The following is a 288,358-nucleotide window of genomic DNA, read 5'->3' on the forward strand; positions in this document are numbered from 1 at the left end:
AAGAGATATAAGAGAAACATAAATTTTCCTAATTTTGGAGAATTTTATTAGAACTTATAATTAGGGATTGGGAGAAGAGAACAAAAAATTATCCATATCAATATCTCTATATATCCCCCCCAACCTCTCTCCCCATGGACCTTTCTTTACTTGGCTCTTCCATATCCTCTTTATTTCTCTCTATATCTCATACACATATACAAGAATGAATCTCTCTCTCTCTCTCGCTCTCTCTCTCTCTCTCTCTCTCTCTCTCTCTCTCTCTCTCTCTCTCTCTCTCTCTCTCTCTCTCTCACACACACACACACACACACACACACATTTATCATCACTCTTTATGGCTCCCACTCTATATATTTTTAATCTACTTCTCTTTGTTTTCCTCAATATATCTCTTGCTTTTTAAATCTCCCATCAATACAGGTACCTCCTTATATTGATATCTCTCTACCAATGTATCTCATATACCTTCTTATACTAATATTTTTCTACCAATGTATCTCATTTCCATCATTCCCTATATTTGTGTCTCTTACATGACTCTACTTTCTTATATTCTCTATATATACATATATGATCTCTCTCATTATGCATCATTTGATATATATTTATCTTCTTACCATTATGTTTAACTCTCATTTGAGTTATTTCTACATTTCTCTTTCCTCTCTTTATACTTATTTATCTTCTTCTCTATCTAATTCTACCTCTCTATCTACCTCCCATTCCCTACCTATCTCATTTCCTATTGGAAATAATTATGTTTTGATTTCATTATATATTTTTCAGCTCTTCAATTCTTCTCTCATCTCTATACACCTATTTCTCTTTCTATATATGTCTCCATTTATTCTCTTCTCTAGTTATACTTATTTATTTTTCTTTATCATCGACTTGTACCTCTTTATCTATGTCTTGAACCCTACCTATCTATTTCTGTATTGGCAAGCAATGTTATTTCACTTACAATTAACATGCTGATATTTTACATTAAAACATATTTTTTCGACTTTGATCCATATATCTCTCTTAAATATCTATCATTTTAATTTCATTTATTTCTCTAATATGATAACTATCCTTTCCTTATTCATTGCTCCCTCTTTGTTCCTATCATTGTTTCTCCTATTTCTCTACCTCTATTTCTATTTCTCTCTCTTTATAAATCTCTATAATTCTCTATCAAAATCATTATTTCACTCCCTCTTTATTCCTCTAGTCTACCTATTTGTATATATATATATATATATATATATATATATATATATATATATATATATATATATATATATCCCTCTATTTGTATCTATGTTTCCCTTTCATCCCCTCTAGATCTCTCTCCATCTCTTCTTCTCTATATTTCTATCCTTATTTATCTCTAATTGTATCCTTCTCACTTCTCACTTACTCCTTTATCTATTTATATGCATGTCTTCTACCTCAAAATATACTTATCTATTCACATCTCTCCCTACTCTCTATCACATTTCATATCCATCTTTATCACTCTATAGCACTTAATTAATATAAAATTCTTCCTTTTTATATATTAATTTATATATATCCCTCCTTATACTCTAACACCCTACAACCTATATGTCTTACACTTTTCCTTCTCTTCTAGTTCTCTCCCTCCATCCACTCTCTTGTCTCCTCTAGCCATCTTTCTCCCTATACCCCAAATCTACTCTCCTCTTCTTCTCCAAATAAATCTCACTATTTCTCTTCAATCATCTCTATCTCCCTTCTCTTTCCATCTTCTTTGCACACTCTCCCTATCCACCTACCTAGCTTTATGAATCTGTGTCATTTTAAAATTTTACTCTCTCTCCCCACCTTCCCCTCTTTCCCTCCCTCTCTCTCTCTCCCCTTCACCTTGTGTATATGTACATTCTAATAATTCTTTATCTCTATCACTCTATATCATTATCTACAAATGTCTCTCTATATCTATCTCTTCTCTTTCCTTTATACATATCTCTCTCTATGGATATTTCTATATTTATCTCTTTTCCATATTTATTTTTCTCCCTATGATACATATATATACACTTCTCTCTATCTCTATATTTATACTATTACAATTAATTCATTGTGAAGATAATAATTAAATCATAGGAAAGAGCCTACTGCAAAGTGGTAAATTATGAATGTTTGGAAATGATTTTGTGAGTCTATTCTAGATTTATAAATAATAATAATAATTAATCACAACACATAATAATAATTCATCTAAAATTTGAGTTCATTAGATTTTTTGAAATACTTTTTGAACATTCTGGAAATAATATTTTATCATAGTGAAGGTTTGTTGGGTAGAAATTTGGATATATTGGTGTTTTAGAGAAAAACTAAATCGATAGAGCCTAATCTTGCACCCTACTGCACCACCTTTAAGTTCAACCTAATTTAGAAATTAACTTTAAAATCTTGGTGCCCAAATATGGTGAAAAGGGTTTATTGTGGCAGAAGCAAAAGATCATGAGAATATCAAGATTGTGCAGTGAAAATCTACGATTTAAAAACTAGTTAAGAAAAGGAAAGAATTCAAATTTGAAATTCAAATACAGTGAAAACATTTATCCATGAAATCAGCAAGGGCACAAAATCAGTTGCGGCACTTCCAAATCAGCAGCCCTGATGTTGGCAATTTTGAAATGTATAAAGATACACAAACTCTCCTCTCTGCTTCACAAGACTACAAACGAAAACTGTCTAACGAATCGAAAGTGCAGCATTTGCATAGCATAAATGGATTGCATACCAAAATTTTTTGGTGGGAGATTTTCAATTGGGTACGTGAGAATTCGCCTCAAGAAATTTGTGAGCACAAGTCTGGTACAGGATATGTACTTAACTTCATGCTTACAAAGTCTTAGTGTTTTATTACTGTCTATGTGCATTCTTGGATGGTTTTTCTGCCTTCCTCTGCCCCTCTTAGTATTCATGATGGTCTACATAGCAGAGATGGAAGATGGTAATTGCAATGAAGGAGTTTATAATATCTCTGACATGCAAAATGAGACTGAAGGAGGAGAAATTGAAGGTTGGAATGGTACTCATCATGACAATCAGAAAATCTCAGAAGAGGAAGTTGAATTGGAGCCTCTTTATTCCTCCCAGAAAATCGAGGGCTCTGATTCTCTGCAAATGGAAGAGATAAAAGCATTGGAATGCAAACCAGCTGCTGGCAAGGATCGTGACTCGAAACCCACACAAGTAATATATTCATGCTTTTTTCATTCATATCATTTGAATAATTACCTTACAAAGATCTCTCTATTTGTAGATTTTAACACTTCATTTCTTATATTTTGCAGTTTTTTGAATTGCTCGAATTTTGGAGAAAGAGAAAGAGAGCATAAATGAAGGCTAAGTGTTGGTCACTCTCAACGGTTACTCCTGACAAGTTGCATTTGAGATATAATGTCTTTTACGTTTTCTTCTGCTGCTCGTTTACTAATGTAAAGTTGCATCTGATAATGTGTTTTCTATTCTACAACTTCATCTAATGATGTTGTAATAGCTCAGCACGTCTAATATGTCTTGTAAAACATTTCAGTAAATCTTATTTTAGAATGGTTATCAAATGATGTTTAGTAATTATCAGTGAGGATTTTACTAATAAGATTAAAATTCTTATAATACCTTTTATATATATTTAAATTAAATATTTTATTTTATTATGTTTAGGTATTGCATTTAAGGAAACTTGATTTTTCATGGGCTCTTTGTGAGTCATTAAATTTCCTACTCCAAAGATCTATTGCCAGTCATTTATATCATAGTTATAATTCATTTTATTTAATCATTTGAACTAAAAATTAATTTATAGATTATATTTTTAATTTTTAAAATCTAATATTTGTCATTATTCATTCTAATTGATTTATTGATGATTATATTTTTTAGGGAAAGTGTTGACTCTCTCTCACACACAAAAGAGATAGAACTATTGTTCATTTCTTCATTCAATTCTCTTCCAAGTAATTGTCCATTTCTTCATTCCACTCAATGTCTTCAATGTATATAACTTTATTTTTAATTAATCAAATCTTTCTAAATGTAAACCTCCAATATTGAACATCCAAAAAAATAAAAATAAAATTTTTTGTTGCAATTGGTTGATGGGACAAGCCTTGCATTCGCCAAGACTTGATTTTTGACAGACTAATTGAAAACCTTTCAATTTCAATATTAGTTTTGAAGAACTTATTTTATAGATTTTAGAAAGAAACTTAATTTTTAGAAATGAGTACCTTCAATCTTTTATATTTACCCATAATTAACAGATATGTTAATGGCGTGCAAGGTCTAAATTTGTTCATGTAGTCATTTCTCACTTGTTAATTTTTAATTGGTTTTCTATATTAAGGTGGAGATAGATTTCCATTGTTATTGAATCTTCCCATTGACTCTTCACATTGTAGCTCCAATGATCTCTTTTTTATATATAGAATTAAATAATGGTTGCTCAATAGTTTAATTTGTGGGTCAATTTATATGTGTTGGGCTAAATAAAAGATACAAAAAATAAATTAAAATTGAATCAAAAGATGTAAGAGTGGACATAGAGTTTATAGTGGTTCATATAGCTAATTTGGACTACATCCACTCTTCAAGCAAGGGAATTTCTCTTATTCGGATAAATCACAAGTTACAATGAACAACGTCATCAACTATCTTTTCTATTCTATATCAACAATAGTCAATGGAAGTTGAAAGGGCTAAGAAGAGGAAGTGTTGGCAATGATTAGACTGCACATTCAAATCCATTATATAATGCCTTGTGAGAACTGTTATAATCTCCCACTTAAAGTTCAATTAGTGCTACACAAATATATCTGTTGGAATTTGCAAATGAGAAGATTTACTTCTGAAAGGGGCAGTGTGAATTGGAAGTAACTAACTTTAACCTTTTAAAACTTTTAGCTGAGATCATTCATATGCATCTACCATATCTATAAAAGTAAAAACATGCATGAAAATAGATAACACAAGATTTTGGTAACCCAGAAACCCTCCAAAATGAGAAGGTAACACTGGGGTGGGGATGAAACCCACAAATTATCACTGCAGCACTATGTAACTATTTAAGGTTACAAAGTTTGACCACTTTCAATGATCTATCATGTTAAAGACTTTACACCCTATTAAAAGTGACCTAGTTAAAGGATTTATAAACAGTCACTCAGAATGTTACCCTATTAAAGGATTTAGCACCTTGTTTAAAGGCTTACAACATGGTTGTTAGACCAACCTATCATCATAGGATTTTCATTCCTAATACAATGGCTAGAGAGTATTAGAATGTATTGACCTAATGACTAAAAATCTTTAGTTTCTGATTCCAGATCTTTGCTCTGCTCAATCTGATATGATCCTTCCTGATCTAATATGTCTCTACTTGAAGTGTTGATGTTCTATTCTAACCAACTAAATTCTGCAATCTTGCTCTTCTTTCTCTAAGTCTTTTACACCCTTCTAAACTTCACTAGCATTCTCCCATATAACTCTATTACACTCGCACACATGAATTATGGGGTATCGACCTCCTTTTAAAGGTTTCAAAGCCTTAGGGTTAGGTATGAATCTATGATTAGTATTCATCCTTCTTTCTCGCTCAAATCTTTACACTTTTCTTAGTGGTTGCATGCTTTCTCCATTTTTCTTATTGGCTACATGCTGATTACATAGGGAATCCAAAAGATTTGATCTTATCTTTAAGATCCTTTGAGATTCATCTTAAGTTGGCTCAAAAAAAATGGTTTACATCTGATTTTGTGAAGGCACAAACTCATATGCTAATTATGTGTTACTCAGAATTTACTAATTGCTGATGCTCGGCACATATAGGTTTTTTGTCTCACTTGGCTCCTATACTAACTCTGTCTTGCTCGACATTTATACTTTGCTTGGAACCTATAGTGACTCGGCATCACTTATCACTTGACACTTGAATCTTTCTCAGCAATTGAATTTCACTTGGCACCTGTTGAATTTTTGGCTTGGCACTTACTGTGGCTCGGCATCTGTATCATACTTGGCATCAACTTAGAAATTGGTTAAGTGTGTTGACACTCAATTTTCAAAACCAATCTGAGACCAACAATCTCCCCCTTTGACATGAGTGGCAAAAATACTTAACTAAACATTATGACTCTGATCTCTATTAGTATAATACACATCTTGTTCGGCATATGTACAAAACTTCAAAGACTTGTTCAAAATTTTGTAGAAGACTATATACCTTAAAACTTGTAACTCCCCTTGAGCCAATGTGCCATTTTTGTAACCAAAATTTCTTATTCTGAATTTGTCTCATGTTGTTTCCATTTTTTGCCTTATCATTCCTTTGCTTCTATTTCTGTCTACTCTGTGTCTGCTCCCCCTTTCACACATCTTGCAGTTTGTATTTTTTTGGCTATATCTCCTTATTTATCCTCAAAACTCAAAATTTGAATATCTCCCCCTTTGGGTATTCTTTCTTTTTTGGGTCTCTTTCATTATCTCCTCAAATTATTATATCTCCCCCTTTATCTACATAATGTATTATCTCCCCCATTCTTATTATCTCCTATCTTTATTATATCTCCCCCTTTTTGACACTTATGTCAAAGGGTCTTAAGAATGAATGGAATACTTAGCCAAAAAAAATTATTTATCTCCATTATTATCTTCAGAGAAGCATCACAGTTGTCCAATGCTATTTTTAGTGCTTTGAGTTGGATGGTTATCTCTACTACAAGATGTACTAGGCCTTCTAATGTAGAAAGATTTGGATCTTTCTTCAAAACATTTTCTGCATAGACCACTTCTTTATGCAATACTTCCAAGTGTGGGGTGATTACAGACTATATTTGTATCAATTTGGCCTTAATATTAGCCTTTTGTGTTGTTAATACAGCTAACTCCTTTTGAGTGTGAAGCATTGTGGCAAAATGCTTCTCACTTTGAGTTGGATCCTTAGGTAGTTGTGTGCTTGATATCTTAAGGTTCCTCGCTAAGCTCAATATTCTCTGACTAGTCTCCTGTGTGAAATATGAAAAATCACACAACTTGGAGTACAATGAAAATATGTTCTCAAGTATTGTTTTCACTTTCTCAACTTTCTTAGCCAGTTCCACTTGTGATAGTGCTATCTCACTAGATATTTTCTTATTGACTTTCATTTGAAATTTCTTTTCAGACCATTCCAATAATATAACATTGGTATCAAGATCTTCATTTTGTACGTAGTCCACTATGTTGGATAGTTGCTCCATAATGGGCTTTGTTTCATCAGGTACTGACAAGATGAATGCATCAAGGAAGATGTCTTTGATTTCTACTAATGCTTGCCTTTGTCTATACTCATTTCTAAGTATCTCTTGCTTCTTCTTCCTTTCCAGTGCCTCCTGCACTTCATTTATCTATAATATCTCTTCATCAAGTGCAAGGTCTCCATAGTGAAGTACCCTTGCTACCTTGGTGGAGCTTGAGCCTGGTGTTGATATTTGTAGTGGTACTGCATCAATACTCAACTACTTAGTAGGAGTCCCTGTAGTAGGAAAATTGACTAGTGTTTGTATTGCCTCTTGTTCTTTCTCCTTAGGGGTTTTCTCCTCTTCCTTGTCTTCTTCACTTCTACCTTGATCAATTATAGTAATTAGAGGAGTTGTACCTTGGCTTTGTGTTGTAGGATCAGTGGTATCTTCTTGTCCTATCTTTTCCTTAGCTTGCTCCTTGGCAGTTACTGTGGAATCAACCTTAGCAAATGTGTCTTATTCTGCTTGCTCTTATGGTTGACCATTTGTAGCTATAGGAGTTTATGAAGGTGGTTCTTTTGTATTCACCTTCTCCTTAGTTATTTCAGCTACATCTTTTTGCAATTCTTCTAGACTCACCAAAACACGATTTGTACACAACTATGATTGCAGAGTTGTTTGGTGAAGGATCTTTCTAAGATCCTTTGTAGTCAATGGATTAATGTTCTGACTTGAAGTAGCAAGAACATCCTTTACAATTATAGTTTCTATAGATGTAGGTGTTTCATGTGGAGGACTAGGTGGTGGCATTTGTCTATCTTGGACACTCTATTCTTGTTGCTACTCCTCAGTTGTTGCCTCATCACCTTTCTGTGTCTTCTCCTCCACTGTAACTTCTTCCTTCTTTTTCTCTCCTTCTTCCTCTTTTTCATTTTCCTCTTCCTCTTCACCATCATTTCCTCCCTCAAGGGTATCTACCTGCCCTTCCTTGACATTAGTTAGCCCATAAATCAATTTCCACATTTGTGTGGACTTCTTTACAAAATCTTCAATTTTGTTATGTAGAATATTGAAGCCTTTGTATTTGGGTGCAAATTTGCTCCCATGTTTCTTATTAGCCTTGCTTATTTGACCTTTTGTAAGGTTAGGAATTACATGAGCCAATGTTGATTCCATTATTTCCTTTTCCATTTTTAGGCAATAATGCTATTTATTTTCAACAATGGAGCTTAGCTCCTTAGGCATAGAATTATCAAGTTCAAGTGGAGTAGTCTTGAACTTGGCCATCATAGTGTAGATAGATTCTTCCACTATGTTTTGTTCCTCCCTTGATAATTTATTAAAATCAATGGTCTTTAACACAGTTAAATCTCCATTATCCCTAATGTTGTCACAAACATTTTCAAGATTAGATTTGGTGGTGTGACTTACCACTCTGAATTGCTAATTGTCAGATTTTGTTCTCTCTTCATTTGACTCTGGGGGTGCAACATATTTGCTTCTTTTCTTTTTTTTTGGCCCTCCTTGTTGTGTATCTTTCTTCTTCTCATGTTCCTTTCCAACTTTTGTTGTTGCCCTTGTGTCTGCCCTTGTGGTAGGCTTGGCTCGGCTTGGCTTAGCTGCTCTCTTCTTCCCTTTGGGTTGTGCAATAGGCTATTTCTGTGTCTTTCTCTTCTTGGGATCAACCTTAGGTGCTTCCTACTTGGCACCTTCTTCTTCCTCTGCATCCTCACCCATGCCTTGGGTTGGTGCTAATGGTTCTTGTCCTTGTTCTTCTTCATCGTCATCAGCTTCTTCAGCAGTACCCTAACCAAATTTACTCTTTAACTTCTTCACAAGTTTTTCCTTTTTCTTCAATGTGGAGGTAGTTTTCAACTCCATATCCACTTTTGATCTTACCACATCATAATTCCCAAAATGTGGTACACTTTTATGCACTTCTTCTACTAACAATGCAGTTATAGCTATAGATGCCTCATCTATGTTTATCTCATATCTAAGAGGTCATAACCATCTAACCCTTGGTATGGCTACTTGAATATAGGCATAATCAATATCTACAAGAAAACATACATCATTTACATGTTTTTCTACCAATGAAATAGGTATCCTCAGTCTCTGTCTCATGGATTTCTTGAAATCCTCAAAATATCTTGTCATAAGAGTTTCAAAATTAGCTCCCATTTGTTTAATGTATTCATTTACTTGAGCTACTATGGACCTATTAGTTTTCCAACTAACTTTACCAAAGGATGGAAATTCATTCTATCCATAGAAAAATATACAAATCAAAATTGCACCAAATTTGCATTGTGCTCCCTTAGTTCTCCTTATTGCTGCTAAGTTTTCATTGATTTGTTGCAATTGCAATTTTGCAAGATCATAAGCATGATCCTTCTTAACCAATTTATAGCCAACATCTATTGCAATGCAAGCTACACTGTTAAGTCTGCTAGATTGATAAAACTTGTGAGAAATAACCATAACGGCAAAGTCAACAAGAGGGTCTTGGATAGTATATATAGTCATTCCTCTCTTGTTCCATTTTACTCATGTATTCTTCTCAATTGCTTCCTTGGAGTCACTTCTGAGGGTCTTGGGCTGATCTAGGGTTGGATACCCTATTACCCTATGAATGATCCTCTTTGATATCTTTATTGGGCCATCCTCTAACCATAAACTTTCATTGTGAATCCTACTAAGCACAATTTGAATCCATTCCATTTTGAAGACAGTGGGGAACTCTAGGGCACAAGTTAAACCCTTTCTTTCAACGATTTGAAATTCTTCCTTCAAAACTCTATTTTCACACAACCTATCACATGCTTCTCTCATTTCCATGTCCCCAATAGCACCAATCTTATAGTTTCAAGACCTCCTAACATCTTGGACCATAACTACCTTAGGAAGAATAATAGATAGGGCTTCGGCTGGATCATTTTTGTATGCCACTTCAGGGATTAGTCAAAAATTAGGTTTTTTTACTTCATTTGACACTAATTGGACCTCAAATGGCTCTTTCTCCTGTGGTTACCTAGAACTGGAGGCCATTTCTTCTATCTAGGGTTTTAAACATGAAGAAATTTAAAACTACGTAGCTTGGCACTAGTGTAAATGCCTTGAAATTGATGAAACTAAGCTGAATCTCTATTGAAATTGGCCCAAATGTTGTATTCTTTTCTTGGAATTCACTCTGCTCTCTTCTACATCATTGCTCTTTGTTCGTGATGAAGAAAAATGGTTCAAAATGTGATCATATACCCTTATTTTGTAGCATTTAATGCTTCGTGTGATTACAGCTGTCCACTCGGCTTCTTAAGCATTTCTACATTACTCAGCTTCCACTAAAGTATCCCTCACTCAGCTTCTACTACCAACTTGGTTGCAACTAATCATTTGGCTTCTACCAACTTTGGCAATCAACTCAGCATGTATTGAAATTTTACTCAGCATTTGAGGCCAACTTTTCTTACTTGGCAATACTAGTGAAAACTTGAAGTTTTAACTTTGCATCTCTCTACATGGTAATCTATCCTTTTCAGTACTTGTTTATCTTGGAATTGATGTATGATAAAGCTTTGTATATCAGTCCCACATACCTTCATTTTCTTAATTAGTTGAAGTGTGACCACTTGACCTTTTGGGTGAAGTGATCCCCTCATTTGATGTACTTCTTCCATCTTTCTTCTTCCATGTCTTATTCATTTCTCCTCCAATGAGTTGAACATCTACCTTTCATTTTCCTTTGTTGAACTCTAAGTTAGGTGTCTTTGACCTTGTTGGGCAATTCCTGTTGATATGACCAGTCTTCAAACAACTGAAACATGTGGTTTGGTTGAGCCATCTACTGTAGTCTCCACTCAAATGTGTTCTTATGCAATTTTTAGGGATGTGTCCATATTCCTGATAGTAGTGACAGTTATACCTAGTGTTGTAGTCCTAATTATAGTGGTATCAATGATTATTTCCCCTTGTTGGCTAATAAGGTGTCCACATAGGCTTTGATCTGCACTGAATAGCTCTATGTCCATACTTCTTGCAATTGTAGTAGTGACCTTCAAATCTTGGTGTTCTGATAGTTCTAGTCCTGTAGTTATGTGCTTGATGTCCTTTCTTGTTGCACTTGTGATAGTGATCCATATATTTAGGTTTGGCATGCTGATGATCATTCTTGCTCCTACACACATTAGAGTTATGTCCTTTTTTACCACAAAAATGACAAGTAGGTTTAGTGTTCTTACATTTGTCACTTATTTCTTCTGCAGTCTTGGATGATTCTCCTTTTTTCAGCGCTAGTGTATCCTAGTCCTAAAGTATCATTGCTAGCTCTTGGTGATTTCAGTAGCTATTCAAAGTACTTGATGGCCTCATTAGGTTTGTTGAGGCTTTCTGCAATCTCCTTCTCTCTTTTCAAATTATTTTTTAGTTTTTCATTTTGCATCTTTAGTGAGGAGATCTCAATGTCCTTGACACTCAGTTCATGATGTAGATTCATCATCTGACTTAGGGTTCCTAGCTATATGTTTGAAATTCTTGCAAGCTCAATTGACTTTTCTTCCAATTTGTTGGCAAGATTTCTCTTCTCATCTTCTAGCATAGCCTTATCTTCAATGGCTCTTTTCTTATGTTTAGTTACTTCACAAAGCATCATGGCTTGTGATTCTTGCTCAATCTTGAGTATTCTAATCTCTTCTGCTTGAGCTCTATTCTTCTCCATCAGATCTGCTATTGTTGAATCAAACTCTTTGGAATCTCCATTTGTAAACAATTTTGAAGTGTCAATCTTCTTGTACTGTGTATCATTCTCAACTATGGCAATCTCTCTTCTTCTCTTTCAGGATTTTCTCAATTCTTCTCTTTCTTCTTCCAAAGTATGTAGAGCAAGTTGTCTATCAATCACCTAGTTTTCTATGACCTTTGCAACTTTTTAGACTTCCATTTCTAGATCTTTTCTCCAAGTTGTAAGGCCCCTCCTTGAGAGAACTTGGCTCTAATACCAAATGTTGGAATTTACAAATGGGAAGATTTACATCTGAGAGGGGGGGATGAATCAAAAATAACTAACTTTAACCTTTTAAAACTTTTAGTTGAGATCATTCATATGCATCTACCATATCTATAAAAGTAAAAACATTCATGAAAATAGATAACACAAGATTTTGGTAATCCAAAAACCCTCCAAAATGAGAAGGTAAAACTAGGGTGAGGATAACACCCACAAATTATCACTACAACAATATGTAACTACTTAAGGTTACAAAATTTGACCACTTCTAATGATCTACCTTGTGAAAGGCCAATCCTATTAAAGACTTTACACCCTGTTAAAAGAAACTTGGTTAAAGGATTTAGAAAAACTCACTTGGAATGTTACCCTGTTAAAGGATTTAGCACCTTGTTTAAAGGCTTACAACATGGCTGTTAGATCAACCTATCATTATAAGATTTTCATTCCTAATACAATGGCTAGAGAGTATTAGAATGTATTGACCTGATGACTAACAATCTTCAATTGCTGATTCCATATCCTTGTTCTGCTCAATTTGATCTGATCCTTCTTGATTTGATATGTCTCTGTTGCTCTTCTTTCTTTAAGTCTTTTACACCCTTTTGAACTTCACTAGCATTCTCTCATATAACTCTCTTACACTCGCACACACGAATTATGGGGTATCGACCTCGTTTTAAAGGTTTCAAAGCCTTAGGGTTAGGTATGAACCTACGATCAGTATTCATCCTTCTTTCTCACTCAAATCTTTACACTTTTCTTATTGGTTGCATGCTTTCTCCATTTTTCTTATTGGTTTCATGTTGATTACATAGGGAATCAAAAAGATTTGATCTTATCTTTAAGATCCTTCAAGATTCATATTAAGTTGGCTCAAAAAAAATGGTTTACATCTAAGTTTGTGAAGGCACAAACTCTATGTTGATTCTGTGTTACTCGGCACATATTGATTGCTAATGCTCAGCACATATAGGATTTTTGTCTCACTCAGCTCCTATAGTAACTTTGTCTTTCTTGGCATCTATACTTTGCTCAGCACCTATAATGACTTGGCATCACTTATCACTCAGCACTTGAATCTTGCTCGGCACCTGAAGTTCACTCGACACCTGTTGAATTTTTGGCTTAGCATATACTGTAGCTCAACATCGGTATCATACTTGTCATCAACTTAGAAATTCGTTAAGTGTGTTGACACTCAATTGCCAAAACCAATCTGAGACCAACAATATCTCCTACTTGGGATTCTTATGGCTATGGCATGACAATGCCAAGAGAAGCTCTATAGAATTTAGACTTCTCTCGAGGTACAACTTTTCTAAATACATTAGTTGGATTAATCTTTGTATCAATCTTCTCTAATTGTAGTCTTCCCTCTTTAAGAGCATGATAGATGAAGTGAAATATGGTTTCTATATGCTTTGTGTGACTATGGACAAATGAATTTTTAGCCAAATGAATGACACTTCTGCTATCCAGAAATATAATAAAGTTGATTTTCTAAAATCCTTGCTCTCCAACCAATCATTGTAACCACATCAACTCTTTAGCCCCCTTAGTAAGAGCAATATATTTGGCCATGGTAGAGGAAAGAGCAACAACTTGTTGCTTATGAGAAGTCCAGCTAATTTTTGCCCAAACAAAAGTAAACACATAGCTCATTGTAGACCTCCTTTTATCTAAATCTCCAGCCATATCAAAATCATCATATCTGCAAATATAAGTGGTCTTAGTGTTAAAACATAAAACATGAGAGGAAGTGTCTCTCAAACACCAAAAAATCTATTGAATTGCTTGCCAATGAATTTTAACTAGATTACTCATAAAACCACTTACAACTCCCACTTCATAAGCAAGATTTGGTAGCATGCTAACCATTGCATACATTAAACTCCCAACTACTGAAGAATAAGGAATACCATCCATCTCATGTTTTCATTCTGGAGTGGAAGGACACATCTTTGAAGACAACCAAAAATGATCAGCCAATGGAGTGGCAACAGATTTAGCATTTTTGTAATGTCCCCACTAGTAAGGGAAATGATACCTACAAAATCAATGTCATTCAATAATACCTACAAAATTAGAATTTACACAATAATAAAATATAACTCACTATTCTACACTCTATCCTAACCCAACCTTAAATATGTCTCCATATCAGGATTAATAACCCTTTTGAGGATCCCCAGTTACTATTTCATCTTCTATGAAGCACTCCCTTTAAGGTCCTTCCGAGAAGAGATATTCTCTATCCAGGGCCCTTGACACATATGCAGATGTTAACATCTATGAAATATTCTACCCTTATAACCATGTTAAGATCACTATGTTCCTAGCGGGACTCTTTTGACCTTAAATTAATAAGATCACTCTCTTCCCACCAGACTTTTTTTTATCTTAATAAACAACCATTATTTTCTTATATATAAATAAGATTTCAAAATAGATTGACATTTATGCTATCTTAATAACTCATCATATATTAACACATAGTATCTTTGCCTTGGTGAGATGGTCCATATTAACCTTTAAATTATTCATACCTTTTATGTATGGGTGGATTTGATTGGTGGAACTATACTCTATGTAACTATATATCCTTGACTTCCTTGATTACTTGGTTTGATAGCTCCGTACCGTAATTGTCTTGTCTAGGAGATTGGGACGTAGTCAATGATTGAGTGTGATCTCTGAAATGTGTTTGGGTTGCATATGGCCTAGTGGATGGTTGGTGTGAACTCTCCCTGATATATTTTTGGAATGTGCACAGCCTCCTCCTTGATTGCCTCTTCTAATTTTCTTTCACTATCTTCTCGTCCACCATATTTTATATGCTTGAATCATGTAATGGGTAGCTCTAGTACCACTATAATGGGCACTTATATCTCTGATACCACTGTAATGGGCTCTGATACCACTGTATTGGGCACCTACCAATTATAACTTCATGAAACACTTTGCAAGCAAGCTCTGATACCATTGTAATGGGCACCCTAGAAATGCCCAAAAACTGAACCAACTGCTAAAAGAAATTTTAATGACTTTGCATAGATTTCAATCCACATAACATGAACAAGAAGGAATTTATGCAAATTGAAGATTGAACTGCTATTGAAATAATATTAGTTCTCAAAATGATGAAATCAAGTACAAAGCAATGTATTCCAAAGGCCAAACCCAAGGGAATGATGTCTAGAATGTCATAAGAGAGGATGAACGTCCTCTAATGCCATGAACATAATTGTACATCCAAGTTACTATCAAATGCAATTCACCATCATTTGATGCTAAACAATGAGACTCTCACCCCTATTTATCCTTTTCCTTCACCCTTCTAGAAGGAACTAGAACATTAATTAATTGTAAGTGCTAGAAGCTTCCCCCTTCCAATAATTAATGCACTCTCTAGAAACTCCTCCCTTGTAATACAATAATTAATTGTGCTTTTAGAAAATTAAATTACTAGAGGCTTCTGCCTTTCCAATAACTAATACACACTCTAGAAGCTTCTCCCTTGTAATAAAATAATTAATTTAATTAATTAAATATAAAGTCACCTTTTAATTTTTAATTTTAATTTATTTAATGACTTTATAAGAAATTAATTTAACTGCTAAAGTGGGGACATTATAGTCTACCCTTCTTGAAATTGCTTGTCCTCAAGCAATCTAGCAATACAATGAACTCCAACTTCCACCTGAATCCCAAATGAAGTAGTATGTGACATCTCTGTGGACACTAAACCAACTACAAACCAACATCATCAAGACCAACCACATGTCCTGTAGCCTAGCACCCAAAACTTGTGTAGATGGTGTAGAAGTCAGAACATCACTAGAAAGAAACTTCGCAGAAGATCTTTGTAACCTTTTATTCTTTGTATCCGCCCACATATATATATTGGATTGGAATCACCATCACCAACTTGCATTGAAGAATATGTAATGAAAAGCGAACCATATGAACTCATGCTAACTATATCAACAATAGGTGTAGCTACATCGAAATATGTGGACATAAGAACAACACTAACTGCTACACAAGAAAACTGGACCAAATATGTAGTTGATGAAGACTGATAATCAACATTTGTGACATCATTAGAACACACATCAACAACTGATTGCATACTGCTAAACTCCTCGTTGGATGGTACAACTGACACATAAGTGGCTGCTAATATGACAATATCCTTGCATTCTCCTAATCCCACTTTTATTGCATCACCATCCCCTAAAAAAGCTTCATATGTGGACTCCTAACTTTGCACACATGACTCAACACCAGATTGTGAATCAATAATACTAGAGCATAAACCCACATCTATTGACTTTGTTGAAACACCCACATCACCAACATCGTAGTTGGGTGGCTCTATACATGTCTCGATCTTACTTGAGTAATCAACTACCTCCTGTACTGGAGCAACATACAAATCTTCAATATTGATGCCCATTTATCTAGCCATAAGTTGCAACATCATATCCATTTGCCTATTCTGCTCCTATTGCATCATATCCATTCGCTTATTCTACTCCTATTACATACATTGCCCCTCTTCTAATGTACCTAGTAATCGTCTGAACATCACATCCTAATGTGGACCGATATACATTTTGTCAAACATTTTTTCCTCTATTCAGCTATCTCATATTCCCTATAAGACCTCCACAGGATGGCAAGACTTCCGCTCTGATACCACTGTAATGGGCAACTCTAGTACCACTATGATGGGTACTTATAGCTCTGATACCACTGTAATGGGCTCTAATACCACTATAATGGGCACCTACCAATTATAACTTCATGAAACACTTTACAAGCAAGCTCTGATACCACTATAATGGGCACCTTGGAAATGCCCAAAAATTGAACCAACTGTTGAAAGAAATTTTAATGTCTTTGCATAGATTTCAATCCACATAACATGAACAATAAGGAATTTATGCAAATTGAAGATTGAACTACTTCTAAAATAATGTTAGTTCTCAAAATGATGAAATCAAGTACAAAGCAATGTATTCCAAAGGCCAAACTCCAAGGGAATGACATCTAGTATGTCACAAGAGAGGATTAACCTCCTCTAATGCCAAGAACATAATTGTACATCCAAGTTACTATCAAATGCAATTCACCATCATTCAATGCTAAACTATGAGACTCTCACCCCTATTTGTCCTTTTCCTTTGCCCTTTTAGAAGGAACTAAAACATTAATTGATTGCAAGTGCTAGAAGCTTCCCCCTTCCAATAATTAATGCACTCTCTAGAAACTCCTCCCTTGCAATACAATAATTAATTGTGCTTATAGAAAATTAAATTACTAGAGGCTTCTACCTTTCCAATAATTAATACACACTCTAGAAGCTTCTCCCTTGTAATACAATAATTAATTAAATTAATTAAATATAAAGTCACCTTTTAATTTTTAATTTTAATTCATTTAATGACTTTATAAGAAATCAATGATTGAGTGTGATCTCTGAAATGTGTCTAGGTTGCATATGGCCTGGTGGATGGTTGGTGTGAACTCTCCCTGATATATGTCTGGAATGTGCACAACCTCCTCCTTGATTGCCTCTTCTGATTTTATTTCACTGTCCTCTCATCCACCATATTTTATATGCTTAAATCATAAGTGACGTGACTCTTCATAGGGAGTTGTGGTTTTTAAATTTGGATTTAGTAATTAGGTTTTTAATTAAATGTATTACAATATTCTAGATTCTACATCATGACTCATCATTAATTTCATAATCTTTTATAATAATGGGTGACCTTGTAATTATAATGCAAAGTTATAAGAAATTTTATATAATTTCATCTTTACAAAAAAATCTCCTCTACAAAGATCTCTATAAGATATATTATAATGTATTTTTATAAGATATATTATAATTACAAAGATTTGGTAATATTTTATTTAATCAAGGCTCATTTTAGTCCTTCCTTCTCGAATTTTCTCATCCTCAAGCAAATTAGTCATTTCTTTATTTTCCCATGTAGCATCTTCCTCAGGTAGGTTCTTCTACTTAATTAGGAATTTAGTAATGGTTCTATTCCTCATTCTTTTCTCACAGGTGTCTAGAATAACTTTTGGTATTAGATTGAGTTGACCTTCATCATCTAAGGGGGGTAACTCTTCACATGGAGTTACTCTTTGTCCTAAAGCTTTTTTGAGAAGGGAAACATGGAATGTGTTATGTATCTTACTATCTTGGGGAAGTTTGAGCTCATATGCTACTTCGTTAATCCTTTTTAGTACTTTATAGGGTCTATAGAATCATGGCTTTAGCTTCTCAACACCATTTTTCTTGATTGATGTTTTTTTGTATGTTTGTAATTGTAAGAATACTAGATCCCCAGCTATAAATGCTCTTTCGATTCATTTCTTATCTACATAGAGTTTTTGTTGATTGTGTGCTTCATGGAAGTTTTCTTTTAGGGTTTTGATGATGTCCATACTCTATTTAACAAAATATTGTGCTCCTAGTACTAAAATTTCTTTTATTATTAGGTTCCCAAAAGATGTAACTTCATATCCATAGAGCATTTTAAAGGGGCTCATTCCTATTGGCATATGGTGAGTAGTATTGCAGCAATATTCTCCTAAATGCAACCACTTAATCCAAGTGCTTTGACGTCCAGTAATTTGGTTCCTAAAGTATCCTTCTAATCATTTATTGATGATTTTTTTCTATCCATCAGTCTAAGGATGATAACTTGTGCTAGGAGTCAGGGTTGTGCCTGCTAAATGGAAGATTTCTTGCTAGAATATACTAAGAAACTTGATATCTCTATCACTTATAATATTTTCAGGGAGTACATGGAGTCTAAAAATATCTTTAAAGAATAATTCAACTAGATGGTGTGTTTTGTATTCCCTTGAGATGGCAAAAAAATGTGCATATTTTGTAAGTCTATCTATGACCACAAATATGTTGTCTTTTCCTTGGATCTTTGGAAGTTCTATTATGAAATCCATTGATATGCTTTCTCATTTTTTATTTGGAATGGGTAATGGTTGTAGTAACCCTGTAGGGTGTTGCAATTTCACTTTCTTGCATTCATACGTTATACATTCTTGTACATATTTTAGTACATCTTTCTTTAACCTTTCCAAGAATATTTCTCTCTATTATGCTTGTATGTTTTGTAGTATCCTTGATGACCCGCTAATAAGTTGTCATGATATTCTTAAAAAAAAATTCTTTTAATCTTCAATTGTGGGGCTAAATGTACCCTTCCTTTGTAGAGGATCAAGCTATCCTAGACTTTGAAATCTTCATTAGGTAATTTTCCTTTTAATATTTCTTATGTCTGAGGATCCTTTGTGTATTCTTCTATAATGTCTCCCTTCTAGTCCTTGGTTATGCTATTGATATTATTGATATGGGATCTTCTCGAGAGGGTATCCACAACCTCATTATTAATGCCCTTAACATTTTCTATATCAAAATCATAAGCTTGGATTCTGCTAACCCACTTTTGTTGTCGATCATTAAGATCCTTTTGATTTAAGAAGAATCTTAAGCTGTTATGATCTATTTTTACAATGAATCTTCCACAAACTAAATACTTTTAGTACTTTTCTAGAGCATGCATGATGGCTAACATCTCTTTATCATATACTAAGTAATGTTTTTCCACTTCAATGAGCTTACGAATTTCAAAGGCTATTTGGTGTCTTCCTTGCATAAGTATTGCTCTGATTTCTTCTCCTAATGCATCACATTGTAGTTCAAAAGGTATGCTAAAATTTGGAATAGCTAGAACAAGGAAAGTACACATATTTTCTTTGAGTTTTTCAATCAGATATGTCATTCCATGAGAATGCTCCTTTTTTTGTTAAATCAGTGAGGGATGGTGCAATTTTCAAAAATCCTTGTTAAAAATGTCTATAGTAGCTACATAACCCAATAAACCTCCTTAGTTGGGTTAGGGTTTTGGGTCTTGGCCACTCCTTGATATCTTTGATTTTTTTTCATCCACACTTACTCCTTTTGAACTAGTTTTGTGTCCCAAGTATATAATCTCTTCTTATTTGAATTCACTTTTTGACATTTTGGCATATAATGACTCTGTCGCCAAGATGTTTAAAACCTCTTCAATATGTCTCAAATTTTCTTCCCATGTTTTACTATAAATAATTATATCATCAAAAAATATGAGTATAAATTTTCTCAGTTGTTGCTGAAAGATGTGGTTCATACAAGATTGAAAGGTTGTTGGTGCATTGGTGAGACCAAATGGAAGGACTAGAAATTCAAAATGCTTATAGTGGCACCTAAAATTAGTCTTTGGAATGTCTTCCTTCTTCATTCTTATATGGTGATACCCATACCTTAGATCAATTTTTTAGAAGTAGCATGCTTCATGAAATTCATCCATTAATTTGTCAATCCTTGGTATGGGATACCTATTCTTTATGGTTTTCTTATTTAGGGCCCTGTAGTCTATGCACATCCTCATGGTACCATCTTTCTTTTTTACTAATATTCTACAGGAGAAGAAAAGGGGTTATTTCTAGGTTGAATATGGCCCGTTTCCAATAATTCTTGAATTGTCTTTTCTATTTCTTCTTTAAACTTCCTAGGGTGTCGATATGGAGTTGTTATCACTAGTTTCACCCCTTCTTCTAGTTCTATAGAGTGTTCAAACCCTCTTTTCAAGGGAAGTCCGATAGGAATTTCATCAAAAACCCTTTTGTACCTTTTCAGTATTAGTTTGATATCTATATGAACCTTTTATCCTTGTGGATTTGATTTGTCCATTACTAAACATTGTGCAATCTATCCGTCTTGGTTATGACTAAGTATTTTGGTCATTTCTTACAAGAGACTACCTTTGGAGAAGAGTCTAGTAACCCTTTAAGTGTAATTTCCTTCCATTCATGTTTAAGCATATTTTTGAATTCAACATGGATTTTGGATATTTGTTATATAAAAGTTCCTTTTTACAATGTGTCCTCCTAGGTTAATTTCCAATTGGGGTACAATAGTGGTACAATAGTCTATTGAACCATTTCCAAATGCTACTTTGAATCCCTTGAACTCTTTAATTTTTTGCTAGATGTCTTCCAATGATCTCTTTTTATATACAAAATTAAATAATGGTTGCTCAATTTGGAAGTTTAATTTGTGGGGCAATTTGTATGTGTTGAGATAAATAAAAGATATTGAAAATAAAGTAAAATTGAATCAAAAGATGCAAGAGTAGACACAGAGTTTATAGTGGTTCATCTAGTTAATTTGAACTACATCCACTCTTCAAGCATGGAAATTTATCTTACCTAGATAGAGAATATGATCAACAACTTGGTATGGTTTGTTGCATTACAATCCACCAATAAGAAAACATTGGTCCTTCTTGAATATTATTATTCTCTCTCCCTCTAGATGTCTTTTGATCATGCATAGTAATTATTTGTTTAATCTAATATTTCTCTACATTAGTCTTCTTAGCAAGCATCTTACCTTTGATACGTAAAGCCTTTCAAGAGAAAACATATCACTTGTGCAATTCACAGATCTCCTCGTCACACTTCTTTTCAAAATGATCCAAAGAATATCTATAGGATTTGGTTTAAAGTTCTCCCTTAAGCATTTTCTATTGGCTAGTGAAACTTATGAGTGAATTCATTCCATTTATTTGTACATTGGGAGGTATAGATTATTCAATAACAATGAAGAGAAGCCTATTGTTTGGATGTTAATAATGCAACTTGAAAAAATAAAAATAAAAATAAAATCACACTGATCAACTGTAAAAATGTCCAAGCAACTAAATTCTCTCTATAAAACATATCTTATAATTTCTTATGGAAGGAGGCAAACATACCTATGTGTCATTCTCAATAGTAGTGATACAAACATCTCTGACTGCGCCTTCTTTTCATGTGTTGCACCACTGGAACAATTAACCCGTGCGAACTGAATTTCATAGATCCTCCTAATTGTGAGCACAATTCTGGTAGAGGATATGTACTCAACTTCATGCTTACAAAGTCTTAGTGTTTTATTATTGTCTGTCTGCATTCTTGGATGGTTTTTCTGCCTTCCTCTACCCCTCTTAATATTCATGATGGTCTACATATCAGAGATAGAAGATGGTAATTGCAATGAAGGAGTTTATAATATATCCGACATGCAAAATGAGACTGAAGGAGAAGAAATTGAAGGCTGGAATCGTACTCATCATGACAATCAGAAAATCTTAGAAGAGGAAGTTGAATTGGAGCCTCTTTATTCCTCCCAGAAAATCGAGGGCTCTGATTCTCTACAAATGGAAGAGATAAAAGCATTGGAATGCAAACCAGCTGCTGGTAGGGATGATGACTCGAAACCCACACAAGTAATATATTCATGCTTTTTTCATTCGTATCATTTGAATGATTACCTTACAAAGATCTCTCTCTTTGTAGATTTTAACACATCATTTCTTATATTTTGCACTTTTTTGAATTGCTTGAATTTTGGAGAAAGAGAGATGTTGGACTTATTACATTAATTAGGTTAGGAATGTTGGACTTATTACATTAATTAGGTTAGCGAGAATGATTTTTGAATTAATGTAATAAGGGGGGAATGTTAGGTTTATTACACTAATTAGGTTAGTTTTTTGTGTTTAGGTTAGATTAATAAAATCAATTCAATATATAGTTGTTGGGAAGTTATTCCCATAAGTATCCCGTAAGTAGTTGTTGTAAGGGAAAATAAAGCTATATAGAGATGCTCAAACATCAATGTAATTGATTCAATATTATTCATATCATTCCACTATATTATTCAGTATTATTTCAATATCATTTTTAGTATCAAGTCTATGTGTATCTGAATGATCTGAATTAGTAGTTTCAACATTTTATATATTTCTGCTCTTTCATTTTATATTTTCAGTTTCATATTCTCTGGGCCTATTACAGTGGTATCAGAGCAGGTTAATCAATGGGGAGAAAAGTTCTTTTAATGGATTTTGGATGACCAGAACCTATTTTTTGTGAATAAAATAGGAGGCTGGAGGCAATGGAGGTTGGAGGATTTTTATCATCTCAAGCTAGCTTTTCGCTTAGAGATGATTATTGTATGAGAAGCAACTATTTGTGTCCCTATAAAGGTGGGGCTTAACCAATTCCTCCCTGAAGATAAGAGGGGAATTGATAGATTTGTGTCCCTGAAGAAAAGAGGGGGCTTGGCTACATGATTGTCCTTCTATTGAGTAAAGGGGGCAAGATTTCAACAATGGCGTTAGACACACTCAGAGGAGATGTGGACTTTTGAAGGAAAGGCGTCTCATGTGCAGCACCAAAGGAGGCATCAGGAACACTCCATGAAGATGTGAAATTTTGGAGGAAACTATGTCTCATTGTGTAAGAGAGGTAGAAACAATGTTAATATGAGGTCAACTTCAAGATTTATAGTCTGAAGTTGGGATATGAGGGAAACTTCAGGATTAAGATTTGCAATCTGAAGTTGCAAACTATTTTCAAAGATTGGTGAAGGAGCTCAACTTCAGGATTAGGATTTGCAATCTGAAGTTGCAGACTACTTTCAAAGTTTGGTGAAGGAGCTTCATCAAAGTTTATAATATTGGTGAAGGCTTTTCAATTTTATTGGATTAATGTAATAAGGAGGGGAATGTTGGACTTATTACATTAATTAGGTTAGGAATGTTGGACTTATTACATTAATTAGGTTAGCGAGAATGATTGTTGAATAAATGTAATAAGGGGGGGAATGTTAGGTTTATTACACTAATTAGGTTAGTTTTTTGTGTTTAAGTTAGATTAATAAAATTAGTTCAATATATAGTTGCTGTGAAGTTATTCCCATCAGTATCCCGTAAGTAGTTGTTGTAAGGGAAAATAAAGCTATTAGAGATGCTCAGACATCAATGTAATTGATTCAATATTATTCATATCAATATTCATATCATTCCAGTATATTATTCAGTACTGTTTCAATATCATTTTTAGTATCAATTCTATGTGTTTCTGAATGATCTAAATCAGTAGTTTCAACATTTTATATCTTTTATCTTTCATTTTATATTTTTAGTTTCACATTCTTTGGACCTGTTATGAGAGAGAGAGAGAGAGAGAGAGAGAGAGAGAGAGAGAGAGAGAGAGAGAGAGAGAGAGAGAGAGAGAGAGAGAGAGAGAGCATAAATGAAGGTTAAGTGTTGGTCACTCTCAACGGTGATTCCTGACAAGTTGCATCTGAGATATAATGTCTTTTACATTTTCTTATACTGCTCATTTACTTATGTAAAGTTGCATCTGATAATGTGTTTGCTATTCTACAACTTCATCTGATGATGTTGTATTAGCTCCACACGTCTAATATGTCTTGTAAAATATTTCAGCAAATCTTATTTTAGAATGGTTATCAAATGATGTTTAGTAATTATCAGTGATGATTTTACTAATAAGATTAAAATTTAAATAATAATTTTTATATATATTTAAATAAACTATTTTATTTTATGATGTTTCGGTCTTGCATTGAAGGAAACTTGATTTTTCATGGCCTCTTTGTGAGCCATTTTGTTAGTCCAAAGATCTATTGACAGTAATTTATAATTTAAATGAAATGTTAATATTTATAAACACTTAATATTTTTACCATTAAGTATAATTCATTCTATTTAATTATTTGAACTAAAAAAATTATTTTCAGATTATATTTTTAATTTTTAAAATCTAACTTTTGTCATTATCCATTCTAATTGATATTGATAATTATATTTTTAGGGAAAGTGGACTACATCCACTCTTCAACCAGGGGAATTTCTTTTATTCAAATAAATCACAAGTTACAATGTTCACAGCATCATCAACTGTCATTTCTATTCTATATTAGTAACATTCAATGGAAGATGAAATGGCTAAAAAGAGGAAGAGTCGGCAATGATTGGACTACAAATTCAAAGTCGTTAAAAATTCCCTTGTCAGAACCATTACAATCTCCCACTTGAAGTCCAATCAGTGCTACGCAGAGATATCCCCTACTTGGAATTCGTATGGCTATGTTGTGACAATGTCGAGAGAAGTTCTATAGAATTTGAACTTCTTGAGGTACAACTTTTGTAAACACATCAGCCAGATTAATCTGTGTATCTTCTCTAAGTTTAGCCTTCCCTCTTCAACAACATGATGGATGAAGTGAAATATGGTTTCTATATCCTTTGTACAATTGTGGAAAGCTGAATTTTCAGCTAAATGAATGGCACTCTTGCTATCAGAAAATAGAGTAAAGTTAGATTGTTGAAATCCTAGCTCTCCAAACAATCGATCTAACCATGTCAACTCTTTAGCCCCCTCAATAAGAGCAATATATTCGGCCTCAGTAGAAGAAAGAGCAACAACTTGTTGCTTATGAGAAGTCTAGCTAATCACTGCTCCGGTAAAAGTAAAAGCATAGCCCGTTGTAGAACTCCTTTTATCAAAATCCCCAACCATATCAGAATCAACATATCCACAAATATAAGGGGTCTTAGTGTTAAAACTGCCTCATAAATACTGAAAAATCCTCTAAACTACTTGCCAGTGAGTTTTACCTAGATTACTCATAAAACCACTTACAACTCCCACTGCATGAGCAAGATCTGGTCGCGTGCTAACCATTACATTCATTAAACTCCCAACTACTGAAGAATAAGGAATACCATCCATCTCATGGTTTTCTTTTAGGATGGAAGAGCACATCTTTGAAGACAACTAAAAATTATCAGCCAATAGAGTGGCAACAAATTTAGAACTGGGGCTTTTTTAATTTTACTCTCTCTCTCCCCTTCCCCCCCTCTCTCTCCCCCTCCCCTATACTCTCTCTCCCCTTCACCATGTGTATATGTACATTCTACTAATTAATAATTCTTTATCTCTATCACTCTATATCATTATCTACAAATGTCTCTCTATATCTATCTCTTCTCTTTCCTTTATACATATCTCTCTATGGATATTTCTATATTTATCTCTTTTTCATCTTTATTTCTCTCTCTATGATACATATATATACACTTCTCTCTATCTCTATATTTCTACTATTACAATTAATTCATTGCAAAAATAATAATTAAATCATAGGAAAGAGCCTACTGCAAAGTGGTAAATTATGAGTCTTTGGAAATGATTTTGTGAGTCTATTCTAGATTTATAAATAATAATAATAATTAATCACAACACATAATAATAATTCATCTAAAATTTGAATTCGTTAGATTTTTGAGATACTTTTTGAACATTTTGGAAATAAATTTTTATCATAGTGGAGGTCTGTTGGGTGGAAATTTGGAAATGTTGGTGTTTTAGAGAAAAACTAAATCGATAGAGCCTAATCTTGCACCCTACTGCACAAAATTTAAGTTCAACCTAATTTAGAAATTAACTTTAAAATCTTGGCACCCAAATATGGTGAAAAGGGTTTATTGTGGCAGAAACAAAAGATCATGAGAATATCAGGATTTTGCAATGTAATTCTACGATTTAAAAACTAGTTTTAAAAAGAAAAGAATTCAAATTTGAAATTCAAATACAATGAAAACATTCATCCATGAAGTTAGCAATGGCACAAAATCAGTTGTGGCACTTCCAAATCAGCGGCCCTGATGTTGGCAATTTTGAAATGTATAAAGATACACAACCTCTCCTCTCTATTGTTTAGAACATGTGTCTCAACCTTGCAATCTTCTTTTGGAAAATTCTATAATTTTTTTATGGAAGTTTTCCACTTTTTTATACATTGGAAATTGGTTAATGAGTTGTCAAAAATGAGTATTGTCCATAGTAGAATATAGGTAGGTCATTTTTAGAGCCTTGATGACTCATTTTGTGACTTTTATGGGGGTCTAGACTAAGCAACAAAATTGTGGACGGGATTACTATTTTAACCTAGTTGTTTTTCCATATTGGAAATGTAAATGTCAAAAATGGGTAAAATGTGTCATGATAGTTTGGCTCATGGTTTTTTAAAACCACAAGTGGTTTCCTGGTTGTAAAATTACTATAAAAGGAGGGCTTGGGGAGGTGTTTTTGTAATTGAGTTCAGTTTGCAAGACTAGTGCTAGGAGGAATCTCTTCAAGTTTGAGTTGTGGTGATGTGCTTCTGTAAGAACTTGCATTACAAGTGTATTGTAATCATCTTGGTTTGATAATACATTGTGCAAGTTTTGGAGGGTAGGATTTTTCTCCTAGAAGGGTTTCCCCACAGTAATCACTGTATTATGTGTTCTTTATTATTTTGATTATGTTATTATACATTTCTTGAGATCTCTGCAATCGTTAGTTAAATTTTCATAATCATCCTCTCAAAGATTAGTGTAGGAAGCAATTTCGCACACCTTTGCTTCCTTACAACTGGTATCAGAGCCTGGCCAATTTTGGTTCTATTTGTTGGGTACAGGGTTTTTTGAGCTAATCAAGGTTTGAGTGGGAGCTTGTGCAGAGTGTTTCATTTCTATGTGCAAGATTGAAAAGATGGCAAGCATGTCAGGGAGAATTGATGTTGAAAATTTTTTTGGCACAAACTTAAAGATGTGGAAGCTGAAGATGGAAGATCTATTGATTGATCGGGATCTATGGGATGCAATTGATGAGAACAAGTTGAGGCCCACAGATCCGACATTAGTCACACAATATGATGTGATCGACAGAAAAGCTAAAGGTCTGATCAGATTGTATCTTGCAGACTTGATTCTGATTAATGTCCATGAAGAACCTACTGTGAAGAAGCTTCAGAAAAAGCTAAGTGAGATCTATCAAGTGAAATCACTTGTGAATAAAATTTTCTTGAGGAAGAAATTGTATTCCTTGAGAATGGAAGAAGGTGGATGAATTTTTGAGCATTTGGAAAGCTTTAATATGTTGGTGACTTAGTTGACCTTAGTAGGGGTGCTAATGGATGAAGAAGAAAGGTGTCAAATCTTGCTAAGTTCATTACCAAACTCATGGGATAGTCTTGTGATGACTATAGGGAGCATTTTAGTTGTCTTGAAGATGGAGGACATTGTTGGTTCTCTACTTTCTGAAGATATGAGAAGGAAGGTCTCTCTGAATGCCAAAGAGGCTTTGAGTGTTCGCAGAAGACCAAAAGAAAGAGGCAAGAATGAAAAGCAACATGGCCGTTCTAAGTCCAAAAATAAAGGGAGATCAAAATCTCCTAGTAAGTCTAAGGCAATCTGTTGGAATTATCACAAACCTGGACACTTTCGAAAGGACTGCAAAGAGGATAAGAAAAAGAAGAAGAAGAAGAAGCAAGATTTTGATTCTGAGTCCAAGAAGGAAGATGCAAATGCTTTCATCACAGCCTTGGCCACTCATGTAGGTGAAAATTCATGCTTAATAAACTCAAGTGCATCTTTCCACATGACTCCTAATAGAAACTGGTTTAGTAAGTATGAAAATTTTGATGGCGGTAAGGTGTATTTGGGTGATAATTTAGTACTTGATATTGTTGTTCATGGAAGTATTCGTGTAAAAAATTTTGATGGTAGAATTAGAAGATTTGATGGTGTCTTGCATATCCCTGGACTGGCAAGGAATTTTTTATCTATTAGTAAGCTAATAGATGCGGGTGTGCATGTACAATTTTCTGAAGCAGGTGTAAAAATGGTGCGAGGTGCTATGGTAATAGAAAAAGGAAGTAGATTGGGTACACTGTACCAGCTTGATGCACACATAGTTGAGTGCAATAGTACATCTGATAAGATTGTAAAAATCACTACTCAGTTGGAGAAGGAGAATATTTCTCTTTCAACATATGGTCATGGTTTTTGGGTACCCAAGGGTGCTCTGTCTACCGAATCAAAGTTTCCTACAGAGAAGACCATGTTATGGCACCAGAGACTCAACCACATAGGTGAGAAGGGCCTACAAACCTTGAAAAATAAGAACCTTTTTGATGGGTTAAATGACTACAATCTTGAATTTGATTTTTGTGAGCATTGTATCTATGGTAAACAAAACTGCATTTAGTTTTACTCGAGTTCTCATAAGTCTTCATATATTTTGGATCTAATCCATTCGGATGTATTTGGTCTAGTTGATGTTCCTTCTATTGGTAAATCAGTTTATGTTTCTTTCATTGATGATTTCAGTAGAAGAACATGGGTTTATTTCCTTAGGAGTAAAGCTGAAGTTTTCGATTGTTTCAAAGAATTTAAAGCAATGGTTGAATTACAGACTAGAAAGAAAATAAAATGTTTGAGAATTGATAATGGTGGTGAATTTTGCTCCAATGATTTTGACACATTCTGTAAAGATTGTGGTATTAAAAGAGAGAAGACAACTCTGTATTTTCCACAACAGAATGGAGTTACAAAAAGAATGAACAAGACCCTGATGGAGAAGGCTAGGAGTATGCTAAGTGGTGCTAGACTAAAACAAAAGTTTTGGGCTGAAGCTATAGCCACTGCCTGCTACCTAATAAGAAGGTCTCCTACATCAACTCTTGTTGATAAGATGCCAATAGAAGCGTGGTTGGGCCACAAGCCTTCACTTAGACATCCAAGAGTATTTGGTTGTGAGGAATATGCTCATGTGCCAAAGGAGAAGTGAACAAAATTGGACAACAAAGCTATCAAATGTATCTTCATCGGATATAGTTATGGTGTGAAATGATACAAGCTTTGGGATCCTATTGCAGAAAATGTATCTTATTTCAAAAGTGTCATTGTTAGAGAAACTAAGCCTTCTTTTGTTATAGTGCAGCCAGAACAGATTGAAGAAAAGAAAAATGTGATTCAACTTCCTGCTACACCTGAGAAAGTTGAATCGAGGCCCTTAGAAAGATGAGATTTTGAAGAAAGCTCTACAACTTTTGAATCATTAGAGGAAGAGGGAGAACCTAATCATGAACCTGAACCAAATATTGTTCAAAGATCAACTAGACAAAGGAAACCACCTAAAAGGTATGTGTATTCTCCTGATGACTGGAGATGCATATTTGCATTGAATGCTAACATTAATGAACCGAGATCTATACAAAAGGCTCTTGGTATGAATGATTCAGAGTCCTAGAAAATAGCAATGGATGAAGAAATGGAAACTCTTAAGAGGAATCAAACATGGGACCTTGTACCATTGCCTGAAGGATGGAAACATGTTGGTTGTAAATGGGTTTTCAAAAGAAAGATGGGTTCAGATGGAAGCATTGAGAAGTATAAACATGTTTGGTTGCAAAAGGTTACTCTCAAGTTGAGGGAGTAGATTATGGTGAGATTTTTTCTCTAGTAGCCAAAATGACATCCATTAGATTTTTGCTTTCTTTTGTAGGAGTTTATGATCTAGAGATCAAGCAAATGGATGTGAAAACTACTTTCCTTCATGGAGATTTGGAGGAAGAAATTTATATGTCACAGCCAGAGCACTATGTGGTGAAAGGTAAAATTCATTTGGTCTATAAATTGAAGAAATCTTTGTATGGTTTAAAATAGAGTCCTAGGATGTGGTACCAGAAATTTGATACATTTGTGTTGAGCTTGGGATTTGTGCGATCTAAATCTAATCACTGTATATATTTCAAATCTGATGGTGATGGTTTCCTAGTTATTACCTTGTATGTCAATGACATGTTGTTTATTGGCAAAGGAAAATGTTTGATTATAGAGTTAAAATCTCAACTCTCGATAAAGTTTGAAATGAAAGATCTTGGTGCAACTAGGCACATTCTGGGAATGGAGATTATAAGAGATAGATAGAATAGAAAACTTTGGCTAGGCTAGAGTAAGTATGTTGGTACTATTTTGAAAAGGTTGAATATGTAGGATTCAAGACCATTGAGTGTTCCTGTTACTATGGGAACAAAGATTTCTAGCTCACAGTGTCCTACATCCCCATTGGAGATGGAAGAGATGAGTCCAGTACCATATTAGAGTGCTATTGGAAGTTTGATGTATGTTATGGTCTGTACAAGACTAGACATTGCCCAAGCAGTAGGAGTACTTTCTCGTTATATGTTTAATCCAAGAAGAGCACATTGGGATGCAATAAAAAGATTTTTCACATACTTGCGGGGTACCTCAAAGTACTCAATATGTTTTCATGGAACAGGAAATGAGCATTCCTTAAATATTTGAGACTATGTGGATTCAGATTGGGCTAGTGATGTTGATAGAAGAAGATCCACCAATGCATATGTGTTTACATTATTTGGTGGTGCAATCAGTTGGATGAGTAAGCAACAAGCTATGGTTGCTTTGTCCACTACTGAGGTAGATTATATGGCAGCTACTCATGCCTACAAAGAAGCCATCTGGCTAAAGAGATTGTGTTCAGATATAGAGTTCAAATAGGGTGCAGTGACAATTTATAGTGATAGCCAGAGTGCAATCTTCCTAGCAAAGAACCCAACTTTTCATGCGAGGACCAAGCACATTGATGTACAATATCATTTTGTGAGAGATATGATTGAGGATGACAAGGTGAAGCTAGAAAAAGTAGAGACTTTGGTGAACATTGTTGATGCTTTAACTAAGCCCGTGAGCACAGAGAAATTCAGACAGTGTTCAGAGATATGGGCCTCTCAGCCCCTAGCAATTAAGTCCATGATATTTTTGGATCCCCTGACTCTTGCAAGGTGTTCAACAAGTGGGAGAATGTTCAAAACATGTGTCTCAACCTTGTAATCTTCTTTTGGAAAATTCCAAAATTTGTTTGTGGAAGTTTTCCACTTGTTTATACATTGGAAATTGGTTAATGAGTTGTCAAAAATGAGTATTGTCCATAGTAGAATATAGGTAGGTCATTTTTAGAGCTTTGATGACTCATTTTGTGACATTTATGGGGGTCTAGACTAAGAGACAAAATTGTGGACGGGATTACTATTTTAACCTGGTTATTTTTCCATATTGGAAATGTAAATGTTAAAAATGGGTAACATGTGTCATGATAGTTTTGCTCATGGTTTTTTAAAATCACAAGTGGTTTCCAAGTTGTAAAATCACTATAAAAGGAGGGCTTGGGGAGGTGTTTGTGTAAATGAGTTCAGTTTGCAAGACTGGTGCTAGGAGGAGTCTCTTCAAGTTCGAGTTGTGGCGATGTGCTTCCGTAAAAACTTGCATTGCAAGTGTATTGTAATCATCTTGGTTTGATAATACATTGTGCAAGTTTTGGAGGGTGGGTTTTTCTCCCAGAAGGGTTTCCCAACGGTAATCACTGTGTTATATGTTCTTTGTTATTTTGATTATGTTATTATGCATTTCTTGAGATCTCTGCAATAGTTAGTTGAATTTGCATAATCATTCCCTCAAAGATTAGCGTAAGAAGCGATTCCACGCACCTTTGCTTCCTTACATCTGCTTCACAAGACTACAAATGAAAACTATCTAGCGAATCAAAAGTGCAACATTTTCATAGCATAAATGGATTGCACAGCAGAATTTTCTGGGCAAAAGATTTTCAATTGGGTATGTGAGAATTTTCCTCGAGAAATTTGTGAGCACAAGTCTGGTGGAGGATATGTACTGTACTTCATGCTTACAAAGTCTTAGTGTTTTATTATTGTCTATGTGCATTCTTGGATGGTTTTTTTGCCTTCCTCTGCCCCTCTTAATATTAATGATGGTCTACATATCAGAGATGGAAGATGGTAATTGCAATGAAGGAGTTTATAATATCTTCAACATGCAAAATGAGACTGAAGGAGGAGAAATTGAAGGCTGGAATGGTACTCATCATGACAATCAGAAAATCTCAGAAGAGGAAGTTGATTTGGAGCCTCTTTATTCCTCCCAGAAAATTGAGAGCTCTGATTCTCTGCAAATGGAAGAGATAAAAGCATTGGAATGCAAACTAGCTGCTGGCAAGGATGATGACTCGAAACCCACACAAGTAACATATTCGTGCTTTTTTCATTCATATCATTTGAATAATTACCTTACAAAGATCTCTCTCTTTGAAGATTTTAACACTTTATTTCTTATATTTTGCAGTTTTCTGAATTACTCAAATTTTGGAGAAAGAGAGAGAGCATAAATGAAGGCTAAGTGTTGGTCACTCTCAACGATGACTCCTGAAAAGTTGCATTTGAGATATAATGTGTTTTACATTTTCTTCTGTTGATCGTTTACTAATGTAAAGTTGCATCTGATAATGTGTTTGCTATTCTACAACTTCATCTGATGATGTTGTATTAGCTCAGCATGTCTAATATGTCTTGTAAAACATTTCAGTAAATCTTATTTTAGAATGGTTATCAAATGATGTTTAGTAATTATCAGTGATGATTTTACTAATAAGATTAAAATTCTTATAATACTTTTTATATATATTTAAATAAAATATTTAATTTTATGATGTTCGAGTCTTGCATTGAAGGAAACTTGATTTTTCATGGGCTCTTTGTGAGCCATTGAATTTGGCTAGTCAAAGACCTATTGACATTAATTTATATTTTAAATGAAATGTTCTTAATATTTTTACCATTCAATATAATTCATTCTATTTAATTATTTGAACTAAAAAATTAATTTATAGATTATATTTTAAATTTTTAAAATCTAACGTTTGTCACTATCCATTCTAATTGATTTATTGATGATTATGTTTTTAGGGAAAGTGTTGACTCTCTCACAAAAGACATTGAACTATTGTCCATTTCTTCATTCTATTCAGCGCCTTTCTATGTGCACTTAATTGTATATAACTTTAGCTTTAATGAACCAAATCTCTCTGAATGTAAACCTCCAACAGTGAACTTCCAAGAAATAAAAATAAAATTCACTGTTGCAATTGGCTGTAGGGGCAAGCCTTGCACTCATCAAGACTTGATTTTCAATAGGCTAATTGAAAACTTTTCAATTTCAGTATTAGTTTTGAAGGAATGATTTTATAGATTTTAGAAATAAACTTAATTGTTAAAAATGGGTACCTTCAATCTTTGATATTTTCCCATAATTAACAAATATGTTAATGGAGTGCAAGGTCTCAATTTTCTCATAATCACTATCAGTTTTCAGGTGGAGATAGATTTCCATTTTTATTGAATATTCCCATGGACTCTTGACGTTGTAGCTCCAATGATCTCTTTTTTATATACATAATTAAATAATGGTTGCTCAATTTGGAAGTTTAATTTGTGGGGAAATTTGAATGTGTTGAGCTAAATAAAAGATACTGAAAATAAAGTAAAATTGAATCAAAAGATGCAAGAGTGGGCATAGATTTTATAGTGGTTCATTCAGCTAAGTTGGACTACATCCACTCTTCAAGTAGGCAAATTTCTCTTATTCAAATAAATCACAAGTTACAATTCTCATAGCATCATCAACTATCTTTTTTATTCTATATTAGTAACATTCAATGGAAGATGAAAGGGCTAAGAAAAGGAAGAGTTAGTGATGATTAGATTACTCATTCGGAGCCATTATATATTTCCTTGTCAGAATCATTACAATCTCCCACTTCAAATCCAATTAGTGTTGCATAGCAATACCCCCTACTTGGAATTCTTATGGCTATGTCATGACAATGTTGAGAGAAGCTCTACATAATTTGAACTTCTCTCAAGGTACAACTTTTGTAAACACATCAGTTGGATTAATCTTTGTATCAAATCTTCTCTAACTATAGCCTTCCCTCTTCAACAACATGATGAATGAAGTGAAATTTGGTTTCTATATGCTTCGTGCGACTATGAAAAGCTGAATTTTTAGGCAAATGAATGACACTCTTGCTATCAAAAAATAGAGTAAAGTTGGATTGTTGAAATCCCAACTCTCTAAAAAATTGATGTAACCATATCAACTCTTTAGCCCCCTCAATAAGAGCACTATATTTGGCCTTGGTAGAGGAAAGAGCAACAACTTGTTGCTTACAAAAAGTCCAACTAATCGCTGCCCCAACAAAAATAAATGCAGCCCATTATAGACCTCCTTTTATCTAAATCTCCAACCATATCACAATCAGCATATCCACAAATATAAGGGTTCTTACTGTTAAAACATAGAACATGAGAGGAAGTGCCTCCCAAACACTAAAAAATTCATTGAATTGTTTCCAGTGAGTTTTACCTAGATTACTCATAAAACAACTTACAACTCCCATTACATGAGCAAGATCTAGTCGTGTGCTAACCATTGCATACATTAAACTCCCAACTACTAAAGAATAAGGAATACTATCCATATCATGTTTTTCTTCCAAAGTGGAAGAACACATCTTTGAGGAAAACCGAAGATGATTAGCTAATGGAGTGGCAATAGATTTAGCATTTGACATATTAAAATTTTCTAAAACTTTAAGAATATACTATGCTTGAGATAATCGAATTTCTCTTTTATGTTTATCATGGATTATATCCATCCCAAGGATCTTCTTCACTGCCCCTAAATCTTTGAAGGAAAAATGAAGAGCCAAATGTGTCTTCAACTCCTGAATAACTCTCATACTATTTCTAGTAGTCAACATATCATCAACATATAGTAGAAAAATCACAAACTCATAGGTAGGCAGTCTTTTGTAGTAAACACACAAGCCTAATTCACAGCGTATAAAACCTTGTTGAGTCATGAAGTTATCAAATTTTAAATACCATTTATGTGAGCCTACTTTAGTCTATATAGACTCCTCTTTAATCTACAATATAAATGTTCATGTCTCTATTTAACAAATCCTTCTAGCTTCTCCATATACAATTCCTCCTCAATATCCCCATGTAGAAATGTTTTTTTGATATTGAGTTGCTCAAGCTTAAGATCCCAAGTTGCTGCTATGCCCAAAACCAAATGAATGGTTTGCATCTTCACCACATAAGAGAAAATCTCATTAAAATCCACTCCCTTGTACTAAGTGAATCCCTTTACTACCAATCTGGCCTTGTACCTCTTTCATCCTCCATTTTCCTCTTTTATTTGATACACCCATTTATTTTTCAGAGATCTAAAATTTGGTGGAAGAGGAACCGAATCCCAAGTCTGATTGGTATGAAGAGACTCCATTTCATCTTTCATAGCATTCATCCAATGCACTAAATTTACATCTTACAGGCATGCTTAAAATTTTTTGGTTCTGCCTGATCATAACACAAAGAAAATAAAAGTTCATAATCAACAAATTTGCAAGGATGTTTTAGATCTCTTGTAGATCTCCTTAGTTGTGGGATCTCACTTATATCTTTTGTATGTGCAACTTGAGAGTTAACGACAATGCCTTGTTCAATGCTTGGATCTGTGTTTTCAAATTTGAATTAGACACTATTGGTCACCTGTTGCAAAACTTAAGATTCTAGTGTATTTGAATTGGACAAAAAAAATCTAGTTGTACTAGCTATGAGTGAAAAATATGGGTTTGTCCCTTTGTGAGATCGATGCCAAACATAAAGGACTGAGGAATTTGTCTTGGAGTGAGGGGGACCAATTAACAAATGACTTTGCACAGAAATAGAGGGTTGAGGTGTATGACGTCCAGCCACTATGGATGTTGAGAAGTTGAAGTTGAGCAGAGAACTATGCTCTCGCATTGGATGAGTGGTCCAAGTGTGAAGGGAGTGGCAAGCTTGGGATGAGGAAGAGGATAGAAACTAGCATTCAGGCAAAGTATACTTGTCAGTGCCCAAGGTGGGCACATGGCAGATTGGTAATGGGGAGGGCATTGTTTGTGAGTGCATTCCATATAAAGGGTCGTGCTTGATATGGCGACTAATACTAAGTGTAGACTATTGTTTAGAAACCATAGCACTTGAATAAATAATAGTGGGTGTAGATGGAGTTTGTACCATGTGTGGAAAGAGGGGAACTCTTTGGCATTTTTAGCATGAGTAATATTTGGGATAATACACATTTTAGATTTGGGCATTCTAGGGTGTCTAATGGAGGCAGGAGACATAATCGTAGTGATGGGATTGAATGTAACTCAAGGGGTATTTGGAATAAACCCTATGTTATCAAATAAATCAAACTTAAAAGAATTAGGACAAGTAGTGTGCAATTTTTGCAAATCTAGAAAAGAGTTTTTGTTGAACACAACATCTTAAATTCGAAGCACTTTATGAGCAATCAGATCCCACAATAGAAAACCATCATACCCAAAAAATACACATCTTTTGCATTTAAAATCAATTTTTTTCTCTACTCCTTAGGAGTGTGAACATATGCATCACACCCAAAAACTTACAAATGAGAAAATGAAATTCTTTTACCAATCCATCTCTCTTCTAGAATATCAAAATCCAAATGTGATAAAGGGGCTCGATTGATTAAATAAACCATTGTATTCCACATCTCTGCCCAAATTTTTTTCCCCAGACTAGCATTTGATAACATACACCAAGCCCTTTCCAAGATAGTCTGATTCAACCTTTCAACTTCACCATTTTCTTGAGGTGTATAAGGAAGTATTTTAATCTTCCAAATACCATGATTTGCGCAAAAATTATCAAACTCCAAAGAAAAAAACTCACCACCATTGTCCATTAATAGACATTTAATCCTTTTCCCTATCTGATTTTCCACCATAGCCTTAAAAAGTTTTAACTTTGAAAATACTTCAAATTTCTTATTCAACATATAAACCCAAAATGTTTGAGTTCAATCATCAATAAATGTGATAAAATAGTTAGTGCCACCGAGAGAAGCTACCTCTATAGGATTGAAATTATCATAATGTACAACTCTAATGGAGAAGATTTCTTTTCATGACCCATCCTTACGAAGCTGGTGTGATTTTGCTTTTCATAAAAACAATGCTCACACAACTCCAAATCAAGAGATTTAAGACTCAAAAGTTGGTCTCTTTGAAGCATGACTTTAAGACCCATTTTTCTCATGTGGCCAAGCCTCTTATGTGAAAGTTCAACATTACTTTTTGCAACCACCATGGTTGCTCCCACTTCACTATTGCACTCTAAAACATATAATCTTCTAGATTTCTTTCCTTTGGCCAACAATAACTGACCTTTAGAGATTTTCCAAGAATCAAGATCAAAGTTAACATTACAACCTTGTGTATACAACTAACTAACTAAAGTCAGATTGCACTTGAGTGAGGGAACATGCCTAACATCTTTTAAAATCCATTGAATACCATTTTTCAGTGAAAATAAAATATATCCTTTTCCAACAATATCACATTCTTTGTTATCCTCAAGAAAAACCTTACCAAACATACCTTCATGGTAATTTGTGAACGCACTCCGACATGGAGTAGCATGAAAAGATGCACCATAATCAAAAACCTGTGAACTTGAATCCATGTCATTAGTTGCAAGTACCAAAGCTCCAGTAGTTGCAGCATTTATGCCATCCTAGATTACTTTATTTTGAGCCTTCTTGTAATCCAACATTGTTTCTTTGTGTGGCCTGGTTTACCACAAAACCAACAAGTGTCATTTCTTCCTCTAGACTTCAAATGATGATTTGATTTGCCTCTTCCATTATTATTATTGTTATGTTTGCCTCTTTTATGACTTCTTCCTATATTTCTTGTGCTCACAATAGTTAGAGCATCACCAGAAGAGGGTTCTTGGTGCTTCATTCCCATACCTTCACTAAGTAATGTGGCTACAACTTCATCAAATATTAGCTTGCTCTTGGTTGCTATTGAAGTGATCGCAACCATTAATACACTCTCCCAGCTATTTGGAAGTGAATATAATAATAAAATGGATTTTATTTCATCATCTAATGGTATACCAACTAAAATGAGTTGATTGGTTGATGTATTAAACTCATTTAAATGATTCGACATCACTCCCCCTTCTTTAGTTTTCAGATTATATAACTTCTTCAATATAAAAACTTTATTCAATGTTGAAGGTATCTCATACAATGAAGATAATTTATCAACTAGCTCTCTTGTTGTCCTCTCAGCTAAAACGTTAAACAACATGTTACTTGAGAGACCTAAGAAAATCATTGCCCTTTCTTTCAAATCCAGTTTATCTCATTCTTTGTCTGTGAATGATCCTTTGCCCTTTGTTTTTTCCAAGCAATGCAGGTTGTAAATCTTGCTTGATGAGTAAAGACTCTAGCTACACTTTCCATAGCCTAAAGTTTTGCCAAGAAAAATTTTCAATTTTCCACTTATCTGCCTCATCCATGGCACCTGTAAATCTTCATCAATTTTCAGAAAATGAAACGAACTCAACCAACTCTGATACCAAGTATTGAGCTAAATAAAAGATATAGAAAATAAAGCAAAACTTAAACTAAAATTGAATCAAAAGATGCAAGAGTGGACACAGAGTTTATAGTGTTTCATCTAGGTAATCTGGACTACATCCACTCTTCAAGTAGGGGAACTTCTCTTATTCAGATAAATCACAAGTTACAATGAACAACAACATCAACTATCTTTTCTATTCTATATCAGCAACATTCAATGGAAAACGAAAGGGCTGAGAAGAGGAAGAGTTAGCAAGGACTGCCCATTCAAAGCCATTACATATTCCCTTTTCAGAACTATTATAGTATAAGCAGCAAGAGATGGTAAGTAAGAATTTTATATAGAGTTAGATTGTCTAGAAGACATTGGATTTTTTAAAAATTGTGTAGTTATAAAAAAAAATTATTGATCACTAGTAGTTGTGAGTTTGTGAAGAGAATGAGTAATAATATTTAGTAAAGCTTCTAGTTTGTAATTATACGAAAGCTTGTGAATTCGACTTAGATATTGAAATTAATTATGTAGGGGGACCTGACAAGATATGAAGGAAAGAAAGAGATGCCAGTATCTACTATCCTCTGATTATTGAAACCGTGATATATGGGGAAATAAGATAAAGACTTTTATGATTTTGAATCATTTGTGAGAGCCTATGTTCAGTGGGCTTGTAGATGCGACCAACCTGACCCAAAGTTTCACCCTCACAAACAACTACAGCACCTATTTGAAAGAACAAAAAAAGGAAAGATGCAAAATCCCTTGATTCGATAGAGTTGGCCTTGATATAGGCAATGTTTTCAAAACTAGCAACAAGTAACTATTGTAAACAATGTTGGGAATTTTTGAGAAAAAAATACAAAGGAATTGATAAAGCTAAACTAGACAAGCTCGAAATGCATCACAGATATTTAAGATACAATAGAACATGCTATAAACCTATAAACTTGTTTAATGAATTTGATACTTTTTATAACAAAACATATAATTTTTAAAAATTCACTCTAAATTTATAACTTTTTCTAAATATTTTTAAAAAACTACAATTTTAAACTAGTAGTAGTTTAATCTCTTTAAAATATTTAATATATATTGTTAAATATTTAGAATTTTTAAACATATTTATTTGCCCTCAAATTCCAGGCCTGCTCCCATGGCAAGTATATGAAAAATAAAGCCCTAGGTGAGACAGATGGCAGCCCTGCCATTAAATCAGCTGCAATTCGGGGAAAGGCAGCAAAGGAACACATATGGGCGATGCGTGGAGATCAACTTTTTCCTAGCGTTAGCACATGTGGAATGACGGTGCAAGAATATGTCGCGTCAAAGAGTCCGTCCAAAATTCTCGGGCTTTCAGAATGTTGAAGAACCAATAAGTTTGTATTAAATGGATGAAAGATGGGAAATTTCATGAGGGTTTCTTTAACAGAGTACATGAAACTTTGTTTAGATTATTGCCGGAAATATACATATCAAGTGGCATGGGTAGTAACCACGAGTTTAGCATTCTTAACTGCATGTTTACCGTTCATTGTTAACTGATCAGAATTGCGGATATGTGAATGCAGATAATGGGTAGATTTTGCGAGATTGGAATGGCATTAAAAGAGGCCCAGAAGAAGAAATTGAATGTTGGGATTATAATGAGATGGACTCAGAAGGGGAAATTGATCTGGATTCTTCTTCTTCCTCCTCTTTGTGTAGTACAAATAGTCCATTTAGTTTTAAGAGGAATTATGACCAAGTGGATAAGAAGGAAGCAGGATCTCGCAATTTGAGGACTATAATTCTCGGCATACTATATTTCCATGGAAGGCCAATGCGAATATGAAGAAGGATGGTTTGAATTGGAAGGAGTCGATGAGGTTGAGGCAGAATTATAACAGAGAGCTTAGAGCATTGAGACACACTCCCCTTTCAGAATACAAACAATTTGAGCCTCATGAGGATGGTGATTGGTGACGCACACAGGTAATAAGTTTGTCTTCTAATCACTTCTCGCTCAAAATTTTGAGTTCAATGATTTATATTTTTCATCTAAGTTCCTCGCTTGTATTTTTATGATCGAAAAATGTAGCCATTCTATTTTAACCACTTTTTGTGCTTAGATTTAAGCACTTAAGTGGCTCTATTGAAAATTTTGAAGTATCTTTAGCTATTTTAGTGGAGCGTCTATTATTTATCAATTAGAAATAAGCTATGTCAAAAAAAAGGAGGGGCTCAAAATAACCAATCGATACTTATTGCCAAAAACACCATGCGGCTCCACAAACTTTTTTTTCCTCTTTTCTAAAAGATTTTATTTATAATTTCTCTTTCCCGAAGTTTTATAATTTTGATTAATTTTGATTTCAAGTTTCCTGTACTTAAAAATAAGCAGCAAAATATATATCCATGGGGCCATTAGCTCATCAATTGTTTCCTAAAAATGTTGAACAACCACTACTAACTAAAATAAGCTAAGCAATGGCATGGGAACATGTTCTAAGCAATAGAGAATAGGGTATGGGTCCAGGAGCCGCCATTTAAGAAAATAATAATAATAATTAAAGGTATTTAAATGAATCTCGCATAGACTTAAATTGAAGAGGTTGTACAACTCATCATATTTATAAAATACAATGACTAAGGCATTTCATTTGTATATGAGTATTGGCAAGTGCAAGGTTAGCATTTTTATTGAATTTGACATTTAAAATTTATAGATTTTAATTGGTCAAGTTGTGTTACTTTATTGGTATATATATTTATAGTACACTATTAAGGGACATTTTTTATGAGTATTGGGAAGTTCATAGTTTATGGACATTTGGACATCTTTATTGGGTGACACTTTTAAATGGCTTTGTTTACTTATGTGTGCATAATAGATATAGAATAATTGTATTTATTATTCACAACTAGGACAAAGGCTATAATAGTTAGGTCACATTTTAAAACAACCAAGACAAATGTGCACATAAAGTCAAATATCACATTAATGATAGGAAAATGTCATGTTGAGCATCCCATTAAATCTATACCCATAGTGTAATAGCATCTAGCTATGCATCATGTTGACTTGAAACTTGCATGACATTTATTGTTGGGTAGTCATACCTTTCTATTAACTTCCATGATGGTTAAGTGCTTGAAAATGGGAAGCTAAAAATGGGGTTATAGTTGACTTTTCTTTCTAATTTGTTTTTTTCTTGGAAGGTAAATTTTGAGTAATTTTACATATTTATGTTCAAATTTCAATGATTGCCTATGAAAAAAAATGGGGCATGTAGGATTTCCCTACACCATGAATGATCCTTCATTAGATTGGTAAGTTCAAACTTTTAGCAATTCCAAAGCTAACATTGAATTGATCAAAACTAGAACATGTACACACATTATGAAAAATTCTATATGAGTCATAATGCATGTGCACTATAAATAACATGTATGAAATATTATTTACAATATGTTGACATGCTTTAAACAACTATGTGAGTATGACTATTTTCAATGTTAAAACTTTTCAATATGTTGACATCCTTTAAACAATTGTGAAAGAATGACTATTTCTAAACTTCAAAACTTTTGCACTTATTGAGGAGAATATCAAATTGTGAATATGTTTTGAACAATTGTAGAATTTTTACAATTTTTAAACCTCAAACCTTTTACACTTATTACATAATATAGTCCATCTTCATAAATCCATCCAAATGCTAAACATCAAACTTGAATAATATTCATTTTTTATATCTTGAATTTGCTATAAATTAACATAATATTTGTTGGAATAAGCTTGACATTGTTGAGAATTGTCTCAACCTTGCAAGTTTTCTTTCGAAAAATTTTAAAATTTGTTTGTGGTAGTTTTCCACATGTTTATGAGTTGGAAAAAGATGTATGAGTTGTTAAAAATGTGTCTTGTCCCTAGTACAATATAGGAAGGCTATTTTTAGAGTATAAACAACTCATTATATGACTTTTTTGGGGGTCTAAACTAGAGGACAAAATTATGAACGAAAATGCTATTCTTGGAGTTACAAATGACAAGTGGGTAACATGTGGCATGGTTGTTTTGCTCATGGTTTTGTAAGACCACAAATGGTTTCCAAGTTGTAAATCACTATAAAAAGAAGGCTTGGGGAGGTGTTTGTATTATAGAGTTTTATTTGCAAGACTGGGTGCTAGAAGGAGTCTCTCTAAGTCTAAGTCTGAGTTCGAGTTGTGGTGATGCGCTCCTGTAAGAACTTGTATTGCAAGTGTATTGTAATCTTCCTAATTTAAGAATACATTGTGCAAGTTTTGGAGGGTGGGGTTTTTCTCCCGGAAGGGTTTCCCCATGGTAATCATTGTGTTGTGTGTTCATTGTTATTTTGATTATGTTATTATGCATTTTTTGAGATCTACCCCTTCAATGATTAAGAAGGTGGATGGATTTCTAAGCACCTTGAAACTTTTAATATGTTGGTGACTCAATTGACCTTAGTTGGGGTGTTGATTGATGAAAAGAATGGTGCCGAATCTTGCTATGTTTGTTGCCAAACTCATGGGATAGCCTTGTCATGGCCATAGGGAGCATTTCAGTTGTCTTGAAGATGGAGTATGTTTTTGGTTCTCTACTTTTTGAGGAGATGGGAAGGAAGGTCTCTCTTAATGCCAAAGAGGCTTTGAGTGTTTGAGGAAGACCAAAAGAAAGAGGCAAGAATGAAAAGTAGCATGGTCATTCTAAGTCCAAGAATAAGGGGAGATCAAAATCTCCTGGTAAGTCCAAGGCAATATGTTGGAATTGTGGCAAACCTAGACACTTCCAAAAGGATTATAAAGAGGAAAAGAAAAAGAAAAAAAAGCAAGATTATGATTCTGAGCCTGAGAAGGAAGATGGAGATGTTTTCATCGCATTCTTGGCCACTCATGCAGGTGACAATGCATGGTGGATAGGCTCAAGTGCATCTTTTCACATGAATCCTAATAGAAATTGGTTTAGTAAGTATGAAAAGTTTGATGATGGTAAGGTGTATTTGGGTGATAACTCAGTTCTTGATATCGTTGGTCATGGAAGTATTCATGTGAAATTTTCTAATGGAAGAATTAGAAGATTTGATGGTGTCTTGCATATCCCTGGACTAGCAAGGAATTTGTTATCTATTAGAAAACTAATAGATGTGGGTGTGCATGTACAGTTTTCTAAAGCAGGTGTGAAAATGTTGAGAGGTGTTTGGCAATAGCAAGAGGAAGCAGATTGGGTACATTATACCAGCTTGATGCATCGACAGTTGAGTGCAATAGTACTTATGATAAGATTGTGGAGAGAACTACTTTGTTGAAGAAGGGCAGGGTTTCTCTTTCAACAGATAAAAATAAAAACCTTGTTGATGGGTTGAATGACTACAATCTTGAGTTTGATTTTTGTGAGCCTTGTATCTATGGTAAACAAAACCACGTTTAGTTTTACTCAAGTTCTCATAAGTTCTCATATATTTTGGATCTAATCCATTCGACTGTATTTGGTCCAATTGATGTTCCTTCTATTGGTAGATCAATTTATTATGTTTCTTTCATTAATGATTTCAGTAGAAGAACATGGGCTTTTTTTTCCTTAAGAGTAAAGCTGAAGTTTTCAGTCATTTCAAAGAATTTAAAGAAATGGTTGAGTTGCACACTAGAAAGAAGATAAAGTGTTTGAGAACTGATAATGGTGGTGAATATTTCTCTAATGACTTTGACACATTTTGTAAAGATTGTGGTACTAAGAGAGAGAACACAACTCTATATTCTCCACAAGAAAATGGAGTTGCGAAAGAATGAACACGACCTTGATGGAGAAGGCTAAGAGCATGTTGAGTGGAGCTAGACCAGAACAAAAATTTTGGGCTAAAGTTGTAGCCACTGCCTACTACTTGATAAACAGGTCTCCTACATTAGCTTTTGTTGATAAGACACTAATGGAAGCATAATCAGGCCACATGCCTTTGCTTAGACATCTGAGAGTTTTTGGTTGTGAGGCATATGATCATGTGCCAAAGGAGAAGTGGACAAAATTGGACAACAAAGCTATCAAATGTAGCTTCATCAAAAATAGTTATAGTCTGAAAGGATACAAGCTTTGGGATCCTATTATACAAAGGTATTTTATTCTAGAAGCCTTATTTTTAGAGAAACTAAGCCTTCTTCTATTACAGCGCAGCTAGAACGAAGAGAAGAAAAGAAAGATGTGATTCAATTGCTTGTTGTTAGCCCCTTATTTGTCTTGCCAATTGCTGCTATGGATACCCAAAGTTTGACCAAATTGAAGTTGAACTTGAATCTTTTTCACATTATACTTCAACTTCTAGTTCAAGCTAGTATCATTCACAAAAGAGTAAAATTATTTCTTCCATTTTCCCGTCAGTCCACCACATCTTATGTGAGGAAGAAGTCGAAGTTGAAGTAAGAAAGTGCAATTTTTTACTTCAACTTCATTTCTTTTTGTGTTAATGTTTGTACTTGTTTTCTTCTCGTGGGGATTCAGTTAAGTAAAGCGTGCACATTTTACTAAAAGGAGGCCCCACTTTCTTACCATGTGTCGAAGATGTAAAAGGTAATAAATGTGATAGCTAAGTGGCATGTGTCAAAGTACTAGTTATTTCCAAGAAAGTAAAAGTAACGATCATCTGAAATCATTAAAATGAGATCGTATGCTAATGTGATACAGTTAATTAATGGCAAATGGTTGAAGAGTCTTGTTAAATAAATTCACACACTAATATTATTGATTTTGCACACTTCATATCTATCCATGACTTTCTGAAATCTCATTCCTTAAATTCTTCCTTTTTTTGGTTTAATTGTCTATCTTATCATGTAGGAGCCCAAAACATCAAGCTAGTAAGAACAAAATTGGAGTGATTGACTTTGCAAAAACTAGTGAGTTCATAATTAGGCCTTCTCTATATGTGTTGTTTTTCTTGCTCCTAGTTTTTGGTTAAGCTTTCTTTTTTAGCATTTGAGTTCGTGATCCCCCATTAAAGTGACCATGACTCTTTTTCGACCTAAGCCCCCTAAGCCTAAGAAGCCCTACTTGTTAAGCTCTTTATCTGAGATACGGGATACTTTCATAGTTAATGTGGACTTAACCCTACTGGTAGGAGTTAAGAATGCACAAGATAGACCCATATATTAGAGACTAACCTGTAGTGGTCTGATAGAAGCTACCACTTTCCCAACCATCATAGGATGTTCTAAATTGATAATTGAGTATGCAAATCACTATGACCCTGAGACAAAATGTATAAAGAAGGTCACAGGTAAAATTTTGGCCATAATTGATAAGGTTATAGTTAGTTCTTCCCTAAGGATACCTCATAAAGAACCCTATGAGCCATGGACATTTGAAGAATTTGGACACTTGTATGGGAGATACAAGAAGGATTATGATTCTATTGTGGCACAAACCTAGCTCTTGAAACCAGCACTAGGAGGCTCAAGGTAACCCAAACCACTAAATGTTGAGCATTTTATTAAAGAGATCGAAAAAATAGCTTTTCTGCTCAATAGAGTAAAAGGAAATGAGCATGCCTTTTACTAGGATGACTAGATGTATCTATTCATTCAAAAAATTGTTGAGGGACAGAAATTCATTGATTAGGCAGATTTGATAGATGAAGGGTTACACACAGGTCTTGTAGGTTTGAATAACTCCAACCCTTTCTTCATTTCCTTTTTGTTTTACATCCTGGCTATTTCAAAGGAATGGGAAGGTCTCCCACATGAGCCTCAGACAGAAGACCTGACCATTTACCAGTATTATAGAAACCTACAAGCAAAGGAACTCTACAAAGAGTTCAGGAGAGTTAATGATGTATTTTTAGGGAAACTAATTTTTGAGCTCTGAGGTCAAGAGAATTGTAGGATCTTTGAAGAATCTATGCAGGCTATTAAGAGTTATGGTTGTTATTATATAAAGTTCCCTAGATTTACCTATATCAGAGTCAGGGGTTTTTCTAGTGAACCTCTTAAACTGCCTCACTATTGCCATGATAACATCGTCCTTTCTAAAATTTGTAGGCAACTCATTCATGTCACTGATCTATCTAAAAATACTAAGAAGACTCGTGTTGTTTTGTTTCCTATAGAAATTGGCCACTATAGGTGTCCCAACATCAAACAAGCTATGTTGATAAATTCGATGATGTCCAATCTGTGTCTCAAGTCCTACTTTTCTAGAGGAAACTTTGATTATGTGGGTTTTTCTAGGGAAAACTTAAAACATGTGTCCTCGCTTAGGCACGTTCCTCACCTAGAAGACTACTAGGCCAATTGCTCTAATGTGTTTGAAGTAAGAAAAAGGTTATGGTCAAGATTGACCATAAGTCAAATACAAGCATTCAAAGTTCATCTTGACATCAACGAGTTAGAGGAAAACGATAACAAGGAGGTGGTTGATCCCCTATATATTGAGCAAATTGAATGTCTCCCTATCCCTGAACTAGATTGGAACAAGAGGGAAGAAGATGGCTTGTATTCTTGCATGACAGGTGTTTTGAAGAGGATAGAAAATTGGTTGACTAAAAAGGTGAATCAAGTGTCGACTTAGGAAAAGCCCAAAAAGAACTCAAGAGGTAGAAAAGAGAAGCTTTCAAAAAAGCTAACTATTCCCTCTAATGATGTCATTGGTGATTCTATTTTAGACCAAAATGAAGCTGAAGTTGAAGCATATATCACTCTGATTCAACTTCAAGTTCAACTTCAAGCAGTGAACACTAAAAGAGCTACTCGTTCGAACACCAGAAGCAATCTAAGGCCACACAAAATAAAGCAGAGAGTAGAATCGCAATAGACTTGGATTCCCTAGAAGTTGAGGCAATATAGAAAAAATCATTTCTCCTAATATGTCTAACTCAATAGGAGCCCAATAGGAAATGCTAGAAGGAGATAGTGCATCAATGGGTACTCTGGCCTTGGTTGACAAAACTGCCACACCTGAAAAGGAACCTGCGACACCTAAGTGGTTAGAAACTTTTGTAGAAAAGAAACAAAGCATGGTACCAATCTCCATGCCAATGGATGACTTAGTGATTAAATGGCTTGGAAGGTCTTCTAAAGTTAAGAAAGAAAAAATAGAGTCTTGAATTGACTTTGGCAAGGACACAGGATGGTGGTTGGTAGAAATCGCCAAACCTCCACAAGATAAACTTCAGGAAGAACTCACACCTCAAGATTATCAGGTATCAAAAGTAGACCTGGGTAAGGGTAGCAGAGCTATAGACATGAAAATATTTGAGGTATCTAACAAGATGATTGCAGACTGGGTATGGAAAGATGCTAAAGACAAGCAGAACATGAAGGAAGCTATGGGAAACATGGCCCAATATATCAATGCCATTTTGCATCATGAACCAAAGCCAATCAATGAAATGTCATCCATTGTTGATGTCAAGTCTCCAGCCAATCAACAGTTCTTAGATAATTTACAAAAGTGTAAAGCTACTGCTAAGACATTTGAAGAATGGGTTTAGACTGTACAAGTGAATCTTCTGAGTGATACCTGGAAGGAAACTTCAACTGTTACCAAGAAGGTTGAATCAAAAATTAAAGGATATGAGAGAGAGAAAAGTAATTGCATGAAAGAGGTATTGTGGATTGATGAAATACAAGGGTATGGTTTGTAGAAATTTCTCTCTGAATGCCCTGTAGTTGGTATTGACGATAAAACTTTCTATGTGATCCGAAAATGTATTGAATGGAGAAATGAAGCAATCACATAGGGTGTAGTTGATATCAAAGAGACATTATCTGAGCTTGAGGTCATAGATGACATAATCCTTGGAGATTTGAAGTGGTTTTATAAATAGTGTGTAGGAGGGCAAGGCGATTTTGTCGCACCTATAGAGGATATAATCAAATAGATACAAAGTAAATTATTTGAAGTATAAAAGAAGAAAATGATTGTGAGATTATACTTTTTTAACATTGTACATGTTGAAGCCATGTCGATAATCAATCAAAAGCACCTGGAGATGCATGGAGGAAAGATAGCAGAGCTGAAGAAAGAAAAAGAAGTATAAAAATAGTGGATCACTTTTCTCATCCTACCACATCAATCAATTATCTCGTCCTCTACCATTGCGTATGAAAGCTAGAAACCAGAAGGTGTTAATGGCATGGACAAAGCCCTATGACACCTAGAATCTCATAGTTGGATGCTTGCTAGCTTTTATTTTCTCTGCTTTATTTTATTTTCAGTTAGTTAGAATGGTTAAGTAACCAAGATTCTACTCCTGGCGGGGTAATTTTGGATTATGTTATCTAGCCCTGAAGGGTATATATATGTAATAATTCATTTATAATAAGGACTCTCTTGGTAGATGTGAAACCAAAAATACTTTTGATTAAAGTGTTTATATTTTTAAAAATTTGATGCAAGTTTTGGCTGTGATAAGGAAATATAAGATTCTATAATCTTATATTTTGAAGCTTTTCTGGAATAGATAATATTGTCTATTTTGTAATGATTTATGTCCTTGTGGAGATTAGTCATTTTATGAAAAGATTTACATTGTCTCATTACAATTTAAAATCTTGTTGTTAAGGTTGAGAGAAATTGAAGGGGTAATAGAAAAAGTAAACTTTTTAAAAGTCATTTTCATCTATAGGGATTAATCATGTGGATGATATTAGTTATTAAATTTGAATGGTTTTCTCTTTTCATTTTAATGAATTGATTGTTTAAACTTTTCAGTATTTTTTTGAAAATACTCGTTGGGAAGGTTTTCCCTCAAAAGAGGAATTAATGAATATCTTTTCAAATTGGTAGTTTACCTAATAGTATTGTAAAATGATACTAAGTAGAGAATTCCTTACACATTTGGGAATTTCAATTAATTGGTTTGTCAAGATTTTTCCCTCTTTACTAACACCTATTACACCTGAGAAAGGTGAATCAAGGCCCTTAGAAAGACAAGATGTTGAAAAGAGCTCTATGAGTTATGAATCATCAAAGGAAGAGGGAGAACCTAATCATGAACCTGAACTAGATCTTGTTTGAAGGTCTAGTAGGCAGAGGAAAGCACCAAATTGGTATGGATATTTTTTTGTTGATTGGAGGTGTATATTTTCTTTGAATGCTAATATTGATGAACCAAAATTTGTAGAAGAGGCTCTTGGTATAAATGATTTAGAGTCCTGAAAAATAGCCATGGAAGAAGAGATGGTAGCTCTTAAGAGGAATGACACATGGAACCTTGTATCATTGCCTGAAGGATGGAAGCTTGTTGGCTGTAAATGGGTGTTCAAAAGGAAGATGGGTTTTTATGGAAGCGTTGAGAAGTATAAAGCATGATTGGTTGCAAAAGGTTAGTCCCATGTTGGAGGAATTGATTATGGTGAAATTTTTTCTCTTGTAGCAAAAATGACATCCATTCAATTTTTACTTTCTATTGCAATAGTTATGATCTAGAAGTTGAGTAGATGGATGTGAAGATAACTTTCCTTCATGGATATTTGGAGGAAGAAATTTGTATGACATAGCCAGAGGACTTTGTGATAAAAGGTAAAAGTCATTTGGTTTGTAAATTGAAGAAATCCTTGTATAGTTTAAAACAGAGTCCTAGGATGTGGTACCAGAAGTTTGATATATATATATTGAGTTTGGGATTTATGTGATCCAAATCTGATCATTGTATATACTACAAGTTTGATGGTGATTATTTCCTGGCTATTGTCTTATATGTTGATGACATGTTGTTTATTAGCAAAGGAAAAGGTTTGATTGTAGAATTAAAATCTCAACTCTCAGCAAAGTTTTAAATTAAAGATCTTGGTGCAGCAAGGTATATTCTTGGAATGGAGATTATAAGAGATAGGAAAAACAAAATTCTTTGGGTAGGCTAGAGTAAGTATGTTGGTAATATTCTGAGAAGATTCAATATGTAGGATTCAAGACCATTGAGTGTTCCTATTACTATGGGAACAAAGCTTTCTAGCACACAGTGTCCCACATCTCCATTGCAGATGGAAGAGATGAGTCGAGTATTGTATCAAAGCGTTGTTGGAAGTTTGATGTATGCTATGGTCTGTACAAGACCAGACATTGTCCAAGTAGTGGAAGTACTTTCCTGTTACATGTCTAATCCAAGAATAACACATTGGGATGCAGTAAAAAGAGTTTTTAGATGCTTGTGGGGTACCTCAGAGTACTCTATATGTTTCCATGGAACAAGAAATGAACATTCCTTGGATATTCAAGGCTATGTGGATTCAAATTGGGCCGGTGATGTTGATAGAATAAGATCCACTAGTGCACATGTGTTTACATTATTTGGTGGTGCAATTAGTTGGATGAGAAAGAGACAAGTTTTGGTTGCTTTGTCCATTATAGAGGCAGAGTTTATGGTAGCTACTCATGCCTACAAAGAAGCCATTTGACTAAAGAGACTATGTTCAAATATAGAGTTCAAATAGGGTGCAGTGATAATTTATAGTGATAGTCAAAGTGATATCTTCCTAGAAAAGAGTCTAACATTTCATGCCATGACCAAGCACATTGATTTACAATATCATTTTGTGAGAGATATGGTGAAGTTGGAGAAGGTGGAGACTTTGGTGAATGTTGTTGATACATTAACTAAGCTCATGAGCGCAGAGAAATTCAAATGGCGTTTAGAGTCTATGGCCCTCTTAGCCCCTAGCAATTAAGTCCATGACACTTTGGATCCCCTCACTCTTGCAAGGTGCTTGACAAGTGGGAGAATGTTGAGAATTGTGTCTCAACCATGCAAGCTTTTTTCATAAAATTTAAAAAAAAATTATGGTAGTTTTCCACATGTTTATGAGTTTGAAAAAGGTATACTAGTTGTTAAAAATGTGTCTTGTCCCTAGTACAATATAGGAGGGCTATTTTTAGAGTAAAAATAACTCATTATATGACTTTTATTGGGGTCTAAACTAGAGGACAAAATTATGGACGAAAATGCTATTCTTGGAGTTACAAATGACAAGTGGATAACATGTGGCATGGTTTTTTTGCCAATGGTTTTGGCCCATGGTTTTTTAAGACCACAAATGGTTTCCAATTTGTAAATCACTGTAAAAGGAGGGCTTGGGGAGTTGTTTGTATCATTGAGTTATGTTTGCAAGACTGGGTGCTAGAAGGAGTCTCTCTAAGTCTGAGTTTGAGTTCAAGTTGTGGTGATGCGCTCTTGTAAAAACTTGCATTACAAGTGCATTGTAATCTTCTTGATTTAAGAATACATTGTGAAAGTTTTGGAGAGTGGGTTTTTTTCTCCCGGGAGGGTTTCTCCACGGTAATCATTGTGTTATGTGTTTATTGTTATTTTGATTATGTTATTATGCATTTCTTGAGATCTCTACAATAGTTAGTTGAATTTGCCTAATCAACCTCTTAAGATTATTGTAGGAAAATATTTCGTGCACCTTTGCTTCATTACAAATATTACTAAGAGGGAAGGGTGAATAAATAATCTAACACAAATCAAAACTTAGATCTGAGAAAACAATTCCTTTAAGCATTTACCAAATGCATGCAATAAGAAACTTTAACTTATAAATAAACATGCAACAACAAATAATCATCAACACAAATAAAAACATAACCCCAAGATTTTTTCTTATGGAAACACAATTTGGGTGAAAACCATGGTAGGATTAATGCTCACAAATGTGAATGCATTATTTTGAAGTATGTCTTGTTAGGATTTTACAATAAATCTAGTTAAGGATAGACCCTATTAGGAGCCACTCTGTTGAGGGGTTTCTCTCTTTCTTTTTTAAGAAACTACCTTGCTAGGAGTGCCCTTATGAGAGGACTTAGAACACTAGCTAAAGTGTCACCCGATTAAAGGATTTACAAATAAGATATGTTAGAATCTACTCAATTAAGGGATTTTTCTTGCTATAATTATTAGGAAACAACTTGAGTGAAATGAGATAATGAAGCATTATTGTTTTTCTTGAAAAAATCCAATTAAGCTCATACTACTTATGCACATTCAAATATACCTCCTCTATGAATCACACAACATGATTTGTGATCTAGCACTATTAAACACACAATATTTGCACTTATCTTTTATTTATTTTTTCAAACAGAAGATGGTAATAACACATTACATCAATATGGGTATTTCCACTATCTCAACATAGCATTTGAAATTAAAATTCCTTCCTTAAAAGTTTACCCAAAAATTTCAAAGCATTATACAACTCACATGATCAACACGATCCAATCACACAATGATTTGACAAGAAAGTCAAAATATATTACACTTTCCTAGGTCCATGCACCTCTTTATGAGACTTTGATCAGATCAACCAATACAACTCATGCCTAACTTTTCGAATTAGCATGGATATGTCATCACATATCCTTCAATTATCAATCAATTACACAAACTAATTTGCCTTTACTAATTAACAATCTATCTAATTGTTCTTCACTATTCTTCATTGTCCTTTACTTTTAGACATTATAATCCTATAAATACATCCACCAATCACCAAATTGGTCATGATTGCAACAAAAATTCAGTAACATCATTAAGATAAAATATTTCCTATCACAACACTAGATTACAATTATGTAGACCACATTGATCAAATCTTTATCTGTGTTCTTGTAATGCTACACCAGTTTAGTGTCATCACCTTTTAGTATGTGACTTGCACCCTACTTAACCTAAACATGTTTGATCATTTAGATAACACAATGAACATCTCTAGAATCTATGTGCACAACTACACACCATAGTTCACACCATAACTCTCACTTCACCCATTTTATCAAAGACTAATTATGTCAAAAACATAGACATTTATGAATGTCTAAGTTGACATCAATGAAAAAAAACACAACTAATAGAGCATGACAAAAACACATTTACTCCTCTCATCAACATCATTTATGCCAACAATGTCCCCCTTTGTCATTGATGGAAACACTCCAAGTATTACCAAAACATGTTCTTGAAATACCATCAGATAGAAATAGTCAAGCTTAAATTCCTTGTAGTTTCAATTTCTCTCCCCCCTGTTCATCTTCTTTTCATACTATTTGGATCATTTTTAATTTATAGTGCATTTCTAGAATTATTTCTTTATCAACTTCTCCCCCTTTGGCCACAATTACAAAGGCACCAATCTTCTTAGACTTGTAACTAACTAAATGCCCCCCTTAGGAGTAGTCCCCTTTACATCAATCCACTAACAGATAAGATATAAAAACTCACTAAATTTATGAAACACATGCATAGTTTAATTCTTTTTAAGTAGGAGCATGGTCCCAACTTACTTCTAAGGTGCTCAATAGTATATGTAGGAAGTGGTTTGACACCAATATTTGTGCAATTTTCTCTTTAGTCGGAATGTACTCCAACTTCACCACCTTCTCCTGCACCTATTCTCTTAGGAAATTATACTTGATAGAAATCTTTTATTCTTTGAGTGCATTATCAGATTCATGAAAATAATATTGGCACTAGTGTAGTCTTGATAAATTTTTACTAGTTTAGTTATCTTGTCCTTGATCCCTTCTAAGATCTACTTCATTTAAGCTATTTGAGTGCACTTGATAGTTGTAGCTACATACTCTACTTCTATTGTTGATTGAGATATACAATTATGGTTATTGATTGTCCAAGATGCAAGCCTACCACTAAGAAAGAGTGCACTTCCACTTGTGTTCTTTGAGTCATCAATATTGTCCTCCCAATCAACATGAGTAAAGATATTTAAAGATAAATATCCTTCATGAGAATACTACAATACACAATCAATAGTTCCCTTAAGATATCTAAAATTTATTTTTACTCCAACTATATGTGACTTCTTCATTTTTTATTGAAACCTTGCTACTCTACCAATAGCTTGTTCTATATTTGGTCTACTATTTACAACATAAATCTTATTGATCATTAATATGTACAAAGTAGCATTAATAGGATCATAGTTATCATCCTTAGAAAGTTTACAACTTGTAAGCATTAGGGTACCAACCAGTTTAACACGTTCCATGCCAAATGTCTTCAATGCTTCCTTGATATATTTTGACAAAGGATATTCCAATATCCAATTAAGATATTTGCAAACTCATAAATAATTTGATATCCCCTATCATTGACATGTCAAGTTATTTCTTCATTGCATTAGCAAATGACATACTAATCTCATCTCCTCCTCCATAGATTATGTCATCAACAAAGACTTCAACAATTAACACCTTTTCAAAGTCAGCTTTTAAGTAAACATTAATGTTAATAGAATTCCTATTGAAAACAATGTTAATCATATAAGAATGTAGTCTTGATCTAAGAGCTTGCTTCAGTCCCTATAGTGCTAAGTTGTAAAGTTTACATACCATGTTTTTGTCTTTGGTTAGCGCAAATGCATTTGGTTGTCCAATGTACCTCATCTTCTAGAAATCCACTCAAGAAAGTTGACATTCATTTGGTATACCTTGAACTTCTTGAATGCAACATACGGAAGTAGTATCCTAAAACTTTCTAATATTTCAATAGGAGAAAATATCTTACCATAATATAATCCCTCTTTGTGTAGATATTCTTTTCATACAAGCTTTCCTTGGTTTTGATCACTTAGACACATTTGGTACCTTTCACATTGTTATCTTCATACCATGGCACAAGAGTCCAAGTTTCACTTTTCTCAATCTAGTCTAGCTCTTCTTCCATAGCTCTTACCCAATTGCCATATTTGACGCCTTCTTTTATTTTCTTTGGCTCATGCTATGATATAAGACATGGACTTTCTCTGATTGTGCTTCTACTCATTACACTTACATTTCAATCACCAATAATATAATCAGAAGAATGTTGTTTTTGGCATACCTTGGGATAACTGTTTCATATCTAGAAACTTCTTGTCCCTCCAGCTACACCATTCCTTCATTATTCTTTGAGCTACTAGTCTAAGATCTTCTATTTCAATGAATTCTATTCCTCGATTATCTTCTAAGGCTTCTCTATTTCTTCCCTCAGATTTTTTAAGAAATTCATCAATCTTGACATTTACACTCAATCATTTTGTTAGTCCTTTTATATAACATTTAAAACTCTCTACATTTATTTGAGTAACCCAAGAATATACCTTCATCATTTTTGGGTTCAAACTTTCTTGAAAAATATTCTCTTTTAATGTAGCATTTCTTACCAAACATATTGAAATACTTGACAGGTGGAGAGTGACCATACCAAAGTTCATAGAGTGTTTTATATGTTTCCTTCTTCACTTCCACCTAATTTCATGTGTAGACTGTATTTTTGATTGCTTCTCTTGAGTATATCTTTGGTACATCTTCATGCATTAACATGGCTCTTGTAGCATCAACTATTGTTCTATTCTTCCTTGTTGCAACACCATTCTTTAGAGGATTTTTTGTAGAAAACACCTACCTTTTATTCCATTATCTTCACAATATTTCATAAACTAATGAGATTTGAATTCACTGTCATGTCCCCAATTTTTCTGGTGACAGTTCGATTTAATTAATTTAATTAATGGTTTTCCAAGGACGACTAATTAATTATTTTAATTAAATAAATAATATTAAAAGATAACCTTGTATTTAATAAAGTGACTTGGAAAATATTTAATAAAGTCACTTAAGAGATAAGATCAAAATTGTTCTAGAAGTCTCTGGAGAAGGTGGAGAGAAAAGAATAAATAGGCACCCCGGGGCTCCATTCGAATGGAGGCAGTTGATTATCTCTCTTTGATTTTCAGATTTGTGATTCAATCACAGGTGCATTGTGGAACCTAGGGTTTTCGCAATTGTCACAGTTGGCCATTGAGAACGATAACTCTCAATTGGTACGCGATTTTGAGGGTGTGAAATATCATCCGAATTATTGCAGATTGGAGGTGACGCTGCAGTCATTTCATCAGGGACAAAATCTGTGGCCTAAGGCCAAATCTTGCGATTCATTGATCATTGGAGGTTTAGTTAGAAAGGGATTAACTAATTGCAGTATTAGAGGAAATTCGGAAGGAAGTCGGGAAGAGAGTTTAAAGAGACAAGGATCCGATTCAGATCAACAGGTCAAGAAGGGTTCGAATTTCAAAGGAAATTACAAGCAACGATTTATTTCCAGCAAGCAAGTTTCGGTCACCTGAGACGGGCATTTTTCTCAAGATACTTTCGTCGTTTGAGGCCTAGCAGATATCATAGGATTGAAGGTTTGTGGGCATTGTATTGAAGACGAGCCCTAGTCATTACATCAGCACATAGATATGGGCCTAAGGTTAGATCACTAGACGGAGACTGCTGCACTCGAAGTGTATATATTAGTCGATCCATATTAATTATTGAGGATGCATTATCTCTGAAACAAGACTGAAGGAGCTAACGGATTTAGCGATTTATATTATTGAGTCGGCGGCTACTTCAAAACCCCAATTTCGACTAAGTCTGGGAATCAATTATCTCTAGTAAATATCCAAGGGGGAATAGCGTATTTGCCAACGCTCCAGTCTGGCATTTGAGCGACGTACTTCATCGTTCGGATCCAGTATTGGTAAATCCGACAAAACTTTCACACATTGTTAAGATTCCACTCGGCAACAGCAAACAACACCATTTTCATCAGTCTTGGTGCTCGATAATGAAGGTGATAAAAAGATAATAGATTATTTGCAGTGGACGCCGGAATTGGGTAAGAATCCATCACGGGTCAACAGCTCCGATTAGAGATTGTGGTGACGGTCGACAAAAGATCCCATGCGGCAGTTGGAGTGGCAGGCGGGTCAAGAAAATATATGAGCACAATAAGGTAGCCGCGGCAGAGGAAGAAATGGTCCATTAACTAGCGGGACATGACCTCGTATTCTGATCTTTCTTTGGCAGATTATATAGAGGAGAGACGGCACCACATCCTGTCCATTGGGTGACGACTCTAAATCAAAACCTATTATCTGATTACCAGGTTCTTCATTGCTCAGTTGTAATTCTTTTCAGACTTTGTTATTCTTCAATTTGATTGAAAAAAAAACAAGGGTGCTATATCTCTTGCAATTTCGTCATTGCGTAAGGATTAGCCTTGTCTCATGTATTTGATGAGTAACTACTCTCTAGTATTGTTACTTTAGTGTCTTATTTAGTGAGGTTCACTCAATGGTATCTAAGTTTGACTGCAAACTGCTTGACAAAATGTCGGAATCCTGAAGTAATAAGTTTATTTTGGTGCTGGAGTAAGCAATAACCTGTCGGGGTTATCTCAGTGGTATCAGAGCTTGTTTGCAAATTATTTGACGAATTGCCACAGTACATTGTTGGAATTTAGTGACCTTTATAGCTAGGGTCATTTCATTCACCTCCTCTATCTGATCATAGATACTTTAGGCTTCATCCTTGTCCCTTCTCTGCTAATGCTCTAAAAGATTTGAATTTCAACCAATTTTTTATGATTTCTCTTTGAGAAATATCACCCACATCATTCTTGAATAATCATTAGTAAACAAGATGAAGTATCTATCACCATTATATCTTTTTTTGTCTCATGGGACCACATAGATTGGTATGCACTAAATCAAGTAAATTACTTTATGAAAAAGTCTTGCTCGTGAAAGATGAACTAGTTATCTTAACAAAGTTGGGATTCCTTACATGTTGAGTTGTCTGGCTTCACAAGTTGTGGCAATCCTCTTACTACATTAACCTTGCTTACTTTAACCAAGCTATCAAATTTTACATGGAAAAAAACTTCTATGTCATAACCAATTATCTTCCACTTTATAAACCAAACAATTGTAAATAATATTTTTCAACTAAAATAAGTTTCCTTTATTTTTTCACCCAATAGAAATATCATCACCATGCTTTCCAATTATTCTTCATAATCCACCTTTGGACTCAACTTTGTAATCTTTATCATTAAATTTTGCCCCACACTCAATAAATTATGGAGCACACCTTCAACATAGTAAATATCATGAGTGGTTCCTTTACCATTAAATGAAAGTGTATTTACCTCTTACCAAGCATGGTTAGTTGTTGCCATACCTTATAACTCCTGCATCAAATTCATTGAGTCTAATGAACTTACTTTTTTCACCAATCATGTGATGTGAGCACCCATTGTCTATGAGCTAGTCATCACTCAATCTGATGTGTTACATAAGTGCTTTCTCCTCTTCTTTGTATTATGTAGGACAACCCTCCTTTATTACAAAAAAGACAATCTATTCTTCATCATTATCATAATAATATTCATCATTTCCCCATCATCTACAACCACATATAATTTTTTCATTCCCATGTACTTCTTGTGTATGTCTTTTTCTTTATGCGGTTCTCCATTCGGGTGTCTAATAGCAACGTTACAAATCTTTTTACATGAAACATACTAAGGGTAGTTTTCCTTTGTATTTATTGATTCCTCTAGGTAGCCTTCTTTCTATCAATGCTTCAAGTTCTCCTCATTTTCTCTATATCCTAGAAAGACTTGAGGAATTATCAAATTGAGACACAACCTCCTTACATTTCCTTGAGGAATCACTTACAATAGAGGTTGTGAAGGTAGTTTTAACCTTTGGAAAATTGTTGTTGCAGTTGCTAATCTCAAAAGAAGAGTGTTTATCAATTAGTACATCAATATATACTTTCTCAAAAGTTCTTAGTTCATTAACAATTGGCACTCTAATGGCATAAGAATGCACCAAATTTCTTAAAAGTTTCTTATCACACCTTCTTCCTCCATGGCACAACCTGAACCTTTGATTATAACAACCACATCTTCAATTCTAGCATCATATCGAGCAATGTTTTCTCCTTCTATGATCTTCATGTCTTCAAACTTACCTCTATGACTTTTAGCTCTTATTTTCTACAAATGCTTATTACCTCCATAGCATTTTTTCAATTTCTTCTAAACTTCAAAAGTAATTCTAGGACCTTTAACATCAATAAATTCTTAATCAAAAAGGGTACATACAATACCTTCTTGTGCTTGTGTAAATTCTCTTGCTTCTCCTTCAACTAATTTGTAGATCGTGTTCCTTGTGGCATGGTATACTGATTATCCACATGCTTCTAGTATTCATTACTCATTCTTCTTATATATGATTATGTCATATCATTCCATACTAGGTAGTCATCCTCTGTGAACTTGGAGGCCTCTCTTTTGAACATCTTGATAGTTGGCTCTATTAACTCAAGGGTTGAGATTATTACCAAGAGGACATGTACTCTAATACCAATTGTTGGAATAATCAAGCCTTGAGATTACTAAGAGGGGAGTAAATTATTAATCTACCAGAAATCAAAATTCGTATTTGATAAAATAATTCCTTTAATCATTCACCCTAAGCACAAAATAAGAAACTTTAACCTTTAAAGAAACAAACAATAATAAATAATCATCTAGATAACTTAACACATAACAACAAGATTTTTTCTCATGGAAACCCAATTAGGATGAAACAACAGTGAGATTGATTACCATAAATGTAAATGAACTCTTCTAAAGTATGCTATATTAGTATCTTATCCCTTTTAGGAGCTTACAATAAGTCTGGTTAAGGATAGACCTTATTTGGAGCCTTCTAGTTAAGTGATTTCCCTCTAGCCATGTTAAGAGACTTATCATGTTAGGAGTATCCTTGTGAGATGATTTCAAACACTAGCTAAAGTCTCACCCTGCAAAAGGATTTACAAATAAAATATGTTAGGATCTGACTAATTAAGGGGTTTTTATTATTGCAACTATTAGGAAACAAGTGAAATGATTTGTTGAATAACATTATTGACTTTATTGAATAAACCCAATTAATCTCATACTACTCATTCACATGAAAATACACCTCCTTTGTGAATCACACAACATGATTCATGATCTAGCATCATTGTACACATGATCTTTGTACTTCTCTCTTCCATTTTTTCAAACACAATATAGTATTGATATATTACATCAATTAGGTCATTTCTATTACCTCAACATAGAATTTTTAAATTTAAATTTCCTCCATATAATTCCATGATAAAAAATTAATTGTTCTTTAGCTTGCACCATGATTAGGATCTGATTGTACAATGATTTGACAAGAAATTCAAAACATATTACACTTCCCTAACAAGTTGAACCTAAGTTTTTACATCATCATGGGCATTTCATTACAAATCCTTAAATCATTAATCAATTATATAAACCAATTTTCCCTTACTGGACAACAATCTAAATGATTATTCTTCATTGTCCTTCATTGTTAGACATTAGAATCCTATAGGTTTGTCCATCGATTAGCAAACTAGTTTTGATTGAAACAATAATTCAATAACATACTAAAGATCAAATATAATTAACCACAACATTGGATTCCAATTTTTTAGATCATAGTGATCAATTATTTATCTCTATTACTACACTGCTTTGTACCAGTTTCCTACCATCACCAATTAGTCTGTAATGTGAACCATACTTAACATGAACTTGTGTGACCGTAGGGATAGCATATAGAACATCTCTAGAATCTATGTGCATGATGTGCACCATATTTCACATCATAACTCCCACTTCACCAATTCTATCAAAGACTAAGAACATTTGGAACATAAACATCTATAAACACCTAAGTTGACATCAATGCCAATCAATATAACTAATAGAACATGAAACAACACATGTCCGCATCTAATCGAGATCAATTATGCCAAAAATATATGTATCTATATAGCCATGCTATTGGATCAAAATCTATCTGAGAAATGACAACCTTTAATAGTGGTAAGTTAAGACTTGTTACAATCCTTTGAATATCGATTACAAAGGTAACATTATCTAGATTGGTCAAAACTCAAACATGTGTACACTATAATAGAAATGGTTTTGGTGATTTTGGTGATGTGTGGTCATAGAAGATTTATCTCTTCTAGAAATGGGTTAAATGAATTTTCTTTCTTTTTCATTTTGGTTTTCCTTTTGGGTGTCAGGCAAATGTTGTTAATTTGTAGGGCCCTCCATAAATCTTGGCTCTTTTAGCTAGGTGATTTTTTTTTGGGGGGTGGGGGTGCTCTTCCCCATTAGCATCAAGTGCTTTAGTTTTTGGATTTTCTAGTAGATTCATAGCTCTCTTCAATTTCTTCCCTTAAAGACTTCTAGCTAGAGGTGAAGTAATCCTTCATGTGGCTTGTATGGTGTTTTTTTGATGCTATTCAGGTGGAGGGTCATATTTAGATGCTTTGTCTTATGTACTTAACTCCTATTGAGGTGGAGATTTCATCTATGGAGGTGATGATATCTTTAAGGGAAAAGTTGATGGTGGGAAGGATATGTCTTCTCTTTTTGTTGGTTATTGGAAGGAGGGATAGTTTTGAAAGCTTTATTGCTTGTGGTTTTAGCTTTCTATGGAGGGGTAGGATCAATTTTGAGAGGTTAGTTTCTTCCCCCTTGTCTACATATGTGATGCACTCTTATCTCCTTAAATCCATTTCTTCTAGTTGGTTCTCTCCTTTTTTGTTGTCTGTTTAGGCATGATATTGCCCATGAAGTTCTTGGGCCCTCCACTTTGATTATGGGTACCATATTAGATCTCTTGCTAGCTTCAAGGGCCAAGTTAATATCCAAGTTTGTTGAGAATAACTTCTCTCTCCTTTACAGATTTCGTTGGTTTAATAATATGTATTGTCATGTGGCTAATCATGATGTGGACAATGGGTGCCATGTTACTTTCCATGATTTTGAGTTAGGGGTATCTCCCCTTGATTTGTTGATTCTTGTTAGGCTTCAGCTTGTCTTTTTGGGTCATTTTGGCCATTGTTTCTTTGATTTTCTATTTTTTGGTTGTCATCTTTTTGTTGGCTATAGGCTAGATTTGTATTAGTATTATGTCTTTGTATATCTTTCTACAATGTATCACCTATGTTGGGTTTTGATTTCCTTTCAAAATGATTTGTAAAGGATTTTAGGATCCATTTGAAACCTATTTTCACTCAATAAAAAAAATGCATACATTATGAAAAATATAATTCATGCACATTATATAACATGTATGAAATTTTGTTATTTTTTAAATGTAGAGTTCATTTTAAACATTTTTGAAATTTCTATAATTTTTCAATCTCAAACCTTTTGCATTTTTTGTAATATATCTGTTGTGGACATGCTCTTAAAAACTGTGAAATTTTCATAATTTTCTGGCCACATTTTTTTTTTCTTATTCTGATATGTTCCATTTTGACTCCAAACTTGAATGATAATTAATTTCTATACGTTTTATTGACTATCTATCTAGGCATGCTATGGAACTCCACAGATATGTAAAACTTTTGTCTAGTTGTCCATCTCATTTGATGTATTTTCCTAGATAAGAATATTGTCCATTAGAAACTTGCATTATGTCTAGATCTTGTAAAGGATTCCATTGACTACAAAATAAGATAATCTGGTGATATATGTGTGGTTGACTATAAGATTTTTCATATTATGCTATTGTTTTGAAAAACAAAGTTAAAGGTTAGTACCCAAAACATGCATGTGTGAGTGTGTGTGCGCGCACACACACCGTGAATTTTCATATGATTTCTAAACAAATATAGTATGGAGGTTTATATAATAAAAAAAAATTGAGGAATTTCTTTATATATTAGAGAAGCATCTTCGTACAGAATAAAAATTCTATGGTTTTAATAAATGTAATTTGTTTATAAATGAATATTTTGTATCATATGTATAAACATTCATAACACTTGTATTTGAGTATCTTTTGTCATTTGAAAATATAATGACTTAATTTTTTTCTTGTGTTTTGCAGTTTCATGAATTACTGGACTATTGGCGAAAGAAAGAGAGAAATTGGATATAGCTCATTTTTTCATAATTTGTGTTAAAAATAGAAATTTGTATGTTTTAAATATATTTTATAATTAATATTGATGAAAAAGAATTTTTTGATGTGAAGGATACTTGAAGGATATATTATGTTTTTATAACTAAATTTTTTTAAAATTAAATTAGTATCCATTATTATATGGAGAAGTATCTAAAGCTAAATAGTGATCCATGTATCTTTTCTACTTTTATATTTATAAATAAAGTTATCATAACTTGTGAAGGGTTGTAAAGAATTTAACAAAACATGATTTTTCATAGCTTATTTTAAGTATAATATCAAAAAATATTTATATTTACCTTGTTTATTATACTTATCAAATTGTATATTCACAAGATATTTACAAAATCTTTTAAACAATGTATTCTACTAATAGTTCTTTAGTTATTTTATAACAAAATAGAAAAATGATATATTTATATTCTATATAGAATTGTTAGAATTGACTATGTAGATGACTACACATAGCAAAAAAGAAGTTGTTATCGGTATATCTATAAATAAATTTTATAATTTAGTAGCAGCACAAGGATGCTAGCCTATGGTACAAAAGAAGTACTCTACAATTGCATTAATAACACATAACAACATTGAGAGCACAAAGAACATTGAATTATAGAACAACAAACCTTCCTCTATCGAAAACTAACTTTAGGAAAGAAGAGTACCGCCACTTATCATCAAACAAAAGTCCAGTTACGTAACCATCGAAATCTTTCTTAATAATGAAATTAAATTTAAATTGTATACCATGTTAGTTTCCATGTGGGACTATAACTAGAGGCCACCAAATTAGTTTTAGAAAAAAAACATTAAAACTAATAGTATAACAACCACCCCTAGAGCTAGTCAAATTAGCACGATTGTAGCACATAAGAAGGACCATCAATTCCATTTCCCTGATCACTTAGATAGTAGAACCTATGCTCATTATTCACTCAAAAACTTGAAGAGTTCCTAATCATCATCCTCATCAGCCTGATTACCTCCAAAGGCCTTACCTTGTGGCAGACAGAGTCATGATGCATGCATGCATAATATTGAGCACAAACTTGCTCACATCCTTAAGGAGGTTGTTCTTTATTATCATATCATCCTTAAGCTACTTGACATATACTTCTAGACTCGCAACTTGATACTTGATTATACCCACCACACTACTAACATTGAGGTTTCCTTTACTGAGCCCATCCACCACCACATTGCTTAGATTTAGTAAAGGGGACATGGGGGTGAAGTTATAAGTGTTCATCACCAACTGATGGGAGGGGGGATTATTAAGGGGAATTAGAAAAGGGTTCCTCATTGGACTCAGAGGTTCCTTATAGGAGTCACCATCCAACTCACTCTTAGTAGCCTTCTTACTGCTTGTTTTAGTCAAGTCTCCTCATTTTTCATCATTCCCCACTCCTTACACTACTACATTTTGCACCAATTTTCGATAGCAGTTCATCACTTCGTTAGACAACAAATGAATTTGTTATTGCTAAATGGGCATCAAAAGTTTTGATGGGGACTGATGTTCATCGAACACCTTATGCCTTCTTCCATGAGTAGACTATGGGGAAGTCAAAGCCATGAGATTAACTTAACTGATAAACAATTTACAATGTTGTCATTGGGGGTATGACATCCTCGTCAGAACAACTTTTGGCAGGTGTCAATATTTTGATGGTATGTAGTTGAAGTTATGATAACAATGTCATCAGGTGTATAACATTGTCATCACTATACATGTCAAAGATTATTGCATTGCCTTCACAATTTTGATGACTTGTGCATAGTATAATTGTGCTAGGCAAATGATCTGGGAATTAATAATATTCATGTTGGTAGTGGTATAGTATTCTGCCACCATAAACTGATTTTTTTAAAGTTTGACTTAAAAAATGCACAAATATTCTAATATAATGCACAAATGATTAGATGAGGAGTTTTCATTGTACAAGTGGCTTATATCTAGCTTGGAGTCACAATATTGGAATGAGAATCATCTTAAAGACATTTACACAAGAGATTGCATCAATCTCTTGCATAAATGTCTTTAAGTTGATTCTCATTCCAATATTGTGGCTTTAAGCTGGATATTCACTACTTGTACAATCAACATTCCTCATCTAATTATTTGTGCACTTTTTTAGAATATTCCTCATCTTTTTCAATAATACATATAAATACATTCATAGCTCCATGATGTGGTTTTAGTCTAGATCCATTGCATTTGTGGAGATTTCCTACATTCTTGACTCCAAACTCAACATTGCCACTACACGAGCATTGCAAAATTCTTATTGACAATGGTTTCTTCAAGCAAAGTGCATATTTACATTTTTCTTACTTCCTTTCATATTTTACATTTCAATTTCAAATTTGATTCCTCAATCTAGGGCTTGAATAAGGCAAGCACACATCAAAACAAAATAAAAACCAAGTTCTATTGTGTGCAAGAGCAAGATAGTCAAATTGCAACCACAGATCTAGAAACTACTTGTCGAAACATTACAGAAGAAGTTGGGTAAAGTTTGCTAGTGTGTCCTAGGAATATGTCCATCTTCCCATTAAGTGTTTGGACAAAATGAAACATAATTGTAATAATAGACATGTAATAAAAAATAATTGCAACTCATTAACATTTCTTATCAAAACCATGTTGTAGATAGCTTATAAAACCATTATATCCCAACATTAGTACAACCCATTTACAAACATTATCAACCCACAAAGCATGAAGTTTATTAAACCCTTACACCCCAACATTTTTGTAAAAAAAACCAATAGTACTTGTAAAATGTGAATTTGGTATATAACACATGCATGCATGGGAGATGGCAAAACGTGAATAAGGATGCTTGACAACCAAAAACAATCAAGTTTCCTTCATTGTGAACATGCTAGTAACTCCATAACAAAAGAATGTGATATCCTTGAGGATAATAGTGTTAATGGACACAATAAATCATGTTAAAAAACACAAAGCAACAAACAACAAGCATTTGAAACTAAAGACACACAAAAAAAGATAGTGGAGGTTTGTTTTAGCAAAACACACAAACAAAACAAAAGAACACAAATTTCATTAGTGACAATAGTGAGAGGTGGCTTTAGAGAGGAGTAATATTCTCACTTCCATCAAAGACCAGACTATAAATGTGTAACCATATCTCCTCCCACATCTTGTTGTTGTCCTCTACCTCCCTTATCTCAAATCCAAAGCATCCCACATGAGGATGAAGGTTTGTCCTGCACCCACTTCAAGACTGAAGTAAGAAAATGGAAAAAAGGAAACAAGTAAAAACTAGAAAGAAATAACTAATACCTATAAATTTGAAGCTAAAGGTGGTCCATGGGGGAGCAAATAATGACAACATTCATATTTGCAAGGTTCTCTGTCAAGCATATTTCGACTTCCAACTCATGTAAGACTCTAGAACAGGTGGGAATGAAAGGAATGTTAGGTGTCTTAATCCATATAGAAGAAGGCGTATTGAATGGATTTGTGGTGATAAACAATGTCCCCTAAAGCGAAAATAAGGCAACTTGAAGTGTAGTAAATGTAGTTACATGGTGTAGTTAAGGTGGCTATGAGAAGTATTGGCACTAGGGTGGTGGATAGGGTGACATAGCAAAAAATGCCATACAACCACCCTACTTTACATGCAAGGAAAAACTCCTACGTTTGCCTTGGTCATCACACATGTCTTGAATGATGCATTGAAATGACAAGTTTTGTCTACCTTCGACCAATTGTATCTAAACACATGGCAAGGTATTTCCAAATGGGCTTACTTTTAATTTTGGGTTGCTAACTAGGGTGCCAAAAAAATAGATGTGGGGTCCATATGGTAACCCACACAGACCCTCAATGTTAAGATACACACATTCTAACTCCTCTTTCCTAAACAAATATGTAATTGTTGGATTGATTTATTTAAAAAGATATTTAAGTTAAAATAAGTTAATAACATAGACTACCTTTAGTCTCATTGATATTAAAATAATTTAAAAAAAAATTCTTCAAAGTTGCATCCATTTAGAACCAAACATGCATGCAATGCACAATGGGCTAAAACCACAAACTTGCTTGAAAAAATAGGAATTAGACATGTTAGAACACATGATAAAGCAAGTATTTGAAAGTCTTAAATTTATCTAACCCTGGGGTCCCATGGAGGGGGCTTGGGCTCTATATTTCAGGAGCTGGAGGTCCCATGATAATATTTTGGGAGGGCTAAAGCTTAATTTGGAATCTTTTCCTATTAACTAGGAGCCCCTACTTTTTAGTTGAGCGGATGGAAAAGAGGGGGTGCTGGAAATAGCCCCTACTGTTGAGGGAAGAATTTTGCCACTTGGCAAGAACCTTTCCTTCATTTTCCCTCCAAATTGAAATCACCTTACCAAAACTTCTAAAAACAACAATTTATATTTTTAATATTTCCTTCAATTTAAGAAATTTTTTTTTAAAGCAGATTTATACGTAATGCCCATGGGACTGCTCCCCTTTAAATGTTCTTAAAAAAGCTCAGCAGCACCCGCTCTATTTTTAAGCAAGTGGGTGCCCATAAGACCCCAGCCTAATACTAATTTCTATTATTAGAAAGCAGAGTTTATTTTTATCGCGGAGGAAAAAGCACCCAAGGAGAACCACAAAATAGGTAGCACACTCCGTCTGCTTTTTAACTCTCCATCCCACACCACTCATTTTCGTCATCGCCTAAATTTGACGCTCAATCACCGTGGATTCCACGATATTGTTACCGTTGGAGATCTCCCTCATATTTCATTTAACGTAGATTAAAGAAATACCGGAGCGTATATACCCCACATAGATATTCCAAACTGAAGGAGAATAAACTAATTAGTGAGGGAAAAAAATCGCGCAATCATTCTGAGAGTCCAATTCCAGTTAAACATGGCCAATTATTTTAAAGCATTCGAAAATTCCTGATCTCAAATAGTGCAACCGAGAAAATACATCATCTACGAAACAATAACATGAAATCTCCACCATCGCCATTACAGTCAGCTGGAAGAGGCCACCAAAAAATGGCTCTAGAGCCTCTGTATCTTCAAGTAGGAGGAGGCACCAAATTCTTGGGCTATGGGGAAAGGCTTTCAGTTTTATGCGAGCATGGCGCCAAGTATGGCAGAGCTAGATGCACAATTGGGAAAAAATGGAGCAAAAAGGGTTTTGATTCAAATAATTTTCATACTGCAAGTCTTTTATCGAAATTATATGCTGCTACACAGCCGTCCTCGGTTGATACCTTTCCTGATGAAGAAGAAGAGGATGACGACGACGACGAATTATCTCGTTACAGAGGTTTGGTGTTAGACCTCTATTACAGGTGTGAATATGTTAGATATTATAGTTTATGAAATGTTTAACGTTTTGTTGCTGTTGTTTCGGAAATGTTTATTTTTTTTTTTGTGTTGTTTGGAGGCGCTCAACTTACTTTAGATTTTTTATTCGTTTATTAGTTTATGGAATATTGTTGGGTTTGATTTGGACTTTGCTCTGGAGGTTAAAGCAATTTGTGGCAATGTGCTTGGTTCTTGTAATTTTAATTTTTGTCATGGTTATCCAATTGTCTGCTGGGTGGGGAAGGACTGCTACAGCGTCAATCTCGCTTTGCTTCCCGACCCCACTACCGGCAGTATTGATTTTTTGTTGCTTGTTTTGTAATTTTTTATAGGGTTGAAAGAATCTGTAAATTTTTGGTGGGGATTCCAACTTCCTTGGCTAAGCTGCTAAGATGGGAGGACAACACTTCTGTGGAACAAAACTTGCCCGGAACTTTCACTCGCTGCCACCGGCCATGGGCTAAGCTGACATGTTCTAATCTCGTTTTAGGACTTAGGCGTTTGCAGTTTAACAGAATGGAAGAGTGATAACCTTTTTACTATCCAAGCCTCTTAACCAGCTGAGTTTCCGTTAGGTTTTTATTTTTCATAATTCCTATGGGCTGTCCACTTGGATCTAATGCTTACCATTAGTGGTCTCATCATTGCTAAGGCTTGGGGGTCCATGGAGGGGGGCTTCCTAAAAAATAGAGGAATGACTTTTGAGATTTTTTAAGAATATTTATAGGTAAGTAGCCTCGTGAACTTTATGGTAGGACTCATTTTAGTTTAGGGAAAAAGAGCAAACAGATTAATTGTTGACATGTGGCACAAATTTTCAGCTCCTAAATTTAAGGTGTCATAATTAATGGCAGGACTCATTTAATTTTAGTGGAAAAATAATGAACAGATTAGTTATTGACATGTGACACAAATTTCTCCCAAGTTGGTGAGGCTATTTCCAGCCGCACCTCATTTTCACCCACTCAAATTGAGAGTGCTAAAAAATAGGAGCTCCTATTTTGTAAGTAAACACTCCAATAAACCTTTAGCCCCTTGAAAAAATTCTCATGGGACCTTCCGCTTCTCAAAAATAGAGCCTAAGCACCCCCTCCATGGGATCCCTGCATAAGCAAGAAATTTAACTGGGTGTAGTCAAGGGAAAGTGGCTATGCAATCTTTTGCACACCAAGTCTTGCTTGTAAATAATTGGAACTAACACACCTAGTCAAAAGAGTTTCGAGAGAGAATCAGCAATTAATCTTCATTAACAATCACATGACTCCAACTTCACAAACTTAACATTTGCAATTAATTCTAGTCATACGGTTTCAACTTGAAAAGATAAACTTAGAATATTTGAAGAAACTCTAAAAATGCATAAAGCTCCCGCATATTTTAATTCTGCATTTTTTCATAGAAGCTTAATAAATATTTGCATTAAGCCAAAAAATATGATAAAGTCGAAATTAAAAAAGTAATGATATTTCTATCCATGAAGCTCATCTATAAGCTCACCAATATGAGGGATTTCATACTTGTTCTAATCGTTTTCACCCACTGAAATTGAGAGTGCTAAAAAGTAGGAGCTCCTATTTTGTTGGAAAACACTCCAAATAAATCTTTAGCCCCTCAAAAAATTCTCATGGGACCTTCCGCTCCTCAATAATAGAGCCTAAGCCCCCTCCATGGGATCCCTGAATAAGCAAGAAATTTAACTGGGTGTAGTCAAGGGAAAGTGGCTATGCAATCTTTTGCACACCGAGTCTTGCTTGTGAATAATTGGAACTAACACACCTAGTCAAAAGAGTTTCGAGAGAGAATCAACAATTAATCTTCATTAACAATCACATGACTTCAATTGTACGAACTTAACATTTGCAATTAATGCTAGTCAAACAATTTCAACTTGGAAAGATAAACATAGAATATTAGAAGAAACTCTAAAAATGCATAATAAAGCTCCAACATATTTTAATTCTGCATTTTTTTGTAGAAGCTTCATAAATATTTGCATTAAACCAAAAAATATGATAAAGTCGAAATGAAAAAAGTAACGATATTTCTATCCATGAAACTCATTTATATAAGCTCACCAATACGAGGGTTTTCATACTTGTTCTAATCGTTTTCTTATTCAAGACCCGGTAGTTTAAACTTTATACACACCTTGAGTGAACCATCTTTCTTCTTCATTAAAACAACATAAGCTCACCAATACGAGGGATTCATACTTGTTCTATTCATTTTCTTATTCAAGACCCGGTAGTTTATACACACCTTGAGTGAACCATCTTTCTTCTTCATTAAAACAATCAATGAAGCGAGAGACATACTCAGCCTAATGTGTCCCATAGCCAACAAATCTCTGACAGTCTTTAATTTCATCTTTCAGTCACTTTGGGTGTAATCATGATAGGCTAGGAGCCCTCCTCCAACTCAATGATGTGCTCTATACCTCTCTTTCTAGGTCTACCGAGGCAGGTGGACCTTGACATTGTAAAATCATTGTTCAATGCAAAAGATTATGTAAGGTGAATATAAAAGTCTATTAAATGTAATTATAATAATATGCAATGTTGCACTACAAAATCATAATAGATACGGACAGTCATGAGAATGTGAACTGGACAGTTAAGGAAGTTGAATGGTTAATAACCAAAAAGATTATGTAAGGTGAATATAAAAGTGTATTAAATGTAAATATAATTGTGCAATATTGCAAATAAGAATTTTGCAATGTTGCACTACAAAATCATAATAGATACGGACAGTCATGAGAATGTGAACTGGACAGTTAAGGAAGTTGAATGGTTAATAACCAACATGATCTATTTAAGAATTATAATGGTTCCAAATGAGAATAGAACAAAGGATGTAAAGAATGTAAATCCAATAAGTTCCTCTGGCTGTCAACAGTCCAAAATATCACATTGAATAGAGAATTGAAGTTTGGAATGTTGAATAAAAATTTCTGCACATTATTCAAGTATCGATAATCTTGTTTGGAAATTCGTTATTTGCATAGGTATTGGGTATGCATGCTAAGTCTGTTACAGATCTCCTCTTTATCATATTGGGTTTATAACTTTATTAAGATTCAAATTCTGACTTGGTAATGGGTCCAAGAACTGATTGACACAGCAGATCTGGAATTGTTTGAACCCAATTTCCATGGGTATTGGTTTCTTTTGTCTGAGTCATTATTCCATTCAGTTATGAATATAAACCGGTTTCCATATTTGTTAGATAGGTTCGATTTTTCTTTTCTGATATTTAGTATCAGCTTTCCTTGATATCATTGAAACCAAGTGGACTGAGAACATTTTATCGGCTTGATCTAAAACCAATTTGGAAGTCGTGTTTTTTTGCTATTGTGTATTTATTCCATTTAGTTATGAATAAAAACCGGTTTCTAGATTTGCCGGTTTCTAGATTTGTCAAGAATAGAACAGAACAGAACAAAGGATGTAAAGAATGTAAATCCAATATAGTTATGATGGTTCCAAATGAGAATAGAACAAAGGATGTAAAGAATGTAAATCCAATAAGTTCCTCTGGCTGTCAACAGTCCAAAATATCACATTGAATAGAGAATTGAAGTTTGGAATGTTGAATAAAAATTTCTGCATTATTCAAGTATCGATAATCTTGTTTGGAAATTCGTTATTTGCATAGGTATTGGGTATGCATGCTAAGTCTGTTACAGATCTCCTCTTTATCATATTGGGTTTATAACTTTATTAAGATTCAAATTCTGACTTGGTAATGGGTCCAAGAACTGATTGACACAGCAGATCTGGAATTGTTTGAACCCAATTTCCATGGGTATTGGTTTCTTTTGTCTGAGTCATTATTCCATTCAGTTATGAATATAAACCGGTTTCCATATTTGTTAGATAGGTTCGATTTTTCTTTTCTGATATTTAGTATCAGCTTTCCTTGATATCATTGAAACCAAGTGGACTGAGAACATTTTATCGGCTTGATCTAAAACCAATTTGGGAGTCGTGTTTTTTTGCTATTGTGTATTTATTCCATTTAGTTATGAATAAAAACCGGTTTCTAGATTTGCCGGTTTCTAGATTTGTCAGATGGGTTCGATTTTTCATTTCTGATATTAGCATATTTAGTATCGGCTTTCCTTGATATCATTGAAACCATGTTATCGGTTTCTTTTGTTTGAGTCATTATTCCATTCAGGTATGAATGTAAACTGGTTTCTAGATTTGTCAGATGGGTTCGATTTTTCTTTTCTGATATTCAGTATCGGCTTTTAGTGTAACTTGAGAACATGCTATCAGCTTGATGTAAAACCAATTTGGGAGTCTTTTTTTGCTTGTGTATTTGGCATATACAAATTTGATATCGATTCCTAGATCGGGTCTCATAATGATTTGGGTATGGAGTAAGTCAATAACAAACGATTGTTAAAGATTTAATGGCTTGAAATATAAAATTCAACTCCAAGAATCGATTCCCATCTAATTCCTGTTGTTTGGCGAACTGGGTAGTTAGATAGTTATGGGTACGGGCACAGCTGTGTCGCTTCATTGGCACAATGTTGAATGTTATAAATATGGCATACACTTATGTAATTGGCATCATGTTGGTATTGAATATTATTCCTTTATACGAAAGCATTTGATGAATGAATATTACTTTGTTAATTTATATGTTTATTTTTTGTTCACCTTCAAGCTGAACATTTGGCACCGTTGCTAGTTCAAATGTGGAGTGGCAGTGAATGGAAAGTCAAAGATAAATGGGAATACTTGTACCAAACAACCGGAAAACTAATGTTGAGGATGAGACAAAACTCCTGGAAGACGAGCATGAGGCGACCCAAAACTTCCACTTCTTGTACCGTGTAAGCCTTGAAACCTTCATACAGAGAGAAGCCGCTGAAAATGAGGTTACACAGGATATTGTGTGGGATGCCATGCATGCAAGTCCAACAGCGAACAGGTTCCTTGACCAACTCCCCCGTTTAATTGCACAAGCATACTTGTCGCAGAAGAGATGCAAGGAAAAAGTGGAACAAGTGGAATGTCGTCAACAAACCCTCAAGAATTTCTATGAGGAGAGAGACACACGACGTCACAAAACTGAACCATGAGCTTTTGAGCCATGGTACCAAGAGCACTTAAGAGTTTGTAACTGTTGCATGAGTTGACCACATGATGTATACAGGTTGAACAAATAAAAGAGTGTTTTGTTTTGGTTTTTGAATATAATGGTAATGTCAAATGCCCAACCTCTTAAATAAAAATAGGAACTTGAGAGAGGATATTGATGAATTACAATATGTGCTTGGAGATTTAATCCAAGCTGAACGAAGGCGACGACTAAGACAACTTGCCGAAGAATTGACTATGGGGCAGTCAGAAGAATCACCAAGTGTGGTAAAAGGCAACCACGTGGGTGGCGCAGGAACTACCGAAGGGTGCCATAGTTCGCATGAATGACGGGTGCGGAGCAATGAGGAGTTGCTCGAGGAAACACGACATAGATTAATTGTGCTTGAGGAGACAAGGGAACAGTTTCTACATTCATCTCGTACACCATTGCGAGAGGGAACTCGTGAAGAAGTAGGAAGGGAGGTGAGGCCAATAGAGGACACTAGGGAGGGACATTGCATGGTGGTCAGAGTAACCCACCAGGACCAATTACTAACAATTCTGGGACACAATCAAGTGGTAAACACACAATTGCTTGTCAGGGGACAAGAAACATAATGTCTCAGAAATAAAAACTCCCAAAGTTCACATGCGACAAGAAGGAAGACCTCGTACAATATTGCCATACATGTGAAACCATATGGACCGCCAACTCGGTCACAAATGCGAACGAGTGGTTGCAACAATTTCCAGCCACTCTACGGGGAGTGGCGGTGGATTGGCTTTTTGATATGGACAAGGTGATGATCAACACATGGGACAATCTCAAAAAAGAATTTCAAGTAGAATTTCGACTGCTGCGGGATGACAACGAGGTCGTCACCGCGATCTACAATTGCAAACAAAGGAAAAAGGAAACCGTACGAACCTATAATTGAAGGCTCAAGTATCTTCTTAGCAGGATGGGTACTCAACCTGCCAATGAATTAAAGAAATGGTGGTTTGTAGGGCTCCGTAGGGCACTGAGAAGGAAGATGAAGATAGTCTTGCCCACATCGTACACTGATGCCTATGACCGTGCCATGAACTTGGAAAGTGAGGGCAAGTCGGGAAAGAAAAAGAAAAAGAAGAGTAAATCTTCATCCTCCTTTGAGAGTGATGAGTCCTTTGAAGAGGAAAGTAGTGCCGATAGCAACAAAGATCCCAACAAGAAGGTACATGCCGTCCAAAAGGACATGGAGTAGATAATGGAGTTCAAGTCCATAAAGGGAATCACTAGCCGTACAAATGAGGGAGAAATATGGTGTGCCGATTGTAAAGAGAAAGGACACGCAAGGGAAGCATGTTCTAAGAAGGTGATGTGTGATATTTGTCACATTTTGGGTCATTCTATGAAGGAGTGCCTCTATAAAATGAAGACACCTAGCCAACAAATACTTTTCATGTAGGAACAACCTCCACCTCTAGCACTTATAATGAGACGTAGGGGAACAACAATAGTGCCACATTCGGTGGCTATAAAAACAATTGCAGAGGGGGACGGGGTGGAAATGACAACAGGAATTGGATGCAATATGACTCCAAGGGAAGGCCCATAGTCCAATGTCATGCATGTAGCCAATGGGGCCACTTTGCCAAAGATTGTCCAAAGGGTGACACTCCTCATAAATTGTGTCGATGGTGTGGTCTAGGGGACGACGAAGACGCCAACTGCCCAAAATAAGTGAACCTCCTTAACATTGAGGAGGAGAAGGTCATTGTCTTCACCCGCAACCAAGTGAAGTAGGCAACATATGCAAGTCCCCACACCTGAGAAGAAATAGAAAGGGCAATGAAGATATTAATGGAACTACTTCTAGATGAACGGAGGTGGATAACAACTTATTGAACCAAATGTTGCAAGTGAAGGTGCCCATCAAACTTCAAGACCTCTTACAAATAGTACCACAATTAAGGACGACATTATTAAACGCTTACACAAACTCGCCAATGGTATTGGAGACGAATGAAAAAACAACTTTGCTAGGAGGGTTGGCCATAGATCCCATGTTGCTGATAGTAAGCAATGGCCCGTCACCTAATGGTGGTGGAGATGGGAATCCTCGGAACCATCCTGACAGACACCATTGTGAATGATGGGTCTAGGGTGAACGTCCTTCTCGAGGAGACATGGAAGAAATTCGGCAAGCCTACCCTGTGCCCAACCACATTCAACCTGCTCAACGCCAACCAGCAGGGGATAAAGCCGCTAGGGACCATGGTGGGTCAATAGGTAACCATTGGGACACAACCATTTGTGCTTGATTTAATTGTGATTCCCTTGAAGAAAAAGGGATTCAATGCCATTCCTGGAAGAGGATGGATGGTGGCAGCCAAGGCAAATCACAATTGGAAAAAAAACATTCTGTCTATGGAAAGCGGAGGGTAGAAGTTCGCCATTGATCTCCGAACATAGATAGTATGTGAAGAAATGCGGTCATCATCAGAGTCCTCCAAGTCAGACGGGGAACATTAGATGGATGAGGGAAGAGCCCACATGGATCCAAATGATGAAAGCACTTTGGAATTGTAGGAATGTTTAGGAGATGAGACTAGTCCAATGAATGGACTTTTCCATTGGCAGATGGAAGACTACGAGCTCTTCCATTCTTACATGCTTGGCATCGAGGAACTTAAAGGTGAGAAGGAGGTATTCCCACCAGAGTTTGTGGAATACAAAGAAGGCAATGCAGAGATCAACGAGAGTCCCGCCCATTGCTTTGAAGGGAAAGCCATTAGATACGAAGAGCCGTCAGTGGAGGCCACCAATCTTGGTGATACGGAAAGCTTGAGGAACATACTTGTCGGAGACGAATGGAACCTCGTACTGAAGGATGCATCATTTAAAATCTTCATGGAGTATAAAGATGTATTTGCCTAGACTTATAAGGATTTGAAAGGGGTCCCACCAGAGATGTGCGTTCACCGCGTACCTTTGGTGCCCGAACCCATACCTATGCAAAATTAACTATAGAGAATGAATAAGAACTACGTGGCATGCGTAGGTGAGTAATTACAACGAATGTGTAAAACAGACATAATATTCAAAGTCCAAACAAGTGAGTGGGTGTCACCAATCGTCATATCCATGAAGGATGGGAACCAAATCCGGATATGTGTGGACTTCTGGTGCCTGAATACTGTCATGATAAAAGATCCCTTCCCCATCCCATTCACGGACACAATTCTCGAAGAAGTGGCAGGACATAAGATGTACTCCTTCATGGATGGATTCTCTGGCTATACGAAATCTCCATTGTTGAAGAAGATAAATTGAAAACTACATTTGTGGTGGAGGATGGAGTATACGCTTACAAGTAGATGCCCTTCGGATTGTGTAACGCACTCGCCACATTTCAGAGAATCATTTTACACATCTTTGACAAATGTTAGTAGGCAACTTCGGAGCATTTTTGGATGATTGGTCCATCTCCACTGGACAGGACAACCACTTGGTGACACTCCAGGGATGTATGGAAAGGTGTCAGCCGGCACGACTGACACTATACCCTAAAAGTGTCAGTCATGGTTCGTTAAGGCAAATTACTTGGGCACGTTGTGTGCAAGAAAGGGTTGAAGAACGACCCAAACAAAGGGCAGGTGATTGTGGAAATGGAAGCCCCGACAAAGCTAACTGCAGTGAAACCTTTTCTCAGGCACATTGGATACTACAGATGGTTCATAAAGAACTACGCCCAAATTGTTCTTCCCCTCGACAAGTTGACACGGAAGGGAGAATTGTATGTCTGGAGCTCCAAGCAGGAGACTTCCTTCAAAGAGTTGAAGAATAGATTGTTGGGGGCGCCTATCTTGGCATATCCAAACTGGGATAACAAGTTCCACGTCCATGTGGACACTTTTAAGTTAGCCATATGTGTAATGTTGGCGCAAATTGGCGACCATGGCCTTGATCACCCAGTATATTTTGCAATCCGACTACTTTCAAAAGTCGAGAAGAATTACAACACCATTGAAAGGGAGGCCCTTGGGATGGTGTACGCTGTACAAAAGTTTTGGCATTACCTCTTAGCTACACTATTCACCTTTTACGTGGACCACTAGACGCTTATGTACTTGGTGAACAAACCGATCATCCAAGGACGGATTAGTAGATGGTTGTTACTCCTGCATGAGTTCACCTTCACCATTATTTTGTGACCGAGGAAAAGTCACATCATTGCCGACCAGCTCTCGTGAATCAAGTTAGGAGAGCTACCAGAAGGGGTCAATGATGATTTTTCGGATGCACACTTGTTTAGGATTGCCATCCTTCCAGGTTGGTATAGGTCTATTGGGGAATATCTATCCATGTCCCAATTTTCAAAGATGCCACTAGGTGAACAATAGAAGCTAATGTTAATGAGCCAGACCTTCCAACTAATAAATGGCCTCCTACATAAGATACCAAGTACTAAGGTGATGTGTAATAGAAGAGGAAGTACAAAGTGTTTTGAGGGAGGCACACGAAGGTCCGACAGGTGGCCACATGGAACCCGACACAACTGCACGAAAGGTCATGCTTGCTGGATTATGGTGGCCCACACTTTACAATGACACATGAGAATGGGTGTTAAGTTGTAATACATGCCAAAGAGCAGGCAAACCACTTAAGTGGGACTTCATGCTGTTAAACCCTTCCCACACTCAGGAATTGTTGGAACTTTGGGGACTAGACTTCGTGGGTCCATTGAAGGTGAGGAGGGTCCAATGTTGCCGATACGTGGTAGTGGCCACTGAATATTTAACAAAGTGGGTAGAGGCACGAGCACTACCAGACGACTCTGTAATAAGCATTGGTGAGAGCATTTAATGTTCCACATCATACCATATTTTAGCCTTCATATAAGCCTTCATACTCATTTCAATCCCCATTTTATATTCCATTTTCTCCTTATAAGTTGCATATGATTTAATATTTATGAGTAATCTTGAATATAGTTATTAGATAGAATATGTGAATAAATAAGATGTGATTGTATTTATCTAACATTTTTTGTTATAAGCTATGACTCTTCCTGTCGCCTACATATCTTCCTATTTCCTTCTATGTTAACTGGTGGTGATTAGAAGGTTATTGAAGCAAGTTGAATGCAGATTTGTTGTTATAGAAGCTACTATATTATTCTTAATTTAAATGCCAAGTTAAAAGCAGATTTGTGGGCAAATTAAATGCCACGTCATTGCTTGATCATCTTCAAGGAAATCAGTGGTTATAAAGGGCTTACATATTATCAATCACCTTGCTCGTATGGAAACATGATTGGTCCAACATTAACCATTGCTAATCATTTTGCATGAAACAAAATTTGTTTTGACTGAACCATAGCAAATATTGCTTTGCTGGAATGATACAAAACATTACCTATTCTACCCGTACTTGCATGAATCACGTGGACAGGAAACCCGTCAACCAACTTCTCTCTACATTTGTATTTTGTTATAATATAACCCCTTCAAACTCATGGCTCCACAAAGATGGATGAAGACAGTATTATTCCATATGGCATAATAACAGTAAATCGGCTATTCTTTACATGATGCAAATTTCTGTTAAGAATGGTTATGTAATATCCATTCTTTGTTAAGTGTAGGTATGTCAAAATAGTCATAAATTTGTTAAGCCTGCGTATATATAAGCAGTGCGAGATATAGTGTGGAGGGGAGAGTACAGGTTTTACAGAACGCACAACATTGTAATAGATCATTATCATTTGGAAATATAAAGTTTATATTTGCATGATTACAGAGACTTAAGACTACTACTTGGTTTCCTCACTAGGCGGCTGAGGAGGAAGGGCCCACTCCAAAGTTATCTGGTGATCTCATTTTATTTCTGTTTGGAGTATATTTAAATTAGTTTTCATTTGTATGTTAATTAGCTTAGCATTACATAGTATAGACTTAATAGTAGTATATTAGTTTATGTGTTTAATATCAATATTTGATTATATAATAGTATTTCATATGAAATAGATTATGAGTTGATAATTTATTAAGAGTTGTAATTATTTTTATTACAGATTAGTTTTATTGAGTTATTTATGTTTCTGATGTTCCTGTTGCTAGGAAGTGACAGTTCCTGTGCTGGGATTTCTTTAGTTTTTCATAGATTCAATTTTGTGTGTTTAAGCTGCATTCATAATCGCTCAAGTCACAACTACCATCCCTTGATGGCATATTGCTCAGACACCTTTTGCAAGCTTACACTCTCAAATTGACACGTATAGACCAGTCGAACTTCATCACAAAATTGTTAACTCTTTTGGTATTATTTGCCCCAGTGTTGGCCTATCAAGCACTGCAAAGTTTTTATATGAGCTGATCATCACGTGGTATGACATACCCATCTAGTTTGTAACATCTCGATTTCTCGGGTCTATATTAACATCTATCATACTCAAAGAATACAGTTATTACTTTGTTTCATAGGAAGTCAGTTATGTCATTCATGTTCATGTGAATAAAATTTACCGTTAAAATCAGTTGGACAAAATTTAAAAGAAAAAAAAAACTTGAAACACCATCAAATGAAATTACTACAGAAATTGAAATCCACATACCATGGAATCTGAGATCGAAATCAAGACTAGGGATGCTTCTGCAACCACCTGGGTTAGTCCACAAATACATCTATAACAATATCGCAAAACGACCCAGGTTAGTCCACAAATACCTCTATAACAATATCACGAAACGACTTCTATCAAATATTGTTAAATCAAAATCAAATGATGAATATCATCTAAAAACCGCTATCTCAAAATCAAATGATGATTACAATTAAATACCACTATATTTAAAATTAGGGCATCACATACCACTGTATCAAATAGGGCATTGTTTGCCATCGGATCATTTAGGGCTTCTGAAACCGCTGTATCACTTAGGGCTTCTGATACTACTGATTCAATTAGAGCTTCCGTTACCACGGATTCAGTTAGGGTTTCTGATACCGCTGTATCATTTAGTGTTCCAGCTATCACTCAATCAATTAGGGCTTCAGATTCCTTTCCTTTCGATTACTTAACTGTGACAGTAACACAAAATTAGAAATGTAATTATATTCAAGATTCATATAAATGAAAAACAATCCATGAATTTATCTCTTGCATCTAGGTGTAAAATAACGGTAACAATGAAATAACTCAATTTAATCTTACCTCCTCATAAATAAAAATGATAATACCTGTTTTCGTTAAACAATTGACTGCATAGCTTATCTCTGTTTGATTCACAACTGATATCTTGGGGAGAGGTGAAACATTGTCAGGGGCTTAACCACCCAACCTCAGACCAAATATTATCCCCTCACAATCTCTAACGAGAAAGACTCTCCCTACCCAGAACAGACAAGGGTCATCTTGCCATCCACTGGTCATTCTGGTATTTAACTCACCATATGACTTGGCAGCATGAGATCACCATAATAGGAATATGCATGAGCTATTAATTAATTCATATTAAAAATGATAAACGTTGTTATGTCATCTTTGATACTGTTTCATATTATTACAGATTCCTCTCTTTCACCTCACCACCTTTTCTCTTGGCTACACAGTCGAGTGAGTCCCAAGTGTTAGGAATTCTCAGAACAACTAGTTCTACCAATTATACATGCATCCAACATTTCACAATCTATAATTACATAATTAAGATCTTTAAAGATTTCAAAATTGAATGTTTAATTAATTAATTTAATCATAACTGATTTCTCTTCCACATTCTTGCGGATTAACTCCACCTCTTCACCATTTCAGGCTACCGTACTAGTGATCCCCAGATGCTCACGAGTTTATATCTACCATATTGCTTAACACCTCTTCACCTATATTGCTTGGTGAATTCCTTGGTGTTTGGATTCATGATAATATTTTCATCTTTGTATGGTATGACTAAATGTATTATATTCTGAGCTGAATTTAATTGCTCACGGTTATCATTGCATTCCTATCTCTTATATACATGATTGATACACACTTATGAATATAGAAGCATCTATGATATAAAGACAATTTCCAAGAACTAGAGAGATCTATTGCTGTCCGCCACGATTCAGTCTGTGATTATATTGGTTTCAGTATGTTGGATTTTTCATGATATCAAATTCATCTTTGGATTGAGTATAAATGGAAGAATTTAGATTCTAAGCACCATTGCATTTCCATTCTTCATATTGATACAGTTTATGGCTAAAGAACAATCAACGATATGAACATACTCTGTGATCTAATATCTTTGTATTGCCTATCTTAATTCAATCTGTATTATGATGGCTACAGTATTTGGGTTATATAATGTGACACCTGACTGGTATACTTTCAAACGAAAGGCAACGGCTACCCTAGACTCGGCGTATCAGTATTCTTACGTGACCCTTAACAGTCTGCTCCAACTCGCGCGGGTGACTTATACCGGTTTGCTCATGACTTTGTTCTGCCCTTCCTCCTGCGGCTGGAAGTATTTTGATTTCGCACTTTCTAGCTAAGGTCTTGTGGTTGGCTGTTGACGTGGAAATGAAAGAAATCAGATGATAAACCTTCGAGGCCGATACCCAAACTCAGAATCCTCTTCTCAACTTAAAATGCATAAGCAAATACGCATAAATAGATGAAAGGGAGTGTTACCAGTTGCAAAGAGGTAAAAGTTATATCAAAATATGATCAAAGAGACTATTAAAAAGGGTGCTTGGCTCTTCAGCTACCTTTAGTTATAAAGAAAGCCATCTAAATTCCCAAGATGACCATTCGAATAGATCATAAATTCAAATCTAAAGATGAGAGAAATAAAAGGGTTGGAAGAGAAGTTTGAAAGCTTAAGACAACTTGAATCGCTGAAAATAAAATCAATTAATCATGCCAAGTGTAAATCGATTAAAAAAATAAGAATATTAAAATAAAAAGCATGGAAAGAGAGTTGGAAGATTATAATTCGAAAATTATAATAATTCAATTGTTATTATAATTCGAATATTATTATAATCTTATATGTACATGAAAGCATCACTTTATTAAATTATTAAAATATAAAGATGCCAAGTCATTTTTATATTTAAATGCACATATATAAATAATTATTAAAAACAATATGATGAAAGATAAATTAAAATCCTTTAAGATACGTTTTATAATTTAACTCAATTATTTTAATTAAATTATTTATTAAATAACTCATGCGGTTCCTGCAGATGTATTCTGTTCCAAGTCGCTAGGTCCTCTACCCATTTGTTCAGTGATGGTGATGCTCCTACCTAATTCTTTTCTGACAATGCTTCCACCCCACTAACATGCTCCCTATAAGGAAATTCTCCACTGTTAAATTATATTATCATAATAAATTATTTAAATAATCACAACGGTTAACCATCTTCTTGATTCCATGAATTCGTGATCAACAATCAACTAACATGTCATCTTTACTTGAAATCATAATGACTAACTATCTTACCATTTCGCCAGATTATAACAAATTAAATTGCTAACTGACTTCATGCGAACCTCAACAGCTATGTTTCAAGTTAGGTCAAAAAATGGGATGTAACATACCATTCCCCTTGTGGTTCATCGTCCTCAATGAACTTGAAATTGTAACGAACATTATAAAGGAGTATTTTTAAAATTGGAATGTAACGTACCATTCCCCTTGTGTTTCATCTTCCTTGATGACCTCTGCAATTTAGACAGTAAAAGAATATTCCAAATACAAGATATATATATATATATATATATATATATATATATATATATATATAACATTGTGATATCATCTCTTTTCTCAATTGGGTCAGAATCAAAATCTTAATCGAAACTCAAGATCCATTTTTACTTTAAAGTTTCCAGAAAGATACTTGCATGGTAACATAAAATTAAACATGTACTCACCTGAGTTCACTTTACTGTACTTTTGGTTGTCTTAGCATCATTTGAGTTGATTCTATTTCATGTTCTTGTCATACTCATATAGGTACTCACCATATCATTAGTTCGATTCCATATTGATATCTTTCATTTAAGAGAATTTTTCAGGGTTCAATAAGTATTCAAAATTGAAATTCTTCAGCTAGCAAGTTCTAGATCATAACTTGATCATAATTTAAATCACTTATACGTACCATCGGGCATATGGCATTCATTATTGGGTAGATCTTCCTTGCAAACTTACAAATCACCAGGAATGGGTAAGTGAATCCATGTTTTTCCATTTATGTGACTTCAATTTTCATTTCCATCTCATAACATTTCGTTAGAATATCATGATAGAATACAACAACTTAATATGTAAAATCAACATCATGCGTATTATACATGTATAGCAAGGTGTCATAGGGTAAAAACATGATATACTATGTAAGATCATCATACATCAAATCAAGATCATAAGCATCTGAAACAATTTGTGAGATTCTCATGAGTAACTCATAATTCATCTGCAGATATTTGGAAATTCATCCTTTTCATTTATGTGATTTAGGCTTTCATGCCCATCTTGTCAATGTTTACATCTGTAAACAAGCATTGATAGTTCCAATTATGCAAAAAAGTGTGTTTACTCCATACTGGAGCACAAAATAATCTTGTCGTTTAATCAACATCAGAAAGGATCGTGATTCATAGTTTTGTTTTTATTTAGTTCAAGTTCAAATAGGTAAGAATTTATTCTTGCCATTTATTGCATAAAGAATTATCTAGCCATAATCATGGATTTTAATAACTTTTTATCAAGATTATATAAACTGTTCTGGATTGCGCAAGCCTCGGCCTCATCCCGCACACATTCTAACCTTTTAGAATGGCTCCCACGGGATGTTTATCTGTCCGGCCATCTGAGTAATCAGGTGGGTTGAAGTCCCAATAGTTAGTCTCCAAAATAACTGAAGCATCTGGACAATCAACAAAGATCACATGTTCGACACATCTGCATAATTTCTACCCTGGCCAAGGATTTCAAATTGGGTCTACAAACCTGATCTCCACCACTCGACTTGCCAATAATTTTTATCTTCTTAATTAGGTTTCGTCTTTATGATATTATAGTTTATACATTTGTCCATTTTATATCATATCAGCCTTCTTGAGTATTCTAAATGATTTTCCAGTTTTGATTGCAATATCAGTTATGCAAAATAAATTTATTTCAACATTCACATTTTTAGTTTCTCAAAAACAGTGTTAGACCCAAGGTTTCAACGTTGAACCCAACGCTCTGATACCATATGTAACATCCTGATTTTCCGGGTCTAAATTAACATCTATCATACTCAAAAAATACAGTTATTACTTTGTTTCATAGGAAGTCAGTTATGTCATTTATGTTCATGTGAATAAAATTTACCGTTAAAATTAGTTGGAAAAATTTCATTAAAAAAAAAAAAACTTGAAACACCATCAAATGAAATTACTACAGAAATTGAAATCTACATACCATGGAAACTGAGATCGAAATCAAAACTAGGGATGCTTGTGCAACCACCCGGGTTAGTCCACAAATACCTCTATAACAATATCACGAAATGACTTCTATCCCATATTGTTAAATCAAAATCAAATGATGAATATCATCTAAAAACCGCTATCTCAAAATCAAATGATGATTACAATTAAATACCACTATATTTAAAATTAGGGCATCACATATCATTGTATCAAATAGGGCATCATTTACCATCGGATCATTTAGGGCTTCTGATACCACTGTATTACTTAGGGCTTTCGATACTACTGATTCAATTAGAGCTTCCGTTACCACAAATTTAGTTAAGGCTTCTTATACCGCTGTATCATTTAAGGTTCTAGCTATCACTCAATCAATTAGGGCTTCAGATTCCTTTCCTTCCGATTACTTAATTGTGATAGTAACACAAGATTAGAAATATACTTATATTCAAGATTCATATAAATGAAAAAAAATCCATGAATTTATCTCTTGCATCTAGGTGTAAAATAACGGTAACAATGAAATAACTCAATTTAATTTTACCTCATAAATAAAAATGATAATACTTGTTTTCGTTAAACAATTGACTGCATAGCTTATCTCTTTCTGACTCACGACTGACATCTTGGGGAGAGGTGAAACATTGTCAGGGGCTTAACCACCCAACTTCGGACCAAATATTATCCCCTCATGATCTCTGATGAGAAAGACCCTCGCTACCCAGAACAGACAGGGGTCATTTTGCCATCCACTGGGCATCCTGGTATTTAACTCATCATACGACTTGGTAGCAGGAGATCACCATAACAGGAATATGCATGAGCTATTAATTAATTCATATTAAAAATGATAAATGTTGTTATGTAGTATCTGATACTGTTTCATATTATTACAGATTCCTCTCTTTCACCTCACCACCCTTTTTCTTGGCTACACAACCGGGTGAGTCCCAGGTGTTAGGAATTCTCAGAACAACTAGTTCTACCAATTATACATGCATCCAGCATTTCACAATCTGTGATTACATAATTAAACTCTTTAAATTTCAAAATTGATTGTTTAATTAATTAATTTAATCATAACAGATTTCTCTTCCGCGTTCTTGCAGATTTAACTCCACCTCTTCACCATTTCAGGCTACCTTGTCGATGATTCCCAGATGCTCACGAGTTTATATCTACCATATTCCTTAACACCTCTTCACCTATATTGCTTGGTGAATTCCTTGGTGTTTGGATTCATGATAATATTTTCATCTTTGTATGGTATGACTGAATGTATTACATTTTGAGTTGAATTTAATTGCTCACAGTTATCATTGCATTCCTCTCTTATATACATGACTAATACAGACTTATGAATAAAGAAACATCTATGATATAAAGACAATTTCCAAGAACTAGAAATCTATTACTGTCCACTGCGATTCAGTCTGTGATTATATTGGTTTCAGTATGTTGGATTTTTCATGATATCAAATTCATCTCTGGATTGAGTATAAATGGAAGAATTTAGATTCTAAGCACCATAGCATTTCCATTCTTCATATTGATATGGTTTATGGTTAAAGAACAATCAACAATATGAACATACTCTGTGATCTAATATCTTTGTATTGCCTATCTTATATCAGTCTATATTATGATGGCTACAGTATTTGGGTTGTATAATGTGACACCCGTCTGGCACACTTTCAAAAGAAAAACTACCCTAGGCTCGGCATATCAGTATTCTTACATGACCCTTGACAGTCTGCTCCAACTCCCGCAGGTGACTTATACCAGTCTATTCGTGACTTTGGTCTGTCCTTCCTCCTACGGTCGGAAGTATTTTGATTTCGCACTTTATAGCTAAGGTCCCATGGTTGGTTGTTGATGTGAAAATGAAAGAAATCAGATGATAAACCTTGGAGGCTGATACCCAAACTCAGAATCCTCTTCTCAACTTAAAACGCATAAGCAAATATGCATAAACAAATGAAAGGGAGTGTTACCGGTTGTAAAGAGGTAAAAGTTATATCAAAATACGATCAAAAGAGACTATTAAAAAGGGTGCTTGGCTGATACCCAACTCAAAATCCTCTTCTCAACTTAAAACGCTTAAGCAAATACGCATAAACAAATGAAAGGAAGTGTTACCGGTTGTAAAGAGGTAAAAGTTATACCAAAATACGATCAAAAGAGACTATTAAAAAGGGTGCTTGGCTCTTCGGCTACCTTTAGTTATAAAGAAAGCCATTCAAATTCCTAAGATGACTGTTCAAATAGATCATAAATTCAAATCTAAAGATAAGCGAAATAACAGGGTTGGAAGAGAAGTTGGAAAGCTTAAGACAACTCGAACTGCCGAAAATAAAATCAATTAATCATGCCAAGTGTAAATCGATTAAAAAAAACAAGAATATTAAAATAAAAAGCATGTAAAGAGAGTTGGAAGATTATAATTCGAAAATTATTATAATTCAAAAATTATAATAATTCAATTGTTATTATAATTCGAATATTATTATAATCTTATATGTACATGAAAGCATCACTTTATTAAATTATTAAAACATAAAGATGCCAAATCATTTTTATATTTAAATTCACGTATATAAATAATTATTAAAAATAATATGACGAAAGATAAATTAAAATCCTTTAAGATACGTTTTATATTTTAACTCAATTATTTTAATTAAATTATTTATTAAATAACTCATGCGGGTCCCGCAGATGTATTGTTCCAAGGAAATTCTCCATCGTTAAATTATATTACCATAATAAATTATTTAAATAATCACAATGGTTAACCATCTTCTTGATTCCATGAATTCATGATTAATGATCAACTATCATGTCATCTTTACATGAAATCATAACGACTAACTATCTTACTTTTTCGCCAGATTATAACAAATTAAACTGCCAACTGACTTCACGCGAACCTCAATGGCTATATTTCAAGTTAGGTCAAAAATTGGGATGTAAGACAATTGACAAGTGACAAAGGAGGTCACTTTGTAATCACGTGATTAGATTACTGACAACTGCATTCAAGATTTTTCATTCGTTATCGAGTCCATATTACGCAAGAGCCAATGGCCAAGCGGAAGCGACAAACAAAATCCTCATGGCAATCATATATAAATCATGTGGAGTAGAATAGGCAGACTGGGAGGAAAAGTTGCCTTTGGCGCTATGGGCCTACTCACAACGTTCAGAGTCACAACTGGATAGATGCCATTCCAGTTAATGTTTGGGCAAGAGGCCATGATACTTGCTGATTTCATGGTCCCGAGCCTCTGGATTGTAATTGAAAATAGACTTGGAGATATGTAAAGTCTACGAGAGTGCTTATATCGACTGAATAAATTGGATGAATGAAGATTAACAACACAATGGGTGATGGAGGTGGCACAAACTCATTGCAAGGCATGGCACAATAAACATTTGAAAAGGACAAGGTTCCAGCTAGGCCAATTGGTGCTTCGGTACAATGGATGCAATGAGATTAAACCTGGGAAGTTTAAGATAAAATGGCTAGAACCCTACAAAGTACGAGAAGTCGGTGATAAAGGGGCTAGTTAGCAGTGGACCCTCGACGAGCAAGTTATAGCCGACTCGATAAATGGATCGAAGTTGAAAATCCACCACCAACGACATGAAGGGAGTTAGGCAAACCGACAAGGTCGTATAGTACAACATCGAAATAAAAAAACAAATTTAAAAAAAAAGCAACCGCGGACATTGTCCCGTGGACACAACTGTCTCGTGGGCACAAGTGTTCTCGTGGACATGCGTGTCCCGGTGGAGATAAAAGGGAGGGATGATGGGGACGGAAGGGAAACAAAACAAAAAATAAAATTGTAGTTCGTGGAAATGGGAAGGAACAAATGCAACATTGGCCACGGAGAGGGGAGGAAAAAAATAAAAGCTTTGCTGATAAAGACTCTCTGTGGGAACGAAGTAGGGAAAAAGGGGGTAGCCATTGCTGTCCGAAGAAGAATATACCACGTGAAGAAAAAGAGGGAGTAAAGCATTCCCTAGGTGCCGAAGAAGAGAATAAGCTGAGGCCATGAGTGCTAGAAAAGACAAGGTGCTGTGGGAGCCAGATAAAACAAAACGCCGTGGGGTGGAAGACATAGGTACCAAAGAGGCTGAGGCAAGACATACCGTAGAGAAGTAAAAGGAGAAGCAACTAGAGAGAAAATCTATCCATTTTTGTTGCAATAAAGACAAAATAAGAGACCGTTAATCAATTGGAACATGCAGTCTACAGGGAAAAGGAGACAGTGGAAGGATCAATTGAAGGAGAATAGTGCCAAGATGGACGAGAATTCGAGAGTGTTGGCCTCAACAGTCCGTGTTTTAGGGCCAGAAGCATTGAGTAGCAAGAAGCAGAAGGTGTGTTCTAAAGTGCAGCCATCAGCACAGAAGGCCGACATTTCACATTTCACAGTACAGTTTGAGGGCTGAATGGTAATGAGTGCCGCAGATGGTGGCAGGAAACGACTGACACAGACCTCATCAAACAAACACTAGTTCGTGTGCAAGTACATTGGGCGATTTAACTTCTGGTGTTTTCCATACGACAATTTGAGCCGATATTAAGAGCTATAATTGAAACATACAATAGACACAACAGAACAAGTACATTCGCATACAGGAAGCATCATCTCACGGTCTCGTTCAAAGCCTGCAACTTCACTAGGGTTCTTGGCATTCCTAGCGAAGGAGGCCGCAAAGTGGTAACTACAAACCACAAACTTCCGCAAGAACGAAAGTAGTACTAGGTGAAATTGGTGGGACGTGACCTCACGTTAGAGGAGTTTGAGTTTATCGTAAGGGTTACTAAGAGTCAAGGACTGCAGTGGGACTTCATTCAGGAAGGCCATTGGCGATGTATCATGACTGTGATAAACAAGAAGTTAACAGGGGTGAGTAGGGCTTCAGATATTGCCCTGCCACATATTACCTTCATGAATGACATTATGAATGGTATGGTATATGATTGGGCGACTGTCCTTGTGGATAGAATGGAGGAATTCATGACACCTGCAACATTGCACATTCCATATGCCGCACCATGCTATTGGGTTGTTTCTTGAAGCAACACTCCATCAAATTCCAGTGGATGAGTTTGAAGTCCCACCAAGAGGAAGATTGGCGGCAGGAGAACCCCCAATATTCTACTGGAGGCATTTGGACATGGGCAGCACGATGGTCGGCCAAAAGAGGGTAATATAGGGCTTAGATGCTTGCGGTGACGTTGATAGTAGACACAAGGATACCATGGAGAGTAGTGGGATTGATACGATGAGGCAGATGCAAGGTCCCCAGCTAAGATGCTTTTCACTCCTCAATTGCTGACTTCCGCACACTTGATAGCCACCACCCCCATATCGCTTATTCCTCCATTCGGCTAGAGGCATGTGCCTATTGTTATGACTCCACCCACTGTAATGACCCTTACTATAAAGGCCACTGAAACCCTCAAACTGGACTTAGGAATTTTGTCAAACAGTTGGCATGTAACCGAATAAGGCAGCAATATTACTAATTGTTGTACAACGAAACCTCAATATATGATGCCAATAATGTATGAACAACAATTCCAGATTATAACACTACCAATCTAAGAGATAGATGACAATATGAAACTCAAATATGAAGTCCAATGCAATTCTGATTTTATGACAGCAAATAGAACTGATTACAATGAGAGACTGTCACAACTATGCACTTCTAATACATCAAGCTCTTGACAATGCAATGTTATGACATGAACAATAACCCAGTTCAGATTTGGAATGCAAATGACGAAACTTTTACAACAGTTATTAATGACTGGAAATAACTATTTATGCAATGACAGTGCTGACTGTTCTAATCCATAACATGCAATATTTTGGCAATCAAAACTTCAGTTTGTGCACCTGAAATAGCTCCAATTTTGCCGGATATGAATGCTGAATTAATGCCACACGAAGACCTCACAATCTGCCCCAAACTGACTCACAAAATTGCTGCTGCTGCCCAACTGACAGGGCCGTACAGGTACGGCCTGGTACGGCTGCTAGATAAAAATACTGCAGCGTTTTTTTTTGTCACTCCAAAAGCAATAAATCTGGGCGCCTAGGGTTGCTGAATAACCCCCTAAAATATGAAATTCATCCGTCAAGCCAATTAGGAGTTATGAGCAAAAACGTGGGTCGAAACCTTGGACTGGCAGTCTGAAAATAATGCACAACTGTGTCTTCAAACCCTGTTAATCAATCCACAAATGCTAGGGCACAACTGAAACCCTTATTCCAACCAAAGTAAACCCTCATAACTGAATCTCAATGAAGTCCAAATGAGATGGTTGAATTACCAACTCTTCAAATGCAACAATTCAGGTGATATTTCACACCCTCAAAGTCGCCAATCCAAGCGAGTGATTCGTTCCCAAAGATCAAATAATAATTTGCAGACCCAAGAGACTACAAATTTGCTCCACAATGGAAGAAGTAGAAGAAATCTCAAATCCAAGCATGTCCAAAATGAGAGGCCCAGCCCTCTATTTATTCACTTTTCTAAGAAGTTGCTAGAACTTCTAGAAACATCCTTTATAAAATCTCATTATAATGCACTTTTTCTAGAACTTCTAGAAACATCCTTTATAAAATCTCATTATAATGCACTTTTTATAATAAAGTAATTTTATAAAATAAAAAGTGCAACTCAACTTAAAATTATAACATGTAGGCCCCCAATAACACATAATAATAAAATATAACCTCTTAACACTTCTTCAAGAGCAAGATATGACCATCTGATCCGCAGAATTGACTCTCTCTCCACACCATTTGCCTACGAGAGTCTGAAATAGGCCAAATCCATGATCAATGTCATGTCGAACTAAAGAGGGGACATTACACCCACAGCCATGACAGTGAGCATAGATGTATCGGCTCAAATGGAAGTTGTCAAGGAGTCATCCTCGCTTGCCACTCCTGAGGGAACTCCAGTCATGGACATCCTAGTAGATTTAGTTGCCCTAGATCTAGTAGCCGCAGTTCCAACAGAAGGGTTCTTAGAGATGCGCAAGGCATCTAAGCTCGAGCCTCAAGTTCAACTAGATGTGATTGGCACAGAGGCTATTGTCACTATAGCTTCATCCTTGTTGGTCGAACCCGTGAGTGTAGCCCAACCAACATAGCTAGCACAACCAGAGGACGAGGGTGTTGAAGTGATGGACCAAGCTAGTGTCTTCTTAAGACAACAGTTCCGACTCACCCTGTAGATGTTAGCCTTTCCATCTAGTCACTGAGGTGGGGAGAGGTATTGATAGGAGTATCTGTCATTCTAGAGCCACAGGAGTTGAAGAGTACCGCGGTCTGAGGATGCGCCTAGAGATGAGGGGGTTGCACTGGAGGTGGAAATGGCTATCAAAGAATAGGCAGAGAGGGAGACAGAGATGGATACGGAGCAGGATGCTGATACGGAGGACAGGAGAATTATGGGTTGGACGAGGAGAGAACCATGGCATACATTAGGGCCATGGAGGTTGTGCTAGAGATGTGAAATTATTGGATAGCATGCTTTGACTTGGAGAAGGGAGTTGCAGTTGATCCGAGCCTATATCCAGAGCGGATTTCTAGGAAGTTTCCACTCGTGCTTTGAGGCCAGAGGATGGCCAGCCTTGGAAACGTTAGAGATGTTGGCTGATTGGACTACATAACTTGAGTTGGGACCATGCAACACTGCCATGGAGAAGCTTGCACATGAGATAGTAGCAGTGTATAAAGACGTCTACTATGCTCATCGACATACAAAGGCAGATAGAGAGGCAGAGAGGGTTACAGTTGTGAGGTCCAGCGAGGTAGAGGCAAAGGCTCGGGAGGAGCTAGCTACCCAATTGGCTAGTCACTAGGCAACATGGGTAGCAGAGCGAGCAACACTCTTACAAGATAAAGAAAAGGCTGAAAAAGGGCTACAAGAGGCTTAGGCACATGCTATGGAGGCAACACTTTTACTGAAGGAGGCAGTGGAGGTCAACACCAGGACAAAATAATTTGTGCATTCAAACAGATTAGGTCTACAAGCTGTGTCGGTTGCTAGACACTTCAGGGATGCAACCTCCCCCTTAGTCTTTGTTTTGATGTATTTTCTTCATTATCTCCTATTTTTGTAAATTGGTAAGTCGTTAGGAGATGACTTTTCTTTTTTGTGGGGGATGATGTTGTTTGGCGAATTGGGTAGTTAGACGGTTATGGGTACAAGCACGACTGTGTCGCTTTATTGGCATTGTGTCAGATGTTATAAATATGGCATACACTTATGTAATTGACATCATGTTGGTATTGAATATTATTCCTTTGTACGGAAGCATTTGATGAATGAATAATACTTTACTTTGTTAAGTTTTGTTGATGTCAGTTTTATACTACTACATAACATATAGCAATTGAATACTTGATATAGAATACCAAACACTTAACCCTCGCTTGAAAAGAAATACTCATGAAGAACATGAGAAAACTCCAAGGTTCCTTACACTTGTGGATACTTAGTTATATTAATGTGATTTGTTGGTTAATCACGTAGGTTAATCAAGGATGTCGAACTTTTGTTGTGATGGTGATGAAATCTAGCTTTGCAATGTATATTGACTTGATTTTCTCAATTTACTTTTCCAATTTATCTCACTTCCAACTTTGCTTTTCAAAACTCCAACTACTAAACTACTTGCTGCTTTACTTCTACTCCTATAAATGGAAAGATTAGCAAATGGACGGGGACCAAATCTCATGAAAGCTTGCCAGCGACGCTACCTCCATGGATGTAATGATTTAAGGGGAAAAAGACTAGATTACCATGCAAGGCTTCCTAACAAGCCGCTGGGATGCTAGTAGCCTAGTTTATGGATCCCTATCAAACATCCACTAATATCACCATGCAACTATCCATCTATTCTTACTCTTGCTTAACAACTTTCTTGAAATAAAATCTACTTTAACAACTTCAATGAAATTTAATTTTAACTATTGGAAGTAGAAAGCATGTAATAACACCAAGTGTTCTTAATCACCATGCAAGACACAACAATGATAAGAGAAGCAATTTTGGTATTATATAAGCAACAATTTTCTTCAACCTTTTACAAATGAGGGCAAATGACCTTATATAGGGGCCAAAAATACAACCAATGGTAGAGATTAAGAGGCAAAATCAATGATCTAGATTGAATCCGAGAAACCCTAACTAGGGTTGCCACCCCATTGACCAATGAGAAGATGCCACCTCATCAATGGACTAATGTAAAAAAAGGAAAAATGACAACTATTGAGAAGGCACCAAAATGGTAGCCAATCAGAATCAGACACCTATTCGTACCCAAGAAGAAAGGAGAATTTGCCACATGGGCTTACATCAAATGATCCTCTAATATAATTCTACCCTTTTCTTTCATCTTCTTAGCCAAGGCAATGAACTTGGCTAGCCTGTCGTTGACTTCCTTCATGGGAGGGCAAGGCGTGTGCTTCATCTTGAGCTCAGCTGAATTCATCATGTTGCTCGCTGCTTATAGTGTCTTCTCATGATCCTTCTCATATTCTTTCACATATCCGATAAAGGCAATGAGGGAGGCAATTGTGTCCAAATGCTTCTTCCTGATGACAACCTTCCCCAACTCATCCAATCTCTATCCAAACTTTGTCTCATTGACGTTCTCCTCATTGATATCTTCAAAATCAAGTGCAACCCCAACATCGCTCATCATGGTTGAAATGGAAGTGTCAATGCCTGGGCTGTGCTGTGCAATCTCATTCTGTATCTCTTCAAGTACCCCTAATTTGATGGTCAAGGCAACATACCAAAACTCCACCGTACTCCTTCCTCCTTCATCCACCAACTTGGTTCTTTCCAAATATCTCTCTGGTAGCCCAATAACTGTCCGTAGTTTGGGAATGGCTAAGTCCTTGACTGGAAGGAAATCCTTCCACTCCCCTTCAAATGTTCTGAATTTTTCTCTAATAGCCGCCAATGACCTGAATGTTGAGATAAAGGAAGGCAAGAAATTTCGCCCATCTTGAATTATATCACTGATCCAATCTTTGATTTCGTGTAGCTGAGCCAATATCTCTTCTATGTTGCTCCCGCCATCTTGGAGAAGGATTGCTTGATGCAACTGTTGGATAGGTTGGCAATCTCTCCAATACTTATTTTCGGCCTCCAACTTTACAACCCTCTCGTTTGCCTTCCTCAACCTTTCTCTGATTGAAACCATGCCTTCCTGGGTATCCTCACATCCCATGTCATCTGTGATTCTTTCCAAGTTATGCTCTACTATCTCATACTCCTAGGCTATAATCTCATCCATTGCCTTGCTAACCTTTAGTATAGCACTCTGAACTTTTTGATGACCCCCATCATCGCTCTTGATTACCTTCGCCACCATTTCTGCAATTTGTTTCTGTTTCTTACTATCTTCCTTTTTCCACTAACCCTTGAATATCTTCAACTTTTCAGACAATCACCACCTTGCCTCTTGGCATAAGCATTTGCCTTAACCATAGTGGTGTAGTGCATCTCCCCAAATTTGGATTCGGTTCGACTAGCAAAGCATCACCAACAACCTCAGGTGCCTGGCTTACTTCCTCAATATCAAATGGCCTATCCTCTTCTTCACTAGTGACTGTCATATCATCTCCATGTTGGTTCTCCGAGAGAGGAGAGTACTCATTACTGTTACTGTAACCACTTGATTCCGAATCAGAGCTCACCTCTACCGTGACCCGTTGTCCACTTGTATTAACCTCTTGGCTCCTAGCCTCAATTATGCTCTCCCTTGATGGTGCTGCATTTTGTCTCTTTGCTGGAGACTCATGATGTTCTTTACTTTTTTCAACTTCCAAATTTCTCTTCTTGCTCTTAACTGCTCTTTGCTGCTGGCTACTGCCCCCACCTTTTTGTTCAACTGACTTTGCTGGACTCCCTTTCTTCGGATTCATCTTCTCATAAGTAAGGCGTACCTTTCGACTTTGTAATTTCCTTAACTTCTCATTGTACCATGACTCATTGTGTAGATTAGTTGTCCTTGTAACTACCTCTAAGGAAGGATACTGACGATCATCCCAATCCATTGGACCCAAATTTGTTCCATCTACTGTATCGTAATCTTCTCTTAGCACATTTTCATCGTCTTCCAGCTGATCGGGAATATCAAGGCCTCTCCATCTGATTGCCCTCATCATGTCTACTGACAACCTTGAGAAAGCTAGCTTCTTGACATGAAAGTCATTCGGTGCATTGGCCCAAAAATCTTCTATAGTAGGAATATGTTTGAATGTGTTTTCGTGAGATGCCTTGATAAGACCATTAGGATCAAATCCCTGTCTTGCTCTATACCATCCTAGATGATACTGCTCTTAACTCCTTCGTAGCTGCAAAGGTGACAAGATTGGGGGAAGTATCATTGCCTATTCCAAATGAGAAGGTAATCCCTATCTCACCTTTAAGTTTCATCATCTTGTCATAATGCTCAAGTTGCCTGGCCAATTCCATCAAAACTATTTTGTTGGGTGTGTACCTTGGAAGTCTCTTGGGACAAACTGTACTTCCTGCTACTCTGATATATGTTAATTGCGAATATTGGATGAAGCAACTCCCATACTTCTTAGCTTTTGCTTCCACTTCCAACGAGAGCCTCCTAGCAGGTGTCCCTTGTAATATTCTTACCGTCTTCATAGCAAAGGCGTCATAAAACATCTTATAATATTTGGTGTTGTGTAAATGAAGCTGTGGATAGCACTCATGCACCAAACATTGCCTCGGGCCATTGCCAATCACTCCTAAGACCTTAAGTCTAGGATGTTCATATAGTTTTGCAATTCGATAGAAAAGGTAGGACCCCATGTAGAATTGCTTTTGAATTTGTATTGTCCTTGGTTGTAACTCTAAATTTTCACTTATAATTCTAGCCCAATCAAACTTTCTTTTTCCATTTTCAATTTCATCAATAAAATAGTACATCTAGTTCTCGAATTGCATACCTTGACACACGCCCATGATTCGGCCAAGAAGCACAAAAAGGTCACCATACTCTGATCTGAAATTTGACTTGGTGAGCTTTGACAACTTGGTAACTCCCTTCTTGCCTTTGTGTAACTAATTATGCTTTAAATGAATGAAGTAGGCATCCTGATTATCTTGAAAGAATTTGGCTATTTGATTCATCATTACCACTATCATGCCTTTATGTTGGGGAATATTGAATACTTCTTTGATCACTTGTCCGCTGATGTTAGCCAACACACTCTTCCCTTCATAAAAAATGATGGACTTGGTCACAATATCAAACCAGGATGCACACTCCATTACCAATTCTGGATAAGGCAAGGTAGGAGGGAAAGCCACCGCGTGTACAATTCTGCTCTTGTAGATCTTCTTCGCCATGGGGGATTGTCTTTCCTTCAATCTATCCTTCAACTGTACCATGTTCACCATGCCAATATTGGTGTCACTTATTCGCCTCATTTTCGAGAAGGTGGTTTTAGGTATCATGTCTTCGTTGTTTGTTTTGGTATTTGTTCCCATTGGGTTCTTGCTTGTACTAACATCCACCATCCTAAACGCTTATTTCTGCCTCTTCGCTCTAAATGATATGAACTACACTTATAAATCTCTCAACTTCTTTCTATCGATGGAATCTAACTTATTTTTGCTTCTCCTGATCCTATCTCTACACTTATAATCGCTTCTCCTGCCTAGAGGTGGGACTACCACTTATTTCTGCCTCTTCGTTACCTTAGGATGAACTACACTTATATCTCCCAACTTCAATTCTAGGGTAGTCTAGCTTATTTCTGCCTCTCCAAATGTCCTATCATGAAATCTACACTTATATCTCCCAACTTCATCCTATCAATGGAGATGATGAAGTGGTAGATGAATAGTGCAAGAGGAAGATAAGGGAAACAATCCAAGCAAGAGCAAGGAATAAAATCCACCTTTAAAACCAATCTTCACCTCTAAAGATGAACGAAAATCTTACCTTAAATTTGCCTTCTACCAACAATTGGCCCTCTTCAAATTTAGATCTGATCTCAGAAATTTCAGTCCTCCTCCAAAATGTGATGTCTTAACAAATGGATTACTTGCAAAAATCTGCTCCTTTCACCAAATTTCGACTTCCTTGCCAAAATCACCCAACTAGAAGGAAAACTGCTGCCCTAAGGTAGAAAATTCTGCTCCAAATCAAAATTTTGTCCATCTAAATTCGTCCACACTTGCAAAAATCAGACCTCAAAGCACCTTGTCTCTACACCAAACAAAATTGCCCCAGCTGAAGGAAAAAAATCGCTGCTTTAGGAGGAAAATCAGACCTCCAAAATCGTCCAATCTTGCCTAAAATCAGATCTTCACCCACAAATTTTCCTTATGGCAGAAATCACCCAGCCTCTAAGAAGAAATTCGCTGCCCAAAAATGGAATTTCTCAAGCCAAAATTGCTGCTAAAGGAGAAATTCGCCCAGCTAGAAGAAATCGCACAACACCGAGCAAGAGAAGTGGAAATGGAATGAGGAAATAAGAGGGGGGAAGCCCCTTTTTATATCCTCCTGTTGACCTCTAGAGTGGGCCGACCTGCCTGGAGGGAAACAAAAACTTAAGTTAAACCCTGCAAAATGGCCCAGTTTTAAATAAAACATGAAAATAACTAAATCCCATAGCGAAATTGACTCTTTTCATTGCTAGTTTGACCCAAAATTGTAAAATAGAAATAAGATAAGTCCAGGAAATGTCAAAATTTTCATTTAACAACATTTTGGCAATTAAAATATCATTAAAATCAAATCTAGCAAGCCAAAAATCAATTTTCAATTCCAAATTACTGATTTCTTTTAACCAGGGTTACCGAAAACGCAACCCCCCAACCTCTGACACGCGTATGGCCGTATCTGGTACGGATACGCAGACGAAACAGAGGAAATACGGATGAAAATCGTATTCGCCCGTTTTTGGAAAGATCCCATTTTCGAACCCGTGTTAGAAACGGTGAAGACATATTTCTAAAAAAATTGAGCCAAATTTTTTAATAGAATGTCGCGTTTTCATGTCGTTTTAAAGAAAATATCTACTAGACTGCCCGTTAGACTCGTAATCGCTGGAAAAAATTGGGAAAAATCCGAAAATATCTCGTAATTGCTGGGAGAAACAAAACTCGTGCAGCTATAAATAAACCCCAAACGTTCAAATAACGAATGAATTTTTCCTGCCGCGGTCTGGTTACTCCTGCGCGTGGTTTGAATACCCTTGTGCGTGGCCTCCATCTCCGAATTCTCCTGCAAGTGGCCTCCAATACCTACGCGCAATTCATCGTCATCACAATACGGGAGTAATTGTTTTAGATTAATTTTTTTTAATGTTCGTTTCAGTTTTATTTTTCAGATGTTTGTTAATGTTTCAGTTTTATTTTATAGATGTTTGTTAATGTTTATATCATATTGATATAACCCTATTTATATTTTAATGACTGTGTTTTATATAGTTCAAATAAAATGTACAAATTACATTGCTAAGTTTTATTTTACACAAATATAAATAAATATAAAATCTAATAGTTTAATTTTAATAAATCAATATTATTTAGTTTTTAAAATAAAATAAAATAAAAATTAATTATTAAAATTACAATTATAATTATTAAAATTTAAACTAGTTTTATATTTTTTTAAAAAAATTTAAACTTTGTATAAATTAATAAATATTAAATAGTATTATAAATTATAATTTATTAATTATAGTAATAATATTTAATAATTCATAAAGCGTAATAATTGTTTTAGACTTTAGAGTTACAAATTAATTAATATTATGAGTATATTTAATTTATTTTTAATTAATAAATAATTTAGATTTAAGTTTCAAAGTTATATTCTTGTAAAATTAAATTTGAAATAAAAATTATTGCACATATATTTAATTTAATTATTTTATAAATTATTATATTAATTTTAAATTTGTGCTTTATAGCTTAATGCAAATTTGTTTTGATTTCATAATTTTACTAATTTTTTATTTTTTTCAGGAACCTAATCATGGCGTCATCGTCAACGGATGTTAGAGCATCAAAAAATGACAAGTGGATCAAACCAAATGCTAAATATCCATTATGGAAACATGTAACCATCATTGAGAAATTTCAAGGCGGTGGAGGTTTTAAATGGAGATGTCATGAGTGTCTGATTGATTATAACGGTTCTTATACCAGGGTTCGTGGACACCTCTGTCACATAAAAGGTACAGGATGTGAAGTGTGTCCTGGTCCAAAGGTTGATGGTCAACCAGGGAAGGGATTGTCATGTGAGAAGATTGCAAAGTACCAAAAAGAAGAGGATGAAGCTAATAGTCAAGTTCTAAAGTCAACACAAAGGTCAAATCTCAAAAACCTCCTTTGCATCCAACTTCAGGAACATTTGTTGGTGACAAGAGGCGTAATTTAGGACCTCTTGAAAAGGCATTTAATTTGCAAAGTCGAGAGGATACAGATTAGAGTATTGTATGTTGTCTATATGCTCATGGAATTTCATTTAACGTGGTTCGCTCACCATATTGGCAAGAGATGGTTAGGTCTATTAATGAAGCTCCAAAAGGATACAAAAGCCTAGGGTATGAGAAGGTTCGTACTACTCTTTTGATTAAAGAAAAAGAGATTATTGATAGACAGTTGCAAGTGATTCGAGATTCATGGAAAATTTCAGGAGTTTCCATCATTTGTGATGGATGGAAGGATGCTAGAAATAGGCCACAAATCAATGTGGTTGCAATGAGCCCAAAGGGGGCAATGTTTTTGAGAGTAGTGGAATGCAATGCTGAAGAGAAAGATACACAATTTATTGCCAACATTCTAATTGAAGCAATTGAATCTGTGGGGCCAGAAAGTGTTGTTCAAGTGATCACAGATAATGCAAAAGTATGCAGAGCAGCTGGGTTGGTCGTGGAGGCAAGATATCCAAAAATTTGGTGGACTCCTTGTGTAGTTCATTCTTTGAATTTGATGCTACAAAAAATTGGCAAAATTCAATGGATACAAAAGATTTATGAAGAAGCCAAAGAGATTCAGATGTTTATTTGTAATCATCACATGTCACAAGCCATTTACAGACAATTTGCTAAGCTAGAGTTGTTAAGGGTAAATGTCTTGTCTCAAAAATATTCAATTTGTTTTTTTTATTGAAATGTATTTAAGATTTATATGATTTTAAAATGTCTTTTTTTTATTGAAGGTGGTTGAGACACGCTGTGCCACACACTACATTATTCTCAAAAGGCTTGTTGATGTCAAACAAGCTTTGAAAAGTATGGTGATTAGTGACATTTGGGCAGTATGGAGACAATCACAAACAGATAGAGCAAATAATGTCAGGAGGTTAATTCTTGATGAGGATTGGTGGGCTCAAATAGATTATTTACTATCTTTCACTGAGCCAATATACACCCTGATCCGTCGGTGTGATACCGATAAGCCAATATTAGGTGACATCTATGATTGCATAGATACAATGGTGGAGCAAGTTAGAGATATTATTATAGGAAAAGAGCAAGATCCCTCTGAATTTTTTTATAAGCAAATATATGATGTAATAAAAAAAAGATGGGATAAAATGACAAATCCATTGCAACTTTTGGCATATGCTTTAAACCCTAAGTACTACCATGCTGATATGTTAGCATTGCCAAATAGGACAGCACCAAATAGGGATGTTGAGGTTGTTGAAGGATATAAAAAAGCTTTCAAGAAAATGTTTACAGATCCTAGAGTTGCTGCAGAGGTTCGAGATGAGTTTGGGACATTTGCTTCCTCTGATGGAACTTATGCAGATGTTGATGCAATGGCAGATAAAAAGAAATGGATCCTATAAAGTGGTGGAACTTCCATGGTGCCATGACTACACATTTGCAAAAGCTAGCAATCAAGCTTCTATCACAGGTTTGATTTTATATTGATTATTCTAATAAGAATTATTTCTTATTTCAACTGTTTTTGATTGTTTGTGTCTTTGTAATTGTAACTTATAAATTATAATATAAAACTCTTTTATTGCAGGTTTCTAGTTCTTCTGCATCTGAGAGGAATTGGAGTACATATGGCTTTATCCATTCTGTGAAATGAAATAGGTTGGCAGCCAGCAAAGCAGAGGACCTTGTCTATGTGCACTCTAATCTTCGTCTATTGTCACATTCCTCCACAGACTACATCAAAGGACCTAATAGACTTTGGGATGTACAACCTGAGATAAGTGACATTGATGTATCCATAAATGCATTGACACATCTCAACCTCAATGTTGAGAATTCTGACATGGTCAGAGGACCCTTCACTGAATCGTCAATGGGTTCTGAGAGTCTAGGTGGTGGCCGTACTCAATCTAGCTATCCTAACTCTTTGGAGAATCTTGATGATCTAGATCTCGAGTTTCAAGAGAATAGTGATGATATTTTTGATAGCATGTGATTCTACCAAACTATTTCTGTATTTGAATTTCGTTTTAATAATAAAACTATATCTAACTATAGTATTTTGGAATATGTCACAATTATGTGTTCATATTGCTTTCATTATAATGAAAAACTTCTTTAATGACTCTGAAAATTTGTTATATATATATATATATATGTATATGTTTTAAGAATGTTGTATTTGCCGTTCCCAAATAAGGGGTCTCAAAAATTGGCTGTACCGGTACCCGATACCGTACCCGTGTCCATGCAACTTTGCTTTTAACATTTCTAAAATCCTCTAGGTAAAATTTCAACCAAATTAATGAGATTTTGCAATTTAATCTAATTTCAATTTTTAACAAAATAAATCCTTTTCGTGGCAATCGAAATTCAAACTCTAAATTTGATTTCACTATCAAAATTTCTTTTCACTGAATTTTTTTTAAAGATTTTCCAAAACAATTAAATCTAAAGTTCATTTTGAAAATGTTCAAGCTTGTTCAATTAAATCAAATTTTCAAAATCCGTTTAAGTCCAAAATTTGCAATTTTATCCTGCCAGGTGTCGTTTAAAATGTTTCAATTGAAACTTGCTAGGCCTAAGGACGACATTACATGTTCCGAAAAATCTAGTTTCGCACCGGGTGAAAACAAACTAAATCCCTTCCTGGCTTGAAGGCCTCCAAGGTGTAAAATCACCAATTCAAAAACCTCTAGACAACTCCAAATTTTGATAACACAATCGAAAAATTCCCAACACTCGCAAAAATTACCAAGGCTTGCCCGAAAAAGGGAGTCCCCAAAAATTTGGGGCGATGGTGTAAAAACCTCACAACAGTTATATGTTTATTTCCTGTTCACCTACGGGCTGAACAATTCCTATCTAATAACAAAACTTGGTTTCAAGTCTTGGTATGAGCTATTCCAAAACCTAACTATGGTGTTTTGACAGAGTCATCATTTCTCCATTGGAATGGGTGTATAGAAGATTTAAAGGAATTCAGTGATTGTTGTTGGAAGATGAATCGATTTCCATGATTGGGAAGTTGTTTCATTTTGGTAGCTCAAGATATTGACATGGGTTATGAAATTAGGAGTAGAGTGTTGAATTTTCCCGTGAAAATTGCTAAGTTCATTCCATGAGGTGATTCAAATGGTTTGATTTATAATATCTGTCTTTAAGATTTCAATAGTAATTGAAAGGTGGTAGTCATTAGATTAGAATGGAACTTAAGGAGTGGATAAAGGTTTCAGTTTCTTCTATCTTTGGCTGAAAGTAAAAATTCATGCATTTTTTATAAATGGAGTACTTGAGAATCATGCAGTTTGTTGCTATAAAAATATGTATTGCAGTGCTAATATGGGTTTTGTTTGAAGTGACCTCTATTCTGTCTATGTTATTACAATAACATGCAGATTAGTTTTGCTCTCATCGTACTTGCATCATCTACCAAGTGGAATATCACTAAGTGTTTAGTTCTGAGCTCCTGTACATCTGGATGGTAAGCTGGGTTTTTCTGTTCATCATGTGTATGCATTGATATACATTCTGCTGCCCACTCTACCATGTAATGTCTAACTAGTCTCTCCATCCTCTTGAATGAAATAACCCTCATGTTACTTTCCTTGGTGACCTTGAAGTTTGAACACACGTTTTACCATCCACTTCAAATCTCATCTCCATGTCCCTAAGGTTGAGAGTGAATTCTCCAATGTCATGAAGCCATCTCTGAGCAAGTACTACATCTATGTCTCCCATATTAACAACATAAAAATTTGCCTTCAAATCATAATCATTGAGGTGCATGGGTAGGCCAGAAAACATTCTATCACATCTGAAAGTATAGACATCCGCTACCTTCACCTCGATGCCTTGAAACTCTTGAGTTCGGATCCCACGCCTTGCCACTAACCATGCATCTATGAAGTTATGTGTTGTACTTGTATCAAGTAGGGATATAACTCTTCGTCCTGCCAAGAGCCCATTCATCCTGAAAGAACCTTCCTTTTCATGCAACAAGAGCCCATGTCACCTTATTTTCCTTCACTTTCATTATAAAGAGCCTTGCTCATCTATGCTGAAGAATTGTGTTTTTGGAGTTTTTCAAAGTTTTTCCAATTTTTTTTTGACAACATATGCTTTTTCTGATTATTTTATGAAATAAGATAATTGAAATTGAAATGACAATGCTTTTAGAGCTATCAGATTTCCACAATCCATCAGTTTTGTGATTTGTTTTCTTGATTTGATTGTGTGAACAATTTTTTACATCAACTTTTTGGATCAAACTCCATGATCCATCATCAGGATGCATGCAAGAGAAGAGAAGGAGAAAGGAGAACAATTATGAAATAAGATAATTGAAATTGAAATGACAATGCTTTTAGAGCTATCAGATTTCCACAATCCATCAGTGTTGTGATTTGTTTTCTGGATTTGATTGTCTGAACAATTTTTTACATCAACGTTTCGGATCACACTCCACGATCCATCATCAAGATCCATGACAATGCTTGCTAAGATTAATTACAAACAATTTTCTAACTAGAAACTCTTTGATTTTCCACAAATGAAATATATGCAGTGACAATATTATGCATGTGGAGTTTGTTTGAAAATTTATATAATGATATTTTTAGAACTTGTGGCTGCCAACATGCACACATCGACACTCATTTATTGTTGACAGTGCCTGTGAAATCTATCCCAGAATGATGTTGAAGCTATGATAGGAGGAAGGCATGCTCACACCCAAAACTTGCCTTGTAATTACTGAATGCAGGCCCTCTAATGCTGATGCTGATTCTTCAAGAAATGCTGCCCCAAACAGATGACAAATGCCACCAAAAATTCCTACACAGCCTCCAGAATAGCTGTGATCTGCTATTGTATGAGACAACCAAGCTTGCAGATGTGAAACACTAAATATCTACTCCCAATTTCAGCATTAAAACTGTTGATGTATGGTTCAGTCGGATAAATATTGAATATGTATTAAAGTGATATATTTCCATTATCTATCATTTATCAATATTATTGCACTCTAAATATATATTGTACATTAAATATGTTGAAGTATATATATATATATATATATATATATATATAAACATATGTATATATGTATATATAAACATATGTATATATGTATATATAAACATAAGTACAATTATGAACTGTGCAAATAATATATAATAAGAGAAGTTGACCGACTCTGACCTAATACAAATCGACTAAGTGTGATTGCCTTTGAAAAGGCACAATGAATGCAAAGTGACTTGGAGCCACGTCCTCAATAGCATGTGACTCCTCCAAAGGTTCATTCCTATCGGGACGTGACTCCACAGTCCCATATTTATTTTCAAAACTGCTGCTTGCAATTTTATCAATGAACACATTATTGTTATTGCACTCCAAATATATATTATACATTAAATATGTTGAAGTATATATATATATATATATATACACACACATATATATATACAATTATGAACTGTGCAAATAATATATAATAAGAGAAGTTGACCAACTCTGACCTAATACAAATCAACAAAGTGCGATTGTCTTTGAAAAGGCACAATGAGTGCAAAGTGACTTGGAACCACGTCCACGATAGCACGTGACTCCTCTGGGAGTTCATTCCTATTGGGACGTGACTCCACAGTCCCATATTTATTTTCAAAACTGCCGCTTGCAATTTTATCAACGAACACATTATTGCTGCAGTCTTACAGTTTCTAATTACAGTGCTCTAATTTGCCCTTTGACAAATCAGAACTTGGTCCTCTTCATACTTCGAATTTTCTTGAAATAAATTTACTAAGAAGTCTGCCTTCTTCAGTACATTCAGTATTCTGATATTCATATAAAACAATGTCATAAGGATATAAAGTCAGAAGAATTAAATTTTTCTCCATTGCAGATAGAGTCTTATATTTTAACATGGTATCAGGGCTTTAATACGAGCCTGGTGAAGGGAGAGGAAAGGAAGGATTGGATCGAACAGTCTGTAATTAGAAGATGATGAAGGCAGAGGAAAGGAAGGATTCGGTTGAACAGTCTGTAATTAGAAGATAAGAAAAACTAACTCCTTTGTGAGGTTTTATGCATGTGTCAAAAGTCTCTGCACAAGCACTTGACTATGAAGTCAGAATATTATTGTGCCACAACCTTGTGTCTTACCCGTGTGACTCAACCTGTCATCCGCCATCTTGGTGGGTGGTCTCGTAGTCTGCCATTTGGAAATACCTAGATAGCCTGCACATGAGGAAAGGCCACACATATTGGAACCCAGTTTCCTTAGTGGTTCAACTTGCAGACTCTACGGCTGGGGATTTTCTTTTGCACAGTTTTAGAGTTGAGTTTCTACATTGTGGCATCAGACATACATGGTGATTGTGATGGTGATATGACAGAGAAATTACAGAGAGTGATATTAGGCAACTATTAAAACTCTCACTCAAGTTTTAATGGATTCTCTAGATCGTCGATACATTACAACAATATTAACAAATGAAAAATAATGGAAATATATTACTTCAATATATATTCAATATTTATCCAACTAAACTATACATCAACATAGAGCAACATCTATAACATGAAAAAAATTGACTCATCAACCCTATGTACCAAGGTTGGTATTAAAGGAAGATTGGCAAAGCAGTGATTAAATGTGAAGAGAGTTATTGTTAATAAACAAAGTTTTTTTTTCTTTGTTTCACACTAGCAATGATCAAGGAGAGGAACGTATGCGTTATTTATATCTGTGAGTAGCTTCGCATCATTTCTACTCCTTTTATCATATTGGCCCCACCTCCATGCCCACAAACCTATGAGGTCCTCTAGAAAATGTCATCTCACCACTACTTTTCTTCGCACTCGTCAAAATTCTTAGTCCCTGGCTTCCTCCTGGCAAGATTGATGAAGACATATTCAATCACAGATAGAAGTCTATCACAGTGATTGTGCTTAGAGCATTTGATATCATTGTGTCAAGTGATCATATTTTTGGGTTGCAGCCTTGTATTTCTGTAATCATACAGAGTGGTGTGGTGGTATATTCACATCTGCATCATCATTATCAAACTACATTCCTTTAGTGTAACTGATATCTGATATTTTATTCATTGGCATTTCTTGATTATTGGTTCACCTTCTGGACAATATTTTGGTATGATCATTGAATAGAATATGGTATTTCCAAATACGTGATCAAGATAAATTGATGTGTATTCTATATGGTGGGTCAGATTCCCTTGTTTGGCTTTGTTGAGGATATGTTTCAATGGTGATCAAATCTGGAAATATGACAACTACCTTGGAAACCGCATTGAAAAGGAGATTTGTTACGAGGACAACTTATAGCTGAGGTGACAATTACACAAATTCTATATGCGTCACGTGCTGGTCAGGGTAATTGGTGATTCAGATTATAGTGGTTATTGCACAAATTTGTTGAAAACCTAATGTTGAGGATTGATGAGTGGGAACCAGTGTAACCCGGGTGCGTGCACTCGGGTCAAAACCCCGGTGCACCCGGTGTGGGTGCGTCATGCACTCGAGTACCCCCGCCGAGAGTTTTTCTGCTGCCGCACCCCTGCCGCACCGGTCAACCACCCGGGGGGGATGCAGTGCTTGGGTGCTTCCAGGGTGCTTGGGTGCGCGAGTGCTTCCTGGGTGCTCACGAGGTGCTTCCTGGGTGCTTCTTGAGTGCTTGCAGGGTGCTTCCTGGGTGCTCGCGGGGTGCTTCCCGAGTGCTTGCAGGGTGCTTCATGGGTACTCACTTTGATATGGCTATAATACATTATTATTATTTCATTGTTTCATGCTATTCGGCTCATTGTCATCATGAGCATCTTTATGATATATGATATTCATAGAATCATATTTGAAGAATGAATTTTGAATCTTGCATCTTGAACTAAGTTGATTTGTTAAATGGTTATTAGTAATGGTTATGAAGTTTCAAGTTTCAAGTTTGAACTTATGGTTTGTGAATCACATTTCAATTTTCTCTTTTCATTGTATTCAACTATATTTGGTATGTTAATGTTATATAATATAATGAAGTATCATTTCATAATTAGCATTTTCAGTCATATATATTATATATATACTATGCAACCCCCTCCCTCCACTCCCCCTCCTCCCCTACCCCCCCACCCCCCCTCCGCTCCCCCACCGCCGCACCCCCGCCGTCCCCCCGCACCACCGCACCCCCGCGCCGGGGTAACACTGGTGGGAACACAAAGCATCTTGAGATAAGGATGATTCTTTCCAAAGAAGAAGAACATAAATAAGTTTTCCATATTTGATGTGAAGCAAAATTGTTTGACGATATGAGAGTCGATACTTTACATTGTGGGGGGAATAATAAAAATGTTCCGTTCCCATTATTCTTAGAAGGGACATGTCAGAGAAGGGACACCATCAAGGATGTGTAGGGATGTTTGTCCAGGAAAAGAAGGTTGGTACTTTACATGTGCTATGTCATGTCCCCCTATTTATAAGATTTAATAATAAATATATAAATAATAATAAATTATATTAATTTAGTATTATATATATTATGAATAAATAAATAAATTATAATTCATTAAATTATAATTTATATGATATTTCATAATATATCAATAAATTAACATAGAATTTTTTTTTATAAGTGTATGATAATTAAGAGATAAAAAAATAATGAAAGAATTAATATTCTAACCAATCTCAAGATTGAATAGATTCAATCTATCAAAATAATAACTATTCAATCTATCAAATATTTTATTATATGAATTTTATAATACATTCAAATATATAAATGTTATTGTATATTATGATCTAAAATAGGATATCACATGGTAACAAAGTGTTATATCTGAAAAGAGGTGTTTCTTCCAAACCAAAGCTATTTAGGAGGGTTAAGGAAAGGAGTCAAATGGAACACGACAGTCATGGAAGGAAGAAGGACGGGAAGGTAGTAGACACACTCGGGATTCAATTGGAAATCATAACTGGAGGTGTGAACCAATCTCTAATTATAATGTATAAGACAGATTTATTTGTAGGAGGCATCAAATAAGACATCGTTCAGACTAAAGGGAATACACAACGATTGTCACATTGCACCATACGACAAATATTGTTAGATTCGAGTAGATGACGGGCACTGCAGTTCCACGTTGCACAAAGACAACATCAAAATGCAAACAACATATTTTGAATCATCAACTGTGCAATTGAAAGAGGTACTTCAACCTTGGGAACGATTGAATCAGTGATGACATCAATGATTGGTATTGGACACTTGGGAAAAATATGTGATGGGAGAAAAGCCAACAAGAGACACCAACGGAAGGCATACTCTGTAGAAAATGGTCAACCTTTTATAGTCTAAATTGAATAGCCAGTTAAACTCATCCAAGTAATCTGTAGACTTTAAAGAGACAGATATCTCTTAAGTTATTCTGATTGGCATATAAGTATTATCAAATACATTCTTCAAAGTCAAGGGAACCTCATAAAAGATCAAGTCACATAATAAGTGCAGATTGATAACTAAAAATTTGACAGAGTGTCCCTATTTTCAGCACTGCTACACATTGGATAGCATAGAGGCCATCTTCACTTGAATTAGGATTTATTAAGGGGAGATGAAGAGAGCTACCCTAAACAGTGGATTACGCAATTCATATTTGACAAGGATAATTTTCATTATCTATTCCAATCATTAACAAGGGGAATGACTAAGGATTAAGTCAATACTATTGTTTATATGCTTAAGAAAAGAATCCACTAAATTATAGACTTAGTAGGTTGTGTATAAAGACCTTCCAACTATGGAAGTATTGGATATAAAAAGGAGGGTCTATGATAGATGTTGAAAGAAATATGTATACAAATTTGAGAACGGAACTGTATGCAATTGCGAGAATATTCATAATTTTGGAAGGATCATTCCCAATATTTTGTTGTTAAGGAAATATAAGAAATGAGGTTGATATGTTATGATAACATATTATGTTCATCCCAACTTTTAAGTATAAAGACTTAGTAGAAGAACTCTTTTATAAATAAATTTGAAGATATCAATCACAAGTCTTGTATGACCAGATAAGGGAAATTACAGTGGTATCCTAGCATGAGCTTTCCATCTTGTAGGGTGAGTCTTAAAATCAGCATATAAGAACAAAGAATCATTAGTGCAGGTGAAGTATGTGAAAAGATTGTGGATACTTTGTGACAGACATATGATTGAATTATACAAAACATTATAGCAGAATGGTGGATAACCTTTTAACAAATTTGTGGAAGAGGAAGTGAACACTAGTCCTTTGGCAAATAATAATATGAGGAAAGGAAGAAAATCAATAGAAATGAGCGTTATGGGGATTCCAATAAGAGGAATAGTAATTCAACAATGTTTTGATGGAACTCAAAAGTACACAACAAGAATATTAATCAAATATATATAAGACCAATCATTGATTTAGTGGTCTCTTATAGTTAATGATAAATTGTTGTAGAATATTGAATTTGTTGCGATCGAGAGGAAGAAGAAATAGACTACTTCAAGTAGCCACTAATAAGAGGAAAATAAAGCATTAAGGCAGAGAGCTAACCTTTCTGAATGACTTCACAAGATATTCTATAATTGAATACTCTTAAGGAAGCGAGCCAAGGAATTGAGTATTCTCTGAAGGACAGTACATACTATTAAGGAAAATCATATACATATGCATACACCCAGAGTGGGTATACATAAGGCCTAGGATGAGGAAGAACTCCCTCCTAGGAAGGATGGATATATCAAGATTGATTACCCATAAGGTCTTTAAGAGAAGCATCGTGAGAAGATGGTGCTTAGTAGAGAGTTGTTCTATTAATTAGAGCCCCAGGAAGCACTCCCTCAGGAGCCAAGCATCTGATCACAACTTCTCCTTAAGAAGGGTTTAAATTGGGAATTAAGATCTTATAAGTTAGTGACTTACAAGATTGAATAATATTCTTATCATGGTTTTGGAGTACTAACACATAATGCAGGTTTTTTTTTTTCAAGGAGCTAGTCCCAGCCTGACATGCTCCACAAACTCCAAGGTTCTGGCTCTGAATCTCAAGGAGGCCAATGATATAATTTTAACAAACAAGCTGAGAAAGATAGTTCAGATTTAAGAGCCCATACTGCAGATTCCAGAGTGCATTTACTATTAATAGAGGAATGATAGACTGCCATAGCAAGCTCTTGATTATCACTGGAGTTAATAAATCTGAATTGAACCAATCCTCAACACCTATGGTAATGGTAGACTGAGTCACTCGATTAATGATCCTCCACCGATGCGAATTGAAGGTAATGTCTAGCCGATGAGGATGTCTCAGAATTTGACTGAGAGAAGAGTGAATTCCAGTCTTTAGTTTGCTGTTTTCATATTTGGACATATAATCATAGGTAATTTTATAAACATTTATAAACTTATGCTACTGTTATACATTTTAAAGTTTGAAACTCTGCATAAATTTCAAATATTGTGTTTGGAGATCATATGACATATGTACTGTTACAATTTTGGCTCTAACGTTCGCTAAATGCATTAATTTCTTTTGGTATTTTTGTAAAAGTACAGTATCTTTCTTTTGCCGAGTCCTTTGCCGAGTTTTCCAAGTCTGAGTCCAAATCCAATTTTTTGGGTTTTCCAAGTTCGAGGTTTCAACCTATGTAGCCTACGATGCAAACTTCTGCCTTGAAGGATCAATAATAGATATCGGGTTACTTTTGCTCATGAATTTCTGCCGCATACTCTTTTAAACTTGTTTTTTGCCTCTCTGCTTCATCTAATAACCAACTTTGCAATTAATGCAACCCTCATTTTTTAATGCTCATCTGACCTTTTCCTTCGATTTGTGGCCCACTTCAACCATAAGGAAGCAGTATAAACTCTATTTTTCCATATCCACCCTGCTGGACTATTTAGCATTTAAATTGTTCAATTTGTCATATCCAACAAAGAGTAAATAAATTTTAAGTTACTTTTTTTGGACTGCAATGCATTTTAACTATTTTTTGGGCTGTGTGCATAGGCCCATCAACGTTGTCTGCTGGAAGCGTGCCATTTGCTTGGAATTCTTGGAGAAGGTTAGAATTGCATTCTACTTTCTGCTGAATCTTTTTGAGCTAGAGGTGCTTCTCTAACATGATATGAATATTTGGCACTATTGATCTCATACAAAGGAATATTTTAGTTGGCTCAATATTTCTTATTTATAATGTGTATGGTTTTCATCTGTGTAGATACCAGTTTTCTAAATGTTAGATACAAGGATTTTGTGAGTTTTGGTTTACACCTTGTTGAAATGAACAAGTTCACTTGTTCTAATGTTATGATATTTGGGATTCACATGTTATCATGTTTCGAAAGTTCCGTCTTTTGTCACATTCAATTCTCTTATTGCTTGAACATCTTTTGATTGATTTCTATTCTTCAGGCAGATGTTTTACAATATTATGAGCAGACTGTTGCTTCTCCTGGTGGATCATTCAATATTCCAGCTGTGTTGAAGGTATGCTTTTGTTCTTTAATCAGTTATCTATAGCATTGGAAGTCATGCTTCTCATTTGACATTTCAAGGACATTCTTTAGTGGGATTTGTTTTATCAACATACACTTCCTTTATTCTATTTTAGTTGGGAGATGGTTTTGCACTACTAGACAACTATTGGACTCTTTAATTAAACTTTGGAATTTCAGGGAATGGGGATTGATCCTTGGTTGATAATCTTTTCTCTGCTTTTGTAATAACTTAATGTGTGAAATAAAGATACAGTTTAATGATATATTTGTTCATTATATCAATTATTAGTTCTATCAGATAGAGATGAAAATATTTGATATCATTACCCAAAAAATAAATCAGGTTTGATATAAAAATATTCATGACTTTAGATGCCAATTAAGGTGGGATGACACCATAATGTGGTCAAGATGAAGTGATTTGGCATTCTTTAAAATCAGTAGAGAGGATGAAGAAGAGAATGAAAAGCTATGGTTGTTTAAATCTGAAGTCCTTCCTGAAGTAAAAGTTAGTCTGGCTCATAGTTGAGGAAAAACATATTAGAGTCTGGCTCATCGTTGAGGAAAAATGTACTAGAACATTGAGGAAAAATGTACTAGAACATTCAACCCTTTACGGATAATCACATGATTGAAGAGTGGGTGAGATTGAAAGACATCTTCCATTATTAGGTGAAGTGTGGGTCAATCTTGCAGATCAAGTTCAGTATGAAGAAAAATCAATAGACTCCTTCTCAGTGAAGTAATAGAAGCACATGAGAGCTTTTGAGGCATCGAAGAGTTGTCAAAGAGGGCAATTTTCAAAGAGTGGAGTGTATAGAAGGTAATCGGAAGGCAAATCAAGTGTGTGGAATGTTGAAGTCATAGGAAGAGTACAAAATTTCCACATGGCCAAGAGTGTTAGAGGAACACTAGAACATTTGAATTGAAACTCTCTAATGAACAAATTCTGGACACTAGGTTTGCATCAGAATAAATAGTGGTGATTCTGCAATCAAGCCTTCTTAGTGTAGAAAAGCAGAATTGTCTTTTATATAGGTACTGGATTAGGGAGATCTTGTAGGGCACTGTGAAACTTCTGAAATGATTTGAACAACAAATGACCTAGATGATAGAGCATAGTGGCTATGATCTTTTCAAGCCAATTTGAGAGGTGTGGCTATTGACTGATATACAAAGATTGAACCAACCCCAGAGTACTTTGGGGGAATCAAAGGACTGAAGAAGAATTTAAATCTCTTCAAGATGACAATCAAATCATAGTAGAAATTTGCAACACAAGACAAGGCAAGCACAAAAATATAAGAGCTTATGTAAGGTCGCCTTGATTAAATTAAATAATTCAATTTAATATCAATTGTGTATGGCCCCAAAACTCAATATTTTAATCTTTTGGGTCCTTTTTAATTTGGTAGTTGGTAGTGTCTTGGTTGTTTTGGCACATTTGTAACCCTTTGAGAAGTTTCTTGGAACCATATATAATCCTAAGTGTAATGTCCCCATTTTTGACAGGTCTTCGCAGTTGGAGTTAGCTCATCATAGCGACCCTTGTGAGCTGACAGGGTGTTTTGGGGGTCCCAGCTATAGATTTACTATTTTTAGTAGGTCTATTTTTGGCAGTGCAGTGGGTGGCTTCGGCTGTTGGTCATCACCTGTGGTAAATTAATTATTAAGTTGCATTATTATAATAATATTTATATTATTATAATAATGACATTAAGTGATATTTCTAAAAAGTGTGTTGGAAAGTTTCTAGTGTTGAGTTCTTTTAGGAAACTTCCACAATTTCTGAAGTGGAGTTCTTTAGGAAACTTTGGGCCAACGAAAGCTTATAAATGAGAGCTCATTTCATGGGGAAAGGCATGCTTGATTATTTAATTTTCTTTTGATGCCTTTGTGGCTTTTTCCAAGGTTTTGATTTTTATGGCCCTTGCTGAAATATAAGAGTTTGGAAATTCTGAGAATTGCATTTGCAATTTAGTTGCTGAGGTATAGCTAAGATTGCCTAACTTCTCTACTGTTCATCACTGTAGTTGAGAAGTGTTATCATTCCATTGCTGAAGTATAGCGGACTTGATATTTGCTAGATATTTTCCTTACTGTTCATACTATGGCTAGGAAGACTTTGGTTTTTGTTCGAGAATCAATTTGGTGCTGCTGCAAATTGAGTCTTCATTATTATCAGAATTATCAATCCTATTGTACCTACTGTTGCTGGAGATATTACTTGTAGGCTTACTTGCGTTGCCTTTTGCAAGCTGAAAGGATTCGATCTGCATATTTGATTGCAGTCCATTATGAGGTAGTAATTGTGTTAATCAGGAGGCCTGCATCAATCCTATTAGGCCTAGTGTTTCAGATATTGGCCCTGCGACCCATATATCGGACTTTTGATTAATAATTACTCACATTGGGTGTCAAGTATCTGCTGGCAGCAATTTTTTTTTCTTTTACATCTGCAGATATTTTAGGAGGATCTGCGATCTTCTTTTTAGGCCTGCATTCATCCTGAATGCCTTGTATTACCATATACAGAGCCTGCGATATTTACAGGCCTGCGACTTTTCTTTGGAAGGTTGTGTGGGTCTTTTTGAGGGCCTACGCTATATGTTAGTGGTCTGTGCTGAGCATTACACTACTGCCCATCCTTTAGGAGGCTGCGAACTGCTGCAAGGAGCACGTGTATGGTTATTGGAAGGGCCATGTTAAGTTTCAACTTCAATCTGGAGTCTGCGTTTTCCATATGGCTCATACCTGGAGCATTTGGATTTCAAACAGGTTCTTTGGTTGTTGAAGTTCATTGCGGAGACATTGTTAAGTTTGTTTGTTAATAAATTCTGGAGAATTCTGTGAGTGCCATTTTGCATTATTGTTCCTTGTCAATCATATATTTCTGAAAGAATTTTAGAAGTATAGTTTTCAAATCAGAAAAAGAAACATAAAATCCAAACATTTCTCATTTTCAAACAACAAATTAGTATTAGGCCAAAAGGGGTTTTTACACTGAGTTATTCATTGTTGTAGGTGTGAGATTCTGAAATTTTTATTAAATGTTGGAACTCCGGTTGGAAGTTTATCTTATCTACCATTTTAGTGGTGCAAGATCTACCCTACTCGGTATTTGCAATTTCGTTGGGAGTAGCTCTTCACTTTATTCTTCTCTTGGTCTGAAATTGTTGTATTGAAGATCTGCTTGATGTAATTTGTAGTGCCATTGTTATTGAATATGAATTCCTTATTGCATGTGCAGATCTTCATCTTAAAAGTGGGAATTTACCTATCATGCATCATCATCTATCCATATTGACTAGTATTATTGTGCAACAATTATTAAGCAAGTCGAAGAACATCCATATTAAACACTGAACGAGTGACATAACGTCATCGTATGACCTTGGTGCCGCTATACGGAGAACCATCACTGAACATATGACAATCAAGATTCCAAGGGCACCATACTACAATCTTACTACCTTGACCGAACATTCTTGCATCTTGTATGGATCCTATATCTCCATCGTACAGTCCATTGTACGAACTTTACCATTACTAACATAGGGTGTGCAATAGGAATAGTTACCATATGATAACTAGTTGTACGACTATGTCTTTAGCTTGGATGGTGAGTAAATTTTCTATGTACAAGCTTGGCCAAGAAGGGAACCCCACACTCGGACATCAAAACATTGTTGCATTCTACAATTTGGGTACAGAGGTTTGAGAAGTGCCTTTCGAACATTACAGTGGTATTGGAGCCGGTGATTCTGCTAGCCTGTTGGGTAGTGGATATAGGTGTATACTAGGAGGTACCATTCTGTTGACAGAATTGGGAATCACATGTGCCTGCTACTGAACTCATGACACTGTTAAGGGAGCTAACAAGAAGCTAATCTTAGCTCAACAAAACCATGGTCGAAGGGGAAGAACAACGGTTAATAGAGGACATGTTGCATAATTAGCAGAAGACAAATGGAGACAAAGTGGACAACAAAATAGTGTTGAAATCTACCATTTGGATTACGAAGGTTGAGAAGTGCCTTCTAAACATTATAGTTTTATCAGAGCAGGTGATTTTGGTAGCTTGTCACCTACTGGATGCAGGTGTACAACAGAAGGAGGTATTGATCTGTTGACAGAATGCGGGAACCACAGGATTCTACAGCAAAAGTCATGATACTGTTAAGGGAGCTAACAAGAAGCCAAACTTAGATCAACGAAACCATGCTCAGAGGGGAAGAATGACAATGGTTCATGGAGGAGATGTTGCATAAATCAACAAAAGCAAAGACAAATGGAGAACAAAATGGACACAACAATAATTCTATCACAGGGAGAGCAAAGCCTTAGCAATCATGCTTTCAACCATCAATGTTGACATTTCCCAAAAACAAAAGGACCTCGTAGAGAGTGAGAGTCTAGTTTCTAGGAGTTACAAGAGCTGCTGAAATAAGAGTGGAAGGATGCAAATTTGGAGGGGGAAATATACTTCAAGGATCATAATGAAATACTTGGGCGGCAAGAGTCATGACTACTATAACAATGACATGAAGTGAAAGATAAGAAAAATCAATTTAATCCTTTGATGGATGAAACTGGGGTGATATTCGCACAAGCATGGATACAAAAGGTAGATACATATTTCCATCTCAACTTGGTGGCTTAGGAGGAGGGGATCAAATTTATTGCACTTTACCTAGAAGGGATCGCTCACGAATGGTGGCATCACAAAGAGACTTATAGACTGTTTTGACAGGAAAGATCTAGAGCTCGATTTTGAGAAGTTGGCACAATCGAAGCAATTGGGATTAGTAGAGAGTTTCATTACTGAATTCAATAGGTTGTCCATGCAAGTAATAGACATTTCAGAGACGTGACTGATTGTATTATTCATTGATGGGTTGATGGAATCTCTGAACGGTTTCGTGAAAGGATTCAATCCCAACACGACTCATCAAAACAATTATGAAGGCATGTGACATGGCAATATCCTTTACTTCTTCCAAGTGTTATTTGCACCCCAAGCTACCCCTCTGTCCAAAGGAGTAAGACAACAAAAGCCATCCAAAGAAACCATCATTGGACGAGGCCACAAGATAGGAGCTCAGGAGGAGGAAGCTCTATTTCACTTGTAGGGCGTCATGGGAACTAGGGAAGCGATGCTTAAGCAAGGCAGAAGTCCATTGTATTGAGGTGATGTCCGATGGTGAGGGGCATGAGAAAATCGAGCCACCGAAAGGGGAGAATGAAGGAGATGGTTGAGAAGATTCAAAAGAGACTAACATAAATTGTGCAAAGAGGATTATCAGATAGGTATGACAAGGAGGTGTCATCATGACACTTGCCAGTGCTCCAAGGTGCAAGATATTTTGAGTATAGGGTATACTACTAGGGCGTGTTCATGCTCGATAGTGGGGCCACACTCAACCTCATGTACTCATGACTCTTGAGGCAAAGGTGTTTGCATTCAGAGGAACATGAAAGGTTCAAAGTTAAAGTTATAAGAGGAAATCTCTTGTCATGTACTTATTTGGTTCCACAACTAAGCATCACCATGGGGAACTACATAGTTATAGATGACTTCTTTATAGTGTTAGTGAATAGTTTTTCCCATGAAAGTTTATATATATAAACAGAGAAAAGAATGTAAACTAACAAATGAATTCCTATCCGAGAGGCTTAGGAATTCTCTGCTTAATATTTCCTCAATGAAAACAGGAGCAGCTATCTTTATTGCAATCGGAGTTTTCAGTTTAAAGGATTCAACAGAAATATCTTTATAATAAAAACGATCCGTTGAAAGTGCTGAAACAACTTATTTCATTTCATCAATATGAAACAAACTTTAATGCAAAAGAACCACTCGATTTTAGCTATCAAAATGATCCACATAATTGAGAATTAAAACATTGAGCAGGAAATAAAACCACTAGTTTCTCACAGCATTCCCAATACTTAGAATTCACAAATTCAGAATCGATGACAGGCACAACTAAAAGCTTTAACTAGCATTTATAGAAACACTAAATGAAATAAGCAGATAATAGTATCTACTCACAAAAAACCTTCAGCCAAGATTCAAACTGTAGAGTTTCAATATGTCTGCATAAATTCTGAGTTGCTACCTCTAAACTGGAAATAAAACCATAAACAAAAATAGTTCTGTCTATCGGTCTATCGGAGAAATTCTCACCCCTAAAACAATACAAATTATTACATTTATAGGCATGGGGCTGGACCAAAGCCAAAATTAGCACATCGGGAGTTAATTGTCTTTTTGCCAAGAAAACTGTCATTCTTGAAAAGTAACTGAAATTGAAAACGGCAAAGGAAAGATAACAAAAACACTATCAAGCGTAACCGCTTGCAGCGCTGTCTCCACTGGCCGCGCCTTTAGCCGTTTTCCACGTTTCATACGTAGCCAAAAAGGCCGAGATAACCGACTGATGTGGCAAGCCGATGTGGGCGAATCTTTGCTTCCAGACTTCCTTTATCTTCTTCAGCTCGGCGACCTTTTCCTCGTGCATCTCTAGGTGCTTTAAGTTAATGATCAGCATTGCCTCGGTATGCGCCACATTGGAGAAGTCCTGCTTAGCCGATGTCTTTTTATCCTGCCACTCCTGAAATTTCCTTTGCACTTCTTTAATTATTTCTTCTGATTGGGCAACGGAGTCATCATCCTTTTCCATGAACTGCTTGGCGAACCATTTGAGATCATTCTGAATAATCTGCTGAATGACTCTGAGTTCTTGCAGAGCTTCTTTGATCTCAGATATTCCTTGCGTCAGCACTTCATTTCTCCACTCAATACAATCTTTAATGACATACAGGGCTTTTTCATCAAGACCGGCTACAGGGCATTCAGCTTGAAACTTTTGTAGACCGAGCTCCTGTACGTCTTCCAACCACATAACTATTTTGGACCAGTTATTCCTTTCCTTTTCATACCCATCATTGCTTGTTTCCACCTTCTTGGAGATGTTCAATATTTCCTTTGATGCCTGATCTAAGTGACCTATGTGTTTGATAGTGTTATGCAGAACATCCAGCACCCACTCACCTGCTATTTTTGCCACCGCCTTACACTTGTGCAAATTTTCCAGTGACTGCTGGTTGGTCAGGGAAGACACGTCAACGACCGCTGACATCTCACTGATTGGCTTAGCCTCGAGATGAAGGATAGCATTGATATACTGAGCCATGCTTTTAATCGTTTCCTTCATCTCTTGCTTATCTTGCCCGTCTTTCCACACCCTTTCTTCGATCTTCTTGTTGGATACTTCGAAGAATTTCATATCTGTCTCACGGTTTGCCTTTCCAAGGTCGACCTTGGTTATTTGGTAATCTTGAGGAGCTACGGAGTCGTGAGCACTTCCATCAGGTGGTGTGGCTATCTTTGCCGCCCACTGCCCTGAAGTTTTGTCAAAGTTGATCCTCGACTCTGTTCTCGTTGTCTTCACTTTAGGCGTCTTACCAAGGCACTTGCTAACCAGGTCGTCAATTGGCATGGATATAGGAACAATGCTTCTCTTCTTTTCCATTGATGTCTCTAGCCATTTGGGAGTTGCCTGTTCTTTTTCTGTAGTAGAGGAAATGTTGACTAGAGTGAGGTTACCCTGTTGATTGTCGGCAGTCGCTGACAAGCTCTGAGGCTTTGGTAAATTGTCTACTATCCAATACCTTGAATGTATCCTTGAGTGTGCAAATCATTTCGACCCTGTTTTTGGGTGTGTTAAGAAAACCTCAGGGGAAGTAGTTGTCAAAATCAACAGAACCAGTGTAAATTCCGCCCTCAAGATCCCTCATAAAGAATCCTATGAGCCATGGACATTCGAGGAGGCTGAGCGCCTGTATGCAGCAAACAAAACCAGCTATGACACCAAGATTGCTCAGTCCTGGCTCTTGAAGCCCACAGAGGGAGGTTCTAGGCTGCCTAAACCATTGACTATCGAACATTTTATCAAAGAGATTGCGGATATTGTTCTCCTGTTGAATAGAATTAAAGGGAACGAGCATGCTTTCCACTGGGAATCCTGGATGTATTTCTTTATACAGAAGATAGTTGAGGGAGTCAAGTTCATTGATTGGTCAGACCTCATAGCTGAGAACTTGCACAAGGGCTTGATTAATGTGACCAACTGCGGTCCGTTCTTCTTGTCTTCTTACCTGATCTACATTTTAGCGGCGTCCAAAGATTGGGACTATCTCCCACATTCACCTTGGGTAGATGACATGCCTATCTATCAGTACTACAGAGATCTCCAAGAAGACAGTATGCAAAGAGTTTAAGAAAATCAATGATGTCTTTTTAGGGAAATTGGTTTTTGAACTGCAAGGTTGAGAGAATGATAGGATGTCAGAGGAAGCCATGCAAGCTATTCAAATTTATGGTTGCTATTTTATTCAGTTTCCTAGATTTACCTATATCAAAGTAGGTGGTTTTCCTGGTGAGCCCTTGAAATTATGACGCTACTGTTCAGACTCTATGGTGTTATCAGAGATGTGTAGACAGTTTGCCTCTCTTGTTGAGTCCTTTCAAATTTCTAAAATATCCTCTTCAATATTCTTCCCGATTGAAATTGGACATTATAGATGCCCTAGTGTGAAAGAAGCTCTATTGTCAGCCAAGTCATTGACCCGCTTGTGTCTTAAACCTTTCACCTCTCTGCTAGATTTTGATTACACCGGCTTTACTAGAAACAATGTCAAAAATGCATTTGCTCTGTTTCACTCCCCACAGTTAGAGGATTTCTGGGCGAATTGCCACAATGAATTTGAGGTGAGGAAGAGGCTTTGGTCACGCTTAACCGTTAAGCAGGTCATCATGTTCAACGTGGAGCTGGATACTTTTGGGCTAAAGGATGATGATTCTGAGGAAATAGTTGATCAATTTTACATGGATCAAATTGAATGCATGCCTATTCCGAAGATCGACTCGGAGAAAAGAGAAGAGAATGATGTGTATGCTCGTACCAAGGATGTGATAGCCAGAACTACCAAATGGATAAAGTCAAAGGCGGCAGTTACTCCAAGCTTTTCTGAGAAATCTTCAAGGAGTAGAGATAAAAAGGTTGCCCAGAAGCGAACTAATCAAAGTGTCCCTGAATTTGTTGCAGGTCCACTTGAAGTCGAACTTGAAGCAGTTCCGGAAACACTTCAACTTCAGGTTCAAGAGGAGACTCTGAAAAGTAAAAGGATAACTCGCTCGAGTACGAAGAAGGCACTGATCGCTAAAAGCAAGAGCACCATAACTGTGGACCTCGAGGCAGCGGAAGACTCACCCATGGCAGACAATTTACCAGAGCCTCAGAGCTTGTCAGCGATTGCCGACAATTAACAAGATAACCTCACTCTAGTCAACATTTCCTCCACTGTAGAAAAAGAACAAGCAACTCCCAAATGGCTGGAGACATCAATGGAAAAGAAGAGAAGCATTGTTCCCATATCCATGCCAATTGACGACTTGGTTAGCAAGTGCCTTGGTAAGACGCCTAAAGTGAAGAAAGCGAGAACAGAGTCGAGGATCAACTTTGACAAAACTTCAGGGCGGTGGGCGGCAGAGATAGCCACACCACCTGATGGAAGTGCTCACGACTCCATAGCTCCTCAGGATTACCAGATAACCAAGGTCGACCTTGGAAAGGCAAACCGCGAGACAGATATGAAATTCTTCGAAGTATCCAACAAGAAGATCGCAGAAAGGGTGTGGAAAGACGGGCAAGATAAGCAAGAGATGAAGGAAACGATTAAAAGCATGGCTCAGTATATCAACGCTATCCTTCATCCCGAGGCTAAGCCAATCAGTGAGATGTCAGCGATCGTTGACGTGTCTTCCCTGACCAACCAGCAGTCACTGGAAAATTTGCACAAGTGTAAGGCGGTGGCAAAAATAGTAGGTGAGTGGTGCTGGATGTTCTGCATAACACTATCAAACACATAGGTCACTTAGATCAGGCATCAAAGGAAATATTGAATATCTCCAAGAAGGTGGAAACAAGCAATGATGGGTATGAAAAGGAAAGGAATAACTGGTCCAAAATAGTTATGTGGTTGGAAGACATGTGGGAGCTCGGTCTACAAAAGTTTCAGGCTGAATGCCCTGTAGCCAGTCTTGATGAAAAAGCCCTGTATGTCATTAAAGATTGTATTGAGTGGAGAAATGAAGTGCTGACGCAGGGAATATCTGAGATCAAAGAAGCTTTGCAAGAACTCAGAGTCATTCAGCAAATTATTCAGAATGATCTCAAATGGTTCGCCAAGCAGTTCATGGAAAAGGATGATGGGTATGTTGCCCAATCAGAAGAAATAATTAAAGAAGTGCAAAGGAAATTTCAGGAGTGGCAGGATAAAAAGACGCCGGCTAAGCAGGACTTCTCCAACATGGCGCATACCGAGGCAATGCTGATCATTAACTTAAAGCACCTAGAGATGCACGAGGAAAAGGTCGTCGAGCTGAAGAAGATAAAGGAAGTCTGGAAGCAGAGATTCGCCTACATCGGCTTGCCACATCAGTCGGTTATCTCGGCCTTTTCGGCTGCGTATGAAACGTGGAAAATGGCTAAAGGTGCGGCCAGTGGAGACAGCGCTGCAAGCGGTTACGCTTGATAGCGTTTTCGTTATCTTTCCTTTGCCGTTTTCAATTTCAGTTCCTTTTCAAGAATGACAGTTTTCTTGGCAAAAAGACGATTAACTCCTGGTGGGGTAATTTTGGCTTTGGTCCAGCCCCATGCCTATAAATGTAATAATTTGTATTGTTTTAGGGGTGGGAATTTCTCCGGTAGACCGATAGACAGAACTATTTTTGTTTATGGTTTTATTTCCAGTTTAGAGGTAGCAACTCAGAATTTATGCAGACATATTGAAACTCTACAGTTTGAATCTTGGCTGAAAGTTTTTTGTGAGTAGATACTATTATCGGCTTATTTCATTTAGTATTTCTATAAATGCTAGTTAAAGCTTTTGGCTGTGCCTGTCATCGAATTTGAATTTGTGAATTCTGAGTATTGGGAATGCTGTGAGAAACTAGTGGTTTTATTGCTTGCTCGATGTTTTAATTCTCAATTATGTGGATCATTTTGATAGTTAAAATCGAGTGGTTCTTTTGCATTAAAGTTTGTTTCATATTGATGAAATGAAATAAGTTGTTTCAGCACTTTCAACGGATCGTTTTTATTGTAAAGATCTTTTTGTTGAATCCTTTAAATTGAAAACTCCAATTGCAATAAAGGTAGCTGCGCCTGTTTTCATTGAGGAAATATTAAGTAGAGAATTCCTAAGCCTCTCGGATAGGAATTCATTTGTTAGTTTACATTCTTTTCTCTGTTTTTATATATAAACTTTCATGGGAAAAACTGTTCACTAACATATAGTAAATTTGGATGACATAGATGTTGGATTGGGCATCCAATGGATGGAGACTCTCGAGGAGTACACATAGAGCTTGAAGAGGATGGTTGTTCTCTTTCAAAGTGGATGACAAAAAGGTGGCATTGAGGGGAATGTCGAATGACTGTCTAAAGGAAATCTTGACACGATAGATGGAAGCAATATTTAGACATGACGATGTTATCTAGGCGACACATTTCTTGCTCTCAATAGAACCTCTACCCAAATGTGGAGCTTCAGGCATTATTGGATAAACACAATTTGGTACTTGTTGATATTCCCCTGCATCATGGCTTCAAGAGGATGGATGTGGACAAAAATGTCATATTGGGCATCCAATGGATGGAGACTCATGACAAGTACACACAAAGCTTCAAGAGGATAGTGTTCTCTTTTGAAATGGATGACAAAAAGGTGGCGCTGAGGGGAATGTCGAGTGGTGGTCTAAAGGAAATCTCGACACGACAGATGGAAGCAATCTTTAGACACGATGATGTCGTCTGGGTGACACATTGCTTGGTTACAATAGAACCTATACATGGGCCAAAAAATTACTGGTAGTTGAGAAGCAAGACTATTATTGACCCACGATACTGTAGGTGAAATCGTAGAACATAGGAATATGAAATGCAATCTCCAAGTAAAGATATATGCATTGTATGAATGCAATCCCCAAGTAGTGATGCTTGGCACCAACTAGTGATGCATGGCACTATATGTGCCAATCACAGATGAAACAAGATGATATGGAACACGACCTTAATATGAATCATAACACTTGTAAATGTAGCTGTAGATGGTAATAGAATTTGCAAATGGAAATACAAATGCAATACTGAATGGAATGCAACGTGCAGATAGGGTATCATTGATAGCAAATGTGAGAGGAATCTCTAATATACAATGTGATTGCTTGGTATTAAAATGCAATTGTGTATAAAGAGCTTGTCTCTTTGCTTCAAATGCATGCTCGGTTATGAGCAAGATGAGAAAAAGTGGCAACAAAATGAGTTACAAACTGTTACATCCCAAATTTTGCCCTAAAAATAGTAAATTGAATATAGCTGTTGAACCAAATTATTTCTTCATGTTCATGTGAAATTGAATTAGTTAATTATAGCCATTGTTATAACATGATTATAGCCATTGCTTATTCCTTCGTGATCATGTGAAATTGAATTAGTTAATTATAGCTGTTGTATCGATTTAATTATCATATGAAATTGAGTTAGTTAATTTTAGCTGTTGTAATCAATTTATTCATGATCATGTGAAATAGAGTCAGTTAATTGTAGCCATTGCACATATATGATGAACAAGTTAGTTATTTTGATATTGATGAAATTCCTAATGGTCACTTGATGATTATTAATTAGCAATTTATAAATCTTGAATTGATGTCTTGGCGAGAATGTTGTTTTGAATGATTACAGGATGAAGACCGAAGAGAGAGGGGAAGCATTACGAAACAATGTCATTGGAAGGGGATGGTCGTATGGTTCAGTCATCAGGATCGACAGGTTTGACCTAAAACTATCCTGGCATGGTTATCATGACTTGGCAACATATTTCATGGTGGAACCGCATGAGCTATAAAGTGAAACGTTATAATAAAACAATGTAAAATAAACATAAGTTCTTACCTGTAAGAATTATCAAATATTAATATCATTTTAATATTATTTTATATTCTTAGATATGATCATATGTAAATAATAATAAAGTGACACCATTACATCAAAAATATTAATCTAACGATGCCACCTTACCATTACATATATATAAGCATAGTTGAGAATAATAAAACAATAATAAAATAATATTAATTATTTAAAACCTTTCATCTTCTTTTCCTTCTCATTTTTCCCACCTTCCTTTCTTTTTTTCTTTAAGCCGATTTGAATAAGTTTCGAATATAATCTTGTAACTGAAGGTAGCCATAAGGTCTGGCTCAATTCTTTATCATTGACTCCTCAATTGTCTATCAACCATCTTCCTTCTCTCAGCATTCTTTCCTTCGCTCAACTTTCAAGCCTTTTAAATATTCAATCCCCTTGTTAGCATCAATATAACTTGCAGAGACAACCCGAATAATAGATATACTGTGCTTTCGGCAGAGTGGTCTTGCCGCGGGTCTCAGCTAAGGTTGGCGAATTCATGCAACACACAGGGCCACATAGTTAATCGGGCAACGTCACGTAAGAGTTTCGAAACAATCTACAAACCTATTTTCATTCTTTTTCGTGATTGGTAATGAATATGAATTTACTCCTTTAGCTGATGTTTATGTTCATCGGTTTCCATAGTATTAGCATAGGATGCTATGTCCATGATTCAAACAAGAAGTTTGTCATATCTCTTAATCAATTGTTTTCTATTTGCAATACATAATACAGTTAATAAAGTCTGATGCCTTCCTTGTTCTGATTTAAGCTTGTCGTCTTTCTTTATATGAGAGAAGATAAATTTCTTTGAATTCTTTTATGATTCAAGTCAAAAGTGTATCATTCCAGTATAAAACCATTAGAACCTGATTTGCATTTACAAATATCTAAATTAAGTGAGCACCAAAGAATTCACCAGGCGAAATGCCAAAGTATGGTGAAGAAGGTGTGAAGTAATTTTGATAGCACCAAGGAGTCATTGGCTTGATGGCTTGAAATAGGTGAGGAGGTACAAAGAATCTACAATAAACAAGAATGCTATCAGAATAAGATAATAACATGATAAATAAATAATGTAGTAGCTCATGCAGGTTCCATTCATGAAGTAAGTTGTCAAGCCGAGTGGTGGAGATCGGGTCGAATGACCTACATTTGAAATCCTTAGCTAGGGTGGAATTAGGCAGATTTGTTTGAACAATTGATCTTGTTGTTGTCTAGACACTTCAATTATTTTGTTGAATAACTGTTGGGACCTCAACTCACTTGGATACTTTGATGGCTTGATTAATGAACATCCCAAGCCTGACCTCGGGGTAGGGAGGGCCGTTCTATTAAATTAGAATATGTGGGGATAAGTAATGGTCCGCGGCTGGGAGGTTAAGCCTATGTCAATGCTTCTCCTCTCACCAAAGCTAGGGCTCGGACAACTTATAAAAGAAGCTTCACAAAATAAACTGTATATTCTTTAGCCTCTGTATGTTAGTTATTTCACTTTGAAAGTCATTTTACTTTATAGTTAGTTATTTCATTAAAGATGTTAATTGTATTTCCTTTTCAAAAATATCTGCTATTTATTTTCGGATGAATAACTAGAAGTAGTTAAATGAACACGTGTGATAATTACTTCAGCAGATTTAGTTAGCTATTGTTAACGTTTCATAAATCAGCATTAGATTTTATTTCAGTTTTAATGAGTTATTGAACATCTTAGTCAAGTGAATAGAGCTAGAAAATCAGTTAGATAAGACTAAAACTAGTTAGTGAAAATTGTGTATGTTACACAAACAAGAGCCATTAAAATGCTGAAAATACATATGGTAGCACAGATATTATAAAGGCTTGATGAATTTTTTAAAAAAATGGCTGCTGGAAATTATAAAGGCGGATGATATGAAATAATGTTAAAATCATTGCCAAGATTGGAAAAGAAAATAATAATGTAAGGACATCATCTTGTATCTACCTATACTCATATATGCACATACACATATACATGCATAACATTCTAAGCACATGTATCTTGTGTATATGTTATATGTTCATATACGTCTTGTGTATGTATCTTGTGTATATGTTCATATACGTCTTAATTTAATTATGCATATATACATGTATATGTATGTACAAGTACATATAGGTACCTTCTTGTCGTTATGTTAAGATGTCTGACACGACAAGAAGCTCTGAGATAATCCCAACAAAATGTAAAGGTAACCATCTGTTCCAAATCAATTATTTTATTATCTTATGAAATGCGTAAACAACTCATGGTGATCATTTGGTATACCCTTGCTTGCCTAGTCCAGTTTCCCCTTGACCAAGGTGGTTTAGGTTCCATAACTATTAGCTCAATGGTAGGAGGTGCCCTCATGCCCTTTCCTTTCCTGGCAATGCTTCCCTCCCTTCGTTGCATTCTTGCAAAAGAAGTTTATCAAGGTAGTAACATCTATCCAAGTTGTATAATCAAATCAAATAATCATATTAGTTGACCCACTTGCTATTCATTTAACATCATAATGAAAACCATTATTTCAATTTCTCAAGTAAATTAACAATTATGCAACTCAATTTCGTTTGAAGTCTCAACGGCTATAACGACATTATTAATTAAGCAAAATTTGGGATGTAACAAGGAAACCCTATGTGGTGGACTTGATTCAGTTGAAGGTTTGTGTTAGTGCCTGATATAGTCACAGTTTTAAAACTTCAAGTTCAGAGTTTTTGAACCACTTCGAACTGAAGTTCAAAGTAGTTCAAAGTGGTTCGATGGTTCAGATATGTTCATCTTGCGAGCTCATGATCGATGGAAGTTGAAGTGCAGATTCTAGCTTCCAATACGAGTTAAATTTTGACATTTGAAAGTCCAACATTTGTAGGATCACATAAACAGATTTAGAAGCTTACAGTGTTGAGTTTGAGACACAGTTCAATACTTCAATTTGTAGTTTCAAACAATTCAAATTCAGGACAGAAAGCCTGAAGTTCAACATTATTGGATAGGAGGATCAAAGTGTTGAGATTTAAAAGGTTCCAAATAGAGTCAAGTACAGTTTGGGCCTGGCACCTGGAGCTGTAGCATCAGCACGGATAATGGCATCAGTCTTGGAAGATCCAGTTCAGACGGCACAGAGGCAAAGTGTGGGTCCTGCCTATGCTAGAAAAGGGCCGGTGCAAGACGAAGACATCAGATGTAAAATCCACTCTTAGTCCGTTCTTTTCATAAAACCCGTAGGCTAATATAAGACAAAAATCTTAGTTTTAAGCAGCTGGCATCATCCATGTGGTAATGTGATCTTGGAAATCATAGTAAGCAACTCCGAAATGGCACAACTCAGGATTATGAAAAATATAGAGCATTACTTCTTCAAATAAATAAGTCTCCATTTGTGGACATCTTCAACTAAAAACTGAGATGCAGATTTGAAAAAGTGCAATGCATGTGATTTATGATGAATTCAAAAGCTATATGGTTAAATGGAAATTTTAACCTATGATTACTTTGAAGCCACCTTGGATGTGTGTTAGCGAGCTGTTCGAACCAACCATAATCTGTTAAAAACATTGACAGGTGAACAAGGAGGAGGAAAACATGAGCCGGCCTGAACCACTTTCACTGTTAACATTACATGCGGATTGATTGACAGAATACTATGGTGTTTGATTGTAATGCGAATTGGCAGATATGCATGTCAATGCGAGTTATGATTAAAGCCATCACCAAGCACATAAATGATGGCCCCCAACTCAAATCATTCTTCATAGATTGCTCCAGACTGCTGAATTGATAGGTATCAACATATATATAAGAATGGATGTAAACAGGTGCCAAGAACATAATGCTCGATAGACAAGGTGCAAGCTCTAGTCTTCGAAGAGCCGCATGGGCATGAAGATGCAATATTGAGAATCCCTTCCAAAGAACAAAATCTTTTCACAATAGTGGACATCTGCAACTTATCATTCCAATCGAAACTATGATCTATGCATTGTCCACTGTGGCAGTAAAGAGTAGAGTGCTGACTGCAAAAGGAAAATGGATAAAGATATCATAATGGTGAACAACATGCCACATGATAGGCACAGATTTTGCAAGCAATGAAGTTTAACATAAGTGGAAATCATCATGATTGGTATGCGAATAGGAAGGCATCTCCGTTATCATATGACGGTGATTATAAAGGAAAAAATAAACATATTTTAAATAAACATTCATCGGCGCCAGACAATGTAAGAGTAATAAAAGTATGAAACGGCTATTGAAGCAGGAGCATCGGGTTTGATTAATTGTGAAGATCGGATTCCCTCAAAGATCACAGCCTTTCCCTTCCCGTGGCCTCATTGGTCAGCTCCAATTTTGGAAAAAGCAAATACCATGGGTATGAGGTGAGGCCACGTGGTGACTGGCTGGGAAATAAAGATGTGATGCTTGTCGAAGAGTGGAAGATGAGGAGAAGAAAGTGGGGAAATTTCTCAGGAATGTGAAAAGAATCAACCGGCAAGAATCAGTTACTGAAACTGAACAGAAACCGACAGGGAGAGGGATAAGTAAGTCAGCAGCAGAGTAATGTGGGGTTCCATTCTTCCTGCTTCCGATTGTAGACTTTGTGCTCCAGAAGGAAAGGAGATTCTGCAAATTATTTCATTTTTCTTGAGAGGCTGTGAGAGGCAGAGCATGGGTTATTTCTCTTTTCTAGAACTGTGTGTCTGATTTAGAGATAGAATTTTAATGGTTGATGTAACATTGTGAAAGAAGTTTCCGTCTTTCTTGAAATAGTGATTTGGTTGTAATGTGTACAAGATACTTTGCGATCTTTTGCAGTCAGGGAAGGGAGGCTGGAGGTTAATTACATTAGAACTTTGATTATGGTGTATTTTCCTTCCACTGATCACTTTGCGTCATTTTCAGTTTTCTTTGAATTACGTTTCAATATCATTGTTTTCTTGTTGCATCATCTTTTCAAAACGTCTTTTAAATCTCTGATTTTTTAAATTCTCTCAAGAGGATGGAAGATACATTTTCGTTTACATTATGTAATGCAGTGTACGACAGATTAACTTTGTGTAATTTGTTTTATTCTGTTTCCTTTCTTTTTAGTTCTTAGGTTTCGCGTCTATTCTGTGTTTATGGATAGATGCTTGTTATCCTTTTGTGCTTTCTGGTCAAAAGTACCTATAATTAATTCATTGTAAATCTTGCACGGGGAGTTGTACCCGATAAAATTCAGAGGAAGGTTATTAATCTAATAATAACCTATCCAACTGTTGGTGCTAGTTTGTCCTTTCATTTGGGCATTCGGGGTCAGATTTGCATGCATTTTCTCGAAGGACAATCTGTTCACTAACAATTTGTTAGGAGGAAACCTCTTAAAAACAACATTCTCTATGTAGTTGAGAGACACAATTTGGAGAATATCTTAGTGATTTCATCTCAGAGGTTATAGTTAGGCACTGTTGTGGAGTTTATTTTAGTTCTAACAAGGGCTTATTGCATATGAGTTTGTTAGAGGCTAATTGAAGAAGAATAAGAGGAAGAATTTTTCGTTCATTTATTTCTTCTTTGTTGTACATTGCTATGTGAGGTTTCTAGAGCTGATCGCCTAGGGTTTTGGTGTCTTCTTCAATAGTTTTGGGGATTTCATCTCAGAGGTTATAGTTAGGCATTGTTGTGGAGTTTATTTTAGTTTTAACAAGGGCTTATTGCATATGAGTTTGTTAGAGGCTAATTGAAGAAGATTAAGAGCAAGGATTTGTTGTTCATTTATTTCTTCTTTGTTGTACATTGCTAAGGAGGGACGTGAGGTTTCTAGAGCTGATCGACTAGGGTTTTGGTGTCTTCTTCAATAGTTTTAGGGATGCCTAGAGTGTGAAAATACATTGTTAATCTCTATTTATCACTTTGGGTAATGAGTTTAACACATATAGAATTGATAACAAAGGAAATAATATCATAGAACTTACCAACTTCTTTTATTAATTTTAGGACATGCTTACCATTCATGTATTCAAATTCAGGACGACAACATTACTTCATTCACAATGATGCTGATCCAATAGAAGTACATAAGAATACAAAGTGTTGAAGTGTTGTAAGTATCCAACTACCTGAACTACCTATCCCTTAAGACATTCTAATCACATGTAAACAATTATTTGTATCGACAACATCATCCCCCCACCCAAAAAAGAAAGTCATCTCCCAACAATACAAAAAAATGAGACACTATACAACACCAAAAAAATTCATGACTAAGGGTGCTGAAAAAGCATCCTTGATGAAGAGGGTGTCAATGGTGGTGTAGGCATTGCTAGATGAGCTCTCAACTCATACACGTGATCCATCCTTAGCTTTAGCTCTTGCTCAATGAACAATCTGTAGCTCCATGGCCGTCTTCAACATAAAAGAAGCCTTAGGAACCTCCTTGTCCTTATTTTTTATCGTGTCTAGGGCCCTAGCAAGGCAACTCTCAAGTATAGCCCTTTCGGTCATCTTCTCCTGCAACAGGGCTGCTAGGGCTGCCTTCTCTGTTAGCAAGGCCTCCCTCTCAATTGCTCATTGTTGTCCTCAATTTTGACATCACAAAATTGAGGCAACCCTACAGAATTTTCTCATGGATTCGTAGGTGCATCCTCTTTGTTTTACACATAGATGAGGCATCATGAAAACAATTTATTATCTCCAAATTGTTCTTTGTGTAGTCTTGTCTATGTGTTCTTTAGAAGGTTTTCCGTTGAGATTATCCCAAGTGTTTGTAGGGAAGAGTTTTCCTTCTCCCATTGCAAACGCCCAATTTTTGGCAAACTTTTGTTTTTCTTTGTGTTGTAAATAGTCTTTGGTCTTGTTTTTGCCTTAGGATAATAGCCCGTGGAATCCCACTTGTTTCAAACTAACTTAGGTGTAAATCAAAGTTGTCTAGCTCAAGTTATAAGGGAAAAAGTGGAGTTTTTCAGGTCAACTGCATATTTTTATTAGAAACCTCATAAAAGTGGGGTTTTTATTGGCAGTTGCACGACATAACAATATATTTGGTATTTAAAATGGATTTTGTGGTCTATTTTCAAATTTCAGCTCATTTTAAGTTGATTTGACCATAGTTTTTTATGTTTTATGAAAATTGTTTTTTTAAAGACTAGTTTTCATGTTACTTTATTAAAAAGTATAATTAAATATCAAATATAATTACATGAGACAACTTAACTGCATAAAGTGGGATTTTTATTACATATTGCATATATCCACATGCAAATAACTATGTGAAAACCCATTTCAAATAAATTTTAAGTCCCAACATTAATTTAAATGGACTTTTTATATACAATAACACATTTTAATGTGTTAAGTAGGTTTTTAATATGTATTTACATATTTTAAACTTATTTAATTAATGTGAGTGGGAAAATCTAACCCATTTACATATGTTGTTGCATGGATAAGTCTATTTTAATTATATTAATGTATTTAAATGGAGTTTTTCTAACTCATTGCATCTACATCTTTTAAAATACCACTTAATGGACTTTTAAATCCAAATAGCATGTTTTTATAACATGTAAATGCATGTCTAAAGTGAGTTTTCACTTAACTTAGACAAAAGTGGCAATTTTGGACCCAATTGCATGTGTATGTGATATTAAAAACTCCATTTGTACCTAGCTTAAGCCAAAGTGGCAATTTTTGGCTCAAATACATGCAATTTAAAACATGTTTTTGTGTTTTAAAACTCTGCCAAAGCAGAGTGGCTCTTTTTAGGCCAAATGCATGTCTTTCAAAAACATTTAAATGCTGTCCAAAAGTGCATTTTGCAGTAAGTCCTTCATGAAAAACACAGTGGCAATTTTGGAGCACATTGCATGTATTTTAATATATGCATTTGCATTAAAAAAACCTGTTTTTAACTTGCAGCCTGCATTTGGAGGGTTTTTGGGCACATTTTTCACATGTAAATGTAACCAAAAAGTGCGGTTTTACTTCATGACATGAGACCTTTTGATCAAACACCCAAAAGTTGCGATTATTAGCCCAAAAACACATGTTTATGGCTCTCAAAACTTCACTTTTTTGGGCATATTTTTCCAAAAACGGGGTTTCCAGCCTTCAAATGCTCATATCTTGAGCATTTCTTCATTGTTCTTGATGATCTAAGGGTCGTTTTTGCCTAAAATCTCCCAAAGACCACATTGGGCTACTCAAACAGGGAGTTTGTTGAGTGTTTTCTTCATTTCTCAACCCATTTAGGGCACTAAAAAATGCCTTAGTTTTGAGCAATTTGCACCAACAAAACAGCAAGTGTTTCAATCAAGGTAAGTTTGAAAGCATTTACTATCCTTCCTAGCATGCATTCAAGTCTTCTAAATCACTTCATATTCTTTGGATGCCATTTTCCAAATTCATTGCATATGGCATTGATTCGGTCAAAGTTTGTTCCAAGTTTTGAGCATTTAATCTCTCTAACTATCTCCACATGTCCAAATTCGAACCATGTCGTTTGGATTTAGAAATCTATTTAAGTCTTTGGCTTTGGACAAATCTAAAATCCTAAATCTCTTGGATTTATTTCAGGTTTGCTCAAGTTTTGGATAAAGATTTGTTTTCTCATTCTTGGTGGAGTTGAGGTAAAATTCCTTTGTTATTTTCTATAAGGCATTTGTAAATATTTGTTTTGATGTGTTGTGATGTGTATGCGAGTCTTTCAATTTTCATTTTCAGATTTGCATATTTTTGTTTATATGTTGTCTCTTCTTTTTCTTTGTTATCTTCTTCATGTTGCATATGCAATGTCCCATTTACTTGCATATGCAGTCGGGTAAAATCTTGTTCTAATATGGAAGCAAGTCCCTCTTTCCCCCGCATGAGAATGCAAGTGCAAGTCTCACCAATATGCATTACATGAACCTCCATATGGCTGCCCTATGGATGAAGAAGAATTTCCCACATGCTTGCCGAATACATAGTATCACTTACACCTATTAAAGTATACTATGTTTCTATTTCATTACACATCACTCCTCATTGGCACATTTTAAAGCTCTCTATCTGCTCCGAATACATAGTATCACTTACACCTATTAAAGTATACTATGTTTCTATTTCATTACACATCACTCCTCATTGGCACATTTTAAAGCTCTCAATCTACTCCAAAAAACCCTTTTCTGATTTTTCTACTCATTTTTGAAGTATTTTGAGCTTGACCTATTTGCTCATTTGCTGCCCGCATTCATCCCATATAGTTTCCCCATTGATACTTTGCCCAAAAGTGAGAAATGGACTCATCTATGCTTGAAAGAACGTAGGATGGTTTTTTTTTGGAAACTCAATAACAACGACATGCATAACCCCAGACATGCAAAGAAGAAAGAGGAAAGTGAAGCAAGAGTGATCACATGACAGAGCCAACAAGGAGGTGAAAGAATGATTACAAGTATAAAGTGCTTTCAAGTTGGCCAATGAACACTCAAGAAAACAATCAAGGATGCATATTCATACTCTAGTTCGAGATGCTTCCACCAAACATGAGCACAACAATGGTAGAATATCAAGCATCTTGTAGCAGCATGAAGACCAATAAAGCTTGATGTTTCTGTCTTGTAAGATACTTGGAATATTATTTGTAATTGACATATTACATGTGATGCAAAAACATGATGTAATTGCATGTGATAGCATCACGTGCAAATTTTTAACGTGTAATCAAGTTGCAACTGCATTAAGCGTGCAACTTTGAATAAAGTCAAAGTATTTAGTTAGGATAAGTCAAGGCGGTTAAGCTTGTTCCACTCTTTCCTCTACCTTTCTCTCTCCTATTTTCCTATATAAAGGAGAGAGGTCATTGTAAATAATCATTTTTTGGCAAGGCAAGAAAATTCTGCCAATTTGTATTATGCACTCTTAAGACTTTGTGCTTGGGTGTAAATTAAATTGCTTTAAATAAAAGAGGCAACTTGCTTTCAAACTTTGTGTTGATTCAAGTTTTTATGTGACAACATTTTCTGGATATTGATTGTGATTTTTGAGGTTTGATCAAGAGGGATTTGAATCCTAATCATGCAGACATTGAGTTGCATATTGCATTTAGAGCCAATTTGAACTTTTGAAGACTCTGTGTTGCAAGAGGTCAAATTGTAATTGATAGTAGTGGCTGATTCGTTAGAGCTGAAGACTTTTGGCTTCAGTTGTAAGTGTTTTTATTAAATTTGAGAGTCTTCAGTAAGAGACTTTGTGCCTTACTATTTATTCTTCTTGAATCCTTATTGGATACAAATGTAGGAGACTTTGGGGTTTTGTTTTTGTTTCACAAAATACAAAAAGTAAATTGCTGCCCCTGGTGTTGCTCTTACGTCAATTCCATGATCACCGATATTATCGTAGCAATAAGACACTTTTTGTTAAGTTGAAAAGTTAGTTGTATGCAAATCATTCCTGAAAAAAAAGGAATTTATCAAGAGAACCATCATTTTTTTAATTTCAGTTAAGCTCATATTGAAGCCACCTATGGTAAGAAGGGAGCCTCCCCTATTGTTGAGAGGAGAGAGAAATCTCATGAAATGTTGCCTAAAGTCACAATTTTGTAAGTCGTAGTTAGTGACATACAAAATTTTTAGCCAACACCCATACAACCCTCTCCTAAGCCAATTCCTATCTATGCTGCTCCTCAATCACTTGAAGGCGGGATACGAATTCTTCCCTGGCTATGACGACTGCCAATTGTTGAGCCTTAGCCCCAGATGCTATGTGTTGAATCTGTCACAACTCATAGTAGCCCTCTCTAAATGCTGGCTTCACCTTTTGGAGTAGAGCTTGAACTCGATTCTCCTCGCTCTCAAGAATCGCCTTAACCTTTGAAAGGCATCAACTTTCCATCATCTCAAGAGTCTTTGTGACTGGCCACCCTCGAGACTCAAAACATTGATGAAACTCCTGTTTTCAACCTATCTTAAGAAATTCCAACAAGGCCTCGACTTGCTCCTCAGACTCAAAACATTGATGAAACTCCTGTTTTCAACCTATCTTAAGAAACTCCAACAAGGCCTTGACTTGCTTCTTAGCCACCCCCTAGCCTTGTTACCATGTAGAGGCCGCTATGCTCCTAGCTTCAGCCACCATCTCCTCGATGGACTTCTTGATGCACCAAGACCCTTTGGACGCTCTAGTAGGCCTACCTCATGTGCCATCGTCAACTGAGCCACAAGTGCACTCTTCTCCAACTGTTTGATTACAAGCATACTTGCTTTCATCTGTTGTATTAGCAAAGTCTCTCCCTCTAAATCCACTATCTCCAATGATACCTGGAGTTGGGGAAATAGAACAACCACTCCTACAAGGGCCATAGGCATAATTTGGAATCTTCTAAGCCAAGCGCCACCCATTCCTATAGTGCTAGCCACCAAAACCTAAACCTCTACCTTGCTCGGCTACTCCACCATTGCAATCTCCACTAATCTAGCCTTAGCCTCGACCACATCTGTCGTTTCCATGGAAACCAACTCAACTTTCTATGCCTCACCATGTAGTACCAAATCTCTTGGCTTCTCACTAGAGTTCCAATGGACTTTGTCACAACTAACGACGCCAAAACTATAATTGGCCCGATTGCTGGTACCATACTAATTGGCATCCTAAACTAGCTGAAATCTACAATGGGCATAGTGTCATCAAGCCAGTCGTCATAGGTGGAGTCAAATGGGCTACATTTTAGAGGAGTGGCCTATGTGGGCGTAGACGTGGTCACCAAGTCGATAGCTTCTCTCTTTGCTTCTTGGTTAACACCATTGACCATCTATAGGCTATCTCCAGATGTGTTGAAAGTCTCGTAGTCGCCTCCTTGCCACTATTTATTTCCACCTTTGACTTTAATTCCTAGGCCACTTGGCATTTCCGCTTTTGCTTTGCAATAGCACTACCAACATCCAAATGTTCTCAAGAGGCTTGTTAGGTGCCAAGGTACCCTCTGGCTTCACTTCCAACTCACCAAGTGCAATCGTACTTGCGTAGCATCCAAGAATACACCAATCATAGAGTGGCATATAAAAGGACCTATGCTGAACGTTAAGAAACTCGATCATTTGATCTGCCAATAGGGACACCCAATCATAGACCAACCCGTTCCAGCTATCATTCAATGACAATGACATCAAATGTTTAGCACTTCAAGTAATACGTTTAACACATACATAATAGATAGAAGAGGAATTAATTTAACTCAAGTCAACACAATATAGGAGAGCTTGCCAACTTCTTTATTAATCTAAGAAAATGCTTTTACATTCATGTATTCAGACTCACAAGAACATTACTTTTCCATTCTCAATGATGTTGATCTGATACAAGTACACAAGAATATAAAGTGTTGAAGGGTTGCGACTATGAACTGTCGCGACTATCCACCTACCCGAACTGCCTACCCCTTTGGACATACTAACCACATGTTAACTATTTTTACTGAACAATCTCCTTTACCATTGCTAGAGTTTTCTAGAGTGTGAGTTTGATAGTTCAAGCTATTCCGATGGTGCATTTTCTAGGTATGTTCGAATTAGATATTAATGCTATTTAAATATAAAATAAGTATATTTTCAGATCTAAACTAAAATCGAGTATTTTCAGCTTTATATATTTTTGAGGTTTGTCGATTTTTTGACATGTAAAATTGCCGCAAGTTAATTTATTATCTACACTTTGTTTATCATCCCAAAACCCTTGCAAAACAAAAATAGACATAAAAAGAACAAAACAAAGGAAAAGCATGGCTGCATTTTACAGAGCAGCTGGGCATTTCATGGGTTGTGTTGAGTTTGCAGACTGAAATATCATTTTTTGGGGCTTATTGCCCCTGTTTGTGTGCCTGTTTTTTCAATAGCAGAAATTCATTTTTCTTGCCTTGGACATGGTCGAGTGTAGGCCGTGATTGTTAAGGAACTGAGTATATTTCATGGGTTGTGTTGAGTTTGCAGACTGAAATATCATTTTTTGGGGCTTATTGCCCCTGTTTGTGTGCCTCTTTTTTCAATAGCAGAAATTCATTTTTCTTGCCTTGGGCATGGTCGAGTGTAGGCCATGATTGTTAAGGAACTGAGCATATTTAATCTTGTGCTAATGACTGAGCTTTGGTTCCAAACTGGCTGATATACAACTTGATGCAGTATAATCTTGTACCTGTGGCACAGAGAAGAATTTGTGACCTGCTCATTCAGTAATGGTGTATTTTCTGGAAGTCTTTGTTGATGGATACGAACAGTTCCTGTCCAAACATAATGCTTGCTTTCCGCTTGTACTTAGGACTTGTCATCATGGCAGCATGAAGGCTGAGATTTTGTGTCGAGTAGCTTTAAGGGAGACTGGTATATTACCTCTGTTTTCTATGATTAGTTATGCTACAGGAGTAGCCTGGATGATTGGTTTGCCTTTGAAGCAATCTTTCTATAGGGAAATTGCACATCTTGCTATTCTAATGAATGCTGGAGATAGTTTTCATTAGGGAGTAACATTTTAGACTCATAACTAGCTTAGAAGGGGCCTCTTCATGCCAGAAAGGAGGCTTGTTACGGCTGTGCAGGACTGGCATCAGAATCTGAGTTTACCATTGGTCTACAACTTCCAGTTTAGAGTTGACGTATTTTGATATTCTTGTAATCATTTGATATATGATCAGTTCTTACACTTGTAATCTTTTAGTGGTAATGAATTTAATTTTCATAATGATGTAATGTGGCATCATGAATGGATGAATGCAATTGTGTTTTCAAGAACATCAACAATAAGCATAGAACTTTTCAAGAATCCCTTAGTTCAAATGCAATGAAATGTGGAATAACATACAGAAACAACTTCATTTAAATTATTCACTATGATCCTTCTCGAGGAGCATGTATGAAATGTTCGACAAAATGTTAGACGCAGGACTTAACATTAGTAAAGCTGTGTTCTACTTGGCTTAGTTCAAATGCAATGAAATGTGGAATAACATACAGTAACTTCATTTAAATATCTCACTATGATCCTTCTCAAGGAACATGTATGAAATTTTGGACAAAATGTTAGACGCAGGACTTTACATTAGTAAAGCTGTGTTCTACTTGGCTTAGTTCAAATGCAATGAAATTTGGAATAACATACAGAAACAACATCATTTAAATATCTCACTATGATCCTTCTCAAGGAACGTGTATGAAATGTTTGACAAAATGTTAGACGCAGGACTTTACATTAGTAAAGCTGTGTTCTACTTGGAAGCTGCCAGTCTCTTTAAATAACCTTTGCATAGTTAAGGAAAAGTGTCTTATCCAAGCTGATCATCTGTGATCCCTGTTCCACTTCTGTTATAACTTCATGTTTGAAATGGAGATATATTTAAATGCTTCAACTGTTCATCATTTCAAAAAGCTCATTATTTCAGATATTAGTTCCATAATTATTTCCAACTGAGTTGAGTATTTATTTTGTCTCATTCACTTTTATATATTGATTTAAATTATAGTAATTTTCATGGGCTTACTGTGGATGTTCTTTTCCCATCTAAGCAGCTTGCAAGCTTTACATATGTTCCGAAGCAAAGACATGTTAGGGTGCAACTTAGCCGGAAAAATATATATCGCCGTGATTTATTCACTTGTCAGTAAGTATCCTAGTTAATGAGCATTACAGTATACTTTTGCATTCAAGTAGGCTACTGTTGTAGTAATGGCTATGCCTTATTTTTGTCAGTGGTCATCACTTTTGGTTTGAGAATTAAGAGGATAAATCTAGAAAGAGAGCAATAAGCAGGAAGAGTTTACACAATGTTCTAATAGCTATGCCTTGTCTATGTCAATTCTATAGTTTGCAGATATTGGAACAAGTTAAAAGGATAAAGTGCTTTATGTAGGAATTCTTTCATACAGGATTATAATTTCTGTATAAGGATGAATGTTTACAAAGTATAAGACAAAAACTTGTCATCGAGAAAAGCAAAAAGCATGCTCACTAGGAGAAATGGGTACGTGGAGATTTTAGAGACTGGTACTAGTATCGGTATGACTAATTTTCAAAACTAGGAGATGGTGTACTTGGAGATGCCATAACTTTAATATAATCTAATAATTTCCAGAAAATATTATGACATAGAACTTTGAGAGCAAGAATAGTTAAAACTTAAAACTTAAACAATCATACAAGAACAGTAAATAATGAAGGCAATTTCTCTTTTAACCATTACCATTACAATAACAAGAAATCTGTCATACAACTGTTTGTCTCTCTTAAAAAGTTCACACTATAAGAGATCTGGTCATTATAACTTTGCATGGATTTTTTTATCATTCAAGTTATCAGAATAAAACATTATGTGCCCTTAGTTTATTTATTTGCCTGCCTTTCTTGCCTTATTGCACAAATTTTTTTGGCTGGAGACATCAATTTTTGGTAGGGAGACTTAAAAGATGGCACCCAAAATAATCCTGTGCATTGGGAAGTCAGGCAGGAGATGAGTCTTCAGGTAACCATGCTAAAAACTGAATTTTAATGAGTCAAAATTGTCTTTTGACTAAGCAGTAGTCTCTCTCAAAAAATTAACCTTTCAGAATCACTTATGGCTTTTTGTTAACTAAGTCAGGCAGGAGATGAGTCTTCAGGTAACCATGCTAAAAACTGAATTTTAATGAGTCAAAATTGTCTTTTGACTAAGCAGTAGTCTCTCTCAAAAAATTAACCTTTCAGAATCACTTATGGCTTTTTGTGATGCATAATTTATCAATATGGAGAACACAACCCATGGTCACTTGTGAATGAGAAGTAGTATATAGTTAGAATCAAAAGTGCAGAGAAAAACACACGATAAGTGCAGAAATTAGTGCAGCACTTGAAGTTTGGTTTGACTTGGTTCTTTGTGCCACCTAAGATTGAATTGTTAAGATTATGGAGATGAGTGAGAGAGGTAACAATTAACATCAGAAGTGACAATTGATACTAGATAAATATGTAGTCGTGTCTGCTGGAATTAAGGGCTTTTGATTTTTTGAATCCCTCTACTTACCAAATGGGTGTGCACATGTAATGTAATCGTTGAGTGAATGTTTACTGAATGAGTTAAAATGATGGACTTCAAGGGTAATTGTGTAGGAGTTGATGAAAGCCAACTCCACAACTCGCCAAGATCACCTGCATGCAAAATAACCTGTTGAAGGGAAACCAAGGAGGAAGAGGTAGAGCTTGGAAAAACCCTAAATGGACATGAGAGAGAAATAATGCAAAACAATGAAATTGTATTTACAATGAGAATGCTTGAGAAAATACAAAGAGAGAGCTCGAATATAAAGGCCTCATGGAAGCTTGTAGATAAGATAAGATAATGATATTAATGTCCAACAAAAGACCAAAAGAGATCTATGGGACTGAAAAGATTACAATAGTGAAGCAAACTCCAACAAGAGCATACAAAGAAGATAAGGTTGACAACTAAGCACACTTCCACAAAAAAGATGGAACATGCTAGAAGGGAACAAACTCCCATGTTGTCAACAACTCATCATTACAACTATTAACTACTAAATATTAAATAAATGCATTAACCTAAGTAAGCTTAAGTAATAGAATAAATAATTAATAAGTAATTATTAGTTCCTGCCTTTGGCAGGAAACTAATGGAATCACCTAGTTTCATATTAGTTCTATAATCTAAAAATTTCATTGATATACCAATGTTTGCAAAAGGTTTATTAATTTACATATTTTTTTTAAATTGAAAAATACAATTTTAAAATTTTTTTATTGGTTCATGATGAAAAAGGCAATGAAAAAATTCAAATTTTTTCATAAAAAATACAACTATTTTTTTCAACACCTTTATTAATGCAAGTATTAATTGCAACCTTATCTTTTCTTGTGAGAAGTGGATAAATTTTTTTTTTGAAATAATCATTTTTCTAACACCTCTATTAATGAATGCATTAATTTCAATTTTATCTTTTCCACATTTGTGACAAGTGTATAAACTTTTTAAAAGAAAGACAATTAGTTTTAATTGATGTTTTTCTTTGTAATTTGTAAAATGTTATTCAAATATAGATATTTTAATCAAATATAGACATTTTAACTCTTTTAAATTGTCAATTTTTAAAAATTATTTTTTATATAGTTTAATTTCATATTTATTTTAATTTTAATTTGTATATAAATTTAAATTAGAATTTAATTTTTTTTTTTTTTACATATCTAAACCGATGCTTTTAATACATTTTCTTTTATTTTTTATTTATATACATAATTTTATTAGATTATACATTTATTTAACATATAATTTTTACTATATTGATATTTTTAATTTATACTTTAAAATACATAATATTAATTTTGTATCAATTTTAATAAAGTTCAAATTATTTAGCTTGGTATATTATCAACTCTATTTATTATAAGGGTGTTTGGTTTTTTTAAAGCATAAATGTTATTTTTAAATTAATTTATGTTTATTTTTTTTATGCATTATATTTAATCTTAAGAATATTGTCCAGCTTTTGCAATTGGATGAATTTATCACTTGAACAAGATATATCAAACAATTTAATAATTGAAATTAATCAATTTAACTCTTTTTTAAAAAAGATTAAACAATTTTATCTATATCTCATGTATAATTAGTTGATAAATATCTTTGGTATGATAAATGTTTTTTAGGATGTCATCTAATTTTAATTTAGCATGATACTATAATGTTTATTTATATATTCTTTTACTATTTTAATTAATATACATCATTGCAGTTATATAATTTAATAATATACTAACTATACTCGTAATTTAATTTAGTTTAGCACTATAATATTATATTTTTCATTACTATTTATTTGTTATTTTATTAAATTAAATACATTATAGTTTAACCAAAATCTACTTCAATCAACCATAAAATCATAAAGGCAAGACCTTTGGCGCATGCGCCCCTTGTTTACTCTAACACCCCCCCTTAAGTGCAACTTAGGGGAATGCCTTAAGCTCACAAAATTAAGATGAAATGCAAAATGGGTCCCGACAACGAGGCCATGTTAGGTACCCATGTACAATGCAAAGAGATGCAACCTTTGAAAACGGAAAAAGAGAGAAAACCACTTGGGAAAAACCCTCTCCCAAAAAGAGGTAAGAACCTAGTGAAGAACTGAAGAAGCCTCCAACTAGGGGAATGTCTCCTAAAATAGGAACAAGGAGTGATCATGAAGAGCATCACTGAAGCATGAAGAAGCTGCAAATTCTGCCATCAGAAAGAAACTACTGATCTGAAGAACCTCCATGGAAGAAGAAGGCATGAACCAAGCATGTCTATATGGTAGATGATCCATCTCACCGAAATGCATAGGTAGCTAGCCACTGCAATCGCCTCATATATAGGATCAACCACTGAATGCATAGTTTACACTATCGAACCATCGAACCAAGGATGCATTAGAACAACAGTATAACCCCCCCCTTAATGCAGACGGGGTGAGATGACAGGCAACTGAGAAGGTGGGCTGAAATTTCTCTGCAAATAGGACCAAGAACGACGAGAGAGGAAGAGGTACAAGCATCTATAAAGACACGGTCACACTGACGCTGCATGGGGCTAATGTTGTGGAAGGGACACTCACTTGACAAAGGGAGAAGGCCTAAAACAACAAACAACTATCCCCCCCATGGTGCTTTATAAAAATAGTGCAAGTACAGTTGACTCAAAAACAACGTTCATGAACCCGAAATGCAAGTGACACTTTATCTCAGTGCGCATACAAAAAGTGCTTACAAATGATGTCTACAATGATCAAAAAAGGAAAAAAGCTGACACAAAAGATAGTACAGCCTAAACCAAAAGAAACCATGCTAGGAAAACGATCTTCGGACCTGAAACACCCAAGATATCCACCATAGAGAAAAAATGCCAAAAACATGATAGAAAGAGCATGGGCTAGAATCTAAGGAAAAAGATCACATTTTTGAAAAGGTGACAAAACTAGCTTTCTAAAAATATAATGTTTTCAAAAAACTGACATCAGACGCAAAAGATATGCATGCCGGTGTCAAAAAACAAACTTTGGACTTCAACTAAAAAAAGGGGCAAAAATTGCATCAAAACTTGAAAATACCTGCACCAATGTCTCCGTCTTGGAACTAGCATTCCGGTGCTTCTTTCGGATCTTAAAAATACCTCCGTATGCTCAAGCTATGGCCAAAAAACCAAAGGTAGGTCCAAAATGACTCGAAGAACAGGTGCAATAAGGCTTGCTGATGCAAGGATGATGTCAGCAAAAAGCCAGGTTAAAATTGATGGGCTACGGCCCATCCTAGCAAAAAAAGGATGCCACGTGGCAAATAGGCTGATGTGGCAGGGGCCACGTGGCAAAGTGCCACGTGTCAACACCAAATGGGCTGATTGTGTGCTGAGAAATCCACCGTGGCTGCTGACCTGTACCGCTGACTGTGTAGGCGCTGACGAAGTGTCCACGAGCGGAGCGGAGTGGGGGACCACCGGTGGTAGGCCCAGAAGACTGGCAGAGAGGCGCTATTAGAAGTGGAGCCGCCGCCGGAGATTTTAGAGGCGCCGTTGTGCACGCTGAGGTGGTGGCCAAGAGGAAAGAGGGTGGCTCTGTCAGTTTGTGGCAAAGCATGGTGGTCGCTGGGTGGTGCTATGGTGGCTGCTCGACAGCCGACCCAAATTTTATTTTTTAAAAATGTTTTTTAAACATTTTGCGTCCGTACAGTCCGTACGACAAGGCCTTAAACAATTTTTTTTTGCTTCCTGGAGCTCTGTCTCCAAAATCGGAAAATTTTATATGGATCCTAACTAAAAAGCACCTTCTGAATCCAATGGCAACGTCCGTTTGGGCCCAAAGTGCTAAGAAAAAATGCTCTTCCCCCGAATTGAATAAAAATGCACAAACAAACTAGGGTTTGTGTCTCCAAATTGCGGCTTCGAAAAATTCTTCCAACACGAAGCAACAGGGAGACTCTGATACCATGTTAGAGTTGATGAAATCCAACTCCACAGCTTGCCAAGATCACCTGCATGCAAAATAACCTGTTGAAGGGAAACCAAGAAGGAAGAGGTGGAGCTTGGAAAAACCCTAAACGGACATGAGAGAGAAATAATGCAAAACAATGAAATTGTATTTACAATGAGAATGTTTGAGAAAATACAAAGAGAGAGCCCAAATATAAAGGCCTCATGGAAGCTTGTAGAACAAGTTGGAAAGTGGTAGAAGATAAGGTTGACAACTAAGCACACTTCCACAAAAAGGTGGAACATGCAAGAAGGGAATAAACTCGCGTGTTGTCAACAACTCATCACTACAACTATTAACTACTAAATATTAAATAAATGCATTAACCTCTAACAAATTGTTGTAGTGTCCCCATTTTCATGAGCATGAACTTTTAGAGGATTAACCTATTTCCTAGCCCTCATAGGCTAATGGAGTTGTTCAGAGTGTCCTGTTGGCAAAGCCAGAGACCAATTCCCACTCCAGTGGTCAAGGATGTTTAGGATTGCTCTTTGTTTGAGCTAGATCGACACATGCACTATTTATAGTGAGTGAGTGTCTATTTTAGGAAACTCAAGGTTGCTATCTCTAGTAGGGCCCTAGGACAATTGGGTGGTGTTGACAGGACATTGTTTCACATCCAACCAATAGAGTAACAAGTGTCATTGGACTGAATGTTCGACCAATATTGCCTAAAAGAATGGAATAAAAAACTTTCCACTCCCAAGCTCCCTGTACACCGAGTCTCGGTCGTGCAAGAATAGGCTAAGTTGGATGAGAAGGTGACTGATTTATAATAAGTTGGTCAAATCGCTGATTTTGCCTTCTTGTGTTTAGTGCTACAACTTTTTGTTATTCACACACATTATAGTACCATTTTGGAGAACTAATACAACCTGGCTTCTTGGAAGCATTCTCTTGCTTTGCCTAGTGCTCTCTCGTATTTATAAGCTATGTTTTGAGTAAAGGGATCTTGGAGTGCTTGCTATGGGATTCATTTGCCTTCGAAAGCAGTAAGATCTTTCAATTTTGTTGTTATTATCTTCCTTGGCTTGGATAAAACTAAATAACTTTGTTTACTTTGGTATCAGTTTCATTTGTAGTACTGGCATATGTTAGATTGATTGATTGAGCACATGTTTACGTAGTCCTACCATTCAAGCATGTATTGTTGATAATAATGGTGGCAAAAGTACACTATAAGTAGATTAATTTTCTAAACCTATAGGCTCTTTACGTTTTTGTTATTTGTTTTCCTTGCTTTCCTTGGTTCTGTTATGAGATATTTGCCTAACTCTGTACAGTAATCCAATGCTTGACTAAACATAGAGGAAAATGATGAAGCTATCGCCTTCCTTATTATAAATCAATCACCTTCTCATCCAACTTAGCCTATTTATGTATGATCGAGACACAGTCTACAGGGAGCTTGAGAGTGTAAAGTTTTTGCTTCCCATTCTTTAAGGCGATATTGGCTGAACATTCTAGTTTGGTGATAACTATTACTGTATTGGTTGGATGCGAAACAAAGTCTCGTCAATAGAAGATAGTCTTGAGATTGGGTATCATTGACTGGAGTAGTTATTTAGAGTTACTATTTATAGCAAGTCAATGTTAAGAAGTTACTATATTTGGCAAGGCACCTAGATTCATTTATTAGTTGGCTCAATTTGAGGGACTTATTATTTATACTTAAGACATTTACACCTATATGATTTGGTATTAGCAAAGGTTCATTAGTTGACAAAATGGAATAAGTTTATTGGCTCAAGTTTAAGGTATTAATTATTAAGAAATAATTCTTTATTAATAATTAATTATAAAAAGTTATAATATAAAGTTTTTATTTAAGCGCAACAAATTGACTTTATAAGTGCAACTTTTATTCATAAAAGTAAAACTTTATAGCTCAATTAATGACTCACAACTCCCAAAAAGTGCAGAATAATGCAAATAATATTTCACAAGAAGCAGATGGTATTAATAAAAGTTATTTCGAAAAAATTAAAAATGATCACTCAAAGTAGGTTATATAATGTACATCGCGAAGATCAGGCAAATCAGGAATTGACAACAAATATCTACTACCTAAAGAAGCATTAGACACTAAAAACTACATAATGGATACCAAAAACAGTTTTGAAATCTTGAGCAAACTAGATCTAAAATATCTACAAATCATTTGCAAGTAGTAATACTTCTCAGAATAGTAACACAAATATTCGATATCCAAATGAGAGAGTTGCTCTATTTGAGGGAAAAAATCAGGAATTTATTATTGCAAGCATAGTTTACAGACTCGAACTCAGAGAGTACTCGGCAAACCCAAAATTTTCAACTCGGAAAAAACTCGGTATATTCTTAACAAAAACTCGGCGAAAGCTCAGCAACTCAGAAAGTACTAAAATTTAAAATCTCTTAAAGAAACATATTTTTTTTGTAGAATACAATTATAAATTGTATTAAATTAGTAATTGACATTTCAATAGAGAAAATGTATAGTTTTTTTAACACAAAAATGATGTGAAAAATGCATCCAATCCAATGTTTTCCCTGCATCAACATGTTTACCTATGTTTTTAACATCTATAAATACACGAGAGTTAAACTTGAGAGTACACTCGCCCAACAAAAAAACTTGAGAGTACTCGGCAACTCTGAGAGTACTCAAAGATTTTGCAAACTATGATTGCAAGTACAAAATATGCCCTAGCAAAACCCTTTTGTGCGTGAGATGGCAATCACAATCAGGATTGCCAAACATTAAATTTAGATCTTAAAAAGGGGTTTGTTTCTTCGAGAACATTTAACCTCAAGAAAACCATAAGGATTATCAAACTAATAAAATGTCGGTGGCTGCATTGAAGGGTGGGAACCATGCCCTAAATCGTTCAAAAAATCTACAAACAGAGGATTGTATTCAAACAATTCTTAGCAATGATTTCATAGTAGAGAGATGGCATAGATGCAATGATTTGGGGTTGTATGCACATTGGAGAGATCCAACTTTGATCTCTTCTAACTTATCAAACAAATTGAGAGAAGTATTGGAGTTGTACATAAGTATAACATCCTTATCTCCTAATACTATATATCTAGAATGTGGTAACAAAGATGATAGGGAAGCATTGTTAAACTGACCCTCACTTTACTTAGATGGTCATTCTATCAACATGTTTAAGTGGTCTCAAATCTAGGTATCCTTTCCTAATTTTCCTATAGAACTTATGCATAGCATGATTCTTATGAGAATAGGGGATCTTTGAGGTATTTCAGTAGGGTTTGAAGAGGGTTACGTAGAAAATGATAATGTTAAAATTCTTATCAACTTAATCCAACAGAGCTCTTGCTCAAGCCTATTGAAATTTATACTAATCACTCTAAATATGTCTTTAAGCTGGTAGTCTATATAGGTAGTATCTGAGTCATAAGAATCCTTCAACAAGATTTAGATTAGGAGTTAGGATTAGTTCCTTACTTCCCCATCCATAACTCCTCTAATATCAATTCTTTCCTTATTCAACCAACTGGTATAAAGAAGATTTAAAACAGGGTTTATTAACAAGTATTAAGCAAAAGGAAAATGGGATTGAAATAAAAGAAAGCAAAATTGTGGATAAAGGGAAGATGGATGAAGATTATCTAGAGAACAATTTGTATATGCGAAAAGTATCTTCACCAATTGTTAATGAAACCATTATTGGACCAAATACAATACCAACAATAGACTTAGCACATGACACATTAGATAGGAACCTCGCTGAAGATGTTCTACCCTAAATAGAGGAGGGACACTCAAATGTTAAGATTATAAATCTAAAAGAGATGAACTTCATAAGTAAAGTTGAACTAACATTTAAATCCTTGGTGAAATGATGAAAGATATTACTGATGTTCATAAAGAAGTTTTCTGAACAACTTCAATGCTGGCATGAATTCCATAAGACCAATGATCTAGATAATTCAATCCTTAATATTCAGTCTTAAAGTCAAGGATTTTTCCATGATCACCCAGAATCAATCCCAAGCAATAATGATGACTGGGCTGACGAATTAGGGGAAGATATTTTAGATCAAAATCTTAATCAAAACCAAGTCTCTTTAGATTCTCTGTTATTGATTTCAAAAACCATAAAAATCCCTCAATTATTCATGATCAAGAAGTTGAAGACATTCAACTAGATGAATAATTAGAGCCTTTAGCAGGGGAGAAATTTCATGAATCAATAATAGATTCCTTGACCAAAGAAATTTATTTAGAATCATCAGACCATGATATTGACTCAAGTTTCCTTCGATCATGTTGCCTATTGCCTTGTATAACACATTTTTAACTTTTCCTGGTCAAATACTCAATCAAATCATGTGGCTCAAGTTTTGATACAAATAGATAATTAAAGTTTTTTTTCGTCTAGTTCTAATTATCTTGTGGCTCCTCATTCCTACCTTCGAAATGAACTTGCCTAGGTCAAAAACAAATTGAAATTGCCAAAGTTATGCCCTGTTGATCGAAAAATCATAATTCCTAACCCAAAAGTTTTAAAATGCATAAAATGCTCAAATTGTTTAAAAATTCTAACTTGAGGAGTTAGAAGTGCTTAAAACTTGAGCATTCCCAATCTAAGGAAGTTCAACATGCTCAAAGTTCAAGAAATCAAAACCAAGGGGTTATAAATGCCCAAAACGCAAGCCTCCATAACTAATTTTTCTAAAATGCTTGAAAAAGTCAAATTAGCAACCAAAGTGCTCATAAAAATCAAACTCAAAACCAATGAGAGGTTACTCATTCAAATAAATTGAGCGAGCAAAACTTAATAGTTTTAAATGATAAGAAACCGAGCATTTATAACTTTTTCTTTAAGTTGCTCAAAAATTAAGATACATAATAACCATTGATTCTTGAAAAAGTCAAATTAACATCCTTTTGAAAGGTTGTGTATGCTAAAAAATGAAGCAGACATAAACACAAATTAGTTCTGAATGCTTCCATCCCAAGCATTTCGAACTAGGCATTCAAGAAACAATTATTAGCACTTCTTGGTTAAATGTAAGCCATAATTCTTCAAAGTGTTGTTGTAAATGTGTGTACGGGTGCGTGGAATAACAATAGTGCAGTAAGTGTTTGATATATTGCTTGAAATCATCCTACATGATGCCACGGTCAATGGTGTAATATCCTCGTCATTAAATAAAATAAGATAATAATTTTATTTGGAGTCCTGATTGATTTTTGTATATCTCCGACCCATCTTTAATTTTCCATAGGTGTAGGTGTTTTTCATGTCATGTGTCAGCACGTTGTTTCTCCCTCGGGAGTTTTCCTCCAATAGGATATATATATGTCCATCGGATTAGTTGTTGTAGGTATGCGATTTGGATTATTTTTATTGTACTAAAAATTCTTGTTGGAGTTCGTAATGTTCACCATTTTAGAAGCGGAAGATCTTCCCTATTTAACTATTCCGATTTCGGTGGGATTCAACCCTCACTCTATTTCATTCTGTAATACTTTTCTCGTATCTGACAAATCGGAGCACCATCATTATTTGCAACTATAATCTTATTTGGTTACCAGTTGATGATCTTGGTGCACTCAATACATTGTTGATTTATTTGAAGGTCTTCTCTATCGTTGAATCAAGGTTATTGTCAGTACTTCCTATTTCCATTGGTTGTCTTTGAAATACTCTGTTATACATTAACAACTGTACGACCCTCCAGTAGCTCATACATACACCCTCATCTACCATCATACGACTTTACAAACTTCAGATTTATATCGTATGAGCAGTACAAAGTGCCTTAGCTTCAGATAGAAAACAACTCCCAACAGAAAACACCTATCGACAGAAAACACCTCTAGACAGAGATCACCTCCAGATAGGAGATTGGATTGGGAACCTTATTGTGGCATCAAAGCTAGTGATTCTTCCAGCCTATGGAAAATCAATGCAAGATCACCTTGTTAGTAGTGTTGTCATGCATTTTGTCACTACAAAATGTAGGTAGCAGTACGAAACTTTTTCAACTTAGTTTCACATTTTTCTGAGTTAGTTCATTATTTAATTGGCTAATATTGATTAATCAATTGACCCTAATTGGTATAATGAATCCTTTTACTAAAGGCTTTCATTAAGTCCTTTTCGTTTTTCATTTTATGAAGCCTATGCTTGATTTTTTAAGCCTTCAACGTCCCTTTTTGTGTTTTTGATTAGGTGTTTGTTTTTTTTTGCTCTTTTGGTTTTGTTCAATCCCTTGCTTTCAATTTTCCCTTTGATTCGGTATATCTTCGGGCTTAATCGGACTTACCAGTCAAAAGATATGATCATTTAAGTGCCTAAAATGTGAACTCTTCAGATGCAATTGAATATTTAAAAAGCTGTGTTGTATTTTAATGTTGACATTCATTTTTAAAAAAAAATAATTTAAGTTACTCTATCACTTAAATTTATCACTTGACTATAGAGCACTTAACGTTATATTTTCATGTTGAGTTGCTTGTAAATTTTTTACTTTAAGTGACTTTATTAACGATATAGTTTAATTTGTTTTTGAGAGTTATTTTATGTTATATTTAAAACACCTAAGTTAAATATTACTTTTTGAATAATATTTGTAGATGATATATAAACTATATAGTGTAAATATTATTTTTCACCCAATTAAGTAGTATTGAATCAAAAATCAATTAAACATGTGCTTAATTGGTCTTTTAAGTTATGCAAACTCAACTTACATGTCTTTTAAATGTTTTTATGCAAATGCATTCCTAGAGTGTGATTTGCACAAAAAATGCATGTAATGGACTTCCTAGAGTCCACTTTGCATGAAAAATCCCTTTTACATGTATATCACTTTACATATAATTGCATCTTGAGAGTGCAATTTGCACTAGAAATGCAATTTATGGCTTAAAACAAGTAAAAGCCAAGTTTTTAAAACATGTAATAGACCTCCAAGAGTGTGATTTGCATGAAAATAGCCTTTTACATGTTAAGTATCACATGTAATGCCCTTGAGAGAATGTGATTTGCATCAAAAAGCTCCAAACCATGTAAATGCTTAGATTTTAAAACATGCAAAAGGTTTTGGAGAGTGCGATTTTGCACTTCTTGCATTGTTTTGACAATTTTAAAACATGTAATAGAGCTTAGAGAGTGCGATTTACATGATTCGTTACTTGTATGGATTTTAAAACATTCAAAAACTCCCATAGAGTGTGATTTGGCATTATAACTCATTCATTTGTCATTGGAGTTCACGATTTTGCTTCCAAGAACAAAAATGCCCATGCACATGCACATGCAATCCAAGGGCACACTTTTGATGAGAATGCCTAGATTTCCTCATTCCAAGCTATAAAATCTATCTAGACAAGGGCATTTTTACATTTCTATGCATATTCATGCCTTTGGTGTTAACATTTCTTGCTAAATCGATTCATTTCAAAGAAAATCAAGGGCACATTTTGCTCAAAAACCTCCAGAAATGATGTTTCCAGCTCATAATTTTGGATCAATAGGTGGCATTTTTTGAGTTTTGATGTATGCTATTGTCTTCGGGGATCATGTTTTTGCCTTTCCTTGCAAAAAACGATTCATGTTATTGCCTTTGGAGACCGCATTTTTGCACAAAAACATCCAAATGCACGAGTTCTTTGAAAACGTATGACATGTTGAAGGTTTGAGATCATGATTTTGGGCATTTACATCCAAAAATGCCTCATACAAAGCCATCATTTGCAAAAGCATTGAAAAGGTCAAGGAGTTGTTTGGAAATTTGAATTAAGAGAAAAGCCAATCATTCAAACCTATGAATCTTCCACAATTGGCTCTTTAATCTCCAAGTAAGTTGAAGTTTTCAAACCTTTACTATTTTTTTGCATATTTTGGCTTTTCATTGTACACTTGTTCAAAGATAAGCCATGTATTTTGCAAATTTCCTTTAAATAGGATGAAAGCTTCTATTTTCAAATGCCTTGAATTTCTCCAAATTCCAATTTTGAAATTGCATAGAGGAGAGCAACTTGATATTTTGTCATGTTTGAGTAAAAAACCAAAGGTATGTTTTTGTTTTGTGCATACTTTTGTTTGCTTGCTATTTTGTTTTCCTTTTTCGAAAAGGCCAAGGATTATTTCCCAAGAATGCAAGAGCATTTCACAACATTTTACATTCCACCTCTTCAAGAAAGTACATCACATCTTTTTACCAACAGATATCAAAGCATATCTCATCCATTTTTCAATATATGCAATTACATCCATTTTCATTTACATGCAATTCCATCCTCCGTACTCATTTACATGTAATTACATCCTTCGAACCTAATTACATGTTTTCTTAAAATGCAATTACATGTAAATCACTTTACATGTAATTACATCTCGAGAACCCGATTTTGGTAAAAGGTCACTCTTTAAATACCAAAGTCATCATTTGCACGTATCCTCATGCACCTAGCTTACATTCGTGGAGCATTTACATGAAACCCATCCTTACCCACGTGCGTTCCATCTTCCTAAGTCCCATTTTGGCCTCTACATCTACTTTTCATTTCCCATCAAAGCCATTGCATATGTTCCATGAGTATCTAATCAATACTCTGAACATATTTGCCAATCAAAATCAACATCTTCATGGAATCAATACCTTTCGATGATGTATTCATCCTTTGGAAGTTTCATTTTGCAGCACAAGATGCTTGCATCTACGAAGACCAAAGGAAAGATGAAGTACCAGTATGACAAAGAGTTAGTTCATGCAATTGCATCTCATGTCTCATTTCCTCTGGATCAAGTATTTGAGACATGTTGACATGGCTGGTTTCTTATAAAGGGTTGAAGCTCCTTCAACAGAGAGATGAGATGCATCAAGAGAAGTAACATTCATTTGGTGTCAACTTTCCCTATGGCTGTACTGGAACCAAAATTCGTCTTAGGATGTGCTCGACATTTCAGTCCTAAGACCGAAACAATCAAGGATGAATATAGTAAGGTTATCATCAATCTAGACCCGGAAGTTGTTGAATAGATCTTTCGAATTCCTTAGAGTGCAGAGTGTTTAGACTTGTCAAAGGAAATATCTTTGGAGTTATGGAATGAGAAGAAGTCAGATTATCAAAGGTATATGAATGCATATTGGTTGGATGTTAGAAGAAATAACTTTTCAAGATGGCCCAAGACAATTCATAGATCCATCTTCTATTCGGAATGTAAGACTCTCTTGAGTAGAGTATGTGGCCTCAAGAAATCTAGTGACTTTGAGCCATGGATGTACAAGTTCATCTTTCAGATCTTTGATAATGAAGAACCCATTTTCTAGGCAAAGCTTATCAGTACAACATTATGCAAACAATTGCTTAATGTGGGAATGTGAATGCCATTTCACATGAACTTATACTTGGTTTACATTGCTGCATCCATGGGATCCTTTTCAGGAGTTTCAACCAAAGGGGATCGGCTTCAAGTTCCCAGTTGGAACTATTATGATCAAATCACATTGACACAGAGAAAATATCATTATAGGAGAGTCCAAGATGCATTTTTTTGGACATTTCCGATGTCAGTTTGATAAGTAATTGGTATTGAATTAATTTCTGGGGAAGATTGTGTGAGAGTTAATTCAATCTTCCCCAGAAATTAATTCAATATTCATGGATTGTGGAAATCTGTTTGCTTTGAAGTAATTGGTAGTTAGAAGAGTATCAAATGAAAGCTTGGAACAAGGTAAATCAATTTGGTTGCATCTTTTATAGTTTCCAACTTTCACTTATTTGAGAGTTGGTTATTTCAAAGGAGAACTATATACCTTGTCGAGATATGCTATTGACAAAATCATTTTGATGGGGTTGGCCAAACAACTCATGGAGGTGCAAACATATCGAAATACTCAGCACAGGCCAGGATTCGGTATCACTACAAGCAAGCCGTTGGTGATTGGTCAATATATGATCAATTCAGTGTACAAGGCGAAAACTATGGAGGCAAAACTTCAACTTATCACATTGAAGAATTTCGAAGCTAGGTTCAATTTTGACTACCAAGGAATGCATTCAAAAATCAAAAGAGCATTCACCCATGTTCATTGCATAGAGGGCATATGGATCAACTTGCGTACAATGCTAGATATCATGAAGATGGATAATTGTAGGTTCACATTGCAACGAATCATTGACCTCAACATGGTTGAGATCCCTCCCAATTTTTAGATTAAAGATGATGGCAACATTCTTGATCCAGAATATCATCAGGCTGGCTTTGACAAGAAGTGTTTCTTCCCAAGCATTGACAGAAAGAAAGTGCTTCTAACTTTGATAGATTCCAATCCATCTTAGCCAATACTAACAAGGGGTTAAAATCATTCGTCTCAAGGGTATATCCTAAGCTCTAGGTAGTTTGTAATCATTTTGGACTAGTTGGAAGGACAACTCGAGTGGAGATTACAAGTAAAGATGGTGCATCTTCCTTAGTACTAGCTAAATCTCTCAAGTTTAAGCTTAAAGGTGGAAAGGGATCAAAATCACTTCAACAATGCTCTCAAGTGCTTGTGCAGGCTCAAGTATCTGAGTAAGAATTTGAAGAAGATGAAGAGGAAGGAGAGATTATGATCATATCTCCTCTTTGGCCGACAAACACTTAAGGTCCATCTATTCGGGAAACACCTTTCTTGGATAATATAGATAATGATGTGGATTCATTTTCCACAATTTTTACGTCTACCATTTCTACTTCAAAAGTGAACATGTCGGCACTCCCTATCTCATCAGTAGCCCTGCCTATTGTCACAACTAAGCAGTGTGAGAATTTGGGAAATGTATTTGAAGATTTCCCAACACTCATGAAAGTCAGGTTTCCCAACTTGATACCTCAATGGATGGCTTTGAATTGTTCTTGACAAAATCTTCTCATCAGCCACCCATGAATTCAGCCATGCAAATTGAAGCATGCATGGTCACAACGCAAATACAATCTGGATCAATTATTGTGGTAGCCACTGTCCCTATTTTAATAGATGAGGGTTTTAGTTTGCCTGTATGGTTGGGTAAAATCATTATGAAGAGAAGAAAGGGTGTCTTACCTCCAGATAATCTTCCTATTAAGAAAAATAGGTCTAATTCTTTGAAAGACAAGGTTGTTTCAAGGATCGTTGTAGATTTTGAAAATACTAAGTTTGCAGAAATTATAGAAACTGTGGTAGATAAACCAGCTGAAGAACTTAACCGTTCATATTACAAATTCACCAAAATTGAACTCGGTAAACAATCACAGCTAGAGTGTTTGCATGATGCTCAAGATGCGCTTGCCAATGTGTCAAAAGACAATTATGAGCTGTGGGAGAAGAAGAATGAGCTTAAGCAAGAAGTTGCTCGTCTAAATGAGGTCATTCGCGAGGAGTCTTCACAACATATAGTCACCACATCTCAGACACCTTGGGAAAAACGAATAATTGAAGTAGCAAAGACTTGGTTTGGAGAGGTTTCCTTTGAAGGAGTTTAGGCGATCAAAGATGCCGTCAAATATCTTGAATGTATCTGAGGCATTGAAGAAATGTTACATGACTTGATTGGTTCTTTGAATCAAGAAGCTGATACCTTGAAGGAAATCTATAGGTAATTGGAATCAAATGGCTAATGCTGATCTAGACAGCATGATTGCATGTGAAGTCCATCTTCAGAAATGTTCTACTGATGTCAGGGACTCATGCGCCATAAAGAAGAGACACTGGGAAAACTTTTGAAGAAGTTGCAAATAGTCTTGGAAGACTATCAATCAATTGAAATAGATATCATGTGCAATTTGGAGTAGATGCGATGTAATGTCCTTGTTGAACATGACAACGTGGTCATAGAGGAAGAAATAACCTCAGAGCATGCAGTCAGAGTTAATGCTGATATTGATTCTAGAGAGTTTGGATCACACACAATGAACAAGTTTGCTTCCTAGAAATCAGTAGCAAAGCGCTTGTGGGATTTTTTATCACCAAATTACAAGGTTGTGAAATCAGCATATGTCGATTGAATCAAAATTGAAGCCATATCAAAGACAATGGGAATCTCAGAGCTTCCTACAGTGCGTGATTTGCATCACCAAGTACAAGGCCTTGTAGAACAATCCATAGGATTGTTTCAACTTTTTTTGTCTTCTTCTTTCTTTGTTTTTCATGTTTGTAGTTGGAGAGGATGAATTGCATGAGATGCAATTATATGTAATTCAATTGCACGTCCTTATGACATGCAATCCAATAATTCCTCTCACCCAATTTGACCAGGTCAAAGTTGGTTGAGTTGCTTCCACTTTTTCCTCATTTCTCTCACTTCTTTTCCTATAAAATGAGTCTCTCTCATTTGTAAAAATCATATTTTAGTGTATGCAAGAAAGGTCTGAAGAAATTGTGCAAGCATTACTTTGATTATGTAGTACTATATTGGATGAAAAGTGAATACAAAGAAACAATTGGAGTTGAACTTTGATTGAGTGCAATTGTGATGAGTGCAAATTGCAACTTCGATACTTCATTGTTGTTCTTGAATTCTTGATGTATTATCATGATAGACTACATTAAAATTGTTGTTTTGGAATGAGCCAGAGATCATGATAACTAATGTATCACAATAGACTACATTAAGTTAATATCTCGAAGTATGTTGGAGATCGTGATACTTGTCATGATGGAGACTACATTGTTGTCCTTGAGATCAATGTTGTTATCTGATCGACTGTATTCAATTATTGTCCTGGAATGAGATGGAAATAAGATAACTTATCCTTCTAGGATATGCCTGTTGATAGGCATCTTGGTGTTGATGCTAGTACTCGTATGTGATGAGATTGCTCAGACTAGATCATCATCTATGAGATGATCATATTGGCTATATCCTCCCTCGCTAAGAGGGAGTATTTATAGCTTCAATCAGATTGATGCTCTCGGTAAATCATAGTAAACTGATATGTATGACAGCAAACAAATCACACGCACATACACACACACACTTTATTGCATTCATATTTGTGCTTCATTACACATGATATTATATAATTACCGACGATCAAAGGCAAAGTATAATGGTTGCTTAATGCAGATCGAAGCACTTGTGTTAGTGCTAATAAGTTGTTACCAAGAGACATGCACATAAGACCATGACCCTTTGTGGCTCATGCTACCTAAGGGTCATGACCCTACGTAGTCATACCCTTACATATGATATATATGCCTTGTGTTCGATGTAGTAAGGAGATCAATAAAAACGGTAATATCCTCTTTGCACTTTGAATTACATTCTCAATAAAGCAGCAATCACTTCCTTCTACAGATATAATATATTTCTGAGTATTCAGAATTGTTTTCATAATTTGCAATACCAATAGTTCAGTAAAAGATTATCGCAGACCTGCAGATTCAAAATAGACTTCATTATCATTTGAAAATAAACTTGAAGTGGAATCATTCTATACACGTGATCTTAAATTCCTTAATACATTTGTTGACTGAGTACTCCAAGAACACTTTTGCATGTCAGCTAAGGGATGGCTATATACATGGTGAAAGATACAATGTGATTGATGATATCATTACTACGGCGATAAGATCTACTTGGTGCTTGAGTTTAAACTAAATAAGCTGATTACAAAAGGTATCCCCAAATAGGATTTACAATTGCTTGAGGACAAGTAATTTTTGGGACGAGAGTACTATAATATCCCTGTCATTAAATAAAATAAGATAATAACTTTATTTGGGGTCTTGAATGATTTTTGTATATCTCGGGCCCATCTTTAATTTACCATAGGTATAGGTGTTTTTCATGTCATGTATCGACACATTGTTTCTCCCTCGAGAGTTTTCCTTAGACGGAGTAGATATGTCCATTGAAATAGTTGTTGTAGGTCTGCGATTTGGATTATTTTTATTGTACTACAAAATCTTCTTGGAGTTGAATATTGTTAGCCATTTCAGAAGTGGAAGATCCTCCCTATTTGGCTATTCTGATGTTGGTGGGATTCAATCCTCACCCTTTTCCGTTTTGTAATACTTTTCTTAGATATGGCGAATCGGAGCACCATCATTATATTTCAACTATAATCTTATTTGGTTACCTATTAATGATGTTGGCACAATTAGTTCCTTGTTCATTTATTTGAAGGTCTTCACTATTGTTGAATCAAGGCTATTGTTAGTACTTCCTATTTCCATTGATTGTCTTTGTAATAATTTGCCATACATTAACAACTGTATGACCCCCAACAACTCACATGGACACTCTCATATGTCACCATATAGCCATTCTAGCAATCCATATAGACTTCATATTTTCCATATGACACCCTTTCATTGATACCGTACAGACAATACAAACTGCCTCACCTCCGGACAAAAATGTCATTTGGACTAAAAACACCTCGGACAAAAAATACCTCTAGACAAAAATCACCTTTAGATAGAAAACACCTTCGGACATAAATCTCCTTCAGAAAAAAATCACCTCTAGATACAAAACACCACCTAATAGAAAGCACCTTCGGGCATAAATCACCTCCAGACAGGAAACACCTCCAGATAGATACTACCTCAAGTCAAAAATACCTCTTTATAGAAATCACCTTCGGACAAATCACCTCCTGGAAAAGATCACCTTTCGAAACATTACAAATTGATAGTATGTGAAGTATGGTATTTTGATGTGAAGCCATTCCCTTAATGGTGTAGCATGGGAAATGAAATGATTTGTTGATTCAAATTCTCTAGAAATAAACAAAATCTCTGAAATTTCCCAGCCATGCATTCTTTTAATTCTAATTGCCTCCAACTTGGAAGTATAAACTTCCACATGCCTACCAGTTGATAGTATGTTATGTGGATGAATATGTTTTATAGAAGAGAACATCATAGTGGCTCATGGATATCCATTAAACTGTGCTGGCTGCTCAACATAATGCACCAAAGGTGAGAGCATGCGAATATGATATATAGTGGGCTCGAATACTTTGATATACATAGCAAATTGGAACCATACAGAAAAAGACCTGCACCCATCTACTTGCCAGTGGATTTTCCGGAGTCCCAAATAATAGCTTTGAAATAGAGAAAGAAACCCATCGAAGCATAAAAGAGGGGAATTTATTATCAAAACTATGCTGGCATACATTTTTGCCAAGTGGAAATGTAAAGATAAGTCACACGAATTGTTTGATGGAAGGGAAATAAGTAACAAGGTGGCATAGACTTCTTTGTAATCAATTGGATTTAGTGAATGCTTGAAGTTTAAATGATGGTTGGATCACAATTAAATCAGAATGGGTGACTATGGATAGAGTAATTTATAGCACAATGATTGGCGATGCTCACAGGTTGGAATATGAATGTTGAGCCATGGCCATGGGTGTACGAGTAAGCATCAAACGAATTGCCTTCTAGTGTATGCAGTTGCCGTTAAAAAGAGCACACGCCTTTTGTTTGACATAATTCATAGGGAGTTGTCATCTAGAGAAGGGAAACTAAATGATTGCGGAATAAGCACGAATGAAATTTACAAGGACTATGGATCCCAATTCAGTCAAAATGGGTGACTATGGATAGAGCAATTTATAGCACAATGACTAGTGATGCTCATAGGTTGGAATATGAATGTTGAGCCATGGCCATGGTTGTACGAGTAAGCATCAAACAAATTGCCTTCTAGTGTATGCGGTTGCCATTAAAAAGAGCACACGCCTATTGTTTGGCATAATGCATAGGGAGTTGTCATCCAGAGAAGGGAAACTAAATGATTGCGGAATATGCACAACTAAAATTTACAAGGAATTTCTAGTTATCCTCGAGTCAATGAAGCCTTCTTCAAGGATGCATATAAAATGTGGATGCATACATGGGCAATGCAATCATTTGATAAAATATCCAAAAATTGTATTACTGCAAAGCACTTGCATGGGCACGAAGATGATAATCGTGCAGTGTTGAAGAGAGTTTATGTAGAAACTTTCACAATGCAATTGGCTATGGTGAAGCCAAGTAGTTGTCGCACACGAACAATTTGAAAATAAATTACTTAGAATTAGATGTCAGATGTAGAAGGGACTTATTAGATCAATTTGATGGTAAAGATCTGGAACTCAATTTCAAAGATTTGGCATAGCTGAGGCAAATGGGATTGGTCGTCCAATACATTACAGAATTTTAGAAACTCTTTGTTTTGGTCATGGACATTTCTGAAAGAAGACAAATAGTGCTCTTCATGGATGGACTAACAGAACTATTGAAAGGTTGGGTAAAGGGGTTCAGTCCTGCTACCCTATCGAAGGCCATTAAGAAGGCTCAGAGTACAGCATCATCCTCGCGAAGTGACTCACATTCTAAACTATCGGTGTTTTTGAGTGACAAAGATAATAAATCTCCACCCAAGAAATCGTCATTGGATGAAGCCACCAGACAAGAGCTCCGAAGGAAGAAACTATGTTTCAACTACAAGGGACCTTGGGAACTTGGCCACAGATGCCTCGAAAAAGGAAAGATCCTTTAGATTGAGGTCGTGTTCGATGATGAGGATGAATAGAAAGAAATACTTGCCGAAGACAACCAACATGACGATGACACCAACATGGTTAGTTTTGTAATGTCCCCTTTTTAGTATTCATAGCATGATGTTGTCGTTAGCCTATTTCCCCACAGTCCCGTAGGCTAACCAGGACATTAAAGGGGCTTAGAGGCCATTTGGCCTATATAGTTTCAGTTGTAGGTCTTTCTGAGGGGTTTTGAGGCAACTTTGGGCGTACTTACTATTTATAGTAAGTCATCTTGGACATGGGCGGACATCCAGTGGCAACGGTATGTCGATGGTAATTGTTTAAAATCGACAAAAAGACTTGTTTATCATTGACAAGATTTGTTATGCATTGATAAAGTTATTTTATAAAGTTAAATTTAAATATTTAACTTTATTAATGCATAGACTATAGTTTGTGGGAAATATTTAAATTAAAAGTCCCCTTTATTTTATAACACATTGGAGACATAAGTTACATAAAGGGAGTTATGTTTTATCCCACATTGATAAAACAAAGGATGTTTTATCCACACTATAAAAGAAATGGAAGAGCTTCTTTTATGCATGGGTTGGAAATATCAAAGAAATTGGAAAATTTTCTGGAGATTATGTCTCAATAGTTTGAAGGACGAAATCCCTTCAAGCTGGAAATCTTGACGCCATTGAAAGATATGCTTTTGAGATTCAACAAGGTAGCAGTTTGTAAAAGCAAATACGAAAAAGCAGTTCGAAAAAGCGGAACCAAAAAAGCAGGCCGAAAAAGCAGTCCGAAAAAAGCGGAATCGAAAAAGCAGGCCGAAAAAGAAGCTCGGAAAAAGTGGAACCGAAAAAAGCAGGTCGAAAAGCAGTTCGAAAAAGAAAATCGGAAAAGCAAAGCAGAAGGGGCAGCATTGAAGAAAATTATTACAGACATCTACAACCAGGTTCCTTTATTAGTATTGTTTTTAGGGTGTTGTAGGTTTCAGCTGTAAGTGTGCATTATACAAGCATTATCATTTTGTTATCCATATAAATGCCAAAAGTCTTGGCCACATTTCATGAGCATTGTATTAGAAATTTCATTGCAAATTAAGAAGATAATAGTTGCTGGTGTCATTTAAGCAATTCAATATCATTACTTATCAGCTAGTTAGTTTGTACACCAACTGTTTGTAAAAATGCCAGTTGGCTGTAGGTGTTCATTTCTCATGCTTAGATCATATATATGCACTAAATATTGTCAAAATTAGTAGCACACTCATGTTAGGCCATTGTGTAGTCCATTTGGAGTCTTTTAGCATAAGAATCTCATTGATGCAAATTGAAGAAAAAGTCATTTGAAGCTAGCTGAAATACTATATCAGTCATACGTCCCTTGCATGTGAATTGTTTGATGAAATTCCTTGAGCTTTTATCAGCATTTTTGAGGGCAGATTTGGGGAGGGTCATTACAGTGGTATCAGAGTTTGCCTGCAAAGTGTTTGACGAAATGTCAAACAACTAAAGTATAAAGAATTTTGGTGTTTGAAGGAGTTATAACCTGTTGGGGTTATTACAGTGGTATCAGAGCTTGCTTGCAAAGTGTTTGACGAAATGTCAAACCACTGAAGTATAAAGTTTTTTGGTGTTTGAAGAAGTTATAACCTATTGGGGTTATTACAGTGGTATCAGAGCTATAAGTCCTGCCATCCTGTGGAGGTCTTATAGGGAATTTGGAATAGCCAGATAGAGAGAAAAATGTTTGACAGAATGAATGCCGGTCCAGATCAGGGAAAGGAAAGATTCTTACAATTATTAGACACCTTAACATAGGGACAGCGATCAGCAGAGCAAAGGGCACAAGAACAGAGTTAGAGATTTGAGCTTATGATGCAGATGATGGCTTGTCAAATGGGGTTGAATGCTAATGTGGGTGGAGGAAATAATCAGAATGGTAATAATCAGGATGGGGCACATAATGGAGGCGAACAAGTTGGGAACAATTTCGGTCATGCACCCCAGCAAATTAGGACAGTGAGTTTGCGGCCCATGATTCCCATATTTCCTCCTAGAGTTCTAGAGCAGCCCGTACCAGAGCCCCAGATCATTGATATACAGGTCTAGCTGAGGAGAGATTGGGAAGTTGGAGGTCCAGGTTTTATTGCTGCAATCACCTTTAGGGAGTATATAGATGTGCGGATGAAGCATATGCCACGTGGACATGACAGGAACCAGAGCTATAAGCTACATAAGAGAGTAGGGAAACTTCAATTACCATGTTATGATGGCTCGGGGAAGTCTACAGCAAGAGCTTGGGTTCAAAAGCTTGACACGTACTTTCAAATGAACCCTATGCCTGAGGAAGAAGCTATTAAGTATGCAGCAATTCACCTGGATGGGTTAGCGCACGAGTGGTGGCATCATGGTATGGTCACTATGGGTCATGCACACATTACCTCATATGTGGAGTTTACGGAGAGACTGATTGAATGTTTTGATAGGCCTAAGGATCGTACCTTCCCTATGACAGGCAGAAACTTGTATGAGGAGTTTAACAGACATGCTGATTCAATACAAGGAGACATTAGCACATCTTCAGGTAATGGTTTATCTGCATCATCTTCATAGGCAGAAGGGGTTTCAGATGTTGTGCAAGTTGAGCCAGTTGCATCAGAAGGTGATATCATAGGCACACCGGATTGCGTGATTATCACAAATAATGATTCCAGTACAGTTGGGCTGGATGAAGTTACAGCAGTTGAGGATACTGTCATGTTTGAGGATAGTACAGTTGATCAGAAAGTGAGCATTCAAGACTTTGCAGAAAATGAGTATCAAGCACAGTTGGATGCTTCTTCACATGAGATGGAGGCTAGTAGCTCTTCACTTGGTTTGGCAAGCCAGTTGAAGACAAGGGACAAGGATATTGTCGCGGCTTTATCTCATCATGACAGGATACATGGATTGATTGAGAATCACATTTGGATGATTCAATTGCAGGAGAGACAGAAAGGAGTCACAACAGGTTCTTCTTGTGACGACTTACAACAAATCAAGGAAGACATGGAAGCAATGAAGTTAAGTTACATACACCTACTTTCAGATTGCAATCATATCCTTAATCTTGCAAGGATCTATTTAGATGTAGTGAAGGAGGAGAAGGAGGTTGACCAGTTTTTTCATGAGCTGGAGGATACTCGGAATTCCTTGGTGTGTACTCAGTTGGCTCTCCAAGATTCTGAGAGACACGTGGACGAGATTTGTCTTGAGGTGAGCTCAGTTCGGGAGTTAGCGCATATAGCAGGGACTCAGTTTTCTTTTACAGTCAGGTCACATGTTGATGATTTCTCAGAGATGACAGAGTTTACAGGAGAGTCCCCAGGATTTGAGTATTACAGATGATAACTATTCTGAGGTTACTCCTTTGGACAGTGTACCAGGGATAGAGTATAGGAGTTTGACCAATCGGCACAATCATGTGTCTAGTCAGCTGAGAGTTGGCAAGCGAGACATTGCTATTGCGTGCGAACATTTTGATGCTTCTCGTCAGTTGTTAGCAGTTTATGGATGGGGTTCTCCTACTAGTGACGAGCAGGGAGGCAGTTATCTTTCCTTGATAGAGATCCACTCTTTATGGGAGGCTATTCGGATTCTGAGACAGAATTATATGCAGTTGGTAGCCGACAGAGATTATCTTATGGAGTGGGGGAGTACAGCATACGAAGCATTATTGGTCAAGGAAGATGAGGTGAGTGAGCTTACTCAGCAGCTCGAGGTGACTTCTGAGATTCTTGAGAGTACACAGTTGGCTTTCGAGGAGTCACAATTTCATTTGGCTAAGGTGACCGTGGAGTTAGAGCAACTGCAGTCTTCACCAGATTTTGTACAGTCACAAGCTGTGGTGTCTGGTGATCCGAGGATGTCCATGGTCGAGATTGTCAAAGACAGTGGAGATGGGAATGCATCCATCCTTGATACTTACATTGGCATATCGAGTTCGTTCCCACTAGAGTCAAGATCAGTTGAGTTGGGTGCTACAGCAGATTGTTGTGGTATGCTTGACATGGTGGTGGCCTCTAGTACTGATGGCACGGAGACTAGAGATGTTGTATCAAAGATCATGTCTGATATTGGTGAGCCGACAGTTGGCATGGTTCCTGCTAGTAATACTACTCCCTTGGTGATGTCTTCGGAGATAGTAGTCAGTTCCAACATGGTTAATGATCGATTGCAGTTTGAGCCACTGACTAAGATTGGCGCATTCTATCGGCATTACGCTGTGTGGCATGCTCATCAATTTACCTTTGATGAGATGATGATACAAAGATGTACTTTGGTTCCTAGTGCTTGTCATCAGTTATGGGATGGTTTGACGCCTTGGGATGAGAGTTGTGATGGGCATGACATGGCGATAGGTTTTGCAATTGATAGCTTGATAATACATGACTTTGAGCAGGAGTTTGGGAGTGATGCTTCAGCGGTTGTTGTTATTGATTCTATGCCTTTGGTTATGACATCTCCTGACTTAACTGGTGATCAGTCACAGTGGGTTGTATCACTTGTTCATGATGAGTTGTTGATTGAGGTTGGTTCTTTTTATCAGCATTATACTGCAGGGTATGTACATCAGTTAGCATTTGATCCTTGTGTTGAGAAGTTGATGGCAGGCAAATTTGGTTTGGGGTCCAGTTCTTGCTGTTTATCTTGTGATGTCTTTTCACCATCAGCGGTGCATGGGAGTTATGGTTATGAGACAGTGGCCGGTGATCTGCAGAGTTGTGTTGACTGTAGGAGTTGTGCAGTGTGTGGATTCTCCATACTTGGTGCAGTTTCATTTGGGAGCGTTCACCATTATTGCAGAGTTGGATTATACATTCCGTATAGGCCAGTGGGATGCGTTGATGGTATTTACTATGTTGGCAGCTTGATTTGACCACTTTACTTGGGTTCTGATGTTCTAAGAGTTTGTGTCTTGTGGGTTTTTGACTGTGGCAGTTGTGATTTTGGAGTTTGGTTAAGCTGTAATTGTCAATTTGATTATGGATTCCTCTTGGTTAATTTTCAGAGGTTGTTGCAGGAGCCTGTGTTGACTGACAGCATTAGTTAATGACTACATTTGGGATCCAAGTGGATTGATTGGGTTTTTGTTCGACCATTGCTTGGGGACAAGCAATTTTGGGAAGGGCGGACTGTAATGTCCCCTTTTTAGCATTCATAGCATGATGTTGTTGTTAGCCTATTTCCCCACGGTCCCGTAGGCTAACCAAGACATTAAAAGGGCTTAGAGGCCATTTGGCCTATATAGTTTCAGTTGTAGGTCTTTCTGAGGGGTTTTGAGGCAACTTTGGGCGTACTTACTATTTATAGTAAGTCATCTTGGACATGGGCGGACATCCAGTGGCAACGGTATGTCGATGGTAATTGTTTAAAATCGACAAAAAGACTTGTTTATCATTGACAAGATTTGTTATGCATTGATAAAGCTATTTTATAAAGTTAAATTTAAATATTTAACTTTATTAATGCATAGACTATAGTTTGTGGGAAATATTTAAATTAAAAGTCCCCTTTATTTTATAACACATTGGAGACATAAGTTACATAAAGGGAGTTATGTTTTATCCCACATTGAGAAAACAAAGGATGGAGCTCTTGTGAGAACACTATAAAAGAAATGGAAGAGCTTCTTTTATGCATGGGTTGGAAATATCAAAGAAATTGGAAAATTTTCTAGAGATTATGTCTCAATAGTTTGAAGGATGAAATCCCTTCAAGCTGGAAATCTTGACGCCATTGAAAGATATGGTCTTGAGATTCAACAAGGTAGCAGTCTGTAAAAGCAGATACGAAAAAGCAGTTCGAAAAAGCAGAACCGAAAAAGCAGGCCGAAAAAGCAGTTCGAAAAAAGCGGAATTGAAAAAGCAGGCCGAAAAAGCAGCCCGAAAAAAGCAGAACTGAAAAAAGCAGGTCGAAAAGCAGTCCGAAAAGGCAGTTCGAAAAAGCAAATCGGAAAAGCAAAGCAGAAGGGGCAGCGTTGAAGAAAATTATTATAGTCATCTACAACCAGGTTCCTTTATTAGTATTGTTTTTAGGGTGTTATAGGTTTCAGCTGTAAGTGTGCATTATACCAGCATTATCATTTTGTAATCCATATAAATGCCAAAAGTCTTGGCCACATTTCATGAGCATTATATTAGAAATTTCATTGCAAATTAAGAAGATAATAGTTGCTGGTGTCATTTAAGCAATTCAATATCATTATTTATCAGCTAGTTAGTTTGCACACCAACTGTTTGTAAAAATGTCAGTTGGCTGTAGGTGTTCATTTCTCATGCTTAGATCATATATATGCACTGAATATTGTCAAAATTAGTAGCACACTCATGTTAGTCCATTGTGTAGTCCATTTGGAGTCTTTTAGCATAAGAATCTCATTGATGCAAATTGAAGAAGAAGTCATTTGAAGCTAGCTGAAATACTATATCAGTCATACATCCCTTGCATGTGAATTGTTTGATGAAATTCCTTGAGCTTTGATCAGCATTTTTGAGGGCAGATTTGCGGAGGGTCATTACAGTGGTATCAGAGCTTGCCTGCAAAGTGTTTGACGAAATGTCAAATAACTAAAGTATAAAGAATTTTGGTGTTTGAAGGAGGCTTGCTTGCAAAGTGTTTGATGAAATGTCAAACCACTGAAGTATAAAGTTTTTTGGTGTTTGAAGAAGTTATAACCTATTGGGGTTATTACAAGTTTGAATCGTACGAAAAAAATTGTAGTATTGGTACTGCATGGAGGAACTATTGCCCTATCCGATAGCCCAAGATGCACAGTATTCCGTGTACGGGGAACCCTTCAAGGAAAAAGGGTTATGGTGATGCTCGATAGCGAAGCCACCCTAAACTTCATAAACTCATCTCTAGTGAAGTGAAGAGGTCTACCTACGGAGACACGTAGGATTTCAGGTCAAGGTTGCCAAAGGGACTCTTTTGCCCTACACACACCTTATTCCTCAGCTAAGTATCACAATGGCGAATCACACGATGATTGAGGATTTTTTTCATACTGGACCTTGATGACATGGGGGTTATTTTGGGCGTACAGTGAATGGAGACTCTTGATGAATACACTTAGAGCTTCAAACGAATGGATTTCACTTTTGTTGTCGATGGAAAGAAGGTTGTTCTCCGCAGAAATGGCAAATGAGGGTCCAAAGGAAGTTTTTGCACATCGATGGAGGCAATTTTTCGGCATGACGACGTTGCTTGGGTTACACATTGTTTTGTTTTAGCAGAACCTCTAAAAAGGCAACGGACACCTCCTCAAGATGATGATCTCCAAAAGATTTTGGGCGACCATGATAAAGTTTTTATAGACATTCCTCTTAGCATACCACCTCATTGAAGGTTTGGACATACTATCGAGTTGGAAGCAGGAGTTAAACCAGTCATAACCACACCATACCCATCTCAAGAAATTCAAAGATGAGATTGAAAGGACGATTCAAGAACTGCTAGAGAAAGGATGGATCCGTCTCAGTTCTAGCCCTTTCGCGTCATCAGTGGTATTGATCAAAAAGAAGGATGAGACGATGCGCATGTGTGTGGACTACCGTGCGTTGAACAAAAAAACAATAAAGAATAGATACCTCATTCTAAGGATAGATGAGTTGTTGGATAAATTGCTTGGTACAATCTATTTTTCAAAAATGGAACTCTGTTTCGGATACCATCAGATCCACATGAGGGAGGAAGACATGGAAAATATGGCCTTTTTTTGTCACTACAGGCATTATGAGTTCCTAGTCATGCCATTCAGATTAACAAATGCACTTGCTACATTCCAATCATGCATGAATCACATCTTCAATAAACAACTACGTAAGTACTTATTGGTATTTTTTGATGTTCTTATTTATAGCAGGACATGGGAGGGGCACCTGAAGCATCTTGATGAAGTCCTAAGGATCATAAAGGAGCAGTCTTTGTTCACCAAGAAATCCAAGTGTGAATTCGGTATGACAGTAATATTGTACTTGGTGCATCTTGTTAGTAAATATGGAGTTCAAGTTCATCAAGAGAAGATTCAAGCTATCCTTGATTGGCCTCGGTGATTTTGCGAGGGTTTTTCGGACTATGCAGTTATTACCAGAGGTTCGTTAAAGGATTCTCTCAGCTCAGCGCACCCTTAACAGATCTGATAAGGGAGGGGTCTTTCCAATGGAATGAAAAGGCACAACTCACTTTTGATAAGCTGAAAGAGGCAATGAGCACTTGTCTCGTACTTGCATTATCTGATTTCACTCGACCATCCATTCTAGAGTGCGACGCATCCGAAGAAGGCATTGGTGCAGTACTGATGCAAGATAGACACCTCATAGCTTATGAGAGTAGGAAGCTTACACAAATAGAACGCTTACATTCCATCTATGACAAAGAAATGTTGACCATCGTACATGCACTAACCAAGTTTCGGCTATATCTAGTGGATGCCAAGTTTGTCGTTCATACAGATTACAATAGTTTGAGATATTTTCTGGAGCAACTACACTTGAACGAAAGGCAATAAAAATGGGTAAGCAAGGTTTAGGCTTTTGATTTTGACATTGAATATGTGAAAGAAAAGAACAATGTGATTGCAGATGCCTTGTCCAGGAAACTCGCCATCTGCTCACTAAACCAGATTTCAGCTGACTGGAAGGCACATTTGTTGGTAGAATATTCCAAAAACACATTTTCCTATGAGCTAATGAATGGCAATGCCCAGGATGATCGGTACAAAGTGGTGGATGACATCATTTACTATAAGAGTCGGATATTTTTTAGTCCTGGAATTCAAATTGAAGCAGAAAATCTTGAAGGAGGTACACGACTCACCCTTGGCAGGACACTCAGGCTTCCTCAAAACTTATAAAAGTCTCATTAGAGGTTTTCATGGAAAGGACTTAAAGGAGACGTATTGCAGTATGTAAGGGAGCGTGCGGTCTGCCAACAGAACAAATCCGAACATACTCTACCTGTCGGGTTACTGCAACATCTGCCAATTCTGGAACATAAGTGAGAAAGTATCTCGATGGATTTCATGACTGGACTTCCCAAGATGAACGGAAAAGATTGTATCTTCATGGTGGTAGACAGATTGACAAAGTACACACATTTCTTTGCCATCCCTTAAGATTTTCAGGTTGCACAAGTTTTTGATCTGTTTTATAGAGAAGTCTTTCATCTACACGGGTTACCTCGAAACATTGTCAGTGATCGGGATGGGTGATTCATCAGTGTTTTCTGGACATAATTGTCACCAAGTACTAGTTACCACCCTTAGACAAACGAGCAAACGGAGATTGTGAACAAGTGGCTCGAAGGTTACCTTCGGAACTACATTTCGGCGCAACAACAGACGTGGGTCAAATGGATACACCTAGGGGAATATTGTTACAATACCATGTACCGCATGTCCATCAAAATGACACCATTCAAAGCTCTCTACGTTCCTTCATTGACACAATTCTAGGTGATAGTTGCGCACCGAGGGCGAGGGACTAGCTTCAAGAGGGACAGGACATCCTTAGATACTTGAAAGAAAACTTACAACTGGCACAAAATCAACAGAAGATGTATGCCGACAGACACAAAATGGAGAGGAGTTTCGAAGTAGGAGACCTGGTTTATCTCAGGCTGCAACTATATCGCAAATCCTTATTAAAGGAAAGGGAAAAGATAAATTGAAGCTATGATTTTATGGCCCCTATCGTGTAGTTCGTCGCATTGGTGAAGTCGCCTACGAGCTGGAACTTCCGGAGGGGAGCCGTATTCATAATGTCTTTCATGTTTCATGCCTGAAGAAGGCCATAGGGCAGAACCTCACGGTAGGCACAAAACTTCCACCACTCAATGAAGAAGGAAAGCTCATTCTAGAACTAGCTGAGATCATCAAAGTACATAAGAAGACTTTGCAAAATTGCATGGTGAGGGAATATTTGGAGTGTTCGAAACACTTGCCGTTGGATGATGCAACTTGGGAGGGCGAGCATATTCTTCAGCACCCTACATTGCATTTGCTTGAGGATAAGCAAAATTTGGGATGGGAGGGTTGTAATGTTCTCGTTATAAAATAAATATTTAATCAAACTATTGTTGATGGGCCAATTAATTTAATATATCTCGGACTCATTTTTGTTTTCGTAGTTTGTGTCGCTGTTGGCTATCTTTGTACACCCTCGAAAAGTTTTCCCCAACGGGTATTTAAGCATGGCTTGTAAGTAGTCTTTAGTTATGCAATTTGGATTATTTCTTTGTACTGCGAATTCCTATTGGAGTTTTTTGTCGTTCACCATTTCGGAGGTGAAAGATCTTCCCTACTTGGCTATTCTAGTTTCTGTGGGATTCAACCCTCACCCTATTCCGTTGCCTGTAATACTTCGCTTGGATCTGACAAATTGGAGTACCATCTTTTAGCAATTATTAATTGAAGAATTATTTGTGTTCAATCTCTTATTTGGCTTATTTCATGATTTCGCATTTGTAAGTTATGTTGCATGATTGAACCCTCATTCCATCTGTACTTTATTCGCCATCCATCATCCGTACTGCAGTATCACCGTACCATGCGGCCATCCTTGCAACATCATATCATACGGCCATCTAGGCCTATCGTATGGCCACTCAAGACAACCATACTGCCTGCCTATTTCACCATACAACCTACCATACTGCAACCTACTCCACTGTACGGTCATTATCCCTCTCGTCCGACACTGAAGCCATCACCGTACGGACTGTCCTCCATTTTACCATACAGCTAAGATTCATTTGTACGGCCAAGACTTGGCTACCGTACAACACAACCCTGCTCTTGTACGACCTTTTGTACAGATTCTCCATCAAGTATTACTACCGCATAGCTAGCTTCTCTGTGCATCCATCCTTCTGGATATCATACGACATCCCTAAAGCCACTTCAGGACCCCGTACACTATAGTTCTTTCGACTTTTTTCTTATGGAGGGGAACAGGATCATTACACTAGACAAGTCGGGATGGAATGGATCATCGAGTGACTTCGCAAGCCAACTACTTTCAAAGTGAAACAAAACTATAACACAATGGAAAGAGCACTAGGCATGGTTTATGCAATAGCTGGAAAACTCATCAAGTACTCAATTTTTTTTCCTGGAAAAACTTGCAACTAGACAAAGGAAAAAATTGTCTAGTTTTTCAGAAAAGTTCTTTTTCTATAAAATATATATATATATATTTTTGGTTAAAATCAAAAGTCAAAACTTATATATATATTATATAAAATAGAGATAATTACAAGATGCTAGTGGAGCTGGGAAGAGGAATATGTGATTGTAATGATGTATTTTCTTCTACTTTGACACAAACTATTCACTATTTTGCTTCCCGCCATCAACATTCCACATGACAATGCGATTGTACCCACTTTGCATTTATATATATCTAAACTCTCCTTTATTCTTTTGTGTTCTTTTTAACTAACTCATTTGATGCATCTTCTCATTAAATTTTGCAAAAAATATATTTTTTAAATTAATTTTTTGTTTTAAATTTAATTTTGCATCTTCTCTACAATCTTTCCCACTAAACGCCAATGTCGCAAGAACCTCAGATGTGAATACCCTTAGAAGATTTGTATGATACCTCTTGCAAGTCTGAAGTCTCAAGTAGATATTCCATAAACAATTTTGTGTAGTAGAAATTATATGAGGAAGCATCAACGTGCTCTCCTATAATCCACAACTGATCCCTATGAAATTGTAGAAGTGCCAACTGTCCAACACTACCAACTGTATGTGATTGAAAAATAGATTTTCTTCTAGTAGAAGGAAACAAATCACCATGAGAGTTTGCCCCCAAATCAGATGGTATCTTGCCCGAGTCTTGTAAAGAAGCGAGAGTAGTTTCACGAATTGGCACACGACTCTCTAAAGGCTATCAATAACCCACTCTACACCATTCATCAGTGTGCTAATTGCTAGGGGACTTGATACAACAAGAAGCTCTTTGCAGTCCTCCACTGATGTACTCATCTCCTCTAAAACTACTGCACTCATATCTAGAAATGGATGTAACTACATCATCATCACATCCATTATCCCTATCCTTAGGAGTCAACTCACCACCAACTGCTACTATATGTAGCTAAACTGGATTTGGGGCTGGTGTCGACTTTACATGCTCCAACTCCATGGTAACTTCTTCCAAACATGACTGTGACTCTTTGACAACCAACTGAGAGCACTGCAAACATGACTGTGACTCCTGGAAAGCCAACTGAGAGCACCACAAAGTTCACAGTCAAGCTTATGGGTGAGCTCAACCACCTTCTCTTTCCCTAACAATGTCTTATAACAAGTGCCACCCAACTCAAGAAGGTAATCCTCGTTAGGTACCAATTGTAAATAATTATGCTTCAAGATCTTGACTGCCTCTCGAAGCGAATGAATCTTTGTCAGGGAAAAGCAACTATCATTTTCCTCATCTGACAAAGGAGCATCCCAAAAAGATACAATTAAAATCTTTTCGATAGCATTATAATGATCAAGAGCTGAAAAGATGTCACCATCACTCACGTTTTGTTGTCTAGTCACATGATGCCTCTGCATACCTTGGCTCCTACATAAGCCTTTTGACTCACTAACTACATTTCTTATCACAAGATCGCTAACATCATGTGTGCTACTATCCTCGCACACTTAATTAAACAACCAAAGTACTATTATTGGGTACCTCTACCAACACCTCCTTTGAATAAGTGGAAGCCCTTGGTGTATCGAACTCCTTGCATTTCTCTACTTCCCCCTCAACAGTAAGTCCCTATCAATCACGATCTTGAGACCTATCATAATCCAATAACTCCCCAGAGTCATTACCAAGCATCTGATACAAAATACCACTCGTTTCAGCATGTAACATCCTCAAACAAATCATTGAAGCTGCCCATATTCACAATACTACCAATTTATGTATGGTTGTCCTCAAACTGTTGAAACTCAGTGACTAGTAGCTGCCCCACTAAGGACAAGATCATCTTCACCATGAATCCCAACCGTGGAAAACTCATGGTGAAAACTTTTGGATGTCTCACCTGTGAAAAACTCAAGCCTACCTTCCTGCATTCTCTATGGAGACCTATAAAAAATGGAAATCATATACCTAGCTGCCTTGTCAATTGTTACCAGGTCCTAAAACCTTGCATCCATTATTTTCTGATGTTGTTTAAGCCTTTCCATATTTTCCATCAAAGCATTTGTTTGCTTCCTGAGATTTTCCTTGTTATTCATCCAGTTCCCATATTTACTAGATTTCCTGAGTTTGTCCATAGCTAGAATAAATGCAAGAGTGCTAGTCACTCCAATTAAAACAGCAGATCCATAATAATAAATATTATCCTAGCTTGCAGGATGGCAGGAAACTGCTCTCATACCATTGTAATAAACCCAACTGGCTCACACTACTGTAATGCTGGATAATGTTGTTTTTGTTTAGAAATGTCTTCCAATCTTGTGCCTTTACAAAATATAATTTTCCCCAATTTTTCCCAAAATATGAAATGCTGAATCAATACAAAAATGAATTGCAAAATAATAAGTCTAACCAGTATGCAAACAACAATAACTATAGCCCAATGCTGCAATTTATTATTTAATGCTCAGGGAATTTACAAATGAAAGAATCTGTATGCCAAGGTGAGAAATCGAATTTGCAGTAGAGTGACTGTTGATGAACACAAACAATAGAAACCTCCCTGGTAATAAAATTTAATTTGCAGCAGCTTCGAAGAAAGCTACCTTCATGCCCCAACAAATAATAGTTGTGCGGCTAGCAAAGGAAATGCTTCTCAAACCTGATTGCCAATCACACCTACGGCTGCCAAGTAAGATGCCACCTCAAACAAAGAAAATAGATGCCCCGAATTCAGGTACAATGGCGTCCAAATTAAGAGATGTGAAATGCCAACTTGCAGCTTTTCAAGTCACAGTAACAACAGTATAGAACACAAGAAAAAATGAATTGTATAAACTAACTCAATTTAATATACTTAGCACCGAATTGAATGTAGAACTCAGATTCAGAACACAAATTCAATTGCTTTACGACAACAATTGATGAACAATTCAAGAGGAATTAGTCTTCAAGAAATTCAAGAAACTCAAACCCTCACCAAGAAATATATCAAAAGCAATTATCAAGAATGAATTGTCTTCTTACAAAGCATTTCTTTTATAATAAATAAAGATAGCTTCTTCACAACACCTTTCACTCAAAACCCCCTTTGCCTTATAGTTAGGCACATAATTGAATAATACAATTTATTAATTCCCTTTGGCTCCAACAATGACCTTTTCAACCATATATTTTGACACACAAGGTCATTCTTTCTTGTGCCCATGATTCAAAACTTTTCAACCTGGTTCTAATGAGCTATGACACTAAGGTGGCCAATATATAATACCAACAAAAATAACAACCTCAACATATTTAGTTGAATAATAAATATAATACATGTCTTGTGAAAATAACTAAAGAAGAGTCAAAATCTAACAACACATGAGTGATTTTGATGATGAATGAACCTAATGGGGTGACTTACTGAAAATAGAGGCTCCCTCCAAGATTCTTGGAGCCCAAACCAAAAGCCAAAAAAAAAAAACTAAGAACATCACTCAACACCTCTAACTCATTTGAGATCACCAAAACCAACTATTGACTTACTATAAATAGTAAGTCCCTCAAAATGGTACCCAAACCCACCATGGGCCACTGGAGAGTCTAATAACTCCACAACAAGGTCCTCTAAACACCAGTATCAACCCAGAAGGACTTAGTAATAGACTGAATCCATCCAATCTGCCACAACTAAAAAATGGTGACATTATATTAAGGGATAATCATTAATGGCATCCTATGCAGTGGTAGTTATGGGAGAATCACTAGAAGAGCACCCTACTCCGATGTAATTAAGAGAGAACTATTAAGGGCAACTTATTGTAATGACACTTAAGGGAGAATCACTATAGGGGCACCATATTGCACTAGAGTAAGGAAAAACCACTAAGGGAACCCTATCGTAGAAATAGATAAAGAAGAATTACTAAATGAACCCTATTTGCAGTGACAGTTAAGGGAAAACCACTATAAGGGCACCCTATTGTAGAAAATAAGGGAGAACCGCTAAGGGTACCCTATTGCAAAAATAAATAAGGGAGAATTGCTAAGGGCACTCTACTGCAGAAATAGATAAGGGAGAACCTCTAGGGGCACCCTCTTGTAGGAATAGGTAAGGGCACCCTATTGCACAACTAGATAAGGGAGAACTGCTAAGGGCACCCTATTATAGGGGTAATCAAGAGCTAACTAATACGAGGGCACTCTACTGTATTGTGATTAAAGGAAAGCTACTAAGGGCACCCTATTATAGTGGCAATTAAGGGAGAGTTGCTATAGGGGCACCCTACTACATTGTGATTAACAGAGAACCATTAACGACACCCTACTATAATCTAAATAAGAGGATGTTGTTGGTAGATGTTGAAAATATATAATTGCTTGAGAGCAAGCAATTTGAAGAAGGGTGGACGATGATGCACCCTCTTTGAAGGAAATTTAATAAAAAAATTAACATTAAAACATAAAGAAAGAGAATAATAATATTTTATATATTAGAGTAACGAGACTCCAACTCGGCTTGGACTCAACAAGGGTAACTTGACTCGTGACCCGGCTCGAACTCGGCAATGACTCAATAAAGTGACAAAACCCTCAAATTTTTGAGATTTTTTTGGATTTAAAGAACATTCCATGCACCCATTATTGAATAAAGCTTAAGGACATTGTAAGAATTTGGCATACTTATGATACCAAATAAGAATTTGCCTTAGGGAAAAATTCACCCAAGACCAAGGAGCTAAAGCACAAGCACAACAGTAGACCAAAAGAGTATGATCAGAATGACGATATGATATTCATTCAATGTGAAAGTACATTAGGAATGCCTGTATATAAAGGCCTCTAGTATGCTTCTAGAATGCCACTAAGTGTAGGTTATCCTCTATTAAGCACAGGAGTAAGTGCGATGATGAGAGGATAAGCCTACAAAGGTGTAGCACGCAAAATAATGTTGTAGACACCATGTGCTAAAATAGGAGTGCGAATAACTGTGTTGTCTACATAACAACTCAGTTAATTATGCAAACTCTAGTGTTGTAGACACCATGTGCTGAATTAGAGTTGCTTACTTCTGTGTTGTCAATATGACAACTCATAAAAGTATGCAAACTCCAAAGTGTCTCACCAAATAAATAATAAAATAATGCATTAACCTAAGTAAACTTAAGTGTAAATAGTAAATACGTATTTACACCAACAACCCCCCTTAAGTGCAACTTAGGGGAATGCACTTAAGCTTACGAAAGCTAGGATGAAATGCATAATGGGTCCTGGCTACTAGGCTATGTTAGGTACCCATGTACATAATGAAATGTAATCTCTCATAAAGTGGAGAAAGAGGGAAAACCTCATGGGAAAAATCCTTCCCTAAAAAGAGAGATGAAAAAAACAAGATGCATGGATGGATGGAGTAATCAAGACCCCCCCCTCCCCCATTATGACATACATCAAGTATATACAATAGTGAAGGACAAAACCCCATAAGAGGATAAAGTCCCCCCCATAAAAGAGAAGGAGACAAGGTAGTCCCCCTCCCCCTAAATGTAGTGTGCTGCATAGTGATAGCTGCTCCAACGTAGAAATTGATCCATGACTGCTGAATGATGTTCCTCCCCTTTGGAAGAAACAATGGCAAAGGTACAGGTGAGATGCTTCCCCAATGTGTCGAAAGAATCCCAATGGTGAAGGATGTCTCTGAAACTTGCTCAACTGTCCCTATGTTGATGCTGATGGTTGCCCCTTCCAATAATACTTAGAAGAAGTGCAGATCTAGCAAGGATGTATGTAGAACATGTCCCAAAGAACAAAGTGTCTCCTCAAATGATAAAGAGATCTGTTGCAACTGCTATACATAAGGATCCACAATCACATCAATCTGTGAAGATTGATCATGTAGAGAATGGACATGAGGCTCAGAGTGAGCCCTCGCAACAATTGGAGAAGGATCTTCTTTATCAAAGAGAAGATGAAGATCATTAAGAATGTCTCTCAAGTCTTCTATGTGAGACTCCACAAACAAACCTTCGATGTCTATCAAGAAGTCATTTGCAGAGGCTGGTGCTGGAAGACAAAGTTTACCCTGCTGTGCTGAAGGACATGAATCGATCACTGTGGCAATGGATGAAGTATTTGCCTCAACAAAGAGAAGACGAATATCAATGATGATGTCTCCTACATTGTCAATGTGAGACTCCACAAACAACCTTGCAATGTATGGAAGGAAGGCGTCCCATGAAGCTAAAGTAGGAAGACATAGTGTTTCACGTTGCACTGAATCAGAAGCATCCGTGGCTGGAACTGGATCAGTAGTATCAACAGGAGCATCTGGAGGTGTGATCTCATTTGGAGAGGATACGGCTACAATTGGAGGTAAAAGATCTTTTGGGAATGGAGGAATGTGTGGGTCTCCATACAGCTCCCAAAGATAGATCCAATAATCATATAAATCAAATGACTTCATGTCATCAAGTGAATCCATAACCTCCATATCCATATAGAGAAACAATGTACGACAAATAAGGAAACTAGTGTCACCATCGTATGAAAGTCCTTTCGCATATAGCAATGCATTATGCTAACTATGATAAGTGCTAACCAATTGACTCCATTGCTAATAGTTTTGTGATGTCAAGGTAATTAAATCTTCCTCTTCTATGATGAACTAATCAATGTACCCCCCAAAATGCAAAAACAAACAATCAACCCCCCCCTAATGAAAGATTTTGGCACTTTATACTTAGTGCGATTACAATAGCCAATTTAGGGCTTATTTCTGAAAGTAGTATTTCTGTCCACAAAAGCCTATAATCTGATTGCAGATCTGGAAAGTAGACCAAAAAAATGCACTTTCAAAAAAAACGGAACTTGATTATGTGTCCAGATGAGCCTGTACTAAGCATTTGAAGTGGCAAAAATTGGGATTTGCCAGTTGCAAAAAAATTCAGGAACAAAAATCTCAAACCACCTGCACTAATGTGTAGATCATGAAATTCTAACCCAAAACAAAAAAATTGCTCGCAAAAAGGAGTCCGTATGAGGGAGATATCACTGTTTGAAAATCGTTGCTGTAATTATGTTTCTTGAATTGCCTCCGCCGTGCCTCCAAACATCAAATGGCTCTAGATTTTGCCTCAGATGTCCGATTTGGATGAAACAAAATCTGATTTGGGGGTTTTGTTGACTTTCTGAATGTTATGCAAATATTTGATTTGCACCAGCAAGCTTCAATCTTCACTTGCAAAAAATCTCTTTTGCAAGCCTAACAACCAATTTTTTCGAAAAAAATAATGCGGATCCGAAATTTTTTTGTAGAGGTGTAGATGAAAAAAAATGCAGATCTGAAAATTAAATGTACAGATCTAAAATGATCAAATACCAATTTCGCAAATTGGGCCTTTGGATAGCCAATTTGCAAAAAAAATTTGCTTCAAAATTGATTATTGCCTAGGGTAGGCAAATTTAGAGTCAAATTTTGCTGAATTGACATTCTGGATGCAATAGCGAGGTTCGCTTTGGCTCTAGACGCTCCTAATGACTGCGATACTTTGGATCTCGGTTGAGGTGCTGAAGCAAGAATGGTCTCGAATGGCTATGTGAAGAGAATCTCCCCGAGCTCTGATACAATGTATGAATTTGGTATAGCTATGATACCAAATAAGAATTTTCCTTAGGGCACAATTCACCCAAGATCAAGGAACTCAAGCACAAGCACAACAGTAGACCAAAAGATTATCATCAGAATGATGATATGATATTCATTCAATGTGAAAGTACACTAGGCGTGCCTATATATAAAGGCCTCCGATATGCTTCTAGAATACATAGGAATCAACAACATGATAATTCATACAACTAGGCACATGTCTACCAGGTGTGGGTTATCCTCCATAAGCACAAGAGTAAGTGCGATGATGAGAGGATAAGCCTACAAAGGTGTAGCACGCAAAATAATGTTGTAGACACCATGTGCTAAAATAGGAGTGCGAATAACTGTGTTGTTTACATGACAACTCAGTTAATTATGCAAACTCCAATGTTGTAGACACCATGTGCTGAATTAGAGTTGCTTACTTCTGTGTTGTCAACATGACAACTCATAAAAGTAAGCAAATTCCTAAGTTTCTCACCAAATAAATAATAAAATAATGCATTAACCTAAGTAAACTTAAGTAAAGTGTAAATAGTAAATACGTATTTACACCAACAGACACAATAACATCATGAAATAGAAGGTAATTTGATCAAAATGCACATACTTAAAATTTAAACATTCATCGATTACATAAGTACAAAGGTAAATTGCTAAATACTAAATAGTAGGTGAAGGAAATAGAAAACATAGATATATAAAATGATAAATCCATGAAACCCATCAAAATGTATATCAAATCCATGAAATCCAACACATCTATAGTCATCATCAAATGTTCCAATCATGTGTTAAGTTAAACAAAAAGTTAAAACAAGACTATAGCTATGACTTTTAGTCCTCATCCTCATCCTCATCCTCATCCTCATCCTCATCCCCAACCTCAACCTTAACCTCAATATAATCTATAAAATGCCTCTTAATAAGGCATCTAAGGTAGGTCCTGGATGATTGATTAGCCATAGCATCAGCCTATGAGGTGCCTCTAGGATTAACTGTAGTCTCTACCAGTGCCTGTGAGGTGCTACTAGGAACAACTGTAGCTCTCTAGTCCTCTACTGCCATAGGCACAGCCTCTGCCTCATCAACCCACTTTAGGTCCTCATCATCAAAGACAAGATCAATAGCCTCAATGATCCACTCAGACTCCAGATCAACCTCCTCTAGAGTAATTGGAGAGGTGTCACTATCCAAAATCTCCCTGGTCCTAATGTGCAAGTTGTAATGCACAGAGACTAGCTTATTCATTTTCTCCATAGACAACTTATTATGCCTCTTCGAGTGGATGTGCTCGAACATGCTCCAGTTGCACTCATATCCAGAGGCGCTACTTGGCTAGCTCATTATGCAGATGGCGATTTGCTGAAGGTTTTTAGTTGAAGGCCCAAACATTTGCCACCATCTATCTGAATTTTGAAAAAAGGAAAAGAAAAATATTAGTCTCATTTCAAAATTTGAACTTTAAAGCTAGAAATTTAGAAACTAGATTGTATAAAGCTTAAGCTGCAATTTTTACTTGGCTGCAATTTTGCGCGACCTTCTTTGCAAATTTGACGTGAAAAAATGGGCCTTGTTGCATTATTATAGGCATCCATCTCAAGCAATATATCCGTGGCATTAGTGGCCATCTTTGATATCACAACATATAGGCACTAAGAACCTCCTCATCTGCCTTGAAATCTTCATGGAAACAGTATGCCGGATTGAGGTAATAGGTTGCTATGTGGATGGGTTTATAAAGCTGATTTTGCCATCTCCTATCAATTATGTCCCAAATAAGGCCATACTTGTCCTCAACTGCTACATATTTGGCTCTAATAGCCTCCTTGGCCCTACCCATGCCCTCATATATGTAGCCCATAGTGGGCTTCTCCCCATCAACAACTTGTAGGAGGGATACAAGGGGCTCAATGATCTACAAAACAATTAAACAAAAAAATAATTTAGTGAATGATGAAACTTTGCAAACTTGTACAATGAAAATAAAACAAAAATATGTATGAGATAAATTAATTTATAAAATTTTAAGACTTAAGCTTTTAAAATTTAAATTACCTCCACAATCTCCTTACATGGCTCCTAAAAACCTTTTCCATCATAAATGCATTTTGTTGCATCTATCCCTGTAGTGGTGGTGGCAAAGGAAGAGGAAGTCCATTGTGGACCAACAAACATGCACCTCAAAGGTAACGTTGAACTCAGCAAGGATTTTAGTGTGATAAAATTAGAGGCAAATCTTGTGATACCAAGACTAGCCATCTCCTTTCCCTCCGTGTATTCCCTCATAATGTTGAGGACCAAGGCATGATTATAGATGAACTTGCAAACATTTTTGGCCTTAGCAACATGAGGTTGAGGCAATGCCCTGCACATGGAGTCCAAAAGATTCTTGGGTGTCTCTCCATCAAAAGTTTTCCTGCAGCAATTTTAAATTAGTTAGTAAACAATTAAAAATTTAGATGTGTTAAAAAAAATTTTAATTTTCAAAATTTAATAAACTAAAATAAAAAATTTAAAACTTAGAAGTTAAAATTTTACCTATAGCAACATAATTAGCTACATTATCAGTCACCACCTGGACAACATTCTCTTCTCCCACCTCCCATATGATCTCCACAATAGCCTCACATAAGAATTTTTCATTTTTGACATTTGAGGAAGCATCTATAGACTTCAAAAACATGGTGGATCCTGAAAGTGAAAATAAAACAAAATAGTTATCATTGAATAGTCAATAAAACAAAATTTTAGTTATTCAATAATACATTAAATTTTAGACTTCGAGAAGTAGAGGATGATGAATTACCTTTGCTAGAAACAAGAAAATTTAGGAGAGTCTTATTCCTTCTATCTATCCATCCATCCGTCATAATGGTACAACCCCTTTGGCTCCAATTCTTTTTATGGTCCTCTAACTCAAGTTTCATCTCCTCAACCATTTCTAGCAAGAGGGGGTCACTCAACTCATCTTCAATGGGAGCTTTAAACCCTGCACCACAAATGAAAACCACATCAATCATCCCCTGCCAATAAGGAGACCTGTTACATTTATAAAAACATTTTAATTAGCATATTTCAACATTAAGTTAAAATTATAAAATTATATTTTAAAAATTGAATTTAAAACTTAAAACATAAAACAATCATATATAAATGAAGTTGAAGTACCTGGCTGCTATAAATGGAATGTTGCAGAAATACCAAAACTTGCAAATTGCTCTTCATTCAGCGTCATGGATCTCCCTATTCCAGACTAAAGCTCTCAAGTGAGGGTTGTGCACGAGGAGTGGACTGTGGTACAAAAAAATTGTCCAACTCAATTTTTCTGACTCTAGGACAAAAGGTAATGCCAGTACTACTAGCAGGGGCAGTGCCACTAGTAGTGCAAGGAATAGATGTAGAAGTACCACTAGCAGAAGCACTAGGACGATAGGGGGGAAGGAAAGAACCTTCTTTAACACAACGTATTGAACCTAGGGGTGTAAAACTAGATACAAAAGCAGTTCCAAATGAGCATGGAAGGGAAGTGGAACCAATTTGAGCTAACTTTGCTAATTGTTTTTGTCTTAATTCCTTTTCTTGTTCATATTTTTGTAAGGCAACATAACAAAAACATTGAGCCTCAAGAGTTGCAACTTTACAAGGCTCTGCATCATAACCATGTATGCGAGCGATATGGTATTTCAATCTATGTATCCCCCACTATTAATGAGCTTACAAAATAGGCATTTTGTTTGAGTTCTACCTCTACCCAGAAAGTCCATGGTGTACTTCCAACACTCATCCTTTTTAGTGGCTTTAGAGAGCTTGGGTTTTTTAGCTAGAGGAGCCGTTATAAGGAAAAATGTCAAGGTTGCTGCAATAAGACATTTTAGACCAAAAATTATCATTTAAGCATTGTATTTTATGAAGATCTGAAGTAAAACAAAACCCATAAACATACAAAAAAAAAATCCAAAAAATCCATAAGCATAGAGGAAAAAATTATCAAAATCCAAAAAATCAACTCTTACCTCTTTGAAATGAGTTGAGAAGTGTTGAGAAGAACTCTTATAAATTCCTCGATGATCTAAATGGAAGTATATAGTTGCTCCAATGTCACAAATGCAAGTTTTTCTCCTCTTACTTTCATCTGGTTGCAAAACAATGGCACTCTCTCCCTCTCTCTCTCTCCCTCTCTCTCTCTCCCTCTCTCTTTCTTTTTCTCACAATAGAGTGTTATGAAATCCCTTTTAGGGTCTTAAGGATTAAAAAAATCCAAAAAATTTAAAAACAAGCATTTTTTTGTTTTGTTTTGACTTACCTGGATTTTGATTGCCGTGGTTGGGTCAAGCCAGTCGTGACCTGCGAGCCACACCTTGACTCGCGAGTTACCCTCCCTGACCTGCCGAGCTCGAGTCATAGGTCATTTTGACCTAGCAAGCCATGCTTGACTCATTGACTCGGGAGACTCGCCCGACTCGCGGCGAGTCTCGTTACTCTATTATGAATAATTAACGATGAATAACAATATAGATAATAATAATAATAAAATTTAGATAGAACAAATAATAATATGAAAGTAGAAAGATATACAGACAAATAATTATATGTTTGTATGTATGAATGTAATATGTAAATGAAGAATGACTTCACACATTAAGGGGTCCTCCCTTGCCTATGCAATAGCCATTGACTTGAGTGAATCCCCTTTGAGATTTATGACGTGGCCAACTATAGACAAGTTGACAAACACTTAGTAATGACAATATCATTGGATAAAAATAGTGACTCACATATTTTCAAGCTAGTGATTATTGAGCAAGAGAATGGATTTCTAATCACAAAGAATAATATTATCAAACAATGGTACCTAGCACTTACATTATCAATTAGCTATACATCTTTCTAACAAATCATTATATAGATAATTAATCGATATGACATCAATAATTAGCTAAATGACATTATCGACAATCACATTACATAATTGTAGTCAATTACCATAGTCATAATCAAAATCATTATTATAAACCGATAATAGTTAACAATGAATGTAATATAAAAGGATGTGATCATATTGGTTAAAGGATTTTGATCCTAATTGCAATGTAAAGGTGAGATGTCTAGTAAAAGAGACATGTTTGTCCACTCAATGAGAGGGATATAAAATGATCATAAAAGAAAAGACTAGGGAGAGAAGGGGAGCTAACCTCAACATAATTTTGTCACTAGCCAGCAATAATATTGGAAATATAGACTATGTTGTAGTTACAACTATATATCAGTAAGACTACATTGTAGCAAGCAATTTTATCACTAGCCAGCAATAATATTGGAAATATAGACTACATTGTAGCTACAACTATATATCAGTAAGGATTGAAGGTACCTATATATTTACCAGATTTATCCTTTGTTGAGGCATCACTATCGATTTGGTTTCGTCAATAAATGAAGTCATTCATACATAACATTAATATAAGCCACTGTGCATTGATATAACTTTCTTCAAAAAGTAAAATGTCACTATACAGTACATTAATTGGTGGTAAACAAATAATAGGGCATAGCTAAAAGCAGTCTCTAGGAAATCAGTCATTCCCAAATCCATAGGACTAGACTGGGGACATTACACTAATGGCCAAGCCTAAGAAAACACAACTTGAATTCAACTATCAGCTACAGGCATTAAATGGCAACCAATTATAAATTGGCACCATTTTATGGGCAATGAATAAGTTACATTACTTTTAGGAACCAACGAGAAAATTGGTTAGGTAGAGACATTAGGTGGACTCCACGTGGAACTAGAACCTGTTAATGGTTGAAGATGAGTGGGCGCTGCCTCAATATGTTTATCTTGTAGACTTCATCAACTACACTTCTCTATATAATAAAGAGGTCTATGCATGTCTTGAAATATCTCTTGATACTCTGCGTTATATAGTCTTAGATTGATCGTGATGACTCATATTACCAAATTGCTTCATCTTCATGATCTTTTTCCATTCTTTTTGAAATCTTTTTGTTGAAATGGCTTGAACTGGTAATATTACCTTGATCTTTCTCTTGTAGAAGTGATTTAGGTGCTTCATGTTGTTGGATCTTCTTAATTGAGCTTGGATTTCCGAAGGAAATTCAATTATGTGATGATTTTTCTTCACTTGTTAACTTGGTCATCCTCCTGCTCTTTAAATTCCATCTTCATGACTTAAACTTGGATTGGAATCTTCTTTGTTCACGAAATGCCTAGCCTCAAATATGTTCTTGGTGATTTTGTTTGACCAATCCACATTTTATACTTGCATGCTTGAAGTTCCAAGCTGTTGTGCTCTATATTTCTGCTTCCATCATTTGATTCCTGCCTTTTATGTTGCCATCCTATCCTTGAGCATTCCCATCCTCTATTTCACCTAGCAAAACAAGGAGGGACTTGCATTAAACTTGTGACCCCGAATGTAAACCAAACTTAAAGGACTTTAGACATTTTAAATTTTTGAATGGATTTGCAATTCTGCACTTTCTAGAGCTAATTATCCTTGAAAAATTCTAGGTTCACACTTTTTATTTTCACACTTTTTATTTTCTTAGATTTTGTTGTTTCTTCAAGTCTGGCTCAATATTTTTCTAATGGCTTCGAGACTCTACTCTTCAACTTCAATTCCCATTGAGACAGACTCCTGAGAGGCTTATCACCTCATTCTTTACTCCCGTGGCCCCTATTTGAGGGACAAAGCGATCTCTCTGCACTACTTCAAGTCACACCAGATCTGTGAGACCCCGTAGAGGTCACATTCAGTAACGAAACCCTCCCTCCAGCAGTCGTCATGGGCGGCGACCTAGGACACTTATTTACTCTAGATTGTACCCTTCAGTTTTGGATTACCTCTTCACTCTTTTAGTTTTGGAGGATTACTTCTCATTTGTGAGTACTTAGCATTTTTCTTTTATGTTCTTTTGCTTTCTTTCTTTTTCTGTTGACGTTTTGCCCTTTTGTACAGTTTCCAATCCCTTAGAACCTGGTTGGTCTCTAGTTGGACATTAATATACTTATGATCTCTGAAATCATCTCTCAGTGTGAAATTTCGCTACCTTTTAATATCAACTTGCTCTTCTTATTCAAGGCCTTTTAAATAGATTTTGATCTCTTGGGCACCTACTTATGTGCAAATTGGAATTTACAGTCTTGGGGCTCCATGATGACTAGCAGATTTTTTTGGGTTCTTGGGCCCCATGGTGGAGTGTAAATTGCAGTCTACTTGGGCTCCTCCATCTAGCATTTCGGAGTTTGTCATCACCTTGGTCTCAGCTATGTGTTGGGCAAAATTTGTTCATGAGTTGAGTGCAACTATGTAGACCTTTCTGAATTGAAACTTGATCTTACACTGCGTGAGAAAATAAAGAAACCTGTAGATGTAAAAGGCCAGACCCTTTTATTGCTAACACAACACTTAAAGCAGTCTGAATGTATATGGGGTCTAGATTGAGGACAAAACGTATGTAGTTTCAATGTTAGAAGAGTTTAAAAATTCACATATAACTTAACCATCATGGTAGTTGTTAATGTTAGTGTAGTTTTTTATTTTTCCTATTTTGCTAGGTTTTTCCTACACTTTTAATAATCTCGCTTAGGTTAATAAAGCATGTCTTATTAGGTGAATGGTTGTGAGGTATCACCTTCGTACATGTGAGCATCCATTAGCTATCTTGGAAAGATACTTTGCTATCTTTAGTCCGATAGATGGTTGCTCCTCATTGGTTGGTGTTGCCACCTCCTCTCTCTTCCTAGCCTATATAAGCATGCTACTTGGCTTGTATTTGCATCTCTTGTTTTTGCATCCTCTTAATACTATTTTGCTTCCAGCATTTGCATTACTTTCTTGGAGACTAACTCTATGATGCTATTTTGATTTTGTATCATTTGCGTTCATAGTTTAGATATTTATTCTTTGCACTAGTTTTCAGGGTTATTAATCTTATCAGATTCTAACAGTTAAGGGGGTCAACAGGTTGCATACCAACATCCTCACTACTATCATAGTTGATAATCAAGACATATTATTAGCATTTTAACATTCATCAGCACTATCTGCAAAGAAATGAGTAGCTTCTAGGATCAGCAAATCAACTATTGGACAAGAAACAACATGTGGCCTAGACCTATAACACAAGTTGTTGCAGATATGAAAATAAATGCGGCTGAAGAAATACCAATAGTAGTTTGTTTATTTTTTGTTTGGCTTTTCGTGTTGTATGTACGTGCTTTTTAGTTTTGTATTGTTTGGTTTAGTGATGTGGCTCTTTTTCATTTGTTCATATTTTTTTATAGGTTTTGCTTCTTTTTTGTCTCGTGAGTGGTTCTTCTTTACTTTATGGGTTGTGTTTAGGTGTCCTTTTATTATTTTTTCTATTTTGTTGATTTCATTGTTCTTTGTGATTTTTTATTTCTTGTTGGGTTCCCTTCTCAATTCATTGTTCATGATTTTCTTTGTTAATATATATGTTACTGTTATTAACTTATATATATTATTATACATTTATATATGTTAAATCTATTAATGATTTAGATACAAATTATATATTATTAACTTATATACAAGTTGTATGATTTACTTATATACTTCTTTTTGTATGTTTTTTAGTCTCCTATAGATTCTCTTTCTTATATTTTTTGGGTTTTGTTGACTTTTCTTTCTGTGGTCTCAATTAGTTTTATTATTTTTTCCTTCTCCACCTCGTTGTGTGCACCTCTTCCCCCATCTTTTATTCCTTCTTTTTAAGGCTTGGTCTGCACATTTTACTATTACATTCTTATTTCACTATTTCATTCTTACATTCTCTCATCCTGATGATGGATCACAGAGTTTGATCCGAAACGTTGATGCTAAAAAACACATACAGTCGAATCCAGAAGCAAAATTTCATATGACAAATGGATTGTGGAAATCTGATAATGCTAATGGCAATCAAGAGCCAACTGTAATAAAATCATGCAGATTAATGTATCATCAAATGCTTCAGATTGCAACTGTTTGGACATCAGGGTGCATAGTGACATCCTCACTACTATGACAGTTGATAATCAAGACATGTTCACATTCTAACATTCATTAGAACCATCTGCAAAGCAATGCGTTGCTTCTAGAATCAACAAATCAACTATTTGACAAGAAACTACATGTGGCCTAGACATACCACAAGTCGGTGCAGATATGAAAATACATGTAGCTGAAGAAGTAGGCATTCATAGTCAATAATAAGAAAAACATGCAGATTAATGCGTTGTCAAATACTTTGGATTGCAACAGTTTGGAGGGGGAACTAAACATAATATTATATCAAGGAGTTGGCTTGCTGGAACTATGTGAAATCATTATATAGTGATGTGTGTAGTGGAGGATTGTCATTGATATTTACTGGTAATTCCATTTTGGAATCTCTACAAGGATATTGTTATGGGAATTGACCATCTTTAACAGGTCATTGTACTGGAAATGGTGCTTCTGCATCACCGTAATATGAATCCGGGAACCACACAATTAGATTATTCATTTATTTCTGTTATAGCTATGTTTGAGTGTTGTGTTTATCACAGAGAATGCATATGACCAATCCCTATTCAATTAATTGAATTGAATTGGCAAACCTTAAATAATAATAAATATAGGTAGTCTACTTGAGGGCTTTACAATTTAACTGGTGGACTGGAGGCTCACCATGGTAAAATCCAGATAGAATATTTTTTGATGAGATGAACTTAAGCCCATTCCTGATTACAAATAAGTTAATAACACAAACAATCAAGGATGTGTGTCACCAAGTTATGCTTTAGGGACATTACTTTTAAGCCCATTACACCCAGGACAAGTATCTTTTAGGACTACATGCTTAAGCTTGGTAATATGACTTATAAGTTTTTCATGGATCTTCCATCACCAGTGGCTAGAATTGGATATATCTACTGTGCAGGTTCTGTCTCAATGGATATTTTGTGTGTTGTAGCTCAGAAGGAGCTGTAGTGGGACCTTATTTTGAATTTCAGATAATTGTCTATCTGATTTTTGAGAAAACTCTCTCCTCGTCCTTTATAGTCAGATATTTGTGTTATTGGCAATAATTTAAAGATATATACAGATAAATTTTGTAGCCATGTGTTGTATGGGTCGGCAGGTAATATTTTAGATAGGGGATTTTTAGTCATGGAGCTATGGGTTTGGGGAGACCATTACATTACATTACTTATCAAGGCATATTTAATTAGGCCTATTTTAAATTTTTTTTCCTTCACAGTTTACTGGAGCACTATGATCTTTAGCATGTCCTGGATATGCTGTAGTACCCTAAAATGTCTAGGGAAATTACAAAATGAAAAGTATAGTTATTTTTTGTAACTTGACTCAAAAATTCTGCAGAGTTACCTTTATATTTTCTGTTGGCTATCTGGCCAGGTACTGCAGTTCTGAGAACGATTTGACAATTGATCATATATTGCCTGTTTCTCGTGGTGGAAAATGGAGCTGGGAAAATTTAGTAAGTACCTTATTTAAGTTTTTATTGTATATAATTGTAGATTTCTAAGTAATCTTCTGTGATTCCCATGCCAGACTTGCAGCACATATCTTTTGGATGAGACCAAAACAAAATCAACAAACACTATGAATGATAGGCGAGTTTACCAGGTTCTAAATTTAGATCCTTGGTGGGAAACTCTGCAATGTTTGTCAATAATCAATAGCAAGCCTGATCTGATAATATGTTAGAATTACTCTCAGCTGATGTTTATTGTTTTTTTTTTTTTTTAAACAAACTCCCACCTTACTCTGACCAGCTGTTGGAATTCATGAATTCACCAATCACTATTAATGAACTATCGCTAATGTGCATTAATATCAGGGATTAACTTCTTTAAATGCATTGGTATCAGGAATTACTCTCAGCTGATGTTTTTTTAAAAAAAAAATTTTTTTAACAAACTTCCACCTTACTCTGACCAGCTGTTGGAATGCATGAATTCACCAATCACTATTAATGAACTACCCTAATGTGCATTAATATCAGTGATTAACTTCTTTGAATGCATTGGTATCAGGATATAAGTAGTGGACTGTCTTATGTAATGTCTCATTTTTGGAGGCCATGAAAAATGAAATTGTTTATTTATTTATGTCTTAATTATTTTAGTTAATATTTAATCAATTATTATTCAACTAACTGATTTCTAGTAAAAAATGAATATAAGTAGTGGACTGTCTTATGTAATGTCTCATCCTAGCAGGCCATGAAAAATTAAATTGTTTATTTATTTATTTGTCTTAAATTATTTAAGTTAATAGTTAATTAATAATTGTTTAACTAACATGATTTCTAGTCAAAATGAAGAGAAATTTTAAAATGCTTTATGACGGAAGTTTATTGTTTGCCAAAAGCAGTTGCTAAGAATAAATAATAAAAGCAAGAGTTGGAATGGAGAAAGCATTCACACAAATATTTTTTTTAATTTAATTGGTAATAAGAGTATTTGTATTAATATTTATAAAACACCATTGCAATAGTAGTTGCAAGATCAAAAAGTGTCTAAACAACAAACAAAACACAGCTGACCCAAAATGTTGCCTTTCATAGCCAGCCTAACCAAAATGACTTGAAAACATGACACAAGCCCTTACCAAGACCAAAATGCTGCCTCCCACAGCCAATCATTACAAAACCAAGGATTACATGAGTTAATAGTAATAGCTTATGCCCTAGAAACATTAGAAAAAACCATCTACATTTGTCATCTTTTAGCCCTAACTGTACATAGACGGCCAAAAAGCAAGTGGCTGTATCTATCTTTGGCATTTTTGGGCATGCTAACCTAGCAATTCAATGGATCAAATTGGGGCCTCTTCCCTCTATTCCTTTTCTTATCCTCCACCTTCTCCTAATCCTTTTCTATTACCTTCTTTAGTTTCTCGCATTCCCAAAAGGAAGTCTTTGAGGGATTCACATCCAATTTGTGCCTCAACTCTCCTTTTTTCCTTTCTTGAAGTTGTGCTCCATGAAAGGAAGGGATGTAATGGAGGGACAAACTGCACTACATGAAGCCATTCTCCAGCTTCCACCACAAACCCTTCACTTGGACGAGCAATGACAAACAAGGATTTCATGTGCAACAACACTTCGTCCACATGTACACAAAACCCAATCCACGTCCACCTTTGCTCCCAACTCAAGACCCATGCCATAAAAATGAAAACCATGTCAATATTGGTGCAGTAATAGTATTGGAACTCTAGGTTTTCCTCTCTTAGTAGAATCTCCATAATTTGAAAAAACACAAGGTCATCAATATTTAAGACACTTTTTATCCTTTTCTCTAAGATTCAGCCAAGGAACACCAACTTCTATTTGTGAGTTACTAAAGTTAAATTGACCTCTATGCTTTTGTGGCTTTGCCACCTCAATCATCGAACAGTCGCCACCAAGACAACCCTTAACTACTACCTCTACTTTTTCTATCACTAGCCACCACACCCACTCCTATACCTTGCTAGCAAATAAATCAGATATTGCCACCAAATGTGTTTTGAACGATGCAATATAAATAGGGTGGGAAATTTTTTAATCAAGGCACGTTATTTGAAGTGCCTCAAAATCATCAAGACACACACTCCACCTCGCACGACACTGGTGTACAATCCAATCCTCTCCTCAACTAGGATGTCCCTAAAATCATCCCATATCCTTCCTATTACACTTGATACCCAAGCCCATAGTTTCAATTGCAATGGTATTTCCTTTGGGATCCCAAGCAACACATCCTGCTGTTGGCAACTTGGAACTTCCTTTTGAAGCCCCATCAAAATTAGTTTGATCTATCTATTCTCTAGTACAGTCCACTCCACATTGCCTATAAGTTGACCAACTGGATTAGCCCACTAAGGCCCATTCACGGAAATATTTTATTGAAGAATATTGGAGAGCTTTGGCTTTTAGAATGTATGGGGACAACATCCCTCAAGCTTGGACTGAAGTGAATGAAAAACCTTTTCCCAATTGAGGTGCCTGCCTAGTAACTCACTTTGCTTTTAAGGAATGTTTCAAATTGGTAAAACCTCCTCTAGAGACAAAATTTGCAAGATATCTTAAAGGTTATGTATGAAATTTTATTGAAGGTTCACTAATGGCCTTGGCTATGGAAATAAGAATATTTTATTTGGACAAATTAACTATTATATTAATGGCGCTCAAATGTTTGGCAAGATATTTTGAAGTAGGTTGCTAGAAACTATTTATTTCAATTCTAGATTCTAAAATCTTATTTTGGCAAGGAGTTGATTCTTGGCATAAAATTAGATTTTTCTTCCTCATTATAGTTGTTAGGAAGAACAATAATAATTGACTTGAAGGATTTGTCAGATTAAATTATTCGGGTGATAATTTTGCTGCATGATTATAGATCTCAAAAAGAATTATAATATTTAAGTTGGAGAATAATATATGTCGTTATTGAAATATTAGAGCCCTGTGTGAGAAGTTGAGGAGAAAAGTAAGGTTTGAATCAATATATTTGCAATTTCATAGTTTCCATTGTTAGACGAACCATCCACTTTAGAGGCTTTGGAGATGATTGGAATCCTTATAATTTAAGGATTGAAGAAATACCCAGCTGGTTAAGTTGTGGGCATGACAGTTACAGTTTCGGGAATATGAATTGGTTTTAGAAGGCGGAGACATAAATTATTGGTATCTTTAATTATCTAGAAAGGTTAGCACTCCCTGAAGACATTCTTAGGCCTGTATTCTTATTGTCTTGGTGTTTCAAAATCTTATCTACTATTTGTTTTGTTCCTTTGGTTGAAGAATTTCAGTTATCTAAATACGACTATGTGCCATTCACAATGAATTGTAGCTTTGATGGGATTAATCCTATTGATGAAATCAAATGCATAAGTTGCCTATTGCCTTGAGGTTTTGATCTGAATCCTTACGTATTCTCAATTCTGCTATGGTTATTGATTGTCATAATACATACACGATTGGTATAACTATTATTAATCATGTTCATGATATTAATCATGTTGTTAATACCATTAGTATACATTAAACTCTTAATACCATCAATGTTAATTATGCCGTTAATATAAATTACTTTGTTAATATTGATTTATGCATTCATCAATAATGAGTATCAATATAATCAATGCTGGCATCGATATATATATATTACATTCACTTCATACTAAATATATGATATCATTAATATGGATATCGAGTTCTAAGGATTGTATATATATTCATATTTAATTAATATAAATATATATACATTCAAGAAAAATTAATAGAGATATTGTGATCAACATATATATAGAAGAATTAAATTACTATTAACTTCTAAATCTGATCAAAACTTTTAACATAAACTAAATGTTGTGTAGGAAGGGTTTTGCCTCAGTCAAATCCTAATTGAGAAATCAATCTATAAATGCGCATGAAATAAGAGCTTGTAAATGTAAAGTAGGTATTAGATCTTTAATGTAAATTCTTATACATTCATCAAGGGACTTGGAGGTTGTAATGTCTATGAAGATGTTTGTGATTACTTGTATGTAGTTGTTGGATTATGGAATATAGAGAAAAATCAAGAACTCCCTTCACAAATGCATAGATCTGCAAATATCCCTCAGCTCTTCAACGTATATATAGAAAAATTAAAAATACTGTAGACTTCTAAATCTGATCAAAACTTTAACATAAACTAATTGTTGTGTAGGAAGGGTTTTGCCTCAGTCGAACCCTAATTGAGAAATCAATCTTTAAATAGAAATGAAATACGCATGAAATAAAAGCTTGTAAATGTAAAGTAGGTATTAGATCTTCAACATAAATTCTTATACATTCATCAAGGGACTTGAAGGTCGTAATGTCTATGAAGATGTTTGTGATTGCTTGTATGTAGTTGTTGGATTATGGAATATAGAGAAGAATCAAGAAATCCCGTCACAAATGCATAGATCTGCAGATACCCCTTAGCTCTTTAATATTGTTATGCTTTATAGACTCTTGCCTTGAATGGATCGATGGGCGTGGATGGTAAAGTGTCTTCTTGCATGTGTAATGAGCTCTGTTGGCTCTCAAACAATCTATGTTGAAGAATTGATGTTTTCATTTTTTTATTTTTCCAATTTTTGATACAACAATATAGAAGCAAAATAGAAGACATTGCAATAATAATTTCAACTCAAAATTTGGATATTAAATAGGGAATATATAGCTGAAAATTCCAGATTTGTGAATGAACTTAGATACTTAATTTTTCATAAAATATCAAGAGCCCAGATGATAAAATATCCCTTAATAGCTAAATCAACAATACCTAAAAAAAATAGAAGTTACAATTCATAAACTTATAGGTAAGATATGTTTTGAAATCCTTTGAAAGAAAGAATATCAGCAGCAAAAGAATTCTTCAACAAACAAATACAGTTGCAGCTATGGAAAATGCTGCTCCAGAAATACCCCACATTGCCCTCTCAAAGAAGCAGCTCAAGGAAGGAATTCAAATGCAGGTCTAATCACTTGATTGCAGCCCACAAACACCTTCAAAGAAACAATATATTGAACAGAAATAAAGGCCAAAGAAAGGCGTCCAAACCAGTAATCCTTCTTGATGTATATCATAGCAGATTGTAGAATAATTTGGTGTACCTCAACACCGAATTATCAAGTCCAAATGCAGAATTAATTCTCAGAATTAGAGACACAATTCACTGTGTATTTCAGCAGGTCAAAGTGCCAATAAAAAACGAGGAATCAGTCCTCTCCAACAACCAAAGTTAAAACCCTCAAGAAATTAAAAAATTGACAAAAGATAATAGAATCAAAGCTAGAGGCTTGCTTTTATAACAATTAGAGCCAAAATCTTCTTTAACACACCAACGACCAAAATCTGTTCGTACTTTGGATATCAGAATATCTAGAAGTGGTAATATCATTAGTACCAACTCTATCTTCTACAAAGCTCCCATGGATGTGTTGACTCTGCATGATATCCATCTTGGAACCACTAATTTTTCTCAATAGCAGGTGTCTCATCTTTGCTAGATAACTTCTAACTAGTTACTGTACGTGTACCAACAGGTTTACAACTTTCCAAACCAAATCTTTTCAACAAATCTTTCAAATACTCATAAGTTTGTGATAAGAAAATACCATCGCCATTTTATACAATCTGCAAACCCAATAAATACTTCATACCACCAATCATGCTCATCTCAGATTCCTTCTTCATTTCATTAGAAAATTTATCACTTTCTTCATCATCACCTCCAAAGATTATATCATCCACAAATACCTCAATAATCAGTAAACCATTCTCAATTTCTTGCAAATATAGGTTACTATCTGCAGTACCTTTAGCAAATCCCAACCTTGCATACCAGGCTCTAGGTGCTTATTTCAATTCATAATTGCAAATGGCAAATACTCATTGCACAAAGGATGGTACAAACTTGAAACCTATCCACACTAATGCCTCACCAATACCTATGTTTGTGGATCAAAGTAGTGATGAGTTCTCCCTATGCAGTCTCGATAAAAGACTCCCACCTGATCAAACATTGACTATCATAGTACTAAGGTATTACCTCTGTTATTTGACCCATCACCAACAACCCCTGCTATCATGAGCTCAAAATTATGTAAGAATAACACAATATTTTTCACATATAATACTTATCTAAATATTTCAATGAATTAACAATTATAAGATATATTAAATAAGATTGTGTATAAATTAATAAATAGAAATTATAAATGGAAATTAGTTTCAATAGTTAAACAAAAATATAAAAGATAACTTTACTATATGATTTGACACTAAATATTATAAGCATTGTTAAACATTAATATTTAATATTATTGTTCAACAAGCATATTGCTCAAACACTAAATACTATTATCATTATGAATATTACCCAATATGTCTTTATACATCTAAACACTATCTAAAAAGATAAAAGGGTACTGGGATAGTCACATTCTAATATGCTACCTGCACAACTAGAAAGGTGGACACGATTTACAAGTATTCAAAGACAAGACGTGCACACAATAAAGACCCCACAAAGGCGCATGACCGACCATCCAAGGTGAGTAGGATATTCATAGCAAGGACAATATAGATTGACTGGATTGGAAGGCCCACATCAACGGTAAAGTCAATGAATACTAAGGGTAACAAGGACAGTTAGAAGATCAAGGCCATGAAGTGCAGGATGCTCGCAAAATATGTGGTCCCTCAAGTAAGGTAAGTGTGTACATATATCACACCACCTAGTAGCAGTAATAATATGTATTGAAATATTTAGCTTATAAGTATAAAGGCCATTATTTTCTCTAGAGAATAATAGTGTTATTATTATTCACTTAGTTTATATGATTTTAATGTAAGAATCTCTTAAGAACCATTATTAGGATTTATAGTAGGGATAAATAGATACAATAATAAATGCATACCATTTCAAATGTAATGAATACTATTAATTTATATCTAATGTAATATGAATCTTTTAAAAGGAAATGTAGTGAATTCGTAGACCTTTTAGTAATAACTTTTCAAGTATGATGCCTAACTAATGGAGGAACGCTCTGAGGAACACAAGGGTTCTTCACAGAGGATTATAAAACCTGAGTTCCAAGAAGGAAGGCCAAATAATCGAGGACCATTCCTTAGGAACATAGAGGAGCCTTCCAGAGGGTTAGGAAACCTGATTGAAGGGATCCTTAAGGATGGGTAGAAACAAGAAATTGAATTTAATAGTTTATGTTGCTAATAATTCTATAGAAATAACTTGTGGTAAAGCAATCCAAGAAGCGGGGACATTACAGTGGCATCAAAGCATAATCTTGCCATCCTGTGGAATTTTTCATACGTAAGTGTATCTAGAGAACAATGCCAAAAGAACTAGCCCAAGAATTGAGAAACTTCATGGAACAAACTAATAAGTGTGTTGAAAGAACCAAAAAGATTTGAAAGCTCCAATAAAGTACTACTTGAAGCTATACAAAAACTAAGCAACAACAATAACCTAAGTGAAAGACCTAACCCACAGAGGGATTGTCATTCTAATCATGCGGAAAATGAGGCCTCATCACAAAGCTTAGTTCAATAAGATACCTTTTATTCATTCATTCCAAGAGGACAACCTCTTGCAGAAGAAGAAAAAACCACAAGTAGTGTGGAAGAAATTGCACAAATATATGTGAACTTGGATCCTAACATCTGACAACTTATTCCCTTTAAAGAATACTACGAAACCAAAACCATGGAAAATAGAAAGAAAAATCACATGGATGAAGACCTTAGCAAAAAGCAAATAAAGTAGAACTACCATCTTTTGATGGCTCAGGGGAGGAAATTGCTCCATCATGGGTCCAGATGTTAGATATATATCTAACATTCTATTCTATGACTGAAGAAGGTGCTATTAAGTTCACCATACTTCATTTGAGAGGGTCAGCCCACAAATAGTGGCTTTACGACCAATCTTCCCTAGGACTCAAAAACATTATCACCGATAGTAAATTCACTCAAACATTGATGAGTAGGTTTGACCAAGGAGATCCTGAATGGTACTTCCAAGATATCTTTCAGACCATCCTTTGTGAAGAAAAGATTTCAATGTGAGAAATTTTGTTGCAAATCTAGTGACCGCTGGATGAGACAACTCTTTATTCTTTGTGTGTCACCTCAAAAGGTTGGAAACCCAAGCATGATTATATACGAACTTGCAAATATTCTTTTTTTTCTCTACACATTTTGTTTTTTATCCAAGGAATTTTATCTAGATCCTCCAACATGAGGTCAAGGCCATTATTTGCAGCACAAGGGGTCCAAAACAAGTGGGGTGCCTCTCCATAAGAAGTTTACCAGCAGCAACATAATTTGCTGCATTATCTGACACAATTTGCACATATTCTCCTCACCCACCTCCTTCAACACTTCCTCCATTACCTCACAAGGATACTCAGCATTTTTGGTCTTCTTTGAGGCATCAACTGATTTCAAAAACACTATGGAACCTCAGAAAAACTAAAGAAATTTAGTATAACAAAGCTTAGTTCAACAAGATACCTTTTATTCATTCATTCCAAGAGGACAACCTCTTGCAGAAGAAGAAAGAACCACAAGTAGTGTGGAAGAAATTGCACAAATATATGTGAACTTGGATCCTAACATCTAACAACTTATTCCCTTTAAAGAATACTACGAAACCAAAACCATGGAAAATAGAAAGAAAAATCATGTGGGTGAAGACCTTAGCAGAAAGCAAATAAAGTAGAACTACCATGATTTGATGGCTCAGGGGAGGAAATTGCTCCATCATGGGTCCAAATGTTAGATACATATCTAACATTCTATTCTATGATTGAAGAAGGTGCTATTAAGTTCACCATACTTCATTTGAGAGGGTCAGCCCACAAATAGTGGCTTTACAACCAATCTTCCCTAGGACTCAAAAACATTACCACAGATAGTAAATTCACTCAAACATTGATGAGTAGGTTTGACCAAGGAGATCCTGAATGGTACTTCCAAGATATCTTTCAAACCATCCTTTGTGAAGAAAAGATTTCAACGTGAGAAAATTTGTTGCAAATCTAGTGACCGCTGGATGAGACAACTCGTTATTCTTTGTGTGTCACCTCAGAAGGTTGGAAACCCAAGCATGATTATATACGAACTTGCAAATATTCTTTTTTTTCTCTACACATTTTGTTTTTTATCCAAGGAATTTTATCTAGATCCTCCAACATGAGGTCAAGGCCATTATGGGCAGCACAAGGGGTCCAAAACAAGTGGGGTGCCTCTCCATAAGAAGTTTATCAGCAGCAACATAATTTGTTGCATTATCTGTCACAATTTGCACCACATTCTCCTCACCCACCTCCTTCAACACTTCCTCCATTACCTCACAAGGATACTCAGCATTTTTGGTCTTCTTCGAGGCATCAACTGATTTCAAAAATACTGTGGAACCTAAGAAAGACTAAAGAAATTTAGTATAATGACAATGATCAATCAATTTTCTACTAAATTATTAAATTCTAACTTTCTAACTACAATATTGAATTACCTGATGAGGAGACAAGAAAATTCAGCAGTGTTCTATTTCTTCTATCAATCCAACCATCGGTCATGATGGTGCAACCATTCGCGACCCATACTTTACACTACTCCTCATTTTTAATTTTTACATCAGCAACACAATGGGCCAAAATAGGACCTTTTAGCTCCTCATCATTAGGGGCTTTGAATCCCAAACCACAAACAGTAACAACATCTATGGCAATTTGCAAATAAAGAGACCTAAAAGTTAAAACAAATTAGATAAACAATATAAGCATGCTTATTATGCAAGCAAGGGAAAACATACAAATTAAAAATTAAAATTATAAGTAGCTTGTTGCATTAAATGGAAGGTTGTTATAGAAGAAGAAATCTCCAAGTGCCAACTTTTCTTGCTCATGCTTTTCCTTATTCCATGCCATGCTCTCAAGTGATGGTTGTGCACCTAGAGTTGTGTGCGGAACAAAGATGGAATCAAGTGAGGATATTTGCTTACGCACCCAAGGCCCAATGCTCCTAGTCTGAGATGCAGTAGTAGAAGAAGGTAGAATTGGAGGGTGACCATGTCCATGATAACTTGAAGAGCCCTCTACACTTCTAGTTCCAACTAATTGTGCCATATCTTCTTGTTGCTTTTTTTTTTAATTCTTTTTTCTCTAAAGATTCCTCTAAGAGATCTTGGATATCACACATAACATTTTGAGGTACCTCCTTGCAATTTTTGATATCACGCTTTAGTATATGGGCTAGGTGATATTTGAAACTATTAATGCCTCCCCCATTATATGTTATCATACAATGCCAACATGTTACAACTATTGGAAAAATAGAACAGCAGTAAAAAAGAAGAGAAGAAAGAACTTTCAGCTTGTTTTTATTGAATAATAGATGTGAATTTATACAATAGCTTGACTCAACAACATTCCTAAATGAATACTAACTAGATTGATAACAAACTACTTCGTGATTAACAACACACACATAAACTTGACACTAACTGAAACTTATGAGCACCTAACTCAACACATATACAATAAGAATTTGATTCAAACTAAAACTCTTTGGCTCATTCCTAAACTAAACTTGTGTTGCCAGCAACTCAACAAGGCTTGCCAAATGTGCAACATTTGTTATTGACTACCGTTGGAACATTAACTTCAACACCCCCACTTAATGTGACAATTGAAGGAAACATTATCTAAAAATTATACTTTGAAAATATGTCATAGAGGAGTAAGATTTTCTCATAGTTATGCAGCTATCATTCAACTTTGAAACAAAATTAGAAACATCATCTCCACATGAAATGTCTCATAAACGATGCCAAGCTTCCAAACTCTCAAATCTCCCATAACTATTGGACACACCATGTCCACATGGAATGTGTCATAACCCTTGTAAAGGTATAGCTTCTTCGATCCTATAGCATTACAAACTATTCGAACATACATCTAGTAACTACCACATGTTTTCCTATTTTTCAAAGCATTGATCTCTTCAAAATCAAACAAATTTTTCCATGAATTCATAATCATCTGGTGGTTCTTCTCCTAGCCTCATCTTCTTAACAGCTTCTTCTCTAACAAACAAAATTTAATAGGAAGATAGCTCTGATACCATAATGGAAAAATAGAACTGCAGAAACAAAATAGAGAAAGAAAGAATTTTCAGCTTTATTTTATTGAATAATAGATGTGAATTTATTCAATAGCTTGACTCAACAATATTCCTAAATGACTGCTAATTAGATTGACAACAAACTACTTCGTGATTGACAACACACACATAAACTTGACACTAACTGAAACTTTTGGACACACCTAACTCCACATCTACAATAAGAACTTGATTCAAACTAAAACTCTTTGACTCAATCCTAAACTAAACCTTTGTTGCCAACAACTCAACAAGGCTTGCCACATGTGCAACAATTATTATTGATTGTTGTTGAAACATTAACGCCAACAACAACTCCTTTCTTACGCTCAGAAATAGTATGTTGCCAAGCCCTATCCCTTGCTATTGCACTAGGGTCAGCATCAGGGTAAGTTACAAGCCTAGTTCCACTACCCTTAGGTTGAGACATGATGTTGTTGCTACTACAATATACCATAAACAAATAAAAATTAAGCATTTAGATTCGAGAATAAATAAAATCCAATTTACAAACACTAGGGCTGCTTACTTTTCAAGTTTTTCATCACCATAAAATGAAACAAATCTAAAGAGTCCAAACCAGTGTTCCAGGACTCTGTGAATCCAAGGCAGAGGTAGCCTTTTTGAGGCATATGGCCTCTGGACTTGGACTCGGCCAAGTCCTGGCAGAGTGCACGTGGACTCACCGAGTCTAGGGACTCGCCAGAGTCATCGAGTCTTGAGCTAAGGACTTTGTCGGTGGTTAAGGCAGAAAAGTGAAAAAAAATTTTTAAAATAAAGAGTTAAGTTGCCTTTTTTTGGTTTGTATAACATCTTTTTGACCTAAAAAGGGTCATTCCACCCTTTTCCAATGTTTGTGATAGAGAGGGAAAAGTTAGAGAAGAGTACTAGGGTTTTGAGAGAAAAATTAGCAAACCGGTTGGCTCTCCCATATTGATTGTTGATGGTTTGTGCAACTTTGTAGCTTGTACTTAAGCATTAAGAGCAGCTTAAGGAAGCATTTAGAGCAGGCTGCTACAAACTTACTTGCATTTCCATTGTTTGTGCAAATTTGAAGAGGTAAGCAACTGTAATGTCCTCTTTCTAGCATTCATAGCATGATGTTGTCATTAGCCTATTTCCCCACAGTCTCGTAGGCTAACTAGGACATTAAAGGGGCTTAGAGGCCATTTGGCCTAGACAGTTTCAATTGTAGGTCTTTTTGAGGGGTTCTGGGGCAACTTTGGGCATACTTACTATTTATAGTAAGTCATCTTGGACATGGCCGGACATTCAGTCACAGTGGTATGTCGATGGTAATTGTTTAAAATCGACAGGAAAACTTATTTATCATTGATAAGATTTGTTATGCATTGATAAAGCTATTTTATAAAGTTAAATTTAAATATTTAACTTTATTAATGCATAGACTATAGTTTGTGAGAAATATTTAAATTAAAAGAGTTCCCTTTATTTTTATAACACATTGGAGACATAAGGTGCATAAAGGGAGTTATGTTTTATCCCACATTGAGAAAACGAAGGATTGAGCTCTTGTGAGAACACTATAAAAGAAATGGAAGAGCTTTTTTTTTGATGCTTGGATGAAGATTAATGTTATGTTGCTGGATATCTGATTATCGGGCTTGGAGGACGGAATCCCTCTTTGCTAGCATTCTCTTCGCTGTTGGAAGACACAATCAGGAGGATCAAGGGCGTTTTCACTTCAGGAAATACACTGGGTTTCATTTGGGGCGTTCGCATAAAGAAATTTACAAGGGTTTGAGGTGCAGATCTGAAGTTAGTTATTGCTATAGTGCCGCATGAACAGTATTTTGCTACAGTCGGCATGAACAGTATTTTGCTATAGTACGGCGTGAACAGTGTTGGTATCAAGTTTACTTGTTTTTCCGGCTGATTAGAAGTTTGGAGGGCTGCCGACTACATCTGCAAAATACTACGGCAACTAATTCCAGGTTTCTTCTGTCAAATTTTGATACTTTGCATAATAATTGTTGAATACAAGTCTGAATAGTTGTTGCAGCCTTTAAGGCAGCTGTAAGTGCACATCTACATTTAAAAATCACCCTTTTATTAGCAGATTGAAAGAGTTTCCAGATTTTTCATATACTGTTGAATGTGTGCCAAGTGTTTGTGAAAATGTTATGATGTGTATTATGCATTTTAATGTCACTTCATAGTTGTTCGTAAATCTACTCATTGGAAAGCAATTTATTGAGGAAATCAGCTTTATGAGTTTGCATACAAAGTGTTTGACAATATTCCTTAAGTTAAATTTCTACAAGTCAAAGTTCAAATCAGGGGAGGATATTACAGCAACAAGCTGCATTTCTTTGTGTTGTTTTTTAAATTGTGAGGTGTGTTGGTTACCAAAATCGTAGATTGGAATCCTATGAGCCTTGCCTGCTCGATGCTAAGATATCCAACCGGTTAAGGCCAACTTGACGGGATTGATCAATGAGATCCAAATCCCCTGCACTTTCGGCTCTGCAAAACCGAGGCAGGTGTACCAGATCCTGGACAACAACCTTAAATCCAAGATGCTTAAAGCAGATTGGTCAGAACAAGAATACAACAAAAGCCTTCAAAATGGCAAGAATTATGGAAAGCTTTTATCCTACAAATTATGAACTGAAAATAAAAGTAAATGATTGTATAAATGTGATAATAAAAAATAATTATAAATTAATGCAACAAATGAATATATTAATTCCTCGAAGGAAAGAAATGAAACAGTTGCCAGCATATGGATTATGAATCAAGAGTAAAAGACCAATGCTTAATTAAATGGGCAATCATAGTCAATATTATTAGTTGAAACATACAACTTTATAAAGTTTAATATATTTAAACTATAAACAATTTTAAAAATTCAGACGCGATTGATCAATTATATAAATGCAATTTAAACTAGTCTAAAATGCACTTTAACTCCTGCAGAGACAAATTAGACATAAATACGGAAACCATAAAATATTTCACAATATCTATGTTTATCAAATTTAAAATGCAATAATGATCCAATCTACTTATCCGAATATTAAAATATTTATAGAAAATAAATAAAAAACATTTACAAAGGACACAACATAATAATAATTTAAACTCCAATGCAAATAAAAATAAATGCGCTTACAGATTGTGCCGGAAATAAAAATTACACGTAGAGACACTCCTTACGGATGATCCATCTACTGCAAATTTATCCGAACCGCAAAAAACTTACTCAATAATTCAAATCCATAGGCTTAGTTCAAAAGGTCATTTCCTTTTCAAATGAAAAAATATAATATATTATAAGACATAGGCTAGGCAAGAAATTAAAATATGAGTCTGGAATCGTATATATCTTTATGTTTTACATCTCATATTTATAAAACACCTAAAGGGGTTGGTTACTCATCCAAAAATCACACCCCTTCATAACAATTAACTGATCATTTAACCTTAAGATAATAGTGATTTAATATGACCAAGGATTAATATAGTTTTGCATAATATGTTTTTAAATAGAGGCTTGGGCTCAAACATTTTCTTTTCCCATGCAGATGTATCTATCACTGAATATCTAAATTCGATGACGATCGCCCAGTCTTAATCTCTCACGCATAGAAACTCCAACTACTCCCTTATTTCGCTTGGATATTGTGTGATCACGTCTTCAGGAGAGTCTATGGTGGGCTTTTGCGAGGACTGGTTTCTTCTATTTCCACATGCATTTAAATGACTGCAACTTCAAAGAACCCTATCGGGCTGATACATCATCGTTACTCCTTCCATGGTTAACTGTATCTGACATGATATCTCTCACTCCCGTGGGCGCCTTTTTGCAAAACTTTTTGCACAAAGGCATGTAGCAGACTGCAAAAGCACCACTTCCATTCAAACCCTGTTCTTCTCCATACAATTCCTTACTACGCGACTCTAGAGGTGATGATGCGATTTCCCTCAATCCTGTGGGCATTTTCCTTTGGACACAATTTTTCCTATTCCTTTGAACAACTTCTCTTAGACGCTTTAGGAACACCTCCAAATCCTCCTCATCATGAATACTCATAGATAGCTTCCCTTTTGTGCCCAAGCTCCACTTTATCTGTTTCAGCGCCTACAAACAAAGACAAAAGAAAAGTTAAAGGTTGATGAATAAAACCAAATGATTTGAATTCTTTGTGTAAAGCCTTTAATCGGGCATATGAATGCTTTAGGTGTGTCTGTATGTTCTGCTGCAACAAGCAACGAAAGGAAAACAACTCCTGTACTGCTTCGAGATCCTTGACTTTACCACTTATCTTTTTCTTCCTTGTCTCTTCACCTGTTCCCCCTGCAGAGGTAAACAATGGTCGATTAGCATGCCCACAAACCTTTCTGCATACAGATTTTGAGGCACTGAAATGCTTTCTTGAGGTCCTGTCTGCGCTAGATTTATAAGAACATCAAACAATCGGGATACTGATAATGGAAGGTTTGGTGATATATCAACCTTCCTAGCATTTTCTTCATTCTTCATTTTGCCACGCATAAAATTAGAGCCAAGTGATGATGAATGCTCACTTCTCTTTGAATTGGATAAACCTGATTCTCCAATCTGATTTCACCAAGAACTAGAAAGTGCCAATCCAAACTGTGCAAGAAAATGATACCCATGGGCATTTTGTAAATCATCTCTGAGCCTTACCCCTCCAGCTTTTGATTTATATGATAGTTCAACACGCTCAAGTATTGAGTCAACTAATCCCATCGTATAAGAAGCATCTCCAATATTGATGTCAAAATCCTTCACTGCCTATACAATTTTAAGCAGTCTATGACAGTGATCATGGATGAATAATCATCTACAGTGTTTTGTGGGGTCGATCCTTTTTATTGTGCAATGAAGCTACACTAAACACCTTGCTGGCAATGTTGATACTATTCATGGTAACTGGTCTTAACTACGTTCTTGATTGCTCTTATAACCTTTCAACGTTGGTACACTGGCATCCTTGTCATTGCTTGAAATTAGTCTTTCTTCCTTAACCTTCCATACTTAGAATATGCAGAAAATCTACAAGACTGTGATTAACCATAATTTGTGAGGAACTTTCACAAGCTCTAACCAACCATCCAACTTCTTCAGTTATTTCTTGCCTCGGCATGAACCTTCATTTGCTATGTGAATTCTTCAGCTTGTGTATGTGCTTGCTATCATCCACTTTAAGAAAATGTATGATGCTTGTGGGAATCTCTAATGCTCTGCTGAGAATGACATCTTCCCTGATAATACATTTGTTGATTTGCAAACAAATTCTACTTGCAAGATCTGGAGAAGGTGCAACATTAAAGCCATTTCCTTGGTATCCCACCTGTAGTCTGGAAGGTAGAATTATTATTAGCTCTTATGCAGGATGTTGGACCAACTCTAACCAGTAACGAGGGTGCAAAAGCCAATATAACAATTTCAGCAACTCAAGAGGTATGTCCTGAATTAGGTTGACATAAGTAGATGTTCCAACAGAAGTTACTTCTTTTTGTATGCAAGATGGTGACATAAGATCTAATTTGGGAAGATTACGAACAGCTTCCTCTGCTGCTTGATAATCCTTGTCATTCCTGTAGGCTGTGTGAAAAAGAGAAACTATCACACTTGTTATTTTTCTCAGGCAGTAATCTGTATATAGATAAGATATCCAGTTATTTTGCAACAAAGATCAGGGTTGTTTGTATTGGTATTGGCATTCTCTTCATATAAATTATTTGATAAATTACACAAGACAGTTTGGATAGTGTTGTAATGCATGCCTAGACCGAACAACTCTCTGTTCCATATTCCTCTAACCATAACCTTTTTGTATTTTGAAGCATATTGTTTGAATATGTGTAATGGGTAAGATCTAAAAATTAGCCCTCTAAATTTGCCAAAATTTAGTGTTCCATCAAGGTGTAGAAGACGACGGGTTGCACCATCATGATTGATGATTGGACTGATAGGAGTAGAACACTCCTCAACTTTCTTGTCTCCTCATTGGGTAGTTGTACTGTTGTAGACATAAAAAATTTAGAAGTAGAACTTGTACTTAAGTGATTAAGTTTATAAATTATGAATTTATGATTGATCATTGATCATTATACTAATTTGTTTATTTTTCTTCAAGTGTCATGGTTTTTTTGAAATCAATTGATGCCTCAGGAAAAACAAAAAATGTTGAATATTTTTGTGAGGTAATGGATGAAGTGATAAAGGACATGGGTGAGGAGAATGTGGTGTAGATAGTTACAGATAATGCAACAAATTATGTTGTTGCAAGAAAGCTTCTTATGGAGAGACACCCTCACTTATTTTGGACCCTTTGTGTTGCTCACTGTGTTGACCTCATGTTCGAGGATCTTGGTAAACTCTCTTGGATAAAAACAATTATAGAGCAAGGAAGGAGTGTGTGTCATATAGAATCATACATGGGTCCTTAGCTTCATGAGGAAATACACTGACCAAAAGGAGTTGTCTCATCTAGGGGTCACTAGATTTGCAACCAATTTTCTCACATTGCAATCTTTGCTTGATTTAAAGGGAGGTTTGAGACACATATTTATAAGTGAGGAGTGGATTGCATCATCATATGCAAAAACCATTGCAGAGATTGATGCAGCTTATAGCATTTTTTATGAGGCTTTCTTTTGGACATCGATCAGTGATATTGTGACAGTAATTTTCCTTTTTGTCCTCATTTCAACTTTTTGTTTATGAAATTATGTAATAAATTATTGTTCATTTTTTGAAGAAAAACTTAAAGTTGATTGTTTCTCTTCCAACTTTCGTAATGATTCCAGTTCATAAAGCTGCTTGTTGTTCTCCTACGAATTGTTGATGGGAAGAAGCCCTCAATGGGATACATTTATGAGGGCATGGATAGGATGAAGGAGGCCATTCACTCTTTTTTTTGCGAGGAATCGAGATAGGTATGGGCCTATATGGGATGTCATTGATAGACATTGGCACAATCTACTTTGCAGGCTTATAGATGCAGTGGCCTACTTCCTTAATTCAACATACCAATTTAACCCACATTTCAAGGCTGATGATGGGGTGTGGAGTAGCCTCAATGATGTTGTAGGAAGAATGTCACCTAATTCAAGAGTTGGAACAATTGTAGTCCGTGAGATTGAGTTGTTTAAGAAAGCTCAAGGGGACTTATTTGTATGAGAGTTGTGGAAGAAAAAATAGGACAGAATTGATGCCTGGTAAATATCTTCAGTTCTACATCCTAATTTACAATTCTATTACCATTTTAATTTGATAAAGTCAAAGTTATTGAATTGATTAAAAAAATTTTTGTTTCAGATGCATGGTGGGAGATGTTTGGCAGTAAGGTACCAAATTTACAAAGGATTGTGATTCGCATCTTGAGCCATCCATCTAGTGCATCAAGATGTGAACGTAATTATAGTCTATTCAAGCATATACACTCGAAGAAGCGCAATAGGTTGGCAGTGAAAAAATTGAATGCTCTTGTCTTTGTTCACTACAACCTTCGCCTTCGCCATAGACAGATCGTGGGCACTGATACATCATCGATTGTATTAGAGAATGTTGATCCACATGTAGAGTGGAACACAGAGATTGTTGGTTCTATCTTCAGTGATGAAGACGTGGAGTGGGTTGATCAGGTGAATTGGGAGGCTGAAGCAGTAGCAATGGCAGTCGAGGAGGCTAGAGCGTGATGAGATAGAGTGTAGGACCGTGAGGCTAGGAGTGATGGATCCGAGTCTGATGATGAGGATTACGTGGGTGAGGATGAGGATGAGGATGAGGTTCAGCCTCAGACAAAGGGAGAGAGGATGGCTCTACAGTCTTCCATGACATATCTTAGGTGTACTTGTAGGAGGACATAGGCTACTATGAGCCTTAGTCTTCTACTGTTCTACACTCTAGTTGTTATTTTGATATATGTTTCGAACTTTTGATACCATGGATTTCATAATTTGAATATTTTAGTCATTTGACACTGCAGTGACACTACGTTTATTACTTTAAGTTTATATTGTAATTTGTGTTATTTATTTTTTTCCTTCAAAAAATCGCTTTTATACTTATGTGATCTATGCAAAATTGTGTGTGTATTAAGTAGCTTCCATTTATCTCAAGTATTGTGTATTTGATGTTAATTGACTAAAAGATGCATGGAAAAATCTTCAAATCCTTTAAAATAATTGAATTTCATGAGTTTTTCAATTTTCCAAGTGCTTGCCGAGTCTAGGAGCTAAGTCCGAGTCCGAGTTATATTTTGACTTTTTGATTCAGAGGCGAGTTTGAGTCCTATAACTTTGGTCCAAACACATGCAAATAAAAAAAGATTCATGAACGTAAAAAAAATTGCAAAATAATAAGAAAAAAATGTATCGTGCCTCTTCAAATTTGCTCTAGATATGGAAATGTAACCCAAGTTTGAAGAAGCCTCCTCCAAATGCTTCTTTCAACTCCTCTCAATGCTTTTATGCAAGCTACAAAGTGACAAAAACAATCAACAACTGATAGATGAGAGCTAATAAATTTGCTAAAATATCTCCCAAAACTCTTATTTCTTTATTCTTTGGGTTTTTAAGTGATAGAACGACCTTTTTAGGTCTAACTTATGCTTTAGAATGTTTACATACCAAAAAAAACAGAAACAAAATTGTCCTTTTTGGATGCTAACTGACAGCCGAGTCTACCTGAACTGACTCGGCGAGTCAAAACTAACTCGGCCAAGACTTGGCCGAGTTTAAGGCAAGAGGCCATTGGCCTCGTTTTGCCTAGCTAACCTCGGGACTGTTAGAATCTGATAAGATTAATAAACCAGAAAACTAGTGCAAAGAGTAAATATCTAAACTATGAATGCAGATGATACAAAATCAAAATAACATCATAGAGTTAGTCTCCAAGAGAGTAATGCAAATGTTGGAAGCAAAATAGCATTAAGAGGATGCAAAAACAAGAGATACAAATACAAGCCAAGTAGCATGCTTATATAGGCTAGGAAGAGGGAGGAGGTGGCAACACCAACCAATGAGGAGCAACCATCTATCGGACTAAAGATAGCAAAGTATCTTCCCAAGATAGTTAATGGATGCTCACATGTAGGAAGGTGACACCTCACAACCATTCACCTAATAAGACATGCTTTATTAACCTAAGTGAGATTATTAAAAGTGTAAGAAAAAACTAGCAAAATAGGAAAAATAAAAAACTACACTAACACCCCCCCATAAGCGAAGCTTAGGTGGATGCTAACCTAGCAAAGCTATGAAAGCAGGAAAATGGGTCCCGGCAACAAGGCCTGATCAGGTACCCAATACAAGAAAAAGAACTAGATGAAGGAAACTAAGCCTCCAATCTAGGAAATGTCCCAAAGAGAGGAACAAAAAAGAGCATGAAGCATCTTCGAAGCATGAAGCTGCAAACACTGTCAAAAGAAACTGCTAGAACCCCCATTGAAATAGTGCATGACCAGGTAGAGAAGACAAAGTCTGAAGAGCTGATCAATCGAAGAGGTGACCTCCAAAGGTAGGAATGAATGAGTGTCTATATAGTAGATGAACCATCTCACCGAAATGCATAGGTGCCTAGCCACTGCATCCGCCTAGTACATAGGAACACAAACTGAATACGTAGATCACTCAACCGAACCAAAGAAGCAATAGAGCCAACAGGTGAACCCCCCCATAATGTTGAATAGGGAGAGGGGTGACAGGAACAATGAAATGCAATGCCAAAAACATCTGCAAGAAGAAGAATCAGGAACACCAATAGTGCAATAGAAGTACAAGCACAGGATAAAGGGTGGTGTCACTGACACACTGCATGGGCTAATGTCGTGGAAGAAAAAATCACTTGACAAAGGTGGATGAGCACAAAATGGCAAAACCTCATGACCCCCCATGGCACTTTATAACTGAGTGCAAGTACAAACAAACACAAGGTGTACAAGATCCCAGATATGCAAAAGCAGGCACTTTATCTCAGTGCGTTTACAAGAAAAGGAATGCAACAGAATAGAATCATACAATGCTCAGAAGTCAGAAAGAAGAGTGAGCCAAAAGAACAGAAGAAGAGATTCCAGGACCTATAGAATCCAAGTAATCCGCTAGAGTGCGAAAGTGCAAAACTCGAAGGAGAAAGAACCTAGAGCAGAATCTGGATAAAAGACCTTTGCAACTGAATAACTCATAGAACCAGCTTTCCAACGATATCTGGCGAGCCCAAAAAGGAGTCTGAATGAGCGAGATATGGCTCCCGGAAGGCAAAATAGAACACCTGGCTTTGACTGCCAAAACAGGCAACCAAACTGTAGCAAAAATCAAAAAAACCTGTACCATCATCTCTGTCTCAAAACCAGCTTTCCGACGCATTTTTCGGATCAAAAAAATACGTCCGTATGCTCAAGTTACGGAAGAAAAACCGACAGGGCCTCCTCATGAAGAGCATATGCTAAAAGTGAAACTTGGGCACAATAATCAAGGAAACAAATAGCACCACTGCGATCTACTCAAAAAAAGAATTGCCTCGATACGAGGTCGTATGAGAAAGTTATGATCTTCCGAAGTTTTCAAAACGAGAACTGTGCACAGTCACGGCTGAGAATCTGCAATTTCTGAAGAATTCATGCATGAAAATCAAAAAACAACTCCACTAGTGGATAGAGCACAAAAAAATAGTCAAGTTCATAACAAGAATCATCAAAATCGGAATCCGTATGAGTAAGAATGAGACATTTGAAAACTGCGTTCAAATCTGCGACTGCCAACGGAGAGGGGTATGGTTGTAGCTTTGCATGCTCGATTTTGCAAAATATACAGCTTGCATGCAAAATCTAAAAGATACCCAGATGGTTTTTCGGGGCTGTGAACAAAACTCAGAAAGCGTTTTTCTTGCTGATGTACAGAAGATGTTGTAGTGTAAATCAAACGACTTTAATAGTAAAAAACGACTCCAAAAATCAAAAAACGACCCCAGCAACCAGAATATGACATGCAAATGCTGGATCAGCTTCCTAAGTCCAACAATGGCATGCTGGAACCGCCCGTGGCTATACAGCTGCGAAAATGCACTTCCTTTACATTGCTTTTTCAAACTTTTTAAAAAAAAATCTAAGTCCTCTCCTTCGTAAGGAAGTGCATTTTCATGGCTGTATAGACGTTGCCTGCTGGAACTTGCAAAATTGATTGAAAACTCCAAATATGCAAGTTGGTTGTCAGATTTGAGATTGAAACCCCAGAGAAAAACCGTTTTTGTCAAAACTTTTCTGATTCTCAGGATCATCCAAAGATGCAAGAGAAGAGCATACTTCGTTTTTCAAAAAACTACAATAAAATTTATTTGCCCCCCCCGAATCTCTCAAATAAGGAAACTAAAATCTACTCTTGCACATAGAAAAGCTCTGATACCATGTTAGAATCTGATAAGATTAATAACCCAGAAAAGTAGTGCAAAGAGTAAATATCTAAACTATGAATGCAGATGATACAAAATCAAAATAGCATCATAGAGTTAGTGTCCAAGAGAGTAATGCAAATGCTGGAAGCAAAATAGCATTAAGAGGATGCAAAAACAAGAGATACAAATACAAGCCAGGTAGCATGCTTATATAGGCTAGGAAGAGGGAGGAGGTGGCAACACCAACCCATGAGAAGCAACCATCTATCGGACTAAAGATAGCAAAGTATCTTCCCAAGATAGTTAATGGATGCTCACATGGAGGAAGGTGACACCTCACAACTATTCACTTAATAAGACATGCTTTATTAATCTAAGCGAGATTATTAAAAGTGTAGGAAAAAACTAGCAAAATAGGAAAAATTAAAAACTACACTAACAGGGACTAGTCAAGTTTGGCAAGGACTTGTCAAGTCCTATAACACAGATATATAGATATGTACATATTTTATACCCACACCAGTATGAGTATAGCTACGGTATTATTATATTAAGACATGATAGAAATCGCAAGATATTTTGAGATCAACCACATTATGAAGGTTATCTTTTCTTTACATAGCTTAATGATATAATTTTAACTGGTTAGCTTGTGGTCATCCTTTGTGCATTCTTTCTTGTCTAGCCGTTTCATCCCTGGTCAAGGTAGTTATATTTCATATCTGATGATTCATCAGTGAAATTAGTACCCCATTCCTAACTCCCATTTTGGCAAGACTTCCCCCTTTGTCATGGTCTTGCAAAAGGAAAGATCCTAGAGCAATAACATATTTCCTTAATTTTTTAAAATATTACATAATCATTTTTTTCAATTTCCATAATTTTTCAAAATTTCAAATAATCACTTTCAATTTCAAGCATAGCAATTAACTAACATGGCTCATGAAATAATAATGAACAACTTTACCGATTATGAGAGGTTTTTGAATTAGGTGAAAATTTGGGATTTATCATATGCATTGAATATTCTTAAGAGGTTTGGTATGCTTGAGTGTAAACCAAATGTGACTCCTATGGAGGCAAATTTGAAGAACTTCAGGAAGATGTTGTTTCAAAATTAATTGATTCACATTATATAGACAGCTTATTGGTTTCCTCATGTATCGTTTCAAGACTAGGCCTGAGATTTGCTATGCAGTAAATGCGTAAAGTCAATTTATGTGTGATCTTAGGAAATTTCATTTTATTGCTGCTAAACATATACTAAGATATGTTCAAGGTGCAATGAATTATGGTATAAAGTTTTCTAGTTCTAATGATCTTCATCTTCAAGGTTTCTTTGATTCTGATTGGACAAGATCTGTTTTAGATAGAAAGAAACTCTAGGATTTTGTTTCAATCTTGGGTCTGCCATGGTTTCTTGGTGCAACAGGAAGCAAAAATGGTTTGCTCAAAGCACAGGTAAAGATGAATATGTGGCAGCTTTTACAATAGCTCAAGAGGTTGTATGGCTTCACAAGCTACTCAGTGGATTTTTTGGACAATCCTTGAGCCCTACAATAATTTTTTGTGATAATCAAATCTGCATAAAGATCTCAATACATAGAAATTAAATATCAATACTTAAGGGACATGGTGCTATGAAAGGCTATGGATCTGAAATACATCAACATTGATGAACAAATTGGTGATATTCTCACCAAGCCCTTACCATAAGTGAAGTTCTCGTATTTTAGAGACAAGCTAAGTATGGTTAACTTTGAGTCTTAAATGGAACTAAGTCTTATTTTTGTTGTGTCTATTTTCCTTTGTAATGTCCCCATTTTTCCCAGCATTGGAGCTTCAGGGATTAGCCTATTATTGTGGATAGAGGGTCTTCTATGACAGTGGCTTGGCTTGGGAAGGTCTTATCTTCTCCACATTTTAGTAAGCTACAAGTTGGTCTTCAAGTTGGTCTTTATCAGACTTTGTTTGAGCCTAGTTTTGTGTACTTACTATTTGTGGTAAGTTGGTGTTGATCGAGATGGACCCTTTCTATTTTTGGAAAGTGCATTTGGTCACATGGAGAAATAATAGGTATGACTTCTATTTCAGATAGCATATTTAAATGATGAGTATTTTGGGAGTTATTATATTTTTAGTGGCCAAATTATTAATAATTATTAAATAGCTCATTATAAAGTTATAATTCAACTTTATAATTTAAATTTAGTTAAGAGTTGAATTATCTTTGAAAAGTGTCATTTATTAATTAGTTAAGCCAAGTCAAGTGAGAGAAACTAAAGTAAGCTTCTAATTAATGTTGTGGTGAAGCTTCTTGAGTGAAGTTACATTTTGGCAACAAAACGGAATTTCGAGGTTATAAATACAAAGCTCATTTGTTGAGAAAAACATGCATGGATATTTATTTGCTTTTGTTGCCTTTGTGGCTTTTTTAAGGTTCTGATTTTCAAATCCCTTGCTAAGGTATAACGGTTTGATCTGAGGTTTTCGCTCCATTGTTGAAGTATAGTGGAGATTGGTTTCTTATGAATTTTGAGATTTTCATGGCAACTTCTTGTATTGTATTTCCTGTGGCTGAGGAGCGATTGTTGGTTGGCGGCTTCTTCTCTTATTGTATTGATTGTGGCTAAGAGTGCAATTCTATTTGGGAGAGTTTGGTAATTTACATCTCTGATTTCTAGTAATTTCTGATTTGGATTTCTCAAGGCTGGATGTTTGTGGTTTTGTTGGTGATAAAATCTTTATGCGATTGCAAGTGGGAATTGTTTGAAGCATACTAAATGAATAAATTTAAAATTTGATGTGAGCCATTTCTTGTTTTAGATTTAAATGTGCAAATTCACATGACAGATTTATATACTAGTCCTTCATATTTATTTGAGTAATGTATAAGGCTAAAGTTAACTGAATTTGTGAACAATTGTTGCATTTTCTAGTACTGTGTTTCAGAATATTAAATACCATATATTTAGTGATAATTGGGTTGTCTATCAAGTGTTTGTTGAAATGTCAAATGTCTGAATAAGTGGTATTGCTAGAAGCATAACCAAACAAGTTTATTCCAGTGGTATCAGAGCGGTTTCCTGCCGACCTGTAAGAATTGGGCTTAGTTATTATTTTGGTCAGTGCTTACTTCTAAGATTGTCAGATTAATTTTGTTATTGGTATAGTGACATGGATGGTGAAAGGAGATTCATCCTAGGTAGATATTATACTCGCAGAGGTTAGTACTTCTCTGCCTAAGGATGGAGAATTTGAGATATAGGGTATTGTAAAACAGTCAGATGATGTTGTTGTTGGCATGAGTTCCCAAGATTATGCATTTGATGGTGATGCGATGATAGTGGGAGTAGGAGCATGCAATGATACCCTCAGATCGGCATTGGCGGCTACTTCTGCGCCAATTGGGCCATCTATGGAGGAATTTAGCGATATGCATGCAGTTGTTGATGTGTGTTTTGATAATGGTGCACATATTGATGATTATGAGTTTTCATCAACAACAGATTCGTTTCAGTTTCTTGTTGCAAAAGTTATTATTGTTCCTATGTTCACGTATTTTGATGTGGCTACACCTATTGTTGATACAGTTGGCATCAGTGCATATGGTTCGCCTATGGCTACATCTTTTTTAGCAATTATTGGTGATGATCAAGATTCCCATCCAATATATATTATGTGGGTGGATATAGGGAAGAAGGGGATGCACAGATCTTCTTTGGAGTTGCCTTTTGGTGACATTCTGACTTCTACATCATTTGCACAAGTTTTGGGTGTGATGCTGCAGGACATGTGGTTGGTCCTGATGATGCTAGTGTGCAGTTGGTTTAGTGTCTACAGAGATGTCATGCACTTCTTCATTTGGAATCTAGGTGGAGGTTGGAGTTCACTGTATTGCCGGATTGCTTGAGGACAAGCAATCTTAGGGAGGGAGGACTATAATGTCCCCATTTTTCCTAGCTTTGGAATTTCAAGGATTAGCCTATTATTGTGATCCTCGTAGGCTAATTATTGTGGATAGAGGGTCTTCTGTGGCAGTGGCTTGGCTTGGAAGGGTCGGGTCTTCTCCACATTTCAGTAAGCTACAGGTTGGTCTTCGTTTGGATCAAAACGAACTTTTTTTGGGCTTAGTTTTGTATACTTACTATTTGTGGCAAGTTTGAACAAGATGGACCCTTTCTATGTTTCGAAAGTGCATTTGTTCACATGGAGAAATAATAAGTATGACTCCTATTTCAGACGGCATATTTAAATAATGAGTATTTTGGGAGTTATTAGTGGCCAAATTATTATTAATTATTAAATAGTTTATTATAAAGTTATAATTTAAGTTGAGAGTTGAGTTATCATTGAAAAGTGTCATTTATTAATTAGTTCAGCTAAGTTAGAGAATCTAAAGGAAGCTTCTAATTAATATTGTGTGGTGAAGCTTCTTGAGTGAAGTTACATTTTGACAACAAAAGGGAATTTGGAGGTTATAAATACAAGCCCATTTGTTGAGAAAAGCATGCTTGGATATTTATTTTCTTTTGTTGCCTTTGTGGCTTTTCTAAGGTTCTAATTTTCAAATCCCTTGTTGAGGTATAAGGGTTTGATCTGAGGTTTTTGCTCCACTGTTGAAGTATAGTGGAGATTGGTTTCTTGCGAATTCTGAGATTTTCATGGTTGCTTTTCGTACTGTATTTCCTGTGGCTGAGGAGGGATTGTTGGTTAGAATAATTTAGTGTCTTTTCTTACTGTATTGATTGTGGCTAAGAGTGCAATTCTATCTTGGAGAGTTTGGTAATTTACATGTTTGATTTCTGGTAATTTCTGATTTGGATTTCTCAAGGCTGAATGTTTGTGGTTTTGTTGGTGATAAAATCTTTATGTGATTGCAAGCGGGAATTGTTTGAAGCATATTAAGTTAATGAATAAATTCAGAATTTGATGTGAGCCATTTGTTGTTTTAGAGTTAAATGTGCAAATTCACATGGCAGATTTATATACTGGTCCTTGATATTTATTTGAGCAATGTATAAGGCTAAAGTTAACTGAATTTGTGAACAATTGTTGCATTTTCGAATACCATGTTTCAGAATTTTAGATACCATATATCCAGTGATAATTGGGTTGTCTGCCAAGCGTTTGTTGAAATGTCAAATGTTTGATAAGTGGTATTGCTAGAAGCATAACCAAATAGGTTTATTCCATCCTTCTTGTGTGAATTAATAAGATTGTAAGACTAGCTATGATAACTCTTTCTCTCTAAGGAAGTGAACATCATGTTGGGAGTCCATGATGACATCATGTTGAGAAATTCCGTGATGGGAGCTGGATGTCATGTTGAGAGGTTCCATGACTGTTCACATTGAGAGAGTTTGTCATTAAAGGCTTAGTTGTGAATCTTACAAGTCTACCATCTGTAGTGATTCCATGATTATTAATTGTGAATAAATAGTTTTATTTATCATGTTGATTGATTCCATGATTTTCAATTATGAGTAAAGGATTCTTGTGTGGTCATGTTGACTAAGTCCATGACTAAATAGCTGATTTCATATTTGCTAAGAGGGAGTGTTAAATTTAGTAACTTCATATGAAATGCTAAGTTTTACCAATATGAGACTATTGTCATATTTGTTTATGAAATTCTTATTTTTGAATGTTTGTATATTGACTCTAACGTGTTTTAATTGGTTTAGAATTCTGTTTACATAACAACATCAGTTCAATCTAACCCAAAGAGGTGTAAGCATGTTTCAATTGAGATGAAGCAATCTCTAATGCGGCTATACCAGCATACTTTTCAACGTGTTCTCTCAAGGATGAATGATCATGTGGCATTTATTAATCATTGTTGGGTAACGATTGCACAATGAAACTATCTTCGTTAGGTCTTAGACATTTGTATTGGGTCGATAGTTTTCAAAGAGGCAACATCAGAGCTTGCATCGGGATCTTTTCTAGGAAATGAAAAGCCTCAATGTTAGTTACCGTTGAGGTGTATTGCTTGGGTAAAGAAAGTATGGAGACACCAATAGATGGGTCATTGTTTCGTTCGCTAGTTTGCTTTGTCTGGCGTTATCTCTCAAAATCAGTATTGTGCTCCCCTGAGAAATTGCGACCTAAGTGATAATAGTCAGCAGAGTTGTGTTTGAGTCTAAGCTGTTGTAAATTGAATCCGTTCGCTAGTCTGCTTTGTGTGGCATTATCTTTCAAAATCTGTATTGCGCTTGCTTGAGAAATTGCGACCTAAGTGATATCACCTGAGAAATTGCGACCTAAGTGATATTGGTTAGCAAGGTTGTGTTTGATTCTAAGCTGTTGTAAATTGCATTCATTGTCACTTGGGTAAAGAAAGTGTGGAGACACCAATAGAGGGGTTGTTGTTTTGTCTGCTAGTCTACTTTGTCTAGCATTATCTCTCAAAATCTGTATTGCGCTCACCTCAAAAATTGCGACCTTAAGTGATAATAGTCATCAAAGTTGTGTTTGATTCTAAGCTGTTGTAAATTGCATTCATTGTCTATCAAACTATCGTAATGGTGTTCAAAGGATATTGGTGTTTATATCAATTGTTGTTTGTTTAATTGATATTCATGTTTAAGTCTTTGTCGATCCTCTTTGGATATTTGAAACCACAGACTCTAGAGCATTCTAATGTTTATTTTGATAATAAAATTCGTAGGTTTTTGTGGGTTGGGTTGTTTCCTTCCATGAAAGTTTTTCCCGGGATAAATTCTTTGATCAGATCTTTTGTCTGATTTTTCTAGCTATATTTGTTCACTTTGGCACGGCGTTTCGAGTATTTATGCTCAGAATAAATGTAGTTCGCAACTTCAGTTATGTCTATAAATATTCAATTAGAATTTTTGGAGTCTATGAATTTATTAATTCCTTCAACCGAACATTACACTCTATAGGAAGAGAGAGAATTAAAAAGCGACTGGACATCTATTCAGCAGACAGTGAGTATGGTTATAGTATATTATGAAGTTTGAAAGTCATCCAGCAGTGATAGACAATAAGAAAGTGAAACTAACAGTCAACAAATTGCCAGCATAAGACCACAACAGAATAATGTATAGTTATTATTTTACGGACAACTTAACAGAAGTGTTGGATTCGATTCTTCACTTTCATACATATATATGGAGCAATCACATGAAAACTAAGTGGCAAGTCGAGTTGTAGTAATATTTTGAATGTGACATGAAAAGTTATTATTATTTAAACTTGTAAGAAAGTTTTGATGTGGCAAGATGAACAAGCGACCGGGAAATCGAACATCAACCTTCACAGTGATTACCACAGTTTAAAACGTTTGATGAGTAAGGATCTGATGATGCATTAGAAACATATGTGTGGCATCAATAGTCAATTAACATGGAAAGAGTGATGCCAAATTTAATATATCACCTGCAAATGAAGATACATGGCATTGGGATTTATTTAGGAACTAATTGTGTTTCTCCATACATCCTAGTCAGCATATGCAAAGGAAAGAGCCATGTATGACAATACATGGTGCTGGAAGACTCGATGTGTTTCCAGCAGCCATAACCAAACAAAGAAACATAATGGCAACTATGGAAGGCTATGTAATAAGCAGCGATGAAAAAGAGCAATTTCAAAAATCGATGACTTGGAGCAGCACATGCCTCAAACATTTTCATCATGCACGGCGTACTTGAATAGCTAACAAAGATAAAAACAACTATGGTAACGAAGGGGGAAGACTAAGCAATGCAGCAAAAAAAAAAATTGAAGTCTAGCAAAATAAGGAGTGCGAACGCAAGTAGCAGCCAAATCATATTTGCCCATCGCCAAATATGGAAGTCACGTAGAAGCAAATAAACACTAATTAATTTAGTGAGTATGAAGATTGTGTTAGATACTACTGAGGAAACTACTCAAACAAATAAGAAATACAGGGTGCAAAGCAAAAGCAAGCCATTTGACGTAGAATACAGTTCAAACCAGAACCTATTGGTAATCTCTCATACCCGTTAGGGGTGGCTTTATTTTGAGTTACTTTAGTGCATGATAAACAACAATATAGTAAAATAAAAACAGTGCTACATTTCAAGTTTAATATTAAAATAACAGTACAACAAATTAAAAGAACATACGATTAAAATCGGTGTTTAAGAAAAGGTGTGATCAAAACAAAAGGATGTTTCCTTTGACCAGAAGTCGCATCATTTGGAATGAATGGATATAAAAAGGATTTGTATCATTTTCAAGAATATATGAATGGAATGTGGGAAGAAAAACATGTGAGAAAAGAATATATTACAAATATATGGTGAATGAATGTATGGAAGAGTAAAGGGAGTAATATATATATAATATCAGGTTTCCAATCTGATTTATAATTTATATATGAGTGCAGAAAAGAGTATGGCAAGTCTGTTGAAGAATTTATCAGAGCATAAAAGGATATATATATTCAGATTTAAAGTGTAAATGAAGTTATCATGAAAACAGATATTTGAGGATATCTATATATATGGTTCAAAATTAGTAGAGTAAAAAGTGTGAACAAAGGAAAGAAAATAAATTTATGCTGACTTTGGAAGATAAATATTTATTGAAGGAAGTATAAGCAAGATCTATACGAATATAAAGATCAGATTAAAGAAGAGTTGACCAAACGGGTCCATCATTAGTTGAGTCGGCAACATTATCAAGGTGGAAGAGAAGTTTGTGTGTAGTGGGCCAGTGCTCACGAAGACAAGCAGAGGGAGTTGGAGCTTCTTGTAGGTCATAGCCTACGAAGTGTGGGAGTTGGAGCTTCCACTGAGTTGGTGCTCATAAAACATGAGTTGGAGCCTCTAGTAGGTTGGACCCTACAAAACATTGTAAACTAAAAAGTTTATATATAAAGAAATTATTTGTTGTGCTTTTATCCTGCATTGGGTTTCCACGTAAATCTTGTGTTATGGAGTTCATGTGCATAATTGTTCATTTCAGCATTTAGAGTTAATAGTTTCGATAAAAGTTCTAAATTGGTAAATTTGAGATTACACTAGTTCACACCCCCGCCCCCCCCCCCCACTTCAGTATAATCGTGTGCTCTTCAATTGGTATCAAAGCAGGTTCCTTCTATAAATCCTAACCACTTAAAGGTAGATTTATTGAGCCCACATGGGAAAAAGGAAATGAAATAATAGGACAGGAAATGTGAAAAAAAGTATTAATAAAAATGCACTAAGTAAAAAGTTTAAAGTGATTGATGATGAATTTTTTGACAATGAAGCCGACTCTATATAGAGTGATGATTGTATCAACATTATAGAATCAAATACATGTGGGAATACAAAGGCTAACATTTGTGATGAGATGGCACTTGGAATACACATGGCAGTAAAAAGTGATTATGCAACAAATCAGGATGACCTTGTAAATGATGGAAAATACATGATAAAAAAAGATAATGAATCAGATTCAAAAGAAGTCCCGGATGATGGAAAGTTAAAAGAAGAATCTTCTACACGTACAGAAGATGAAGTGGCCTATAGCAAGGAAGAGGATGTTGATATCATGGAAGAACTTCATCTTGCTTACAAAGAAAATCGAAAGCTTAAGAAGAAGAATGCAAGATTGGAAACACAAATCCAAGAATTTTATGAATTCCAAAATGAATGCAGCAAAGTAATTAAGACTTTGAAAGAACAATTAGAAGAAGCCAAACGAGTTTGTAATGAGATGATGATGAAGTTAAATGCAAAAGAAGAGGAAGAAGTCACCATGCTGAAATGTGATTTAGAGAAAACTACTGCCAAAGTGAATACTAGTCTTAAGTTCGAAAAGAGTTCTGAAATCCTAACTAATATTGTTGACAGCCAAAGGCCATCTTCTAGCAAGACCGGAGTAAGATATGAAAGAGGTTCAAAGCATCATGATTGTACATTCAAAGGCTTCATCAAAGAAGGAAATAGTATGGCGTCTAATAAAGAGGAAGAACTTGAAAGATGTGTTGAAGTTTTGATAAACCCTACCAAAGATGAAGATAGCAAGAAGAATCAAGCTCAACAAAAACAAAGCACAACCTCAAAAGAAAAGAAAGATAGAATTAGAAAAGCTTTTCCTCCTAAAGAGCATAAATCCAAACTTCGACATGACTTGTTTAGATATTGTTACTCATTCAACTATTTTGGTCACAAGGCAAGAGAATATAGAACACAACATGGATGGAAAAATAGAAATTATTATGGGCACTTAGCATAGCATTGTGGATATGGATTCATAGAATCACATAAAGAATATACAAAGAACAAACAAAAAAGGCATATCTTCGTATGAAGAAAGAAAGTTGACAGAGATAAAGAAAATAATGAAACCTCATGGCCTTCAAGGCATAATAATCGAAAGTGAAGAACTAGAAAAGTTTGGAGAAAGAAGACTACTAATGGAGAAAATGAAGTCGTTGCAAGTGCAACTTGCAATTCGTATATCTCTTACGAATTCTAAAGGAGATACAAATGAGACTATTAACTAAACCTTTGGAGAAGATAGATAGCATATTGTATTGATGTCAAAGATTTGAGAAAGATAGAATATGCATCAAATGGCAATACTAGAGCTCGGAGGAGCATTGATGAATCCTTCTCAGGGGGAGTACGAGAGAACTTTCACAGGGGGAGCATTTGATGACTAGTTTTGATAGCTACTACCCCTTTTCCATTGATGTCAAAGGGGGAGAGATATTGAAGCAAAAAGAAGAAGAAGAATTAAGTATTGCAATCAATGACAAGGGGGGAGATTGATGGAATTATCGTCATTGATTTCAAAAGGCTTCACAAACTAAGGATAAATTGTTAGCATGACCTTTATCAATGTCAAAGGTATAGATATAAGGCAAATTAATATCATAGTGATGGGCAACATAAATAAACATTATAAATGTACATAACCATTCAAAGATGGGACACTAATATGGAAGGTGACCAAGAAGCTAAATGATCAATAACATTGAAGGGTGAATATTTGAAATTAAGGAGAAAAGCAATTATGAATACTAGACAGCAGTAGACCCAATGACAAGCTATGGGTGAATTTTCTGTAACAATAGTCTTATATATATGAGAAATCTAGCACTCAACCAGTTAGAAAATGATGATTAAAAATCAGAGACTTCATTATCAACGAAAACATAAAGCCATGATCGAAAGAATCTTAGATCAATATAGAGAATATAAGCATTCCTTTGAATCAAATGCATAAACTGCAAAATGGAAGAGAGATAATAAATAAGCAAGCGACTGGACATCTATTCAGAAGACAGTGAGTATGGTTATAGTACATTATGAAGTTTGAAAGTCGTCCAGCAATGATAGAAAATAAGAAAGTGAAACTAACAGTCAACAAATTGCCTGCATAAGACCACAACACAATAACGTATAGTTATTATCTTATGGACAACTTAATAGAAGTGTTGGATTCGATTCTTCACTTTCATACATATATATGGAGCAATCACATGAAAACTGAGGTACGTATGAGTTACATCATCTTTGATTTAAACAGCAATGAGATTTGACCAGCACGGGTGAAAATACATACCTGACCATGGCATGAGTATAATGACAAGTCGGGTTGCAGTAATAATTTGAATGCAAGATAACTGTGAGTTTATGGAAACTAATATTGTGAACATAGCAGTGTGACTAGTGTTATATCAAAGTAAGAAAGTTTTGAACATCAACCTTCACATGGTGAGTGCAGTGTAAAACATTCGATGAGTAAGGATCTGATGATGCATCAGAAACATATATATATATATATATATATGGCATCGATAGTCAATTAACATGGAAAGAGCAATGCCAAATATAATACATCACCTGGAAATGAAGATACATGGCATTGGGAGTTATTTAGAAACTAATTGTGTTTCTCCATACATTCTAGTCAGCCTATGCAAAGGAAAGAGCCCTGTAAGACAATACATGGTGTTGGAAGAGTGTGGAAGACTCGATGTGTTTCCAACAGCGATAACCAGACAAAGAAACATAACGGCAACTATGGAAGACTATGTAACAGTCAGCGATGAAAAGGAGGAATTCCAAAAAACAATGACTTGGAACAGCACACACCTCAAACATGTTCATCATGCACTGCATACTTGAAGAGAAAACAAACATAAAAGAAACGATGGTAACGAAGGGGAAGACTAATCAATGCAGCAAAAAAATATATATTGAAGTCAAGCAGAATAAGGAGAACAAGTGCGCATGCAACTAGAGACCAAATCATATTTGGTCATCATCAATATTTGGAGCGATAAGTTTGCCAAATATGGAAGCCACGTAGAAGCAAACAAACACTAATTAATTCAGTGAGTATGAAGATTGTGTTAGATGTTACTGAGGAAACTACTCAAACAAATAAGAAATACAGGATGCAAAGCAAGCCATTTGACGTAGAACACAGTTCGAACAAGAACCTATCGGTAATCTCTCATGCCCATTAAGGGGTGGCTTTCCTTTTGAGTTACAGCGGTGCATGATAAACAATAATATAGTAAAATAAAAACAGTGATACATTTCAAGTTTAATATTAAAATAAAAGTACAACAAATTAAAACAACATACGATTAAAATCAGTGTTTAAGAAAAGGTGTGATCGAAACAAAAAGATGTTTCCTTTGACCAGAAGTCGCATCATTTGGAATGAATGGATACAAAAAGGATTTGCATCATTTTCAAGAATATATGGAGTGTGAGAAGAAAAACAGATGTTTGACAAAACAATAGACGGTGAATGAATATATGGAAGAGTAGAAGGGAGTAAAGTAATATATATATATATATATATATATATATATATATATATATATATATATATATGAATGCAGAAAAGAGTATGGAGTCAGCTGTTGAAGAATTTATCAAAGCATAAAAGGATATATATGTTCAGATTTAAAGTGTAAATGAAGTTATCATGAAAACAGATATTTAAGGATATCTATATATATATATATATATGTTTCAGAATCAGTAAAGAGTAAAAAGTGTGAATAAAGTAAAGAAAATATATTTATGCTTACTTTGGAAGATAAATATTTATTGAAGGAATTATAAGCAAGAAAGATCTATACAGATATAAAGATCAGATAGAAGAAGAGTTGAGCAAAAGGGTCCATCATCAATTGAGTCGGAAACATTATCAAGGTGGAAGAGAAGTTTGTGTGCAGTGGGTCGGTGCTTACGAAGACAGGCAAAGGGAGTTGTAGCTTTCTGTAAGTCAGAGCCTATGAAGTGTGGCGGTTGGAGCTTCCAATGAGTCGGTGCTTATAAAACAGGGGTTGGAGCCTCAAGTAGATTGGAGCCTACAAAACATTGTAAAAGAACAAGTTGATATATGAAGCAATAATTTTTTGTGATTTTCCCCCTCATTGGGTTTCCATGTAAATCTTGTATTATTGTGTTCATGTACATAATTGTTCATTTCGGCATTTGAAGTTAATTGTTTGGATAAAAGTATTAAATTGGTAAACTTGTCATTATACTAATTCACCACACCCCCCCCCTTGGTATAATCATTTGCCTCAGTATAGTTGTGTGCTCTTCATTTCTTCGAACAAAAATGTCTTTCAAACCCCAAATTGAGTTGCAGACCAGAAATCAGATTACTAGACATAATTCATTGGCAATGGTTAACCAATTCAAAGTGCTGAAAAAATTGGAAGAAATCCACAATTTTTTCAATTACAATTCCTGAAACACTTGAAAGTCTTCAATCTCATTCCAATCCCTCTCCAAAATACAGTCAGATAAGTAATTTTTGGTAGTTACTTTAAAAATATAACCAATAATAAGAATATGGATGCTGCTTTCTCAAAATACTAAATGATAATTATCTGTCAGCACATAAATGTCTTTCAAACCCCTGATCGAGTTGCAGACCAGAAATTGGATTACTAGACACAATTCATTGGCAATGGTGACCCAATTCGAAGTGCTGAAAAGATTGGAAGAAATCCACAATTTCTTCAACAATAATTCCTCAAACCCTTGGAGGTCTTCAATCTCATTCCAATCCCTCTCCAAAATGCAGTCAGATAATTAATGCTTGGTAGTTGCTTTAAAAATATAACCAATGATAAGAATATGAATGCTGCGTTCTCAAAACTAAATGACTTGAATTGGTAAATTGATGTTCTTTATATTCACCATAGTTCTGGAGCACATGGATAAGATAGCATTTACATTCTTTGCAATAGGGTCTAAAATTCCGAAGGCATCTGAAGTTTGTGTGTTTCTGTTTGTTTGGTAAATCATAAATGATGGTACTTATTAATAGCTCTTCTCTATAGAAGTTATCCTAAAACTGCACAAATCTTCTTCAATTAAAGAAAGGAAACCATGCTAGTTCTCTGGAAAACAATCTCACTACATGTGGTCATTTGATAATTGCATGTTACAATATACAATGGATGACAATCTTTTAATGAAAATAAATGATACGTAAATCCAGATCTTAAATAGCAGATCTTATGGTTTTTTCAAGGTTAGTTTCTTATGCTGAAGTTTCCCCATGAGAGAGAAAAACCATATGGTTACTGTAACAAGACAACTGCCATCTCTTTGCACCATTGCTTTATTTCCAACTGCATAATTTCCAGTACATTTACCCCCCTGTTGCTACCTTATATTGCATTCAAATAAGTATGAAATTTAATTTTTGAAAAAATGACATTTGAGTATAATTTTAATTATTATTACAAACATTATTATAATTCTTTTAACATATACATATTTTATTTGCATTTAATTCTGTATAATCCTCATATGTTAGTATTCTAAATAGGCTTTTGTAATTTCTAAGTTGGATACAATGTACCTCTGATGAGCTCTTCTTTTCTCACTGATTGTTTAATTTGACCTCTCTTTTTGCATTTGAATGGTGACATCTGTTGCTTGCATGGCGATGACTTATAATGATAGTGTCAAATTTATTTGTGTACTAAAATTTCTTTTGAAAAGTACAATGCACGTAAGCAGAGTTTACTATATTGCATTCAAATAAGTATGAAATTTAATTTTTGAAAAAATGACATTTGAGTATTATTTTAATTATTATTACAAACATTATTAGAATTCTTTTAACATATACATATTTTATTTGCATTTAATTCTATATAATCCTCATATGTTAGTATTCTAAATAGACTTCTGTAATTTCTAAGTTTGATACAATGTATCTCTGATGAGCTTTCTTCTTTTCTCACTGATTGTTTAATTTGACCTCTCTTTTTGCATTTGAACGGTGACATCTGTTGCTTGCATGGCGATGACTTATAATGATAGTGTCAAATTTATTTGTGTACTAAAATTTCTTTTGAAAAGTACAACGCACGTAAGCAGAGTTTGAGCCATCATGAAATTGTGTGGAGTCTTTTCTGTCTACAATGCATGGGACCTGAGTTATATGATATGAGGCTTTGAGACATTTGAAAGCCTTAATGTTAAAGGCATTGTTTCCTTTCAATTTGAAGGGATGCGACTTATTGCATATCTTAGCAATCCGAAATATGTATTTATCACCTAAATGACTGGCTAGATACTATTTCGCTGTAATTTTGTTTCTTTGATAAGCCATTTGAGCCAGGCTGGGGAATCTCAGCTTATATTTTTGGCAAAAACTGGGTTTTACAATGCTTTAATGAAAACTATACAGAATATGGCACACTAAATTATGTTATCAATTAATACAAAGCAGATGTTTAGCTTTGCAAACCTGTGTAATGCGTTTTATATGGCATGTATGTGCTTAATGAAAGCAAAGCAGATGTTTAGCTTCACAATCCTGTGTAAGGTCTTATGTATTCATTATTTGCACAGTGGTCAGTCATAGACTTTAAGGAGATAAGTAGCATGTGTTCAGTCATAGAATTTAAGGAGATAAGTAGCATGTGGTCAGTCATAGACTTGGAGATAAGGAGCATGTGTTTGCTTAACAATTATCTGGATTGTAAAAACAGTACTTTTGATGATTAGTTTACATAATATGAATCAAAATATTGTTATTTACTTGTAATTTTAATCAGATATTTGATTAAAGATTCCATTAGAATTTTGTTACTAGGAGTATAGGAGTAAGGAAAATATGATTTTCCGAAATATGGCACACTAAATTATGTTGTCAATTAATACAAAGCAGATATTTAGCTTTGCAAACCTGTGTAATACATTTTATATGGCATGTATGTTGTTAATTAAAGCAAAGCAGATGTTTAGCTTCACAAACCTGTGTAAGTTCTTATGTATTCATTATTTGCACAGTGGTCAGTAATAGACTTTAAGGAGATAAGTAGCATGTGTTTGCTTAACAATTATCTGGATTGTGAAAACAGTACTTTTGTTGATTAGTTGACATAATATCAAAATCTTGTTATTTGCTTGTAATATTAATCAGATATTTGATTAAAGATTCCATTATAATTTTGTTACTAGGAGTAAGGAAAATATGATTTTCTGGAAATGTTCCTCATATGAGTTTCAGTATTGACTATTTACATTTACAATTCTGCTTGGATTCATCCATCATCATTCTGACCAGGTTACTGCTTGTAATGAGTGCAACTGGAGGAAAAGTGACAAAACATTGGAGGAGTCAGGCATGAAATTAATGAGAATTCCAAAGGTCTTGTCACATCATTTACTGATGGTTGATTTCTTCCTTTTTTGTCATAAATTTGTTTGGAGAATTATTTATGTATCCTCTTTCCTTTTTTTAAATAATCAGCAGTAGACATTTCTGACATGATGTTAATATGTAGGCACCTAAAGACTATCACTTTTCGCGATTACCATTAACACGATCAACATTCAAGATGTTGAAGAATCAAGAAATGATGCCCAATGAGTGGAATGGTTATATATCTTCACACATTTGAATGGACTATCACCTCTCGGGATTACCTTTAACACGATCAACTTTCAAGATGTTGAAGAGTCAAGAAATGATTCCCAACGAGTGGAATGGTTATATATATTCGCAAATTTGAATCTTATAACTGGTTTTCTGTTTTGTTACTCTCTATTTTTTGATGTAACATTGTTTACTGGAGCTGTTTTTTCTGTGTTCCTATGCACCATCCACATCTTTCCATGATGTTATATGTTCCATAATGTTTGTTCAAATGTTGGTGAACATTATCAGTTGTATATATGATCCAAAATTTATTTATCAGAATGATTGGCTATCTTTGATATAAATTTCCAAAAACGTTGCAATAGTTTAACCTAACCTACAGATTTAAGTTAATTTGATTGGAGATTTGAGTATATTATCAAGAAGTATTCTTTTTGATCAAATTACCAAGGAGTAAATAATTATTAATCCTAAAGGGTAATATTGTGTTAATGTCTATTATAGTAGTGCATCACATATGCTCTACCATAACTTTATTTCACATTGGTTTTAATTGCATTAAAACCATCATGCTACAATTTGATGAAAATTGGATGGGATGGCAGAACAGCCCTGGGTAATTCAATTAATGTAGTCATCAAATGCGGCAATGAACAAGTATTGATGCATGGTGAATGAAAATGCAATGAGGAAAATAAGGGAATGTCGAGATGGACACAATCAGTTGTTAGAGCAAAATAAGAGTTGGAGCCAGAATATTATCATGATAATGCTATCAAGATATAACTATGTAGTCTTTGAGTCAAACTGATTGACCCATGTTTAATGAGTAGTGGTTCACAAGACCCATCTCTCATGAGAACGAATGAAACACTTAGCACTCATTGTATTTAGTATTAGGTGATGCTCATAGAGGTGAGGTAGTAGGACTTCTCAAGAGGCTACCCATCCAATTACTACTCCAGCTCAAGCATTATAATTGCAAGATTAATCATCACACATCTTAAAATAAACCCCTTCTCCTAAGAAATACATGGAAACAAGCTATTTGTATTTCCTTTAGAAATATCAATAAACATCAAATCTATTGAAAGCAATGTTCCAGTAGCCAAGTCTCTCTGCCCAAAATTCCTACTCATATAATACCAATAAAGATTAAATCATTAATTACAAAAGAACGTGTGTATTAGGATTGCATCTATAGAATTGAGATAATTAAGCTTTATTGTTGTATCTTATCAACTCACTATGGTACAAGGGATTCATAGTATCATGAGATCTATCTTCATAATCAACTATTGTTTGACAAAGGTACGTGTCATTGGAATCCACAAATGTGAAGCCATTAATTCATTATGGAAACTTTTTGAAGTATATGAGTATTGACAAGTATAATATAGGAAAGTAATTCCTCTGTATTTAGGTAAATATTACAATATTACTTTGTACATTGATCCCGCTCTTTAAGCAAGCCATATTCTCTATTGAAAAGGCTAGTACAATAAATTGTGAAGTTTGAAGTAGGATGGGAAAACCTTCTTGGTTGTTCATCTTGTTTTGCAAACCTCACAGAGTATGATTTGAAACATTAATATCAAAAATTTACACACAATCTCTCTTGAGTGTAACAAAAGGGAGCAACACCTTGTACCTATAACCAATCAAAACTACATCAAATTAAGCCATTCAGTGTATACAAAGTGATTTGAAACATTAACATCAAAAATACACACAATCTTTCTCTTAAGTGTAACAAAATGGAGTAACACCTTGTACCTATAACCAATCAAAACTACATCAAATTAAGCCACTCAATATATACAAACTTGAAGCATCACAAAATCACTCAAAAGGGTAAAACATCAAATGCATAAATTCATGATCTAAATTGTAATATTCACTTAGGCAATCTTGTGTCACACATGTATCTCAAAAAATATATCTATAAAGAAATGCATCCAGCAATAATATCAAAATGTAATTACATGATGTACAAATCAAAATATAAATCTTAGGCTAGAAATAGTTAGGCATTACATGTAACACATTTAATAATCAACTCCAAATTTTTGACATTTCTTTTGTGTTGATTAGACTATGGAAGCTTCTTCAATCCAATGTAATTGGCAAAATGATCTTCAATTGCATTTTCTTTACTTGTATTTACTCTTAAGACAAGCATGGTACTAGTAAGCATCTTTAATATTTGTTGCCTGTAGGAAAACATGAGTTGCTCTTTGGTAGTGTCAAACATCTTTGTTGTTTTCAAAATTATCAAAGAAACATAAGATAATATTGTCAATTCATAGTATAAGATAAGATAATTTATTAATGTCCAACAAAAGACCACAACTTGGGTCTATGGGACTAGAAGCTTTCAATCAAGAAGTTAGTAGACAAACGGTGTCCACAAAAGAACAAGCACAATAAACGAAGAAGAAAGCATAAGACATCACGGAAAAGATTAGGTATCCATCTTCAAAGGGAAAAAGTCCAATATTGACTGATATGGTCAACGGCTACTAGAGGCCCTATGGTGTGGTTGAGTATTATGAGAGGAGTGTCGTTGGCAAAGAGGTCCATTGTGAGGTCGCACTGATATGGAATGACCTGTGTTAGGGAAACTATATGGTCGCTTCACACCACGAGCCGGAGCTAAGGGTGAGAAGAAGGTCGCAATAAGTTGTGCTTGGGTCTGACTCATGAGAAATGGTAGTTGTATAGTCACAAAGCTGTAAGGATCCACGAAGATAGAGCGCAATGCAATGTTGATCTATGTACCTGAAGAAATCTAAGAGGGATCTACAATCTCTAAACAAACAATAAAATCTCCCTCTAATCTCGTAGTATATGGTGCATCTGAAAAGGAAATGGATCTCAGATTCTGCCTTTGCTAAAGTACAACGTCTACAAACTTGATCCTCTCTAGCAATATGGTGATTGACCTAAACCAGGGGAGATACGCAGGGCATGTGTTCAATATCTGTGTAAGTAGTCAAGATGTACAATAATCTCATCCCAAATATCTAAGAAGTGCTCGACATAGAATGTCATTCTCAGATGTAGTCCACCTGGAGGATCAATACCGCCTGTAGACACTAGTACATTTGAGGTGATTTTGCGACCATTTAGTAAAATGTTTTAGATTGGTCGCAATATGGAAGGAAAAATCTCTTTTTTAAAAAATCCATGCACGTGTTGGTCGAAATTTCGACCAACACTTAGTTGAACATGGCAAAATGAAAAAGGGCATTGCGCCCGCCCATTTCATTGTTTTGTTAAATAGGGATTTAACGTGTTGGTCGAAATTTTGACCAACACTTAGTTGAACATGACAAAATGAAAAAGGGCATTGCGCCCGCCCATTTCATTGTTTTGTTAAATAGGGTTTAACAACCACCCATTTCATTGTTTTGTTAAATTGGGAGGTGGTAGATTAGCGCAGAGGGTGGGAGGTATATCACTCGTAGGGCATGTGTGCATGTCGATTTGGATGTGAATACGCACGCACAGGGGAGCTGCACAAGCAATTTAGGAGAAGAGGCATAAATTGAGGACGAGGCAAGGAATCAAGGTGCTTATCATGTTTTTCTGCCATTTTTTGTTCAATCTTAGCCATGGCACCCATTAGGTCATTTTGAACAAAGTTTTTCTCTGCAATCTCTTTAGCAATTTCCGCCACATGTATATCACGCTTCATTGCCAATTGATGCTTTCCTATGTATGAGCACCCAATTCACTTAATCAACTTGCTGCATAAACTTTGCTAACTCTTCCAAGCTCATGTATGGTTGAGAAGAACAAAAATATCTCCTATATCATTTTGGACAGTTATGGAGTCTTGGAGTCGTGACTACAGTGTCTACAAAATTCTTCATAAAACACATAAATCCTTTTGTTTCCTAGATATTTCTATGAATGGGCACTGATTCTAGCTAAAAAGGAAAGGTTTGAAACCCATCGAGTCACTTTTTCAATAATCTGGGTTTCTAGCCTGAACAATTGAGACGCCCACTGGGCATTAAAGTTTTGATAGTTGATATATGGAACAAATGATAGCAGTTATATTTGAAGGTTATGTTTTTAGTATTTAATTGTTAGATGGGTTAAACTATTCAAGTGAAGGGATGAGTTTTCCTATACAACTAAATCCAGAAACTCTTGTATCAAATCTTTTAGGTATGTTTTGCTTTAGCGCCACATAGGCCACATAGCATCAACTCAATGAATATGAAATATTATGAGTTAAATTTTTAAAATAGAAAATTTGGTACATGAAAAATGAAATGGCATTTCAAACACCTAAACAATTGATGGCAAGGAGTCTATTCCATCCAACAACAAGCCTCTTTGGCATCAATGCTTTGATTGTTGATGCATTGCATGAATGGCAATAGCTAGATTTGATGACTATGTTTGCAGTGTCATAAAAGCAAGTGCAGGTGGAGCAACACCCCTGCCTGGTGAGTGAACCTCTAATGAATGAAATAATAATGTATAAAGTCATTTGTGGTTCACATCTCTAAAAAGAAACAAAATGTTTGATAGGTTCTTGAATCTTTATTAATGAAACAATTAAGTTATAACACAGGTATGATAGCTTCAATGACTACATTTACTATTTTTGGTGTCCCAGTTAAAGGTTCATCACTGGATGAAATGGACTCCCTACTATCAATACTTCAGGTGTTTGAAATGCTAATTCATCTTTCATGTACCCAATTTTTTAATTTCATTATTTCTTTAAAAACTTCATATTCATTGAGTTGATGCTATGGAGCCCAAGTAGTGCTAAAGCAAAACATAGCAAAGAGATTTAACTTTTGAAATTTGAGTTTTTGGATTTAACAGTATACAAAAATTAATCTTTACAGTTGAATAGTGTACCCACCTAAGAATTGAATTTTGATTCCTTTTCCATGGGCCTCTTTAGCATATTCCGCCATTCCATCAGGTGTTCAATGAGTAGATTCAATGGTTATCTGCAACACAACCAGAATTCAAATATCTTATCAAATGTGTGGTACCAAATATTGTTGCATTCCATTCACTTAAGCATTTCTTAAAATTATTCTTCAGGAAATTGTGTGCAATTCAAATAGGCTTCACAAACCAACCTCATATGAGACACTAAATGATTTGAGAATTTCTGTAGCAGCTGTCATGACTGGCAGATTAGAATCTGAGCTCATTATAATACCCACTTCTGGGCTACCTGTAAGAAATAGACAAAAGGAAGAAATCTTAAGACAATAGTCTATGTATGTATTGAAACAAATCATAGAATGAAAAATAAGATAGAAAATAGTAATGCAGAAGAATAGAGATATTGGAACTACAAAATCAATTGGGATAGACACCTAAAAATATTGAATAAATAATAAATAGTCAATTCGCAAAATTGCAAGCATATGTCATGATGAATGAGTTGATATTGTTGTACATCAAGGGTCTAATACACCAAGATGATGGAAATGAACTTAAACATATTCATCTGTCAATTGGAATTGCTCCATTTTGATGATCTACGTGCTCTGAATCCTATGTATTCAAGGTATGATACATTGAGATGTTAGAAGGGAACTCAAGCTTGATGGATTGTGAAGTTTGATTTGCGGTCTCTGTGAGCTATTATCATCCAAAAAATATACCCCCTTTCATTCATCTATCCATGAGCTATTTCTTGTGATTGTGATTGTGATTGTGATTGAGCTTGTAACTCAATGACCTACTTTGGTTGCTAGTGTAGTTTTAGTCTTTTGCTTACTTAGATTCACTCCTCTATCACAATGTAATGTCCCCAAATCTTATTTGATATACTAACAGATTAGATCTAACAGAGTAAATATTATTCTAAATAGAATAGGAAAAGGTGGATTATAATTAACGAGGACCGTCATCAACATTTATTTTCCAAATATAATTTTCAAGCCTCTTGGAGCATGCAGGGGAAGAAGCTAACATAGCTTATGAAATTATGCTATGCTCTTATTCTATGGAACCAATTTTTGTTGAGGTTGGACACCAAACATATTACCTCACAAACATGTTCATGGTTGATAAGGCACTGTTAGAAAAGATTTCTCAACATATTCATTTTGTTAGAAAAGAGTCAATGCACAAAAAAATTCATCAATGCACATAAAAATTCAAAAATCATTCCTAATGGATATAGAAAATTAATGAAATAAGGGGGATATGATCATATTGTGTGACTTATGAAGATAGATATTGGAACCCTTAACATGAACTAATATACTACTATAACCTTGTTAACATGGATTTTTTTTACAGCAGACGATCTGTGATGCAACCACATTGTTCTTCAGCATTGAGATCCCGGTCATGTTTGGAGGCTTCATAGATCAAAATTTACAATTATTTTTGACTGATCTTTGAAGGATTCATAGATTAATTTACAATATTTTCAGTAATCTTCAAGGGCTTCAAAAAAAAATTCACTTTGTGTGATCTGTGAAGGCATCAAAGATAAAGTCATGATATTTTCAGTTATCTTTGAAGACTTCATAGATAGATATGTCAAATTTCCCTAAGTTCAAAGAATTCAGAATTTATGTATTTCATAGAAGTATAAATCCCACAGCGTAATTATATTGTTAGTATCTATTTTCTCATAAACTAATTAGAGAGGAGTATATCATTGAATATATAGATTTTAGTGGCTTAAAATGAAATTCCATGTGGATGCATGGCCAGGATTGATATAATGTCTGGATATCCAAAACATCTTGGGGACAGGGGTATTGCAAAATGTAATGACACACAAAATGATTACCTAGAGATTCAATATTAATAAAGGAGTGAAAGTCTCAATCAACAGGATTAACAAACCTATATGGGTGCATGTGTAGTTTTTAATGTGCATGAGAGTCCCTCATAGAAGACCTCAAGGGGATCATTTTTAAATTTTTCGAGTTAGTAACTCTGAACTTTTGATCCTCTTTCTTCTCCTTATTATGTGACCATCTTATTCCATCAGCTTGTGTGTTGGTCTAGGTCACAAAAGCCTCGGGCTTATCATCAAAGTATTATTCTAAATCTCAGATGAGGATTTTTTGTATCATAATCTAGTATTATAAACTAGTATAGGAGTAGTTATGCATATAATTTCATACATCTGCACTGTAATTTTATTTTTATGCATAGTTAGAACACTATCTATAGTTTCTTAGTTTAGGAATTGAAGCATTATATAAACAAGTATGTACAATGTAAATAATATTGACAATTTTTTTGCAATAAAGCTTTATGTAATTGTTGCTTCACTCATGGTGTGAGAATGCTTATATCTATATCATTTGATTTTTTTCCACATCTTGTTCAAACCATATAATTCAATCTCATCTATGAAGCGTATTAAAAGCTAAGGGTTTGGAGTGACTCGTATACAATTTTTTTTTTTTCATTTCATTATATAGTTTGAACAAGTGTGGAAAAAAATTAGATTTTTATTACGAATTTTCTGTTCACCAATCTATGTTATACTAATCAGCAAGGTCACTTTCCTAATACTTTATGAATGGGATGCTATTCGCAAGGTTAGTTTCCTAATACTCACTATAGTACTTGCTATTTAATTGAGATAGACACGGCTCATTAGTTTGTTTGTATTCTCATTGGATTTTGTTAAAGAAGACAACTGAATGCTATATGAACTAAAAGTTCTGTGGTGTCAACAGGCTTGTGCATCTCTTGAGCCAAATTACCAGCCCCAGTGATATTTGTTGTTGTTCAAAAGCGGCACCATACTAAACTATTTGCAAACAACCATGCAGATAGGCATTCTATAGATGGACTTGGGAACATCTTGCCAAGTCTTCAGTACATAATAAAGCAACTGAATTTCATAAATTGTTTTTTTGATAGCTGATTTGTTTAAATATTGCCCATCAAAAATTACTTAGTACATCTCATCTTTTTTCTGCACAGGAGCTTGCAGTTCTGAAGAATCTAATAGCAAAGAATTTGAAGAAGATATTGTAGCAAAGGTATATTTGGTGTTCTTTTTTAAGTGAAAATGTGATTGGAAATTTTTTATGTTGTCATATTTCACTTGCAGAAAGGTCAAATTGTAAATAGAGGTGAGTTGTATGGATTTAAGTTTCTTCTTCATTATTTATAATGCTCTCGATTCCTCCTTTGTAGCTGTAAAAATATTTGTTTATTTTCACCTTTCTAGATACCCTTTACCAGGTTCTTCAATATTCCAAAATATCTTGGGCTAACCCCACTCCAACATGTCCTAACTCCTACTTGGTTCAGAGACCTAACTCCTTTTTATATGTGTCTTCCTCTTACTACTCCATCTGCAGGTTGCAAAACAATAATCCTTCTTCCACCAACGAGTCATTCCATTCAAGAAAGACCATGTCTGACGATATCAACGCACAAAGAAATAGGGAGACAATTGCTAGACTGTGGTCTAACTTAAAAAGAAAAGGTGATGGAAAATGTTATTGTCCTTGCAAAATGTGTAAGGTCTTAAAGACTCGAAGATATCTAATCACAACAGCTGGGCAACATTGTAGGCAACATGGTTACATTGAAGGGGGAAACGAGTATCACCCATTGGTATGTATTTTAATAGTTTATAAATTACATAAGACATGATTTGATGATGACATCGTGGTCATGGTTAATATAAGGTCATCATTTTCATATAGGTCAACATCCCTGAGTTTCATGTTATGGACCATGACAATTCAGAGAATGCGGATTTCCAAATGAGGGAACATGGAGGTGTGAATATTGAAGTAGAAGGTAATGATACCATGGAAGAAGACCAGGATGATGAAGATCACGATGATCAAGATGATGACGACACAGAGCTTGATGTACCTTTACTTGAGAAGGCACAACAATCCCTATATGAAGGCTCCAAAACAACTCTTCTTGCCATTGTATTGCTATTGGTGAACTTGAAGGTTATGAATGGTTTATCTAGCGTAGCAATGACACATATGTTAAGGTATGCCATCGTCTTTCATTATTTTACTTGTAGTTCCCTTACAATTAACATTGGGTTCATGTAGCAATTAATATTCTTTAAATTAAAAAATTATATTTTTGGTCGTAGGTTGATAGGTGAATGTTTGTTACCACCATCAAACATTCTACCTCACTCGTACCGAGAATTATCTGCCATTATGAAAGATATTGGAATGGAGTATCAAACAATACATGCATGTCTAAACGATCATATTATATATCATAAACAGCATGAATTTGCAACACAATGCCCTACTTGTCATATCAGTAGATATCAATTAGATCGATTAACAAAAAGGTGCCTCGCAAGGTTCTTCAGCATATTCCCATTATTCCACGTTTGCAACGATTATTCAAGTGCAATAGCTTGGCACAATTTATGGATTACCATGCACGCAATAGAAGTCAAGATGACATTATGCGAATGCCTGCAGATGGTTTGGCATTTAAGGAAATAGAGAAAAAATGGCCACACTTTAAAGAAGAACCTCGTAATCTCAAGCTTTCATTAGCAGCAGACGGTGTCAATCCTTATGGAGAGATGAGATCTACTTACTCGGTGTGGCATGTTTTTGTTATCAACAATAACATACCTCCTTGGTTGTCCATAAAGAGAGAGCACATAATGCTGACACTAATTGTTTTAGGTATTTTTTAATTTAGTGGTCATCTAAATTTATTTATTATTACTAATCCATCAAATGGTCAAAATAATTATGTAATGTTTTTGCTCATTCAACTAGGTAAGTAACAAGTTAAAGATATCAACGTATATATTGAACCCCTTATTGACGAGTTGGTGGTGTTATGGAATGGGGTTAGTATGTATGACATTTGTAGACCAATAGGACAAAGACAATTTCAATTTCATGCAATGCTTGTATGGACAATACATGATGCCCCTAGGCTAACACATTTTTGTGGTATGTTCTCTTCTTGACACCTCTTTTTTGGTATGTCAAATTTAACACATTTAATCCAATTATATATGATCTTGTAGGTCTTTAGACAAAGGGTAAATTTGCATCTCCAGTTTGTGGTCCAAAGACGAAATCTCTTCATTCAAAAAGTTTAAGAAATCAGGTGTTTGATGAAAATAGACACTTTCTGCACAAAAATCATAAGTACCGAATTAATGAAAAACATCTTTTCAATGGTCTAGAAGAGACTACGTCAAAGCCACAGAGAATGACACCTCACCTATGGAAGTTGGCATACAATAAAATAAATTGTCGAAGTAATGTCATTCCATTTGATGGTTTTTGTTTCAAATTTATATTTCGATATTGTGTTTTGTTTACTAATGATGTGATTGATGCTTGTGAAGGTCGTCAAGACATCAATGACCAACTTCCAAAAGGACTAAAAATTTATCCTACGCAATTTACTAGGTTGCCGTACTACGAGCAACCCCCAATTGTGCATTTGTTTGATCCTATGCATATTGGAAAGAATGTAGCAGAGACATTATGGAAAATCTTGGATGGAAGGCGTGACAAAGATCAAATTGTCAAAACTTGTAGTGACATTGAAGAATCCAACCATGCAATGAAAAATGGCATTGGATCAAATAACAATGGAGACCAGATTGATACAAGTGCCCTTAGTTGGTTATTGTCAGAGCAGTAGAGCAATGCTATAAAAGAAGTCATAAAAAAAATACGATTTCCCACAGGATTTGCTGCGAACATAAACAATGTCATATCAAATAAAAGTGAATTTGGGCCAGGGTTGAAAACACACGATTGGCATACATTTATTAAGGTAATTCATGTTATTTTGTATTCACTATATATTTATATACTGCATGTAGTTTCAATTGCATTCTTTTATAAAATATTGACAAGATCATTTTACAAATATTGTAGAACATTCTACCTCTATCTCTCCCACGCCACTTTGCCAACAATGTCAAACAGGTTATCTACGATCTTGGAAAATACATGAGGTGGTTGTCATCTAAAAAAATCAATAAAGAAGATATAAAATATTGGAAGAGAAAAATTCCTCTTCTGATGTGTGAAATGCAAAAGTGTCTACCTCCAAGTTTTTTCAATGCATAAGAACACTACCTCATACATCAAGTTGAGGAGATTGAATTGTGTGGACCTGTACCAACTAGGTCAATGTGGATGGTTGAGAGGCACTTTAAATTTTTGAAAGGCTTGGTTCGACAGAGAGCACATCCCGAGGGTTCTATGGTGGAGGGATATATGGTATACTAGACCATGGTGTACATTAGTGAATATCTTCCTAAGTTTGCAACAAAGGTCCATGTAGATCGTATTTGGGATCCCAACTCAATTAACAAATTCGAAGGGGAGTACTTGATGGGCAAAGGTAGATCGAGGAAAGTGAGAGGTAAATCTAAGATGTTATTGTAATTAATTAATTCTTATAAATCTTCAATATAAGTTATTTTTAATTTGTGTATTTTTTTGAAACAGGTGGTCGAGAGTCGGATGCAATACATTTGTATATTGCAAACAATCTTGATTGGATGACAGAATGGATTGAACGATGTCAACAAAATGGTTGCTCATTAACATGGGAAGGTGTTGCTTCATTGGTTACAGAAGCTCATCGTAATGGAGATTCTAATGTTATGCCAATGGTAGTTTGATCTAGTAAAGGGTTTAAGAGGTGGAGAGGTATGTAGAAATTTATTAATGATCATAACTCGATGTATGTTTCATATCAACTCACGATGCAAATAACTTACACACTTCAAAAATTGTAGGTCAAGCACCACAAAGCTATGTACTATCATGGCCACAAATTTCGCACAAAAAAGTTGGATGACACAGAAAACTTATGATTCTAGGATAACTGCAGTTTTTGAGGTCACCAATATATCATCTAGAAATGACATACATCCTCAATAATCTCAAAATCAATACTATGGCATCTTGGATGATATAATTGAGTGTGAATTTAACACCTTCAAAGTAGTTCTATTCGTCGTTAAATGGTACAAGTTACAATTAAATCAAAATGATCCAGTTAGAATGGTTATTCAACATGATAATGGATTTACAATGATCAATACAAGGTCGTTTGAGGTAGTTGGAGATGAGCCCTATGTTCTTCCAAGCCAATGTCAACAAGTGTTTTACTCAGAGGTTTCACATAAACAGGGTTGGTCATTTTTTGTTACACATGATCCAAGAGGAAGGCCGATAAAGTATAATGTTATGGAAGAAGAAGATATTGAAGATGATGAAGAAGCAGATGATGAAGATCAAGATGATGATGATGACGATGATGGTGATGGTGATGATGATGATGATGATGGTGATGATGATGATGATGATGGCGATGGTGATGATGGCAATGATGATGGTGATGATGGCGATGATGATGGTGATGATGGCGATGATGATGATGATGATGATGATGATGATGATGATGATGATGATGATGAAGATAATCAATGACTACAAACATCGTCACCCCTTCTATTGATGATCTTGCATTTCATATATTAAGGTAAATTTGTTCATGTTTATGATGTTGCATATTTTTCATGTTGTCTTCTAAGTTATTTGTAGCATACACATATCATGTAATTTTTAGCTAACTTAAGATAAATGATTAACATATGCAGGAAATTTGATTACATATTTATTGTGTTCATTTCTAATGATTACAACATATGTTATTTATAGTTACCAATGTTTATGTTGTGTCTGATTATGACCCTTTTTGCAAATAGTCAATTGACTATAGGTACATCATCACCCCTTCTGTTGACGATCTTGTATTCCATATATAAGGAAAATTTGTTCATGTTTGCAATGTTGCCTATTGTTCATGTTGTCTTCTAAGTTATTTGTAGCAAACATGTATCATGTAATTTTTAGCTAACTTAAAGTAAATGATTAACATATTCAGAAAATTTGATTACATATTTATTGTGTTCATTTCTAATGATTACAACATATGTTATTTATAATTACCAATGTTTATATTATGTCTGATTGTCACCCCTTTTGCAAACAGTCAATCGACTACAGGAAATTTGACCCGTTTAGCATGGATTGTGCACAGTGACATGGATCAGTAGGTATAAGTCAATAAATAGACATAATTTTCTTATATTCTTCTTGTTTATCATTGAGCACATATGTTATAAATAGACATATTATATAATCATATAATGTATCTATAGACAAAGAAGGTTCGTATAGAAATATAATTGTATAATCACTTTCAACTTACTACATTTTATATTTGTCACTTTCACTTTCCATTTGATGGATTGCAGGACCCACCAAATAGGTACTTGTCGGATCTATCTACATCGAATGAGGGAAATGAGGAACTGGTAGATGAAAGCTCTACATGCAGTACGGCTAAAATAGGGAGATCAACTAGAGGTCAAAAGAATAGAAAAAAATTTGATAAGCACATGCAATTTTTCCTTGCTAATGGGGGGTCATGTTCTTATGATGATGAGACCAAAGGTGACATCAAGGTGCCCTTTTGGTACTCACACATTGAGAAAGAATGGGTACCCAATGAGCTACCTCCAATTAACACAGATTTTTATGTTAATGAGAGGATATATCGCATTGCTCCATCCTCATTACATGGTTTGGGCCTATTTTCCATGGATGGGATAAAGGTAGGTTAAAACAAAGTTGTCAAATTGTTCAAGTATGTCGGTCCATGTTACAATTACAATGATTGGATGCGGATTGTTTGGTATAAAAAAAGTATGTGTAGGTATGGGGTATCAGCTAATTATATACAACAGAAAGAAAATGATCAAAGTAAAAGATTTTCTATGTACATTGATGGGAGACCAAAAGCAATAGGTAATATTGCAAGTTTTATAAATAGTACACGACCTTCTTCAACTAGTAAGCAACCCAATTGCATATTTGAGGCACGTGAGGGGAATGAAGTTTTTGTTTGTGCAATAAAATCAATAAGTGTAGGGGAAGAACTGCTAATCAATTACCATTTAAATCGCATAGATACAAACAAAGTTACTATCATGAGGGTTGTAAGTACTCTTTACCATTTTGTTAATAAGTTCTTTTTTGCTATCTATTGCTTTCAGTTAGCTGAATTTTTTATGTTTAATCTTTGTGACAGGACGATATGGATGCGACAGATGATAGAGGTCACCAGGATGCTACTTCCACCCCTTCTTCAGCGAGGGTAAACCTTTTTGAAATTGTACAAATTAGATAGTTGAAAAATGTTATATTATTACGTTATTTTATTTACGGTGTAAGTACTATTTACCATTTTGTTAATAAGTTTTTTTTTGCTGTCTATTACTTTCAGTTAGCTGAATTTTTTATGTTTAATCTTTGTGACAGGATGATATGGATCCGACAGATGATAGAGGTCACCAGGATGCTACTCCCGCCCCTTCTTCAGCGAGGGTAAACCTTTTTGAAATTGTACAAATTAGATAGTTGAAAAATGTTATATTATTACGTTATTTTATTTATGATTTTTTAGTTTTTATGATAGTTTTACTGATATTTCTCTCACAATTTGATGTTTAGGATAAGGGTAAAGCAGTATCAGTAAGTGTCGAGCCACTAGCTATGCCTTCTGATGAGGATATTGCTGAAACTCCCGATTTCATAAAAATGTTGAAGAAATTTTTAAAAAAAATTAATTTAGAAGCAATGAAAATTTTGGATGAGGCAAATATGGAATCTGAGGAGATGATCAAGAGGCTATCAGATTTGAGAGCGCAAGTTCGTTGTTATGAAGTAAGCTTCAATGAATATTTATTTATAAGAAAAGTTTAATAAAGATTTGTATTTTATAATCTTTTATGTTGTGAAGTAAAATATGTAATATTGGTAAAAATACTTTATTGATGCAATTTTTTTAAAGAGTTGTAAGAAACTTTAACTACTAAATTCTTGTTATACAAGAATTTTTGGCAACTGATCCACAACTTGGTCAAGGACAATGTGGTGAGGCCAGTAGTAGCAGAGCTCCGACTGCCACTGGTAAAATAATCTTTTAGTTGACAAGTTAGAAGGAATTTTTTATTTCAAACATTCAAAACTTCTTAACTCTTACTTTTATTATTTCAGAATGTCTTTGCTAACAATGTATTGTTCAAGTCATCCAGTGCAGGAGACTCCTAAGAGGTTGACAGATGCTCGTACGAGATTGCCGACTGCAATGTCGACAACAAGGGGACGTCTAGCTGGTAAATCCTTGTTTTGCTATATTTGGTTTTGTGTTAATTATGAGTTGATAATATGTACTTTAATCTTGTGTGCATCACATAGTGTTTTTTTTTTTTGGGGTAGGAGATGCACCGTCTGGTACTCCACCAAATGCAGATCATAGTGTGCATGTATTGGTGATAATTCATCATCATTTCCTGGAGCTACCCGTATTTCTAGCATGGGAGCTATGCAGACATCGTTGTTGATTGACGATGATGAATCAATGCCTTTGAAATGTCCTAAGATTCCAGGTACTTTAAATAATATTGTTTTATATTGTAATAAGGATTTTCTTGCAAGATGTAAACATGATAGGAAGTGGTTTGGTAGGATCATCTGAATTATCAATGACCTTTTGTCTATACTAGTAATTCTCTAGTTTAGTGATTCGGTACATTGCAATTTCATGCTTTCAATAGAAGATACTAACCAATTTTTGTTTAGAGAACCAAAAGTGGGAGTCTTCTTTCATATTCAATGTTCAGTTTTCAATGATTTCCCACATCATTGCTATTGCCTGTTAGAGTTTTAGAGTGCTCACTTTTAGCTTCACTATCTATTTTAGCAATATTTGTTTTCCATAATATCCCAGGTATGATCAATGACAACATCAATTAAGAATGACAAAAAATGAAGGTCATGGCAAGTTATATGTATTATGCACTATATTTTTTTTTCAAGGTATACTGATTAATATAGTCACAGTACATTTTTAAGTTTCAGAACATCAGCAACAAAACCCTGGTAGAGTTTGACTAGTTTTAGACATTTTAAAATTTTTTCCAAACTTTTATATTGGTCAATTTTGGTCAATTTGATCCTCCAACCCTGAAATAGATCACTAAAAAGATGAAATGTATCTCATTTTATATGTATTTGTTATTCACTATAAAAAGTATTCTTTGCATGATTCATTTTAATGGTTCTTACTATTAATTATCCCATGACATTTTTTGCAGGAAACGATACATTTTATAGGAGGCTTTATGACCTCACGCTGCAAAGATTCGGGCCCACCATACGTAAAAGGTGGAACATCATAACTGAACTAATTTTATCCCGCTATTTTTTTTCATATCATTAATTGGTGCAACATTTTTCCTTTCATTCGGGTCTTTTCTTATACTAGCTATATCTAACAATTTTGTGTTTTTTCTTAAAAGATGGAACTACCATGATCAAAAATTAAAAGATGAGCTCATCAAAGATATAGAGCATGAGTTTGGTAGTAATATTTTTTATCATAAGAAATTGTTACAAAAAGCTTCCAGACATCTTAAGGTTGTGAGGGACACATATAGAAAGAGCCTCGTCCTAAACTCGAAGTACGAGCGTCCTCCCTTTGTTTCAGTGAGAGACTGGAATGAGTTCATTTTGGATACAAAGGAGAAAAGGGAACATCCAAAAGAAAGTACACCAGCAAATCCGAAAAGGTATGCAATAGTATTAACTACTACTATATTAATGAGCAAATTTAGGGTTCAACTTCAATATCAATAATTTCAACTAGCTCAATTTAATCTATCTATTGATGAAAGGTATGTAATTCATATGCTAACACAATTGCTTATAAATCTCAATTTGAATCTGGGCATAAATCCTACATAAGATATAATTGACACAACTGCTTATAAATCCTAAATTCATATGCTGACACAATTGCTTATAAATCTCAATCTCAATGCTGACACAACTATATATATCTCAATCTGGGCATAAATCCTACATAAGATATAAATAGTGCACATATAACTTCACATGTAGCTATATTATGTCTTGAAAATATAGTGTTGCTCAACTACATGTACCATAGTTGTATGTGTTAGCAGTATAGGTGATAAATGATATTCAGTAACTGTAATGACAAGTACAATTTTTTTGAAAAACTTTGCAAGAATTTTACTAATGGTCAGTCTCCTAAAAGTAATAAGCATCACATTCAATGCCAAAAACACAAGTTAATGACAACAATCACATTCCTATCTTTGAGGACTGACGACAACACTTGTAGATTTATATTTATTGGTATTGTGGAGAGATGATCCAGCCTACACTAGGTAAGACAAACTATTTGAGACTTCATTTGGATGACATTATATATGTTACCTATAGACCATGGCTAGGCATAGAGCCAGAAGATGATGTCTTCTCCTAGCTAGGATTCATGTTGGTATCTTAGCCACTGAATGGCCATTCTTCATTGAAGATAGAGAGATTTCCACTAACCCATGTCTAGAGACAGTTCAACTATCAATATAGTATATCACAGGAGTACTGTAGTTACACCTGCTTCACCAAGGAGGTAAAGAAAGGTTGTTCTCCTAGATTAGACCCAATTAGATGTATGGAAGATGTTAGTGGCCTTACCATTTATAGGTGGGACTACTTTCTAGATGTAGTGAATGATGGTGTCACTCCCTAGTACATAGAGCATTTGGCCACACATTCATTTCCTCATATAATTGATCCTATAGGGGTAGTTAGTCAAGCACCACACCCTGATGTTCAGCAACCACAAGAACATCCTTTGAGGGAGGAGAGACCATTATAATGGCCACTGGTAGTTCTTGTGACAATTCCTTCTCATACTGTTAGATTGGATCTTAGATCGAGCAACAATGAATAGGCACATAGGCCTACTCATGTGAGAACTCACATAGAGATGAGCACCATGGGTGTAGTAGGAGGTGATGCCAGGAGACATAGGGTAGAGGAGCCACCACAATAGGATGTGGGTGGAGGAGGGGATGATGACATGCCAAATTAGCCTCCACAGGTTTCACCCATAGGAGATGTATTAGCACAGACTCAAGATTCTCTATGACATGTGAGGGAGAGATTGAGGACTTCTCAGAGGTAGGTGGGCAAGTTACAGGTGCAAGTTATAGTTAGAGATGCATGACTAGCTAGAAGAGGGGAACTGTGAGAGAGTAGATCTATGGTCTGAGATCATAGAGCTAAAGAGATAGATAGAGTTAGAGTGATATGAGACCTGTCATCATACCTCTCGGGCTGCTCATGTCAATGATATATATATGACACTGGATGTGAATTGTCAATGATATATAACTTCACATATAGCTATATTATGTCTTGAAAATATAGTAATGCTCAACTACATGTACCATAGTTGTATGTGTTAGCAGTATAGGTGATAAATGATATTTAGTAATTGTAATATATAATGATATATAATAATTGTAATATAATATAGTAATCATACCTGAGACCTATAGTTAGAGTGAGATGAGACCTGTCATCATACCTCTCAGGTTGCTCATTATTATGTAGTATATGAAAATGTAGTACCTCTAGCTCAACATCTCTCAAGGTTCTTTGATTATGCTTGAGCTTCTGATGGTGTAGTGCCTCCTGCATGTGCAGATGTTACTCCTCCTCCTCCTCCTGGTGATGAGGGGGAAGGTTGTAGTTAGGTCCATGCTATCTTTTGTTCCTTTTTGTATCTTTATATTGATCATGAGATTCATTGTATATTTGATGTATCATTTTGAGACTTGAGATATTGATAGTGCTCTGATTAGCAGTTAGTTTTGATCTTTTGATTGTATCACCCCTCTGACATGTCAATGATATATATATGACACTGGATGTGAATTGTCCACTCTTAGAAAGCATTAGAATTATTGATTGCAGTTTGCCCAGTAAGATAATGGTGAGCTTCTGTTTACCTAAATGTCTCTATTTGGAAATTGACACTCAACTTCTAGAACATTTTGCAAAAGTGAAATCGATTAGGAAAATCACCTATTCTGATGATGAAGATTTTGCTAATGTCAAAGTTCTACAATGCTTTCCTTATTTGGAGGAGTTGTGTGTGCATTCTCCATTATTGGCTGTGTCCCCTACAAGTGTAAGCATTTATGTTATTTTAATCTACATGAAAGCATTTGTTTGCAAGCATTTAAAGTTAGGAATTTTTTTTTGGAAAACTCTAACCCAAATTTCATTCCTATAAATAGTGCTGATAATTTCTGCTATTTCTTTCCACTCTATGAAATTTACTATTTCTTAAAATCTTATACCTTATTTATAGGATCAAAATTATGTGGCATTATTAAAGCGAATGGTTTAAACATGATCACATACTAATTTTCTTAATTTCTATAGTAAAAGTGTTAAAGTTGACGTTTTATTTTTTTCTATCCTTAATTCTTCTTTTATTGTGTGACTTTTAAGAATAGTTGAAGCTTATCTAAATAGTTTTCTATCCAAGTGTTAGCTTTTAAATCGTTTGTTGTGGATGTAGACTATACGAAACATCCTCCAAACTATGATGTAACATTTATGATCCTCTCAAAAATTTTGAATGGTGCTCCACTGCTAGAAGCAATCAAAATAAACATAGATTAAGACAAGTCTTAAGTTGTGAGTCTTTTGCTGGAACAATGCTAGGTAGTTCCTGTTAGTTGCTAGTTATCTTAGCAAATAAGTGGGGATTTAGTTTCAGTTACAACCACCATTTATAAAATCAGTTCCATGCAGTGTGGAGGCTAAAGAAGCACTTGATGCACAAAGGTGATGTCTTTTAAATTGAAAACAAAAAATACTTACTTTTCAGCTACGGGTAAAAAGAAATGCTACTAAAACAATCTAAAATCTGACATTCGCCCTCAAGTTTATACCTGTTGTAGCCTTGGGGATAAAAACACTTTGAGTGTGGAACGTAGGGATAAAAATTTAATCTATAAAATCTACTAGCTGTTTCAACTTTTAGCTTATCGTTTACTTTGTGTGACAATGGATAATATAGACTGTTGAAATTGATGTGTAATTTTATGGAGAGGCATGTTATAATATGGATAAATACTTAGCATGAACTCCATGGATAAATAGCATGATTGCACAAGTCAATTAAAGGTATGATGCTATAATTTCTTCCCTTTTTTCATATTTTTTATGGAACATGCTACTTTATGCTAAAACCTTCATACCATATAATAATCCACTATTTAGTACTAATCTTTATATCTATATCATCTAACATATTTCAAACTTTTCATAGGTTGCAGGACACATCAAAGGCAACAAAGGTGAGGCTGGAAAAGGTTGGGCAACACAGACTTGGCTCTGGGGGATATTCGAAAATCAAAGCACACATTGTAAGTAGCAATAAATGAATTGCAAAGAAAAATGATTTATAAAATGCAAATAAATTTTTTAATTAATAAAAAAATGTAGGGTGTTGATTTTAATCTGGAGGCCACAGAAGAACACAAAAAAATTGCCTCCAAGCAAGGCTATGTAGTGGTGGCTGAATGCCTATGGAAAACTTCCATTGCCTCAACCGTACAGTCTCCTACATCATGTGCATAGGTAAATATGCCAACATATATATTAGAAATTGAATACTTGAGCAACAATTTATTTGATAATAATGTGCATGACATTGCAATGCAGCATGTTAATCGTGACACAGATCATATGCAACATCATGAAGCCCCTGATGTGCACTGTACTATCAATAGAGGTGCTCATTTATTATTTAAAACTAATTATATAATTATTAACACAATTCAACATCTTTAATTGAACTTGGTGTAACCTTTTTATGTTGAGGATATAGAATCATGTCGTGCTGAACGAGTGCCGGAGGATGTTCAGACTAATCAGCAAGTAGATCATGTCGCACATTCAGATAAAGAAAATCTATATTTTGTTCATTTAAATTAATTTATTAATTTATAGTTCTTTTACTTAAATAAAAACTCGTAATTCACTAATATAAAATGGTGGGAATTTAACCCATGGAGTACTTGTTATTGCAGCGGACCCCCCTTTGGTGCAACGGCCTCATGATGTTCCTAAACGGATGAGGAGGAGACATGTGTTACAACCAGTACAGGAGGGGGATGACGAGGACATTGATATTCCTCTTAGAAATTTTATGAAAAAAAGAAACGGCAAGAGAGCAAAAAAGAAATGATTATTAATGAATGACTTACTCTTGAATATTGTTAATGAATATTGTGTTAATGAATATTATTCATTAATGTTGGGTGTCAATGAATTATTTAGGAATGACTTACTCTTGAATGTTGCGTGTTAATGAATTATTCATGAATGTTGTGTGTTTATGAATTTTGTGTGTTAATGAATGTTATCATGTGATTATAATGATTGAATGCTATATTTCAAAAATGGATGAATTGAATATTATTAAATGTTAATGGGGATGACGAGGACATTGATATTCCTCTTAAAAAATTTATGAAAAAAAGATACGGCAAGAAAGCAAAAAAGATTTGATTATTCATGAATGACTTACTCTTGAATATTGTTAATGAATTATTCATGAATGACTTACTTTTGAATTATTCATGAATGTTGTGTGTTTATGAATTTTATGTGTTAATGAATGTTATCATGTGATTATAATGATTGAATTTTATATTTCAAAAATGGATGAATTGAATGTTATTAAATGTTAATAGGGAATTTAGAGTGATGTTTGGGGGGGGGGCAAATGAGCTTCCACCTTCACATGTTTGGCCCTGTTAAGTAGAGAATATTTAACTATTCTCGAAACCAAGTGAAGCTCAAACTTTAAAGATAAGCTTATAGTTAATAGTGACAACCAATTAGCAAGTCGAAATGAAGTTCTTTGTTACAAGTACCTTTTTAGTTTTTAAAGCACAATATCATGTTTTAATATTGTATAGTTTTTTTTCTTAAGTATTCTTTTACTATAACAACATAATTTATGACCATTTTAGTAACTATTCTAACATCACTTTATGACAAATCTTGTTTTGGCAAAGATGGCGATACGTGGTGCTGTCTATTCCTTGGGAGATTGGATTGCACAAGTCTGTATCTCAACATCAACATGGCAAATGGTGTGAAATTGCACTTTTCTTAGTCGTGGTTGCATACCTACTGCACTCTTTCATTTGAAAAATGAATAGAAATACCATATCTAGTAGCTTCTCTATGCTATATTCATTTATTGGTAATGATTCAAATGTCGTGCCATTTGATGGTAGCTTCTAGAGTTTCATTTAGTTGTAAGGTGTGTCTTATCTTTTCAAGTTTGTATACTCCATTTGGTAGTTTGGTATTAATTGATGATGTCTGGGATCTTCTACCTTCACTATAGTCTTCATCATCATCCAACTTGTTGTTTGGTATTTTCCATGTTATCCTCTCTTTCCATGGTCTTCAGCATGGTTGTGTATTTTATCTATCTAGTTCAAAGACTCTATGCGCCTAAGGTGGAAGCCATTTAGAACTAACAGTTGGAGAGATCGTGTTTCCCCCTGTAAAACTAGAAAATGTCACGAGTTTAAGGTCAAGAAGGAAGAAGTCGTAACATTTTGAGTAGAAAAATATGCTTAAAATTACATATTTAGTTGATTTTTTGGTGAAGTTTCTTATTTCAATTCAATTGATTTTGGTTGTCAACCAAATTCCTAACTCCAATGGATATTGTATTTCAGTGCTACATTTTCATAGGGATCTAAGTAAAATGACAATTGACTATTATTTATATTTGAGAATTTGTGTTGTGCCTTACTATGATCCTCTGATAATAGAGGACAAATCAATCTGAATTTGTTTCTCATGTCCCATGTTCGATGCTTCTTCTTGTGTAACTAACCACTTTTGATGTGGGTTATGAACTCTGATGCTAGTATGCTATTACACTGCCATTTATTATAGAGTAGATATAATAATTATCTCTGAATATACTATAAGGGTCTCTAAACATGAGTAAAGCAATATTACATAACGTAGATCTGAACTCAAAATTCATGATGTTTTCCACTCTGGAGAAAGAGGGGAACTTAATATACTCGTAACACACCTCATTAGAAGAGATCCATTGGATGGTTTTTGTTAGGGTTTGACTCTCTTGGTGTAGCACTAAGCTAGGCTTCTAGGTGCTAGGATATTTGCTCTTGTTGGTGGTCCTAGACCCATTGAATGCTCTAGATAATTGTCTGTCAAATTTTGGTTGAAGGAGCTATACTTGGGCTGTCAAGTCTTATGCAAAGTTTGTCCTAGTTTGTGGTGATAACATGAACTTTTATCAGTGCAGAAGTATGGTCTATATATTCTTAGAGTCTCTAGTGCCTCTAAGATTTACACCGTTGGGTGACTAATTCTTTGAATTCCCTAATGTTTGGTGACATTGAGCTATACCTATTTGAGTTATGTTTGGGTTTTCCTTCCTCATCTTCATTTCACTTTTGTGAGTTGTTTTTCTCGAGGCCATTGGAAATTCCCTTTGCTAGTTCCTAAAATTGGATGGATCTAGTACAATTTTGGGCTATTCTATGTTTGTATTCTAGTTGAAATAGAGATCTCTCCACTTCAATCATGGTTGATGAGAGGCCATGGGTGAAGCATTGAATATGAGGGTTTTCCATTTTGTTGTAGAGATTGCATCTCTATAGGATACATGCCTAATGATTGCCATTATGTGTTGGATAGGTGTTGTCACTTGATGGAGGGCCGTGGAAAATGACCATTTGCAATTAGAGCTTCTGATTCTGTTTTAGATTTTCCTTTTGAGGACTTGTTTTCTAATGAAGAAGAAACTTTTTTTGATTATATTGATGCTTCTCATGCTATTGTTCTGAGCTAGACTTCTATCGCTTCCATTCTTGTCACAATTTTGGATGTTAGACTGTATTTCAAGTGCGATGCCCGCTAGCCTTGTGGCCTATGTTGTTGAAGTTACTGCTCCCACTTCTGTTTTGAACAAAAATCTACTGATAATGCTGACTCTTAAATAATCACTCTTGGGCCTTGTTGACAGGTTGTAGTGGGGTTTCCTTTGTTGCAATCCTAACAATAGCGTTGCTTAGACTTTTGTCCAAGTGCATAGGAAAAGGTTTATTTTGTTGTATTTTTGATGCCCTATGTTTATGATTTCATCCCTTGTTTGTGTAAAGGTTAACAACCCCTTGTTTTGGCTATTATAGAAAAATAACATATCAATATCATCCATTCAGATTGAACAATACTAGATGAGTAATGATACTATCTTGAAAAATACAAGAAGCCAAGACTACAATATACACTCGTTTGATGAAGCAAATAAAATCCTTCCAACAATAATTAGTTAGAACTATCAAAGTGAATTTTTAGGATTGTATAAACACAATTGGAAAATGGATCAAGAAGATTTCATGTCTTTCTCATGGGTGGAAACTTTGGTTATTATGTGTAAAATTGGCCTCATTCTTTTAAAAATTATTTTCAAGTTATCCATAGAATTTTTTTTTATCATTTAAGTTTCTTGTTCTTGCAAGATAAACTACGAGATACAGTGTTACTGGTGTTCGCAAATAAGTAGGATATTCCCAATGCAATGAATGCTGCAGAGATCATGATAAACTTGGGTTGCATTCTCTTAGGCAGCGACACTTGTGAGTATTACATTCTTTATAATTTTTAGTATTAAAAATTGTAGATACTAATCATCTATTATGTTGTACTATTTCTACTTTGCATATAGTTTATCATCACTCTAGTAAACGAGAAAAAAATTGGAATGTCTAGTGTTGCTTGTGAAACAGCTTGTATCATGTCCTAAGGTATATACAAAGCATCTGTGATAGTTTGTTAGAAATAAATCCTTTTATTTTAGTTCTTATGGCTTTTGTTTTATTTTGCAGGTTTGAAAGATTACAATCAAATAGGGTTCAAGAATTTTGTATTACAAAAATGTTTTATTTGTTTATTGATACAGATAGATTGAGGAGGTAAAAATTCAGTTTTGATGCATACTCATATGTAGGATGAAAACTTATTTTGATGTGACATTATGTGTGTTCTCTTTCACATTTTACTATCAATTTTTTATCCAATTTAATGACCCAAAACTACTGAGAAAAATTGTGAAGGTCACAATTGCTATTAAAATCTTGTACTACCTTTTTATGTTTATCGCTTACCTATCTACAACTTCACAATCGATATTGACAGTCTCTTGCCCTCACCGTGCAATTGAATTACTTTAGTTTTATTGATGCAGCTGAACTATGAGTGCTTTTTGTGTTCTTGACAAATCGTAAGCTTTCAACTTTTGTGAAGCCATTACATATGCAAATGAACAACTGGTGAGGTGTCAATTTTAAGGCAATTTTTTGTTTCTATAATGTACAGTTCAATTGCTAGAAATATTTCATCTAGATTGTTAATTGATAGATTGTTAACTTTTTATGTCATTTTCTACTTTGGTTGGGTAGTTCTCCTTGCATTTGTAAATCGTAAATCTTGCTGCAGTCTTTAGCCTAATGATAGTTTGGTATTACATCCAAGGCGATAACATAGTTGACTTAAAACTTTGCATTAAAGAAAACATCAAAGGATAATATTTGAATTGTGGATATTTGTAAATTATGTTGGTTTTAGACATAGTTATAGTTATATATGTGCTCTTATGATGATGTAATTGGGACTGTAAGTTTTTTTTGTCACTTTTATCTATTTGAAAAAGAGATGAAATTATTGGCTTTCATTCCTGATAAATAATTCTTTCCTAATTTTATTCTTCCCTGCAGGAATCAAAATTTAGATGTGTCGTGCCAATTATTGCAAAGGCTTTGCTCTCATAGGAGCCTTTTAAACTGCACAAAATTTGAGTTGTAAAGCATAATTGCTCAGTGGAGACTCAGGATATCGTGCACATTTCTTCCTCCTTCCAATTGTTTTGTATAAAATAAATCATGTGACAAATGAAACAATGGTGTGGAGGTAGAAATGTGCACGATACCCTGACTCTCATGCACTGAGCAATTATGCTTTAGAATCAAGTTTTGTGCAGTTTAGAAGGCTCCTATGAGAGCAAAGCTTTTACAATAAATGGGATAGCTCGTCGAAATTTTTACATATCTTGGTCTCAATTTCGACACAAATGCAATATTTTGGTCAAAATTTTGACGCAAAATTGGTTCACTTTAGTGACGCTAGTATGGCACTGGTGGAAAAATGTGAAGTGCTTTCATCGCAATTTCGACGGAAATAATATTTTGGTCGAAATTTTGACACAAAACTGGTCCACTTTGGCGTCGCGTGATATGCCACCGGAGGAGAAATGTAAATTAGATTCATCGCAATTTCAATGCACAATTATGAAGGTTTACGTTGAAATTTCGACGAGCACCACTGGCAAATGAGGTAATATCACTTCAGCTTGGACAGGAAAAGTGACGAAATTCATGTTGGTAAGTCGACCTTTATGTAGTCAAAATTTTGACACAGAATGTATGTGGCAAAAAACTGACCAAAAAAGACTGACGGCAAGCTTGGTCGCCTTATCGACCTACTCTTGTCGAAATTTCAACCTTTTTGCATCAAAATTTAAGCCTAAATTTACTAGTCAGATGTCAAACCTAACATGCATGTTCAATTCCTGCCGAGAGGTGAGGAGATGAGCAAGAGCATCCAATGAGAATTGGTAGGGAGAGAGACAGACAATGTTGATCCCAACTGATCTCAACAAGATAAAAGCTTCAGCATACCAACAACAAGCTCTAGTGGTTGGATTGGAGTCTGAAATAGCAACTAAAGAACAGTAGGCTAAGTAAGGGTATCTATGTTGGCCTTCAACCGAGTATACAAAGCCACGAAGACGATGGAGAAACTAGATCAAGTCAAAAATGGCTGCAAGCCTGAATGGGTGAGCTCCAAACTCAGCCAAAATAATATTGTGCGAGGTAGATTTATGGCATATGATAATCTGATAGAGGAGCAAAGTCTAGGTGTGCTCAATCATGGCCCAGTTTGAGTCCAAAAGGAAAGGACCCCATACCACCGAACCATAGAGCATTGTGGGTCTTACTAAGGAATATAGGAGAGATGGCTTACACGATGTATCCTAAAGTGGTGTTTGAAGCACTGTCTCTCGGGCATGGCAAGGGAACAACCCTTTATTGATTTGAGGCTAAATGGCAGATCTCAAGCTAAAACGAGATTCGAAAAACTTAACCCCAAGGTATGTGTAAAATAATGTAATCTCAACTCCCCGACCTTGGAAGTGAAAATAGAGTATAAAATGGAGTATTAATTGAGCCAATAGGCTTCTCTCCTAGGAAGACATTGGCTGGATTGTTTGAACAATTTGGCAATCTTATGCAGGGAAACAAAAAAATGAGATTATTAAATTTGTAAGTCAGGTCTCCTGCTTGGAAATTCAAGAATGGTGTAAATCAGATGTGGCATGCTTAGATCTTCTTGTGTAGACTACGTGGTAGTTAGATCATAGGGCCAAAAAATGCTAGGGAAAATTTACTAGATGAAACAGTTGGTCATTCTCATTACCAACAGCAAAGACTAGTGTGCAATGGTCTGTCATTTTTAGCAATAAAAGAAACAACATGAGCACATTCATGTTGAGGTAGCGGAAGTGCTAAATTAGATTGAATGCCATGTGGATGCTCTATTGTAGTTTGGAGCTTCCTAAATTGGTTGCATCTCCATTGGTGTTGTGTATTTAAGTAGCCATCAGAAGAGAATGGCCCGCAAGTCCATCAATGAGATTGTTGAATTCAAAGTCTGTATTGATTTTGTGTGCAAGGCAAGCTAGCAAGTGGAATGGAAATTCAATCAGAGTTCTTTTACTTTTTGGATTTAAATTAGGTTGTGCTTGTATTTGATGTGTTATTAACTAGAGTTAAGTGATAATTACGAAAAATAATAGGCCTAACTATTCAATGAATTTAAAGTAATAATGTTCGATTTTAGTACTAATTATTTAATGAATTTAAAGTAACAATGTTCAATTTTAGTACTAATTATTCAATGAATTTAAAGTAACAATGTTTGATTTTAGTACCATTTTAGTACGATGTTGTTGATTGGGACTGAACGGGATGCAATAAAAGAAAGAACAAGAAGTTACTATCCAAGTGACAATCTCTTGCTTGCCTCCGCAGTAGATATTTTTACAATAGTTCAATACCATAAATAAACAAATAAGACTTCCAAGTGCTACAATCTGGCTTTCTTTTGCCATCGTCCCGAAATTATTGATACCTTGATAAAATAGATTAGCAAGACTACTCTAGAAATATTGAAAAAATTGTGGGAAGTTGCATTGAAATCAATCATCAGTTGCGTCTACACTATTGAGAAAGAGTTACCACTCACAGGGAGTGTGAGAAGATGAGGTAAACGTGGGAGGAATGAGTGCAGATAGTCAAGGGCTCTCAACAGTAGCTCTTTTGGCTACATGCTTAATTAGACCACACTTTTCCATTGCCTTTTTCATTAATTTCCTCCCTCTTTTCTGCAACATTAGGCTTTGGCATTCTTGTTAGCTCTTGTATGACATTGCTGCATTTAGATGCCTCTGCAACCTCAACCACCATTGAAAGAGATGATGAACGTCCCCTCTTCATACTTCAATCTGTGATTTCTAAATCCCCATAATTGTCCCTTTTTCCTCTGATGATATGAAACTCCAATCTCTCTTACACACTATGTACTTTATGTAACTGTCAATATTCCTTCTTGCCAATCTTTCTCAGATTTACTTCGAGCAGAAATTGGAATACCCAATACCTTTTAATGCATATGTACCCGCTTTCCTCTCCCATCAAATTATTGTTTTTGGTGCCCCTCCCATCGTATTTCTATTATTCAAGCAATTTTCCAAACAATATAATAGAATAAGGCCCGACTCTGTGTTGGACGCAAAGCATAATCCTGGGGTTTCATGTGAGGGGTCATTTTAACGAGACATAAATATTGAACTATTCTACTTCTTCATTTCTTATGCTGGAAAATATTTCTTCCTTGATTCATATCATATGAACATATTTAAAACCAGAACATGCTAGAATAGGATTGGTACAAGTGATCATCAGTTTAACGTTGGACATGCATGTGAGACATTTGTTTAACTATTTCGCATGCGGGACATGTGTCATGGAGAAGAATGGAATATTTTGGAAATCTATCTAGAAAGTGAAATTGTGGAGAAAGTGAGGGGAGATTTAATTTGGAAAAGAACTAGAGATCGCCCGTGAAGCTATTCTGCGATTTGAAGATTTTTCTCCATGTCACTGGAGTTCGAACTTAGGAAATCAGTAATGAATCTAAAATTTTTTCTTATTTTTTTATGTCGTAGATCTTTTACTTAATTTTCTTAAAGTTATTAGTAACCTGTGAGTGTGAATTGAAGAGAGGATGAGAGTGAATTCAACTACATAAAAGGCAGAATGCTGGGGAGATCTGAAAGAAGAATGGAGTGTCTGCAGAAATGGGTGAAATCAATATCCCACCACTTTTTGGAGCTCTGGTCGACCAGCATAAGGGTTAGAGACACAATCTTTTGGAAATGAAATGATGTGGCCAACGTTTCCAGAAATGGAAGTCATTTGTGAGGCATCTTGCAATGTCATTTATTGGCGTTGGACCTATGCTTTGGCATTTCACAGACTCTTCTTCTATTGTATACTTGCAAAATTGAAAATGCCCAATTCATTCTGCCATGGTTATCTTGAAACCACAATTTCGATGAACTGTGGATGGATCTTTACACACTTTTTCACCTATGCAACTTTTTTCTTTCTTTGGATGGATTTTACTATTACATTGTTAATTATTATGGTCTTAATTGTAAGCTCTATTTAGATTTTGATGGTATCGCACTAACATCGAAGATAGCTCACATACAAAAAAAAAATTTTAAGTCTGATAAATATTGAAGAGTTTAATTAATTGCCTTTCTATTTTGTGACTATCCTATTTTGATGAATGATTTGTTTTCAAATTTAAGGATGTCATTAATGAGAGTGTGATGATTTTGGCATTCTGTTGGAAACAAAAGATACAAGTATTGGGTAAGTCTTTAACATAACTACGAGGTTTGAAAATAAAAAATAAATGTTTGTGCAAAGAGTGTATGTTCCTTAATTATATAATGAACCTATGCGTATAATTACCATTTATCAAACATGGATCTAACTCTTACACAATTTGACAAAAAAAATATTAAACAATTCAGAATTTCATATGTTAGAGTGGTGTTTTTTGACTAAATCTCTAGGATACCAGTTACCAATCTAAACTTGGCTATAACCTAAAACCAAAAACTTCATTCTATCAAAGAACTCTAGATGTGCTTGTCACTTTGTGTAGAAGACTTAAGCAGTAAGTAAATAGGATATCATCTTGCTTTCACGAGAAAACTTAAAAATGATGAAATTTACCAAGCTTTGACATGATCCTCCTTGCTATTTCTTCTAGCCATCAATCTAAACTTGGCTATAACCTAAAACCAAAAACTTCATTCTATCAAAGAACTCTACATGTGCTTGTCACTTTGTGTAGAAGACTTAAGCAGTAAGTAAATAGGATATCATCTTGCTTTCACGAGAAAACTTAAAAATGATGAAATTTACCAAGCTTTGACATGATCCTCCTTGCTATTTCTTCTAGCCATCACAAACCCAAAATGTGGCATGATTTAGATCATGATTTTTCAAGCTTATACACATGAGATTTGGTATTTACAAGCCCAATGATTCATTCCATAGTAAAAACATTGACAAATGACCAACATAAATGTTGGGCTCATCTATGGACTAAGGGTATTACTACTGTATCATATTTGACCAATTTGGTTACAGGGAAGAACAAGGCCTATGGGAATTCCCATCTTGCAATCATGTTGTCATAGACATGAGCAATCTTGTGGTGGGCCGCATCATTCTCACAGCTAGAATTGATAGGGTTGTCTATTGTTGCCGTGTTGGCAACAAGATTGTCTTTCATTAGACCATTGGTTTCTTCATTGTTGGATGCATCCAAGTGAATGTGGTCGTGCAAAACTATCGTCTGTCAGATTTGGTAATGCACTTCAAATTGGAAACCATTTCCTTAATCTTTCAAGAGGTTTTCCAAAAACCACTGTCAAGGGGGATGATAAATCTATGCAAAGATAGCATTAACAATACTTGTTCTCAAGGCAAGAGCCTACAACACAATGGTAAATTGTGAGCCTTTGATCTAAGAGATCTTATGTTCAAATCTATTTGAGTTTAGCAAAATAATAATAATTAATCTTGACTTCAACCTCTTACCGGTCAAAATAATAATAATAATATCTTAAATAAAAAATATTTTAAAATTGTTAAAATTTGTATTTTTATATTTTTAAGAATTTATAGTAATTTAATAGTTATGATGAAATTTAATTTAAAAAATTAATAGAAAAGTTTAACGAGGTGTATTCCATGGGTACTAAGGAAGAGAAAATCATGAAGATTTAAAATTCATCTTATGAATATTTCACTATGCACAGAATATGTTATGAACACTATAGTGACAACATTTGGTACATATTTAACTCTAAACCATACATTTTGTTTTTATAGAGGAAAACTTGGGTTGTTATTAGAGTTGTTAGTGTGCTAGTGTTATTAATGTGCTATTGATACGCTAGTAATTTGTTCCACGGGCCAACACCCTCTTGTTGCTTTTAATGTTCAAAAAAAATTCATACATATAAAACTATCAGTATAACCTTTGCACCCTTCAAAGGTGCAAGTGCTAGTATTATGCAAAAATGCAATAACACTCTCTTAATAATTGTATGCAGATTTATGTTTCAATGCCTAAATATCAAATCTAAGCTAATAAATGCATACACAATGAAGGATTACAAATCAAAATGAAATATTTATCTTTCCTTACCATATGCAACGTGCCTCCATTGTCCTCCTAGTCTTGAGACTCCTTGATTTGTGAGCCCTCAAATTGTGATCAGCTCCCTTCTACAAGATTGCTTCAAGATGTTGGAGATTTATGAACTTCAATAAAAGATCAAATGGAATGATCCTAAAATAACTAAATAATGAAGATAAATGATAATGCAAATGGATTATTAATGGATGATTAATTTCTTGAGAATGCTTCTAAATGCTAATTTTAGATTCTAAAATTAAGAATAATCTTAGATGCAAAAAAGAGGAGAAAGAGATTCCTTTTATAGACTTTGGAAAGACCCTGGCCTAGGTGGCAACATCTGACGGTGGAGAGACAATTAAGGAAACATGGACAGATGAGATTGACTTGATTGAAGAGATGGAGGAAATCAAGGATTTAGTTGAGTTATGAGAGGAAAGTTAGGAAAAGGAAAGACGGTAGTCATCTCATCAAGACCTTTTTAGAAGACTAGAGCTCTAAAGAAGACTCCAAGGGCAAGTGTCTCATGAGCCCTTGTTGACTACATGAGGTGGATTAACTCACTCCAAGTTAGTAGAGGAAGAGGAAGAGGACTCGGTCTTCTAAAGGCATGTGTCTTAGAGATTGAGTTAATCAAGGCCACATCTCCTTTTTTAGTCCCATAAAATAGGACACATGGGTGCGGATAAATAACATTTTTAATAATTAGTTAAAATTAATTTTTGGTGCAACTATGAGGTGGCACATGACTTGGATTTCTTGGGTGGACTAAAAGACTTTGGTCATTTGGGTGAGTAGATAATTAAGTAATTTAAATACATTACTTAATAAAATTATTTAAAAGACTTGAGATAGTGTAATTGACCTAGATGAATTAGTTTAATAAATTAAATAATTTATTTATAATAATAGATGAATAATATTAATTAAAGATAGAAATATTTAATTAATTATTAGCAAGTGAATTAATTTAATAAAGTTAATAATTTAATAAAGTTAATAGAGGAAAAATTATTAATTAAATATATAATATCTAATAATTAAGGAAAAAGGTAAATTGACTTATTAAATTAAATAATTTATGAAAGTTAATAAAAGAGGTTTTAAATATTAAAATATTTAATTAATTGACTTGATGATTTTTAAGTGTATACATTTTGCCCCTCTTTGTAATAATGTGTGGACAATGCATTGTTTCAAAGACAACTAACGATTGACTTTGTTTCCCCTACCCCCTTGAAAGATTGATCAACATATGAACATGACTAATGTTTCAACAAGTGACAAAAAAAATGGACTAGGAAAAATGAAATGATGAAAGTGATGGTGTGTGGTAGCACACCCAAGCAAAAAGGATCTAATGGGTATGGATTGGAAAAAGACAAGGTGGACGATTCATCATTTACACACTTGGCGATAGGAAATTGGTGGAGAGCGAATAGAGAAAAGATGTCATTCTTGATTGCAGATCACCAATTTGAGTGAGTTTGGAGATATCAAAGGCCAGCCAACTATGGAAAGCCGATAGGTAGTCTATTCCTCTTAGTCAATTGATAGGTTTAGTAGAATTTTTTGATAGATTGATAGACTTTTTATAAGATTAAAGGATAGGTAGGATTTTTTGTTTTGAAATTTTCAATTTTAGCAGACAAAAGCACAATTACAGTGCACAAATGTGCAACTTTAATGCATATTTGCACATTTTTAGGTGTTTAAATGCATCTGTCAAAGAATTTTGTGCATGTGTCATTTTTATTTTCACATTTGTGATATCTCTGCACATGTGAAATGAGAGTGCACATAGATTTAGAGATGTTGTGCATATATGTTTATTGTGTAATTGTTGGATAACATTGCGCATCTGTCAAATAGAGTTGTGCATCTGTTAAACAGAACTATGCATTTATTTTTATTGGTAGAGATGGCTAGGTAGAGGGTAGAATATGATGAAAATGATTGAATGCATAGGAAAGGGCTCTGTTGGAATGTTCAGGTAGGATAACAGATGTGACCCACATAGGCATCATTGTAGCAACGTTAGCTAGAAACCCACATAGGTACGGACAAATGATAAATGTGTTGATCAGCATGTGATAAATATGTGATAGGATCATTTTTTGAAAAAAAAAACTTGTAGAACAAAGATTTCCAAAATAGTTGATGTTGTGTTTTATTGATTTGTGTAGGAGGATCTTTTATATATTTTGATTTCAAGAAAGAGATTTCTCAACACATAGTTTTTGAGGTTATTATTGATTGAGAGTGATCAAGTATTGATTATCACTTGTGGATTATATCCACAGTTTGGCCTGTGATCAAGGCCAACCTTGGGTTATTGATGGTTGTCATAGAGAGATGGCATGTTGAGACTAGTATCTTTCATCTTCTGACAAGGGAGACACTTGAGGATGTATATCAGATCCTTACACTCCCAATTAGTAGAGAGTTGGTGTAGTGTGATTAGCAGGATGGATTTAAAGAGTGTCGGGATGTGTTTGGAGATGAGGAGTTAGAGGTAGGCAGATAGGGTACTACAGCTAGAGCAGAGGATAGTGAGATTAGAGGGACAACTAGTGAAGGATTTGAGGGAGAGAGACAAAGAAATAGAGAGATTAGAGAGGGAAGAGAGCCTACTAGAGCATATGCAGAGGACTCGGGACTTAGTTCTAAATACAAAGAGCATGAGGTTGATGTTGTGAGAAGTTTGAGAGATTACTTATTAGAGGGAGGCATATGAGAGAGATGTTATCAAGGATCAGTAGATGGGGAGCTTCTAAGAGAGCTCTTATTATGGGAGGCCATTAGCCAGGTCATAGAGGGATAGCAAGAGTATCACCTCTAAACCACTGAGACCAGAGGCCGGAGGAAAAACAAAGACTGGTAGAGAGACTGGTGGGGCCAGATCATCTATTTCGAGGTGGCATAATAGACAGGCAGAGTGTAGACATTACGTAATCACAATGGACAAACCTGTTGAACTCTAATGGATTTTGTATTTCAAGGCATGCTATTGTCATGATATATCATTAGCTCTTGGAAATTGTATATTATTTTTTATCATGCATGAGCATTTAAAACTTATGATTATTATGGATTTAAGTTATTTACAATTTTTATGGATTTATGGTATAAACCTATGATGGATACTGACACCTTATTATGCAGGATGTGATGTGATATGATTATGACATGATTAATATTTTCATCTATATGTATGATTTTTTATTTTCTTATGATGTTATGCAATTGGATTTTCAAATGTGTATGATGTTTTATTTTTATGAGATGAAAATGTGGGAAATGCAATATGTGTGATGCAATACTTTTAAATGGTAAGTGATAGATGCCATGTCATTTATAAATGCATTTTATTTTTTCATGTATGGATATCTAAATTAAAATGTTAATGAAAATGAGTAATAACAAATGATAATGATGACTTAACCTAGAATTGACAAATGGATGCACACAAAATGAATTTTTCAATGATGGAATCTATATGAAATGCAAGTATTTTGATTAATGTACCAATAGCTTCAATTTGGATAATAATAAAGTCTCACCCTAAAAGACCTAATAAAGGAAAAGAAGATACTAGGATGAAAAGACATAAAATCTATAAAAGGAAGCTCACATACTCACAATGACATGCATGTGGATGAATAAGGAAAATGAATGTGCATATGAAAATGCAAACTACAAATGCAATACTAAAGTTCATACTCTCCATTTTCTTATAATATCTTGCTTCCGAAGGTAACATGAATTTTTATCATCATTGGGCTCTTTATTGTTGTAAGAGAACACAAACATCATGCTATAATTAAACCAAGATGACCAAAGCATAACTTACATGGATTTTAATGTTGCAAACCTGACAAGCATCTAGGTATAATTGAACGAAAATGACCTGAGTTTCATTTGTGTGATTGACAGACAAGGAATGCTTTCTCGTTTCATTGTATGAACAAATATTTGAGATAAAGATATATGTAACTCTTCATGATTCATGCAAGTGATCCATGAAGACTCTTAGGCACAAATACCCAAAAATAAATTTTCAATGAATACAATAGGAAAACACACCACAAAAAATAAACAAAGAAAAATATCATATTCCATCCCGGCTATTCTAGTCAAAATGGTAAATAGGGGTGATTAACTCATACTAGTGAGACATCCTAGAATAGCATAAGAGCATGATAACAATGAAATCGAATTGATGAATGCATTTACTCTAATGATCAATCAAACACTTTCATAGGATGCACAAATATCTTGCCAAAGATCATGTTATTTTTTGATATGATTCATGTTGATTTTAGATGAATAAAAAAAAATTGATGTTGTAAACAGTTTGATTGAGCAGTACAAGTGTTTGGGTCAACAATTTGAATCCACTGATAAGAACCATGTGATTGTTGTTTGTTTTTTTGAAGACTTTTTTATTATCCTCTTTGTAGTCATGGTTTGTCAAAGATTCACTTCCAAAACTAGGTTGAGGGCCTGCCCCCAGTTAGGTATTGGACTGACTTATTGATGGAGAAAGACTCAGAAGGGGGATGGGTGAAGATCTAATCCAATCCAAGCTATGATGGAACTTTATTACGAATATATACATGGTCGACAGTTTATTATGGTTATGTATAGGACAAATGACGAGGTTTGATAGAAGGGATGAGGGATATAGACTGGGTGATGGAGAATTATGAGAAATCCTAATAGTTAAAGGAGAAAATGATGCCTATTTCTAGGTTTTCACCATTCGCTCCTTTTTTTCTTTTTCTTTTTCTTTTTCAATATTTTCCCATTTTTTTGTATTTTTTTATATTTTTTAAATTTTGTATTTTTTCATCTCGTGCATTGGGATTTTTGACATATAATTTCTTAAGGTGTATTATGTTGATAAGTTCATCCAACAGCTCCTTGTCAAAAGTTGATAATTGATATGCCCCATATCAAAACACTAATGTGATCACAAAAGGACGTAGCCAATTTGCTTCAATTTTTATTTTATTTTCTTTGTCAACTTGATTCTTTGAATTTTCTCTTCAAACTAGGTCATGCACTTGAAATTCTCTAGGTTTCACTTTGTTATTGTATTGATGAGATGTCCTTTGTTGATACACTTTCAAATGATCAAACACGTTCTATCTCTTTTCATCTAGCAATTCCAATTCATGTAAGTGTGCTACTGTGTAGTCCTCATTTGGAATAAGATCCCTTAATGATACTATGAGAGATGGTAATTCAATCTTGAGGGAAAGTATAGCTTCATTGTCGAAGATGAGGGAATATGGAATGGTGCCAGGAGGTGTGTGAATGGATGTGTGATAAGCCCATAATACTGGACTGAGTTGAACGTTTCAGTCACAGCTAGTCTCATGGATAGTCTTTTTGAGGATTTTGACAATGGTTTTATTTGATGCCTCATCTTGACTACTTCCTTGTTGGAAATATATGGAGGAAGAATGATGGGTGATGTAAAATTCCTTGCATAGTTCTTTGATATCCTTGTTTTGGAATTATTTACCATGATATGTGATATGAATGTTGGGATACCATATTGATAAATGATATAGTTGAGGATGAACATGGAAACTTGTTTGCATGTGGTAGTTATGAGTGGAATGGCCTCAACCCATTTCATAAAATATTCGGTTGCTATAATGATAAATCTATGGTCATTGGAAGATGGGTGAATTTTCCTAATAAGGTTGAATCCCCACTGACTGAATGGAGATACGGTTGTAAAAGAATGAAGCTTCTGAGTAGGTGTATAAATTAGATTCCCATGTATTTGGCACTTTTTGTAGTTCTTGGCATATTGAAAGGAATCTAACTCCATTTTGGGCCAATAATAACTCATATGCATAAGTTTCTTAGCCAAAGAAAAACCACTTGAGTCTAAACCACAAATACCCATATGTACTTCTTGTAAAGTAGTTTTAAATTCATCATGCTCAAGACAATGTAAGAGAGTATCATCAAGACCTCATCAATACAAGGTATCATAAATTAGAGTGTAACAGGATGTTTGGTGTAGGAAGTTTCTCTTTTGGTTGTGGGGTAGATCAGGTGCTAGGATATTGTATTTTAGATAGGTGTAGATTTTTCCATAAATTGGGGAATCTTGACTGACCAAATGACATACAATTGACAAGTCAAGATCATCATAAGAAGGATAAGATAAGGGTTCCACTAAGAACTCAAAACAAGCTTGTGTGTTTTCCATATCGAGCAAGGAAGCAATTGTTGCCATGGCATCTATAGCTTTGTTGTCTTGTTGAGGAATATGCTCAAATGCGATCATTGTGAAATATTATTTGAAGTCATCTTCCATCTACTTGTTTGGTAACATTTTATCATCTTTGGTTCAATATTAATCATTAACTTGGTTAATGATCAATTGAGATTCTTTGAAGACCTATAACTATGTCACTTTCAATTGTACTGCCAATTTGTTTCCTATGAGTAAAGCTTTATATTCAACCATGTTATCAGTACAAGGGAATAATAACTTGTGCAACTTATGTATTGTGAATCTTTGTCATGTAAAAAAGCATACCCCCTACCCCCAAGCCATTTTGAGTAAATGAACCATCAAAATATAATTTCCAGGACTGTGTTGATATTTGCATGATTCAACATCTGGAAGTTCAACATGTATTGGTTGTTTCACTGATACTAGAGCATCTTCTAATTGATCTGTTATCACTTGTCCCTTTATGAATTTTCAATCCACATACTCAATGTCAAATTCACTTAGTACCATAACCCACTATCCTAGTCTTCCTGTTAATGTTGATAAACTAAGAAAATACTTCAAAGGATCTATCTTACAATTAGTGTGACTTTGTGGGATAACATGTAGTGTCTCAACTTTTGTGATGCAAAGACCAGTTCCAGACATGCTCTTTCAACTGATGAATTATCAAGCTCATATCCCACTAAAGTGTGACCAATATAATAAATAGCCTTTTCTTTTCCTTCATGGTCTTATTGTGCCAATAAGGCTCCCAAAGTACTTTCAGTCACTAATATGTATAACATGAGTGGTTTTCCATGTATAGGTGACATCAAAGTTGGTGGATTTGTTAAATATTGTTTGATCTTGTCAAAAGATTCTTCAAACATGGCATACTAGTGAGATGGCACATTCTTATGTAGTAGGTACATAAAAGGATGACTTCTATCAGCCAACTGTGAGCCAAATCTCCTAATAGATTACAATCTTCATTGTAATGATCTTAATTGACTTATGTTCTTTTGGGGTGGAATTTCTATAATTTCCTTGACTTTATCAAGATCCACTTCTATTCCTTTTGCAAAAACTATGTATGCTAACAATTTTCCATATGTCACACCGAATGCACATTTCTTGGGATTTAATTTGACATTGTACTTTTCCAATCTGGTAAATATCCTGTCCAATATTTGTAAATGATCTTGCCTAGTTTTTTATTTTCCTAGGATATCATTAGCACGGTCTTCCATTATGGTATGTATCATGCCATGAAAAATTGTAGTTATTGCCCTTTAATACGTAGCACCTTCATTTTTGAGACCAATCTACATGACATTCTAGATATAAGTACCCCACAGACATGTAAATGTAGCTTTCTCCATATCTTAGCCTCCCAAACTTTGTGGAAATAGCTTCATAAAGTGAGCCTCATCATGAGCTACTTCAATGGAGGCAACACAAAATTCTCTAACATGGTCTTGTGGATTTGTATTCCCTTTGTATTTATCAAAATTGAGAGCCTCAAAATGAGGAGGAAACAAAATCATTATCAAACTTTTGTCGAAAGGATATGGACATGTCTTCTAAGGTGTATCTCTTATATGAAGACCTAGTTTGAATTTCTTGGATTTGTTGTTGAAGCATTTGGATCTGTTGTACCAAAGGGTCTAATGATAATGCATGTCCATATGGGATATTTCCTTGAACATTGATTTCTTGAGGGTTTAAAATTTGAAAGTTCATACTAGGAATGTTATGTCCTTGTTGATGAGATCCTTGGAATGTTGAGTTGAATTGTTGGAAAGGATTTTCTTGACAATGACCTTGAGAAGAAACATGTTGAGGATAACCTTGTTGTGTTATGCCTCATGGGGTCATCCCTAGTTGATAAGATACTTGATATGTGATGTTTGGTTGTTGAGTAGGACCTTGTAATGTTACCATAGGAGAACTAGGACCTTGTTGGGTTACACCTTGTTGAGTAGTACTTTGTTGGGTATAACCTTGTTGAGGAGGTCCTTGTAATGTTACTATATGAGCACTAGGACCTTGTTAGCTTACACCTTGTTGAGGAGTACTTTGTTGGGTATAAGCCTCTTGAGGAGTACTTTTTTGGGTATAACCTTGTAGAGGAGTTCATTGTAATTTTACCATAGGAGGACTAGGACCTTGTTTGGTATAACCTTTTTTAGGAGGTCCTTGTAATGTTACCATAGGAGGATTGGAACCTTGTTGGGTTACACCTTTTTTAGGAGTACTTTTTTGGGTATAATCTTGTTGAGGTCGTTGTAATGTTACCATAGGAGGACTACGACCTTGTTGGGTTACACCTTGTTGAGGAGTACTTTGTTGGGTATAACCTTTTTGAGGAGGTCCTTTTAATGTTATCATGGGTGAACTAGGGCTTTGTTGGATTAACCCGTGGGATGTTGCAACTAATAAAGGACTTTGAGAAGAGGAATATTGTTGAATGAGTCCTTGTGAAGGCACAATATTTTGTTGCAAAAGATCACTTGATGGTAAAGGATCTTGTGAGGTTGAACCTTGTTGAAAAAGATGTTGTGAGGTTAATCCTTGTTGAGGAAGTTCTTGACCACTAGAGGTGTCCTTAAGTTGATTGAGATCAAAATCAGTAGGAAGCTTAACACCTTGTTTTGCAAGTACCATGAAATATCGCTCTTTATATAGGTTTGATATCATTTCCATTATTTTCTGAAACCTAGGATCTTTCATGGCTTTCTTAATCCTTGCTTCAGTTCATTCATCATCCATTGATTGTCTAGATGACCTATCAGTTTTGATGGGCCAAGGATTCTCATAAGTTATTTTTTCTTCCATGTTGGCTTGTTGTTGTTGGGCTTTTAGTTTTTGAGCTCTAGTTTAAACTACCATATAATGATACTCTAAATCTATAGGAGATATAAACTCGCTATGATTAGACAAAGTGGTTTTAAAATGTCAAATCTAGATAAGTTTTTAGATGAAGGATGATAAATCCTAATAACAAAACTTACTAAGATAAAATTGTTCAACACTAGAAATCTAGGGATGAAAGCTTTTTGGATGGTAGATGAGAAGTATGAAAATGAGGTTCAAATTGTTTTTCGTTATCTGAAAGCTATAATTTTTTAATCAAGCCAGAAGGACAACTCAATTGGGTACTTTGAAATGTCCTTTATTTTTCTTGAGAAGGTTCCAAAAGCTCTCTATCACATATGCGTAGATAGATTGAACAAATGTGCAAGAATAAATGGAAGATGCATGTTACTATTGATTACACAAGTGTAGATAGATAAACCAAATGTGTAGGTGTAATAAACAGAAGCATAGATAGAAATAATGAAAACATAGACTCAATACCTAAATGCATAGCTCTGGTGAATTTTGAGAAATATTTTGGAGTTTCTAATTTTCTAATTTTTTTGGTTGTTTATCTAATTTTTTTGGCTTTTTTTCTAATTTTCTAATTTTTTGGTTTTTTGGGTGTTTTTATGATTTTTGGAAAGAAAGATTTGTGCACGTGTAAAATAATTAGAATGATTCCTAAAAGTGTTTCTAAAATGCAATGCACAAACACACCACAATCCTAGATTGACCAGGACAATATCTATTGAATTCCCACTTAGACTAGGTCCAACCATGCTAACTCAATGTGGATAGAATGATAGCTTGGAGACCCAGGCTCCCCCTTACAGTGCACTCACTTCTCAGGCAGACCAAGCTACAAATTCCAAGAGTGATAAAATCCCAAGGAATCACTACCCCACAACAAAACCACGAGATGTGTGGGATGTCTTTAGGGTCCCTTAGCACCAACAGATAGAATGTTTTTGGCAATCTGTAACACAGTATTTAGTAAGTGCATCCATTTGGAAGGTTATGCATTTGACATCTTATACTCGTTAAGGGGATCCCTAAATCTACGAAGGTTATGCTACATAGATTTTAATGCACCACATAGGTACTAAGAGAAAATCGCATCTCGACATAACAATATTCCAACCACTCCATGAAATTTTTGTCCCAATGGATTTTTATTTATAGTGAGTCAGAAGAGCTTGGTGTTAGCATGTTACCACTTGGGTCATTCACTCTCACCGACTATGTTAAAGCCATTCTCGGGAGGCAGGCCCTCTAAAGGTTAGTACAAATTTTCTTGTACACCTAAGATCCATGAATGGCAAGGGGAGAGGATACTTCTGCATACTAAAATTGGGTAAACATAGAACGTGGCTAGCTCGTAAGACATAATTGACACAATGATCTAATTTAAAGAAAACACATGAAAATGAAAAGCATGTCATATTTTAAGCCCAAATGAAGATTATGGTTTTCATTTAACAACTCCTTAGAACAACCTACAAACAAAAAGGTACAATCAAATATGTTTAAGGGGCCTTCGTCTGAACAACCTACAAAACCAACCTAGAGGGCTACCAGAATGAACAACAACTCATCATAATGTTAGAAATCTATCAATGCAACTACAAACTTATGAAATTCAAACTACATAAATAAAAGCGTAGTTATACAGAATAGACATGTAGTAAGAAAAGGCAGAAGCGTAACTAGAAGAAATGGTATGTGTGTGTGAATAGAAGAGCATATTTATTTAATGTAAACGTGAATTAATGGATATGCACTTCTGTTAAACAAAAGTGTATGTATGATGAATGGATGCATAGGTAAAACTGATGCATAGCTGGATTTAATAGAAGCACAAATGTAGTGAATAGAAGTGCAAATATGTAGACAGGCACAACAGAAATGAACAGATGCACATTTATGCCTAACGGAAGCACTGAAATGACCTATACGTCACCTACACACTTAAAAACTTGTATGCAAATTTACGTGTCAATGTCTGAATATCAAATCTAAGCTAATAAATGCATACACAATGAAGGAATACAAATCAAAATGAAATCTTTAACTTTCCTTACCATATGCAATGTGACTCCATTGTCCTCCTAGTCTTGAGTTTTCTTGATCTGTGAGTCCTCAGATTGTGATCAACTCCCTTCTACAAGATTGCTTCAAGATGTTGGAGATTTATGAACTTCAATGCAAGATCAAATGGAATGATCTTAAAATAACTAAATGATGAAGATGGATGATAATGCAAATGGATTATGAAAATCGATGATTAATTTCTTGAGAATGCTTCTAAATGCTAATTCAAAATTCTGGAATTAGGTATGATCTTAGATATTGAAAAGAGGAGAAAGAGATTCCTCTTATAGACTTTGGATAGACCCTAGCCTAGGCGGCAACATCTAATGGTGGAGAGATAATTAGGGAAAAGACATTTGACAATCATCTCATCAAAGCTTTTTAGAAGACTCTAGCTCTAGAGTAGACTTCAAGGATAAGTGTCTCATGAGCTCCTATTGATTGCATGAGGTGGATTGACTGACTCCAAGTTAATAAAGGAAGAGGAAGAGGACTTAGTCTCCTAGGGACATGTGTCTCAGAGATTGAGTTAATCAAAACCACATCTCCTCTTTTAGTCCCATAAAATAGGACACATGAATGAGGATAAATACGATTTTTAATAATTAATTAAAATTAATTATTGATGCAACTATGAGGTGACACATGACTTGGATTGCTTAGGTGGATTGAAAGACTCAGTCATTTAGGCAAGTGGATAATTAAGTAATTTAAATAAATTGCTTAATAAAATTATTTAAGAGACTTAGGATAGTGTAATTGCCCTAGATGCATTAGTTTAATAAATTAAATAATTTTTAATACTAATAGATGACTAATATTAAGTAAATATATAATTAATTATTAGCAAGTGAATTAACTTAATAAATTGAATAATTTATTTAAGTTAACAGGGAAAAAATTATTAATTAAATATATAATATTTAATTAATTAAGAAAAATGTGAATTAACTTAATAAATTAAATTATTGATTAAATTTAATAGAAGATGTTTTAATAATTAAATATTTAATTAATTGACTTGACAAGTTTTAAGTGTTTACAATAATATTCTATTATATATTTAAAATTGGCTTGTAGATAATTTTATTTGACTATATTTGATCTATTATAACTAATTCCTTGTAATCTTATGAATAGTACATTTCCTATTAATTAAATTAGTAAAGTTACATATTCAAAGAAAAGAATTAAAGAATACAAAGATCACACAACAAAACCAAAAACTATCTACTAAAACTTTAAACACAAAATCATTTTGTTTATATTGAATTATATTATAAGGAAGAAATTGATTTCCCCCTACAATCAAGTTAAATATACTCTTCTCCACAACAAATATTTTTTGGAATCTTGGTCTAACATAAAATAAATATTCTAGAACCTAATCAATGTAAATTTTGAATATATTATTAATTTTAAATCCTAAATCACATGCCTTAGCTAGGGTTGCTAAGAAAAATGGTCACACTGTGATTTGTTGTCTCCTCCTCATGGCACGTTTTGTCTAAAGTGTGGTATATTGTAAACAAAGAAGATTTATTATTAAAGCATCTTTTAATGATATATTAATCTACTTTGGTCCCTCAAAGTCAATACCAATACATTATCCTATAAAAGAATTCAAAAGAAAGTTAAACATTATATAAAGCAAACCTAAAAAATCATCCCAGTATTATAATTTACACCTTTATGGGATCTCGAGTAAGATTGGTGTATAATTTTCATATGTAAAATATAATGATTTAAATTATGTCCTTGAGTGGCTTGAATGTTATATCATGCTCGCTTAAAATATGATAATAATAATAATAATAAACAATTTCCTAATCTATGGAATTTGAGGACTATTTTAACTATTTTATTATATTGAATCGAATTTCATCAATTTGGTGCATGTTGCCACTCTCTAATTATTGTCAAATATATCGTGTATTGATGTATTGTACGTTTATTTTAAAACTAATGCACCAGCCATAAATCAATAATTTATTTGAAAATGTGAAATATTAAAAAATATAAATATATAAATAGATGGGTTATTTTTTAGCTTTAAAATGTATAACACACTTTTATGTTAAATTATTAAAAGAAATATAATATGAACTATATTGAAATATATATAGATATGAGTGGAATAAAATTATATTTAAAAAGGTATAAATGAAACAAAAATATGGTTCATTCATATGTTCAAGTAATCTAGTATTGGCTTCTGACTTGTAATGGTACTATCGTCCCGTGTCTTCGTATTTTTCTTTGTTAAAAAAATAGTAAAAACAAGAGAAATAACAAGATTTGGTTAAGGGTATGTACCATTATCTAGCCACCTAGAAGAAGCTTTTCCATGAGGTTGATGAGGTATAGATGGACCTTGTGTCTATGAGAACCAACATTGACAACTATGTTGAAGAGGGATAGACTAGTTGTGATCTAATTCATTTGACTTATGTGTAGAATGGATGTTGTAGCTACAACCATTTAATGTCCTTAGGGAGGGCCATGACCTCTGTTAGATAGGAAAGATGACCCATGCAAGAGTCCACAAAACATTTCTTCAATTCTCTTTAAAAAATTATAAGTGGGCAACCTATGATACAAGTTTATTAGCTTGCACTTGAATCTATAATAGAACATTAGAATACATTATCCATGGAAATTCTCAAAACTAAACTAACATGTCTGTTTTTCCATTTACATAATAGGATCTTCACTTTGAAACCATGACATATTTAGGTTACTATTGTTTGATTATAAACAAGTGACCTAAAAGAATCATGTTCTAAGAAAAAATATCATATTGAAGAATTCATGAATCCAAATCTAAGAATCATGATCCTAAGAGTAGAACCAAAAATGTTCTTAAGACTTTCTAGACATTCAAATAAAAAGAATAAATGAATTAGAACCACCTACTTAGAACAAATGATGTATATTATGAAAAATCTAATAAAGGAAACACTTGAAAAAATGAACAAGTTTGGGCTTGACATGACCACCCATATTATATGAAATATGTGTCACCAATAAGTCGTAGTGGATCAAACATCTCACTTATCAATCAACTTTCAATCATTCGCAAATGTGGATAAATATTGAGAAGTATTTGCAATGCTTTTTTTTCATGAAAATAATGTACAAACCCTATTTCCAATCCTTTTACTAGGGTTCCACCTTAACCCAATTTTGTGAATCATTCTTGGAGGAACATGAACTAAAATAATATAATTCATAAACTCGATTAAAAAACATGTTTTTAGATTTGTAGGCAACTAAACATCTGGCTTTGTTATTTTTGGAGAAGTGGTCTAAAATGAAACATATCTCTCTATGAAATAATTCAAAAGCATGGACATAGGGAATATTAGCTAAGGTTCTATCTTAGCAACCAATCACTAGAGACCACCAAAGACTTTTATAACGACAAAAATCCTAGTTCTAACTCATTCTCATTCCAAGGAATCCAAGTCTTCCTAGCTTCCCAAGATTTCTAGGTACTCTTGGTAATGAAAGTGTCATGAATTTGAACATGCTACTTCATTAAAAATTAATAAAAATCTAATATTTTCTAAAGTGTGCTTTACAAGATGAAATTGTAATACAAAATCAAAGAAGATTGTTTAGCTTCTATTGTGTTGGTCTATTGAGCTCATAAATCCAATCCTTGATAATGGATATCCATAAGCATGATACCTTGAAATCTATGAGGAATGCAAATCTCAAGCAACCTTGCAAAACCCTTTTCCCTATTGAAAGTGACCCAAAAGAAGTCCCTTACTAGCTTCTCAATATTTTTATAAGATGTTTTAGATGGGGTCCAACAAGAATGATAGTAAAATGGATTGGTAGCAAGTACTTTAGAACAATTTGGAAACCTTTCAAAAAGAGAAAAAGGTTTAGCTATTCAAAAACATAATTCATTCACAAGACAAATGAAAAAATTCCAAAGAGAATAGGTGTAATATTGAAAAGATAAACTTGGATGCTAAGAAATATAAATATCTCACTCTAGTCAATCTATCTCTTTCTATAAGAGGTAAGCCAAGAGGGTTCAAAAAAGGATTGCTTGATAAAATTACATATTTTATAACTATATGTTGGAGCTAGAGGCATGAAAAAGGTGTGAAAGACTACAAGGCAAATACCTTAAACTCTTTTGTGGGTTATTGCATCAATCAGTAAATAGCCAAAGTATTTTGTATCCAAGACATCAAGGGTTTGAGCAATAAGACAATCATGACAAGTAGATATAAAGTAGATATTGTTGATAATTGATTGTAACGTAAGAAAAAGATACTATGTATAATATTTATATCACATAGAGGAATGTGGACCGAAACCAAGCGTTTGTATCATGGAGGAAGTTATGGAGCTTTTATTGGTGATTTTTCTTTTGTTGGTAACCTTTACACTAAAAAAAAAACTCACAACAAGCTCATGACCCAAAAGAAATGGAATGGAGTAAAGCTCTACCTTCTTAATGATTGTATTCAAGTATGTCACCATTATATGCACATAGGATGAGCCCACTGTTATAATGTCATAATTTGGTTAATGTTTGAAAAAATATTGCATATATATATATATATATATATATATATATATATATAAAATTGTCATGAGCATGCCTAGCCTTCCATTCAGTGGCCCTATAATCTTTATTAATTCTTCCATAGGTGCAGCCTCTCCCTTTGGCTTGAATAGTCTACTTGCCCACTCAACCACATTATCCCCCTTGTATTAACACATGATACCAAACTTGTAAGACATCTTGATGCCACTAGCTAACTCTACTTCTTCTTATTTATAACCCACATCTAAGAGCAAGAATTTTATGAAAGAAATGAGCCTAACAAAAACCAACCCATTGATTCCCACGAGATATAAGATCAAGATCCAAGGACTTCTAGCCAACTCAAGATCCAATCCCATATATTATGATAATAGATCCCACTGACAATATTGAGTCCACCAATACCATCTCTCTAAACTAATTTTTATTAAAAATAAGATATTTTACAATCTAATTGTTCAATACTCCAAATTCAATAGTGGAAGAGAAATAAAATAATAAACTAATATATCATATATGAAAACATCACTTTCGAATTGAATTTCCTCTTAGTTCATCTCCCTTCCATGAAATTAAAATATATTAAATGAGAAAGAATAAGATATCAAACTTGGGATCTTCTTAAATGTTTTATAATTCTCATAACATGAGGTTGTGTAATTATTGCAACTTCTCATTGTACTCTTAAATATCATTTAAAAATTATAAGAGTCAACCACAAACATTACAAAAGTAGTAGTCACCCTTACACCTATTCATAATGGCAAGCAATTTACAAATTCTTAAAATACCTTTTTTCCCTTTTATGTTTAATAAATATCAATTAAGAAAATTGGTGAATGAATGCAACACAAAGGACAAGTTGATCATGCCCACTTTGTAGAAGATATTTAACGACAAAACTTATCATAAAATAAAACTATATTATTAAATAAAAGATAAAAGACATTAACATATATCAAAATAATAATTTCTTATGATTCTTTTTGGGGCTTGATCACATGGCTATCAATCAATCTTATATTCCAATATTTAACTAATATCTTGCACATGGAGGTAGTTGAAAATCAAGAGAACAAGAGAAAATTAAATAAAAGTATAGGCTTTCCTAACAAAACACTAACTAATATTTCTATTATTTTAAAAAAAAATCATATTAAATGATTAATAAAAAAGAAATTATTCTATATCACATGAGGCATATATTCCCGTATCCTTATTGGTTGGGTAGCATGATTGAAAGCATGACATCATTAAGAAACTTGTTACCCGCAGAAGAACACGAATAAATAAATAAAATAAATAAATTATATTTTATTTGCCACATCTCCCCAAAATCCTTACAACCGACATTATTGAATGTTGTTTGTATTATCCTTAATATTCGTTTTATCCTCACCATTGGGATTAGTTCCTTAAATATTTAATATATATATTATTATATATCTTGGGATTTACCTAAGTTTCACTTTTGATTTTATTCCATTTAATACTTTTCCGAATGCACTTACTATTTTAAACATGTGCGACTAATTGTAATTGCTTGGTTAATTAGTAGGATGCGACTTTTGTAGGTGTGGCCCGCACCTTTAATTAATCCAAGTCTCTCTCCAATTAAAATAATAATAGTAATAACATGTCAATTGAATGGTAAAGTGCAAACATTTTAAAGTTTATGTTGTTGTAGGTTGATAATTTTTTAATGTGTCACTTAGTGTTAACTATTGTTTTTTCCTATCCATTGAATCAAGAATTCATACACTATTTTGATCATGTCAACTCTCTCTCTTCTCTTTCTAGATATAGATATATTATTATTATTATTAGTTCTGTGCTTACAATAGTAAGTCGATAATTTGTTCGATAATTATATTATTTTTAAAAATATAATCTTATGTGAACAAATTATATTATTAATAATTTTCAAATTAAATAGTATAATTTTTACTAAGATCTTTTCAATAGATTAATAAATATTATTTATTTAAATTCAATTTATCAAATATAAAAAAAGTATCCATTTAAAAAAAATCTTATCAAAAATTCTATTATGAAGAATTAATAAGAGAAATACAAAAAAAATTGTGAAAAATAACGTCTCTAACAAATATTCTATTGACTAAACCAATTATAGAAACTAAAAAACAATATTTAAAGAAAAAACAAACTAATATAAAAAATAATTTAAAATAATTTAAAAACTAAAACCTAAATCAATTTTAAGTATCAAAAGTTAAATAAATAGAGATACAACATGAGCTAATGTGGAGATCACAAGTAATTATTTTTTAAATAAATAGGAAAAGAAAAATAATAGTTAAAAGTGGAGATTTAAAATATAAAGAACAAATTATATTATTAATAATTTTCAATTTAAATAACATAATATTTACTAAAACCTTTTAAATAGATTAATACATATTATTTATTTAAATTCAATTTATCAAATATGAAAAAAATAATCATTTTAAAAAACTCCATCAAAAAATCTATTAAGAAAAATTAATAAGAGAAATTTTAAAAAATTATATGAAAAAATAGCAACGCCTCTTAACAAATATTCTATTGACTAAACAAATTATAGAAACTAAAAAACAATATTTAAAGAAAAAACTAAACTAATAAAAAAAAATTAAAACTAAAACTAAAATCTAAATCAATTTTAAAAATCAAAAGTTAAATAAATAGAGATCATAACATGAGCTAATGTGGAGATCACAAGTAATTAATTTTTTAAATAAATAGAAAAAAAATATTAGTTAAAAGTGAAGATAACAACTAATAAATATTAAAACAAAAGTTAAAAATGAAGTGAGATTAAAAAAATGATGGGTAAATAATTAATGGGAAGGATTTACAATTTTTCGGCCAAACTAACAACTTTTCTGGCCAACCTGTCAAAAATTCAATTTCTAGGAACAAAGTTCCCACAAATAGCCTATTTATAATATTATGCCACGTCTTTAATCAAAAAAGTGTAGTTGGTCTACTATTTATTAGTTTGTTAATTCAGGCAATATGTATTGTTTCTTATAGAGGATCGTGAATGCAATTATATTATATTGATATTTAAATTTAAATTTCTCATAGTAGTCTAAGGATTTTTTTATTGAATAAATTGCTTTTGGTTTAGATTGCGGATGAGTTTTAACATCCATCATCTAAAATGTTGATGTTAAAAAAGTCATACATAATCTAAACCAAATGCAATTTATTCAATTCTAATGGCTTGTGGAAAATTAATAACAATGATTATATAGAATGCTAGTTTTAGGAATTAGTTGAGAGAGAAATACAAAGACAAGAAACAATTATAATGGGCTAACAATTGATGCTATATAGAGGGAACATGAAAACAAATTGTATAAGTCTATATGCTACGTATGGTCACAATAGGTCGACAACTAGAGTTGTACATTAGAAACATGGCAATTTAAAACAGTACATTTTGGCATGGACATCAACGGTTTGAATTATTTGTCTACAAGTGGGTATTTAAAGACATTGTTTGAGGACACTTCCACTTCATCGCATCATTGCATAACAAAATAAAGAAAAGTATCAAAGGTCATTTCTCATTTTGTATAGGAATCAAGCAAGGCTCCTCATCTATTATAATTAGAAATAATCCACAAGCAACATTGTGTTAGAAAATAAAGTCCACCAATATAATTGAGTAGGGGGGGATCACTTATATGCATTAAACAACTTTTATCAACGTTAACAAATCTAAAACATGTAATCAGAAGATATATTAACAACATATAACAACCATGCAATGTGACACAAGACATGTTAACTAGGGAAACCCTTGACTAGAAGGAAAACCCTGATGGGAGTATTGCCCACAAGATGATATGCTAATATAAAAGTTCCTTGAGAAAGGATGTGACACTATTAGGGGTCAAATAATTATAATCAGTACATATGAGTCCATGCTAGGAGACTTTGAATCTCTATCAAAAGATTCCAACCCTATTAGAAGCTATGCCAACCTTGTTATGAATCAAAAGAAAGACAACTGAGCCCACTATCCAAATTGGTTTAGAAATATTCTCACTAAATAATTTAGGATAGCTTATCCAAGAGAAATAAACTGAGTGATACATCAACTTATCTTTGTGAATATTGTTCCTTTGAAGTCCACACTTATCCTCAGCATCAAACACTTCTCTAATCTTCCCAAATTCACATCCAAAGTTTACATAACATAACATATGACACGGTGTCACACTTACAACCAAGGAAAATATCTTTCCTTTATACCAAGTCCTAATAAATAATTGAGTCATCCTTGAGGCTTTCCTAATGTACAATAAATAATATAGGACAATCATAAGATAATACAATTAGATTTCACACATTACAAAGCATATTGCAACAATAATACAACAAAGTCGACCTCCAAGGAATGACCTGCATGTTATCCTTCACAAAATGAAAACCAAATTATGTCATCTCATACATAGCATGATGAACATGTCTCTGACCAAAATCCAAGTTTGCTAAATAAGCTTCAACCTCACCAAAATGATACAACATGAACAACAACATACAGTTTTCTACAAATAGTCATGCAACTAGTCTTCAAAAAAACTTTTGTAACTCTCACAAAACTTCATAATTCATTCTGCGAACATAAATATAGTACCTATACACATCCCACAATACCAATCTAAGTGTATGTAACATAACTCTGCATCCACTCTCCTCACCAAATAAAAATTTCTCTATTACTCTGCTAGAACTCTCTAGAAAGTTGATATGTTGACATCAATGAGAAACCAAGTCATGAATGCAACACATAAGAGCTCAGTCATCGCCTAAAGAATGCTATCAATCTCCCTAAGGTTTTCATGCCAACAATCTCCCCCCTTTGGAAATGATGGAAACATATGATGGAAAATGTCAAAGTTCCAAAAAATACCAAAATATATTTCTTCCTCGTCTATCTTTACTCCCTTAATCATGTTGCTCCACGAATGTATAAACATATATATCCCTCATTGACATCAATGAAAAAGATGTCATTATGCCAACTCTCAAAGTTCAATCATCTCCAATACAATCTAAAAAAGCTCACCAAGTGTCAAAAGAAACTATTAAACAATGCACAAGAGATCTTGGTAACTTTTCCCAAAAGTGACTACTCCCCAAAGGAAGCATCACTACCGTACAGTCTTGATATAAGAATAAGCTCTAAATATACTGGACCGATGCAATCCTACATCAATTATTATGAAGGATGGGCTATAACCCTAAGCATACCTTGCAAGTACTCAAAAGTATCTTTAGCCAAAGGTTTTGTGAAAATGTCTACTATATGCTCCTTTGTGATAACATATTCCAATTTGATCTCTTTTTCTACTACTCTTTCTCTTAAGAAATGATACTTTATTGCAATGTGCTTAGTCTTTGAGTGCAACACTAGATTCTTTGACATATTAATTGTGTTTGCATTGTCATAGTAAATGTTAATAGGTTCTGAAAATTCAATACCAATGTCTTGTAGTATTTGCTTCATCCAAATAATCTGATTACAATTATTTTGTGTTGCTACATACTCTTCTTTTGTTGTAGAGATTGATATGAAATTATGTTTCTTAATTAGCCATGAAACCATTCATCATCCCAAAAGGAATGCTCCACCACTGGTGTTCTTCCTATCATCAGCCTTTCCTACCCAACCTACATCTATATATGCACATAAGGTAAGTTCATGTGATCTATCATACCATAAGCCATAATCAGGTGTACCCTTTAAATATCTAAAAATTATTTTTATTGCTTCCAAGTGTGTCTCTTTAGGATCTGCTTGAAATATTGCTACAATTCCAACTGCATTAGATATATTAGGTCTTGTATGAGTCAAATAATGCAATCCTCCTATCATAGATTTGTATCTTTTTTGTTATGCACTAGGAGATTCATTCATACTTGATAATTTGCATCCTATAACCATAGCTGTCCCAACTGGTTTACAATTTTCCAAACTAGAATTTATCATCAAATCCTTAAGATATTTAGTTTGTGATATGAAAATTCCATCCTCATTCTTCTTTATTTTTAATCCCAAGAAATATTTTATCTTGCCTATCATACTCATCTCAAATAGATTCTTCATTTCTTCTAAAAAATTCTTGATATCATCATCATTTCCTCCAAAAATAAGTTCATCAACAAATTCTACAATAATCAATAAACCATCTTCACTATTTCTTAAATATATGTTACTATCCACATTACCTTTCTTAAAGCCCACATTTTGAAATTTTTTATCCAATCTTGCATACCAAGCTCTAGGTGCTTGCTTCAATTCATACAATACTTTTTTCAATTTGCAAACCACGTCTTTGTCTTTTTTTAGGGAAAACCCATCAAGTTGCTCAATGTAAACTTCTTCCTCAAGATCACCATTAAGGAAAACTAACTTAATATCCATCTAATAAACCTTGGAATTCTTGTTAGCTTCATATGCCCCAAAAATATTCTTACTTCTTCAAGTCTAGCAACAGGGGAAAAAGTTTCCTCAAAATCAATTCCTTCTTGATTGTGAATAACCTTTGCATACTAGCCTTTCTTTTTTTACTACCACTTCTCCTTCTTCATTCATCTTGTTTTTGAATACCAACTTAGTTCCAATAACATTCTTATCTTTAGGTCTAGGAACCGATTACCAAGTTGTGTTCCTCTTAATCTTCTCTTATTCCTCTTTCATAGTCTTAATAGAAAACTCGTCTTTACAAGCTTCATCTACAATCTTAGATTCAACTTGAGATATTAAACATAATTCTTCACTCACCTTGTTCAGTGTCATCACAATGTCCTTACAAACCATGTTAGAAGGTTTCACAATCTTGGGAAAATCTCTAATTGCATGTGTAGTACTTATCTTCACAATATTATCAAATTTAATATGACAAAATCTCTTATTCCATAACCAAGTATCATCAACCTTGGCAACCAAACATGTCATGTCTATAGCACTTAATTGAAAAATGTTACCTCATTCTTGTCCTTGTGCCTATACCAATCAACTTCCCATATTTATCCTTGATAATACAAGTCTTCTCTGTAAATTGTAAAAAATTATCCCTTATCCGCAAGTTGTCCAACACTCAAAATATTATGTTTCAAACCATCAACAAAGTAGACATCCTCAGTGTTAGTCTTGTTAGATAACTGGGGGGGGTGGGGGGGTGAATTAGTTATGTCCAATTATCCTACACTCACTTCAAACATTTTAGTACCAAATAAAACTTTATAAACATCAAAAGTAATCACTCAGTGATTCATCCATCTTCACAATTAACTCTTATAAAGAATTCACTCCAAATTGTTAACTCACTATTCATTAATACTTCATCGAGTATCACTAATAAAACTATACCATTATCTAGTTGTTACTAAGTTGTAGTAAAAAGTAAAATAACATAAAAACCAACTTGCAACATAACAATAAGACATTTGACACCAAGATTTTTAACATAGAGACACTATAAAGGGGAAAACCACCTAGGACCAATAACCCAAAAAATTTCACTCTTTTGAAGTGATCTTTGCTAGGAGCTAACCTTGTTTAATGTTTACGTGTACATATTGTTAATGTGACCTAGTTATAGGATTTACACCAAAAGATCATCTAGACCTTATCACTCCCTAGTCTTATCTAAAGAGTGACCTTCTCTAAAGGACTTATAAACACCACTAATTGATGTTACTAATATGATTTCACAGACTTGTTAACTCCACTTGGTTAAGATATTTTTCTCCTACAATGGTAAGAAAGTGACAATACAAATGATTTGTTACATTTAGCACTACCTTTCTTGTTCAAATATTTGTTCTACTCAATCTCTTTCCTTTGATCTCTTACTAGTTGATTCACTCCTTACTTCCACTTTACACTTAACTCTACTTGATATTATCTGTACTCTGCTCAATTTATCTTTCTTCTCTCAGCTTCTTCTTTTAAAAAATATTTTGCATCCATTTACCACTCAACCAACCACAAAAACTTTATTCAACTCCTCCTTAGATAGTAGTCTCGTTGCTTCTAGATTCTTCTAAATTTAGTCACTTAACAATAATTGTTAATCTTATATTTAATGCATTTAGTCACTTAGGAAATATAACTTTCATATAACTTTGTGCACATCCTTATCCTTCTTCAATCTCCATCATCAACTCTTCATTGTATTTATCTAGTTGTA

At 35.1% G+C, this 288,358-nt stretch overlaps 1 protein-coding gene across 4 annotated transcripts; it reads left to right on the plus strand.

Annotated features, from left to right (window-relative positions):
• The first annotated feature begins 68,870 nt into the window (after nt 1-68,870).
• LOC149569851 (HNH endonuclease) lies at nt 68,871-232,810 on the plus strand. 4 transcript variants are annotated; one of them, XM_089822559.1, is made up of 8 exons: nt 68,969-69,512; nt 113,638-113,692; nt 114,043-114,117; nt 141,692-141,783; nt 192,914-192,995; nt 193,070-193,144; nt 232,175-232,282; nt 232,395-232,810. In XM_089822559.1, exons 1-8 carry the CDS (start codon nt 69,160-69,162, stop codon nt 232,509-232,511), a joined length of 957 nt encoding a protein of 318 aa, XP_089678685.1. In that variant the 5' UTR covers nt 68,969-69,159; the 3' UTR covers nt 232,512-232,810. The 4 variants fall into 4 exon arrangements, with proteins under 4 accessions (XP_089678688.1, XP_089678685.1, XP_089678687.1 ...); XM_089822561.1 differs by having other exon boundaries at nt 232,175-232,258; XM_089822562.1 differs by lacking the exon at nt 193,070-193,144 and having other exon boundaries at nt 68,871-69,512; nt 232,175-232,258.
• The last annotated feature ends 55,548 nt before the right edge of the window (nt 232,811-288,358 follow it).

The sequence above is a fragment of the Cupressus sempervirens genome, chromosome 3 (assembly GCF_028749045.1).
Source record: "Cupressus sempervirens isolate cs-2001-9-10 chromosome 3, ASM2874904v1, whole genome shotgun sequence".
In the NCBI taxonomy this organism is placed as follows: Eukaryota; Viridiplantae; Streptophyta; class Pinopsida; order Cupressales; family Cupressaceae; genus Cupressus; species Cupressus sempervirens.

Bases quoted from the DNA above. Each gene is read 5' to 3' on its own strand.
- LOC149569851 (XM_089822559.1), top strand. From the start codon at position 69,160: ATGAAATCTCCACCATCGCCATTACAGTCAGCTGGAAGAGGCCACCAA. The intron at 192,996-193,069 runs GTAAGTACCTTA...TTCCCATGCCAG, and splicing joins AATGGAGCTGGGAAAATTTA to ACTTGCAGCACATATCTTTT. The intron at 232,283-232,394 runs GTTGATTTCTTC...GTTAATATGTAG, and splicing joins TGTCACATCATTTACTGATG to GCACCTAAAGACTATCACTT.